Source organism: Cyprinodon tularosa, unplaced genomic scaffold (assembly GCF_016077235.1).
Source record: "Cyprinodon tularosa strain WSP-4 unplaced genomic scaffold, ASM1607723v1 ctg32, whole genome shotgun sequence".
NCBI lineage: Eukaryota > Metazoa > Chordata > Actinopteri > Cyprinodontiformes > Cyprinodontidae > Cyprinodon > Cyprinodon tularosa.
Genome location: NW_024039030.1, coordinates 1,398,651 through 1,687,008, shown reverse-complemented (window position 1 = coordinate 1,687,008; position 288,358 = coordinate 1,398,651). Strand labels below are relative to the sequence as shown.

The following is a 288,358-nucleotide window of genomic DNA, read 5'->3' as shown; positions in this document are numbered from 1 at the left end:
TGTTCTAGGCACGTTTTGTACATCGTTAACAATTTTTTCCCCTAAACTTGCCAGTCTTAAACTTGTGTTTTGGCCTTATATAAAAAAGAAAAGACTTAGCTGCCCCTAAATGCTGAGCCTAACCTTGTCAGATTTAAAATACGCTGCAAAAAGTCAACAAAAGTAAATCAAAAGTATTGTTTTCTTTAAATAACTATTTTTTCTTGATTTGAGCAAGTAAACAAAAACAAAAAAAACAAAAACAACTTGCCAATAGAAAAATATGATTTTCCCTTAGAATAAGAAAAAAAGACTCCACTATGTTATTCCAAGTGCATAATATCTGATTAAGTCATTTTAGATGCAGAAATCTTTCTTCCAATGGGAGATTATTTTATTTTCCTGCTTAGGTTAGGGGAAATATACATATTTCAAGAAACTTTAATTACATTTCGATATATTTTCGCAGTGTAGTATTCCAGTATTGCCTATTAACTATTTTCAGTCTTCTGAATAGGAATAATATTAACATTAGTGTCCCAACCACAGTCCTGACTTGTTAGTGAAGTACAGTGTGTGAAGATAGGCCAAAGATTAGGGTAATGATATGGAGGCTCTCCACAACTAGAGCCGATCACCAAAGACAAATTTTTCAATATATTAGCGGGAACCTGCTGCAATTGCAAAACAAAAACAAAACAATAATTTTTCATGTCTTTTAGAAAAAGTTATACTTAATTTTCAACATACCGTTGTAATAAAATATCTATTCATTTATTCTTTACATTATGCACTTTTCATTGTTTTATCATTCTTTAAGAGATTCATTTTGATTCCCTCCTCCAGAAACAAACATTTTGATTGAAAGAAAATCATTTTAAATCCAAATCTGAAAGGAGTAGGAATAATTTAAGGCTCTACGGAAAGCCTTTTGAAGCAGTGAAAAGTTTGGAAGAGTGCAGGTGATAAGCAGCTGGTGGACTGCTTGTCGTGTGAAGATTAAGCAATCAATCTTTTGGTCAAGGTCCTGCTTATCGAATATAGTTTGAGCAGCTGAAAGATTCACGTTATGCTTATCTCCTGAACCCCCAACCACCCTTGGTCGCTACTGATATACCTGTGGGTAAGAAAACACACTGTAAAGCTTTCCATTAATTGTGCAACAATATGTAGATTGTATTTTAAGATATATTTAAATAACAGAGCACAAAGTGGTTTAAACATGTAGTTTTGTTTCAGATGATTGAATGAAACTGTCTTTTGACAGGCTTTCGTAAAACTTGTGCAGAGGCCTGCTTAGAAATGCTCTTTATAAAGGTCACAGCTTGTTGTGATACGGACAATGAAGCAGCCAATAAACTGTCCGTGAAACATGGACCTAATTGGAAAGTTTTGTCAATAACTTTATACTTTAACATGAAAACAGAGATCAGGGGAAAAAACAAGAAAATCCTCCTTCACACATTTCACAAAAATATAGAAATTTAAGCATAAAATGGTGACCAAGCTGCACGGATGACTTACAGAGGGGTCCTGATGAATAGAAGGTTTGAAGAGATTCTGCAGAGCAATTTCCTCTCGAATATATTTCCTAATCAGGGTTGTTTAGGAATCCAAAAAGAATCATCTACTGTATCAAAACCAACACTAACCCATTTATAAACAGGAAAAACACTAATGATTCTCTTTCCAGATATATTATTAATGGATAGAATATTACAGACTGTTGGTCACATCAGACGTTCTGTTTGACTCTCTCTTCTGATTTCATTCAACAGTGAGGAAACTTTTACTATAGTCACTTATAATCACTTTTTTTTTTTTTTATGTTCTGAAACCTTGACATTAAGGTATGTGGAACTACTAGAACAGATCACAACATTTTAGAAAACACCCAAACACATTATACATAACATGATAGCCAAAGGAGCTATTATTGTCTAACTTATGATTCAGCTTCACTCTAATTAGAGAGAGATGCTCATTAAGGGAAAAAGAGGGATATGCAGAGTTGGTCCAAGTAATAATCAAGCGTAGTAGCTTACAGCCAACATATTACCAAGGGGTCTCATAAAGTAGAGGTAAATATCGAGCAAAAATCCCTTATGTGTAAATTTTAGAGCTGTAAATAGAGTTGTATGTTTGAATTAGGCATCTACTGATGATCAGGCAAAAATAAAATCTAAAATATATTGAAAATATTCGTTTTAAATCTTAGTAGTCAGTCTGTTAATATTTTTATAAAATATTTTCTGCTGTTAAATATTTAATCTTAAAACCTCGGAGGCCAAATTAAAAGCTGTTTGGATGGGGCCATTCCACCTATTTCACATACAGGTTAAAAAGATTCAGAGATTTAAAAAAATCAAATTTTTATCTGTGTTAAAAACAAATGAGGGGTCGAAATAATAACTTATTAAGAATTGCTAGTCAATAAAATTAAGACAACCTGACTACCTGCCACTGTTACTGGAGAAGGTGAGTTATACACACCAATGTCGAATTGCGTTGACTCATGTCCTTAAAATATATCCATAAACTTAAAACATTTTTTTTTTACTTTATGAAAACATTATCAAATACATTTTTATGAATTCATAGCTCCTCCATTAACATTTCAGAAGATGTTTCTGCGTTCCACAGCTAACCATTTACAATATGCTAAAATCATAAAAGAAAGCGCTGACTTGTCACAAAAAAAAAGCACAAATTATATATTTTTGGGCTGATCTTTCCAAACCTTTGAGTTTTGGCAAAGGTTATGTAAATTTTAATTAATGTAGGGATTGTGCAAAGTTGTGATTGATGGTAGTTTAAAAAACTACCATCCTTGGACGAACTCTGGAGGCGAGGCTCAGGGTTGTCGTTCGGTGCTTGCATCACAAGTTACGTAAAGGTGATGAACAGAGGCTGAACAGGCGAGGGACAGTACCCGAAAGGTCTTAAATCTACTCCCCGCTCATTTACATGGGACATAAATTCATATTTAAGTGGCAGAAAATTGCTCGGGTGGCTGATACACTGGGGCATATAACAATATAATTGTAGTCAGACATATGTGTATGTAGGACGGTGCATGGTAGTAATATAAGATTGAAGAGGTATCGAGGAATTATGCATCCAATAACTGAGATGGGATGTAAATGTGGTGAGGAGAGTGAGTAGGCTGGTTTTTCTTTGAGCCGTTCCATGTGAGACTGCAGTGCAGAGGCTAAATGGCAGCCAGACTCATATCCAGTGACTGGCAAGAAAAGGTGGCTGCACTGCACACTGCAAAACTTACTGTTATAGCCTTTTTTAAGATGCTGTTTAACAGCAGCAAATTTTCTAAATGTACAGGCTGAAAGCAGAAATACAAGTATTGTATTATTTTTTTGGAATGCACCAATCAATTCACTACAGATTTCTATTGGCCATTTGTTCCTATTATCATAATAATGCAAAAAACATGTTTTATACAGTTTCTGTTTCTCATTAAATGCATCCAAACTGACAACTCATCATTTCCAATGGACAAGTTTAAGAAAACAGATTAGCAATGTGTACTTTGATGAATAAATGTTATGATCTTGCCAATCTTTTGTTTATTTTATTGGATTCAAAGCCTATTCTCTTTTTAAAGACCCTGCAGAACATTTGTTTGGTCTTTTGTTTTATAGTTCTTAAAAAGAAGCTTCATATCGGCGGGGAAAAGCTTACAAAGAACATCAATTTGTTTTTATTTCTTTTTGCATGACCAAAAAGATTTCTCAATTATTTTTCTGATTTTCTGTGAAAGTGAAGGGTTGCTAATTGGTTGAAATTTTTAGTTCTAATAAAAAAATCAATAAGAAAGGATGCATTCAACCCTTCAGGAACACTTTTTGTTTCTATATAATCCTTTTTTTTTTCTTTCTTTTGCATAAAAACTTACTTCAGATTAGGCGTGAGGATCAGCACATTGCAGATAAATGATTTTTCTACCCAAATTTTGTTAGTCGTCCTCCTCATCATCATCATTTTCCCTCCTTTTCTCCCATGCATTTTTTTCATCTTTAAAAAAAGGGTCCCTAACGGAAAAGCAGGGGCTAATACAACATGTCACATCGGTTCACATAGATCCCAATTGTTTTTAGCCACTGTGCAGCTCTGAAAGGTCTGCTCGTTGCATGTGTTTCCCAGCATGTATTCTTATATGTTAAAGCCATGCATATACTCTCACACAACTCCTAAGGTTTGACCCACGTTTTTAAGTTGATATTTTGGACTTACAGCAACATTTCCCTATTATATTTTGCCTGCATTCAACCACATGTCACTGAATGCAAACCGGACCATCAACAAACAGTACAATATGGCTCCCCAGGAGGCCTCCTTACAGACGTGTTTCATAATTTGAGCTGTTCTGTCTATTGTATCAGCCTCCTTTGATAAATTTACTTCCAACTGATACAATGCGTCAGTCTTTTTGTTAGAGGAGGACAATTGCTTGTACAGTGAATGTCCAGAACTTTAATGAAGTGCTGAAGCAAACGGTACAGAGCTCTGCTCCTCTTAACTGTAGATGACAGCTAATGGACTAAATGATACAATGTCTTTAGTTAGTTATTTATACTTTTACACTATAATGTTTGCTATCTTTTTTTGTTTAATCAGTTTTAAACATTTCAATTCAATACAACTTCAAATAAGTAATAAAAAAATAAGACAGAATATAACACAAGATAAAACACATAAAAAATTACAGATTTACAGATTTGGATCCACCTCTTTTAAAGGCAGTGGTCTTATTTTTCTTGGGATATCACTATCTATTCAAATGCAGCCATGTCTCTAGCTCTTTTTTTTTTCAGGACTGTCTTCTTTTTCAATGCTCAGGCTGTTGAGCTCCTTTTATTCAAAGTGAACCACAAAGCAGAGCAAGAAAATGCCTTCAAACTGAGCTGCAGGTGCACACAGGGAGGAAGAGAACAAATCCCAGTGCAATAAAGCTGCGAGCAACAATTTTAAAATACATTTCTTATTTGAATTTTAGTTGAATACCTTAATTACAGATGTGTTGCTGAAAATCTTTCAAACAAATACATTTCAAACACATTTTCCCACCTTTTTCGCATCTTTTTAACCTTTAAACACTTTAACATTTAACTGAATCACATTTTATTTTTTTTTAGGAGTTTTATTAGTTTTATCCTAAACTCTTGGGGGACAAGTTGGGGCGTGTGTGTGTGTGTGTGTGGGGAGGGGGCTCATGATGTTGGGACAGATGGTATTTAGCTCTAGCTGTGCCGAGCCCAGTGGGACCTGAAGCTTAAGAGGTTAGGCCTGTCAAAACCACTCTGCTCATTCACTGCCTAACAAAGTGTGGACTGTCAGCCTGTTCCGTTTAATAAACTTAAGATTTTTCTTTTGTCAATGCCCAAGCAACACTTTTGCAACTCGATGACCTGAATATCCTGACATTCTTCCAGCTCAGTGGCAGAGAATGCACCTTTTAGGGAGGGACTTCCTAAAAAAACGTGAAATAAATGGCTGTAGAGCATTATAAAAAAGCTGTTGGTGTTTAGTTAATGAGACCAGAGCTTAGGTCATAGTTGTAACATCATAAGAGGCATGTCTTCAAACAATAAGACAAACAAGTAGTAGATTGAATGAGTACAGGAAAAGTTTTATACATCAGTTCTCCTAAAGGGATCAAGTAATCATTTGTTGTTTTTTATTATGTTTTTCAACCATTACACAGAAGTTTTGGCTTAAATGATTAATTACAAGCTTTATGCTTCACCACAAGAGGGAGGCATACAGTAATGTACAGAACACATCATGACTGCAAAATCTGAACTTAGTAAGCCTGAAACATCTTAACTTTTAATATATATGAGCTGCTTACTTGCACAGAAACTAAAAAAGATGTGGTCTTTTTCTTTTATCTCCCAATTTGCTCCAGTGTTTGTTAAGGTCAGAAGCTGAAAGCTGGTCAGTGGGTGACCTGAGCGGGATGCCTGGCTGACATCTGACCTCTGACCCGGTGTGAAGGTTGACCCCAGATGACATGGTCCAACAATATGAGGCACGTGCCTTGGCCTAATCGCCATGGTAATGTAAGACCTTTCAGGGAAGGGCTGGGAGCAGGGTCAGGGCTGTCTTTATGCTGATTGTTGTAAGACATCTGCTGTCAGTTGACTCCCTGGATGTATCATGCGGCCAGCGCCGAACAGCTTGTACATGACAGGGCATGGGCAAGGAAGCTAAAGGCTAACTGGGTAATCTCTGCAGGCAACTGTGATGATGCATTTTGTTCTCACAATCACCTGGAGAGATTCTGCAGTTTGCTTTGCATTCTGTTCTCCACTTTTATCTATAAAATGTATTTCTAGGAGAAAAACACCATTTACTAAAATGATAAAATATGTCGATCTGTAATTATAAAGTTCAAGTTTTTTTTTTTTTTGAGCCATGCAGCTGGCTTTAAACCTCTTTTGTTCCTGACTCAGATGTCTAAACTTTTGGTGATTGGTCAAAAGAACAGAAGGGATACATTACAGTGTAGAATGAGGGCCAACAGGTGCAGCCCACCTGCAGCAAAATCTGCTTCACACTATTTGATGCTAACCCTGAAGCAGCTTTTATAAAAACATATTACTCCTCGGATTCTTAGTAACCATCATCATGCAAGTATTTAAAAATTTTTTTACTGTATAGCTTTTACTCCTCCTCCCACTGTCTCATCTTGTTCTCCACCGTTTTCTGCTGTGTTTTGGTGAAATCTCAGCTGGCAACTGTGAGTAGTTCACTAGCTGCTCTCACAATGGCCTCTGGGATTATGCTAAACGCAGCGCCTCGGCTGCTCCCCTGCATCGACCAGCATCGACGACGCCCTTTGGAGAGCACAGGAAAGGAGATGGAGGGCTCTCAATGAAGATGTCACTGCAATTACACAAGCATGTTTCATAGACCCCCTCTGTTTCTGCTCTTCCTCCTCTTAACACCCCCACCTCTCCGCTTCTCCTCTTTAAAAAAAAGAAAAACTTCTTTTAGACACTCTTTTGAAGTGCTGCCTCATCTCTTGCAGGTCTTTCATAATGCAGACCCATTTTGAATTTGCATGAATTCACCATCCAGATGCTTCTGCTGCCATCTTGCCCTATAATGATGCATACTGTACAGAATCTGCTATTGTATTATCATGTTATCAAAAGAATAATTGTGCCTTAATTGTCTGATTTTGAGTTGGAAAGTGGAGAACCACCCAAATGTGTTCATCTTAACTCCTGTTATTTCAGTGTTATGATTTCACGAAGAGAGAGCTGTCTGATGCGGATGGTACTGCATCAGGAACTGATTGGCTGATACTTCACTGCCAACAGTACCTGATGCATTGCCCTCAGTATCAAAAGAAACGTCTCATAACACCACCTGTTTTTGAATTATTTTTAATAAAAGAAACCTCTTTTCATGCTGTATTTGGATATTTTTCTCCTTGCCTCATATGTGAAAATACATATTTGTGTGTACGTTACTTTAGATTGAGAGCTTTGATGATTCAAAGCTCTCAACTATTATTAACCTGAAACCTTTTATGAGTCTATATTTTATAGGTCTAATCCTTCACACTGAAGTATTCAAGTGCAGGTTTGTGATAACTGGAATATAATATTTTCCTTTATGTTCTCTAAAGTCCAAACCTGGACAGTTGTGATTCCTATATGCATACCATTTCACTAAATAGATGTGGCTGCATTTTTGATCACTTAAGAAAGGAAAATGTAGCATTTTTCCAAAGTTGTGGTTTCTTTAAAAAAAATTCTTTCGAAATGTGTTGGCTACAGTCACAAACATTACTCTGCGTTATTATTTATGTTCAAGACAAACTCATTCCATGTTTAGGACCTATATTATGTGTTTTTTTTAGAACTAATTAACTGGCGCACATTTGAGCTCATCCCCATATTCAATATATTTATAGCTGCTTTTGCACATGTGAACAAGCTGTGCATATCAAGACATTTCTGCAAATTACCTTTTTGTCAAGAAGCCTCCAACTCATTCAGAACAGTGAGTGATCATGTCACAGACTTCTAATTGGATTCAGATCTGTGTTTTGATAGGGCCATTCTAAGTATTAAATATGCTTTGATCTAGATTATCCTTTTGTAACTCTGGCTGTAAATTCAGGGTTATTTTATTTTTAGAAGGGGAACCTCTGCACTAAAATCAAGTTTGTACGACTGCTCAAAATGTATATATTTTTTAATTGTACTAAATTTCCATTTTCTGACCAATTTCCATCTCTGCTAAAAATTTCAAGAGCATGATTCTAACATTACCATGCTTCACCATGGGGTTGGTACTGTATATACAGTGTGATATTCACCTGAGTACAGGAGTTGTTCCACATTTGGTGTGTTCCCATGCGTTTTGTGGTAGCATTAAACCTGATTTTATTTCCTTTTGATAAAGCTTTTCTTTTTCTTCACTTTTTCACAAACCACCACGCCGAACTATTACTGTGTAGATGTATTGCCATCGGATTATCCCACCTCAGCTCTGCATATCTGCATCTCTTCCAAAGTTTCCTAGCTACAGTACATAAGAGTTTAGGCAATGTCTTAACAGGTTTGCAATCAATATATTAATTTTACACAATATATAGAACAAGCATTCTCCTCCTTTCATTTTGCAGTTGTCCACTACTTTGCATTGGTTTGTCACATGCAATTTAAATAAAATATATTAAAGATAGTTGTGATTATACAAAATGTGGAATGAGATATACGTTCACCTTGTGGCTATCTGAGAAATCATGTCTCCCACCTGTTCAGACGAGATACCTGAATTCACTCAAGCCACACCTCAATACTTGTTGCACACAAACCTTTTTTTCTGCACCAAATTGACCTTTAAGGATCCAAGAATGCTCCATTTCATGGGAAAACATACTCCATTTTAAATACATGTACACCTATATCAGCCTCATGTTGGTTTAAATTAGTTCTGGTGTGCAGTAGGAGCAGGGATAAGGTTCCCTCATCTCCTGATCCGTGTTTGATACAATTGCTTTTATGATCTCAGTTTTTTTTTTATATGTATTTGATTAATTATGTGATTTATGTTTGTTTCTTAGTGTGTTTAATAACTCTGCCAAACAAAATAAATTTTAAGTCAAAAGTGAAAAGGTTGTCCTCGTTCTTTTTCCACAGTTTCTTGTACAGGCATGATCCTGGAATTTCTGAATATCACAAAATGTTTGACCTCATAAAGATCATAATCTTATTTCTCATATAATAGGGTAGGACTTCATGCATGCCAAAATGTACCTGCCGTTTTCTTGTTCACACCCTCTGAGAAGGCAGAAGATCAGCATGCAAGGAGGTGGTGCCAAGTGTCTTTCAATCTATATCAGCAAGCTGCTGGTGAGCGGAGATGCGCTACCAACTTGCCATTTCTTTGACCCTGAGAGAGAGATCCAAAGGAGCCATGCCAATTCCAACAGATGTTCCTCAAGTGCAGGCATCTTGTAAACACCATGAAATGGTTTTGAGGTTAATGTACTGGTTACTAACAGAGATCTTTGACACTAAATTTGATTACACCATCTGCTGCTCACACATCGCAGAGTAGAATTTATAAAAACTTAATTACTGGGTTCTCAGCGTGGCACGTGACTTATACGAAGGAGGAAAAGTAAACCATGGTTTTAGCCTGGTTTCCTTACAAAAAAAATTATTTTTAACCAATCTGTTTGTATGATCTAATCAAATAACCTTTGTAAAGTGCCTTGAGGTGATGTGCTGTGAATTGGCGCTGTATAAATAAACTGAATTGAATGGCAAAACTGAATTATAACATAGAAGGAGCTATATTTCATAAAGTCTTGGTGGTAAAGTTTATATGATGTTTAAATAGAAATATAAAATACTTCTAACAATTTAAATAGTAGGATACCATCTTGACAAAACTCCAACATCAAAAGTGAAACTTACAGCAGGATATTTCAAGCATCTAGTGTCTAATCTTAATGTAGACTATTATGGGCCACCATTACTGAAAATGTTATTACATTTGACAAATTACATAAAACTTGATAGTTTATCTTAGCTTATCTTACACATGACTTCATCACTGTAGTCTGGCATGGAGAGGTTAAACTTGTGGTTCTGTCGAACTGTTATTGAAGTCCTGGTTTCTTCCACTCATCTTCATTGTTAGTTCTATTAATTCTCCCTTCTTCTTCTAGAGAGTAATCAAGGTTCTGGGTATAGGTCCGGTGAGCTGACTGACCAATCGATTCCTTGGTCATTGACCCAAGTATTATCTTGGGTACTGCAGTATGGGCAGATGTCAAGTCCTGTTTAAAATCAGCATGTGCACAAAACTGATCAGCAGGAGTAAGAGTGAAGATCTTTCAAATTCCCTGTTAGACAGCCGTACTAACTTCTGTCTTTTAATCAATGGCTGCAGAGATCAAGGTTTCCAAAATCTTAACTGACCATGGAAAAGTCCCTCTAAATCTGAAGCAGCTTGGATTCTGTGCATCTCCAATCCTCCAGAGTCTGTGATCGATTTTCAAGAGAAATGCAGAATTTACTTATTCAGAAAAAAAGGACCTCTAAGTTCAGGTTAAAAAATGTGACAGCCTAAGGCAATGTCCTCAATACATGATTTGGAGACACATACGTTTCAGATTATCAATTCAAATTGATATCTTTTCAGCAGTTTTCTCTGTTTGCTCCTGAGTTTTTCCTTCCACTGAACTTTGCCTGAAAACAACTCTCTTCAAGAAGTGATTTGATGTGGGTGCTAATTTATGATGAGCATTATTAAACATGATTGTGCCATGTATACATGTACTGTATATATATATATATATATCTTCCACTGAGCCCCCGTCTGCACCTGATCCTGTCTGCTCCTGTACGTGAACGCCTGGTCACACTTCGGACTCTGCTGGACTCTGAACCTGCCTGGGAGCTCTACAAGGCCTGGAGGCCTGGATCCTGCTTGTTCTGTCTGTTCCTGTCTGTTCTGGATCCCTGACCAGGATCGGCTTCCTGCAAGACCTCTGGGACTGCAGCACTGGGGAAATTCTTGGACTGGACTGTTAAACCAGGTAAGTCACCAACTCAGATAATCATCTTCTGTCAGATGATCGTGGTCACTTATCTGTGTTTCTCCCACTAACAGTGTCTCAGATTGGGCGGTGCCCCGCCCCCCACCTGCAGTTGCCGCCGTGCCACAGATCCTAGCAGCTCCCCTTTTAGTTTTGTTCATTAAATAAATTTTTTGAACTTGCCCAATGACTGTCTCTCCTGGAATACTGGGTAATTTTGTCCTTGCTTCTTGACAAATTCAGTTTATTTATATAGCGCCAATTCACAACACGTCACCTCTAGGCACTTTACAATTCACCAGCTCATACAGTCAAATTGATTCAAAGTTTTCTATCTAAGAAAACCAGTTGATGCATCGACTCATTGACTCGAATGCAATCCCTCACACTAAGCATGCTTGTAGCAACAGTGGAGAGGAAAAACTCCCTTTTAACACGAAACCTCCAGCAGAACCAGGCTCAGTGTGAGCGGCCATCAGCTGAGGCCGACTGGGGTTTACGGAGACAGAAGCAGAGATGCAAAACGCAGCTGTAAAAGGCGGCCCCATCCAGGAAACACACAGCCAGGCAGACGAGCTCCGAGCCAGCTCCCATGTCAAAAGATGAAGAGAGCGCATACAGTCAGATAACCAGGATTACACTGGAAAACAGGTCGATCTATAAACAAGGGTGTTGATGGCAGCAGCACAGCTGATATTTCTTACCAGGATGGTGTCACAGACAAACGGGAACAGACGAGGCGAAGCTACTATGAGAAAAAGAGAGAGCAAAATGTTAGAGATTGAACAGATTCTGCAGAGTGGTAGAATAGAGATAGAATGATGAAATGGGGGTCCCTATGTCCTCCAGCAGTCTAAGCCTATAGCAGCATAGAGATAGCTCAGGATAACCTGAGCCACTCTAACTATAAGCTTTATGTACATATGTATATAGTTTCTGGTTTGGACAACTTTATTTGGTCCTTATTTCTCGTTTTTTTTTTTTTTGTCCACAAATATTGTCTCCCTTTTCTCTATTCATCAGTCCATAGAGGGAGCCATGCTTTAGGGAACTCTAGTCGACGCCCCCCTTCTCCTCCCCTCCAGTATGCCTCACTGTACTCAAACAGCGCGTTCATCCCAGGCTTGTTCTCCATCTACCCTCCACTGCTCAGTTTGCACAGTAGCGGCCAGGCTGCTGAGCGCAACACACGTCCAGATCCGCAGCAACATAAGCGCAAGGTTTCTGCCGCAAAGCCAGGGAAGTTAGAAGATCGCAGGTAAACACAGGTAGGGTGTCAGAGCTCCATGCGTAGAGCTTTCTACTTTATGAAAAATGAAGGCAGTTCTGGGGCAGCTGCTGTTCGGATGCAATTAAAATGGAACACGATTTTTATTCATGTTTCGGGCATTCTGATTTTTATTTTAAAAGATGCAATAAAACGAGCGTTGTGATTAGTCTATTATGCAAGAATTAAAGGATAAATTTTGCACATGTTTTAAATCTTACCTAAATTTGACTCCGGATATTTTGATCTTGGCATTTATTGGCACACAAAGTTTTACGCACAAAGTTTACGCGTTTAAAACCAAAACCCTCTTTGGTGGAAAAAAGAAAAACAACAAAAACACTTGACTGGGCTAAGATCGCACATTTCAGGTGGACCCCTGCCAACTTAAACACCGCAGCACCACCAGCAGCAGCAGGAGATGTTGAGACTCGTTAAGCAATGCCATCAAGTGATGTAATAACCGGTATTAAAACGTGTAGGCTTGTTGAGCAGAAAATGATCCACTGTGTCTCTGTGTGTTTTGTTGCAGCACCTTTCCTCTGAACCTGGGTCGAAATGTTGGGGTTCTGCGTGTGTCTGTGTGTGGTTTTAACGCAGGTTCTGTCTCAGGAGCCTGAGGAGCCCGTTACAGTCTCAGTGAGTCAGTCTGGGTTTAGCACAGCCTGCTGTTTTACTATTTTCATTTTTTTTAATCTGCACAATATATATATATATATATATATATATATATATATATATATATATATATATATACATTATTCCTAATACATGTTTTCACAGTGCACAGAAGGCTACACATATGACACAGTAAGAGAGCAGTGCAGAGGTAAGAAATGACAGTGTTGTCTTATTTCTGTAGCTTTTCATAAAAGCTGAATGTGTTTATTTATGTTTGTCAGACATCGATGAGTGCAAACTTCTAGAAGATGCATGCAAAGGAGGGATGCAATGTGTCAACCACTATGGTGGGTATCTCTGCCTTCCTAAGAGTGCCATCATCTACGTTACCAATGAGGTGGACCCACCTCCACCGCCCGAGCAGGTCCCCCAGGTTCCTGTTGTCCCACCAAACCAGCCTCATCACAACCGGCATCTGGGTGGCTCTATGGGCCCTCAGGTCAGCCAGACCATTCGGTGTTCTTCAGGCTTCAGTGCTGATGACCAGAACATCTGCAGAGGTACTTTAAGCAGCACATGTGTTTCTTTAAATGAAGATGATAGTATAATAGATGTTTTCTTTTCTGGGGTGGTAAGGTTTGTCTTCCTGAATCTTGATATAAAAAAGTCTGCTTTCTAAATATATTCTCTAATCTAAAGAAAAGGGTTTGATTTCTTAGAGAGATAATACTTAACAACTCATTTCATTATTTTTAGTCAAAAAATGCTTTCCAAAGAGTTCATGGCTACTAGCGCAGCACACCTCATGATTCAATACTTAAAGTACTAATTTTCTAAATACAATTTTCAGCTTCTTAGTGACATACATAGATTGTTTTTCTCTCTGAGAATAATTGACATCAGTTGTAGCGATGCAGCAAGAAAATGGATTTTAATTTGAGCTTTTTTGGTGAACTGAACAAGACCTACAAATTAGCCTCTCAAAAGTTATTAACCTTTTCCAATCAGTGAATGCACCATGTCAAAGCTCTAACAAGAGCTATTCTTTAGTTGATCCTGAAAGTATCTTCGTTTCTAGCCATTCTGACCTGTGGCAGTTTTACATTTTTGGGGCTACAGCTAGAAATATATTAAATCACTCCCATCACCGCAGTAAAGTACTTTGAATCAATATTTTGTAGGATATTGTATTTGAAACTAGCCACTATTTATGCAAACCCTGCATATCGGTAAATATTTTAGCATTTACCTAAAAAAATATAAATAAAACAAATAACAGGATAAGGTCTCATTGTAATTGAAATTATGTCTGCACAGGTTGGACCTTATTGCTATATTTATTAAAATTTAGACCGTTTCTGTTTTAAAAAAAATTGTATTCCTGGCTGATTCCCTTCAAAGCTGCAGACAGTACAGATGGAAAACAAATGGCTAATTATCTTACAGTGAGTCTGAGAAATAAAGAAAAATAGATTTTGTCTGAAATACATGTCTACATTCTAGTTCTTAAATTTTTCTGCTGACATAGCTAATATAAACCAAAAATGTAAAAATAACTGTTTTGCCATAGCTTCTTGATGGTTCAAAGATTAAATGAAGAAAGTATGGGGATACATTTAAGGCAATTCACTGTTTTTAAAGAAAGTGAACGAAATGTTCCCAAACTTAATGATCACCTTTTTACCAAAATAATGGGGATTCCTATTTTTCCATCATCTACCAACTCTAACCTAGATCACAATTTTTTAGTAATACATAAGAGTTTTGTGTTTTCCTGGTATTCTACAGCCTGATTTGCTTTTAAAATTGTCCGGCAACCTGTCAGAGGATAGCGTCAGGCTCTGGTGGAGTAAGAGCTGGTTAGCAGGTAAAAAACAGGGTCCCTTGTGATGCCTGTTCTTGACAACATCATAACATCATCTGGTTTGCTTATTCTTTTATTGAGGAAGCTGCACTTTCTGATGACCATTTATTTTAGCTCTTTGAATTTTTACTTCCTCAATTCCCTTTAAGGTATAAACTACTACCACTTTATTTCTTTTTTTCTAAAACTACTGACAGTCAATTAAAGGTTTGCTCTCCGTTTGACTATAGATACTTGACAAATGCTTGCTAACTACTTTAGAGACTCCACAAACCACGCTCCAAAGGTGAACCGTTTATCCGTCTGTTTGACAACCATCAGCAGCTCAAATATGTGCAGCTGCCAGATATGTTGCAAGCTTCTTGCTCCTTCACCCTGTGACGTCATGTTCTCTAAACTCTTTGCTTGCCCGCAGGTTGATGTTTTTGGCTACGGTTCAACTTCTGTCTAAAATTTCTCTTGTTTTGGGTGTTGAAGCGGATCTTGCACTGCTTTAGGGGGTGGAGAAAAAAAAATCAAGCAGATGATTTTGCAATATTACAGGAAAGCTCTATGCTTATGGGCAGCCTTTACATCTACAGCAAGGGCCTTGGTGAGGTTGAGGTGCACAGCGGAGGCGTGGGTGTGATCATGTGTTTGAGCAAGACACTTTGATCCTATGAAATGGGGAGTGGTAGAAAGATTTCTTTGTCTTACTTACACAACAACTCACACACACTTTAGAATAGAACAAGAGGGAATCTCTGTCACCCTTCATGATATGTGTGGGGTAGATCTATTAATGCAATATAACGTACACTGTACATGTGCCCCTTAGTGAGGTTGTGAGGGGTTTCTCTTGTTTACAGGCAGAGGTGTGTGGGTGAGTTGCAGAAGGGTGGAATTTGTGGTCACACAGCTTTAGTGAAAGGAGCAAATTTGATTTTACACCTCGGGCGACGAAGCGTGTGAGTTGCTTTAAGTGTTTCTCTGAATTGGAACCCCAATTAGTTTTACTGGAGTGTAAAACATGGCAGCATCTCTGTTAAACAACTAAATATGTAAGCTGGCGGTGATACAATCACTGGTGAGCTGTTGCAGTGCTTGTGCTAAACAAAGATGGACAGTTGCTGTCCGTCTTACTGCTTGAAAAATTGCTGCAGCTTGAATTGGATGGTGTCTCTCGCTCTTATGTGGGCTTATATTTGTGCTGGAGGCTGACATAATCTTTGTTTACATCAGTCTCTGGTTTCTCTATCATTACCTTCAGCTCGCTACAATCAGCCAATTGTTCTTGGACAGGTCATTATCGTCTTTTTGTTTTTGTTTTTGTTCTGCACAGCTACGCATCTTGCAAGCGAAGGAATTCCCATTAACGTTCAATAGAGGGGGAAACCTCAGTGTATCAAATAGCGCTTACATCAGGCTCCTTCTCTGCTAACTCACCACTCTGTGGAGGAAACCTGGAGTGCAGAGTCAGGTAGGGCAAAGGGGAAAATGAAAGGCCAACACTCAGTGTTCAACCACAGGGAGAAGTGACCGAGCCAAGCTGCTCCAGCTTTGTAGGTTGTCCAGCTGCTAGGTTTGTGGCAAGCTGTTGAAAGATCAGCTAAATCTGAGGTACAGGTTTTCCATTGAACAAGCTAAATTGTTATAAAAATAAAGTCTCTGAAAACAAATGTCCCCTTTATTTTCCAGCTGATTAGAAGCAAAACAAAAAGCACTCTACAGCTTCATGATGTTCTTTTGATTAATGGATCAATTTGCCTTTACATGTGTGCAGCTCTTTTAGAAACCCTCTTGGTTGAACATAAACAGGAGTGTGTTGTTGTAGGGACACATGCAGGAAGCTGGCACAGGACTGTGGCCACACAGAGACACCGACAGGCTTTGCTGCATGTGTGACTAACTAATGGTGCCTCCTTCCATCCAGTCGCATGCTGCGGCTGAGACCGCTCAATGCTCACAAGTGGTTTGCTGTGTGCAGAGGTGAGATCACTCGTCCTGGAAAGGAAGGTTGTACATCATACGTGCTGCGTCAATCATCAAATGCTTAGGAAAGCGAAAGGCCCGTACGGTAATCACAGCTATTCCAAAGTTACTATCCTGGCAGTTCAGTAATAGTGTAAATCATTCAGCTTTTCTTTATACACAGAAAGAAAGCATTTTGAACAGTCATAGTAAAAAAAAAAGGAAGGATATCTGACACAAATCGGTGAATTTTAATGCCCAGTATCTTTGTGATGAACCTGTTTTTTCTTATCCTTTTTTTAAAATGTAAAATAAATCGAATCATGCATGATAAGAAGTTTCATAAAAAAACTTTAAAGATTCATTACACTCTAAAAAGAAAATCCAGCTCCAACTTGAATTAATTGCTTTAACTGGTAACAAGTAATTTAATTTTTGGTCCATCCTAAATTATTATATTTTAGAGCTGCGTTTTTCAGCCTTTTTTGACCATTTGGGTATTTTTACTAACCATAATTACCCCTTTCAGTCAAAAGTATTTATGATTGTCCAAAAGTGGAAAGTACAGTAACTGATTATAAAATGGAAACAATTTTACTGAATCTTTTAATTTGAGCATTTAATTCTTAGGCATTTTATGCTTTCCATTTTAAATAAAAAAAAACAATATAAATATGTTGCCTGGAAGGTAGTAAGGAATCGAAATAAATACAAAATAAAATCATATTATAAACCTGTATTTCTAAAACTGAGTAACTCCCTTATAATCACATTTAAACTTGATGAACTCAAAACAAAATATAGAATACAAAATATAAAGTACCACATTAGCTATTATGAAGTTTGCCATAAAGAAAAATCCCTACCACCTTTAGTGTGTTTTATTATTTTTCTCTGTAAAAGATCAACAAAATATACTGCATAACACAATCTGAATCATTTCTTTTTTTTCCAGTAAAGATATGAAAAGGGATCCCTGCATTTCTACTCTGAACCATTGAAATAACATTAAGTGTAACCATCCACCTTCAAAAGTCCCTTGTCAAACATATTGTCAGCTCTGAAAGACTCAGGGAGAAAATTAGTGAACAAACAGCTTCATAAAAATCAATGAACACATTGGTCACTTCAGGGATAAAGTTATGGAGAGATTTAACTCTCTCTCTCCATAAAGTTATAAAACAATATGATAAGCTTTGAACACCTCATAGAGCACGTCTCAGTTTATCATCTGAAAATGGAAAGAGAATAACACAACTGAAAACCTCCCAAGTGGTCATACATCTAAACTTACCAGCAAGGCATGGAAAGCAATAATCAGGAATTCAGCCAAGAGGCCCATCGTAATTCTAGAGAAGTTGCAGAAACCTGTACCTCTGGTGGATAAAAGTTTAAGGCGTATTAATAGTTTCGCAACACAGTGCTATATTAGGTGTGCAGAAAAAAGCCAACGATATATACATATCTTTCTCTTTGTGCAAAAAAATATAGCTATAGTTCCTCTACATGTTAAGATATTTTATTGTGTTCTTTAAAGCTACAGTGTGTAATAATTACAGGCATATAAAGTCAGAAATTTAATATATTATACATAACTATGTTATTTATCATCACCTATGAGCTCAGCCTTTTAACCATAATATTTGCGTTGCCTTAGAATTCGTTATTTATAATTACATAGGAGCGGGTCTCGCAGCCATGGAGGCTGACATCTTTGCGCTACGGCAAGCGCAGAGGCAACAAACTAGCGATTGCGAGATCTCCCATGACGCTCAAAAATAACTACGGCAAGTTGAGAGAGATTAACTGAGACGGTACTGAACAGTAGATGGCAGTATTATGCCTGAGAAGCGTTTAGTCTGCCTGAAACCAAAGAAGAAGAAGAAGCAGGTATACTGCGCCTCAGTAACAAGAAAGGTGAACAAGGCGGCAGGCGTGAGTGACTTTGCAAACTGTTTGGCACTGTGTGGCCAAACATCAGACGAATGGAGGATCATGCCTACTCTGTATCACAACGAAAAGCGGCGGACACCGAACCCCCGTCATCTAAGAAGCGGAAACACGACGAGAATAAACGCAAGCGTGACAAGAAACGGCAAAAAACACGGATCAACATTGGCACGGCATTTACACGATGGAAGTCACTGATGGAGGAAAAAGGTTTTCAAAGTGACGCTCAAGTTGCCAGTTTTCTCTTGGACAGGTAATTAATCCTACACACACAATTGTCTAATATCACTGCAGTTTTTGGAGTACAGGATGCTCAGACCTGTCTAAAACAATAACATGCTGCGTGATGATGCTGTTACTCTCCAGTATACTTATTCAGCAACGTCCCTGACGTTTCACAGGTAATGATTCAGTAATTTTCTGTAAAATAATTTTCTGGATATATACCTCGGTTACTTCTCTCCGGCTCCTTTGGAGATCTTCAAGCCTTTCCTCCTCTGCTCTCACCCCGCTGGCTCCCCTCTCTCGCCTGGCCCTAGCTGCACGGCCTCCCTGCCTTCGCCCTCGTCCTCTCCCTCTCCCTCGCGTTGTAACCCCCGTGCCACCAAAATGACTTGGACTCTGTAAACGGGGGATATATATTCTTCCAGCGAACACAATCTCGCTGTTAAACTAATGACTACAATTACTTCGTCTGTTTATATCACCATGCAAAGCAGCTCACCAAGACGTCACAACGATGTAGAAAAAATAACGGGTATATTTATTATCTTAAGTCTACATGAAATCTATACCCTACTCAGACTACTGAAATACTATCTGTAAAATTATCTATGTAAACAAACCTCATCACTTGAGAGGGTAGGTGATGTGGACGTCGTAGAAGAAATTTTGTCCCGTAACGCTCGCCGTACTGTTGGGGGGGAGAAGCGGTGGGGGGGAGATGTTCATGTTGCTGCGGTCTGTAGTCTGACCGCTAGATGTCGCTGAAAATTACACACTGTAGCTTTAAGATAACAAGTGTAAAACCAAACTAAACCTATAGTGACAACAGATGATAAAATTGTAACTAAAACTAAACCAAAGCCTATTTAGATTAAATTAAATTGCCAAAATATACCCTGAAACCATAATATTAGCTATTAAAACATACATCCAAAATGAGAAAATAAGATAAACGATAAGATCTTGAGCCTCAGGAGGCCATGCCTGCTTCATTTCTCAACTTTTCTTTCTCTTCAGTGTTTTATTTAGTAAAAAAAGTCACAAGTAGCTGGATCAGGAGACCTACTTGATTTAAAAAATAAAATAAAATCATAAGAAGATTTGCTTTTATCAGTACTTTCGAGCGATATTTTCTTATTTTCTTTATGACGCTTGCAGAAAAACTATTTCAATAACATTTGGACTAAAGGTATAAAATATTAGATTATTTCTTTTTTAGAGACTTTGCCCTCACATAATTATTCATGGCATGTTTTACACTTTGTGGTTTATGTTGTTTTGCTCATGAGGTCTGACTTTACACACCTACCACCTTTAATACATATTTATTTTTCATGTCTAAATTAGATACTCATGCGCTGCTGTATTGGGCGTGAAGGAACATGTCACTCCTGTTTAGCTGTCTGGTTTCTTGAGGTGATGCAGCCTTGTTACCACCTACATGCTTGACTACTTTCAGCAGCAACTGGTAGCTCCTCACCTGCAGTGGATGGAAACCTCTCCCAAGTATGTTCAGCTAAGACTGTTAAGCCCGGTGTGACGGGAAACTTGTGTACTTTTCCAAACAAGGCCAAGTTCTGGCAATAACATTTTTCCACAGAGATGCAATGCACTTGGAAAGTATCTCTCAGGAATGTCAGGGGTGTTTTTTTTCGGTTTGCTCCCGTCTTTTGTGATGGTAGGAATTCCTCACCACCTTTAAGCAGATAAGGATCAGATCAATCTGTGAGAAGCAGGAATGCAGAAAGCAGAACGAGCAGATGGAGAGCAGTGGCTGCAAAGCTGGAGATGAAGCTGCCAGCAACACTCATGTTTGGACTTTCACAGTTTTTTTTCTTATTTTTTATTTTTTGCTGTTTCATGCTTACATTTGAATCTTTAAAAAATCCCTGCCAGAGTCTTTCCTGATTTGCCTAAAGAAAAGCATTTCAGCTTTTCCGGAAAAGATTTAATCTTCAGCTTTGCGTTTGTTTTTTTTCAATCTTTATCAAGATATACAAGAGCTATTATTAAAACATTATCACAGAGGGAGGATACCCTTCAAAAAACACTGAATATAATACAAGAAAAACCTTGTTATGAAAATGTTCCATAAAATATGCTATTGCGCCACTAACTTGAAATTTGTTTGAATAAAACTGCTTCACATTGTTTATTGTTGCTTAAATGATAAGGTGCTCCTTTGTCCCTGTGAAACATCAATGCCCCTCCGGCTATTAGAGGGAGAGAATTTAATCAGTCTTGTGTCTCTCTGTTTGTCCGCCTGAACATATGTATTTATGCATATATGTATGTACAGCTGTTATGGTAGCTCCAGGATTTTGTTTTTTCCACCTTGTTGAACTTGTTGCATTGCGACTTTAGCTGTCACACCTGTGCTGCTTTTACATAGTTGATGCTCGGCTCTGGCATTGGCTTTTAGTTAGAAACCATTATGAATGTGATGATAACCTGTTTTTCCCAACAGTACGTAAAGCTAATTACTCCTGTTCTTGCACATTGCTATGGATTTGGCTTATCATTAAATCAGGATGCAGACAGAATCTAAGCCAACTAGATATCGCTCTTAACTTATTTAAATCAGGTGTGTGGTATCAGGATACACAGAAAACATACTGGATCAGTGCAAGAGATTGTTTTAAGCTGTATAATAATATGGGTATGCTACATTTTCCAGAGTTTTACATGTAAATCTAAAACAGGCAATCCCTAAATCTTTTTACTCCCATTATCTATAACAGTTAATCCCATTTAAACATTTTAAAGTTTTTTGCTTCAATGGTTAAACTAAAAACTAGTTCATTAGATAGGAATACCTTTGCTGGTCACTTTATTTTTAAAAACTAAGAAAAGTGAACTTTGCATTCAATTAATACAATTTCCTTTAGACAATCTCCAGCAGTTCACTTCTTAGTAGTTCATCAGGCTTTGTCAGGCTGCCAGACATAGGCCTACAGCTCCTTTCTTTTTAGTTAAACTAATCAAACTATGATGCAGGCACCCCTTGTGTTGGTCGGTGAAGTCCTGCCATACAGTACGCTGTTATTGCTTGTGGTTTGCCACTGGCTCCTTGCTGCAATCACATTATCAAAGGCAGGGGAAACTGAAGTGGGAGCAGCTTTGCCGTTCCTCCTCGGTGCGAGTGCTTAATGTTGTTGTTATTATCCTCCCTGAGGTCGGTGCCTGTCCAACGGCCAGCTGCTTCCTCCTCTGATGTGCTCACATTTGTTGATCTTTCCGTTTACCTCATGATGGAAGGGAATAATGATTCGTAACAGAGCGGCTATAAATCAAAATTTTTTGGTTTACTGGGTGACACTTGCATGAGATCTCAGAGTTTATGCTTTGCACGCCTGTTCTTCTTTTTCTATCATCATCCTAATCTTTTTATTTATTCCTAGCTTTCTTTCCTTTCAATGACTATAACTCTTTTCAGCCAGAAAGAAAAGTATTGTCAGGAGGCCAGTGTGACGGATCTTTCTCATACTGAGTTAGAGATAGAAGGGTATCACTCAAAGCTGTTGTGGAAATGTTGCAAAGATTTTCAAGAGAAATCTTTTTACTTGAAGGGTTTTAGAGTTTATTGCTCTGCAAAGGCATTCATAGCTCTTGAACTTTCTGTTAGGGCAAAAAGTTTGTCGGTGATTATTAGTGAACAAACAGCATCACAAAAATGAAGAAACAGTGAGGTTTAGATTCTGTACATCCCAAACTTTCAATGACTTGCAAAACACAATGTGATCCGTCACCTTAAAAAAAAAGGGAATAGCACAACTAAAGACATGGTTGTCCACCTAAATGATAGACCTGCGGATCAGAGCCTTAATCAGAGAAGCAGCTGGGAGGCCTATGGTAATCCCGGAGGAGCTGCAGAAATTCACTGATCAGGTGGAGGAATCTGTTAAAAGCACAATTATTAGTCATGCACTCCACCAATTACTTTTTTTTTAAAGAGGAACAAGAAAAAAGCCTTAGTTTAAAGAAAGTCATTAGAAGTCCTGGTTCCAGTTCACCACAAACTGTATAGGGGGAAAAGGCTATTTTGATTAGATAAGACCAAAATGTTACTTTTTGAAGCACTATCAAAATGCTACATTAGGCAGAAAACTAACACAGCACTCAATGGACACCCCACCCAGCAGTGAAATATAGTGATGACTGTCAAGGCTCATAACAGAGAACCCAGTATTCAAGCAGACAGACAGTTAGATATCTCAAAAATCGTTTATTAAGAGTAATGAATCTGCCGTGAACAGCTAGGGCATCTGAGGCAGGAACCTCTACTGGGGGAGAACACAGGTTAGTGAAGAGGTCAATCAGGCGAGGGATGAATATGAACGTGTGAGTCACTAACCTGGTCTTAAAGTTCAGTCCGTTCCCAGAAGATGAGGTTGGTTCCATCCTGGTGGCTTCCAAAAAGAAGCGACAGGCGCCGTCCAGAGAGTCGCAGACGCTGAAGCCCCGAATGTTGGAGAACAGGCAGGAGATCAGAACCGAACAGATGAAGGAAGCCAAAGCCAGTTTTGAAGAGGTGTTCAGAAGTCTGGAACGGAAGATCAGCGATCCAAAGAGGTACCAAAAAGAAATCCAGGACGATGTCAGGAAGCAGTTCCAGGTTTAGTAAACAGGCAGAATCCAGCAGGAGTCCGAGGACAGGTCAGGAAAGCAGATCAGAACAGGAACAGGCAGTCTCAGAGGTCCAGAGACAGAATGGCTCAGGATCAGGAAGACCAAGGCCTCAAATTATCTGGCACTGATGACTGGAAGAAGACAGGTTAAATAGAGGCTGGAGCAGGTGACACAGATGAGCAGTATTGCAAAACTGGGTGGAGCTAGATAGGTGAAGAAATTATTAATCAAGCCAGCCCTCAGCGCCAAGATCAGGACAGATGGCAGCATTATTCTGTGGAAATGACTTTTATAAGCTGTTTAACGAGTGACACTAAATCCAAAGCAGTACTATATTTGAGAGCTCATATCTATCAGTATACCCATATATATACTGAAGCTCGTGGTTATAAGTTCAGTGGCTGTGAATAGATTTGCAAGGCTCTGTAACTATAACTTTTGCTCTTCTTAGGCAGCTACTAATGACAGCAAGAACTTGGCAATAAAGGAATGCCCTATTAGTATTATATTCACTGAAAATGTTTAGATTTTTTTTTTTTACTCAATTTTGTTAACATTCATAACAGAGATAATCAAACAGAAATTTAAAGGAAGTTGCCCAGTACCACGTGTGGCAATGTTGACATGCACAAGGTTGAGCAACACTGGCTACACATAAAATAATGTTAGACATTCTGTTTAATTAAATGTTGTGAAAGTGTATAGGTAATTAACGCTGGAAATTTGGCCCGTTGCTTTCCCAAACATGGAATTATCCAATAATCCAGAGGGGAAACAGAGGTGATGTCCAACTGCAGCAGGATGCCTCCAACTTCTCCCTTGAACAGCTCTTGCTTTCCATTGGACTTGCTTGGTGAAAACAGCACTAAATGCTCTCAAGTGATAATTACAGCAGGTTATATAATGTCACTAAGACAACAATCTATTCACAAACCAGGACAATGGATATCCAGCACCCGTTTTAGATACTCTTCTTTTTATTTTTTCATTGCAGCTCAAACTCTTCACACCACATCAGCCTGCTCTATAAAACATTTGCAGCTCTGCAGAAAGGCCATTTGATGCACACACACCCTTCTATCCATATACACACACAGACTCACATTCTTTTAGCTGCTGCCATTCCCGTTACTCCCCCTGCTCCCGTGAGGCATTTAGAATTAATCTCCCTGAAAAGCAAGGAGTTTTTAACCCTGACATCACATAAGCACACACAGCCGTAAATCTTACTTCAAATCTTAAAAAAAAAGTTTTTTTTCTTTGAAAAGAAGAGAAGAAAAAGGAAGACAGCCTCCACCCTTTCTCCTCATTCTTTTCTTCCACATCTTCTGCTGGATGGGCTTATCTATTCCTGTGATGTTTCAGCAGGCGTGCGCACTTGGAAGGAACTTGTAAGTGATGTAGAATAAATTTCACAAAAAAAAATAACAAAAAAAACCTGACCTCAGTGAAAGGAGTCATTTTTCCCCCACACGCAACACATCATCACTCCTGATGGCTTGTTGCAGTAAAATCAGTTTTCTCGTGTAAACTGTATTAACTGTAAAGCATGTGGCAAGTGGTCAAAACTTTATGGGAACTGGGAACGATGCAGTGTGGAATACCCACCCCACCCACTTCCACACACAAACTTTTGTGTTGCTTTTTATTGGCACCATCTTAGAGGTTTAGTGACAAAGTAGCAGTTACCGCAAGATATTTTTGAAAATGAACCTTTGGACTTCTTTCAGCACATATGTCTTTATTTAAAGTTTTTTTGGTTTATTTTTTGAAGCAGTCAGAAGATGACTCATTTTTCCACGCACAGAATTACTCTAGAACTGTGGTCTTTATGTTTAAACCACATACATTTAGCCACACTTACTTCCTTCAATTGCTTTTTTTTTTTTCACATGTGATTCACATCTAGCAGGATTATGTTCTTTACCATGGTGAGACCTTCTCAGGGGCATCACCAAAGGATGACATAAAGAGTAGCTACAATGTGCACCCTCTGTAAATGTTCTGGTGAATCATCAATTTCACGTTTAATTGGTTTAATTATTTTAGGTTTGTAAAAGTTGATTTAACATAGGCAGTGTCCAAACATTAATCCCTCAATCACTATAGAGCTGTTACTGTACAGTGGACTTTATTGTTCACCGAACGTTCGGACAGATGACCACTACTTTTCGTTCACTGTTGGTCACGTAACTCCGCCTCCCCGCATGGTGTACCTGTGCCATCTTTTTTGCTTGTTGCAGCTAGCGACAGCCTATGTGACAGAGCGCCGCTATGAAAGTAAATCCCACAATGCTTTGCGAGGAGAGCTGTCCTCAAAAAGAATTCTGGGATGTATCAGCTCGTCTTGCGACCATGGATCATTGCTTTTCAAGGTGCATCATGGGAAATTTCTAGTCCACTTCTTTTTCCTCCACTGTACACTAATTTAGAATGGAGCACCCTATATCGTGTACTCTATAGTGATTAGGGCGGACATTCGGACACAGCCATAGTGTTGTTTGTCAGTAGTTCTCAATCCTGAATGTTTTAGAGTTCTCTCTGTTGCAGAGCACCGTAAAAATTATTGTATGCCCACCTTTGCAGTCATCAAGTCCTGCAGAAAAAAGAAATAGATTGTTCAGCGCTCTGAACACAGCTAATGAGTCGAACTTGAATTCAAACAGTAGAAAGCATTAATTCTCCTATATGGGCTTATCATATTCTCTAGCACCTCAAACACTGAAAAGTAGATGTAAGTAATGTACTTCTTACCTCATATATAATAGTTTTTTTTACATTTCAAGATAGTAAAATCTTCTTAAGGTGAGTTCACATTGAATGCGAATGAAAGGGAATGGAGCGAGTGATGTTATCCAATAATAAGGACTCAGTTAATGGTCAGCGATGCAAAGGATATGTTTCAAGTAGGTTTTTCCAAAATATTGAAAAAGAGCTGTATCTGGATTCAGTACTAATTTGGCATGATATCGATACTAGGGTGTGTAAAAAGAAATCGATTGTGTCAGATACTGCAATATTGCATTAGATGATACTAATATTGATTCAATTTCAATTTCATAGTCTTATTTTTTATAATATTTTTTTTAATATATAAGTCTTAAACCTGCAGCATATCGCCATATAGCCTATTACTCAGCTTTTTAAAAGAATTGCATTATAACGAGTTTGCTAATGTGTTGGGAGATATCGGACTAAATCATATTGTTAAACAATGATGATGATAAAACAAAAATACTGACAGTTGCTCTGCAGAAAGATTGAAAACGATCCCATGAGGCATTTTGATCTTAGTTTACTCTTATAGTTTACAACATCCCCAGAATACCCGATAACAAGGTTATTATGCCTCATGTGTCCAAGCAGTTGATTATGCACCGAAATGAGGTAATTTGAAAGAAGCAACATTGACATGACAGCTGGTTGCAGTTACTGATCACAGATTTTTAAAAGGTGTAGCCAAAGCCCTTAGCTCTCTTGGCACACCTAGGTGGTGGAGTTACATGTATTTTACTGGATACCTTCAAAAAGCATTTAAGATTCTTGAATTTATTAAATAGATCTCCTCTTCTATTATTTGCCACCACTACATGCAGTGGTCTGGGCATCACCAAGAATCATTGTAGCTGATGGATAAGATTGCTGGCAGGGCCCGAGATCCACCATTAGGGTAGGACCCCTCTTATGTCCTATTTTGGTACCAATATGTTACATTCTTTCAAGGGGCAAAGAGTAGAGCTACAATTCTTTGTATTTTCAGTGAATTTGAATTTTTCTTTTTTCATTTTAAGTGTGAGTTGACGTCTCAACAAATTGATATCAGCTCTATTTATGTATTTGTTTAATTTATTTAAAATTATCAACAGGAGTATATCTAATACTATTAGCCTCAATACTATTATGCTCAAGCCCAACCTCACAAAGGCAGGTTTAAAGCACTCCTGCATCTTAAATAATCTCATAATAGCTGAAGTGTGCCAATATTGACAAGTGCCACTAAAATCACAGCATTTCTTTAGCTTGAGGGCTTTTTGCCGGTTTGTTGAGGCTGCATTGGCATTAGCCTGGAAGCTGCAATCGTTCTGCATCAGACTTTTGTTTGTTTGAATTTAGTTTAATGCTTGAGGGCAGGGCATTTCCAGTCTTCATGAATCACTGCATACCTCCAGTAACTGGGCTTGTTTATGACTCACAGGGACATGATCAGGAATTTTGATTATTACATCTTGTCCAAGTAATTAAGATCTATTTATCCTTAGTATTCATGGAGCATAAAAAAAGAACAAAACCAAGAAAAAAAAACTGCTATTCTTTCATACTTTTTGTAGCCACTAGTTCCATTAAATAGCAAGTTATTGCAAATTGTCTCTCTGTATCTGATTTCTGTATAACCTATTTTTTGTTTATGTTTAGTTTATAAATGCCTCTAGTTTAAAGAATAAAAAAAAAAAACATAACGATATTGCACATGCAGTGAGCAGGTAAAAGAAAAGTAAATTGTTTCCTCAGGTCTGCTTGGTGCCACTTCTAGATGCACTACCCAAAAAAGCCCCTACACCACATCAGAGGACAGATTTCTCCAGAACAAAACTTCTTTAATCTTCTTTCTTTCCTTAACGGCCCAGTGAGCAACAAGCCCTGTCTGTGCATTCCACCCTTTGTGCAATTTGCACCTGTTGTCTCAGTGGAGCACCTTCAAATAAGCCCAGCTTTTGTCCTCTATGGAGCGAATTCAATGAAGACACTCTGCCCTCATGAAGTCCAGCACATTTCACCTTTCTAGCCTTTCATTTTTCTTTTTCCCTGTATTGTAAAGCTGCTCATTAACAAGGTAAAGGCTGTGCAAGTGAAATATTGCAGCATTTTTAAAACTCATGGTAGAATGAGAAACTCTCCAGCTGTAAACTCAGTAAATGAACATGAGTCAATTCAAGATGGACCAGCAGCTTGTTTTCTCGGTCTAATTTTGACAAGCTTGAACTTAGTGTATCTATAGCTTGGAAGCAATTCTTGATTTTTCTTCAAATCACATTTAAATCAGGGTGTGACGCTATAATAGTAGCTGCTCCCTACTATTTTACTTAGTGTGTGGTACTGGATAAGTGTCTGTCATGCTTTTAAACTGATGCCTAGTATCTGTCTGCATATGATGGGTTGCATCAGACCACCCAAGCAGAGTGGTGGTGGGCCTCAGGGATGACAGTATACACTACTGACATATTTATGTGTGTGGGTTATGCTGAGAAAGCTGTTAAAATAACAACAACAACAAAAAAACTCTGAATCTGCACAGACTAAATGAGAAAATCAGTTTACAGGAACAATGTTAGAATTTCCATGGATATACTCTGTGTTCTGTATTAAACTATTCACCCAGGAGCCACTCTATCACTTCACCTTTACCAGACATATTTATAGCTAATGTGCAATGCTTTAAAAAAGTATTAATTACCTTGAGATAGCTCTATAAAATGTTTGCAAATTCCCTACTCTTTTATGGTGATTTTATTTTATACACAGACAGATAATAGAACATGATTTTAAAGTGGGGGAAAAAATCTGCATTTATCATTTGTTTTTTTTTTACTTTATGTATTTTCCCGCATTATCTTGCAGAAAAGTATCCTTACAAAATTTGACTGCCACCACCATGTTTCTTATTTGAGTTTTCAGTGTTAGTTTTTCCCTTCTCAAAGAAGTCACATCTGACCTGAGCTCCTTCTACTGCATGTTTGCTGTGTCCTCTAAAAGGCTTGGTTATTATTATTATTTGACTAGTATTTATCCCCTAAACAGATTCTTTGGTGTGAATTTGCTGCTTTTTTAAGGCTCTTCCTTTACAGGCTGTCGGTTTAGGTAAAAAGGAGCATCTTGGTAGGTTTATCCCCCCTTGGCTTGACTGTGTTGTTCCCTGGTTTTTATGAAGCTGTTTGATTTCTTGAGTTCTCTAAAAATCTTTATGGACCTTTAAAGAAGAGCTGCATTTATCCTTAGTTTAAATTAGATCCATTGGATTTCTGTTTACTAATTATTCATATCTACTACTTCTTATCGCACTGTGTTGCTTTTATTTCATGTAGGGGTGTAAAAAACAAAACAACAACTGAACAAACTGAATGCCATTGTTTCAATTTTATTTGGGGAGATAAACATAAAAAAAATCTTATATTTTTTTCCTTCCACTGTATACAACCATGAGTTTTTATATCAGATAAGATTCCAATGCAATGCATTGAGATTTGACCAAAAGAGAACTGGTCTGAGGATATGCAGGCCATATAAACACATGGGCATATTCAATAAATTAGAATATACATTCCAATCAGGATAATTTTTCATATTAAAAGTGACTTTTAGAAATAACACACAAGAATACATTAAACAACTCTTTTTAAAAACCCACATTTGTATTGAAATCTTTCATTCAACAGAATAATATTTTTATCTCAAAGGAAGGCTTAAAACACCATTCTGTATGTATAACCCATGTAATTAGTTTCATGTAGTTGAGTTAATAAAATAAATGACCAATAATATGTTGGTCACAATCTAATTCATTGACTCTGACACAAATACCTTGCAGTAAATGAATTCCAGTTACCAGAGGTGGTAGTAACCAGTTACATTTACTGAGTTACAGTTACTGAAGTAACTTTTGGACAAAACTATAATTTTAGTTGTTTTACTGCTCCATAATTTGTACTTTTATTTGAGTAATAGCTTAATAAAATATTGCTACTATTAATTGAGTAAAAAGTTCCATACATCTTGAATAACTTCACTGAACAATGAACATGATGGTTTGAATAAAATGCTCCAGATAAAGACACACAGTTAATGTTTATGTCAAAGTTGTTTTTCATTTTTTGTACATAAGCTTAATTGAACTTGAAATTTGTAAAGTATACAATAGTAGTAAATATTGTAACTGGAGATACTAGTTTCATAGGTTTTAAAATAAAAAGAAAATTATTTGGAAAGTGTTGTTTTTCCTGCAGTTGTTACTATTTTCAATTACATTATTTGTTTTTTAATGATATATTATAGTCTTTAAGATATCAGTATTTACACATAACTTTACATTTTAATCAGCCATTTTAAAATTATTTTAAATATGACATGTTTTGATGAGTTATTTGACCACTTCTGTAGCCTTTTTTCAGTACAAATTTCTCAGATTGGCTACTTTTTACTCTCACTTAAGTAAGAATATAATGACGTAATATTTCTATTTTTTGAGTACAAAGTTTGGGTACTCTACAAGTCACTGACTTACAGAGGAATTCTCCTTTCACAGCTATAAGCTATATTGTTGGTTGAGGATATGATCTCTGCGTTACCTTTCACCCAGAGCTGATGGCCCTTTTCATTTAATCTCCAGCTCTGAGGGTGAACATGCGTGTTTATGCTCATGCCTGCTTTGTTTGATGGTGTCAGTTATCATGGATTTAGAAAGCCCTATAAAGCAGTCCATATATCAAGAATTGCTTGCAGTTTAGACATGTTCTCTGCCTTGTAGTTGGGTTGTGTTTTTCTTGCATGCACTTTTTTTCAACATTGTGCAGCCTCCTCTCAGAGTCTTTTTGTGTGATTACTGCAGACATAGATGAATGTGCAACAGGCATTCACAGTTGTGGGCCTGGACAGACCTGCTACAACACTAGAGGCTCCTTCACATGCCAGTGTTCTCCCGGCTACCTTAGGAATGGGGAAAGCTGTGTCGGTGAGCCACAGACACACACAAAATACCCCTTCCATCACATTTCATCCTGCCTTAATGAAGCTTTTTATATATATATATAAATGGCGCAACCCTTTTTGTTTTGAATCTTTACGCCTCTATCTTCTTTACTCTCCTGCAGACAGAGACGAGTGTGCCATGAACCATTACTGCATGCACAGATGTGTGAATACCCAGGGCTCATACTCTTGTGAATGCAATCCTGGTTACAAATTAGCCCACAACAACTATTCATGTATTGGTAAGTCCATTAAAAAGTATGTGTTATTTGATATAACACATATAAGAACTACTGCTTTTATTCTTAAATAACATTAATGAATTTAGAACTGAGGATGTTAACCTTTACCCTAACTTATAATGGCTAAGATCATTAAAAGCTCAAAAAGACAAATATGTAATATATTATATATCCATCAATAGTGGGTATTGAGTCACGTTACTTTAGAGCACTTTCTTTTTACAGTGTTCTAAGAACAGCAAGCCTCTAATATTCTTCTCTTAGCAACAGTTCACAAAAAAGGATGGCACTTAAATAGGATGTTTTTTTGTTTGTTTTTTTAACTTTTATTTAACCAGGAAAAAAAGTCCCATTGAGATTAAAAACCTCTTTTTCAAGGGAGTCCTGGCTAAGAGGCAGAAAAGTTACATAAGAAACAGAGATAAATTAAATTAAATGACAGGTAAATAAAAAAAAACCATATCAAGTAAAACAGTTACAGATCATTGAGGCTGCTTCAAATTCTTTCACTTTCAACTTAAAAGCATTTAAAGATGAAACTGATCAGACAATATCAGATTTTTGACTTACTGCATTGACGGGCCAATCTCCAGTCACGATTGATCAAGCAGGCCTTCCTCATACTATGGTTACCAGCGAAGTTCTCTTAGCAACTATTGAGTTTCGTGTCAGCCATTTTGAATCTTCTTTTGTATGTGTCTAGTTGGCAAATAAAAGCACTTGAGTAAGGCAGTAACTGCATGAAAATGATATGCAGTGGATAGGAAAGATGTATTTTTTAATAACTCATTCTAAGCTATATGTGATTATTAGACTTTGGTAGAACATAAATTTATGAAATCAAATGTTGATTATTACTAATAAAAAGCCAAAGTAGTTACACACAGTCCCTTTAACTTTTTTTATGAAATCTGAAAAAGTCAGGAACTGAACATATACAAACCATTAATAGCAAGGTTTTGACCATTCTAACAATTAAATTAAATAAAGAAAATATGCATATAAATAAAAATAAACTAAATAAAATTAAGTCACGTAAAGTTTAGATATGAAATCAACATATTCCATGTTTTTGTGTGATCTCCCTGTTTTTATAAAGTTTTACCAACTTAATGCAATTAAAAACAATGTAAAAAAAAGTTACACTTTAAATGCAAAGAGACAGTTATTATTAGATTATCTTTCCACCCACATGCCTTAAAACAGATCTTCTGCTAAAGTTAGATGGACTCGCTGGGCCTGTGATAGAGAGCTGTTTATCTCTGCAGCTAATCTAGCCAGACCCATTACTGGCCCCCAGCTATGCTGCAGCATGCATCTGTGTTTTTAGGCTGAACGTGTGCATCTGTGTTTAATTTATTGCATTTGCTTTGCCCTTCTGGTGTCCAGTTATCTGTTGGAAATACATGGAGTTTGGAGTATATTGTGGGCTTTCGATAAAAACAAAATGTATACATCAATTTAGCTATAGATTCAACATACAAAATTAAAAGACTATCAGATAAAACTGATTGATTTTGTTATTTTTTTTTAAATAATGTCGGACATCCTGGGAAAGCCTTTAACTTAAGTTTTCTTGCTGATAACATCATTGTGTGGTTGTGTGTGTCGCTGATGATTCAGTTACTTAAGAGACACCTTGCTCCAGTGAAATAACAATCCATCATTGCATTTCTGCACATTTTACAATGTGACATCCACACTTTAATCTCCAGCTGAGCCAGATGATATAATGACAAAGTCTAATACATCCCATTATCTCTCATATTTAAATTAAACAAGTAAAATTCAAACATCACTGCAGCGATACATTGACCTTTCCTAATCTCATGCCACACTGTGCAAACAGTCTCCACTTTTGCTAATGGGACTTCAATTTTTGATGATTTTGCATCCTTGCTGTTAAGCTACTATTTGACCACATGGGGACCAATAATAGATTGTGTCTAGTGTTGAACGCTTATCCTAAAATAGGGTTAGGGGGTCAAGCAAACTTGACTCATGCACTATACATAGTGGGAGCACAGCAAAAGCACACACTTTCTTTAAATATGTGACAATTAAATGTGTCGCAAAAAGCTGTCAAATTACTCGTACTAAGACCCGGATAACCAATGTTTTCCCGCAACATAAGTAAAAAATTTTGCCTGGGGATGTCATCAAGTAAGGCTATGACTGTATCTTCAAAATTCTTTCTCAACCCTTATACGACTCCTTTCTAATCCAAGAGTTATTAAGATAAATATTTTGAACAGGAGTTGAAGAGCAGTGACAAATTTATAGAAAAAAGAATTAAGTAATTGGGTGAAAAACTTCTAAAAAAATGTCTTCTAGATATGTCTGTAAATGGGGTTGCATAGAACAATCACATGGGTCAGACTGATGCATCACAAAGGCAAAAGATCTGGTTAAAAAGCAAAAACCTTATGTCTAATCACCCACTGCACCAGTTAAAAGATAATTCAGCTGTAATATATGGTTTTGATAAATGCATGGGTAAAAAGGATTCTGTTTTTCTTCCAGACATAAATGAATGTGACGTGGAAAGTCCATGTGATCAACATTGCTTCAACTTAATAGGCTCTTACATGTGTCAGTGTGATCATGGCTACGAGCTGGCTCCAGACAAGGTCACCTGCCAAGGTGAGCTTGGGGACACACGTATAAACCCACACTTGTATTTAGTATGAACATAAATAAAGTAAACTAACTGTTTCTCAACATGTACCATGACCCTCATCCTGTGTTTGTGTGTGAATATTTTGAATAGACATTGATGAATGCAGCCTGTCCAGCTACATGTGTCAGTTCCAGTGCGTTAACAACCCTGGAAGTTTCACTTGTGAGTGCCCACCAGGATATCAGCTCCAAGGGAACCGGTTGTGTCAAGGTAAATCAGTCAACCAATCATTTTCCCTTCTAATGCAATCTATCTGTCTAAACTTTCCAGTCTTTTTACATAAAATAATAGGCAAAGCAAAAACCCATCTTCCTTTCCTCCTAAGCATTTAAGGAATCAGTTTAATTTTATTTCATTTCTCAGGTTGCACTGTCATGGAAAGATTTTAAAAGTCAGGCAGCTATTACACATCAGCTTTGTTTTACTCAGCTGGTTTAGATCTGTCAAACTCATATGTGTAATCCTAGTACCTTTAACTGCCCTTATTTGATGTTGTAACACTCTTTCTAAGGGAGAGCTTTTAGGTTTTTTTGCTTTTATTCAGGTGGGGACTTTAAATGGAGGAGTCATAAATCCAGATTTTGGGTCTGAGGGACATTCTGGTGATGAATTCAGGTTGCTGAGCCAGAAGGTGTTGTGGTTTGGAGAACGTATGATGTTTCTGTTTTCACACTGCTTTAGTGAAAGAGATTGAGTTCCTGGCCTGTGCAGGATTGCATTTGGAGCTACTCCTCAACAACCTACGAAGAGGGTTTCCTGCTCTTACCACCTGCAACTGAGGAGCAACAGACTTCAAATGTTGATTGAGCTTTAATATATTTTGGATTAAGTGCATGGCAGTCCTGAGGTTTTTTTTTTTTTTGCTTAAAGGCATTTTTTTTCTTTCACTTTTACCAGACATTAATGAGTGTGAGATGGGGACCCACAACTGCCAAGATGATGAAATGTGCTGGAACTATTACGGACACTTTCGCTGTTATCCCAGAAACCCCTGCGAGCCACTGTACACTCTGACCTCTGAAAAGTCAGTGAGCGGTTCTCCTGTTCTGTTTCATCGTCGTCTGCTCGCCTGTTTCACCAAATATTTTTACAAAAATTCTTTCTATTTACAGTCGCTGTATCTGTCGATCTCCAACCGAGTGTCAGGGTCTCCCTCCCTCAATAGTCTACAAATACATGAGCATCCCAGCTGACCGAACTGTACCAGCAGACATTTTCCAGATTCAAGCCACCACTGTGTACACCAACACACAGAACACTTTCAGGATTAAATCTGGGAATGAGGGAGGACATTTTTTCCTTCGGGTAAGTTTGAGAAGGATTAATCTTTGTTATGTGAACATCTTTCTTAAATGCATTACCCATTTTTACTAGTGTTGCGCCAATGCCCTTTTTTGGCCCCCGATACTGATAAGCGATACCTGGCTGTGCAGTATTGCCGATACCGATATCATACCGATACAAATGTTTGAAAAATAGATGTGTGTGTATTATGAAGAACTGCATACTACTTGGATGTAAAATAATTGCCATCATGGCTTTTTCAAGCTGCTGCCTACCTTTGTGAAGCAGGAAAAAGAAAAATGCAAAGTGAATCCATTAGAACTTTTTATTGCCTACCGGGAATAGGTGACAATAGTAGAATAAACTTTTGGCTCTCCAAATGGTATCGATGCCCTTCTTGTTGGTACTCGCCGATACCGATACCACCATTTTTGTGCAGTATAGGGCCCCGCCCGATACTGGTATCGGTGCAACACTATTTTTTACTAAGATGTATTTTTGCTCTAGAAACATTAAGATCCATAGGATCTGCTATATCTTTACAGATAAATTCAATAGTATATCTTTCAAGTTGTAACAGTTAACAATCTAGAGACAATGTAGGGTTTCACCTCTGGATATTTATGAGACTCCATTATATTTTAATTTTTTCTCCAAAATTCAAAAACAAAAGAGGAAACCACATGTCATAAAGAACATAACACAGAGGTTTTCAATGAAATTAGCACATTCTGATGACTGACGGAACAACAAAACAAAACAGCAGCTGTTTCATAGAAAGATCAGAAAATTGTACATACAGAAAAACTAATTCAACGTAGGTACAAAAAACTAAGCAAAAATGTAAACACATATCTATATATAGATATATAGATATATATATGTAGCAGATTCAAATAGTACAAATAATGTTTTGTATGAGAAAAAATGTGCTTGATCCGATAAACAATAAGTACAACAAACAAAATGATTGTTCTCACTTACTAGGTCTGCAGATAGTAGAGAGAATTATGAAGTCGTTATGCATTTATACAGGATGTTTGCATTTTGATTTGACTCCACATTGAATAAAAATAGAAATTGGGACGTCTGTTTGGTTATTTAAACATATTTGGTTTCTTTAGTTACCCATTTCATGTCCTATCCTGCTCAAGGTTAAATAAAGATACTTAAATAGATCTAACAGATGCTCAAATTCCCAAATTTCTAGAATTAAAAAAATGTTCACAAAAACATCTTAGTAAAAAAGAATTTACTAACGGCAAAAAATATTCATGGGCACAGTCTACATGAGAGAAAACAAACTTTTTTGCTGTGAAATTTCACATTTTTCAAATATGTTGTTATTATGACTGTTAAAGTAGTTAACATCACCGACCGTGATAGAATTTCTCTATGTAAGTTATAACTATATTTAAGAGGCTCAGAACATTTCTATACTTTACATATAAATAGGTACAGTAGAAAACAGGCTGAATGATTGAAAGCAGCCAAAAAAAAAAAAACTCCTCTCATATTTAAATTAAACAAGTAGCGCATGTCTTTCTCCTTGATTAGTAAAAACTCCTGTAGTTAGCCTTCCTGATGCTCTTGATGATCTTTATGCTGCTCCGTAGAGCCAAGAGTGTAGTTGCTACAGTATATCTTTACTTAAAACATCTAACAGATGGATTAATCAAAGTTTTGTATGTTAAATGACAATTGCCTTTTAACACCCTTTATATTCAGTAATCTGATGCATCTGAAAAACCCACATCTGTTCATATACAGAATCTAAAAGTTGCTTCATATATAGTTTATTTGAAAAGTGGGAATAATTTAAAAATATAACTAGTAATATAATTAGTCATAAGTGTGTGGTGATTTATTTATTTATTACTTCAAGCTTGATTATTAAATATTCCAGTATGACTATCAACAGATTCTTACAACACAGGACTGTACTGCCTGGACTAGTTTATAAATGAATAGCCTGCCTAATGTTTCATCCAAGAATATTGTCAGCATCAGTTTTCATACCACTTTTCATTAAATTGGTTTTATCCTTTTTTTTTAAGAATGGTGATGGGATTAAAGCTTCAATGATTATGAGTACATTTTTGCATTTTTAAATGGTAGAAAAATGTGAATACAAAAAAATGTATTTAAATATTTGAGATTTTGAATTTAACTAAAATGTGTCCTTTCTTTAATTAGATCTCTTTGACAGAATAAGTAATTTCTCACCTTTGTTTTTTCTTGCTTTTATTCTTGCTTGAAGAGCCAGACCGTTTATATTCCCATAATAACCCAATTATCTGGCTTATTATGGGCTGGCTGCTCCATTTATTCATACAGTACCAAGATGTTCGTAATTCCTGTTAGCTTTGGTATCTATGCTTGCAGTGACATGTTTCAGATTAAGTTGAAACCATGTTCCAGTAGTTAGAAAATCTTTTAGTTCAGCTTCATTTTAGTTCATATTAGTTCTTATAAATCAACATCAATTAAAGTTTAATATTATAAAAATTCAAAAGTATAAACCATCTACTTCTCTTTGGCAGCGTTCCAGCAATGTGAGTGCCATGCTGGTGCTTACCAAGCCCTTGACAGGGCCCAGGGAGTATGTGGTGGATCTGGAGATGATCACTCACCATCTGACCATGAACTTCCGTAGCACCTCTCTGCTGCGGCTCACGATCATAGTGGGAGCTTTCCCCTTCTGAGATTCAGAGGTCCCAAAAGCCCCCATAAGTCTGGTTTCAGCAAACATAGCAAAAGCCTGTATCAGCGTATTCTACTTTCTCACTCTCAGTACATGCATATAGCTTAACATGCCTCACATTTAATTACCAACAAAAGCAGGTCTTATATGGTTTCTCAGATCACACTGCAAACACCCTTGCCTCTTATTCCAGTCGGGATTGCCTTAGCCTTTAATACTTGCATTTTTTATTCCTTTAAAGTTATTTTTATACTTTCAACAGTTGTTTTGCAAAAGGAAGAGACCTACTGGACACACTAGCTAAATTATATTTGAATTCAGCGACACCTATTGTACATCTATCCCTTAATTCCATTTGTAGTAAGTAAGTAGAGCTGTTTGTAGTAACTGATTTAACCATCGGTAGTTTAAGAAATCCACATTTAATATCAGATACCCTACATTTACAGCTTTTTATGCAACAGTAATCTGCAGTTTATACATCCATGCTTCTGGTGATAAATGTTAGGAGTTCAGGGAATACATTTCTATATAGTTTGCCTCATATGTGACACATTTCAGAGAAATCCAGGAACAATTCAAATGTGTAGAGCAGGTAGTTACCCAGTGAGTTGAGAGAGTTGTGGACTTTCTATTAGAACAAGCCTGAAGCTTGTATACTGAACTCAAATTAGTAATGACATGTATATAGATAGGTGAAAAAGCAAAAAAAAAAAACATCCTTGTTTGTACATGTATCTTAATAAATGCGTGTGCGTGTGTGCAACTAGCTTTGTTTATGCATGCATGCAGATGGAAGTGTGAAACTCAGTAGGAGAGAAAGGGAAAGAATGAGAAAGTGCTTTGCTTTACTTTCTTGGGTTTAGTGGATGTCGCCAAGCTGTTTATGCGTTTCTGTGATGCCATCCCAGCAGCTTTCCGTCACAGAGCCAACAACAGAGACCTTTAAACTCGAGAACACATACAGGAAATGATGGCCTTGGTAACACACCTTGGTACTGGACCGCTCTGCGTTGCCTCTGTTATTCTCCAGAGTTACAGCAAGACCCTCTAATGTCAGTCCCAGTCAAAAAGTCTCACTGGCACCAGGCTGGCTTGCGTTATAAAAGATAATTGCAGTGTTTTGCCCCGTACTGGGTTCATGCTCGACACAGGGGATTATTAAAGTGTTAATACAATGCCACTAGACATTTGTCAGAGGGAGAGATCTTTTTCTCTACCTGTTCTGCTTCTTATGGCTCCATGTGTCTGCTCTGGCTCAATGCTAAAACACTGTAAACTGTTGATTCACACCATTGAAAAAAGCACAAGTCATCACTCTGTAAGTGCAGAAAGTTGCCCAACTTTGCCTTTAAGAAAATCTCTTATGTGTGGTTTCAGCTCTCATTATGACATAGTGCCTTCAAGCCCAGTGCAGAACCAGTAAAACTAATCTAATCATTCATACTGTCAAGACTGTTAACTTTCCTCCATAATATGCCTTAATGTTTTTTTTCTGTTTCTATTTAAATATATATTTTTGTCATATGTATCTTGTATTGATTGTACTCCGAAGAGTGAAAACTATATTGTTAAATAAAATGTGACATAAAAATTAAGATTTCTCCATTTGCTCCGTGAAATGTAATCACCAGCTTGTTCAGTTCATCCACTAAAATGAACAGAAACACTCTGAAAGTAGCATTTTACATACTCACCTTATTCTTTTTTGCATTTTAAACCACCATAAATACACACCTCAATGTCTTTTACATGCTTTTAATGTGGTGTATCATTACAAAGTAGAACGTGATTTTGAAGTCGATGTTTGAGTTTTTAAATCTATTCAAATAAAAGCCGGCCTGCGTTTCAGCACCCAGAGGGTCTGTAAAGCCCTTAGAGACATTGATAAACAAACATCACCATGCAGACCAGGGCCACACTGAACTGGCTTGGGGATAAAGTTGTGTGGAAGTTTAAAGCAGGGTCATTTTTTAAAATCAACGTTCAAGTGGAATTGCAGGCAAAGGTGGTTCTGTAAAGAAATAACTCAAGGTGGTTTATTTTTATTCCACATCACTGTATATATTACCTTGCCTGGCTCATAGACAGGTTGAATTGTTTTACAGGGCACTGCCCACAATTATTAAGAAAAAATTGTGTCTGCATGAAATGTGTCGTTTTTTCCATGCTTCAGGGGAGCTCGAAAATGATTTCATTGGAAATTAACAATGATAAATACAGCTAAAATGATGCCACAGATATCATATTTATCTTGTTCAGATAAGACATCCAGAGGGGATATAGTAATGCAGTTGAGTCGGTGTGTGCTGAGGGACAAATGTGAACCCTGTGCACACATCATATTAAGATGTGAGAGTGGATGGGAGTGCTTTTATGGTAAGTTGTTACTCAATCATCTTGCAGTTTCAAGCTTTAGACTGAGCAGCACTGGGATGTGAAAGATGATACATGATGTGTCATTGTTCCCCGAAGACCAAACTCAGCAACGCTCCCATCCAAGCTGTATTTCTGCTGTCCGTGCATAATTGGACCCCCATGAGAAAACACTGCTCACTCACCCCCTGTTTAGGTCAACCATTTGGAGAACTCCCGAAGAAAAGCGCATGTCTTTCTCCTTGATTAGTAATCTGTATGGTATAATACTGGGGATAACTAACTTAATCTCCTTGCATATACTAAGACATCTCATTAATCACAGTAAAATATATTGATCAGATCAAAGCTTAACCAATTGGCTACAGATCAAAGAAAAAGGAGATTTCTAACAATTTAATGTTTTTTATCTTATTTCTTCTGTGGAAAATACATTGTAGGTGATTACTGATCCCCTTTTTATGAAACTTTTTATACTTTAAAACTTGTTGGGATCAAAAAGATGCTAACCCTAAGCTGTGTCTAATGAATCTCATTTTTCTTTTTACAAATACATGAATGAAATGGGCCTTGGGCAAGAATCTGTAAATGGTATTTTAATGGTGGGTCAATTCTTTCTTTCTTTAATCTTTAACACCAGCTAATCACTGTTTGAATATCACACACGAAAACTATAATTGAGCTGTGGGCCTCATTATGGCCACACTTTAAATACAGAAAAGACAATGTTCAGCATGATCAATTTACCACCTCACAAAGCTCAACCTGGCACTCATCTGATTCTCATATAGCATTTTTGGGAGTATTGGAAACAGGTCATTGTCAGAATGCAAGTGCAGCTTTCATTTTCATTTCCAATATCTTGTGAAATAAACATCACTAAAAGGCAAAGCATAAGCCAATGTATCAATCAGCTTAATTGTAAAACATTCAAAGCAGATTAAACAATTTTCTTTTTATATTGTTCATTTTTACCCAGTATATTAAGGACTAAGGCCTGTCTGCAAACAAAAAAATATGCAATGCAATGTTTAACACAAGAAATGGGATGCTGTGTACTTTAACTGCGTTAAACTACACAGCAAAGCAGCCATACAAAGTTTTTCAGCTTTTTTAAAATAATAACAAACCAACACGCACCAATATTTCCCCAATAAAATAAAATGTGGTTTAATTAAATTACTTAAAAATTAGGAAATAATGAAATTTGAGGAATAAGTATTTAAACTTAAAGTTAATCACACATATCATTTTATCCTAAACACACCTAGAAAAATATGAAAAAGCCTTAGTTGGGTGTAAACTGTAAATATTTGTCTGTTTAGGTCATGGAAATATCCATCGGTTTGCACACCAAGGAGTACAAAATCCACATTTATTCTCAAAGGGGCACTTTCCTTCCAGCAGAAAAAAGCTATCAAATCAGCATTTTAATTTCAAACAAGTCAGATGCAATGATTAATCAGTAAAGTAAGGTATAGACAATAAGACATGTACATAAACAGCTGTGTCAAGGCATGCATAAATACACAAGTGAGGACACAAACACACACATCTGTGTTTTAAAAACAAAGTGAGGACCTTGCATCCAAAATACAGTACACCCCCATTAACCTCCAGCCATGGAGGCACCAAACAGATTATATTAGGCAGAAAAACAGGACTGATTGGAATAAATGTGCAATTCATTTCTAAATAATGCCCAGTACCTTTAGACACCCCTATAAGATATCCACATGTAGTTTATTAGCCAAAAAAAATAAAACACCAAGCTCAGATGTTATAAAAGTGACTGACAGTACATCCAGTGGTGTGAAAAGAGGTGTTGATTGGATAGCATTTATGACTCTATGGTTATTATGTGATGGAGTCACTTGTTGACACTGGGAAACTGTACCGCTTAGCGACATTAAGTGAAAACCATTATATAGATGCATGCCACTTAAGGTATCACAGAAGTGACAAGAATCTACTTATCTGCTCATAATTGTGTTTGTGAAGTGTCTAAACTGCTCCTCTGATTTGGTAAGCCTTCTGGTGCCCCTAATTTTGGCGGCTGAACATGTGCCTGGTCGTAAACAGCCTCTGCCTGATATCCAGTCTCAGATGTTTCAATTGGCCTTCTGTCAGACTGAAAAATAAATCCTGGAGGTCCATACCTGTGTGATTACATTCCCTAATTATAGTTTGCAGCAGTAACTCTGAGATGACTGAAAAGGACGGGCCCCTGGGGAATTGTGAATGTAATTATATCCTGACAATAATTAGGCACAGTCCTCAGAAAAGAGCTTGTTAAATGAAGATGTACCTGACTGTTTTTAGATCTTCAGGAAAGCCTTTGAATTATGACATAATTACAAGGAAATATATGTTTCATGAAGTTAGTAATTATCCCAGGGAACATTTACAGTAAATGCCATTACCTTTTAGGATACAAGTTCAATGAAGAGAGAAATCTAATAATTTGATTTTGCCTTGTAAACAGTTTATCATTTGCCGCTGGGTGAATGAGGAAACATTTGGGGGTTCTAGTTCTTCAGAAAAACCGACATATACACTACTAAAAGACACCAGAATGCAAACTGCTTAAAATAAACACAGAAGAAACCAGGCGTCCTTGGCTAAAACTCATTGGCTATCAAAAAGAAGACATTAGAAGACAACAGAGTATACTGCTTTTCTAATATATTTATTTAAAAGAATACAAGGCTAATACGTTGGAATAAAAAATTAGCTAATGTTCTGGAAAATGCTTTATTTAAAAATAGAATTACTAATCCTTATAATTTGGGAGCAAATAAAAATCAAAATAAACAATTTAATTAATTAACCTTGTACTACAGTTTTAGACAGGTGAAATGACAAAAAAGCTCATGGCTCAATTTAAACACAATGACACAGTTAGATAAAGATAGGTAACTGCTATAAAACATTTTACAAAATAGGTATTTTTTTCAAAGTATGTATTGTATTACAAGTATACCTTGAGTAAAATAAGTATTCCTTGTATGTCTTTACTAAGAAAATAGACACCTTTTCCTTAAATTTGCATTTCACATGCTTCAAGGTTCAATATAAAAATGTTTCTTTCCCACATAAGTGTAAAATGAGATTTTCTCCATTTAGCAATGAATATGGGAAAGGCATTTTGCCACTGACGCTGTCAGGCTCAGAAGGAGAGGACCCAGTTTTTGAGGTGGAGAGACAGGTTTTACAAAATATTTATTTAATACAGAAGTTTTGAGAACAGCATCAGCGTCTAAGACAGGAACCTCTGCAGGGGGAGAACACAGGTAAGAGACCATATCAATCTTATGGACGATGATGATGAACGTGTGCCTGGAGGACAAAGTTGGTTCCAGCCGATTGGCTGCCAACAAGAAACGGTGGGCGCCGCACAGAGAGTCCCAGATGTTGAAGTCCCGGAGGTCTGAGGACAGGCAGGAGATCAGAACCGAGCAGAAGGAAAGCAGGATAATCCAGAGGGTGAAGCCAAAGCCAGTATTGAGAACGTGCTCAGGAGCCAGGGCCAGGAGATCAGACATCCAAAGAGGTACCATAGGGAAATCCAAGATGGTGTCAGGACTGAGTTGCAGGTTTGGTACGCAGGCAGAATCCAGCAGGAGTCTGAGGACAGGTCAGTCAAACAGATCAGAAAAAGGGAGCAGGCTTAGAGGTTCAGAGGCAGAACGGGTCAGGATCAGGCAATCAGAAACACTCAGGTACGCTAGAGAACTCTAACTAAAAGGCTTGAATAATCTGGCACTGATGACTGGTTGAAGGCTGATTAGAGGCTGAACCAAGTGTTTAAGATGGACAGTAATGAGAACTGGGTGGCGCTAGGCAGGTGAATACAGTAAAATTAGTAATCAGGCCAGTCGTCAGCACCAAGATCATGACAGAAGCAGCAAGAGAACACAGGTCACTGTTTTTGAAGATCTTTATGACCAGCCACAAGTGCACCTCAAACTCCATCAAAAAGTAAACACAAGAATATGAATTTTATTTAGTGCAAAGAAAAGGGCCAGATTAGAATCTAATCTGTGGTAGAATAAGTCAAAAGTAAATATTTGGACAGCTTTAAATAACAAATGGGACCTGAGACCTGGCATGGCAAAAAAAAGGACCATCTTTTTTTTAAAACAAGGAGATCCTATATTGAAAAGAATTTTTTAATTTTATAACTTTCTGACCTCAGAAAATCTTACTCCATTAAAGACCTGCACATATTACACTGTTAAAATCATAACCAAAAACTGTTCTGGGCGGTATTCTGTGCCTATGCACAACACTGAAACGAGTTGTTTTCAAATCAGCTTTTCTGCAGATGCAACTCCAGTTGCAATGGAAAAATGAATGCTCATGAATGGCCTAGCTGAGTCCAGAACAAACACCAACTAAAATCTAGGTTAGCTAAGAGGCAGCGGTGGCTGCTGCTCTCTGAAACAGGGGAGGCTCAATGGTATTGATTATTGGACCATGTGTCTGAATAATTGGCTTTGATTGATTGATTGATTTACTAAATGCAAAAATAATGTATTACTTTAACAAATGCTGAAACACATAAATCACATTACTCCAATGTGTTAAAATGGCTATTGTAAAGCACTTTTTCCTATCTCGTTTCATTAGGAAAACCTACCCGCTGTCTGACCACTGAAAGTCAAAAATCCACAATTATTTTCTGCCAATCAGAATTAAGTGAAGTGAAATTTGAGAAGTGGAAATATCTGAACTTTTGTTTACCCTCACATTTCGAAACCCAGTGAGGGACTAAATGTGGCTGTGATGAAATCCTCATCAACTGGGCACGGCCTGAACTTTAAAACCAGGTTAGTGACTCACATGTTTATTATCATCCTCTGCCAGATAGATGTGGTCACTAACCTGTGTTCTCTCCCTGCAGAGGTTCCTGTCTTAGTCTTCCCGTTCATTGCAGTTTGAGAAATGTGTTTTTCTGCCTTGAAAACTGGGTCCTACTTGTTCTGAGCCTTCACACACAGCGTGTTGTTCATATTAATTTGGAGATGATTCATTATGGACAGAAAAAACAAACAAACATTGTGGTAGGGATTGTAAACTTTTGCGAGCCACTGTATGATGTATACCTTCATAAATCTGGCTATGCAGTTTGCCCTGATGCAGCCCATGATGTCTCAGATTTCTGATCTCATATTGTGTCCTGATAAAACATGGAGGTGGAATTTTCCACTGACAAGGATATCCTTTAACTAATTCTAAAATAACCAAAACGTTTTATCATACATCAATGAGGATTTATGTAAAGCAAGATTTTAATAAACATCAGGAATGACTTATAAACACATCATTCAGCACAAAGTGTATTTGAGTGATTCTGCCATGTGGGCTTTGATTGGTTCGCAGCCAAGGAGAAACAGGAAATACTTTAAGAGAGATAATCCTAAAAGGAAGGTCGCTATTCCTCACACATGTTACCCTCCCCGTGAAATCCAGCTGCATTTCACCATAAAGGGGTGGATATTCAGTTTGTTGCAAATGTGGCCCACCCTTAAGCCCATAAATAATCAATAGTGGTGACAAATTAGTCAAAGTAATAGGTATATTTTCCTAAAACAATCTATGGAAACTATGAAAAAGTAGTTTGGAAGCCAAGCTGTGTGCTAAAAAATGTTGCACCCACACCTCATCCCCCCACCCTGTTGTTTGACATCTGCCATGTATTTTTTATGCCTTTTCATATTTTCCACTTTCCTGTCACTCCTCCCAAAGCAACTTGGAATAGTTTAAGACAACAGTGCATGATATCTTTCTGTGAATCTGGGTTCAAACAGAAGTATATGTGGCAACATTGAAAACAACCATAGAACAGGAGGCACGAGGAGTGGCCACGAATGCTCTCAGCATGTCAGTCAGTAATAATTTTCCCCAGGTTCAGGTGCACATGCCTCCGATGATCTGCTGTCATGAAGAGCAGGCTGGCTCCCTGCCTGATCTAATTCCACTGCCGCAACATCTCTACCTTGCCTTCCAAAAATGTTCAGCATACCAGTGGGTTTTATTGACTTGTCAGAGCAGTCAGCAGATTGCAAGCTCTGCCTTGTAAGGTGTGCACTTAACAGGTTTTAAACCCAAAAGCCTCTGATGAATTCCGTAGTTTCTGTTACAGTCGAGTTGTTTTAGCTAAAATGCATCAGTTATGATAAGACTTTGTAATTATGACTTTAATGTCTACTGAAATTCCTCTTGGCAAATTTATTTTAAACATAAATTGTATCATAAATCTAATTTGAGGTTTGGATCATTTATGGAATAACTCCTAATCTGAAACAGGGTACATACAGTAGATTGCACTGGATTGTTATGAGGGGCTGGGGCTTGCTATAAAAGCCAGAAGATGTTTCTATGTGCATTCAACTAAATTTGGATTAAAATTTTCACATCTGATTCACAAGAAGGTGAGTTTCATGTTTTGCAACTGTTTTGCAAAACAGAGATAAAAAAAGAGTCTGTGCTGGAACACTTAAATAAATACAGTTAAATATCTTGTGGTAAAACACATGCAGCACTACTTAATTAGTAAACATGTTGGTTCTAAACTAGATCTCCTTTTGCCTTTAGCACAATCTTAAGTTTTCATAGATTAGATTAAACACAGCATATACCGTAATCTATCCATGCTCTATATTGAAATAATAGCATGCAACAATCTCATTATTCTTCAGGAAGTCACCATTAGATGAGCATCCATTCTGCAAAGAACTGACATAAATCAACAAGAACAATCAGGTGTCCTTAAGCATTTAAACAACAACCAAGGAGGACAAAGCCTAGACAATATCCCACATGGCACTACTTACATATTGCCAGTCTGATCCGTTTATAAGAGGAAGATTGGACCGGTGCTTTCATGTTGTTTTATGATATATCCTGACCCTAACATCTAAATGTTGCTTCTGAAATTTAAGTTAATGTGTCGATCTTCTGTCTAATAAAATATAGTTTTTTAAATATGGTATTATGCAAACATTGGTTGCGACAAGAGGTTATTTGGGCCACTGTGCATTTTTAACATCTTAAACATTTTATCCTATTATCCTCAGGAGAAAGTAAGGCGTTTTTATCTACCCAACTGCTTTAATATCATTCTCTGTAAATCAGTGAGATGGGTGTTCTTGAAAACCCCATACAGCTGCAGTTTTGAAAAAAAAGGTGTTGGGAGCTGGAGAAGTTCCACCTTTCTCCAGCAGAGTCCGCCGTGGATCCTCTGAGGGAGCCTCCTGCACAGCTGCAGTTCATCAAGATTATCAGAGGATCCACTACTTAAGCTGTCTTCAGACCTTGCCTCAATGCCGCAGTGTTGTTCCAGTTGGTCAGCGCTTAAGCCTAGATCCTCAGTGAAACTTATGACTTTGAATCCAGCCTCGATTCTAACCATTGTCTCTGTCTTCCAGGAAACCAGTGTCTCCTCTGAGAAGCTCAGGAAGAGCTAACCTGCCGAGCCGACCCTCTGAGCCAAACCTGAAGAATCCTAGAGAACCTCCAAGCAGCTCAGGGCTAAGAGCTGGAAAACCTAAAGCCAAGGTCTGTGCATTACTAGAAGTGAGACGCTGAAGCAGCTAGCGGACTCTGCTGATGAACCCCTCTCCAGATCCAACAGAGACTCTCCCAAAGCTAAACCTCAAGAACCCTCAAGGTACAATCAGTAGGCTTCAGGAAATCAAACCTCTGTTGGCAACGCTAACTGAACTGTCTCTCACGCAGACTCAGGTGAACCAGTATCCAGGCCCCGAACCCGAACCAGTACATTCTGTGTGCTTGAGCAAAATAAACTTGTTAAACTTTCGTCCCTGTGTCCGTCAGTGGTGTTCTGCATACTTGGGTCGCTTTTAGTGAACCCATCATGACAAAAGGGACCATCCAATCTGTCACTCACAAGCTCCTTACATTGAATGTGCCTTAATTCTCAACTCATTGCGATGCTGAGTTTGATCTTTAGGAACCATGTTTAGATATTCAATTGGACTGAGTTCCTGTTGTGTGATTGGTTGATTAGCCATCACTTCATGTAAGTGTATTACATATAAGAAAGTATTATTAAAATCCTTTATTTTCTTAGAGAAGGCTTTTAGAACAATGATTAAGTAATGAATAGAAATCATTAATGTTAGTTTTTGTTTTTGTTTGCCATGAACAAAATAAGGAAATCCTTGATATTTCATATCTGCACATTTGAGTATTCCCATGCATTTATATGTTTCCTGTAACTTAAATACACAAGAAATAACAACTGTGTTGAGCTTACAGACAATCTACTATCATGACAATGCTGGCAATGTTGTTTCCCACAGCTTTGCAGGATGTGTGCAACATTTTTACCCACTGGAGTAGCTTGTCCCACTCTGGCAAATCTGACTCAAAAACAGGGAAGTATGGTAAACTGCCAGTACTGACAGATGCTGCACCGTTATCTCTCACATAATGACTTTAGCCCCTTCCCCCTCCTTTTTTCCATCTTTCTTCACTCACCCCCCCCCCCCCCCCCCCCCCCCCCCCCCACCCCCTGTTCTCCACAAATATAGTTAACTGCATGACCATCAGCCATGAATGGCTGTAAACAGCTGCCTCCTTTTTTGAGGGTTGCTTGTGAGAGCATGTAATTGAATTTGGCCCAGGGTGTACATGCACTCATTAAACCATTGTCAGTGCCTATTACAGCACGTTCCATGGCAGTGCAGCTCAGGTAGAGAGTGCAAGTCCCAGGCATGAATTTAGAGAACTCAGAAAGAACTCTTGGTGAACTTGATTTCAAAATGTATTCCCTGCAAGTTTAATTTCTTAAGCAAAGTGTATGATTTTATAGAGATATAAATCAGGGTTTGTATTAATAAATCTAAGCTGAGCTGTAACAAAACACAGGATGAAGTATTTGTTTGGCTGGAGCACTTTTTGCAGGATTCAGTTGTTAGGGATCAGTGGGATCATATCTGCTATGCTGGGAGCTGATCCACTCTGGCATCAGATGCAGAATTCCAAAAATGCCCAATCAACGTGCCTAGCGGCGGTGTCGAAATCTTTCTGTTTTTTTTCTTAGCTGAACCATTTCTGATTGCAAACCAGAAAATGCTATCAACTCAACACAATCTCAAGCTCAGCATGTCAAAGCATTCCAGGACTACTTTGCTGTTGTGTGGGAAAGGTTTTTATAATAAATTAGTTCAGAGACGGTGGGGAAGAAAAAGCTTGAGATTCCTCAGAACCACAAAACAGACATAATGATTTCAGTGGCTTTCAGGTCCAGTATCCATCAGTTATTGTGACCAATCGTGTCACGCTGTGTCCATTGTTGTGGTCTGGGGACTCTCTGCTGTGACAGACCAACCATCAGTCATGCAATGAGTAGTAGCAGCAAGGTATTCCTGTCTGTTCGAATTCCATATTAAGAATAGAAAAACCAAGAAAAGCTGAGATCTAATATGCAAGACTCAACAATGGACATCTCAGGCTATTTTCTATCATAATATAAACAATCCTTCAGATTATTTGATGATTTGTTAAAAAGACAATGAGAGCAGAAAGCTAAAAAGGAAATCAAGGATTTTTGACCATTGGTACTGTTAAAAAGTTACAGTACAAGGCCTTCATCCCAATCCTGCAGCAGATAACGCTTTTGGTAGCTTCTCCTTAGGATAAGTACAGATTAAATCCAGACAGAGGCTGAGGCAAATGGGTAGTCATAGGTGACATAGCCTGCTCACATCTTCAGTTGTATGCAGGTTTGGCTAACTCAGTATGGCAAACAGATGATTATTTACATCCATATGGTGATCTGGATCATCAATAAAATTCAAAGGATGGTTCCTTAGATTCAGGTGAACCTTTGGTAAAAAAATCATTAAAATCTCTTCATAACATTTCAAGTTTTTCTGAAAAGACAGACACACACACACACACAAACTCTCCTAACACTCCTTGGCGGAGGTAATTATAATGGATTTGACTTGTCTTGCCCTATATACGTATAATGATGTTATTTCTTAGCTTACTTGTTGGGCTTAGATGTAAAATATGGATAGTAGTTGATAAGTAACAATAAAAGATTTTAAAACTCAGTGCATTTGATAACAAAGATAACAATAACACAAAAAGTTTTAAATTTTTTTGCTTAACTTTCTCAATAAGAGTTTGTGTGAATTTCTTAAGATATGAGAAATTTAAATGGTTTCTCAGCTTTTATTTGAAATTTTTCCTGTTTTTTATTTTAATTTTTACCTATCACTTATATTATTGTCCTCCTATGTGTTATAAACTTATATATTTTTTTCTCATTTATAGTTGCATTTCCTACTTTCTTGACTCATATGATATTGTGTCTTTTTCTAATAATTTGATGGGCCCTTGGCTGGTCTTTGGCTGGTCCCCTACAATTCCTTTTTAAACATCAATATTTGTGCTAAAATATTCTTTCTGTCATGAGTTGTGGACATTAAGATCTGAAGAGAAGCCCCATTTGTTGGTCAGACCCTATAATTTAGTGAAAGGGTGGAGTCAGAGTAAAAAAAATATGCATGCCCAGGAGAGGGAGGGCATTGCTCCAGCGGCTGGAAGTTGGAGGGGATTCTGCTGGGAGTTGCAGGGAATTAAGCTGCCATTCAGCTGGCATTTGACATGGAAGGGCAATTTGAATAGCTGTTACAGTATGCTAAAACAAATCCTCCAGCCAGGATGGAATATCTGCCTCCCTGCTGAAGATGTTTGGAGATCAGCTAACCGGCTGATGGTGCCTGATGGGTGCCTAGTTTTTTTTTTTTTTAAATCATTGTATTGACACACATTTCCATCTCTCTTAAAAATTTTACATAAAAAAAATCAATACAGACGTACCTAATAATCATAATTACTGGGGAATAATGACTGTAGGCCCATAGCTCTCAGCCTCGCATAAGGTTAAATGCCAAGAAAAACATACAATGTCTCTACTGAAAACGGATATCAACCCACTCGTAGACCTTTACACTTTGCATATAGATTGAATGAAGGTTCTGATGAACTGATGAATCAGCCTCCCTAACTTGGCTTTAACATATCTGGATGATTCCAAGAGCTATGCCTAATTACAGTAGCAGCCATTCAAAATGGCGCTTCCCAGTCAAACGCCAGCCGAATGACAGCCAACGTCCAGCCACTGGAGTGACCCTCTCTTTCATATTTTCTTACTCTTACTCCACCCTTTCACTGAATTACCAGGTCTGACCAGAAGATGACACTTCTCTTTAGATCTTAATGTCCGCAAATCATGATAGAATGAATATTTTAGTACAAAGATTGATGTTTTAAAAAGGAATTTTAGTTGACCAGCCAATGACCAGCCAAGGACCCAACAAGGAAAATGGGGAAATTTTTAATGGCTACTACTGTACCTGCTGTTGATTTTGGCTCAGCTTTCAATACATTACCCATACATAACACCCAGAGATTCACAAAATGGATATCAACCCTCTCATGCTTGCATGCAGAAGGTGAAAGTTAATAGCTCTATTTTTGACCCAGTCTGCACAGGTGGACCACAGATCATTAGTGCCTCAGTAATCTTCTCATTTTAGCCCACTCTAGACTAAAATAAAATTTAACTTTATTGTCATTACACTGTCACAAGAACAAAGCAACAAAATGAACTCTTTGCATTTAACCCATCCCTTTGGGGAGCAGTGGGCTGCCAATGTGCAGCACCTGGGGAGCAGAGTGGGGTTAAGGTTCTTGCTCAGGGAGCCAGAGTGCACGCTGTGGGGATCGAACCGAGTACTTGCAACCTTCTCACTGCTCTAACCACTAGGCCAACACCCATAACAACCCCTAATAACTCTTATATTGACAAACCAATCCTCAGCCCGTTATATAATGATGGCAAGTTTAAAGTGACCTAATTTGACAGTAACCACCTTGTTATAAACGTTGAACCACAGAAGAAAAAGATTTTTGGCCCCGATGCGGTTGGTGACCACAAGCACTGATCATTAATTAAACTGCGATCGGACAGGTCGGCTTCTACAAGTACCCAGAGTTTTAGACAGACAATAATAATCTGGGTTCAGAATTACAGCAGAGGAATTACTGCCTCAGAGTGTAAAATATCCGGCCTTGCCTCCCACCAGACAGAGTCTGAGAGCTGTGAAACTAGAACAAACCCCAGCAAAAGTTATTAGTGACAAATATCATCAGTCCATCCAGACACTCTATAAATGAATGCTAAAAATTGCACAAAAGAAACCTGTCTGGTCCAATCCATGCTCTTCATTTGGAGTATGAGCTGCATGCTCTCATCAGACAAAGGATTCTGGAGAAATGCTAACTAAAATGAGGAAAAAAAAAATGTGTTCCCCTTTAAAAACTGTAAATAAAAAAGCTAAAAAAAAAAGTGGGACGGCTGTTTTATTGATACTGCTGTAATTGTTGTTAAATACTTTATAATAAACTTTTAATATCCAGGTTTCTCTCTATTTCTAGTGTTTTTGATCCTAAATAGCTGTTTACAGTTTAAATATTTTTTTCATTTTAAGAAATGTTGTGCCTTTTGGTGTTCCCCTGAATTTATAGAGCAACTTCGTTTGCTTAAAGCAAAATTACCTTCAGGGTCTATAAAAGTATGCTGAACTGGACTGTTCACCTTCAAATGAGGACCTGTTGGCTCCCACATGTGTGTAAACAGCCTGACACCTAGTGGACGGATGGTGACAACACTACTGGATGGAAAGCGTAACCACACCCAGAAATCAACATGTGACCACTTCATTGATAAAAGGACTATATCTACCTTCTTGATGTGGATAGGGGATCTGTTTTTGCTGTTTGTTCACTCACAGATACATTTTTTATTCACAGGCAGACAACAAGTGGAAGATGCAATGCTGAGGTAGCCCAACAGGTGGCAAAATCTGCACGGTTTACAATATGAGTTAAACTTAATCCCTGAATTAGGCATCTGTGGATAGACGTTTATACAATTAAGGGTGCATGGATAAAAAAGGGAAAAAAAACACGAGCTGAGGATCAAGATTTAAGAAATAAATGCAATTCATTCCAAACATGATAAAGATTATTTTAAACTCCAGTATGCAAGTAAGAATACAATCATTTAAACATCCAGATGTTTTATTGATTGTTTAAAGATGAAAATTCTGCTCTAAATGGAGGGACACTGTTCGGAATGAGCACTTAATTGTTTTCTTGTGACTTGAATGGGGGGCAAACAAAGGGGATGTGTGTATGAGAGGAAAAAGAGGGATTCTCCATCCTTCCTGGTGGGAGGTTTTTAGATGAGCTGCGCAGAGCCGTCCAAACAGACGCATCTTCCTGGCCTATCCCTCCTCCTCCTCCTCCTCCTCCTCCTCCTCCTCCTCCTCCTCCTCCTCCTCCTCCTCCTCCTCCTCCTCCTCCTCCCCCTCTTCCTCCCTCCGCTCTGTCGGTCTCTCTCTTTTTTTCCTCCTTTCCTGTCTGACACTAGTCCACCTGAAGGGGAAGCACAGAAATCGGAGAAGAAAATCCGACGCGTCCGCCGGGGTCCATCGGTGCGCGCAATGCTGCGCTAAAAGCCTGCCGCTATCCGGGGATGTAGAGAAGGGGACAGAGGCACCGCGCCGCGCCGTGTCCGCTCTGCCCAGCCCGCTGCACCGCTGAGCGGCCTGCGAGCCTCACAAGATGTCGACCAGAACGCCATTGCCCACAGTGAACGAGCGTGACACCGAGAATGTGAGTCCTTTTTTTTTTTAAAGGGATAAAGCAGACAGGAGGCAGAACAAAGCTGTCCGGGATTAGGATGTTTCTTGTTTTTAGTATTCATTGGAGCGCGCTGTTAATGGCCTCTGGGAACTACAATGTTGCAGAGCGACAGCACCAATGATCGTCAAAGGTTAGGGGTTGATTCCTTCTCTGCTTTTGGGAGTAAAAGCATGAAGCTCAAGTTAAGCAGACTAGAATAAAGGTGCAGCTCTGGATGTCCTAGTTTCTCCAGCACAATAGCCCTAAACAACGCACTGCGTCAATGGGGCTTTAACGCTGGAGCGCGTCCGTCCTTTGAGGGGTTCCTCCTGCTGCACCCTTGCAGCTTTGGGTATTTTCTGTTCCTCAACGTCAGTATGTGTCGGTAAACTGGGGTCGGAGGGGGGGAGGAGGTTGTTGCCCTACTTTTCAGTCGCAGTAGCATCGCAATGTGCTATCCATCACCCATTGGGCCCTGTTGTAACAGCACACTCAGAGAAAGAGGAGAGGAGGAGGGAGCGTTACAGACAGGCTTTTATTAAGAGACATCACTGAAATCACGAGAGACCTCTCATTGTGAAGGAATGTTTCTCTTCATCTTGATCACAATAGATCTTCTGAGATGATCTCACTTGAGGACATGAGCCATGTTTGCTGGCACAGGCTCATGGAGGCTCCTCTGATGTTCCCTGGACACTAAAGCTTCCCCCTTTACCATATTGCTGAAACAGACTCTGGAGGGTTTATTAAAAGGCCTGGGTGATTTAACTAGTTTTTTGAGGAGACTGGATTTATTGGGGATTTTTCCCCTTTTGATAATCTCTTGTATTTGGTTAAGCTTTTACCTGCCAGTGCAAATGTTGGGCTTGTCTGAAAAACTGTAAGTAAAACATGCAGGTGACTGACCCTTGAGGAGTGGACATGTTCCCCAAATCGAGCGTATTCACTAACAGGTAGAATGCCAAAATGAAAATATTAAGTCATCTCTTTTCTCCTCTAAAGGGTTTTATATCTTTTTTTTTTTTTTTTCTTAGGTGTACTAAAGTGAACTATATGCATATAAATGATGAAAAATTGTATTAAGCCCTGCAGTGTTCATATTTTCTGAAATATGTGTTGTTTTCTGTTGGTATTTTTCTCATGCAGAAAAAAAGGCTTTGTTTCATTGTAAAGCCTCCATTCCCTTTGTGGGTGCCGCCCAATTTTATGGCTACTTGAAGGGCTAAAGAAAGCCTGAGTTGCCCGAAAAACACATTTTTGATATTTAGTTTTTGCCTAAAATTTATTTTACTTTTACTTCAACTTTATTTTTCCATGCAAACTGTTTGGGAACCAGCTCACTTACATACATGACCCGGCCAAGATGTTGCATGAATGAATAAAAAATGAACAGTACCTGTCACTGTGCAGATTAGAAGCTAAAAGAGCCACTTCATCTTAGCTTTCAGTAAAACATGATAGTGTTTTACCTAATAACGAGGTCTGCTTATTGTTTACTGGACAGTTGCAAAGTCAAGATACAGTAGATGCTTCCTAGAGGAGGCATGTAATCACAGTACTGCATAAAAAAGTGACAGACGCTCTTCTTTTTTCCAACATACACAGGATTCGCTTCTCAGAGAGTAGCATTCAGAAGGATTTCTAAAACATGTATGAATCAATTGAGATGCCACTTTGGAAGTGATTGTAATTGAAATATAGTATAATTTAAAGCTATAAAAAGTAGTTTTTTTGCCTAGTATTATGCACTTTTACTGCTGAGTTCTTACTTGCTAATTTGCAGCCTAATTGACTGCAGACAGTTTTTACTGAAAACATCTTCACTTATTTTTTCCTCAGTCACACTATCCTCACCACAGAGCATTGTTGTCAGAACTGTAAAGGCTTATATATTTTCACATGTTGGAAAAAGAAGTCAGCTATAGTCTAAGCTGAAAGAAAGTCAATGTCTGTCAACGGCTAACTTCCTGGTGCCTCTCAATTTCAGACCAGAGGCGTTTTGCTCATCAGGGAGTTGAAAACAAATAAGGAATGCATTTTCCTTCAGCAGCATAGGAACATAGCTTAACAAACTCTCCTTTACATGATTATATTTCCTCTCAGACCATTATTAGATGCATTGCTGAGCACAGTTAGGTTTCCATAATGCATCAGCTGCTAATGTAAATGTCTGGAAAAAGCTGCTCCCACAGACATAGATTGCTAGGTGGCTATTAAAGCCTGGTCTCAGCATCACTGGAAACAGTCAGCCAGGCTACTCTGCTCCTCTACGAGTCAAGCTCACAGCCTTGTAGGGCAAAATAGCAGCTAAACTGCATTGCATAAGACGCCATTACTTAGAGAGGTGAGTGGCTTTTAGGCGAGCAATAAAGAGGCATCTCTCCTCTCGTGTTCCTGTTACTACGCATTTGCTTCTAGGCATGTGTGTGTTGCTTCTTTTGTACGACCTCTGTGAGGACAGAATGTCATTGGGCTGGGACAAGTGAGACAACATTTGTACAGTAATCAAACACGACAACTGTCACTTTATATGTATTGTTTACTTTATTTACGGGCTTTGTGGCCAAGTGTTTGTGTGAAGAGCGTAGACCTTCGCTGGCTTCTTTTCAAAAGTTTCGCCGTCTGTTTTATTTACAGCAAAACTGACAAATGAATGCCTGCCTCATAGGTCGGACTGTCTGGATGCAGGCTGGCTGAGGTGATGCACACACCCTGCAGGGTGTAGCGTTTCCCCAGTGAAACAGGAACACTGCAGCCTGGGTAACCCAACCACGCTTTATTCTCTGGTGGGGTTTGATGCTGAGGAGTGGAGGATCATGGGATCTTTGACCTGGACTGACATCAGCAGCTGTTGTAGAGGAGAAGAAGCTGACCAGAGGGGACTGCGCAAGGCCTGCACCAGTGCTGCATTCACAAACAACTGTTCTTCGTTCACCTTCAAATCATGTCATGAAAGGGAAACTTTGGCCTTGGAGATGCTAAAGTTGTTGGTTGTTGCTGCTTATTTTGAAAGCGTAGGCGTCTGTGATCTTCTGTTAAGACTTGCTCTGAGTGTGATAAATGATTTTATGGATTAAATAGATGGTACTTGATTTTCTTGAGTCTTTTCCTCCTTAACCAAGTCTTAACCAGTTAAGTTTGGGTCTATATGCTTACTATAATTTGGATTTCTATAATAATTAGAAAACAGTGTGAAATAAAGATTGCAGAGAATGCTGACAACAGATGCCAGTAGAGACTTATAGAATTCATTTTTTCCATGTCTTTAAAATGCCTCCAGTATAAATTTTTTGAAATATTTGCTTTAAAAAAACAAAAACTACATATAACCCACAACATCAATCAATTAAATTCAGTTCAATTCTGTTTATTTATATTGCCCCTATTCACAACACATCATCTCAAGGCGCTTTGCAGTCAGTGCACGTTGCATATAGTGACAATTGCTGTAATCACAGATTTTAATGTATATTGAAATATCAAAAAACATTTTAAAACTAACATAACTGATAATGAATGAAATTATATTGTGATATACTGTGTATATTGATATTGAAATATTGTCCAGCCCTACTTGAACAAGTTGCATTAGCGGTTCTACCATCATATAAACATCAGACCCCATCTTAATCCTATACCTGATATTTAAAAATAATGAATTATTTAAATGCAAATCAGATTTGCAAATGTTTCTAAATCTTTTAGTTTTGTTAAAGGTGTTTGCTTTGCTGAACATTCATCTTTTAAATGACGTCATGTCTGACACTCATTGCTGATTCTAATGGTGTTTTGACTCCTAGTTTTAGTGACAAGATCCACAAAAAAGAGAGACGTTTTAGGGATAAAGCAATTAATCGGATTAATGGATTATATAAATAATTGTCAACTAATTTAGTAATCGATTTAACGTTAACTGGAGTATAGAGAATCTAAAACATGCCCTTAGCAGACAGAGCGACCCAATTGGAGCAGCAATTGTACCAAAATCGTAAAAAATATGTAAACATTTTGCATTTAAGAAAAAAAAAAAACGTATTATTATATTTGTAAACAGTTTTCCGTTTCTAGTGTTGATGTGTTGTAGCCTTTTACTAGAGGGAAGTGTTTATTCAAAGTTAAAGTATTTCTGTAGGCGGACATGTTGTCAAAACATCTAAATGTGCTTGAAAATAAAACTACAGATTTTTGACAAGTCGTTGGAATTTCCTAACCTACTGACAGTCATCATTTCAGAACAGTGAAGAGACCTCAAACAAGCAGTGAGGGACGATTAAAGGCTAATCTTTAAAAAAAAAGGATCTGTGGACTCCAACAAAGTGTTCAAAAGTTGCTACTCTAAGTACTTGCCAAACTGACTACACAGTTTACCATTTATATTCCAGATGTTAGACGGGGTGTACTCTGGAGTCAATACTTACATGTTTTGATGTAAAGCAGAACAGAATATTAAATGGGGTCAAACCTATCAGCACAGCATTTCCCAAATCATCACTGTCAATGCTCTTAAATAGTTGAATTGTTTTTTTCTTCTTAGTAACTTTGTTTCCAGCTATGACAAGAACTACTTTTATTAAACACATTAAACTGGTCTGTGGTGATTACATAGACTAGTATACTTTAATGTAAGCTTCTTAAACCAAACTTGCAGGGAGGGATTTTGGATTTTTTTTCATCTGGATGTGTGCCTTACTTGCAGCACTCGTCGGTGGACGGCTTCGTTGAGCCCCCAGCTCCCCCTACAAAGTCTGCGAGTCGTCACAGCCTGCCGCGATGTCGCAGCTCTTTCACGTCCACAGACGAGCAGCCTCATATCGGCAACTACCGCCTTCTTAAGACCATTGGAAAGGGGAACTTTGCCAAAGTTAAGCTAGCAAGGCACGTCCTTACTGGAAGAGAGGTGAGCACATTTTACACACATTGTTACATGCATATGTCCCTGACTGCTTTATTGCTCCAAGTAGTGATTTAACATTTCAATCTGTGCTGTTTTCGTTTTCTAATATATTCAGGGTATCATAGCAAACATCAAAGCGCAGCCTTTTGTGGCTCTCACGTTAAAATTCAGTTATTGAGGTGAAAAGCTTGAAACTCCTTCCTCTGTTATTAAATGTGAATGCAACAACTTGTTGCTTTGGAAGATCTCATTGCAAATATCATGTATTTATTCCTCAATAAGGAAACAATTAGATTAATCTTGATTAATTGATTATTCAAATAATTATCAACTAATTTAGTCACTGATTAATTGTGAACTGGAGTGTCGAGACTGACAGCCTTTACCTGACAGAGCAATCAGCCTTGAGCAGCAATTATACCCAAATTGTAAAAATGATGTAAACATTTTGCATCAAAGATTAAAAAAAGTTCAAAAATTCCATCTTTCAATATGCTCTATCCAGAACTTCTCATGTGGAAACGTTTTTAGTTTCACCTGGGTTAATTTCGTTCTTCTTTAAGGAACCTTTGGCTATTGGATAATTAATCAAAAAAATTATTGACAGATTAATCCATCCACCCATTTTCTGTCACGCTTAGCAGTGTCCTAAAGGGTGCTGGTGCCTATCTCCAGCTGTCAATGGGCAAGAGGCGGGTACACCCTGGACAGGTCGCCAGTCCATTGCAGGGCAGCACAGAGACAAACAGGACAAACAACCATTCACGCACACACTCACACCTAAGTAGAATTTTAGAGAAACCATTTAACCTAATAGTCATGTTTTTGGACTGTGGGAGATAGCCGGAGTACCCGGAGAGAACCCACGCATGCTCAGGGAGAACATGCAAACTCCATGCAGAAAGAGCCGGGCCAGGAATCAAACCCAGATCTTCTTGCTGCAAGGCAGCAGTGCTACCCACTGCACCACTGAGCAGCCCACAGATTAATTGATTTGCAAAATAAGAAATAGTAATAGCTGCAGCCATATTTGAACAAACATTGCTACACCAGGAGAATAGTATTAAGGAGCTTCAGACAGCTTTGTCACAGCTTTTGTTGGAAAACGCTCTTTTCTTGCAAAGTCTCAATAAAGGTGATGTCTAGAAACGGCAGAGGCTTAAGAGTTTCCAAGGCTTCCTCTCTGATAAATGCTCCCGATAGTTTACTGGGGCCCTATTTCACAGAAGCTGAATTCAGAAATTAAATGTTAAGAGATAAAGCCAGACACAACTTAGCGTAGCTTTAGTGATAAAGCTAAATGCAGGTCTGCAGTTTGCTTCTCGAGACAATTAGGTTGGTCACAGATTAAATGATCCGGTAAACAAATAAGATAGGCTAAATGCCTAAAAGGTCTAAATTAGGCATTCCCTAACCACTTCTCTTCACTGAAAATGCAATCATTTTAGGAATTGCTTGTCTTTTTTTCTCAAATGAACAACTGTTAACTTAAAATGAACAGTGCAAGCCAATATGCTACCATGCTGATGTCTGCCCTGTCATTTGGACGCTTCTATGGTGCAGTGGAATAAAACCCTACATTTAGTGCAGGATGGTAGAATCATATCCTGAAGACTTTATAAAACTATTTAAATGCAAAAGACTTCATGAAGCTGCAAATATGATTTTTTTTATTTTTATTATTTATATTACAACATTCTGTTATTCCCGGGATTATATCTTACCAGAATATCAGGGAATCCTGTATCAAAAAATGAAAATAATGTTTCCCCCTCTTTCAACATTTTTCTTTTGTGATCTGCTGCCTTGATGTTACGTGTAATACTCTAGAATCCCTTCTTTGAAGTAGTTTAAGTTTATTTTGCACAAAAGATTACATCAAATACCAGTGAAAATAAAATAAAATACAGTGCAGGGAGAGGCAGAAAGCCAGTTTGGCTTATATAAAGCCTGCGCCCAAAGCAATGAAAACCTGTTTGAATTAAAAGTAATGTTAAATACAGTGGTAATAAAACAATAACCGACAGACGAAAGGACATACACACATACATCTACATACTCTGTATATCCATGCATAAAAACATATCAGCAGCATCCATGTCATGATGTGGTGCTGTCCTGTTCAACCCTTTATTAAAAAACATTTTTAAAGAAATAAAAAATATTCTACCTTAACTATTCCAAAGTAGTACACCCTGAATCGAATAAAGAATGGCCCTCGACGACTAAGATATTTGGGAGGATGGAGAGCCCTTGACTGGCATGTATCATACAAAACACATATTAATTTGCTATGAAGTTACCTTTAAACTGTTTGGGGATTTTCATTCAGTAGAAATCATCTTGTAAATGAAAACGCATATTTGAAAAATTTTTATTGCAGAAATTGTCAGAATGTAAGATTTGAAATAAACATGCAGAGGATAGGCATGGTGCTAAATAAGATGCTATTCTGGATAAGTAAAACTTGTAGAGGGGTAAACACTCGCCTAGACTTATGTTGCAGTATGTGAGGCAAGTTTACACAAGCTGTTATATTACAGTAAGTGAAAATACACTTTGAAGTAACAAGATGTCTAACTCTTACTATACCGATGAATTTGTTGATCTTCCTACTAACAAAATCAACCTCTTCTTTCCAACTCAAACATTCATCAATGAGAACTCCCAGGAATTCTCTAGAAGATACTTCGGGGTAAATTAACAGATTCAATTTGATAGGAGTGAAATTTTTATCCTATGACATTCTGCCCCTAAAAATAATACAATTTAGATTTTTCTAGTATTTGAAGATACTATGTATACTTTAAACCATACAGCATAGTTAGCTGACCCAGCATCTGCAAACATAATTGATGAAAGCAAATGTGTAACATTAGGCAAGTCATTTATATAAATAATGAACAACAGTGGTCCTAGAATGGAACCCTGTGGAACTCCACATTGAAATTTAGCTCTGCTTGAAAAGTAACCCTTAATGGAAACAAATTGAGTTCTATTGGAAACGTCATTTGATAACCATTTATGACATTTCTGAAACAATATTTGTAATTTAGCTTACGAATGTAATGATTTACCATATCAAATACCTTAAGAAGTTACTTCAAGTGAACTCATTATTATCTAGTAACTTTGTAAATATGTGAAGAAAAGCCATTGCAGTTCACTCTTGCAGCTGGGAAGATAATAAAGATGCGTGTATCTTTTTAATACCCAATGCACACTTTTGATGGTGTGAGTTTCAGCATCTCCTTCTGCTTTCTGGAATATATCACAAGCAGACAATCTGAGCCCAACACAGACACACCTGTGTAATAGTAAAAGCCATGGCTTTGTTCGGTGTGGTGCTGAATTATGGGACCCAGCAGTCTGCACAGGTAGAGCATGTCTCCAAAATATATATCCTTATATATATCCTTCAGTGTTTCAAGTAGGACTGAAACAATTAATCCTAATTAATCACTTATTGAAATAATCATCTAATTTAGTAATTGGTTAATCGTTAACTGGAGTATAGAGACTCTAAAACATGCCTTTAGCTGATAGAGCAACCCACTTAGAGCGGTAATCATACCAAACTTGTAAAAAAAATGATAAAAACATTTGGCAGTTTAAAGGGAACACCGTTTTTTTTTTTTTTTACATTGGCCCCTTGATTTTACGTTATTACATCATGTTCTACTCACTAATGTTAATTTTGTGTCATTTGGGGCTGTTCCAAAGATATTCTGTCTTGTTATAGCCCAGTAAAGACTTCCTATGGGCAAACGACTTGAAGGCACAAACTAAACTGTTCATGATTTATTCTTTGTGGTACCCCAGCATTCATAACATGTAGGCGAATCACTGTCCCCCAGACATCCACGGTTATATTTTTTATATTTATTTAAAACAAAGCAGAGTGTGTATGACATCATCCACGTGCGGCAGCTACCATTCATTCATCCTGTCCGCTGAACTGCTGCTAGTTTTACTCACACGCCTGGAAGATGTCTAGTGCTACTCTACCACAGATGATCTCACTCTCGAAATGGAATTGAATGATTAGATTAGCTAGCCGAATGAATAGAAGGGGTAGAGCGTAGCCGCCTGTGGCCCGAGCTGCCTGTCACCACTCCAGTCCGGCACGCGGATGACATCATAGACACTCTGATTTTTTTTTTAAAGATATAAATATAAGAAATATAACCGCGGAAAATTTTTTTTTCATCTGTCAATATGCTCTATCCAGAACTCCTAATTTGGAAAAGTTTTAGTTTCACCCGGTCTAATTTCACAAAAAGTCTTCTTCTGATTATTAATCGAGAAAATAATCGATAGATTAAGTAATTTGCAAAACAATCGTTAGTTGAAGCCCTAGTTTCAAGACAAAACTAGTTAGTTTACCAGGTAATTCAGATATAGAATAGAAAATTTAACTTTTCATATTTATTCTTTAAAAAGAAAAATACATTTCCTAGCTAGAAATATTTAGATAAAATCACATTTAAAAGTGTGAATTTGTTTGAGTAAAACCAGAAAATGGTTCAAATCACACTCACACTCTTGTTTCTCTGGTTTTTTACTTGGCCTTCTTGATGCCGTTTATTCAGTCATTTTTTTCCAGTGAAGTTTAGAGGGCTTCACGAGACAGTTGGATTTATACTCTGAATCACATGTGGATACTATAAGTTGAACTTCATTAATGTATTTAATTACCTACCAATATTTTTGTTCTTTCTGGATTAAATTTTTGGGGCATCATAGGAGATGGGTATAAACAGGGACACATGCCCTGACTTTGCTGATTTGATTTGGTTAAAACAATTTTGGAAAGAATGCAAAAGTTTACACTTTATTATTGTAATTTCATTTTAACAGAGGTTTGGGATTGTAATGTGTGGGAGTTTTTAAGGGATTTAAATACTCTTTCGACACTTTTCATGTGTTTTTTTTCGTCTGAATCCACTTAAACCTCAAAGTATTTCCATGTTAAAAAGGTCATCAGGCTTGAGTTTAGTCAATTTAAACAGTTTTCTCTATATATTTGTTTTATTGACCATCCTAAAGTAAATATCCTTTCTCTTAAACTAAAAATGGTGGTTTATACTCTGCTGGCTGGTCAGGGTGATGGACGGATGGTTAGTGTGTGTTTGTAATTACACCTCCTGTTTCCAAAGTGTTCTCTGATTGCCCTTATGTACCTTACAGGTACTCTAATGTCTGTATATTTGCCCGTTCAACCTTTAATCTTCCGTTTCATAAAGTATGAGTTTTTATCAGGGTATTAAAAGTGCAGCTATTCTCTCAGGTCAAAAAGGTTCCAGTTTTATCTGTCCCTGGGCTTTTAATGCTAATGGTAAACAAGTAAATTGTGTATGTGATACTTGGTGCTGGGAGAGAAGGTCAGGCTCCGGTTTGTGTGTCTGAAAGCTTTTGCTGCTTCATCAAAATGCAAAGACATGAACAAGACGTGGAGGAAGAATAGATGGAAAGAACAGAACCTATAAAATTGATGCAATCTTATGGAGCATGGGCCTCCTTGGTTTCTGGCCTCCATTGATCTACTAAACAGCAACTTAGGCTTTATCTTTAGAAAAACTGCTGGATTATCATAGGGTTTGAGTTTGTTGCTTTAAAAAAATATAAATAAGACTAATTTACTGTTTGATTTTCGTTTTTGATCCAATTGATTTTATTTGTTTACTATTGCAATTTAAAAAAACTATTTGCATACAACTATTGGACTCATATTTCAAATGCACACATTCATGTAGTATGACATATTTGACCAGTTGGATAGACTCAAGCAAGGTGCTAACAGTTTTACAATGAATGTCAGTAAGTTAGCACCAGAATCACTTCCTAAAATAAGTCTGTCCCAAAGGGTATTAATAAAATCATATTAAATCCTCTGATCTTAGGTTTAGTTTTTCATCTACCGATGTTAGGATTACGCTTAGCCCTCAGGGAAAGGATACACCAAAGGTATTAAATCAAGTTTTGACATGAAGTTCACTGACTTTAGGTTTAGGTATCCTTCCAAACTGCTGGTGTGAACTTTTATAATGGGGCGATTTGACAGATCTGAGAATTGGCAAAAATATGGACAATCAAGTGAACAAATAACAATGTTCAAATATATCTAAAAAGAGCAGTCAGCGTGCATTTATGTAAGAAACAAAAAAATTTTGAAATTAGATTTTAATTGCCCTTTTAATTGTTTGAAATTAAATAATAATCATTAAAAAAAAACAACAATCTGGCTAAATTAAGCTCCTGCTGGTGTGCATGGTATGGATTGTAAAGAGGATAAGGCCCTGCTACTGTATTTAGGTGCCTCTTGTTTGAGCCGTTGGCTCATAGATTCTGTGTGACTGCTCCCTCCTCCTACATATGCAGGTGAAGATGGCCGTTAATAACTATCTGAAATAAGCACTCTTGATTTAGAAAAAAATTTTGAAAGAATGCCAAATTATTCTGTTAGATTAGAAAAACTGGAGTGCTACTTTTTTTCCAATTTTATTATATATACTAGTGCTGAATAGAGTTGTCACGATACTAAACTTTTCAACTCGATACCGATACTAAGTAAAATATTCGATACTCAATGTCATTTTCAATACCACAAGGATAAAAACAACGACTCCAAAATTCAACAGAAATTTTTTCATTAAATAAATAAATAAATAAATAAATACAATAAACAATGTTTTGAGGTTGTAGGCTGTGCACAATATTAAGCAAGCTTAATAAAAAACTTAAAATTAATTGTTCCTTTCTTGGCTATGCTTTACACACATAACAATGACACTAGCCAAACCAGTTATAAAACAAAAATAATTCTCAGCAGCTGCACCTGTTACAGAAAAAAGTCTGAAACCGAAAAGTGCACAGAATTATTCAATCACACAATGTTCAGAAAGTGCATTTTCCTCTAATCTGCGCATAAAATGAATGACGCTGGTGGTAGCACTGTGTCAATACTTTTGAAAATGAGTATTGTATCCGGATATAACTTTTCAGTATCGATACTTTTTTGAGTATCAATACTTTTGACAACCCTAGTGCTGAAACAATTAATCTGATTGAGATTAAACAATTATTGTAATCGTCAACTAATGTAGCAATCGATTAATCCTTAACTGGAGTGTAGGGACTCTAAAAACTGCCTACAGCTGACAGAGAAACCCACTAAGAGCTGTAATTTAACCAAAATTGTAAACAAAACAAAAAACATTTGGCATTTAAGATAAAAAAAAATCTTTATCTGTTAATAAGACCTATCCAAAACTCTACAAGTAGAAAAAGGTTTAGATTCGTCTGGTTTAATTTCGTAAAAAATCCCCTACAAGGAACCTTTGGCAATCCGATTATCAGTCAATTAATTGAGAAAATAATCGACAGATTAATCGATTTGCAAAAAGATCATTATTTGCAGCCCTATATATATATATATATATATGTGTGTAAATGCCTTCTTGTCCCACAATGGGAAAATTCACTTTCTGCATTTTAATCCATCCCCTTGGGTGGGGAGCAGTGGGCTGCCATTGTGCGGCGCCTGGCACCAGGTACTAGCAAATGTCTCAGACCACAAGCGCATTGCTCTAACCACTAGACCAACACTCCCCATAAATACTGTTCACAGTATTTCCGTAAAAATTCAAAAAATATCCACTGGACTTGGTTTTCAAGATTGAATCTTGAAAACCAAGTCCAGTGGATATTTTTTGAATTTTTACGGAATGACTTTGACTGTGAACAGTGCTGGATGACATCAGCACTGTTCACAGTACATGTATATATATATATGTATATATATATATATATATATATATATATATATATATATATATATATATATATATATATATATATATTTTTTTTTTTTTTTATTATATTTTTTCTCTTCAAATTATTATTTTTTTTTTCATAGCTTTCAAGTCATCAGACTGACTGACTCAACCCTAATGCCAAATCATTACAGAAGACCAGACAGCTGATGCAGAGTTTGCGTCACATTTTAATGTATTCACTATTTTTTTTTATATAAAAAAAAAAACATTAATTCATGAATTATTTTCATCAGAAGAAAATCGCTTTTTTTATTGTCACTCCCTAAGTGAAGCACCATGTGTGGAAGGAGCAAATCAGCAGAGAGCAGCTGCCTTGGGCAGCGCTACTGACATCAGTTCTCCTGAGTTACTCATCCCATTCCTGGCGACGCGATTAGCAGAAGCCAGATGTAACCTGAGGAAGGCACCAAACAGACGGTTTAAGACGTAAAAGCTGGATTTTGGCATGTGTGTTTTTAATTATCAAAAAAAAGACATGTAGACAACACTAGAAGAAATCTATTTATACAGTTTATTTGGATTTGGGGGTTCTCTAATTCTTTTCACTGCCAGGTGTTTCTGGAAGACTTATAGTATGAAAACACTGGTTATCCCGATTATTCAAGTTAAAGGGGTATTAGCTTTATGCTAATGGTAACCATCATTAGCTGCCTCTATGGCCCCGTCCACACGAAGACGAACCCTGGCCTAAACGCACAAATTTTTCAACAAACCAGCCTCTCATCCACACGAAGCCGGCGTTTCGGGGGTCTGTAAACGATCTTTTTTTTATTCAGCCTTCAGAGTGGGAAGATTTCGAAACGCCGTTTTCGCGTTTCCATCTTTACGCTCTAACCGCATATTTTTTTTTACACGCATGCGTCATAGCGTCGCCTCTAAACACGCATGCGCGACCAGTATCACAACAACAATGGCGCCGTTGCTGCTAATGCTACTCACCCTGCTGTCGGGCTTACAACAGAATCTTCTTCTTCTGGAATATCTCCAGGAAGAACAGAGCAATATCGACGACATAGTTCAGCACCTGAATTTGACTTAACCACAAAAATGGACCCGCAGGGCAACCATGTATAAATATTAGTGCGCATGCCCAACATTTCGTCGCTTATTTTTGCTTTGGCACCACAGCGCCACTTACAGGCCTGGCATACATTTTGCAGCGTTTTCATGCATTCGTGTGGACGCTCACATTTATTTTACGTCTCCGTCTTTACGGCAAACGTTTTGGAAAATATCAGCGTTTCGTGTTCGTTTTGACTTCGTGTGGACGGGGCCTATACTCTCTTTTCTAACTGTAGAAAGATCTATTAGCAGTTCTGCCAATGGATCGAAAGCTCTCCAGCTCCAAAATTAGACCCAACTGATTGGGAGCAGTAGCAGCTTCGGACAAGTTGTGTTGATTTTGATTGATTAACATTTATTTTTCTTTTGTAATTCTTGTCATTTTTAAACTTCAACCTTTCTTGTTGAGGCCAGGTGTAACTCTGTTTGAACACTCGACTTGTTTGTATAGTTAGACTTGTACAGTTTTTTTCTCCTACACCTGACTGCACATACTTTGAAGAGTTATTTGCTTATATTTTGCTTTGACTCTTTGTTGAAAAATGTCAACAAGCAGCTAAATAACATTAGCTTAAGCGATTCAACAGTTGCTGTTATGTCATTTGAATAGTTAAGCACAGCATGCAAATTTATTTCCCACACAGTAAAAGAAAAGTATCTGTCTTCTTACATTTTGCATGATAATCAGGGTATTTACGGTAGCTGCTTTGCATGTCCGGTTTATTGCAAACAAACACACTTGGAAACCTTTTTGGACTTATTAAATATTAAACTTTTCTTGATCAACAGTTTGATTGTATTCAGTTATTTAATTTTATGCATTTACTGCATCAGTGAAGAAATAGACATCCCTAATTATCCTTGTTTTAGTATTCTTTTTTTTCTATTAACTAGGTTATTTAAAGGTATTGGTTGTAGCTCAGTTCTTAAATTCTCTGTCTTTATAATCTCATGTACAGTAAAAGGAACAACTTAAGCGAGCGGATCTCTGCAAACAAGAGCGTAAAACTAGCACCGGAGAATTCCAGGAGTGCACATCAATATGAAAAGCTGAAATCAATATTATATTTGCAGGGGAAGCATGTATGCATTATTTATAATCTGCTTTGATCTACAGCTGAGACTAAGAAAGATTATGTGGCTTCTTGTACATTTGCTGTGTCATAACGGTAATATTGATTTCAAACACCGCTGTCTCTTTTTAGCAGCAGTGATGCTGATCTTTTTATTGTGTAACTATGTCCTATATCAAGTAGCAGCGCTGGTGCAGAAAGAGCTAAGGGGGAAATAAAAACGTAGTGCAACATTTGAGGCGCTCGGCCCTCCACATCATCTGCTTGAATCTGCACGTGTTTTAGATGCGTGCGCGATGACGAGGCCGGAGTAGGGCACGGAGCATATGGCTGCTGAGTTACAAATGCCCTGCATAATTAACAGAGATGCACATTGGCCGTCTGTCGCTGTGGAGTTGAATTATTCACCCTCAAACCCATTAGAGTGATCAGGGGCATGCTGCACAGTTAATGCAAACTTTTGTGCATCCATGCAGTCATTGTCAAATATGATTAAAATCATTTGTTACGTCATTGTTTTGTAGTGACAGCTTCTCCTACAAAGGTGAGAATAAAAGAATGAAATTGAGAGGATAATGTCAACACTCGTATAGGACAACACTTTAACTCTTAACATACTAATGTTTGCAGGAAGTAGAAAGTCTGTGAGAGTACCCGCCCACCTAATATAGGCTACAAATAGACACCACCTGCACACTTTTTGCTCTTTCTCTAGTCTTGGCTGTCTTCCTGCCTCCTCAGGACTGCGTTCATTTTACAGGCTTTACATGAGTATCATTACAGGGTGTAGCTTTAGGCATGGATGAAAATGAATCTTGGTACTTTTGGCTTTGGGGAAACCCTATTTTGAATGAATAACTTGTGTTATTTTTGTCCATCACTCAGCAGTTTTCTAGTTTCCCACTTTTTGTTCTGAATGAGGTACACTCTGTATCCACTGAAACATTCCTACTAAGCTCACAGAAGTTCAGAAGTTGTCATTAAAGCTGTCATGGTATTTCCAAAAGCAGCATGTCTACAACATACAAACTTTCCTCAAGTTACAAAGGAACAAAATGAAGATGATGTATGTTTTAGACACATTTTTGCTAAGATTTAATTGAAATGATAAACTCTCTCTAACCCTGGAGTACATATGGCTAATAAACTGAAGTGCTCCAGAAGAACACCTACACTACCTGCTACCTGTTCACCTTCCAAGTGAATATACTCTCTAAATGTCTTGCTTTCAGTTGCTTTAGTATGGCATTATATTGATATTCTCTGATTTTAATGGAGCATTGAGATGAGATGATTTAAATAAATGGGTCATTAGCGGCCTCCTGGAGAACTTTATAGTACACTTAGCAGGTCTTTCTTCTGATTGAACCCAGATTACTGCAGCATGGATAGAAGAGAATTGATGAAGGATTCTGGTCCATGAAGACCAATCACATCTGTTGTATTTTAACATTGTTTGAAAATATGTTTGAAAAGTTCCCTTTTAGATATAAAAAGACAGAAATATTAGTTTAAAACCTTGTCCTTTTTCTACAGCTTCATTATGTTGAGTTTCAGATGTCAAATGCATCCTTATTCCTAAGATGTGGATATGTGGATTTTGGCTTAATTATCTGTCATTAGACCATAAAACAGCTCCCATGCTTAACAATGTTGATACCCTTTGCTCTTTGTGCAACAAACTCCTCAAGTTTTTTGTTGTTGTTCAGGAACATTAGCTTGTATGTTTTTCCTAAGCATTTTGGTGTAATCACATCAGATTGTTGAAAGTGCTCCGTCAATCTGTTATCAGCATATTGTACGGGCTCACTGGTGACTCCGCAGTATCGCTCAGCTCGTGGTTTTGTAAAAGCTGCTGAGCTCGGAGAAAGTGAGGAGAGCGTGTCTGTTTAGCTCTGCACTTTGGGGTGATTATTGAGGTGGATGGATCAGCCTGCTGCCAGCAGTCAATCCTTGGACCGTCAGGTGCAACAGCACCGACTTGAACTGCATGTCCTGCATACCAGCTGTTTGCTAACACAAAATAAAGAGCCATTTCATACCATAATGGATCAAAATTTTCTTTTGCACAAATTAAACCTTTTGTTTTAATCATATTAGTAACTTTTTTCCCTTCTGCTGTTTCTCTCTTTAGGTAGCGGTGAAGATTATAGACAAAACCCAGCTGAATCCGACCAGTCTACAGAAGGTAAGTTGGTATTTAATCGTCCCTTAGAAACACTAATGTCTTGGTGACAGAGCTCAGAGTCTTTTCCATTAGTCCTTCCTAGACTCCTGCTGCTCTGTTTCTCTGCTCTTTGAACTCAGGATGTGCTGTTATACATAATGTAATCAGATGTAGTCAGGAGAGACCACAAGGCATGTGTAAACCCCAGCCTTGCTGCTGTGTCACTCCCTGCTCTGTTGGTTAGTGGAAAAGAGCAGCTAAAAATACACCTGCTGGCCTGGTTGTCACTTGTCTAGCGGTCAGGACCAATTAGAACAAAGAGCTTGGAAAGACTGCCGAGTCACATTTGTGATCTTTCAGCTGATAAATCTAAACACATGTTGTTTAGGTTTTATTATGTTGAACAACAATGATCTCTGCTGCTGTATCCATGTACTTTCACCTATTGCACATCTAAAAATAATCTAGTGTGGAAGGATCTGAGGAATTTATCTCATGTTTGTGACTTCAGCCATGATCACTCCTTATGCTCCTTGTCTTTCTGTGCTTTATGATAACAGGCAAATCAAAGCCTTACTGTTAATTAAGGGCTGAACAGATTTGAGCATATACTTTTTTTACTTGTAACCCTAGTAAAATAAAAAAATGGTAAAAGATAACTAAAAATCTGCTTTAATTAGCCATTATAGATACAGTACGAGACAAGTCCTTTTCAAGAACAGATGTCAGCAGCTTTATCAATCAAGTTTTCACTGTTTTGTGTTAGCAAGCATTAAAATTTACCTTTTTTCTAAATATTTTTTAAGGTTAAATTAAAGACCGTATTTTCCATCTTCCATAGATATGTTACTGATTGGTAAAAATTATTATTTTTAAATACAGAAAAAAAAGTATTCAGTCTGTCACCTAATGAGAATAAATGCATTTTTTCTGTCTTTTGTGTGATCAGTTTTATAACCTTTCTGGCTACATACCCTCCCATTAAGGAAAATGATAAATTCACACTAGTAATTCAAATACTAGTAACACAAAACCTATAAAAGTAATACATAAAAAAAGTAAAATTTTTTTATCAAATAAAATATTGATTTTAAATTTTTGGATAAAAATAATTCTAAAAAAAAAGTACCCTAATCTGTGAACCAACATACCTGTCAAATGGTGCAGAAGCCTTACTGAACATTTCTTAAACATTAAAGAAAACACTTATTTTACCAATTGCCTCATAGTTTTGCTCAACAAAATTTTACATTAGGAGCGCTATCAGGTTTCTTATTTTTATTTATTCTAACTTGTCAATTTAAATTTATTTTAGTGATCGGAATTAATAGTAGGAGTTGAAACCAATCAAACTGTGCTCCAGTTAAGACTTATTGTAATATATTATATATTTTCTTATCAGAATCAACTTCATTGGCCACATTTTTGTGCACAAATAAGGAATTTTAATTCTTTCATAATCTCCAGGATCTTCAGAAGTATAGCAGCATGTGGTTCTGAACACTTCTTGGGGCAACTACTTTTAGCTCAGCAAGTTAATAGCTGTGTGTATCTCTGCTTATTGGACTATATATATGAAATTTAATGAGAAACATATTCCCTAAAATCCCATTTCTAACTTATTAGGGCTCCTATCCCGAGAATCAACTATTACTCTTCATCGTTCAACCTAGTTGGATATGCTCATCAGAAAAACCATCAGTGACCTGGAACAGTGGTTCCCAGATTTTTCAGCTCCTGATCCATAAAATAGTACTTCCATAAACGTATGACCCATACCATCCATACTTGTTTATCCACCACCCATTTATTAGAATGTGTATCCTAGAAATGTAGATGCTTAGAGACAGACAAATAAATTAATAAAATAAATAAAACCACTGCTGCAAAGTGTCTCCCATCTCATGCTTGAACCCTGTTGCAGAGCTGGAGAATGTCATATGTCACCGATTGTTGCACCCTAGATGCACTAAGGACCATTATCACAGATCCTACTGCCCTGCAGCTACTGTTTCATTAACATCACTGTCTTCAGCAAACTCATGAAGTGTTTCTATCGATGCTGGTTTCTGTTGTTCTATTCGATGTAATTGGTTTATTTTCATTAACAGATATGTGTACATTTGTACATTTTTATAAATGACAATACTCAGTTACAGAATTTCTTACACCAGAGAAAGCTTTTTGTAAAAAAAAGTATTATTATTATTATTTTTTTTTTCCCCTAACTGTACAGTCCCTCACTCTTATTTAATTTTTTTTATTTATCCATTCATTAATCAATTTCCTGCTCGGATGACTAAATTTCCCAGATTAATAAAACAATAAAGGATATATTTTATTTCTATTCTATCATGAATGTAGACTAGTGTTTTTCTCTGATTGCATTGGATTTCCTAACTTTTTCCGTGAGGTGCACCAGCACAACAGCTAGCTGTACTGTAGCTAAATGCTCCTTTTTTTAACCACTCTTCATATAGACTGTAAAGAATTCTAACATTCTGGACAAAATACAATTTTTATTTAGAACACAGTTCTACAAGAACAAAAATTGGTGCGAAAAGTGCTTTTATAACCTCTCTGGATAAATGTAGGAATTATAAAATAAAAATACCAGAATTTCAATGGTTTTAAGTTCATGTCATCTCATGGCTCACATTCTTGCAGACTACCCTCCATTGCAGTCATATATTCTTTGGACGACCAACTGCTATCGCATTCCAGAGCTTCCTCTAGAATGTTCCTGACTTGGCCAAGCTACCTTAAATCCTACCAGATACTTTGGTACCTGACTGAAGGAATTCTTTAGAGCTTAATATGGACTTCTTCAGTCTGCAAATCGGAAATGCTTAGAGTAGTCAAATATGATTAAACCAGGTTTATCTACATTTTAGTTGTTACTTTCTTTAGGTCACACACTATATACCACAATGTTAACAGCAAAAGGGAAATGTAAAATCAAAAAGACTAGGTTTATGTTTAAATTTAAGCCGGAAAAGTTAGCTCCCAGAAGTAGCGTAGGATTCCATTTTTGGTGCAGATCAGGCACAGATGAGTGATATAACAGAAAGGATTTTAAGGCATTTATTTCCTCAGGAAATGCATTATTAACCTTTAACACGGTATAGTTTAGTATGCTTACTATTTCTGGGGAGGGAAAAAATGTAATTTAATTCTTTTTTACAAAATAAAATATAGGGCGACTTGGATGTACATGTGGTTACGCATGTGCAAATCAGCCAATGATACGGACCCTGCTTCCGGGATGGATCGGGTAGTGACAAGCAGTATAAGCTTCTACTGAAAACTGGGGCTTCGTCAGCTCTTTATTTCAGCTCTATTGGAGTTGAGCCCAGTCTATCCATTGGTTCGGCAGCTTTATTGCTGCAAATAAATGTCAAAATGTGTGAATTCGGGGTGTTTATTCTCCTTTGTGCCTGCTGCTTTCATGTTCTTGTGCTAAATAGAAATAGCCCTTTATTCTTTCATTTCTAACTTTGACTTCTACCTCTGGTGGTTCGGAAGAATCAAAAGAAAAGCTGCACTTTCTTATAAGCTGCATGATTAAAAGTGTGGGGAAAAAGTAGCGGCTTATAGTCCAGAAAATACGCCATATGTTTTTTATTTATATTTTCTTTTTCTCTAAGCCTGGAAAGACACAACCAAATGTCTCCCTGCAACAAAAACGATTTATTTCTTTCAAATGTCCTTAGCATTTTTCTTTACCAGTTATAAACCTCTGTGATTGCAATGTACCCTGTAGTATCCAACTGCTGCGCTTTAGCCAATCAGTGTGGTCTAATCTGACTGGGAGAAATTTCATTGCAGGAGCCCTTTTTTCTTATCCTTCATTTTTTGCTTTCTAATCTTTGGGTTGGAAAAACATTTGAAGGCAACTCATTGAGATGCTACTCATAGGGTGACTGTGATGTAATAAAACCTGGTCGAGGTCAGGAATGATTTTATTATCTGCTGCTGGTGTTGCTGGCTGCCTTCCGGTGGTACCTGCAGTAGGTCATATGTATCATGCGAGCCTGCAGACCTATCAGGGTGGCTGTGATCAATTATTCAGTGTGCCTTTCATATGTCACTGCAGTGGACTCAAGAGGGTCAATATGCAGACTCTTCAAGCTTTTTATGGAAGATGAGCTGGGAATGATGTCATTGCATGAGCACATATGAGGAGGATGTGCAGATGTCCATTGTTTGCTTGTTTCTCTTTTGTAAAACTTGTATAGTAGTTTTTTTTTTTTACCTTGCTTCTGTATAATTTTTATCCATTATTACGTCCTTCACTCTGGGCTATAGGTTCCTGTAATAATACAGATGTGCCATCTGCAATGCAGAGGCCTGTCTTTTAATGCAGCAGCCATCTCCTGGACTGAATCGATTGTCTTGCTGACCCGCCCTGTCCTGTGCTATCCTTGTAAAAGCCTTAAAGTGGCTACAGGAAAGAGAGCCTATACCTTCAACCCATTTTTGCTAAGTTGCCCTTCTGACATTGATGCATTCAATTGATGCGTGTGAAAAAGAAAAAAAAAGTATGCAGGAAATTGGCCAATTACTGGCCCCCCTTCTGCTGGATTTTACTTGTTTTTTTCACAAGTTAAACATCTTCTTAATTGATAAACTACGCTTTTTTTTTGTATTTGTCAGTTGTTTTTAATGTCTTTGAGGTGGTCCTCTGATTACGAAGTCCAGACATAATTCATTTCAGGTTGCATTCCTAAGGCTTTTTGGACTCGGTGTGCTTACACTGTGACCTTTACAACAGTACAGCAGTGACAAAAGAATATCAAATTTAAGAGAGCGCATTTGTCGTTTCTGCTCGACATCATTGACACAGTGGTCTACATGAGTCATACCAAAATGGCAATAATAAAAGCAGAGCATTTATTTTTTCTATGGGCTGCTACAAGGTGTGGGCGAGAAAACCTAGCTTGATAATTCTGGCTTGATAGCAAACTAAATAAATTGATTATCTTAATGTCCATTTACAACCTAGTTTTAAAGAAAAGCAGAAGGTAGATGTGTTGAACTAACACCATAAGTTAGAAACTCATCAGACCAGTGATGGTAGAACCCGGAAGTGGTAAATCACAAGCAAAAAGTGTATACTTGGATTTATAATTGTATCTTAGCTTTCTTAATTTTAAGTTCAATACATTTCTAAAGATTCCCACTCCCAGCTACCATAAAGCAGAGTCAAATCTGTGAAAATCTCTTAGCTTTCCAAGTTTTAAAGTTATGGTTTGCCATGAGTTGTTTTATTTTAGAATAGTTTTCTCATTAAATCTGATCTTCTAATGAACCTAAATCATGAATTGTAATTTGGTGCTATATCAATCTTCTATCTTAGCCAGTATCTTTATTGTATTTGACTTCAGGTGTGTCTGAGTCAAATCAAAGCACTTCAGCCTCTGATTATTTTCTTGGCAGTGTATCAGTCTTGGCTGTGTCGCTGACACAGAGAGGTGTCCGTTCTGGCATATGGTGCCAGTATAACATGCTCCTAAGAGTTGCTTGTTTTCTCTGTTATGGTGGCTCATATGACCATCTCCTTCTGTCTTTGTTTTTCGACTGTTAAAGTCTGAGAGAATTTGTACTTTTTATATTAAGGATATTAAGAATTTTTATTTTAAGGCTTTTTTTTTTGCCAGAAGGAAAGGCTGAATAAATGCAAGTAAAAGCGATCAGACCAGTCACAATGTTGTTTCCAATTATTGATCATACTGTATGTTTTTTTTAAGCTATGAGCGGCTGATACTGCTGTTAGAACTATAATAACTAGTATTCATATGTTTATTTCTAGTCTTCTAAGCGTGAGTAGTTGTTGATTATTTATATTTGTGGCAGAGGTGACTTGTGTAGGTGTGTGTATGTGTGTGTGTGTGTGAGGGCACATAACGCATAACGTTCTCAGGCTTCATTTTTAAATTTCCAACTTTGTTTTCTCAGTAAGTTCAAAGGTCATGAGGTAATGAGAATAATTTTGCTCACAAATCAAAAGAAAAAGTAAGTGAACTTTATGATAGTTTGCTTTTGATCCTGTTACTCCTCATTTCTCTCTAGAAAATAATGTTCTTTTTGTTTTTATCCCATCTTAGGCTACGTTCAGACCGCAGCCTGCAGTGACCCATATCCGATTTGTTTTTGCCCACACGCGACCTGGATCTGATCTTTTCATGTCAGTCTGAACAACACAGATTGGCTTTTTTCCATTCTGACCCAGGCCCCTTGGCTATGTGCTCCTGGATCTGATACAAATCTAATCTTTTCAAATGCAACCTGTGTCTTCGGCTACATTCACTCTGCAGGCCTTGATGCCCAATTCCGATTTTTTTTTGTCAAATCCTATTTTTTTGCATTGCTGTTCACATTTCCAAATATATGCGACTTGTATGTGATCTCCTTTGTAAACTGCATTCATACAGCTTAAGTGTCCGGCATGCGTCGTAGAGGATGCAATAACGTCACAAGCCAGCGTGCTTTGTGTTTACAGATGTCATGGATGCGCCTGCTGCTCAAAACGCGCTGCAGGACGTTTTGCTGCGCCTTGACGCGCGTCAAGCATTGACTTTGCATGTAAACTAGCTGCTCCTGCTGCCTCTGCTGCTTTTGGTGTGAACGTAGCATTAGCGTTTTTCAGGTATATGGAACAAACTGCAAGCACCAGAAAAATAAAAGCGAACATATTTTGACAACAGCTTTCAACATTTTAAGTCAGTTTGGGCATTAATAAACAGTTTCATTGCAGTGATCATAGCGAAGTGATCATAGTACATAAAAAAAAGTTCTCCTTAACTTTTATGCAGACCTTCACACAAAGATGCTAAAATGCTCACGAGGCACCGCTTCAGCTGCTCAGATGCTTCAAAATATGCTGCTCCTGCTGCTCGAGGTGCACTGCAGGACCTTTTGATGCACCTTGATGCTCATCAACCATTTGTATGTAATGCGGCTGCTTCTGCTGCTAAAATCAGTGTAAACGTAGCATAAGAGCAGAAACATGGCAATTTAATAATAGTTATTTACATATGAAAGCATTAGGGGTTGCTGCTGAATCTTTATTTAGTTTTTAAACTTGTCTTATATCAGGCTACAACCATAGGTCACATTATGTGCATTATCCCCTAAAAGTATCAAACTTATGCAGTGATTCTTAACTTTAGCAAATCGATCTTAAATCTTTTGATCTGAATTCCTGTTGGTTATGTATGTAGATCTTAAAAAAAGTGCTGTTATGAATAATTTTTTTTTATCATGGTTTTTGTGGGTCCACCGTGTCTGATTTGTTTGGATGACTTCTTCACTCACCAACAGTAGTTGCCCTTTCATGTTAGTCTGTCAAAATGCCACCGATCTTTCATTTTTGCTTTCCCAAAGGAGGCAGGCTCTGGACTCACCATCTGGCACTGCAGGCACAGAAAGCAGATCCTATATGAGTTCATTTATACACACAGATAAAGCTGCATGACACATTGGACTGGCAGATCCTCCGTAAGCGCAAGCCATGGTTTTTAGCAACATTTCACACAGATGCTCACATTCCTGCCCCTAAGTGCTAGCATTTATTTGCTCATTTAGATGGATAAGCATCATGGCTCTTAGCCAAAAACTAATTCCCTTTGTTTCACACCACAGATAGTGTTAGCATCTTTATTAACATTTCATTTTCTGCAGCTTGGTCCCCTTATTTCATCCCTATTATTCTGCTTTAATATCAGCATTATAAAGGTAGTCATGAGTTATAAATGAACCTCTGTTCCAATCTTTTATAGCTCATTGAACCTTTATAGTGGTCAGGACAGGAAATGAGATCAGCTGAGCCATTCTAAGCTCCTCCCTACAGCCACTGCAGGAAATGCATCACATGTCATCTGTGAACCAGAATGTTGACGTTGTCATGGTTTTAAGGCGTTTCGCCCCTTAAATAGGCCTAACAGTTAATCCCCTTCTCACTCAAACAAACGCTGCACACATCCCACCACAAACCGTGCACTTGTCTGATCTGTAAATAAAACTAAATAGAGTCCAACCATCAGCTTAAATAGTGCAGGTCTGCTTCACAGTAACTGAAATTAGGACGCTGTGTTTTATTTTTTTCCTGTGGATAGGTCAGCTTCTCATCACTGCTGTTGTTTACGTCTGTACTCCTCCTGCCACTCTGCATTAGCCAATGAGGATAGAGGAGCTTTGGTCTTGACCAGATGAGTGGATTGTGATCAGGCAGACAGGACTGTTGACTGAACCATAATACAAACCTAATGTTACAGCTCCTGATATTTGTAAGAGAAAACAGGTCTGATAATATTTCAAATGTGACTGTAGTAAGTCCAAAAAGTTATTCTATAAGATAGGCTTTTCTGTGCCAGATGGATGAAAACATACTAAAGGTAATTTTTGCTTTTTGGTGGAGGACAGGTTATAACATTTACCCCGATGTCAGACGAGGGATGTACTGGGCAAAATGGTTTTTATTTCCTTTGATTTCTGACCTGTGGATATCAACAAAATATTTTTTCTCTTTTAAAGGATGTGATTCTTTGGGTTCTTCATCTTTTGCTATGACAAGAATTCAAAAGGCTGCAATGTTACATACAAACTAAACACATCACCTTGGACACATCTTTTATATAGCTAATGTGTCTAAAACCTTTTAACTAAACAAAAGAATAAGTTTTATATCAGGATATCATATGCTGTAGTTGTACAATAATCATGAAAGAAATATATCTACAACAATGGGACTTCTGTTAGCCGACTGAATTTTAGCAGAGCTTTATTCAGCAGAGCTAATTGGTCCAGGGCTGCAACTAACAGTGAACCCTCGTTTATCGCGGGGGTTACGTTCCAAGAAGAACCCGCGATAGGCGAAATCCGTGAAGTAGAAACCTTTACAGGTGCTGGTCATAAAATTAGAATATCATGAAAAAGTAGATTGATTTCAGTAATTCCATTTAAAAAGTGAAACTTGTATATTATATTCATACATTACATACAAACTCATATATTTCAGATGTTTATTTTGTTTAATTTTGATGATTACAAATGACAACAAATGAAAATCTCAAATTCATCATATCAGAAAATTAGAATATTGTGAAAAGGTTCAAAATTGATGGCCCCTGGTGCCACACTCTAATCAGCTAATTAACTCAAACCACCTGCAAAAGCCTTTAAATGGTCTTTCAGTCTAGTTCTATAGGCTACACAATCATGGGGAAGACTGCTGACTTGACAGTTGTCCAAAAGACGACCATCGACACCTTGCACAAGGAGGGCAAGACACAAAAGGTCATCGCTAAAGAGGCTGGCTGTTCACAGAGCTCAGTGTCCAAGCACATTAATAGAGAGGCGAAGGGAAGGAAAAGATGTGGTCGAAAAAAGTGTACAAGCAAGAGAGATAACCGCACCCTGGAGAGGATTGTGAAACAAAACCCCTTCAAAAATGTGGGGGAGATTCACAAAGAGTGGACTGCAGCTGGAGTGAGTGCTTCAAGAACCACCACACGCAGACGTATGAAAGACATGGGTTTCTGCTGTCGCATTCCTTGTGTCAAGCCACTCTTGAACCACAGACAGCCTCAGAAGCGCCTTGCCTGGGCTAAAGAGAAACAGGACTGGACTGCTGGTGAGTGGTCCAAAGTCATGTTCTCTGATGAAAGTAAATTTTGCATTTCCTTTGGAAATCAAGGTCCCAGAGTCTGGAGGAAAAGAAGAGAGGCACTTCATCCACGTTGCTTGAAGTCCAGTGTAAAGTTTCCACAGTCAGTGATGGTTTGGGGTGCCATGTCATCTGCTGGTGTTCGTCCATTGTGTTTTCTGAGGTCCAGGGTCAACGCAGCCACATACCAGGAAGTTTTAGAGCACTTCATGCTTCCTGCAGCTGACCAACTTTTTGGAGATGCAGATTTCATTTTCCAACAGGACTTGGCACCTGCACACAGTGCCAAAGCTACCAGTACCTGGTTGAAGGACCATGGTATCCCTGTTCTTAATTGGCCAGCAAACTCTCCTGACCTTAACCCCATAGAAAATCTATGGGGTATTGTGAAGAAGAAGATGCAATACACCAGACCCAACAATTCAGAAGAGCTAAAAGCCACTATTAGAGCAACCTGGGCTATCATAACACCTGAGCAGTGCCACAGACTGATCGACTCCATGCCACGCCGCATTGCTGCAGTAATACAGGCCAAAGGAGGCCCAACTAAATACTGAGTGCTGTACATGCTCATACTTTTCATGTTCATACTTTTCAGTTGGCCAACATTTCTATAAATCCTTTGTTTTTATTGGTCTTCAGTAATATTCTAATTTTCTGATATGATGAATTTGAGATTTTCATTTGTTGTCATTTGTAATCATCAAAATTAAACAAAATAAACATCTGAAATATATGAGTTTGTATGTAATGTATGAATATAATATACAAGTTTCACTTTTTAAATGGAATTACTGAAATCAATCTACTTTTTCATGATATTCTAATTTTATGACCAGCACCTGTATTTTTTTTTTACAGTTATTATACAATGAAATACTCAATAAAACATTGAAATCAAGGAACAAAAACTTTTTACAGACCCAAGCATTTGTTTAACAAATAAAAATACTGTATAAATGTTTGCTGTTGTTGTGTTTTTTTTTTCTTTACAAATAACTACTGTACTGTACTGTAAAATAATATAGTTATAAATAAATAAATAATAATTTTAATCAATACGAACTGAAGGGTTAATATTGTGGGGATCAGCACCACCCCGCCGTGACGGATTGAAACGGGAGAAAATGAAAAATGATTATGAAAATAAAATACAAAGTACAGTAGGACAAATAGAGACTCAAGTGTACAGTACAGTACAGTATTTCACTGCTGTTCTGACGGCCGCTGCATCCTGACTCTGCTCTGTAGTGTGTTTTTTGGAGAGAAGAACATAGTTATCGGTAGTTGTTGTCGCTCTTTTTTCTTCTGGCCCAAAAGATCCTTATAAACCGACATGCCGTTATTGACACATATTTGGGAGAAGGCGCGAAGAGACTGTCTAGCCCATCAGAATGCAGAACACAATTCATGATGCAAATCCATGAAGCAGCGAGACCGTGAAAAGTGAACCGTGTTATAGCGAGGGTTCACTGTATTTTGCAAATTGATGAATCTGTCAATTATTTTTTCTGTTAATCGATTAATAATCGGATAGCCAAAGGTTCCTTAAAGAAGATTTTTTACAAATTTAAATCTGGTGAAACTAAAACGTTTACATTTGAGGAGTTCTGGACAGAGCATATTGACGAACAAATTTAGTTTTAACATTAATTGCAATATTTTTGTATACTGTATATATATATATTTTTAGTTATTTAATTTCGATATAATTATTGCTTTAAGTGTGTTGCTCTGTCATCTAAAGACGTATTTTACAGTCTTTATATTCCAGTTAACGATTATTCGATTACTAAATTAGTTGATTATTTCAATAATTGATTATACAATTAACTGTTTCAGCCCTAAAATAGTCCTTAACTAACTTCCAAAATGAGAGAAAAGAATAATCTGCTTAAAAAAGTTTATTCCTCTTTTAAATGTTTGTAGATTAGCAGATGTGTGGCCACCATTGGTGTCAATACATCACCTGTTAGAGCTGCTCTACCTGCTTTTAGCGATATTGGGACTTCGTTCTGGTCTTGTTGAAGTGCATGTTTTACTGGATCCTTATCGCTTAAAGCTCTGGTAGTTTATCTCTAAATGTTTTTATAGGAAACATTCATGGTCCTGTTTGAACTTTTCTTTTTTTCCTTCCCTCCTCCAGGGTGTACTGACATTACATTTATGTATACACCATGGCCTGTCCAGGTACTTCACTTGCAGCATCCAAGTTATTTTGCATGCCAAAAATTAACATTATTAGTTAAATTAATGTAAGTTATGTCTGCTGATGACTTCAGAGTAAAGATAAAACAACAAAATACAAGCCAATCTCCTTGTATGTATCATGTTGAAGTGCTTTATGGGTAGAAACTATCTTAATTTTGATATGTTTCATAAATATATATTTTTTTCTGTATTTGATCTGTTGATCATTTATTCCTATATCTGCTTGGATTTTTGTCTCGGTGCATTGTTTTGTTATACAGCAAACAGGGATTATTTACTTCTATGAAGTGTATTAAAGTGCTGTTGGTACACATTGAAACACAGACTCATAGGATCCAGAGGCTTTTTGTTCTATCAATAATCTCCACGTTGAACGAGCAGCTGTGCTGCTGCTGTGACCGAAATAGTCCAGGCTGTTCCTGTAAGTGTGCCCTGTCAGATATCCTCTGTTCTGCTCCCGCTGCATGTGAACTCTGCTGTAATTAAGGCTAGTTTGGGTGCCTTTGTGCCTCTGTGTGGCTGGAAGTAGGTCACTAGCACAGACTGCAGATTCAGGCGCATTGAATACAGGTTGTCCTCTTGGGAGATGCATACTTTGTCTTGTTTTTTTAAGTTGTTATTTAAATACCTTCTTATTTTAGGGCAATACATCTCTTCTGCAGTTATTCACTCGCCGCATACTCAGCACACCTTCAGATCCCCTTTATTCCACACTATAACTTCCCACTGTGTCTGTGGATAATATTGATATTAATAGCAGACCAGATCAAAGATTTTGAACTCATTATCTCTCGTCGGTTTTCATCCGTATTGAGTGTTTATTGACGGGATCTGTGCATGTTGTTTTCCACAGCCTCGTTCAGATTTGTTCCAATTTTTGTTTCCAAGTGGCTGCACGCGTGCTTCCCATGTGAGGAGCTTTAGGGCAGTGACGCAAACAACACAGAGAGAGACAGAGGGGGGAGAAACTGGAGAGGAAATGTTGAGTTGAAATTCTGACTCTTAAGTTTGTCATCCAGAGTAATAAAGTGATTCCTCTCCTAAGTGATGCTTGAGATGTTAACCTTACAGTGGCTTATATTTTTGTCTCGTCATGCAGCATCTTCTGGCTCTATGTGTCTCTATCTTTCCATTCTGACTGACTTTGTTATCAAGGGGGAACCTCACAGCCCAGCCCCAGATGTATATGCAGCAGGGTTTTCCACACAGATATGTGTTATTTAGAGCGACCAAAGAAGCTGATACTTCTGAAAATCCCAACTGTCTAAACTTTATAAACAGGCTTTGATGGTTTTTTGGAGACAAATACAAAATGAATACAGGTCTTAATAATGTATAGCAAGATTGAACCCCTTAAATGTACTTTAGAGAACATCTCAGTTTTACACAAATGTCTTGTCTCCATTTGTTTGACTAATAACAGCTATATATAGTTTGGCATTTCTCCTGTCATTTGTCGCTATCTTGATGTACTTCTTGTCAGGATACGAATTTTGGATTATCTCTAAATGATACATTTGAATTAATCATGTCTTAAAACTTTTTTAAAAAGTGTTAATTTTCCTATTCTTTATTTTTATTAAATTTTTTCCCTTTCCATTTTTCCCATCAGTGAAATAACAAATTCAAAGAATATATTTAAATGTTTTAACTTTACAGAACAGTATTTGGTATTGTTGGGTTATGGTTGCTGTAGTAGGCTGTCAGAGTCATACACTTACCTAAGACTGTAAAGAAATCCTTACTTTCATCATTATCATGATATACCACAAAATATTATGTTAGGATTTTACGACATTTTACGCCAGCCCAAGTTTAAAACCAGAACTTTAATGATCAAATGGCCCATTTCTTTTAGGTCTGACCTGCTTACGCAAAGACATCATCTAGTGACAGGAAATTACTGGTCTTCAGCTCGATCAGCTCTGATGATTGTACCAGGTGGTCAGAAATTGCACAATCGGATCATGTTGTGATCAGTGAATATAACATCATGCAACACCAACGTGTCATACTAACAGCACTTGTTTGTGTAAAGATTTGCAAAGAGAAGATTTTACGTTAGAGGAGACACAAAAAGCTGTAAGAAGAGATTTAAAAGAATATTTAATTTCCTACAGCAGATGGAGACGGGGCTGTGAGAGAGAGAGAGAGCAAGACTTTCATATGATAACAGGAAGGCTTAATGTGTTGTATCTAAGTATAAGAGTTATAATTTGAGCTTTTTAATCTCCATAATTTAACTGGTCAGATTGAAAATTGGGATTGATAGCAGCCTTATGGAACTATGAGTTGATATAAAACAATAAACACAGTTAAAAATGTGTCTAATGTGATTTTTTTCCCCTTTAGATTAGTCAAACAGTTTTACAGTGATTGTTCTTACACACACAGCATCCTTCTAGTCTAAATAACTGACAGGCCACAGCAGAAAGACTAGAAAAAGATATATTTCAAAAACGCTGTTATATCTCCTGCCTTATTGTTCTTAAAAAAATTAAACTCTTTTTTTGTGTTATTTTATTGTTCTTTAACAATAAAATATAATAAATCAGAATTAACCTAAATCTGTAAATTGGTCAATAGAATCAGACCGGTTCATGTCCAGATCATTCTGGTTGATATGAAAAGCATACAAACTCATTTTATCCAACTTTGATTCCATTTTATTAAAGCTACAGTGTGTAATAATTACAGGGATATACAGTCAGAAATGTAATATATTATACATAACTATGTTATTTATCATCATCTACGAGCTCAGCCTCTTAACCTTAATATTTGCGTTGCCTTAGAATTCGTTATTTATAATTACATAGGAGCGGGTCTCGCAGCCATGGAGGCAGACATCTTTGCACTACGGCAGCGCAGAGCCAACAAACTAGCGATTGCGAGATCGCCCATTACGCTCGAAAGTAACTACGGCAAGTTGAGAGAGATGAACTGAGACGGTACTGAACACACAGACTAATGAAATACTATCTGTAAAATTATCTAAGTAAACAAACCTCATCACTTGAGAAGGTAGGCGATGCGGACGTCGTGAAAGACATTTTGTCCCGTAACACTCGCCGTACTGTTGGGGGGGAGAAGCGGTGGGGGGGAGATGTTCATGTTGCTGTGTCTGCAGTCTGGACGTTAGATGTCGCTGAAAATTACACACTGTAGCTTTAATTAAATGTAAAAAAAAAAAAAAAGTGACCTAAAAACCACAATAAAACATAAGGATTACTAGAATGTCCAAACAATATATTCCTAATACTGATACACAGATCTCCAAATTTTAACGGATTGATTAACCAGTGATCAGCTAATCTAATTATAGAAACAAATATAATACTGTTTTTAACCTTAGTACAACAGCCTTAAAAATGGGTGAATATTATTTGGTTCATAAATAGTATGCTTTTGATTGTGGATTAAAGAAAATGTTTTTATAAAGGAACCTGGGAAATTCATGATTTATTTTATGCTCAGGGTCCTGCTTGCATGTATTAATTTAAACAAACTCAAAAACAGCAGGAAGGCCTCAGATAAAAAGAAGAGATCTATTATGCTTGATCAAAGCGCTGTATGGTCGATGTACCTTTAATCTCTGAACCTTTTATGATTCTTTTTTTATTTGAGGTTTAAAAAAGCTGCAATTCTTTACTTTTTTAGACTGTGAAAAACTGTTTCACTCATCTGATTTCTGTCAGATTTCAATCCCTCACTGACTAACATGAATCAGTGCTTATTATATAATTGAATCAGTGAACAGAATTTGCAAATTATGACTCCATCATAATTTGTCTGAAAAACAGTTATTTTATTTTAAATATATTTTTTCCATTCAAACTCCCTGTTTATAGGCTTGTTGGTGAGAAATGGTGAGGTTCACGACCATTGCATGCTGAGTTGCCTCAAAATTCCTGCAGGAATTGAAATAAAACCGATATAACTTCTGAAGAAAGTGTCTCTTGTTGTTCCCACTTATAGCTTATGGATGAGAACACTCGGGTCGGGTCTCGTCTTGTGGCCTTATGCAAATTAGTTTCCTGGCAAAATTAAGCTCAGGTAGATTTGCCAGTTTTACAAATGCTGCATATCAGTCAGTACAAAAACTAAATGGCCCTTTAGTTTAATCATATATAATCAACATGTCTATTATGAGACGCAGTCCTACAAAAACTTAAGAAAAGAAAAAGAACATCATAGGTCCTTCCTTGTTTGCCTCTCTGTTGCAGTTTTGTCTTATCTCAATCACTAGACTTTGGACAATAAAGTCAATGCCTGTTTGTCAGACTTTAAGAACAATATAAGTGCCTTTAATCTGTTCTGCGGCTTCTTGTTCAATATTTTAGATCCATTAGGTGAAAGGTGTCTCTAAGCAACCAGGGACAAAGAAAGATATATTGTAACTGGGTATTTTATTATTATTTTTCTTCTTATATAAGACTATAGCTGGAAGTCCTGCAGATCTGGACCTGCTAACAATGCTATAATAACTGTGTTTGATGACCTAGAAACACACACTATCCTGGAACTTATATAATGCCTTCATTACCAATAAGAAAGTTGCTTGCAGTCACTGGTATAAAAGGATTTAGTCAACCGCTTGCAAGTTATAGATCAGTAGCTTCGAAATGAAAGGGTGAATGCAATTATGACAGCCTATTTTACAAAGACACTCAGCCACAATCTTTTTTTTTTTTTTTTTTAAGTAAGTAAAGAGCAAAATGGATGCTGTGTCTCAGGTGGCGGAATTGTTCTGTAGGTGCAAATCCTTGTCAAGTCAGTACTGGAGTCTGAACACAGCCTGAGCAAACATTGAGTGGGGAATCAGCAGAACGTAAAAGGTTCAACAGCACCTCCATGTGGCAGCGGAACATAAAACAGTTTTTCTATTATATTTTTTTACTCCTCTAAGAGTACAGACTACCATGAGGAAAAACAAAGAAAGCTACCTTTTTAATTTGATTAAGACTGAATGGAACAGTTCTCTTGATCCTGATAGTTTGTAAAGTTCTCTATCTATCAGGGAGCAACCTGTCTGTGCTTTTGCTCTGCAGATGCTGGCAGCATAAGTGGCTGCAGTGATGGCCTCCTCCCCCTGCAGCCTGTCAGTGCATCTGTAATTGTGCCCCTCATCAGTGTTGGGCAGGATTAAGTTCATCATGGAATCAGTCATATTGATTTTAACATCACAGTAGATCAGTGATTCTCATGTCCCCAGCTGGTGTAACTTAGTTTAAGACACATTCATATTTTTGAAGTCGGCTTGAAGCTGCATTTTTTTTTTTGCATATCTCCCACTAGAGATTTAGGTGACGCTCAGGTTTACTTATAAACTTATAAATTACTCATAAACTCACTTGATGTGGTTCGGTTTTGATCTAAGTGCTCTTCTCTGTCTTTGCAGCTTTTCAGGGAAGTTAGAATAATGAAACTACTGAATCATCCTAATATAGGTGAGTAAACATCCTGCAGCCTGATGAATCTGGATTAACCAGTTAAAGCAAGACTGCAGGACAAAACTAAACTCTGTAACTCACTAAAAAAAGATTAGATCTAACAAATTTCTATTTTTCTTTTCCAGATTTTCTTTTTCCTGAATTGGCTCTTTCTGGGTCTTAGAGTCTTTATTAATGTTAATGATCTAATTTCTATTTGAGATATAGAAAACATCCATATTCGGAAAGGTCTATATACTGTCGCATCTTAAATTTGAACAAATATACCTTCCGAAAATGTCTTTAGGGAAAGCACGTATGGTATTTCAGTCTTTGCTGGGTGCTCTGACAAAACTACAACACCCAGATATTTATTCTCTTATTCTAGAAATTCTGAAATGAATTTTTGTCGATATAATTGATGTTTATCAGTAAGAATCATAGTTTTAATGCTATCTGATTTCATTGTTTTTTTTTTTTGTATTTAACACAGGTATTTGGTGTAATTGTTAGACAGATAAAAAGGTCTTGAGGTGATAGAGTTAACCAAATGAGGCTTGCAGAAACTCTAAATACATAGCTTGATAGCCCAATTCCAAACTTCTTTCAACTTTATTTTGAATTTTTGACTCTTTCCTTTTTTCTGCAGTAAAACTGTTTGAGGTAATTGAAACAGACAAGACACTTTATCTGGTGATGGAGTATGCCAGTGGAGGTGAGTCATGCCTTAATGTATCTTCATTAACTGGGCCACAATGTATACGTCTATAAGGAAAATGAAAAAAGAATCATTAAAAATATATAATGTTAGGAGAAAACCAAAGATAAATGCTTCAATGCTAAGATCATATAACATCCAATCATTATTTGGTGTTTACTTCTTTTGCAGGAGAAGTATTTGACTACCTTGTGGCTCATGGCAGGATGAAGGAGAAGGAGGCCAGGGCCAAGTTTAGGCAGGTGAGTCACCAGTGTTGCAGTGCTTTAGGCACCGTTGCTTTATTGTTTTGCAGAGAAAGGCTGCATACACCAAAATCTCGCTTTGTCACAGCCTGCAGAGGGAAGGTGGAACACCTCTACTTCCTTTGAAAAGCCTACAGGTGCTGGTCATAAAATTAGAATATCATGAAAAAGTAGATTGATTTCAGTAATTCCATTTAAAAAGTGAAACTTGTATATTATATTCATACATTACATACAAACTCATATATTTCAGATGTTTATTTTGTTTAATTTTGATGATTACAAATGACAACAAATGAAAATCTCAAATTCATCATATCAGAAAATGAGAATATTACTGAAGACCAATAAAAACAAAGGATTTATAGAAATGTTGGCCAACTGAAAAGTATGAACATGAAAAGTATGAGCATGTACAGCACTCAGTATTTAGTTGGGCCTCCTTTGGCCTGTATTACTGCAGCAATGCGGCGTGGCATGGAGTCGATCAGTCTGTGGCACTGCTCAGGTGTTATGATGGCCCAGGTTGCTCTAATAGTGGCTTTTAGCTCTTCTGAATTGTTGGGTCTGGTGTATTGCATCTTCTTCTTCACAATACCCCATAGATTTTCTATGGGGTTAAGGTCAGGAGAGTTTGCTGGCCAATTAAGAACAGGGATACCATGGTCCTTCAACCAGGTACTGGTAGCTTTGGCACTGTGTGCAGGTGCCAAGTCCTGTTGGAAAATGAAATCTGCATCTCCAAAAAGTTGGTCAGCTGCAGGAAGCATGAAGTGCTCTAAAACTTCCTGGTATGTGGCTGCGTTGACCCTGGACCTCAGAAAACACAATGGACCAACACCAGCAGATGACATGGCACCCCAAACCATCACTGACTGTGGAAACTTTACACTGGACTTCAAGCAACGTGGATGAAGTGCCTCTCTTCTTTTCCTCCAGACTCTGGGACCTTGATTTCCAAAGGAAATGCAAAATTTACTTTCATCAGAGAACATGACTTTGGACCACTCACCAGCAGTCCAGTCCTGTTTCTCTTTAGCCCAGGCAAGACGCTTCTGACGCTGTCTGTGGTTCAAGAGTGGCTTGACACAAGGAATGCGACAGCAGAAACCCATGTCTTTCATACGTCTGTGTGTGGTGGTTCTTGAAGCACTCACTCCAGCTGCAGTCCACTCTTTGTGAATCTCCCCCACATTTTTGAATGGGTTTTGTTTCACAATCCTCTCCAGGGTGCGGTTATCTCTCTTGCTTGTACACTTTTTTCGACCACATCTTTTCCTTCCCTTCGCCTCTCTATTAATGTGCTTGGACACTGAGCTCTGTGAACAGCCAGCCTCTTTAGCGATGACCTTTTGTGTCTTGCCCTCCTTGTGCAAGGTGTCGATGGTCGTCTTTTGGACAACTGTCAAGTCAGCAGTCTTCCCCATGATTGTGTAGCCTATAGAACTAGACTGAAAGACCATTTAAAGGCTTTTGCAGGTGGTTTGAGTTAATTAGCTGATTAGAGTGTGGCACCAGGGGCCATCAATTTTGAACCTTTTCACAATATTCTAATTTTCTGATATGATGAATTTGAGATTTTCATTTGTTGTCATTTGTAATCATCAAAATTAAACAAAATAAACATCTGAAATATATGAGTTTGTATGTAATGTATGAATATAATAAGTCTGGGAGTAAACAGGTCAGCGTGGGTAAAAAGTGTGGGATTATGCAAGGGTAGAAAAACTGACCCATATATGGAGGCCATAGTCCTCGACACAATCATCCTGGGTTCAATCCTGACTCTACTCCCAAAAAAAAGGCGACTGCTCCAGCAAAAAACATGAAAAGGTCATGTCATTACAGATGAGGCTGAAGTTTTGCTTTTTTTTTTTTTTTTTTTTTTTTTTTTTTTTTTTTTTTTTTTACCATGCAGTTGTTTTTTGTTATATAAAAAGTCAGAAGCAATTTCTTTGATAAAGAAAGTTGAAAGAAAATGAATTACTCTTGCCTTTATGCATTTGATCAGTGGGCATATATCCTGTAGAAGGGAAATAAAACTATTCTCGTCTTGCCTGGGCTAAAGAGAAAAAGGACTGGACTGCTGGTGAGTGGTCCAAAGTCATGTTCTCTGATGAAAGTAAATTTTGCATTTCCTTTGGAAATCAAGGTCCCAGAGTCTGGAGGAAAAGAAGAGAGGCACTTCATCCACGTTGCTTGAAGTCCAGTGTAAAGTTTCCACAGTCAGTGATGGTTTGGGGTGCCATGTCATCTGCTGGTGTTGGTCCATTGTGTTTTCTGAGGTCCAGGGTCAACGCAGCCACATACCAGGAAGTTTTAGAGCACTTCATGCTTCCTGCAGCTGACCAACTTTTTGGAGATGCAGATTTCATTTTCCAACAGGACTTGGCACCTGCACACAGTGCCAAAGCTACCAGTACCTGGTTGAAGGACCATGGTATCCCTCTTCTTAATTGGCCAGCAAACTCTCCTGACCTTAACCCCATAGAAAATCTATGGGGTATTATGAAGAAGAAGATGCAATACACCAGACCCAACAATTCAGAAGAGCTAAAAGCCACTATTAGAGCAACCTGGGCCATCATAACACCTGAGCAGTGCCACAGACTGATCGACTCCATGCCACGCCGCATTGCTGCAGTAATACAGGCCAAAGGAGGCCCAACTAAATACTGAGTGCTGTACATGCTCATACTTTTCATGTTCATACTTTTCAGTTGGCCAACATTTCTATAAATCCTTTGTTTTTATTGGTCTTCAGTAATATTCTCATTTTCTGATATGATGAATTTGAGATTTTCATTTGTTGTCATTTGTAATCATCAAAATTAAACAAAATAAACATCTGAAATATATGAGTTTGTATGTAATGTATGAATATAATATACAAGTTTCACTTTTTAAATGGAATTACTGAAATCAATCTACTTTTTCATGATATTCTAATTTTATGACCAGCACCTGTACATCCCTGTTGTCTCTGCTGACCCCTAATGGTGCCTCATGTGCAGCAATATTCCGTTAGTTTTTCTATGTCATGGCTGCTTTTAGTACAGCTATCTGTTCCCTGTAAAAAAAAACAAAAAACATCAGATTATTGTTTGTATTGGTAACAGTTGTGTTTTGATTAACTTATTCTGTTTGTTATAAAATGCATGAGAGGTTGATTGCATAAGCATTTTTCTGCATATTCCGTATATTCTGGAATTTGACAGTGAACTCTCTTATACTCATGAACTGTCACTGGATAAATCACTAGATAAATCTGGATTTTGCATAAAACATGCTTTATTTCAGGAACCAATCATTTGATGGATGTTACAGGCATGCCTCCATTCTAGAACTCATTACTATTCGGTTTTATTTTTATAATAGAATTTGCAAAATAAACACTTTTATTTTCTTTAAGCTAGTATGAACATCTTAACAGCTGTACTATTCAAATACTATTGAAATTTTGCACTAGTGATGTCATAAAATTAGAAACTAAACAAAATGAAAACAATTATAGTAGTTATTGAAACTTGGAAGCAGGTGACATTTTATTAAGGGAATTATTATTGACCTCCTGTGTGATATAGTTTTATGTTTTTAATGCTAAGTTAAGGTTACCAGATTTCTGAAATCCAATCTGGGGACATTTCCAGCTCGTAGATAAAACTAAATACATATAATCAAAATTAAAATAGGAAACAGGGATATCCATACATCCATTTTTACATATTTATTAATATTTAAACAGCTAAAAAGAATTTACCTCTCCTATATCCTAAGATTAATAAAATTAATCAATCTATACTGTTTAATAGTGCCATCTGGTCATTCAGTTTTCTCTGTCTTCTTCACTCTCCATATTTTATTTCTAGCTGACTTTGGCCTGCTCTTTGTTTTAATCTTCTAAGTAGATTTTTTTTCTTCCTTCTTTTCAAATGTTCTTTCCATCAATGTTCCTATTTCCTCTGCCCTCATTCATTCCTCTTACTGTCAGTCTTCTAATCTTCTTCCTCTCCTCTTCTATCAATCTTACACTGATCTTAAACAGAGATATAATACAATCAAAATCCCTTCCAAACACATATAATTTTTATCATACCTTTTATGATTATTGTGATGATGGTGGTTGTTATTATTATTGTTATCTCACCTGATTAAATATTAAAAAGGCTAATCACCACAATATTTGGAGCTGCAATTAAAAACAACCTGAGAAATGAACATTAAACAGGTGGTTATCTCTTTCTACATCATTTTCAGATCATGCAGATCTTGTCTCATTCGGTTTTCCTTTTACTGCCTCTCATTTTGTATAATCAGGAACTTTCACATATCCAAACTTGAGTGGTAGAAAACTAGACCCTGAGCCTGGGAGTCTATCACAACCATAAAACAGCAGAACAACTTATAACTCTACTTAAAATTACTATCTTAAGATATAAAATAAAGCCGGGCATACGCCGAGCGATATTTTTAATCGTTGCACACAGCTACAGCTCACACTGTATGACGAAAGTTCACACTGTGCGACCCGACGCTCTGATGCGATCTACCTGCTCACACTGTACGTCTAAAAACCACCTCCGACTCGACTCTGCAGTGAGATGGCGCTACTAGGAATTGTCTATCAGGAAGCCAAACGAGTAGAGGAGGAATAGGAAGTTCACTATAGAGAAACGTGCTGCCTTGGCAATTTCTGTAATTTTGTGTGCTGAACAAAGACTTGGATGAGCAAATGTGGCTATTACAGTCTGTCAATTCTACAGAAAGAACTCTATTACACTCAGACCCTCGCCATGCTTCTGTGCTTTTGTCTGAGAGGAAGAAGAAGAAGAATCCTTGTTTGCGCACTGAGTGATTTGCCCACAATAGCCAACTGAATTTCAAACATGTTTGCTTTTCTCCTGGCCTCACGATTCCTGATCGGGAGGTGGTTCTGAGTGGCTGATCGACCCTCGTTACCCCCTGTAAACTACACGATGCACGATCAGGCTGAAAGTCGGCACAATTTAAAAATTCTCGCACGACTGGAAAATCGGCCGAAAAGGGCAAAAAATTGTACAGTGTATGCTCGGCTTAAAGGTCACCGATCAGTTCCAAAAAAGATCTTTAGACGAACCCTTGCTGATCGCTGGGGAACAACCACACCAGAATAGAGCTTTACAAGGAGTTTTCATTCATTCTGTTTAATTTTATGCCAGCTGCAGCCAATGGTTTGTCTTACTTTTTGTTGATTAGCTTGGTTTATTCATTGGCATATATTTTAGTCCATTATCAGATCACGAGAGCTGCTTTGTGTTGTATTCCAAAACATTGAATGCTACAGTAGAAATCTGCATATCGAAGATCATGGTGCTAAATTGCTCGTTTAAATAACATCTGAAATGTTGAAAAATACAGAATGGAAAACATTATTGGTCTAAGAATATACAGGAAAGTGCAATATTTTTGGGATACTTCTATGCACTCTATAGATAGTTAAAACAAACTGGTATCTATTTCAAAATCAAACTAAAAAGATGTTTGGTGCTAATAGAAATACTCAGAGAGAAAATATGGAAATATATATATATATATATATATATATATATATTTTTTTTTTTTTTTTAAGATCAGCTTTAATGTAAATTGAAAAGATATAGCTGTGCCATGTCAGCCTCCCCCTACATGAGGAACGGTAAAAAGGGCCTATCCTTCTGCATTAACACACACTGAGAAATAGGACAACAGAAACAGAGAAGGAGGAGGTGAAATGGAGCGCTCCCTTTGTATCAGCAGGAATTTTACAGGTTTGTCTATAATGCTTGTCTGTGTTTCAGATTGTGTCTGCAGTGCAGTATTGCCATCAGAGGAGGATAGTGCACAGGGATCTAAAGGTAAGGATTTAATTTATCACCAAGTTAATGTGTCACATCTTCTGCTCAAATCTTAGAAAAGCTTTATTTATAGTTATGTTTTAATTTTTTTTTTGACGTTGTTGTTTTTAGAGTTCTAACTTCTATTCTTCCCTCAGGCGGAGAACTTATTATTGGATGCAGATATGAACATTAAGATAGCTGACTTCGGCTTCAGCAATGAGTTCACGGTCGGCAGTAAACTGGACACTTTCTGTGGCTCCCCGCCGTATGCAGCTCCTGAACTCTTTCAGGGAAAAAAGTATGATGGTCCTGAAGTAGACGTGTGGAGTCTTGGTGTCATCCTCTACACACTGGTTAGCGGATCACTACCCTTTGATGGACAGAACCTAAAGGTGGGCCTTTTTTTCCTGGAAAGCACTGCTACCTCCATAAATAAATCCTAGTAGCTTAAAAAGCTTGAAAATAAAAATAAAAATTCCCAGGGAATAAAAAAAACATATTACCACTGTAGACTTTACTTTATCTTAATTCAGCTCTATTGAAGCAGATCCTAACATATGCATTATTAAAAAAAGAAAATAGTCAAGGAATACATTAAAATTAGGAAGATCACAAATACTTTTGACAAATGTTCAGATTTAGGGGGAATCTTGAGACATTTCAATCATTTATATATTATTTTCATTTAAAGATTCATTAAAATATACTATATGCTTTATAAAGAAAATATTTCTATTTTAGTTGGTTAAGACCTTATTTATACACTAGATTATTATTTACCTTAACAGACTTTAATTCCAGATCAAGATAAATATCTAGATATCTCAGCTTTATTATTTCATATTCATATATAAAATGTTTAAAAATAAAGGTATTTAATGTATTTAAACTTGTATTGTTTTATATAGACAGGTGGTTCATTAAGCGTTTTGTTTGATTATACTTGATTTTTTTTTTATATTAACTTTACTGTTTAGATTTAATGTTTGTGTTTATTTTTTGATTGCGTGAGATCTAAAAATGATTACCTGACTGTTCGTAACAGAAGAAGCAATGATATGTGACTGTATATCTATCTGAAATATGGCTTAAATATATCTACAGTATCTTTAATATATAAGTTCCTTTCGGTGTCTACTTTAAATATCAGTAACATAATCCCCCTGGATCAATGATCTCTCTTTGCCTGGTGTGCAGGAACTTAGGGAGCGGGTTTTACGGGGAAAGTACCGGATTCCCTTCTACATGTCCACAGACTGTGAAAACCTGCTGAAGAAACTTCTGGTGCTCAACCCCGTCAAACGAGGCAGTTTAGAGGTATTGTCATTGGTTTCCTCTCATAGTTCCTGTTTTTTTGTTGTCATTAATAACTAATATTATAAATTTGTTTTTCTAATTGTAGTGTAGAGTGCAATATTTTTTAATGATCTCCTTTTCTTTTTTAGCAAATCATGAAAGACCACTGGATGAATGTGGGTCACGATGATGAAGAGCTGAAACCCTACATTGAGCCAGAGTCTGATTTGAATGATACGTCCAGAATAGGTGTGTTTTGCTGTACGTAGATGCCGTTTATTATTGTTTTTAACTGTTCAGATTCAGATCCTTCACTTTTCTCCTTTTCGTCCAATCAGAGCTCATGGTGACCATGGGTTTCCCTAAAGAAGAGATCACTGACTCACTACAAAATCAGAAGTACGACGACGTTATGGCTACATACCTGCTGCTTGGGCGAAAAGCTCCTGAGGTGTGTTTTAAAAAAAATATTTATTCTTTTTACCTTTTCTGCATCCTTTTGAGTGGCATTCAGAATATATTATGACTAAAAGCCCCTCATTGCTCTTCTCTTATGCTGCAGTTTGAGGGCAGTGAGCCGCTGGCCAACAGCGTCCTGGGCCAGCGTCAGCGGCCAACCAGCGACATCAACAACAGCTCCAGCGTTTCCCCTGCCCATCCCAAGGTCACACGCAGCATCTCGGCCAATCAGAAGCAGCGTCGCTACAGTGATCATGGTGGGGATGATGATGGTGGTGGTGGTAGTGGTGTCGTAGAGAAGCCAAGTAAAGTAACCTCTTACATCCCGGGTCTGAGAGTGCTACAGACTGCGTGTTGTGTAGGAGGAGGTTACCCTGAGTCACTGATTACATGACGAAGGATTGACGGTTCAACTCTTGAGAAGGGCAGAAGAGGAATGATACTTCACACAATGTTTAGAAATGCAACAATGTCTAAACATCTTTGTTTTTGTTTACAACAACAAAGATGTCAATGTCAAATTCAGATTAAAAGAAGACAGAAATCATAAGAGATTGGTTTCAAAGCAATTTCAATTCCATTATTGGCGTACTCAAAGTTCAAATCAGTGACTCAGCTTGAATACCTTTCTGGTTGCCAGGCAGTTTCCTCCTAAGTCATGTGGAGCCATTGTTTGTGGCGCCATCTTGTGGCAGGCTGCTTCTCTGCAGCTCTGGAGCGGAACCTCAAAGCATGAGGAGGAACAGCAGCTCTGCTTCATACTTGCTTACCTTGGCTTCTGTAGCTGTTAAAAATCCAAAGTATTGTCGTCTTGTGCCATACCTGAAAAATGTGATCCTGTTTAAATCCTGGCTTTGAGTGGCTTTGCTTAATGCCCTTGTATTAAAAGGCCTTGTCCCTGCCTGTGGTTGTCAAAAAATGTTAAATGTTGAAAGCCTTTTTTTTAGGAGGTCCTGTTTAAAATATATTTACATATGTGTTCCTTTCAGTGGGACCTTCAGTGCCTCCGGCCGTGTCATATTCGAAGCGCAGTCAGGCTCTGAGTGTGGAAAGTGACCACAGAGAGGAGTGGGACGGAGCACGCCGGCTCGAGCTCAGCACCTCCAAAGGAGATGTTCCTGCTTCTCCCCTCGGGGTGCAGGAGAGGAAGAAAGCTTCAAGTGCTGTGGGGGTGAGGAAGTAAATTGACTGCAGTTAGACTGCAGTGAGATTGTTGTTTTTCTTAGTAGGACTGTAAGATGTGATGTTATTTGTAAAGATTGCCTTTTGCACTTTTATTATTCACTGACGTGGCTGGAATATCTTTGTTATAAGTTATCTAGTCCTACTTTTATTCATCAAAACTAAGAAAACAAGTGTTTTGCTGCCTTTACCATAATCACATGGGGCTGCGAATAAACTATTTTAATTATCTGTTGTTTCTGACATTAGAGCAGGATGTAATGGTTTTATCACTACTTTATATAGTCACATAGGTTCTATTAATTATATCTGGAGTTTGTTAGTCTGGGAGTAAACAGGTTAGCGTGGGTAAAAAGTGTGGGATTATGCCAGGGTAGAAAAACTGACCCATATATGGAGGCCTTAGTCCTTGAAGGGCGTAGGAATATGTTTACTATTGGGGGGGACACATGTCGGAAATCTGAGATTCGTATTCAACAGAAACATATCTTAAGTATGCTACTTAAAAAAAAGGCTATTTAATCTTTTACTTTATTCCTTTATAAATGTGTCTTGCAAAAATAATGCATTTAAAATTTACATAATGCATTTGTTCATAAGATGTGAGCATATCACCAAACAAAATGACTGGAGTCTTTTATTAAGCAAAGGGAGGTGTCTTTCAAGGGCTTCAACCCTTAGCATATTTAGTGTCTGCATCACACTAGAAAATCAAATATTTCAGTTTGATTAAAAACAATTCACTAAGCCACACATGTGCAAAGTTTGATATGTTTTATTTTGTCAAACTTGCAATAATGGTCAAAAATGAATTTATATAGGTTGACTGACAGAGGGAGCTGACAGTGTGTTGAAGAATTATGGACAGGGTGCTTTGAAGCATCTGGTTCAAAAACGCATTCTAAACCTTTGGTAGAAATCCATCCATCCTTCCATTTTCTGTACACCCTGTCCCTTAGTGGGGTCGGGAGGTGCTGGTGCGGGGTACACCCTAGACAGGTCGCCAGTCTGTCAAGACCTTTGGTAGAAATGGCGCCTTTAATTCCAGTTTGCAGTACAGAACAGAGAAAACTACAGAGTTGTCAATGTTGTGTTAATCTGTTTATCGTCTAAAAAGAGGAGCCAGCAGTTTATTTGAGGAAATAAAGGTGCAGAAGTTAATTAGTTGGTTAATTAGTGGTTGTGCAGTGGACTGCTGCACAACCAATGCGACCGCCGCTGCTAAGAATTAAAATTAATTCTCCCTGTGGTTTTAACTAACGATCAGGAGCGCGGCAGGTATAACATCTGTCAATTTTGGCGAATCAAAACCACGCAAAAAATAAAAAAATCCTCGTTAAACGCACACCCAGATCGGGCTAATTTCAACACAAGTTGTGTTAGGTGACTGTAACTCACACTGACGTTTCTCTTTTTTAAAAAATCTGAGTAAGTCCTACTGCTGTTTCAGCCTTTTAGTTGGTGGTGGCATTGTACTGAAATGAGATATATAAAAAAAAATAACATTTTGGCTAGCGTAGCAAACGTCTAGAGAAAGTTAGCAGTTAAATATTGGATGAGTGATCATCCCAAGACTACGGAAGAGGATTAGGGCCACTGAAAAAAAAAAAAAAAGTTAAGTGATTTTTAAATTTCCTTTCAGTTTAATACGGGAAAAAGGTCAGAATTCAGACTTTAATCTCAGAATTTTGGATCTTAATGTAGATGGTCACCATGAAGGAAGAGATGTGGAGCACTCAGCTTCACTGACAAAGATGTGAGTTGTTTGAGGTGGCCAGTGACACATTGGTGGAAAATGACGGAATTAGGCAACTTTTTACGTGCCCGTGGGGTCCCCTCATTAATGGAGGAGCAGAAGAGAGCTAGTCTCTAAAACAGACATGGCTATGGCTGGATGCTAACATGTTTGTTTTTAAACATACTTTTGTTATATTACATTTGTGTTGTGTTTTCCAAATAATGTAGAAAATGGATGGCGGGTTTACCTTTTATGAGCAGGACAGGAAGCAGAGAAGTGTAGCATTACCTCCAACTAGTTAAACTCATAATTATGAAGTTATTCAACAAATTCCTCAAGTAAAAAAGTGCAACTTTTATTTTTTATTTCTTTTTGTTGTTTTTTTTTAACCAGATTTGTTGATTAATTTCAAAATTATGTATTCCTTCCAAATTTCCAAATCTGAAGAATTTTTTAAACCAATATCTACATTATTTAACATTTAGTTTATGTTTTAGCAGTACTTCCTGTTATATTTCTTTATACGTATATTTTACATTTTCTTGCACAGCAAGCTCAGCAGATTTGAAATTGTGTGCTTGTGTAAACACTAGTCAATCTTTACTCTAAACATATATTCTGATTATTTTTTAGTTAGACCTACTTGTTTTTATGTATCTGTATAAGTACCCCCCGAAAAAAAATAAAAACACTGTAAATTGATTAGAAATATTAATCATCTGTCAGATTTCTGAGAAAAAAGTCAGAATTCTGAGATTAAAGTCAGAATTCTGAGAAAAAAGTCAGAAGAAAAAAGTCAGAATTCTGAGATTAAAGTCAGAATTCTGAGAAAAAAGTCAGAAGAAAAAAGTCAGAATTCTGAGAAAAGTCAGAATTCTGACTTTTTTCCCCATGTTAAACTAAAAAAAAAATGTAAAAATCAGTTAACTTTTTTTCCCCAGTGGCCCTAATCCTCTTCCGTACAAGACTAAGATGACTAAACCAAAAAGATTCAGTTTCTATATATGAAAGTGAACTAAAAACAAAACGTTATAAATGGGCAATATTCATAGCAGCATCCCGACAGACTATTTTACCTCTTTCACAAGTTTCTGATTTCTGTGTCGCCGTTTCCCTCCCTGCTGACTGAGTGCTCAAACACTCAGCAGTTCAGAGAGGGGAGGGGGAGTACAGTGACGTAACGCTATGCTGCGCCTTCAAAATAAAAGCACGCTAGTTAAAAAAATGTCAAAATCTAATATTTTGCGGTACAATTTTTGGGGGGGACATATCCACCTGGCTTTTATATTGGGGGGGACATGTCCCCCCCGTCCCCCCCGCTTCCTACGCCGCTGCTTGACACAATCATCCTGGGTTCAATCCTGACTCTACTCACAAAAAAAAGGCAACTGCTCCAGCAAAAACATGAAAAGGTCATGTCATCACAGATGAGGCTGAATTTTAGCTTTTGTTTTTTTTATTTATTTTACCATGCAGTTGTTTTTTGTTATATAAAAAGTCAGAAGCAATTTCTTTGAGAAAGAAAGTTGAAAGAAAATGAATTACTCTTGCCTTTATGCATTTGATCAGTGGGCATATATCCTGTAGAAGGGAAATAAAACTATTCTCTCTTTTCCTTTTTGCCAACAGACCAATGGTTCAATGACTCGCAGAAACACGTATGTCTGCGAACGATCCTCCACCGATCGCTATTCAGCCATCCCCAACGGCAAAGACAGCAGGTTAACCAAACATGGGATTATTTAGCCCTTTTTAGCACATTTCTAGCTATACTTCATATTGTTTGCTCTTTTTATTCACTATAATACTCAGATTAGTCCGCACCTGTTCATGCCCTCTGCTTTCTATCCTCAGTTTAACAGAGGTGTCAGGAAGCACCACCTCCACGCCACTGAGTTCTACGCGACCCCGTCACACCAAGTCCATGTCTGCGTCAGGGCACCCTTCAAAAAGCACGCTGCCCCCCATTGATGACAATACGGAGCTGAAAGCCAGGTGAGCGGTTCCTGAACATCTGCACTGCCAGAGGCTGATGCAAGAAACTCCAAAATATTTCAATTATTAATGACTGCTTATGTCGCAGCTCCTCCCCACGCGATCCGTCCACCTCTCCATCTGTGCACAGTATTAGCACCCCTGAGAAGAATCGTTTCCCCCGCGGCACATCCAGCCGCAGCACTTTTCATGGAGCTCAGCTCAGAGACCGCCGCAGTGCTACGTACAACGGCCCCCCGGCGTCACCCACACTATCCCACGACACGGGGGCTCTCGCACAGCAACGCAGAGGGACGTCCACGGGAATAATCAGCAAAATCACCTCAAAGTTTGTCCGCAGGTCAGTGAAGTGTAATAACTGATATTTTGTAATCAAACCGAGTTGAACCAAGAAATCAGCTGATTATCACACAGTTTTAGTTTGAAAGGCCTCGACCAATAGCAGGCTGGTTAAGCAATGAACAAGCCATGTCTTTAGTTGGTTAGGAAACCTTATGCCAGTGGTAGTAACTTACGCTTACAGAAAAGAAGCTGCTGTGGAAGCTGTTACTGGGGGAATAAGACTGAAAATTAACCATTTTCAGTGTTGTTAAGATGTTAAAAACGAAGTCAAAGTAGCTCATACAGGAAGGAGAGAGGTAAACTACGTATAGATAATAGGAAGGCCAAACAGATTTTCTCTTTGAGCTCTCAGTTTCTGTTTGTCTTGGTATTCTTATTAGAAAACAATGATTGAGAAAAGTGATTTGAGAAATATCTTCTTGCTTTGATTATTTACAAACCTAGACCCTTGATCATTGATTCCCAAAGTTGGGGCCCTTTATCAACGAGTATGGGGGTCTTTAGATCCAATTCAGAAAATTAAACTAACTAATAAATGTGTTTAAAAATACTTGGACACAACTAACCACCTTGTTAGTTGATTCTCATATTATTAAACCAATGATTGATTATTTGTAGAGGCGTTCATGTACTCAGCGAATAGTTTGGGGTCATAACTCGACTCTTGTGGGTCAGAAACTGAAACGGTTTCAGCTACATGCCAATAACAAACTGCTATTGAAAAAGTTGCGTTTGATCAGACATTTTTAGACCCAGTTATTTCCTAATGGCCTGCTAAAACATTTCCTGTTGCATTTAAACATTACAAAACATATTAGGTATAAGGAGAGCTGGGAACCATGGTCCTGCATATGTATTATCCGGTGATCTTTACCCCAATCTAAGCAGCTGTTTGCCACATGATATTCCAACTATTTAAGAAATACTATATAATGCCATATATATTTAGAAGCCTTTGCTAAATTTGAAAAATCTTTGATGTCTGGTCGAAAGGAATGCTAAGAAACGATGTTTGCAGTTATTATACTTTCATTTATTATGGTTGTTAAAGAGAAATAACAATGGTTTAAAAACAATGTTACCAACAACAATGATGGGGAAAAAAGCCAAAGGGTTCTGATTGGTGCATCTTTAAAGAAAAGCCTCGATGGGTACTTCTGCCGCTGTCTCTTCAGTCTACTGAACCTCTTACTGAAAGTGTCACTTTTAAGCTGCCCCTTGCTTGTAGATTACAGCTTTCTCTCCTTTTTCTCCCTGCATAGAGCAATGTCTTTCAGGTCAACCCGGAGGTAGGAGAACCTAACGCTTGCTGCATATTGCCCCCTCCTCCTCCCTCCCATCTACAACTATAACTCAGAAAAACACCCCTTTTTGCCCACGATGACCCATGTTTTTAACTTCTACTTGCGCACCACATCCTCGCCTACTGACACCTCTGTTATGCTGTGTATTTCCACTCCTTGTGTCCTCCTTCTTAAGGCCCAAACTTCACCGGTCTCCAGTCTTGTCTCTAGTAAAGCCACTAGCTGTGTACGGTTGTCGTTGCGAGCTGTCCTCTCCTTACTCTCCCCCGTCTTTATTCAGAGCTTCAGACAAATGGTTGCATTAACAGAAATGGAGCTGTGTAGACATGCAAGCACTTTTCCTCCCTTTACATGTCAGTGGAGATTAAGGAAAGGTGTGTTACAACAGATGGGATGTACTTATGGTTTATGCCAGCTTTACTGATGAAAGGTCACCACAGTGTGTGCTGAGCTCTGACACCCAGGAGCCTGGATTCTTTCCTGGCATGATGCCCGACACCCTCGTCTGTGTTCAGTTATGATTGAGCTGGTTTTTGGCAGTTGGTTGGTTGGTGGGTGGGTGAGTTTGGGGGTTGATGTTGGCATTAGCTCAGCTATAACGAGTCAATTTTGGGTTTATTTCAGGGTGCCTAGTGAGGGCGAGGCCAGTGCCAGGACTGAAACACCAAGGTGAGAATTAAACTGAGGTGCTCACACCACGGTAGGGATTTAATGCTCTCAAACTTTTGTGTGATGATTTTTGTTTGCAAATTTTAATGCTGCTTCCAGAATGATCACAGTTTTAATTGGATGTTGTGAATAGTTGATAAAAGTACTAGCTGTTTTTGTTGCATTGAAATTCGGACGATCTGGTTTACTCAGTTTTTTTAAGAGATGCACTTTATTATTCTATCTTTTTAAGCATTTAAAAATTGTTTTCTTAGAATGAGACTGAGAGAAATTGTACAAAACTTTTAAATAACTTGCAGGTTTTTAAAGGTACTATTTTAAACATAGTGATTTTAATTTCACGGAGTTGCTAAGGGTTATAGACCCGCATGCTTTGACAAAAACTATTTCCCCTGGCTGCTAAAAATATTCAAAGTCCGACACTTCTAGAGTATTTTATTTGGGTGTATCTTTTTAATTCATTTGTGTAGAGTTTGTCGGGGTGCTTTTTGTTATTGGATTTGCAAATCTGAAAAATTCAATTTAACGCCTGCAAAATATTGTCATAAAGGAATTGGCTCAAGCATACCTTTCCCCTAGCTATTCACTTGGTTTCTATAGTGGAGAGTAAACTGCAGGGCTGCTCTTATGAGTTCTGAAATCTTAAGACTAAAAAAAAGGAAAGAGCATTTGCATTTATTATACATATTTTTTCAATTATAATTTAATGACTCTAAATCAGAACAAGGTTGAAAACCAACACAGATGAAATGAAATCAACTACTGCAGACTAAAATTGACTAAAATACATTGACTCTTGATCAGGTTCTGTCTAAAAGGTTATTGAAACTTTAAAACATTGCATTGATAGGTCAAAAACACAAAGAAAAGTGTCGAAAATGAACTGCAGTTGTAGAAAGTGATTGTATTTTATATTTTTTTAAGAAGGGCATCTACACTCTGCAGCTGACATCCATCTGTGAATCCCTTATGAAAATTACCCCCAGATAAATTGAGTAGGATATAGATTAGGAGAACATGCAGGGTGGCTATCACATAGTTCTGTAACTTTCAAAAAAGCGAATATCTGCTTTCCTTACTAAGGAGCTGGTTACACAGAGAGCTTGTTAGTATTTCTGGCTGTCTTGCAATACATTAAAAACCTCTCTGCTGCAATGCTGGTAACATTTCATGAAATCCGACAAGCTGCTTTGCAAACTAAACATCTAACTTACTTGGCATTCAACGCTGGTGGCTGCTAAATGAGGTAGAGGACTCTCCGTGTCATTTCCTTCTGCATGTCGGAAGGGCAAAAAAAACTTAAAGGAAACTTCAAAGGATCAAAAAATAACTTAATTTAAGACTGTATGTTTGCCTGGTTGTGTGAATATCCCACCTTTTTCTTTTTTCTTTTTCACTACCTTCTTTTTGCATCTTCATCTATGGGGAAAAACAAGTTTTATTTGCATTTTAACCAACGATCAAGCCTTCCTTTCACAGATAGTCTGTATCTCAATCCTGAAATAATTAGGATTATTAATTTAATTCTACCTATATAATGGGTTCTTCCAGGAGTGCGTCTGGTGACTCCAAGGAGGATGCCGGTCGGGACTCCAAGCCCCGCTCGCTCCGTTTCACCTGGAGCATGAAGACCACTTCCTCTATGGATCCCGCTGACATGATGCGAGAGATCCGTAAAGTCCTGGACGCCAACAGCTGCGACTACGAGCAGCGTGAGCGCTTCCTACTGTTCTGCGTCCATGGCGATGCGCGCCAGGACAATCTGGTCCAGTGGGAGATGGAGGTGTGTAAGCTGCCCCGCCTTTCGCTCAACGGCGTGCGCTTCAAGAGGATATCAGGCACGTCCATCGCCTTTAAGAACATCGCCTGCAAAATTGCAAATGAGCTCAAACTGTGACGGCAGATGGAACACCGCGCGAGCCTTTCGGGTGAGCTGTGGTAACGCTCTACTCCCATCACTGGATTAGTGTTGACTCACAGGAAGAAATCAGCACTGAATTCCCACAACCCCACCGCGCAGAATCGAGGCGGATTCGGCTGGTTAAAGTGCAGCACTGGCCTTGAATGTACTGTACAGGGTAGGGTGACTAAATCCGATAGCAAAAACTAACTAACTCCCTGGCTGTTGTTTTTTTTTCTCTTTTCTCCTCTCTTCTCCGTACCTCTTCCCCATCAGCCTGCTGCTCCATGTCAAAGGAAGCAGTCATGTATCAAATGCAGTATGCAACCGAAGATGACCATCCGGCAATAAGTTTTCACTCTGTTTTTCTAAATACTTCTAAAATCTGCTCTCCTCGCTGAATAACCATTCAATTACTGTAAGCTAAAGTAACCGCTTTTCCACCTATGTTAAGGCAGTATATAGATCAGGCTGGAGCTCATACTTAAAATATGTAAAAAGAGAATTGTACTGTATGCATAACATCTGCAGGTACTGTACTGTATATTGATTTTTAGTTCTGTACAGAATTTTATTGTTAATACTCTCCTTTTTTCCATGGGATTTAGTTATTTCATTTAATTCAAACAATTTGTTTCTTTGAGCATTCCTCTTTATGTCTGAAATTATTTTATTCTTTTTGTTTTCCTTGTTTTCAGTTTTATTTAAAGAGGACTAAATTATTTTGTGGATCACAGAGGGATGCAATATTCCCTTGCCTTTTTACATTTTTTTTTTTTTTTTGCCTATGGAGAAAAACAAAACAAACAAACAAAAAAACACTAAGTTGCACCACACAAACTTGAGTTGTAAGTTCAGTTAAGGCTGAAGACGTGATCACTTTATTTTCTCCCTGCAGTACGAGCCCTGCTGCAGTTGCACAAGTATTCCAGGGTGATCTGTATGAACATGAGTGTACACCTCTTGTTTCGTTCATGTTAGTTTGATAGTCTCCGGTTACGAAGACGCAGTTTAAACTGGTTTGCTTTAGGACGCAATATGTTGGACGTCTCTATCCAAAGGATTGGTGATGCACGAGAAGCCGGATGACTGAAACTTTACTGTGGAGCCTTTCTAAAGAGCCAGATTTATACTTGCTGCAAGTGTGATTGTGCAGGTACTTGTGTATCTCTTTACATTTTTTTTTTTTTTATTCAGTTGTATTTATTCCATTACGTTGTAATGTGCTGCTTTGTAGATTTGAGGCGTGCACTTTGTCGGAGAAGATTAAAAGAATTTTATTTGTTTGTATTTAATTTCTTGTAGTTTTTTTTTTATTTAAACTTCACAAATCTCAAAAGGTGGACAGACATTATCTGCAGTCTCTATTCAGAATGTAAGCTTAGTTATACAATGCAAGAAACTTAGATGAAAAAGACACTTTTATTGACTCTAAATGACGAGGCTCATCTAAGTCAAGACAGAAATTATGTATTTTGCGCACATGATAGTTATAGAATATGAACAGCAGTCTCTTTTCATTTTTAGTGTCTTTTTAAGAGATTGTTTCCAGTTATGAAAAACTGCTCAGTACTTTAAACACTTTACCAAGCATTAACAATAAAAAAGTTGCAAGGACATACGGGCAGATTCACAATATGTCTGTATACAGGGTTCCTGCTTTGTTTGGAAGATTCCAGATGTTTTCCAGGTCCTGAAACGGCAAAATAAAAATTTGCCTGAAATCATTGTCATTTCAGATTTTCTAGAGTTCCACTTCTATAAAGTTCACGTGTTTGTCCATCGGTCTGTCATCTAAACAATTCATTAATTCCTTTGTCCGTCCATCCATCCATCAGTCCATCTGCAGTGTTTTACCTGTACCATTCTGACCCCTGCAGAAATGTCTGCCAGAAAAATCAAAGTAAACTTCTTTCATGAACTTTTAGGAATCGGGATGGACCTTTGCAGAAAGACGTGACAAAACTTAAAATATGCGTGGCAACCTCTGTGTTTATATTCCTTTCATAAATCCATGTGATCAAATCTCATATTGCCCCTCTCTTAACTTACAAAAAGGCTTGATTTACAAATCTTATAGTATACAAATGGAAGGACAGAAAAATGTAAACATTGTGTCTAGGCAGATTTGTTCAGTTAAAATATGTTAACAGTTTAAAAAGTATAACTATCTTCTGTAAAGCATTACACTTTAGAGAATAACTGTATAAACTATATTAAGTATAGTAAAAGCTTGATCATGAATGGTTATAAACCTTTGAAGGCCGATTTTAGATTTTTAGGTGTTACTGATGGTTTGCGTCTGGCCTTTCATGCATTAACTCGAAAGAATATTGGATGTATCCTAAACTGGGATGCATGCCTCTCAGACATATATTTGGGTTAAGAAATGTACTTTTTATCTTTAGAATGATCATGCAGATTGTGGTATGAATTTAAAAATGAGTGGATGTAAATTTATAAAGTGAGGACCATAAATTGTAGTTTTTTAGCGCTCCACTGGCTATTACAGACTTCTCCATGAACACAACAAAATATCACAAAAGTCACTAAAGGTTCCATAGGAAAAACCACAATCTCTCAATTACTCAGGTCAATGACTAAATGCTCGTAGATCTGAGTCTTTCCTTTGAAACTGGAGGCCAGCAGAAACTGACGGTTGTCAATGGAAACTGGAGAAAAAGCCCTTGGCGCCTGAATGTTCAGCTCCTGGAAGCGAACAAACTCGCCCTTCTTGGCATCCCAGCGGTACACCTGGGTAAAGGAGTAGTCGCTGCCCAGAATGGCATACTGCCAGCTGCCCACAGTGAAGGGCTGGAACACCATGGAGCCTCGAGAGGGCATGGTCTGTAACTCTCTGAAGAGGGCCCCATCCCATCGCATCACCTTGGAGTCTCCGATAAAGCGCGTCATGCAGATGTAGAGATCAGATTTGACCTGAAAGTGCTTCACAGCATAAACGTCCTCCATCTCTGGGATGTCTGTTCGTCTGTCGAACATCTTGGTGGCTTTGTTCCACTGGTAGATGACGGGCCTCTGAGAGCTGCTGGACAGGATCAGGTGAGGTTTGGATGAGATCTCGAGGTATTCCACATCTGTGTCACGGTACCACTGATGGAGGGACTGGTGGGAGTAGAAGCCGTTTCCATTCCACTTGTAGATGGTGGTGGAGCCGGCCTTGGAGCTATCTGCTATAACAAAGAAGGACTCTCCATCAATGCGGAACGTCTCTACGTCATTTGGCTTGCGGATAGTCAGGACGTCAATGCCTTGAAGCTTGATGAATTTGTTGGCAGAGGTGTCCCGCTTGTAGATGTGGGAGCCTCCGAACAGCTGAGCCACAACGATGAACAGCTGGTTGTCAATGACTAGAGGCTTGCAGATGACAGTGGATGTACCTGAAACCAAACGCAATCGAGTCATTCCCATCGTCTCCTTATGTTAGTTCAACACTTAACCCGTTCACTTTACTTACTGTCAATATCATCAAAGTTTCTAAAGTTCATCTCAACATGATCCCATTCAAGGAAGCCACACTTCCCAATGAATGGCTGGGCGAAAACAACATACTGGTCATTCCTGAATGAAAATGCTTCCACTGATATGGATTCAAATTTCAGGGACTGGTAGGGAGAAAACTCTGGGAGAGAAACAGAAAGCAAAACACTTTACAGTATATAGTAAATGTAAAATCTCCAAAGACACGTGAGAGGTCAGTCCTCCACCTGTGGTGATGCAGTCGAAGGACTGCGGCGACAGGTCATTGATCCTCTTGTCCAGATGTGATGCTGGGCCTTTGCAGTAGATCTGGTCCACAGTGGCGTTGGTGCTGTAAATCAACTCTACCAACCACTTCAGCTTACAGTCACACATGAAGTGATTCCCACGCAAGTCTCTTTGGGAACAAAATCATTGTGTGAAAATATGAGCGCTTCACTCCTCTTTCTCAGTGAGTTGAACGCTCTAAAGCTCCAGATGGTGCCTAACTCTCAAATCATCTTCTTGAGGTTTCATTAACCTCAAGGAAAAATGAGTATCTTCATTTGATGATAACCCGCAGCCTTCCTCTCTTCCTTCTCTCCCTCTAGTGCATGTAATTTTAATGGTGCTAAAAGCTTCAGCTGCCTACGCATTTGTCAAGGCTCGACAAAAGAGGAGCAATAAATGATGCATTGTTCTAGAAATAGAACATTGTATAGATGGCTAATCTTTCATTGTACAATATTAGAGATCACACAACCTTTGTGTTATTAGTTTCTGTACTTCACATACAAATTATACTTACACTTTTGTTAAGGCCTCAAGACCTTTGAACAAATCTTTAGGGAGAGTCTCCAGATTATTGTAGGCCAGACTCCTGAAGAAGAAAAGGACATGCTTGACTATAATTTTCATCCCTAATTCAAAGTCCATCAACAACTCTATGATAAACTGTTAAAGCTTAAACCTTGCTCTTAAAAACAAAGGTCAGTTTGAAACTATTTTGCATATATATATATATATATATATATATATATATATATATATATATATATATATATATATATATGTATACACACACAGAGTAAAAAAGTGCGAGTAGCAGAAAAAAATCCAATATTTTGCCACTCATTTCAAAGTACAGATTTATTACACACAGCATTGAAAATGTTGTCGTTTTAATGATTTAGGGCTCATAGAAAATTAAAACCTCAAATTGATTGTTTCAGAAAATTACAAAAGGAGAATTTTAGGTTAGGTGGAAGGGAAAAAAGGTTGCTCAACTAAAAGAGGTAATGCGGGTCCGCTCAAGAAATTGAGGGAACTTCACAATTAGAAAATTGAGGCTGAAATGAGCACATCAATAGCCGCTAGGATCTGATGAATCCTACAAATCGGCAATCAGTATTGCATTTTTTATGTCAAGCCACTGCTGCATCAGAGGGAACATCGCTTTTTCACGTTGCTGGGCTAAGAAAGAAGTGGACTATTCCTCAGTAGTCTAAATTTGGGCTGCTAGATATTCAATCTTTTTCTCTCTGTGTGGCGATTTCTCATGGAAACTTCATAAATGTAGTCATTACATTGCATTAAATATGTGCACAAATGCTCCTAATCTAATAATTATATTTTTCATTAATCAACTGTTGAGCCCGTTCTTGGACTCCATCTCCTCTCCGCTCAGGAGCAGCAGGACGCTGCCTGTCAGTCTCTAGGAGAAAGCCCTGTTGAGGTTTGAGGCTCATTCTATTGAGGTAAGCAGCGATAAAGTAGAGCTCTGATTGGACAACACACCAAAATACGTCACTTCCAGTGAGGCTTAGCTTCTTAGGCGGTCTATGGAGCAGGGGGGTGTCATTCTACTGATAAGTTACAAAGAGAGGCTGATGTTGGGAGACTGTGTTTATTACAACTACAAGCAATGGAAAACCCAAGTAAAATTCTTTTGTTGTAAACAAAAACTTTGCTGTTAAAGTTGATACTGATTGTGTGTGTTGCCAGAGCACCTGGTATTGCACATTTGCTGAATCCCAAACTCAATTTGTTAGATGTGAAAATGGAACAAGGTAAATTTAACAGAAACAGATACCAGTAATTTTGCAACCTGCTGTAAATAAGAAAAAGTCCATGTGTTGGGCACTTATGTAACGAGGATGTTCTGTTTTTGCTGTCTTATCATTTTCAAATGCTGCACATTGTCTCTGTGGCAATACAAGCTGTGCAATAACCTTCCTCAGCGTTTTATAGGAACAGGCTGTTACTTCACACGAACATTATTAACAACATTTATCATGAAGATGCCATCTTGCTCCTATATTTTGTGCAAAAAAAAAAAAAGTACATACAGGTGCACCAAGGTCTTCAGTCCCCGGAAAGCATATGGTGATATTGACTGGATTTGGTTGTTTTCAATAAATCTGGAAAACATGTACATGTACATGCATTAGAAAAGACTCATAGTCAAGTAGAAGGAATATTAATGATACAATTCCATGATAAACTTACAGATACTCCAGGTGAGGAAGTCCAAGGAAGGCGTCCTCGTTTATAGATTCCAGGTTGTTTGCTGTGAACAGGCTGTACAGAGATCCCAGTGTTTAGTCTCTTACAGCTGACTACTCCAAGAGCACTAAAATGAGAAAACCTCTTCCTCTGTCATCTCTTAATATTGACTAAAGCATTTTGAGGATTCCTGCAGGCATCCTTACACATTAGATTTTATGGGTTTAGTCAGAGCCAAAGTATGACTCAGATAAAGAAGGAAATCCCCTGGAATACATCTGTGCAAGCAGGCACATACATGTGCACACATATGTATGTGGCAAGACCTAGATGAATAAAACCAGTCATGACAGAAATGAAAGAAAAAAACACAATGAGGTTTATTTTGCAGGGCTTTTTAAAAACCAGTCTAAAGAATTTTAGCAGAAGAAAGAAAACGTCTTTAAAAATTAAACATGGCGTTGATCAAGCTCAGGAAAATACAGCATGCAACAAACACCAACAATAAAAAACCTTAGAATAGATTTCTCACAGCAGATGCAGGGCAGGGGTGTGGATAAAGCTCTCCTTGGCGATTTCCGTGAATTCCGACTTGACAAATGATCTGTGGGAGTAAAAATGCGACAAAATAACACGCCGTTCAGTTGAACAGCAGACTTGTGTCATGATAGTTATTGCAGTCTGCTAATGGGATTTAAATGAGTGCATTGCTGCTGCATAAAAGCCACTGATCATGCATGTTTATAACAAAGCATAGCTTAGTAAAAAGGACTCACAGAGATGTGACATCGGGGGGAAAGCTGCGAGGAATCGACACTGCGCTTTCGCACAACGCGTTATCTTTGGTGCATGTGCATGACATGGGACAGCGCGGCTGCCTGGCTCTTTTGCTCTCCGCTGAAAGTACTACACACACCGCCGCAACTAAGCCGAGCCGCAGCAATCTCCTGGGTATTTTTCGTGTATTTTCCATCCTTGGGAATCGCTCTTGGTACTTGCGCCTCCTTCTCCCGTTGCTTCTGCTGCCAGGAGGCCAGGCGACGCGCAGTGCGCTCCGGTTATCTCCTCCTTCGCTCCTTCTTCTGGGGAGGGGAGGGTGATCGCACCCGGATTCCCCCTTCTCTGATGCACAGACCTGGACGAAAAAATACGAGCGCGTATCCTCTGTGGTAGCTAGAGATGAAAAGTAAGGAGAAGTGTGGAGCAGGGAGGAGGACGCCAGCTGGCCCGGTGACAGGCGCGGTGTGAGGGCAGGTGGGGATCCCAGCGGGAGCAGACGGAGCATCTCTGTCCAAAACCACGCCTATGGTTTCATCCAACGCTCCCCGCTCACTGTCTAACGCCCAATGGGGCAGGCGGATCTGTGGACTCTGTTATTTTTCTCTCTCCCGTCAATCAGAATAAGCCCAGATAATCAATACTAAATAAACTATCACGAACCAGTGCTGCTTGTATATATGGCGCAGACGCTGCCTAAGCAGTCTATGCGGGAAGCGGGTTGGAAAACCGCGTTAAGATTGATTGTTGTCGGTTGATGGAACAAAAGCACCTGCAACATACCGTCTGATTACAAACCCATTAGCATCAATCGCATTTACACAGTTGGTTTTGAGCATAACTGTGACAAATAAATAGGTAATACGTGGCTCCCATTCTGGCTTCGGCATGGTTGCCATGGTGACCGAAGATGCAGAATTGTTTGCAAGCAGGAATGAAAGGATGCGGGGAAGCCCTCCTGTCCTCAAGACATCGATGATCATGGAAAAAGCCAAATATCCTTTGGAGCTAAGGCTTACGGAAGAGGATTAGGGCCACTTGGAGGTGGGTGGGGGAGTTACCTGATTTTTTAAATTTTATTCTAGTATTAGAAAAATCAGAATTCTGGCTTTAATCTCACAATTCTGACTAATCTCACAATTCTGACTTTAATCTCACAATGCTGAAATTTTTCTCACAATTCTGACTTTAATCTCAGAATTCTGAATTTTTTTCCTCACAATTCTGACTTTAATCTTACAATTCTGTCATTTTTCCTCAGAATTATGACTTAAATCTCACAATTCTGATTTTTCTTTAAATCAGAATTCTGACTTTAATAACACAATTCTGACTTTAATCTCACAATACTGATATTTTTCTCAGAATTCTGACTTTAATCTCAGAGTTTATAATTTTTTTCTCAGAATTCTGACTTTAATCTCAGAATTCTGTATTTTTTATCAGAATTCTGACCTTAATCTCGCAATTCTAACTTTTTACCTCACAATACTGACTTTAATCTCACAATTCTGACTTTTTTTTCTCAGAATTCTGACATTAATCTCAGAATTCTGACAGCTATCAAACATGTTAGCATCAAGCCGTAGCCATGTCTGTTTTAAAGACTAAATTAGCTCTCTTGTTTTAATCACCTTCTAGTCTTCCAAATAATGAAATAACATGACCGGGACCTCGAGCACGTAAAAAGTCACTTAATTCTGTAATTTTTCATTAGTGTGTTACTGGCCCACCCAAACAACTCACATCTTTGTCAAGGAAGCTGACCGCACCCACATCTCTTCCTTCATGCTGCCTATCTACATTAAGATCCAGAATTCTGATATTAGAGTCTGAAATTAAAGTCAGAATTTTGAGAAAAAAAGTCAGAATTCTGAGATTAAAGTCAGATTTCTGACTTTTTTTCCTCATATACTGAAAGGAAATTTAAAAATCAGTTAACTTCTTTTTATTTTTTTCAGTGGCCCTAATCCTCTTCTGTAAAGGTTGCATCCATGTAAAATCTATAAATATAAAATTAAAAGTTTAGACGTCTCTCTAAATCTGTTATAAAAGTTAAATTCATATTGATTCATTACAGAATGATATAGCTATTCCAAGCAATCAAAACTATTTTGATTATTGTTTCATCATAGGTAAGAAAAAAATAGAGGTAACAAAAACTAATAAACTATATTTTTTTAAAGATAATAGTAATTGAAAACGATACCAATAAAAACCCTTTTATAGAATTTTTTTTTTTTTTATGACCATGAGAGCTTAAAGTAGTGAAAGAGATCAATAAAATAGAAGCTGGATGTCAAAGGATGTTGCAACCTATAGCATATTAAAGGAAAGTTAAGTGGGAGGTAAAAGTGTGATGCAAAACTAATTTCAGTGGTCTTACCAACAATAACAAAGTGGGCTGGACTTTTCACCAGTTGTCAAAATTTATCTTTTAGATGAAAGTAAATTTCGCCATTCAGTAGTCATGGTACAGCACAAAACATACTTTTCAGAAGGCTTGAATTATATATTGAAAATATATATTTTTTAGCTTTTTAAGTCGCTAATGTAGTACTGTATTCAAATTTTCTTAGAAACTGAATCTTGAACTGTTATTAACTGTAAGCTTAACTCAGATATATAAATAGCTAAAATGTATCAGGGCTCCTTTTTTTTTAACCACAGAATATCCCATAAAAAAAAAAACTTTCATCTCTTTCAGAAATACATGCGACTTCTGGGAGCCCTTTAAGGTCCTATTCACCATATAATTCTTCAGATCCCATTATAGTTGTAGGATTAATATGTTTACCCACTGTATATGCACCAGATCCATCTGGGAAGAAGCTTTTTAAAAGGTCTCTAAATAAATACACTCTGTTCTCCACCTCCTGTCTCTGTCCCTGATGTGATTACACCATTAGATAGCCAGTGCCGGTTAACCATAACACAATTTTGTCTCTATAAATGAAAGCAGGACATTTGGGAGGAGCAGGGTCTAGCTCTGGGAGCCGTATTTAGTGGTATGCTTTTGTTCTCTGTGAGAAAGAACGAAGCTTCTTCTAACAGGAAAAATGTGGAAATGGGTCCGAGAAGGGGGACCCATTTCCAGTGTTGTTCTCACAGCTTTGCTGCACAACAAATAGAACACTGGATTTCATTGTTGCTCTCCTCAGTTATGGTGTTTTGTAAATGTCATCATTCATCATCAGAATGGGAAGCAGAGTTTCCACAGAAATATGACCACAGTGTGTGTAGTGTCTTGTTCTTTTAGTGGAATTTAAGGGCGTCCTGTGACTCATGTGGCTTTTCATTATTTCTTCAGCTGGAACATATCTCTGTGTATGCTTAACAACACTTGCAGATATTTAAGCATTTCATCTTTGGTACTTTCAAGTAAAAAAAGTTTTTGTAGCTTCTCCACTAGGGGGAAATAGAGAGCATGTATAATACATTTATATATTAAAAAGAAAATAAACAGGTATTCAGGGATTTTAAGTAATTTTACATGCATTCTTTTTAATGAAAACAGCATTCAGATAAATTCTGAACCATATAACTGTGGATAACAACATGCAATGCAATCACAGCTAATTAACAGAGCTAACATTTAATATTTCTGGTGGTCTTTTGACAAACAGAACTGAACATTCTCACACTGGTTCACTCGACACACATCTCCAGGTGCTCTAGGAGTTGGCGGTATTGACTAGCTGGGTACTCGGCCTGGCAGGAGGGACACTCCAGGAAACTTTGGTCCAGCCTGCTGGTGTGAAAAGAGGACTCTGGACTGTCTCTGTGGGGCATCCCCTCTTCACATGAGCTGACGTCCTGCTGGTGCGTCTACAATAAATAAAACGTCAGTCGGGATGAAGCATCAGGATGAAACGATCTGTCTTATTCTATGAGACTCAAAGCTGCAAAGATTTTAGTTAGAAATTATTGATAAACTTCACTTAAAACTAAGAACTTTGGCTTTAGTTGGTAAGACACAAAACAGCGTAGCAGCAGACAGCTGAGCAAAGGGCAGAAAATTATTTAAAAAATGTGTTTGGGGTATGTGCAAAAGGCCTTAATACAGCTTTAAGTGTCATCAATGAAGTCTGTGCTACTTGCTGTATTCATGCCAACCTTTGACTGTTTTGGGTCAAGGCCTTTAGTCTTTGGCAGCTTCTTCAGAATTCTGAGCATTTGCTTCTTTAAATATGAGGAGTCCCGCTTTGCATCCTCAAGGTCTTGTGCAGAAATCTTTATCTAGAATTTTAAAAAAAAGTTGCAGACAGCAGTGAAAGCTGTAAAACTGTACAGGTATTGGAAGCACATTTTTTCTAGCACCCAAGAATACCAGTAGACTGCCTTCAAAACAGTGTCAAATATTGGTTAATGACAAAACCTTATAGAGGGGAAAAAATAAAATAATCTGTGGTCAAATGGATTGGGACCATCCAGAGACCAGCAACAAATCAGAACTGAGATAGGAGGTAGTGTGTCAGCCATACCTGTCTTTTCAGGTCTGCAATTTCTTCTTGGTTGGCATGGTGATGGTTTAACACGTACCTCTGATAGAAGCTTGCCTAAAAAAACAAGTATTTTTTCTAGTTTAGTTATTTTTTCCTCACATGAATGGAAGCATTATCCATAATAGGAGCACTACATATTCCAGCCTTAATTTACTTTAATTAAAGCCGTTATTTTCTTTGTTTTAAGGCTTACTGACCAAGACATTACTCTATCGAAAACTTCAGCAGTACATACCAAGACCAGAGCCTACCAGGTACTGCAAAAAAATAAAAATGTGTACTTCTAGAAATTACTAGGTACTTTTCCTCAGAAATTAGATGTTCTAAAACTTTCTCGGAACGCAGCAGGTAGCTAATTTCCCAGAGCTGTTTGGTTACATAAGAAGCGGCACTATTATTCAATGTTACACATTATAATCACATTATCCAGCCTGGTTAGTGAAGGCACCTGATGAGTTCCAGGTAAGCAATCAGAAAGTTGTGGGAATATTTTGGGACCTCTACACATTAATTTAAAGTACAGTACTGAGTAAGTTCAGTAAAACTAGTCTCTCATTTTAGGCAAAGTAGAGATTGGATCAGATGGTGCTATAACCTTGACATGGGCTGAAGATTTACCTGCAGCTCCAGGTTTGTAGACCTTCTCCTCTCCTCCTTCAGCTTTGCTTGGAGCTCTTTAGTCTCATTCTTCAGTTGTTGCTCTTCCTCCTCTTTAGCAGTTACCAGCACCTGATCAAAGACCTTAACTTGCTTTCTGAGCATATCCAGCTTGACGTCAACCTCTTTCTCATAGCTTTCAATGCATTCCTCAATCTGTTTCTGTGTCTCTTCTGCATTAAAAAAATCAAAAGATGACCGAGTAAGATTTTTAAAAAGTGATTTAGTCTTAAACATTGTGATAATGCATTAATGAACGATATAATTTCAACAATAAATCAGGTGGTTATCTTAACGGTCACTCTGGCCTACAACAGAATAAACTTGATCTTGAAAATATTGTTGTGACAGTCTGTTCCATTAGTGGTGGGTGCTTGCTGCCCACTGTCCCTTTGCCTCACCATCTGAATGCTCCTCATTGTGTTGCTTTGAGCGGGCCTGATTGGTTTCACTCAGCTGCTTCTCCAGCCATAACACTTTGTCCAGAATTGCCCTCATATAGGCCTCTCTCTGCTGGTCATATTCCAGCAACTGCTTGTTCTTTTCCAAAGCCTTAAAGAATTGGATGAAAGAATAAGAACACAAAATGACAGTTGGAACAAGAGAGGATAGATATGAGGAACCGACACTTAGTGAGATATATTAATTGCACACAGTCTTGTTTCTTTACACGAATAACTAAAGTGAGTAAAAGTAAATTTCAGAAAACTTGCATCACTGAGATCATTTTGAAGATGTAAGACAGCTTCATCGTTGGAGGAGACCTGTTCTGATGGGGGATCCTATAAAACAAGAAAAAATGAGCAGTCTAGAATCCAACATTTGAAAATCAACCACTAATGTTCACATTATCTATACTGCAACTTTAAAAAAAAATCAAAGGAAGGTCCAGAAAAAAAAATGAAAGCAAAAATGAAAGAGGAAACAAACCTGATGCCATCTAGTGGTTAAAATCTAGTAAGACAAGAAATCTTCAGAGTGAAAATTGAAAGATAGTTTTCAGGCAAATGCTTCAGTTTAGCCGTTTTTTTGTTAATAGTATTGTATCAACAGTCTTGTGGTTTTAAAAATACAGAAAATTCTCTAATATACGGAATACAAAAAAAAAAAAAAATCAGCAAAAAAGTGTTAAATAAGTATCTAAATGTGACATATATATCACGTTTTGTCCAATGGATACAAGATCTCTAGAGACCCTAAAGAACAAAATAAAAACCCCCAACAAAAAAATATAACAAAGAACCCTCAGTTTTCTTGGGCCAGCTATAGAGCCAATCTAATGCTGAAGGGAACAATGGTAGTCCATACAATTTGAGAGAATCTGAAAAGTTTTAGCAAGCAGAATGAACAAATGAAATGTGCGTCGTTGACAGATCTGCATTAAAGACTGAAAGTTACATTTTTAGCAAATGCTGCTTAAACCAAACAATTTTTATATGTTTTTCCCTAAAATATCTATTTGTTTTTCAGATGGAAATGTATTACATGCATATTACATTGAAGAATCTGGCTGAATCTGGCATTTATACCAAAATGTAAGCAGCTTTGTTATAAACCATCTTACATTCTAACTCTTAGTTCTCCCTCCAGTTCTGTAATTGTGGGAATATCTCTTATTGATGCCTCTGGCAAAATAACAAAAAATTTTATTCAGCCTCATACTCACTCCATCCATAGAGTGCTTTTCTTTGGGGCAGCGATCCTCTGAGGAGGGAGAGGTTTTTTCATCTTTTTTCAGAAGATGCTGACAACTCTCCAGCCGCAGAGTTTCAAGAGCAAGGAGTCTCTGTAAGTACACCAACAAGAAAAAGTGGTTTAAGAAACAAACAGAAAACCCCATAAAAATAAAAGATATAGCCAAGTACTTGAAGCAGGCAGGCATTCTTTACAATGACATTTAAACATCTTTTATTTAGCTGTGCGTTTACCTCCACAAGCTTATTATGTTCTCTGTGATGATCCGACACATCAGCTAGTGTCTTCTTTAGAAGGATATTCTCCTTCCTTAAGCTGCTGACGGCTTTCACAAGCTCAGAGTTGAGCTTTTTCCTGTGCGAGCGATTACATTTATAGGCTGCCATCTTTACCAGCTGTTGGAATTAGAAATAAACAATAAAGATGAGACACTGCGGTAATAAAAAGACTATTCTGAATAAATAAATAAAGTTGGCTTTACATCAAAATCGACTGATATAAAACATATAATAGATATTAAAAAAGAGCTCTGTGAAATTAAGGCCCTGTAATAAAAATATTGAGTATTAATCAGCAAATAATTTTAATAAAATAATAATATATGTATTATTATTGTCTTTAATGCAGACCCCCCTCAATGTATCAACATTAGTTAAACGAGTAGAAAACTAGAGGAAATAAAATCAAAACAAACAGCGTTATATACGTTAGGGATAAAACATTTAATCGGAATAATCGATTATCGAACTAATCTTCAACTAATTTAGTAATCGATTAATCATTAACTTGACTTTAAAGACTGTAATATAGACCTTTAGGTGACACATCAACCGACGCTTGAGCAGCAATTACAGCAAAATTGTAAAAAAAAAAAAAAAAAAAAAAAAAAAAGAAATATGTAAACATTTAGCATTTAAGATAGAAAAAAAAATGTAAAAAGTTTTAATTTCAACTGGTTTAATTTCCAACTATTAATAAATGATCCGACCAATAATCTATTAGTCACACAAAAAAACAGATTAATAATCATTAGTTGCAGGCCTAGTCTACATGCATTTTCATTTTAATTTCAGTTGTGATAGTGCTGTAATCATATTTGATTTGATGACTAGTCTTGCTTTGAGATGTTCATTGTGTTCATCAGAAAAATGTCTGAGGAAAGAAGCTCTATAACGCAGTTCTCTATAGTATAGAGAATAGAGCTGAGAGGATCAACTAGCTACTGTAACCTTTCCTCCTTCCAGGATTTGTAATGGTTGGTGTCAGAAGAAGGTTAGCTAGCCTCTATGCAGATCACACACATCCCGGTCACAGATTGTATAGAGTCAATATGCATGTGTTTTAGTCTTTGTTCTTAGTTTTCTTGTGAGATTATACAATTGCAAATGTTTTAGCCCGGTTATATATATAATATGTACATACATACACATAAAAGATATGTGTATGATACGGTAATATAAAGTATTAGAATGAAAAATAACAATAGCATCCTTTACTGCAAACAAGTTAACAAGCTAACAGTTGACAAGTTGCTATCGACCAAACGATGCTATCGCTAGCAGTGCTGTCTTCACATATTTAAAACTATCGGATATTTCCTTCTATATCAAACGAAAGCTATATACATTTATCGTATTCAAAAAGATTATACAATGAATAATTAATTAAATTGCTTATCCGAGGAAACTGACAGCAAAATATGGCATTACTCATCTGAGCTAGCCGTTACAACATACAGCAGGTCGGCGCGAAAACGTCCTCTTCTTCTGTTGTGGAGGTTAATGGCGGTTGGCCAACAAACCCTTGGCCAAATCAAAATGACTGTCAAATGACTGTTTATCCTCAGCACTGAATGACAATATTGTTTTTCTCTCTTCTCTGACAACCTTCCTTTCTTCATCTGAACTGCTTTCTTCTAATTCCAGTTTAACATTAGGTGACTTTACTAAATGAACTAAATAAATCAACTTTGACTACATTATTTCAAAACTATAATCTTGTGTCTGATTGCATTTTAATATGTCTGCATAAGTTGAATTTATTATTCCATATCTAATTGAGTAGATATTAATTTAAACTGTTTTATGGACTGTCTTTAGATGGTTATGATTGTGGACACCATATGTGCTCTAGAATTCATTAAATTGAACTGAACATTAACTATTTAAAAGTAAGCTATTGTCACATTTATTAGAATAGTTATGAATATAAGCCTATGTGATCATCTGTGTTTTGGTTAAAATTTATATATATGTTAATAAATGATCAATGTATTTAGAAGGAAACGCTCTTTATTTGAGAACAGGTTGGAGAAGGAAGCAATAGCGCCATCTGGTGTCCAATGATTGTAAGCGAAAGGGGAATATCAATGTTTACTCTAGGGGGCGACGTCGCGCAGTAAATAAAAAAAATATCTTATAACCCATCATTATTGGGTTAAGTTGAGACAAACCACAATACATTCAACTGCTTATCTTAGGGAGCGCCCTTTCTGTTCCCCATCTAAAGTAACATCAGAGTTAGTGACACATCAGAGGGGCTGGGACTCCCAAATGAGGTGGTCCCATCCAGTCCTCCTCCTGGCATCTTCATTTTCTCTAAGGACTGAAGCTCTCTTAACAGAAAATGCGTGGAGTCGCTCAGTAAATAAGGATTTTTGTCACTATGCTGCAAGTGACAGTTGAGTCTGCGAGTGGAATTCCTAAAAAGAAAATTGGAAACCCGGATCCAATTACTACTGTTCTGTTCAGGGGTGAGAAATCTGTTAGTTTGATTTTTATTTTTTTTTATTTTTTGTTATGCTTATGCACTCCGTTTAAATTCTATGTAAATCAATATCTTTCTTTGTACTTTATTTTGGTTGCTATGTTATCATAATAAAGTAGTTAAGGCCTTTTTTTTTTAATATTTTGGCAACGATTCAATAAACAAGACAGCCATCCTTATAAGGCCGTACTGACCTGATGCCTGTTTCCCCCAAGTGCTTTTACCTTTTTCTATTGTCAAAAAACGTTTGTATTGGATTTAAATGTTATTTCCACTAAGATTAGTGTCAGATTTACTTACTTGAATCATGTCAAAGACTCTAAATTAATGGTAATAATGAAAATAATAATAATAAAGAATGCCTTCTTTATATTTTCAGGTGAAAAAAAGAAAACCAAAGCAATTAATAATGAGTTGAATCCAGTTTGGAATGAAGTAAGTGTATAATTGCAATGTTGTGTTTGGAAATAATTATTAAAGTATAACTCATTGACAGCTTTGACAACTTTTTATGTGAAATTGCAGGTCCTTGGGTTTGATCTGAAAGGTTCCCCCTTGGATCCATCTTCATATATTGATGTGGTTGTAAAGGACTATGAAACATTTGGGAAACATAAGTATGAAACCTTAATATAAGCTGTGGGTTGTGACACGTTGCAGTTATAATGATCATTTATGCGCTTTGAGGAGACTGTGATGTTTTTTATTCGAGCATCATTTCTTTGAGGGAAAATATTTGTCAGAAGGAGGGAAAAAATTAAAATAATTCTTGGCAGGCGAATAAAAAAAAAAGAATACACTGCTTGAAATTTTGATTGTTTTAGACATAAGATTACCATGATATTATACCTGTAAAGCTTAGCTGAAAACAATGTATAAATGAACTTTTCCCTACAGTAGTTGCTGAACATCATCTTGAAACTTCACTCTGCTGTGCATAAGACTCATATGTTGACTTTGTCATATGTTGAGTAATAATTAATTCTTCTTTTTTATTCAAAATTGAAATATTACCTTGACCATAAATATTGCCTTTTTTTTCTCTTTCTAAACCTCAAATGTTCAAGACCCAATGCTGGGACAGATTACTTGTGTCTTAGGTTAGCTATCCGATGCTCTGTGAGGGACATTCTTGCAAAAGTTTGGGTTCTTTTGTCATAATAAGATGCATGCAAAAAGACAGGGCAATAACAACATCTCTTCTGAGTCATTCTGTGGGTGAATGTAACAACATAAAAAGTTTTTCATCCAAAAAGAGGTAGGGACGTGATCTCTTTTCCTGAGACTCACCACCTGTAAGTGAAAATGGGGACCGGCACATAGAACAGCCTTAAGTAAACATATTACCAGAATAATTGACAATAAGGGGGACCACTTATTTTGATGATCCATCTGGAAAAAGAACATCCTCCACTATGCCTTTAAGTGACTATGCTGCCCTCCCAACAGATGATGGCAAAAGATCACACTCTCCTTAATAAACGGATTTTCTATTTTACAATCATTTTTTTCCTATTTATTGGGGGAAAAAATATAGTTACCATTTACTTCATCCAAAAAGCAACTCAAGGACATTGTTGACTACTTACACAAAAAAAATAATGAGGTACTGTTTAAAGTAACTTTTTTATACTTTTCAAAACCAGCATCATAAAAATGCATACCTTATTGTCCTTGCTAAGTTTGATGAACATAACAAAGCTCAAACTCAAAGTATTTTTGTAGCACTACTTTATTCAGGTCAGGCCAGCAAATGATTGGAAATAAATACTTAGAAACAGCATCTCAAAGAACAGATAAACCCCAAATACATTGTAATGAAAAGGAGAGTGGCCATACTTGACTGCTGTGAAAAAGAACAGCCACACAGCTGCAAGCCAAATATACATAAGTATCCCAGGAAATGATCATGATCCAGTCTTATATCCTGGACTCTGGGAGCATCTCTGGAGGATTGGGTGGACCCAGGGACGCTGATGTCCCTGTTGCTGTTTGGCTTTCCATAATGAATAAAGCACCGTTCATTGCTCGGTAAAATTCCACTTCACGTTGTCAAATAAAACAACTTGCTATGGTTGCTTTAGTTGCTATGGTTATAAATCATAAGAAATGTCCCAAAATATAACAACATCAGCAAAAATCCATTCAGCTATATAGATTCCAACACCAGAGGAGAAAAACATCTGAAAAAAGAGATTTCTATTCACAAATAGAGGAAATTAAATTCTTCTAAGCAAGAAAAACCAAAACAAACTAGCAGAGTTTTTCCCAATATGCAACCACCTCAAGCAGTGCAATAATGGGATAGAATAATATAAAATAGAATAATACGTATCATTTTTGTAACATGACAAAATGCGAAATTGATTAATAGGTATAAATAATTTTCTTGCGGAGTATACTCCAGTAGCTCTATAAAGCTTTGAAGACTGTAATGTTAAAATATAAATATCAGCTTAAAAGTATGTAGTAGAAGGGATTTTAAGTGCATTTAGAAAGGATGTTAATTAAAAAAGGACAATTATAAAAAATTTTATTTTAAAGAAATAACCATATACAAAATGCTTAAATGAATGACTTTAAAAAATACATGTATTTTTTGTGTCACTGAAGTGACCACAGTGAGTGCTAGAACATGCCTGTGGTATAATAAAACATATTTATTTCTCTTGGACGTCCTTAAAATATATCCTTAAATGTTCTTTTACTTTTAAAGGTTTGACCCTTTGTTTTATTGCAATAGCATTATTTCACAACCCCGGTCACGGAATTTGGTTCAAAATAGAGAATTTCCAGTATGTTCCAATGTGGTGTGATCATTAATCAGCGATTTGTGGCATCTGTTTTGTTACACAAAGGAAGTAATTTTCCACCCAACTTTAACCAAGCAGTGAAACTGGGAAGTGAAAAATACCAGTCATTCCTAGTAACAAGAAAATACAGCCATAAATATTAAATGTGGTTCCAGTTTTTGTTGTATGTGTTGGTAACTATACTGTAAGATGAGCCTTTCTTATTTTGATTGTTGTTGCTTTCAGCAGTGAGGTTTCAGTAGTTTTTGCTATATTAATATGATCACTTTTCAGGTTTATTGGCTCTGCAAAGATCTCACTGAGAGATTTGGCCAGCGGTCAAATGAAGTCCCTGCCATCTAAAAATGTGCCCTTGGTTAATGAGAAACAACAATGTTTTGGGGTAAATAGATTTGCTTGCAACATTCCTAAACACTTCAAGCCGTTACATGTTTGTCTTTTACAACAGCTTAAATTATGTTAGAACCAGTTTATTTATGCTGTATTGACGTGATCTTATGTTTAGATATTTATGGTAGCGTTTTTATAAACTTTACAGGCAACCATTAATTTGGTCATTGGGTATGAGTCACCAGCTGGTCCTGACCTAAACGATCAAAACGATGAAAACATATCCCACATGGAAGCTGGTAAGATGACATTTATTAATATGGATTAAAAATGATTTTAATTGTTATGGCATAATAGCGTATACTGTATTGAATAATATATAAAAGTCAAGCTTTAATGACAATGACAAAATATTTCATTCTAGGAAATTATGTTAAACTGAACTGTAGTTCAGTTTAACATAGTTTAAACTCAATAAACTCACTCAATAATTACCACTACTAATAATTTTACTTCACGTTTTTAAGTTGACTGCAATTTTTGAAAACCGCTATCTAAGGAAAACCAGCTGATTACATTAACTCATTGAAACAAAGGCAATCCCTCACATCAAGCATGCTTGTAGTGACAGTGGAGAGGAAAACTCCCTTATAACAGGAAGAAACCTCCAGCAGAAAAAGGCTCAGTGTACATAGAAGCAGACATAGAAAAAGAAGCAGAGATACAAAAGGCAACTGTAAACCCGCTCCAAAGGCAGCCACGCCCAGGAAACACACAGCCAGACAGAGGAGCTCCCATGTCAGTGCATGAAACAGATCATATACAGTTAGTCACAGTCAGAGAAACAGGACTTCACTGAAAAACAGGCCAAGCTTCAACAACTGTAAGCAAAGGTGTTGATGGCAGTAGCACAGCAGACATTTTTCTCCAGGATGGTGTCACAGTCAAACAGGAACAGACCAGATGAATGAATGAAGCAGAATGATTAAAAGGGGTCCCTATGTCCTCCAGCCGTCTAAGCCTATAGCAGCATAACTATAGAGATAGCTCAGGAAAACCTCAGTCACTCCAACTATAAGCTTTATCAAAAGGAAAGATCAAAATTGTTTTAAATAAATACATTGTTGCTTCGTGTGTACTGTATGTGACACATGAACATGTATGCACCTTCATATGATTTTGATTTTTTGTTATCTTCAGGAAGGGAGTAGTCCCAATTTGACTAGCATCAACTATGTTCCTCTCACTGTAGATATTTCATGATCTCCTCATGTTTTTGCAGTAGTTCATTTTTGATGTATTATATTTTTTCAGATTCCATCATTTTGCGTTAGTTTTGTCACTTAGGTTTTTCATTTATGTTCTTTTCGTTATGATCTAGTCACTTGGTTTTTTCCTAATGCATTATGTTCTTCTAATACCTGTCTTTTAGTTGATTCTTTATTGAATTAATAATTTTTGAAAATTCATTAGATTGTAAATATACTGCATACAAACATTATCTATATATGGATATATTACCGTATTGCATTCTATGTATGATTCAGTGCATATTTCTGAAAGGGATGAGAGGAACTGAAACATATTTAATAATATCCCTTCCTCTTTATTTTAATCCTTAACACCACCACTCTTTCTGATTCATACTTGACTTATGAGTCCATACCCTTTCAAAAGTCCAATAAGTATGCAAATAAGTTTATTTCTGTACATATGAACAGTGTTGGGAATGTTACTTTAAAAAAGTAACTAGCTATAGTTACAAAGTAATTCTCAAAAAAGTAACTCAGTGAATTTAAAGTAGCTAGGTACTAGTCAAAGTAACTATGCAATTACTTTTTCTGATCTAAAATGTCAAAAAATGTACTTTCTTGTTTTGAAACTTGATTGAGTTGTGTTAAAGCGATGAATTTGTCCTAAAATAACAAAACTCTGGAGATTGCTGCCAAAGCAAAAGGTCTGTGTACAATCATTGCTCACAACTGAATTAAGTAAATTCAAGTCATTTTAACTTTAAATGAAACATAAGTTCCAACCTCGTAAAATGTTTAAGGGTTTTAAATGCAGATTTGGGAAAATATAGAAAGTTTTGACAAATAAAACACCAAATAATTTGCAAAAAATGACTTTTTCCTTTTAAATTTTAAATGTCTCTGTTTAAAACACTTGATAACAGTTTTATGGGGCTTAATGTTTGTACAATTTTTTTTTGCTCAGGATGTGATGCCTAGAAACAGCTTTGGCAATTTGGGTTTTACAAACTGTAACTGCCAGCGCCACAGTTTTCAATATTCTGTTTTACTGATTTTTATACAATATTGAGCCAATTCTGTTTAAACTACGAAACTGAGAACAGGGCAAAGCATAGTTGCAATATTTGCTTCAATGTTCTTGTTTTTTGTATTTTTTTTCAGGAAATAATGAGGATGATGATGATGATGGAGAGGATGTCATGACCAGAACTGATCAGGTTGATAATTCCGGAATGGCTTCTTCTACAAAACAGCCTGGGAAGCGACCCATTAAGCCACGCCATTACAGCAAAAAGAAGCAAAAAATTCTGGCCAACAAGCCTCAAGACTTCCAGGTTTTGTCTGAGTTTTAATTGCTCTTCCTGTTTGGCCACAGACATCAACTAGTTTAGGATTTAAGATTGTTTCCATGCATCATGACAACATACTCCACCAGCTTTAACATGAACTATTAATATTAATAATAGTTAATTCATAAACCAAAAACAGGTCAATATTCTTTATAAATCTAAAAACTTGTTTTATTGTGTTTCAGATTTTCACGTATTTTTTTCTTTTAAGTTTTGAGTGGTCGTGTTTGTCAGCTTTATTGAAGTACCCAGTAAAAACAGTAATAGGGTAGTAAATGACATGTATTTAGTCTTCTGTTTCATTTTTAAAATCTAGATTCGCATTCGTGTAATAGAGGCTCGTCAACTGCCGGGCAACAACGTAAAGCCAGTGGTAAAAGTAAATGTTTGTGGACAGACTCACAGAACTAGAATCAGAAGAGGAAACAACCCTTTCTTTGACCAGGTAAACTACTGGGTATTTTCTACTCTTTATGACTCTTTCTTTGCTTCTCAAATATTCTCAAGCTTCAGAAAAATGTGAGGCATTTTTTTTCTAATCAGCTTTACATAACCTTCTCCAAAGGTTATATCATTCCTTTTTATTAAGACATGCCTTAAAAAAATAATGTTAAAAAATGTTCTCATTTCTAAGTATTTTGATTGGCTTTTGAAATTATAAAACACCCTTCAAAATAATCCCACATAATAAATATTTTGCTTTTATTTTCTTTCAGATGTTTTTCTACAATCTTAACATGGTGCCTTCTGAGCTCTTTGAAGAGAGCATCAGTCTCCGAGTGAGTATAAAAGGTTCTATTATGAAAAGGCAGTGGGAAATATATTTCATCATTCTTCATAGTAAATGTATTCTAGCTGCCATATAGACATGGATTTTGCATTATTTGTGAGTCAAACATACAATCACTCCAAAGGCTGTATAATATTGCTCCTGAAATTCTGAGGCTGTGTAGTGAGAAATCCAGCTTTGTTTATTCTAAAATTCTAATGAACGTCATCCTTGCTTCAGTTGTATGCGATCTGCAAGCACTATATCCTGAAAAACAGCTCAGACTTTGTCCTTCTATCATCCAAACTTTAGTTGAAACTGCTGTTTTAGATAGACATGCAGAAACATTATTCCTCAAACCATTAGTATATATACTCTTACCTTTTAAGGATATAATTTTGGTCTCTTCCAAGTATTCCATTTAATTGTCCATATACTATATAGCAATTTTATTGCCAGGTTTCCTGCTCCTACTTTAGTCCTGCTCTTTAAACTTTTACAAAGATAACTATGTATTTCCAAGCCTTTTAAAAGCCCTTTATGAGTGGTTCTATGCTCACCTCTTCTGTCTATTTTATGAACTGATGAAACAAAAATTGGATTTTATCATAGAACACAGTTTTCCAAGAAAAACAGCTGCTACTCTCATGATTAAAAAGAGCTATTGGCCTGGGTGGTCAACACCATTAATTGAAATTTTAATAAAGTTTATAGCTGCATGGAATCTCCTTAATATTTATAGATTGTTGAGGATACAGTTCAAGAATTAGCCAGAAAGTTAAAGTTTGCTACAGAATCCAAAGGTACAGGTTTGAATCCAAAACCTGATCATTGCTGATATTTCAGCAGATCATTTACCTAAAACACTGCTCAAAATCTAAACAGGTTTTGCTGCATAGCAACAACTACAATACTCTGCAATTGCCATCCTAGTGAGTATCACTAGTTGTCAAGCATAGACAATCATAGAAAATCATAGAAATCATCCAACAGATGTTGAATGATTTTTATGATTGTCTATGCTTGACAGCTATCAAACTATTCTAACTGAACGCTAGATGTTTGGTAAGGAAGATGTGTCCAAAATACATTCACTCAAGACCCAGACTATTGTTAGAAACTATAGTAAGCGTCTGGAGGCTACAGGCTGTCAGGGTGCCCAGATGTATTAATCTTTTAAATTTAGTTTGAATGTATATTGCACAAATTCTATTAATCAAATAAACCACATTTTACTACTGGAAAATTACTGTCCATCTGTTTTATTAATTAGAATCTAGCTGATTCAGATACCCAAAGATTTTGAATAGCAAAAATCAAGATTATTAGGGGTGCTCAAAATATCCATTTTAAACCTGCTATATTTTTACATGGAGTCTTTGTAGATTATATCAAACTTACTGAGGAAAAAAGTTGAAAACGTATTTTATAGTTATTGTCTCTTCAGTAGAAATAAATAATACTTTTTTTTTGGGATCATTGCTTTTCTTTACAGGTTTATGACTCCTTTTCCCTCAGAGCTGACAGTCTAATGGGAGAGTTCAAGGTACACCAATGATATACCAATATAGAGATACACCAAATGTTACATATTTCAGTATTTTTGATAGTGGTGATTTTACTTAAAAATGTTTCTTTTCTGTTTTCTTTCTTTTTTTTTTTTAACTTAGTTGGACGTTGGCTACATCTATAATGAACCTGGTCAGTTTTTTCTAAAGTAATGCATTTTGAGACAGGCAAGTTCTTTTGTAATTATGTACTTTTGCAAACAAATACCGCCTCAATTTCCAGGTCATTCTATAATGAGAAAATGGCTCCTCCTGAGTGATCTGGATGAACCGAGCGCAGGGGCTAGAGGATACCTGAAAGTCAGCATTAGCATTCTGGGCACTGGAGCTGAAACAGTGGTACAGGGAACATTATTACACAACTTACAGCAGCTTTTAAAAATGTTTATAAAAAAAAAAAACCACATATCTCTTTTCCTTTTGATTGCAGAGTGAAAGAGGGGAGGTTAACGAGGAGCAGGATGACATAGAGAGTAATCTTTTGGTTCCAGCCGGTGTCACAATGCGATCGGCCATTCTGAGACTTAAAGTGTATCGTGCAGAGGATATGCCACAGAGTAAGGGAAATATAAATACATAAACTCTTTCTGCTTTTAGCTTTATTCAGTCAGACCACTTTAAGAAAACTAATTCTACACCTTTACATTGCAGTGGATGATGCCTTTGTTCAGACAGTGAAGCAAGTATTTGGAGGGGATGGAAATAAGAAGAACTTGGTTGATCCATATTTAGAAGTTAGCTTTGCTGGAAAGAAGGTATTTATTGTTTGAATTAAAAAAAAATTTTTTTGCATGAATAATATTATTAACTTAAAATATTACAATGTTGTTTAGCTTTGCACCAAAATAATTGAGAAAAATGCAAACCCAGAGTGGAACCAAGTCCTCAGTCTACAAGTCAAAGTAAGAGGGATCCACACTACAGCTTGTCACTTGGACCCCATAATGCAAAGTAATTTTAATGAAAAAATTATCTCTTTTTTTTAAGTTCCCATCCATGTGTGAACGCATCAAGCTGGCCTTGTATGACTGGTAAACCTAAATATTAATCTACTGACAATTTCTTTCATTTTTGATATAATTATCATTATTTATTATCATTATCATTATTATTTATTCTTGTTTACATCTACAAGGGATCGTCTAAGCAGGGATGATGTCATTGGAACAACGTTTTTGAATTTGAGCAAAATTTCATACTTCGGTGGGGAGATTGAAGGTGATTATGATTTACTATCTTTTTCTTTAGTTTTAAACCTTGATGCACAAAAAAACTTGTGCATATATATATATATATATATATATATATATATATAAATAAAATTTTTTTTTGTTTTATTTTAAACAGATGCCAGGACTGAAATTTCCAACACAGTCTCTGAATGTCTGTATGACTTTCTTTACATTTTATAGCGATCAAACGTATTCATAAATGTATGAATAATCAATCTTAGTCTCATAGGGTACAGCAAAATACAATGTTTTGATAAGGCACATTACATGTAACTAAAGTACCAATAAGTTTAATAGGACTTTCTTGTCTTAAAAATCAAAGTTTCTACTCTAGAAAAATTTTGTAACGAAACATGTGATCTTTTTATCTGTAAAGATTGAGATTTTTTGTTTATAATTAAGAAAATATCTTAGACCAAGACAGACACAAAATTTTCACAAGTGAGCCCAATGTGACTGATAAAGTGAACCATGGTCCTATTTTTTTTTTTATTTATTGATAAGAAATTAATCATAATATGCCAGGTACACTTTTAAATACACTTTGCCATATCAAGTCAATTCAAAACCCCTTTTCTGATGAGATATTAGTTGTTTTTTTATGTGGTAAAACAAGCTGAGTTATTAAACACATGAACAAGCACCATCTTCAACACATTGCACTTAAAACTGTTTAAGTTTACAATTTTGAAAAGCAGCCAGTTCTCTTCAGTCTGGTCCTGAAAATTCAACTTTGCTTATTCTGCATAAAATGTAAAGGCATCTGGAGCTATAAAAAAGGATATTTGCACTTTCTACAATGTTCATCTTATAATATTTCACTCTTTGCTTAAATTAAGCTATTGCTTCTATAAATATTATATACATGGTTTATGTTGCTAATAGTGGTTAGTATTATTTTTAATCATAACAGTTAAATTGTCCTTTGCAGATCCGAATTAAAAGACAACCTGAGTACAGTATAAGTCTAAAACCAGCGCTTTTTCTGATCTCACTGTCATCCACTCTTAAAATTGTACATTTGTCCTCTTCTGACCATACCTTTTCAGACGTTTCAGATTAGTCAAAAGCCGGTGAACTTAAAAAGCTATAATTAGCCTCATGTCATAGTTTGTTGATATTTAGCTGATAAAGTAAATTTCTCCTGAATAACACTAAAGGGAACCTAAGTACCACCACTGTCTCTCATTCTACACATTATCATCAGCATTGGTTTAATTATATGTTTATGTTTTTGAATATTATCCTTGTTTTCATAGTTTGAAAGATAAAAATGTGTTGAAGTGGTTTTGAACATGTTGTGCTTTACAGTAAGCCCCTCAGCGTCAGAGGAGGGATTTCTCCCAGCTTTTGGGCCTTGCTATATCAACCTGTACGGAAGCCCCAGAGAGTTCACTGGCCTGCCTGACCCTTATGACGAGCTCAACTTCGGGAATGTAACAGTCACTTATCATATTTAGAGATGACCCCATAATGATTTAATTGTGGTAAAACATAAATGAGCTTTTATTATATGTTTATGTGCCCCAGGGAGAAGGAGTTGCCTATAGGGGGAGGGTCCTTGTTGAACTGTCCACAGAGTTGGATGGTAAGGTTGATAAGAACGTAGATGATATCTGCAGTGATGACATCCTAGTGGCACAGGTAAACAACATATCATCATCATGAGTGGTCACCCTTTCCTGCAGTGTTTTTTTAAATTAAAATTAATTAAGTTAGAAATGAAAAGAACCCCTAATGTTCCCTTTTCTTCTTTAATCAGAAATATCAGGGCAGGAGGAAATACTCCCTGTGCACTGTTTTCCACAGTGCATGCATGCTCCAAGAGCCAGGTGAGCCAATCCAGTTCGAGGTTAGCATGGGTAACTATGGCAATAAGTTGGATTCCTCATGCAAGCCACTGGCCTCCACCACCCAGTACAGTTTTGCTGTATTTGATGGTATGTCACTAACAAACCACAATCTAAAACTGCTGAATATGTGTTTTAGTATTGGTCACACAATTTCCACAACAGTGTTTAAAAATGACTGGATGTATTTACTGGGATCACCACAGGTAATCACTACTATTACCTACCCTGGGCCGACACAAAGCCAGTGGTGATTCTCACGTCATACTGGGAGGACATCAGCCACCGCCTGTATTCTGTTAATATTCTCCTCTTTATTGCTGACCAACTGGTGAGATGAGTTCAAGATCTAAGTTGTACAGATCCTGTTCCTCATTAATCTCTGTTTTTTTCTGTCCTTGTTATTTATTTCAGGAGTCCCATCTCACATTGCTGAAAAAAGAAATCCAGGCCAAAATGTCTGAGACACGCCTGACAGAGTTTCTGCTCAGACTCATCAACCATTTGATTGACAACATCAACAAGTAAGAAATGAATCATATTTCCAGAAGGACATTATTTCTTATACTGTTGAGAATTTGGATACTGTATTTTGAATAATTGAACTCTGTTCCTTTAAAAAGCTACCCACTTCCAGCACTGGAAGGTCAGCACAACATCACAGCCCTCGATCTCCAAATTAAAAGTTTACGTGATGCTGCTTTAGTCAGTATCAGAGAGGCGGCCTGTCAGATGAGAGAAGAGGCCCTGGATGTCAAGTCAGCTGTTGGAAACATTGAAGAGGTGCTGGACAGAATCAAGCTGCTTGCAGATGAGGTCATTTCTTTCTCTATATTAACTTGAATGACTATAACTCATCACATGTTGCTTAAATGGATAAAAAAGGATGTTAAACTAAAAAAAAGAGTTCTGCATATCCATCAGGCTCAGAACAGCATGCCAGATGTGGTCATATGGATGCTGAGAGGAGAAAAGCGAGTGGCATATGCTCGAGTCCCAGTGCACCAGATCCTGTACTCTAACTACAGTGAGCAAGCATGTGGCAAACACTGTGGAAAGACTCAAACCATCTTTATGAAGGTACAGGAACAGCTAACATTTGTAGAAACTGTCATTACTGTATAAACTGATTAGCATAAATATTTACTCCCCTTAAACTGTCTCACTTTTTATCATGTTGCTAACATAACGTCATATTTATTAGTGTTATTTTTTTGACCAACAGAAAGTTGTGTTTTATGGTTTGTATTTTTTTTTCTTTTTTTTTTTTAAATCAAATGTGATAATCACCAAATAAGATGATATTAAAAAAAAAAACCAAAAAAAAAATCAGAAATAAGGTTTCAAAAAGAGTCCAATATAAGTTTAAGATATAAAGCAACATCCCCAGCTTTAAACCTGAGTATAGCAAAGGAGTATGGTGGATCTGCAAACCTACTTAAACATGGCCATCCATCCTCAGCTGACCCACCAGGAGATTTAGGCATTAATCATACTGTAGAAGCAGCCAAGAGGCCTGAGATAACTCTGGCGGAGGTCAGGTAGGAACATTTCTCGATGAATGCAACTGCTCCACCATCCTGGTCTTTATGCAGTGGAAAAAGCCCTTTTTGAACAAAAAATAAATAAAAAATTAGAAAACGTGACTCCAGTTTGCAGCAGGATATGTAGGGGCTAAAGCAAATGTAGAAGAAGGTGCCCTGGCAAGATAGGACCAACACCAAACTTATTGGACGGCATGCAAATGTGCATGACAAAAACATTCAATTTTAAGTGAAGTGTGAAGGTATTTCTCAAAGTACTGCCTCAGAGGGGTAATTACAAATGAAACGAAAGAAAGCTTTTTCTTCCTCTTTCTAGCTATTTTGCTATTTTGAGTTGGCCTGCCACAGAATCTTTTCAAATCTCCGGTTGTGTAAGAACCAGATTGCTGCATATCTCATTGTTGCATACCTTCTTTGTCAGTACCCCATGGACAAAAACAAAGGAGTGAAGATCCCCGTTCAGTTGTGCATCAATATGTGGCTTGGCCTCGCTGCTCATGAGCAGAAATTCAACAGCTTCTCAGAAGGAGACTTCAGTGTGTACGCTGAAACGGTACATCTCTGACTCCTCTTGACACCTTGAAATATAGATTTTTTTTTTTTTTTACTGTCAAACAAACCTCCCTTCTTTCTGCAGTATGAGAACCAGGTTCAGATGTTTGGGAAGTGGGGAACAACCGGCTTGGTGGGTCGCCACAAGTTCTCAGATGTGACTGGAAAAATGAAACTTAAAAAAGAGCACTTTCTGCCTCCACAAGGATGGGAATGGGAGGGAGACTGGTTTGTTGACCCAGAGCGATGGTATGTATTGAGGCTGGCTTTATCACGTAGAAGCAAATACTCCCATCCAGGAGTAGGAGATTGTTAGATTGCACAGTCAGAGTGCAAACATCCCGTTATTGCTTTTAACTTGGGTACTTTGAAGAATTTAATTTATGTTTCTTAGTCCATTGGAAGAATGCAATAAGCTTTTGATTGTCTGAGGCTGTTATTGGATAGCCTACCTAAAACATTCTAAAACACAGCGGCTATTCAGACTGAAAGTATAACATACAATTTTTAATTACATTTTCCCACTCTTTTTATGAAAATATTTCAGCGTGGATTAGGAGAAATATCACTGAGTGCTGAAAGTCTCGACCCAAAACACACACCAGACATTATTTGTATAAAGGTTTAATCTTTTAGCATAGTTGAGAGAAGTGTACATACCTGTAGGGGCCTTTTATTTTAACATCCTGCCTTTTGCTATTTTGTTTTTTCAGCTCCTCCTTTTGGCTGTCCTCTTTTATCTTAAAACTTCACACTATTAGATGATTGAAAATGCAGGAGCGTCCATAATAAGATTTATCATTATTGGAGTTCCAAGTCTTTAGAGATAACCAATTAGACCATCCACCATATAGCTAAAATAAAAGCCCAATCATCCTGAACCACTCGTTATTTTATATAGATACAAAACATGCAATTATTTTTACATTTTCGAAAATTGTCCAAGTTACAAAAGTATCGCCAGATTTGCATAAAACTTGTTACATATCTTAAAGCTACAGTGTGTAATTTTTAGCGACATCTAACGTCCAGACTGCAGACCGCAGCAACATGAACATCATATCCCTGTAATTATTACACACTGTAGCTTTAAAGTCAGTGGTCAGTATTATCAAATGGATTTTATACTGAAGGTAAAAAATAACATCTAGCGTCATTATTAAGTCTACATTATTTCTTAAATAGATTTGGCTGTGAAAATCTGTAACATTTTTGACTACAGTAAGTGCTATGAAAAATTATGGTTTAAATTTTGCAGCTGGAAAAATGTTACATGCAGAAACATGAATTAACAAAAAATGTTGTTTCATGGTCATCTAAGATTACTTTGGGAAGTAAAATCCGAATTCTGAGTTCTATATGAAATTTTCAGTTGTATTATTAAATTTGATCATTTCCGTATACATGGCTTTTTGAGAATCCTTTGGGAATTTTACTGTAAACTAAACATTTGTTATGAATTTCTGAATCTTTCTAAGTTTGGGTAAAATGACAAGTTGATAGTTCAGAAGTTCAGAATTTGGCTATGCCCTAATTGGTGGAGGTTAGAGCAAAAGCTGCTCAGAAAGAGATGGAACTGGGATCAGGTCCCTTTAAGTTTTGTTTTTTGTTTTTAATTTATTTATTTTTACTGTTGTTAGTTTAGTTTTATTTTCAGGAATTATTCTTTTATTAACAAAAAGCCAATTTTACAGGATACAAATAAAATGTAAGCACCAACCAGTGTTATGGTTTAAGGAGCTCCCGTACATTCCCAGATTTTGGTCCTCTAATTTGTTTACATTATCCCCAGTATCTGAAAAATGACTTCCTGAGCTGGTGAAATCTTTTTTCATTGTTCCACACAGTCTGTGTGTGAGCCTCTCATTGACTTGTGTGATGTGGTGTGCTGGTGTTTCCTGCAGCCTGTTGACAGAAGCTGATGCAGGGCACACAGAGTTCACAGATGAAGTGTTTCAAAATGAAGCCCGTCTTCCGGGCGGAGAGTGGAAACCTGCTGCAGAGCCTTACACAGACGTGGTAAGGATCCTTACACTGCAAACGCCAGCAGTTTACCAAAGATGTCACAAATATCGCTCAATACTATTTTATTTAGAAGAAAAATCGTCTTGTTTAAATAAAAAAAAAAAAAAACCACCACTAAAATAACAACTTTGTAAAAAAAACAGTCCTTTTTCGAGAGCAAGTAGTAAATAAAAAAACAACAAAAAATTTAATACATATTTTCATTTGAACTGCAAGAACTTCTGATATTCAAAAAAATCTTTGAAAACTTTAAAAACCTAACAGTGTTTGTTTTAAAGACTGGAGAAAAAGCTCAGAGTCCTGAAGAGTTTGAATGTCCACCTGGTTGGAGCTGTGACGATGGCTGGAGCTGGGATATAGACCGAGCTGTTGATGAGAAAGGTAATATGATTGTAAAAAATTCTGAAGCTAACCTCTCCTTTCTGTTCCTTCACTTGAAACACTCTAAAGGAGCAATTCGTCATTAACGATGTATACTCCTTAATGTAGCAATGAGTAAGAAAATGACTGTGAAATTAACCAAAATCATTCTCATTTGTCTCCTGTGATGAAAGAAGCATTCCCTATTAGCAATTGGTCCTCTCTATCACCAATGTCTTACTCAAGTTTTCTTCCTTTCAAACCTAAAGGTACTTCACTGAAGTGTATAGCCTTTGTTTACTTCCTGGTTCCTCAGCTAAGCATATGAAAATTCCCTGGGCTCCCAAAACAGAGCACAGTATTTGGTATTTTATTTTGGCAAAAGAGCAGCAGCCTGCAAATATAAATGACAGCAAAAGAAGCAAACCAGAATAGTTACCCAAGAAGCCTTGGCATCCTTCACAACAACTTAGCATCTATTTTGTGCCGTTATTACTTAACGCTCTATAAACTACATCTTGTATTCCTAGGTTGGGAATATGGAGTTACGATGCCCCCTGATGATAAACCTGAATCCTGGGTTCCAGCTGAGAAGATGTACCACAATCACCGCAGGAGGAGACTAAAACGAAAAAGAAGGAAGATTTCTGAAAAAGTTGTTGCAGCTAAAGTGAGAAAGGCATGGAAAAGAGAATGTATCCATGTACTACAAGGGTTCTGGCCTATCCTCACTGACATTTTCTATATATTGACAGTCTGATACTCAGCTCCTCGTTGGCTGTCTTAGTGATCTTAAACTCTGGGTTTATGTTTTCTATTTAGTGAATGCAGAAATCAAAATGAGGTTATTCAGCTCTATATGTTTCTTCTAACCTGACCTGTCTATAGTCACAAAAATAAGAATCAATAGATGTGCTGTAGTAAAATGTATTCTTTTCATCTTAGGTGTCTCTTTAAGGTTAAACCTATCCTGTCCATGGAACAAATGGAATCAGTAATTCCCAATAGTGACTCATCCATCCATCCATTATCTGACACGCTTGTCCCGAGTGCGGTCGCGAGGGGTGCTGTTACCTATCTCCAGCAGTCAATGGGCGAGAGGCGAGGTTCACCCTAGACAGGTTGCCAGTCCATTGCAGGGCAACACAGAGACAAACAGGACAAACAACCATTCGCACATAAACACCTAAGGAGACTGTAGAGAAGTCAATTAATCTAACGGTCATGTTTTTAGACTGTGGGAGGAAGCCGGAGTACCCGGAGAGAACCCACATTCTCAGGGAGAACATGCAAACTCCATGCAGAAAGACCGAACCCAGAACCTTCTTGCTGCAAGGCAGCAGTGCTACCCACTGCTCCACTGAGCATCCCCCAATAGTGCCTCAATGTTTGGAAACATAGAAAGTCAGTGTCTTTAGGAATTTTGCTGTTTCTCTATCTGTTTTACCTGCTGTGGAGTACTTCAACTATATTCTGCTTTTAGAGTGAAATATGAATACATAAAATAAACATGGGACAGTAACCAAAATGGTATTGTAAAATTGCAACCATTTATGTTCTTTATTGTAGACAAGAGAACCAGGGGAAGGCTGGGAATACTCTTCTCTGATTGGCTGGAAGTTTCACAGAAAGGAGCGTTCCTCTGACACTTTTCGGCGCCGGCACTGGAGGAGAAAGATGGTCCCTTCAGACTGCATAGGAGCCTCAGCCATCTTCAAACTTGAAGGAGCACTGGTGAGTCATGCTAAAATGCTCCCAGTGAGCTTTCAAAATAACCTGGCTTTCATGACAATGGGTCTTATATGATGCTATCTGGGTCACATCCTCTCATTATACTCAAGTCCCTGGAAGAAGCTCGCACATAACATAGGAAACTTGATGTTACACTTGATTCTATGGTTCGTGATACAGTATGCTTGAAAGAGCTCTTGAGAGTTCTTTTCAGTGCCTAAGTGTATGTTTTGTTAACAGGGGGTTGATGTTGAGGAAAAGGGCAGTAAAACGGATGCACCCAAACCGTTTGGTGCCAACACACCCACCATTTCCTGCCACTTCCGCCGTGAGTAACTGGGTCAGATGAAATTAACTCCAGCTCATAAATGTTGATTAAAGACTCTTTGAAAATGCATGGCTGAGTGTTTATAATAAAAGATAACATGTCTCCACACTTACAGAGAGCCTGCTACAGATGCCTTTTACAGATGTGAAATGTCTTGAAAATAACCGCTTTCACTGCAGGGACACAGGGGGATAAAAAAAACTATAGATAAACTCAATATTTTATTTGAGTAAACCTTTCAGTGAAAAAAAATTATTATAATAAGATGAAGAATCCTGGTTTCATTAGCATCTCTCTGTTTCATTTGGTGTGCAACCCAGCTATGAAAATAAAACAGCACTCAGTGAAATATTTAATACATAAAAAAAAAAAGCTTATTCCTGTTAAATAAGAGACTACAGCTGTTATATATATATATTTAAACACTGGGAGGTGTATAAATCGAACTTATTCAAGACTTTTTCCTCCTTTATTGGAAGGCTTCTCCTCCACATCCTCCTCTTTGTTGATGGACTTATTAAGCTCCTTGTTGCCCAGCAAACAGCAACATGTTTTTTGTGAAATTGCTGTCACTGTATTTATGATTTAGCTCAAACCTTTATGGTTTTAAAGAGTAATCATTTCACTTAAAGCTTGTATGTTTATTTTGTATCTAGATCACCTAGTTTAGTTAGAGTATGTGTTTATTTACTACTGATATGCAGTGGGCAGTAGCAATAGTTACTACACTGTCCCCATTAATATAAACAGGACCACATAAAAGCGCTTTTAATATTTCATCATTATTTTTTACTTAGATATAATACGGTTGACCTGGTTACAGCAGGAATAGGAGGTTTATGTTTAGGTGCATGTGCACTCGTTTTTTTTTCTACCTGTACGAGAACCTGTATGAGAAGACTCTAGTAAATAGAATAATTAAATAAAACTATATGTAGTTGAAGTAAAAAAAAATGCAGTTATATAGTTGTCAGATGGGGTGTTAGAGGTTGTTAAAATGGCACAGATGGGAGTTTGATTATGGTAAAAGGCAGTGTAAAGGACCAGAGTGGTACATGTTACTGTAAATGACATGCCTTTGCTATCAATTGTAAGATTTAAATACAGAAATGGCCTTAACCAATTTATGCGCCACATTTTTCCAGTAATTTCTCTTTTTTAAAGTCTTTTACATTTTTAGCTTTAATAGTAGACATAAGAATGTTTACTCGAGAAATGATATAATTTTTCTTTTGAAATTTCCTAACCTATTAAGAACGACACATCTGCCTAATTTGCACTCCATGTTTTCCTGCCTCTCAGACTGTTATTTCAGAAAAAAGGCTTGATGCCATGTAATGTTTTTCCCTCTGGAAATGGGAAAATTTTAAGCAACATTTCCTTAATTTTCTTATCAATCAAAGTGAAAAATAAAACAAGGCTTTATTTTAATTCTTCTCATTGGAAAATTATGTGCAAATGAGATTAGGACTGTTGATTTGGTTTTAAAAATTAATAAATTTTTTTAATAAAACAGTTTCTTCTCCAAGATTTGTTTAAATGTTAAGTTTTTTTTTATTTACATTTTAGAAGGATTAATATCCTTTGAATATATTTGCACATCTGTACCATAGTTTCTAATAAGGATTAAGGGTGCTTTGTCACAATGTCTACAATCAGTATAATGCCTAAAATGACTTTCTGCTGTGATCCGTGAACTTAGTCAGGGTTAACAGAGCAGCATTTAAAGAATCTCCTCTCCCTCTAGGTTCTCACCTTTACCACCTTAGGGTGTATGTTTACCAAGGGAGAAATCTCTGTGCAATGGACAAGGACAGTTTCTCTGGTAAAGACAATATACATTAAAATTATAAGCTGACAATCTAAACACACTACAAGTTAAAATTGTTAGATTGCGTAAATGAGACCATTTTGCATTTCTTCCTCTCCAGATCCCTATGCCCATGTGTCCTTTCTACATATGAGCAAGACTACAGAAGTCATAAGAACCACCCTGAACCCAACCTGGGACCAGACTCTGATCTTTGAAGACATTGAAATCTTTGGAGACCCGCAAAAAATAGCCTGCAACCCCCCAGATGTGGTCCTTGAGCTATATGACAGCGATCAAATGGTTCTTTATAGATTAGATTTAAACATCATAAAAAGCTCCATGGTATGTGTAATACAATTTGATAATGATTGTGTACAAATGTGATTTGATAACTAGGGCAAGGATGAACCGATGGGGCACTGCATGTGCCCCCCTGTGGTAAAACTCCCAAGTAAAAGCCCAAGTCTGTCTGCCAGTGTGAGACTACAGTGGTTTCCAGTCACCAAAAAAGGTTACAGTGCTGGGGAGGTGCTTGTTGCTGCTGAGCTAATACTAAAGGAGAAGGTATACACAATGTAGCTGATACCCTTCAGGTTTACTTTCTGTACAAATGACTTATCATGGCTGTTTGACAGGGTGATGATAGAGTTCTTCCTCTAGTGCCCCCTCGGCGGGGGGAAACACTCTACATGGTACCTCAGGGAATCAGACCAGTAGTTCAACTAACTGCTATTGAGGTACTGTATTAGCTTCCTAGACCCACACCTGTCAATCTGCCAAAGAGGCTTGCTTTGGTTTCTCCACCTTAGCAATCCACCTTTCCTTTTTCTCCTGCCAGGTTCTGACTTGGGGCTTGAGGAACATGAAGACCTTCCAGCTGGCCACAGTGTCCTCCCCCAGTCTGATAGTGGAATGTGGTGGGGAGATGGTTCAAACAGCTGTAATTAAAAACTTCAAAAAGCACCCAAACTTTCCAGGATCAGTGCTGCTCCTCAAAGTGGTATTCACTATTTATCTACTTTATTTATTGAGAAAGCTTGGGGGGGCTGTAGAAAAGAACAACTCCCTTTACAGGGGTGAAAGCAAAAAAAAAAAACCCAAAATGTAACGCCACCCAAACTGAGCTGCATGAACTATGATATAATTGGCTAGAGTGAATTTTCTTACTAAAGGAACAGACAAACATTTTGAGATATAAACACTGAAAAACTGCTGTTATCAAACAAAAACTTTGAAAATCCTTCAAGAAGACTGACAAAAAATTTACTCTTTGCTCTGATCCAAATATTCCTTGACATTACTCCTGTTTTCATATGATCTACAATGATCGCTTTTCTTTCACTTCATATTCTTGAAAATACGATAATTTCCAAACCATGCCACATATTTTAGATTAAAATGTAGTTTTAAAATAGTAAAATTAGTCATTTTGGTTTTATCTGTATGTAAAAGCCATGTTCCTTATGGTATCCAAACCACAATCAGCAGAAATAAACTTCACCACAAGTTACACACTGTTAAATGAAAATCTATATGAGATGTTTTATGGCTAAAATACAGTTCTGAACTGCCAGGATAAATACTATTAAATGCAATGGTTATGACATGGTTATATAGGACAAAATAGCTACTTTAGGGAACAAATTGGACTGGTAATCAACAAGATGCCAAATGGTGCAGAACAAGCTTAAGATTTTCTTCACTGTGTTTATTTTTACGCTTATACAGCTGACATGGAATAACCTTTTTGTGTTGATTGTACCTGTTTGTTATGTAATCTCCTGCTGTGTTCTTAGCTCCTCCCTAAAGAAGAGATCTACACCCCTCCCATTGTGCTGAAAGTGATTGACCATAGACCGTTTGGCAGAAAACCAGTGGTGGGTCAATGTACCATTGACTGCCTGGCGCATTTCCGCTGTGATCCATACCGTCCTAACAATGATCTCTGCATGTCAGCCCATGGTATTCTAACACATCTATGACATTTTCACAATTTACTCTTAGCTCCTTGCAGTTAGACTCATCGTGTGTTTTTCCTTCTATCGACTCTGTAGTGGAACTGATAACTGCACCCCAAGGAGATGTTATCATAGACATTGATGAGGGAATCCTTTTAAAAACACAGGTAAATGCAACTTTCCAATATACAGTTACTGCTGTAAATATACAACACCCATTTCAAACCAGATTTAGAATATGGCAACGGGAAGCTGCAATAAAGATGAATCAAACCAGTAAAATAGTTCAAAATAACAAATATTACCAAGGTCTTATACTGTAAAATGCATGTGAAGCACCTTAAGTAGTGATGCTAAAGTATCTTAGCTCAATCCTCAAGCACTGATCCAATCAGATTCACTAATATTCTTGTTTTTTTTAGTTTGGTTTGTTCTTCTTTGATATAGTTTAAGTCAGGAAACTGGTATGCCCACTGTAGCATCTTCAGGACATGCTCGGAAGCCAAGCCTGGGTGGACTTTGAGAAACTTTATCATTAAAGTAAATTTATACAGTTATTTTGCTTGAGCTATGAGTGAATTTGTGACTTTTTATTTATATTTCTGAGATGCAGTGAAAGTTTACAGCCAAGCACCTGGGTATAGGGGAGGTTTCATCCCAAGTGAGCCTAAGTCAGCTAATGAATTACACTCCCCCCTTGACTGGTTCCCTGAGGTGTTGCTGAGATCACTACTGACCTGCAAATACTGCTAATTAAAACGAAAATAGCATTGTTCTCATTATAATGTTATTCAACTATGTAACATATTGCTGTGTGCTTTGCTTATTGCAAACAACTGAACAATTTTGGACATAAAATTTGTGATTCAACTGTAAGCGTACTCACAGGTTTGTGGAACATTTTCTTTTTTGCATTAACTACATTCTCTGTTCACTTTCGACTTGGCTGCTTCAAGAAGCAAAGATGGCTTTTCATTAATTTAGAGATACAGTATAAGTAGATGCATAACTAGACTGAGTCCATCCTTGTTTCTGATTAGGAAGAAGAGGCCATAGACTGGTGGAGTAAGTTCTATGCCTCTATTGGGGACCATGAAAAATGCGGACCTTACCTGAAACTGAGATACGATACACTACAGGTGAAATATCTAATTCATACCAACAAATATTCCTAAATCTTCATTTTGTATCTCTTTGAAAAAGAAAATCATTTGTGTTGACTCATCATACAACATTGAAGCAGCCTTTTCTGTTGTGATCTTGGGGTAAATAGGTTTACAACACTGAGTTAGAAGAGGTCAAGGAGTTCCAGGGGCTGACTGATTTCTGCATCACCTTCAAGCTGTATCGTGGGAAGACTGGCGATGAGGAGGAAGATCCGTCTGTGGTGGGAGAGTTTAAGGTACTGTGACTATGATCAGAAGCTCATTGAACCTGTTGCTTTTGGGTTCTATGGTTGCTTTTTAGCATGTAATCAATTTGTGAATTTGATGAAGGTAGAACTATTCTTCAGCTGATTTGAAAGATTTTTGATTCCGGTACCTTATTTGTAAAATGAAAAGTTACATTCTTATAGCTAACAACCTACCATAGTGACTGACCTAAAGTTGCATTATTAAAATGTTTTAATTAACTTTTCACTCGCAGTACAAATCCTTATGATTTTCATTCCTGACAATAAAAAGTGCAGATTTTAATGGTACCCAATGCAAGAATTGCTTCTGTTCAGGGTTCCTTCAGGATTTATCCCCTCCCTGATGACCCAGGGGAACGTGCTCCACCTCTTCAGTTCAGAGAACGCCCTGAGCTCGGACCGCAGGAGTGCTTGGTCAGAATATATGTGGTGCGCGGTATTGACCTGCAACCCAAAGACACAAATGGCCTGGTGAGATTCTTCTGAACTTAATGAAAATGATTAAATTGTTATTTCTTTTCAAATTTACTTTGAAGATGGGATCCTCGTTGTTTTGATGAGTGATTTGACATTTCTGCATGTTTCTTTCAGTGTGACCCATACATTAAAATTACACTTGGGAGAAAAATGCTTGATGACAGAGATAATTACAAACCCAACACCCTCAATCCAGAGTTTGGAAAGTGAGATTTCACACTTAAAAGTTATTCTAAGACTAGAAATATGAAAGCTGCAATACCTTTCCACTTTTGTTAATGCCCCAACAGGATGTTTGAGCTTTCCTGCTTTCTTCCTCTGGAAAAGGATCTGAAGATCTCCGTGTATGATTTTGATTTACTGAGCAGAGATGAAAAAGTTGGTGAGACAATCATCGACTTGGAGAACAGATTCCTATCTTGTTTCAGATCCTGTTGTGGGTTGCCACAAACATACTGTGTGTAAGTATGTATTAACCTCTATCAAAAAGAGATGTAATGTATTTTCTTCCTTGAAAGAAAGGTTGACAGTTGGAGCTTTTTCTTGCTCACAGTCTCTGTGATGTATAAAGTAAATTTGGTTTGATTTAATTTTAGGTCTGGAATAAACCAGTGGAGGGATCAACTGAGACCTTCCCAGATTCTCCAAAATGTGGCTAAGGAAAAAGGCTTTCCTCCTCCACACATAGAAGAAGATGGAAATTATCTGTCTTTTGCTGGAAAACAGTACAATTTGCTTGACTTTGGTACTTTTGTGCATTTTATTTATTTTTAAATCTTACCATAATTATTTTGGAAGCAATGCTTTGTCAACCCTTTTTAGACAATTTTAATGGTTAAAGCTCTGAAAAGAGGACCCTTTATTCAAGGTTAAGACAGACAGTAAGACTACTCAAAATGCGTTTATTTGCAACTGAGTGATTGGCAGTGACAGCTAGGGCGTCTAAGGCAGGAACCTCTGGTCTTAAAGTTCAGTCTGTGCCCAGAGAAAGAGGTGGATTCCAGCCAAACAGCTGCCAACACAATGCGGTGAACACAGCCCAGAGACAGCAGCTGGCCTGTATAGATAGATAGATAGAGAAATGCTGTAAAAACTATTGGATGCAGAAATTTTGTTAAATTCACTCAATTAAATTTAGCTAAAATACCGCTTTACAGAATTCAAACGTTAGTTGATTAGTCGATGCAGATTCTCAGAAGCGGCAGGTACATCCATCGTCATTGGATTAGTAATTTAAACAGGATCCAAAATGAATGCATTTTGCAGTCGAATAAAGAATATTTTAACAGTGGCTATGTGTAGATCTATACATTACATTTAACTATACATTTAGTAGAAGAAGAATATACAGAATCCACAGTGTTTCCAATAATTTCTTTGTATACAAAATGAAGCCTCTTAATGGACTTATTTCATTTCTAATCTACAGAGGATCCATCTTGCAAACAATCATGCACTGAGAAAGTCAGAGCGAGGACTGACATTCAGATTTTTGCACATAATAATCGGTTGCCTTTATGCAATTCAAACAATAAAATTTAATGTATTTAAATAAAGAAACGTATTTGTATTAATTTTAAACAAGAATACTTTATTAATTCAAAATTCATAAATCTGTAATTTAATGGATATGCATCATGTAACGTTATTTAATAGGTTTGAGTTACACTTATCTAAAAAGGTAAATGGATATTTGTTATTTAATACATTTACATTGATCTTAAAATTTGAGTGAAATATTGAGTGTAACTGCAGGTGTTTGTACAGGTTAGAGCAGTTTCAAGAATGTTAATGTCCAACTTTGTAGAACATTTGGATGTTTCTACAAACTGTGCATTCTAAGGTCCTTGTGATTTGTTCCTTCTGTTTATCTAGTTGCAGAAAGCCCTGGTTGAAGTGACCGTTTAGACATTTTTACTTTGTTACATTTTGTGTGCATTTCTCCATTTATTCACATATAACCTCTATTTTTTACTTAAATAATATCTTTAATATATGTGTGATTTTGCACCTGAGGTTGTTAATGAAGCTTTGAACTAGTTAAAAATTATGAATATATGATTCTTTCTGCAGAGGCAAACACTGAAATCCATCAACACTTAGGACCAGCCAGAGAGAGACTGGCCCTGCATGTCCTTAGAAAACAGGGATTTGTACCGGAACATGTGGAGACCAGAACTTTGTACAGTTCACACCAACCCAATCTGCCCCAGGTAAAAAATTTAATTAAAATAAGTGTAATTTTCTTTAATTCTACCTTGATGGAGCTTGATGGATTATTTTGCCATCAGCCAAACCAATCCCTGATATGTGCTGCCTTTTTTTTTCTCAGGGGTTGGGGGGTTAAGCTGAAATTGTATTTTCTTCATGCATTTACATGATGAAGATATCACAACTACAAACCACCACAAAATAGTTAATCATTGTGAAGTGGGAGACTAATTATCAATAATGAATTGATAAGCTCTAAAATTAGAAAGCCTAAAACATGAATCATGCATTAGCCTTCATCCTGTTGTATTTGTTTAAAATAAAATGTACACATATTCTGATTTTTTTAATGTTACAACATAGTTATAAAATAATAAGAAAACAAAATAACATTACATATACTGTAATCTAAAATGTGGCATTTTTGTTGTTGTTGTTGGATTATAGTTACCTGTAAATGTCATCATGAAGTTAGTCTGCTTGTTCTTATTCTAATTGCTTTTTCCTGAACTGCAATGCATTTTATCCATCTGGTTAGATTAATATGATTTCCTGTAATGTGACTGATTAAAGGCAGCAAAAAAGGGCCAAATTTCTCAGGTGATGTTTTCTATTTAGCCACTATTGCCAATGAAGCACAGCAGTTTGTAATTCTAGTATAATAACAATTAGAAAAGCGTTTTTAAAAGTGTACTAATACAAATAGCACCTTTAAAGAGCAACCCTCTTTTTGCAAAAATACAGGGACAGATTCAAATGTGGGTAGATATTTTCCCCAAGAGTCGGGGTCTGCCTGGGCCTCCATGTGTCATTACCCCTCGCAAAGCCAGAAGGTAAGAGAAAATTAGCAAATATATTTGTTTTGAAGCAAACTTTTTGAAATAATGAGAAACCACATTGAACAGCAATCTCTTTAAACAGGTACTTCCTCCGAGTGATTGTTTGGAACACAACTGAGGTCACTTTGGATGAAACAAGTATCACTGGAGAAAACATGAGTGATATCTATGTTAAAGGGTGAATTACTTCTCTGAACCTCGGTTTATTGTCTGTACGTGTTTGTTGTTCATGTTGTCATGTATGGACATCTGAAATTTTTTCAGATGGATGCCAGGAATGGAAGAGGACAAGCAGAAGACTGATGTCCATTACAGATCTCTGGATGGGGATGGACATTTTAACTGGAGGTTCATCTTTGGCTTTGACTATCTGCCTACAGAGCAGCTTTGTGTTGCCTCGAGGAAAGTAAGTCAGTTCATAGACCAGGATGACGTCCCTTAATGTTTATTTGTGAGTGAGTGTAATAATTGAGAGAAAATATTTGACCTTTTTCAGGAAAATTTTTGGAATCTGGACAAAACCGAGCACAGATTTCCTCCTAAACTCATCATCCAGATATGGGACAATGACAAATTCTCACTTGATGACTACCTGGGTAAAGAATTGTGGTTATTTATGTGTATTCATCTGTAAGGGATTAGAGATCAGGGAGGGGTTGAAACCAGAAGTTAGTTCAGATTATTATTACGGTACATAATAAAATACACATTTTGTTTGGTCACAATAATTGATTCCCATGTTGTGTCAGTTAGGTTTTCAGAAATGATGTAATGTTTTTGATTCTGCTTTCTTTTTGAGTTTTCATTGGTTTCATTTCCATTTTGTGTTATTCTAGTTGTTTTTGGTTGTATTTGTGTTCTTACACTCTGTTCCCCCCTTGTGTAAGTGTCCGTCCCCCGTCTCGCTTCTCGATGCTTCCATCCACACCTGTTCCTTATCTGCTGTTCCTTGTCTAAAATACCTCCACACAACCTGACAAATTATTTATAAATGAGAGAGGGTTAACATCCCTTCTATTAATATTTGGTCAACTAGCTTCTGAACTGTTTGACCTGTTTTAAAAATCCTTCAGCAACTGTTTGCTAGAAGTTTGGCCCAACAGTGTCATGCTGACAGAACTGGTCTAACTGAGTCAGGATGTTAGACTACGTTGTTTCCATATTTTTTTTTTTTTTGCTGCTCACAACTCTGCTATAGATTGGAGTTTACAACTTTGTTATGGTACCTACAAAATTATTACTCTTGTCTTTAAGCCACTTTATAATTCACTTGCATCCAAGTTTGCACCTTTTCCTCCTGCTGCATAATACCTCTAGTTCAGGGTCCTCAATTTTTATCCCAAATAATTTTGTTAATTCAAAAAAACCTAAGAAAGGAAACATTGAATCTAGTTTATTGCAAGAAAGTGAATGACGAATAACTCTGTATTTTTTATACTGGATGTGTATCATATTTTCTGCCAAAGGTTCAGCTGAACTTGACCTGCTCAGTTTGATGCCCCCTGCCAAGACACCAGAAAAGTGCACTTTGAAGATGTTGTCCAGACAAATAGGATCAGACTCCTCGCTGTTCTCTCGGAAGTCTGTACGGGGATGGTGGCCATGTGCGACTGAGAAAGATGGGAAACATGTGCTTGGTGTATGTTTGCTCAATTTCAAGCCATTATTCTTCTCTATTGAATTCTTTTTTCACCTGTAGACATTTGAATACGATGTTTTCTTATTTGTATTTTTTATTTCTTTTGCAGGGCAAAGTGGAGATGACTTTGGAAATCGTGGAAGAAAAGGAAATGGAGGAAAGACCTGCTGGAAAAGGCAGAGACGAGCCAAACATGAATCCCAAACTTGATCCACCCTAGTAAGATCAGGCCTCTCTCAAAGCAAATATTAGTATTTTTTGAAGGTTTTGATTGGTGGAAACAATACTGACTGTGCTTATTCCACAGCCGCCCTGATACATCATTTTTCTGGTTTACCAATCCCTGCAAAACCATGAAGTTCATTGTGTGGCGCAGATTCAAGTGGATCTTCCTAGTTGGGATTCTGCTTCTGCTGGTCATCCTATTCCTTGGAATCTTGTTCTACTCCCTTCCTGTAAGATTTCCTAATTTATCTTTATCAATGACTCACTCTTCAGTGATCACATTTTATACAAAAAAAAATAAATCAGATTTTATTTTCTTTCAGAGCTAGTGACTTGTTAGCATAATGCTGTTTTAGTTTGGTAACACTAAATGTTCTTTTCTTTACAGAATTACATCTCTATGAAGATTGTGAAGCCTTTTTCTTAAGAAATAAAAGTGATCGATTTCTGATGCAAGGTCATGGATAACTAGTTATAATATGCAGAATTTTGCATATAAAGCTTTTTTATGTCACTGTTTTTGCTAAATGACACAAAATTAAATAACTCTCAAGAAACAACAATGTGCAAATATTTTTAATTTTTTTATGGGTTTTGTATACTCTTAAAACTCTTAATGTTTGATGTCCTTTCCATGACTCAATAAATTACAGACATTTACAAAAATGTTTGCTTCTTTGTCCTCACCTTTGTCACTTTGAGATCAAATATTCCCAAGATTGCATTGATTTTTAGATTTTTAAATCAACTTGATTAAAAATATATTTCTATGATTTTTAAAATGCTCCCAAAACTGCTGAAGTAAATATAGGAAAATAAGAATGTGATTTTACCATAAATATGTTGCTCTTCCAGCTATAATTCAAATAGGCCCCAAATGAAAGGTCCAACAGACAGGAACTGGTCAACATAAAGAATTTGACTGATGCAGGCTTATAACAAGGTAGCTGGTTTAAGTGAGCCAGACCTGAGCTTCTCCTCTTTGTGCATGATATGTACTTTAATCTATATTAAACTTTTTGAAACTCTAATTGCCCTGGTTCATGTCAGTAGAGCAAGAATGCACCCTGGTGGTACATTTGATAATATGCTCCATCTGTTCATTTTATCTCTGAATAAAATAATTGATCCTGACCATGTGGCTTCAGATTTTTTATTTTCAAGTAATCTGTTACGCACAATGAACATATCTATGATCTACATCCCTATGACCTCTTATACCTTGTCACACCTTCTAGCCTTCCACATGACATAGCACAACATTTTTTTGAAAGCTTTTGAGTAAAATACTAAATGCAATGCCAGGAAAAAGATTAAGCATAAAAAGCCAAAAAAATCTAAATGAGAAAGTCTCCTTTACAACATTTTTAAACAGATTATTTGAACTTTCTCACCATGTTTTGTCCCATTCATGATGATCATGTTTAAAGGAGGTGACCGAACCATTTTTTTTATTGCATGCATGTTGCTTCCGTATAGAAATATCATTGAAGTGGTTCACTTCCATAAACTGATGATGGCACTTCAAAATATTGACAAATGCTCAAAGTATTACAAAGTAAAATCTTAGTGACCCATATCACTAAATATTGCATGGGTCCAAGGGATGAATCAGTCATCTATTCTGTCAGTGCATAACATAATAAGAAACTGAAACATGACTCAGGAGGATAACATCAAGGTTGAAGACAAGTGGGTAAAAAACCTATCTAGCAGACCACTGACAAAACCAGAGATGGATGTACTGAGTAAAGGCCTGAATTTTGCCATTGCTCCACAAGAAGTACCCATCGTGGAACTGATCACGGCCACTGAATCGGCCATCAGGAACAACAACCTGGCTGAAACGGAGGCAGAGCAACTCAGAATGAAGGTAACAGCCACCCTGTCCAGCGCCAAACCACCTCCTTCCAACCTCACACCCCAGGAAATGAAAGCCATAACATTCCTGAGCCAGGACCAAAGCATCACCATATTACCAGCAGACAAAGGAAGATGCACCGTAGTCCTCAACACCTCAGACTACCAAGACAAAATTATCACTCTACTGAAGGACACTAATACGTATGAATCCTTGAAAAGAGATCCAACCAGCGGCTACAAAAAGAAAATAATAGACTATCTCAAACAACTTGAAAAAGACAAGGTAATTAACAGCACAGCCTATTTCAGATTATATCCAGGGGAGGAAATTCCATGCTTATATGGACTTCCAAAAATTCATAAAGAAGGGGCACCACTCAGGCCCATTGTCAGCAGCATTAACTCAGTAACATACAACATTGCTAAACAGCTTACTAATATCTTAGCTCCCTTGGTGGGGAACACACCACATCACATAGAAAACTCCAAAGACTTTGCCAACAAAGCCAAACATTTAAGGATGGCTCCAGGAGAAACCCTGGTATCGTTTGATGTTACTTCACTTTTCACATGCATACCTATAACAGAGGCAGTGGAAACAGTCAGGACACGTCTTGAACAAGATAGTGATTTAAACAACAGGACTAATTTCACTCCGGACCAGATCTGCACACTACTGGGCCTTTGTCTTTCCACAACCTATTTCAAATTCAGAGGTAATTTTTACAGACAGAAACATGGCTGCGCAATGGGATCTCCAGTATCACTAATTGTAGCAAATCTTTACATGGAAGAAATGGAAAAGAGAGCTTTAGACACTTTCAATGGAATACCACCAAGCCACTGGTTTAGATATGTGGATGACACCTTCGTCAAAATCCAGCTAGAGGAAGTGGAAGCTTTCACCAAACACATCAACTCTGTTGACCGTAACATCAAATTCACCAGAGAGGATGCCAAGGACAACAAACTACCCTTTCTGGACTGCCTGGTGAGCATGGAAGGAGATGGAAGCCTAAACATTGAAGTTTATAGGAAACCTACTCACACAGACCAGTATCTTCTTTTTGACTCACACCACCCACTGGAACACAAACTCTCAGTCATCAGAACCTTACAACACCGGGCAGAACATGTCCCTACTAAAACAGATGGGAAGCAAAAAGAACAGAAACACATCAAAGATGCTCTCCGAAACTGTGGATATCCAAACTGGGCTTTTATCAAATCAGCAAGGAAATCCAAAAGACACGCAACAGAAGACAGCGATGGGAAAATTAAACGCAAAAACATCACAATCCCTTATATTGCTGGAGTGTCTGAAAAGCTCAAGAGGATTTTCTCCAAACACAAGATCCCAGTACATTTCAAGCCAAACCAAACCCTTAAACAGAGGCTAGTGCATCCGAAAGATAAAACCCCCAGACCAAATATGAGCGGAGTGGTATATGCTGTTCAGTGCAGTGAGGAATGCTCTGATCTTTATATTAGAGAAACTAAACAACCTCTCCACAGACGCATGGCCCAACACAGAAGAGCGGCCGCCTCTGGACAAGACTCCGCAGTACACCTACACCTTGTGGACAAAGGACATTCTTTTGAGGACCAGAATGTCCATATTCTGGATAAAGAAAATAGGTGGTTTGAGAGGGGCGTGAAGGAAGCCATCTATGTTAAGAGAGAAAAACCAACTTTAAACAGAGGTGGTGGACTCAGATTCCAGCTTCCAAAAACATACAATTCAATCATAGACATGATCCCTTCCAGATATCACCAAACCCCCCACCCCATCACAGAGGAACGAGGGACTTACCCGCTCCAGCCGGTGAACAATACCTCCTTAACGACCAACCCTTAACAATCATAGACAGGTTTCAGGTACAGGAGACAATCCCCCCCTTAATGACAATCCCCCCTTTAACGACCGACCCCTAGAATCATAGACAGGTTCAGATATTACAGGCTAACGATGGAACTAACGACCCATTCATCGGTTACCATTGCATGTTTCCAAGCGATACAAGGCGTTGTCTATATAAGACTCAAACTCACTGCGGATCCAGACATTTGAATTGAGAAAGCTTCCTGGAGAGGTGGCGAAACGTCTTCAAATCTTGAAAACCAAGTCCAGTGGATATTTTTTGAATTTTTACGGAATGACTATGACCTGGATGACTGAGAACCTTCATCAGCAAACTGAAAGAGTGGTACACTGTTTAAAATTATCTAAAAATATTAAAACAAGACGATTAAATACAATGTACCTTCAAATAAGAAAATAGAGTTTTTTTTTTATTTTAAACATAAAACATGTTATTCCATCTGGAAATTATCTTACCTAACTGTTCAGATCAAGGTGATGTACACTTATTTTAAGGAAAATTTACTTATATTTAAAACTGTGCAGTTTATGTATTCAATACAGTGATCATAACAGGGGCCCAGACCAGTTCTACAAGGCTAATGACCCCTGTTGGGCCCCATCTAGAACAGCTCATAGAGCAGGCATTGAGTGATGAGTACAACTCATAACTATACTAACTATTCTATAACTCAAAGTTTTGCTTAAAAAGGCACCTTTCATTTAGATAAGTATTCCCCTGAAACAATTTGTTTTACCATTAAAACTACCTTTAAACATTCTGTATGATATTAGCTTAGATTTAGAATTATGGATGTATTAATTACAATTATTTCATACCAGCCAAATTATAATAAATCCCTAACTGATTGGTGTTGCTTTGTTAGGAGGTCCCAGGATTTTGGCTCATGAACAGATGACAGCTCTACGTTTGAGCAGAATACCTTCCTTACTTCCTCTTTTTTCACAGAATGAAAGCTCTATCCAAGCAGTAATCACAGTAGAGATTAAAAGCACTAGTAAGCTTCTGGATTTTATGACAAACTGTTTTGACTGATAATATGTCGATGAAACGCTGAATTACATAATCTGTTTCATATGTACTGCTTATAATAGAACAGTTTAAAGTAAAACATGTTATGGTTTCACTGAAACAATGTTTAAACAGTGGAGTATATATAGAGAGTTAGAATGCAGTGACTCTGCTTTGTTTAAAAGCTAGAATAGCAGGAGCACGCCCAAAGTCAGATGTTATGCTGTCCTCAATTCATTTTATATGTAATTGTTTTTCGTATTCGAAAAGAATAGGAAAAAGCAAAATAAAAAACAAAAAAAAAACAACAACGAAAAAAGTCAAAGCTGCGATGCACAGCACTTTTACGGTAGGGGGCAGTATATAGCTATCTGCAATTGGCTGTGAAATCCTAGCGTTTGATTTCTTTAATTTTGAGTTTTAGTAAATAATTATAATAACAATAAAAATAAAATAAAAACAATTAAAGATGATATCAAAGCAAAGGGGAAAAATTATTTTATATAAAGTCCAAATGAAAAATGTATAAATAAAATGCAAAGGGAGGAGTTACGTCGTAACATTGTACTGTACACACTGGGCTAGACGGCACAATCTGCATTATTAGAGAATTGTATGCAAATTTATATTGATTCATCAACTAAGAAGGGAACCTCAATAAGTAAAAAAATAATAATACAACATTTAATTATCTGACAAAAACGCATTTTGGGACTGATAAACAATCTGGTCTACACTCCATACCAGCTGGGGGCGGTAGTGCCTTCACTCGTTCTTCGACAACCGTTAATAAACACCAAGAAGAAGAAGAAGAAAAGGCTTTGATTGGGCTAACAGTCCGTCAGTCAGTGTGTCGCTGCTGGAGAAAAGAGGTGAAAGTTAACGTTTAATGCTCATTTTTAGAATGATACCGTTTGTATAGTAAACTATTTAGATGAGTTTGTAATGTTTTATCGCCGAACGTCTCCCTCTTAAAGGTGCACCTGTGTAAGTGGAAATTTCTTTGTTCATAAAGAGCCATCACCGCTAGCTTGCTCAAGGTGTTTATTCTGTGTTGTCCACAACATAGAATCTAAAGGCTGCCGCGGCTTTTGCTTTTGCAGTCTGGACCAGCTCTGTAAGATAATTTTACAGTTTGGTTGAGAGAAGAAAGTCCTTCTCCATGAAAAGTTCCTCCGTCAGCTATTTCTCAGCTTATCATCCTTATGCAGTCTAGAATTAGCTTACACATTTTAATTTTGGCCTCAATTTCTCACTAACATATTTGATGCACAGCTTTTAGTTTCACTTCTGTGTTATTACTTCACAGGTGTCTTTGCTTGAATGAGCTGTCAGCGATTCATAGAAAGATGGATTCTCAAGAAAGGTAAAGTGTTACATAGTTGGGACGTTTACTCAAGAATGAAGGGCCCTGCAAAAATACATTTAACCTTTTTTTAAAAATCAGTTTAATAGCAAGCATACACATTGTTGTAATAATTATTTAATGGCTTATTTTAATATTGCATTCAGTTATATGGTTTTTATTTTGCTATCCCAAATACTTGCTCTGTCAGAGTTTTCCTCCTGCAAATACACTAGATCTAGTGTTGGCTTTATTGCTTAATCCTTGCTAGCAACCATATCTGTATAGTTATATTTTTAGCCCCTCTGACCATTTTCAGATGTCTTAAACTGTGCTTTATTATATGACTTCGATTTAGACTTGATCTGAACTTGATTTATCCCTTGGGGTTACTCCTTCAGGATAATTCTGGTTCCAGTAGCTTATATAGAGTGCAAAAGGCAGAGTTAAAGCTCAATGAAATTAAATATAAAACTACAACAGGCAATGTAAAAAGAGTGTATATAGTACAAAAAGTGAGAAAAAAATAAAGTCCTGGAATATGTTTCCTTTAGATTTAAAGATATCAGCAAAGTAAAGAACTAAGGAAAGACTACACAGTAGTTGACTTGGATTATTACACTTGCACTGTAGAGATGTACTGACCATATAAATAAGTACATCTCTGCAGTGCAAGTGTTATAATCCAAGCCAACTACCGTGTAGTCTTTCATTATCTCTATACTGTGTAGATATTGTTATATCTAAAATGTTGAAAGTGTTGGATATTAGGTTTTCTTTTCTTTATCTTCTTCACAGCTTTAGATGTGACATTTCTTATGCACTATTAGTATTGTTGCATTCATGACTCTGGTGGTTTTAAGTAGAGATGCACTGATCTGATATTAATGTCAATATCGGCAGATATTACAACTGAAGTGCATCAGAATTGAAATAATGTGGATCTGTGCATCCCTAGTTTTAACAGAACATGGATGAAGCTATGCAGTTCCTTAACTTTAGAGTATAATAACCAAATTAGGGTTTATAGTTTTAATGGAATTAAGTTTAAAAGGTAAAAATGCATGAATCCTTCACTTCAGATGCTCTTAAGTTAATTCTATTGATAATCTTTCTTCTTTTTTTTCTTTTTTACAGTTTGACTGTGGAACAAAGACCAGAAGGCATAAGTGAAGATGTTCAACCAAAAGATGCACAAGGGGAACTCCAAATTTCCAACCAAACTAAAGACTTTGTGGAATCAGAGGGCTTTCCTGATGGGCTGGCTTGTCAAAATTCCGCAGACTGTGAGTCTGCAGGTGAGGTGGATGAATCGGTTCCTGCCGAAAGCAGAAGTAATCGAGCTCACAGTTCTAATGGACAAAAAACAAGGCGACCAAGTTCACCTGGTCCTCACGGCCCCCCAAAACCAAAACTCACCCTTTGTCTTAGTAACAGCCCTGGTAAAATTTCTGGCACACCGAGTGATGTGGAGATGCTCAGTCCTGACAGTCCAGTTTGCGTAACCATCACCAACAACACAGAGTTATGTGATGGAAGGGGTGTCTGTGTAGAAGACTCTGGATTTGCAAAGGAGCCTGGTAAAAAATCTCAGCAGGTTGTCAAAGTGTCAGACTGTGGAAGTTTAACGCAGGAAAAACTCTCCATTGGAGAAGAAGACGTAGAGATGGGGGAGTGCAGTGGCTCCTCTAAAATGAGTCAGGATTTTGTGAGCCAGCCAGATGAAATGTTTAAAAGGTACAAATTATTTACATGTTAATTTGTGTTTTTTTGTAGTGGATGACTTTGCTACTGACATTGCCCTTCACTCAAATCCTTATACGGTGACCTTCTGTGCCTTTTGCAGTCCTCCACTGGCCTTCTGTAGCTCTGACAAAGAATGGATGGGTACTCCCATTGATGAACTCAACCGAAATCCTCAATGCGCTCCCCCTCTGCCTCACCTGAAAGCAAAACCAAATCACACCGTAACAATTAGGGTGAGTTAACAGGCACTCATTTTCATATAGACTTCTTCTCAGTGGTAAAAAAAGAATGACATCCTATCAAGAATACAGGCATTGCAGAGCAGGTCCTTTAATATTTTCACTTTTGAATAGAGACAAGAGGTTAAATAATAATAATAAAAAAAAACTACTTCAGAAGTAGAAATACAGTGTGAGAAGGAAATCAGAGTAGAGGGCACTGGGCTGAGCTATCCTCTGATTCCCTCAGGGTGTCTTGTCAGTAAAGATTGTCTCAGACTATCCTCCATTGCCCGTCCCACAGGAATGGTGTCTGTTCATGTGTAAGGCTAGAAAAAATTGCATCATCAACATTCACTGCAGCTATACTAGACAAGGAGGCACAGTTGTTTCTCATCAGCTACAACCATGACAATACTAAAATTAGAGGTAATACTGACCTGTTAATGATTCCTACAGTCTGGAAGATCCTGATATAAGACTCAAAAATTTTCCAGGGCTAGATCAATATGTAAAAACAGTTTTTTGTGTATAAAAAAATGGATATCCCATTGTCAAAAGAAAAAAATCATGTCTTTAAAGTCGTAGGGAAATCATATTTAAATGTCAAATCATTCTGGCTTAAACATGTATTTAAATGTGCTCTTTATCAGACGATATTGTCCCAAAATTTAAAAATGTCGATTAAAAAAAAAAAAATCCTGTCTTATAATCTGTGTTTTTTTTTTTTCATTATCTTATGCAGGCCAGATAGTTATACGTCAGCTTGTACACCTAAATTTGGCCAGTTATGTGTCAACAGTCATCTGTCAATCCAATTTGTTCGGTCATAGCATCTAGATTCATCTGTCACACCTAATATACGCAACAGTAGAATAAGAAATAAGAATCATCGACTGTACCATTGAGTTACATCCCAGGGTTCACGGAGATGGACGTCTGTGGCTTCAGGAGGCGTAGAGCTAACAGAACTGGCAGCATTGCGAGGCAAAGGGTTCAAACATGTAAGGCTGTAAGCCTTCTACACCAAACTAAGCTTCTGCCGACCTGGCGTCCTCTTCCACAACATCTTCGTCCCCGCTTTACTCCTCTAAATAAAAAATAAAGAGCTGAATCTTTATCATTGGAATGTTTGACCACTAAATGAGAAATTAATTTGTGTTGTTAGACAAGAAGGTTTGTGTCCTCCTTCTCATTTATGTCAAAGATGTTCTTCTAGGATGAGTGTGAGACTCTTTGGATGCAATTTAAGTCCTTCCACACCTAACTTGGTCAGCCATGTTTTTCTTGAGCTCTGTCCTGTTGTGGAAATTTGCATTCGAATATTTCACTGTTCACACAAAGTTGGTTGCATGATGTTGTTTAAAATGCCAAATAATTGCAGTAAGAGAAAAAAAATGCTTTACGACAAAAAAATATCAAGCATAGAAAACACAGAAGTTGAAGAGTTAAAAGATACAAAATGAAAATTATACAGCTGTGGATTATAAAGTGCCTTTTACTAAGCTTTCATATGGCTTAGCTCCGAAAAGAAAAAAGGATCCACACCATAATCTGTGTTTGACTGTGCCTGATGTACAGTCAGGTAATCAGTGCTGTTTCCTGGAAACTGCTAAACCAAGATTTTAGAAATTGTAGACCAATAAATTGATGTACAATAAAAAGTTAATCCTGACAATATTTTCTGCTGCTTTAGAGTTTAATTGTGGATTGGCTTAAACCAGTGGATGCAAGGCTTTGCGCTGCTTTTAGTTTGTATGCTTCAAAGCTGCTGGTTTTAAAAGTTGAACAAGTGCTCTGACTTCAGTAACATGAATTGGTGAGTCAGTAATACTTACAGTGTGATGTGTATTATTTTTTGGTCCTAAATAGATTTTTTACAAGTCATGTCCATATAAAATTATTTATATTCATGTCTGAATTTACCAGTTTAAGGTGCCTTTGAAGAGTACTTGACGTGATATTATTTAAAAGGTGCTTTTATAAATGAAGCTAGGTTTGGAATAAAAGTTTTGTAAAACAGAAGTAGGTGTTTTCCTGACAAATCTACTCAACAATAAATAGGAATTGTTTGTGCATTGAAAGGTTCAAGTTTGGTATTTTACCTTTGGGTTTTATTTTATTGTATTGTATTCTATTTATTCCAATTTCCTGATTTCCTGAATCAAAGTTATTTAGACATGATCATAAGTTTGGATTCCAGACTTTATTGCTGTAAAAAAAACAACAGTAACTTTACTCTGTTACAGACGGATCTTCTCAAAGAGGGAGACGTCCCCATCCCATACCCCTCCAAGTTCAGAGATGCGTGGGATGATGTGTCTGTTAAGATGCCCTGCTCTGAAAAAAACATGTTTCCTCTCGAGACTGAGGTATTTTAAATGAGCTTTCATGTTAAACCTTGTACCATAGCACCTCTTTAAATCTTGAGATTAAATTACTTGAAAAAACATGTTTTTCTTCAATAATTCTCATAAAGGATGGAAGCAGTTTGCAGAGTCGGTGGGAGCTGATCTGTACTTCCTTACAGCGAGGATTCAAAAGTTGTCTGGATGTCAGGGTAAGAACTTTCCATGTTTGTGTATTTTTTTTTATTTTTTATAATATGGATTGATATTGTCAAACTAAGCAGTTCAGATGTTGACTAAATCCTCTTTCCATTATTTTCTTTGTATGTTTTATAACTAATTGTTTGCTTATGTGTAATGACTTTATTTTGTGGATACTGTTTAAGCCAGGGTCAACAAACATCTCAATTGATGTTCGTAACCAAAAAGCAAAAGATAAATAAATAAAAATACAGTAGATTTTCTTCTAAAGTTTTTGTTTTTACTTTTTTAAGCATTTTGTGTGAATTTCAGAACATGTACCATAAGCAACCACATGGTGGCAGAGTTTATAACCACTTTTCCTCAGGTTCCTCAGTATACATTTATCGTTCTATTTAAGATAGACGGTCAGCCTTCTTATTTTCTATTATTAAATAGCTTCCATTCTCCTCCCTAGGATGCAATACTGAGGTACAACATGGCTCACACAAAGAAATGGGACTTCACTGCCTTGAACCTTTTTTGCACAGAGGTGAGCAGGTCAAAACATAATTCCTATGCCCAATAAAATGAAAGCGATAGTGGCTACTAATTTCTTTTTATAAATTTTGTCTTGCTTAAAAAACAAAAATTGAATCTTCCTGAGAGTTAATAGAATGAGCATAAACAAAAGTGGTAAAATTCTTTCAGTTATTTTGTTAATCAATTTTTGTGTAGCAGTGATTTTATCTTTAGTTTCTTGTGATAAAAAGAACTAAGCGAATGGTATATTGCTGGTGAAGAAAGTCTGCTTTAATTCACTTGACTGCACACAAGCTGCTGTTCATCATCCTCGAAAGGTTTCTGAGGCTCATGGGAGCGCCATACAGTTAGCATAGACGAGTGCAGATCAAAGCATCAGCAGCTGTTGCAGATAAACAAGAGCAACGTCTCATCTAAACTTTCTTCTCTTTCATTTACACTTTCTATCCCCTCTTCAGACTGACTGCAACTATGCAGACAAATGTTAGTTATCTTTCTGCAGCACTTAAGATATTTATAGACATCTTAACTGTAATATTTTCTAAGGTTAAGAGGAAAACAAGTCTTTGCATAGATAACTAATCAAGTTTAGCATATTTTCACTGTAAAGTTTGATCGAGTTGTGCTTATTAAAGGTTACATGAATATGAAGATAATAGAAATTTATTTCTTAGATTCATTCCCTCTCATGACGAGCTGATCAATTTAACACAGAGCAAGAAACTAGGGAACCCAAAAGACTGGACAACACAAAAATGTAAAAAGAAAATTTTATATATATATATATATAATATACTACATCTTCAATTTAACTGGAGGGGGGTGCGGTCAGGAGCTGAATTTCCTAAAGTTTTCCTGATTCTGTCTACAGTCGAGCTTAGGTCGGATTGAAAAAAATCATCAGAAATGGTGCATCCTTTACAAAATGCATTTGTAATACAGATTCATACAGTACGTTTTTGAGCATCACCATTTCTGTCAATTTATCTTGATAAAATTCCAGCCTCAGATCACTTTTATGCTACATCGATGACATGTTCTTTTTGCTGTACTTCCTTTTTAGTGCTAAACTGTCAGCGATTTAGTGTTAAACTGTTAGCATACACTTTAATTGTCCATTAGATCCATCTCCTCAAGATTAAAAAACACAAGTTTTGCTAATTATATTTTACTATTAACCTTTGCAGACAGAAAAGCTCCAAATACTTCAGGAAGAAATCAGTGCACCCAGATACACATTGCTTATTTAAAGTAAAATAATTGTGGTGTTGAGAAAAAAACTTGTCACCATATAACCAGAGGTTTGCATAAAACCACGTTAAACCTCTTTATTTTGCAACAGAAACTGTATTGTCTCTTCTTTTTTTAATATGTTTTGTAATCTCTACATGGCATCATTAATATTTTTAGTTCTTCCGCTGAGAAATGCCTCTTTGAGGCTTCTTATGTGCTCCTGCTTACCCTAGATTCTGGGCTTCCTTAAAGGTGCAGTAAGAGATCTTTTCTGATGCATTTTTTACCATGTGGCTTAAAGATCTCCCCACAATCGTATAGCAAGCAGTGAAATAGAAGGTCTGGAAGTGAAACTAAAATAAACGGTCAACGCTACAGTTAGAAATCAATTAATAACCCCCACCAGTCAGAAAAGACGGTCTGTTGTACACTATTGGTTCCTGACATGTCAGTCATGGTCGTCTGCTTGTCCCTCCCCCCGTGCGCTTACTCTGACACATGAACGAATCAACCCCCCAACGCTCGTGCGGGACGCCATGACTGGAAGCTAGCCACTGTTATGCTTTGTTCACACCTAAAGGAGCACGAGCAGCAAAAATGCATGTGCTGCTTTATTTTTGACGCTTGTACAACTTAAGTTCTGACGAGCAGCTGAAGCATCTCTGCTGCTCTGGCTGCGGGGTGGAAAAAGTGGGTCTGATACACGTTGGGTGGATCTACCCTATCCTTCCTTTGCCTGTAACAATGGCAGCTATGTTTGCTGTGAGTAAAAAGTAGTTTGAATCTATTTTGACATGACGAGCCGTGAAGCTTGAACCATTGACTGCATGTAAACTAGCTGCTTTTGCTGCCTCTTCTGCTTTAGGTGTAAACATAACATTATGTTGTTGTTAGCTTGTGTCACAAGCACTTGGTCTCGGCTTGTTTTATTCTTGACCTCATCTGAATACCTCGACAGACTTCATGCCCGTTCATATGTTTTGAAGGCGTGGTTTCGAGGTTTGGTCTGAAGGGAGAGGCATGGTTGTTTATGTTCAAAAATATATCTTGCTGGAACCGTTTTTCCAAGATCTCCTACAGCACCTTTAACTCAGATAGAAGTTAGCTGATTAAAATCCCCTGTTCTGAACCTGAAAATCTTGAATCTTACAAAGCAGAATAAGTTGATATCTGCTCTATACTCAAAATAGGTTAAGCCCACTTTCTGAAACTGGACTCAGCACTGGTTTGTCTGCCGCATGTTCTCCACCATTCACTGGCCTGCAGCTACTTCACTCCCAGACTGACTCTTCTCTTTTGATACCCTGCACATCACACCCCCATCAGCCTGGAAAAACTGCAGAGAAAGGCTCCAGTATCCCCACATCATAACACTATTTTTCTAGTGCACATACGTGTGTGCAGCGCTGCAACCTTCAAAGGCTTCCTAGAACGTATGGTGAATTGCTACTCACAAGTGCTTGTTATCTAGCGCTGGGCTGGTTGTGTACCTCTAGAGACCGCGCCCCTGATCCCGCCTGATTTGGTGCTTCTGGGGAAACAGAGGAGTTTGCCGCCTGCTTCACTATTACGTTCCTCTACCACTGCTGCTACATTTTTTTCTCAGACCCTTTTAACAGGACCCTAATAGGTGTCTCCAAAACATGCAGCAAAAAAAGTTAAATCTAAGAAAGTCAATTTCTCTTCAAATAAGTGCATTTTTTTCTTGAATTGAATAGTTAAGTGAGACATTTTTCCAATGGAATCTGACAGTTTTTAAAAGATAAAAGACAACTGCGGTCTCAAACACTTATTTCAATATCCATATATAATGATCTTATTTAAGGGAAACGTACTAATTCCATTGGCAGATCCTTTATTTACCTACTTATTTTAAGATCATTTACTCATATTTAGATTGTTTTTGCAGTGCAGCGGCGTTTAAATAGCTGATTGCTGCACTGTGGTCCACCTCCTGGCTTTATGGTGAGATCAACAAATTCAAAAACAGTCCTGTTACACAGAGGAACTGCTTTTTAACAAAAACAAATCTTTAAAACCATTGAGAATGAAACTATTGCTCCTCCCCTTACCCTGGATTGCTTAATCAAATTCTAAGCAACATTTTTTTTTTTTGCCTTGGGGTAATTATGTGGAGGTGTATTACCCCTGAGCCAATGATTGACGTGCCTCTCAATGTGCAACAGGGGCAGAAAAGAAAAAGGTTTTTTCCAAATTAGAGCTTGTCTGTAAATCGCCATAGTGTTTCCCTCTCAGCTGAATGAAACTGTCACTGTGTCACCATCTGATGAATGTTTGTGTGGACCGAACAGGATTAGGATTTTCTGGCTAATATATTGTACGTACAAAAACCAGTACTGCTACAGTTTTTACCCTTCAAGAAATGATATTTGCTTTTTAATCAAGATATCTAAGCCTAATTAACCAGTAACTTCTAAATCTTAAGATATGTTTTAAGACGATTTAAAATATTTAAATGTGAAAACCATTTGGTTTGCACTGCCTCACCATGTGGCCACATTGCTGCTTTATCTGCTGTAAATGCAGCTACTCCGTTTCTGTCATCATCCTGCTGCATCACCAACTACTATCTATTAGTCCCAACAGAGCACTTTAGGATGTCTGCCAGCTCATTACTTCTGACAGCATTTAGTCAGACCTGCTCTGCAGCCATATAAATGCTCCTAGCCAAGTCAAGCGCAGAAGACTTCCTCTTGAAAATCAACCAGCCTGCCACTCTCCCCACAATTGGTCATTTGCATTTGCTCCAGAAGGTCCATTTAATCAGACCAAGCTCCTCTGCTTACCTTGATAGAATAAGGCAAGTGATTGATGACTGTGACATTCGAAGCCAATACACTCATAAATGATTGTGTTGTAAATCTGGGTGTATGATCGAAAACCTGGATGTGTATTTTAGTGGGAATTGCCAATGGATGCTGAGGTAAGCGGCAGCTGAAGTATAGATGCCTCATTCATGGCGGGCTCATTTTCAGATTGATGATACTTTCCTCTAAATGCGTTCTGTGCTCCGAGTGGCTCAGCAGCAGTTTCGGTCCTTGTTTGAAAACATTGGTGCAGTTTGATATCTAGGATGTATTACATTGACTTTATCGAAGACCACATGGAGCAGAACAGTCTGGTTTGTTACAACCAGCTGGGACTGGGGACAGTAAAATGCAGGAAATGAAAAACAAAATAAAAACATGCAAATAGATATGCAGATGTTAAACTTTAATGGGTAAAATTGCAGTGAGCTAAATTCATAAATTAAAACTGTACAAGAAATGCATAAAAGTGTGTAGCTATGATATAATACAAATACCTTGTTCATCAATACAATTGGTAAACATCAAATAATAAAAATTAGACTTATAGTAATGAAATATACGTATTGTCTGGAGTATAGAGCGCACCTCACTTTAAGCTGCACCCACTAATTTTTTTTGAAAACGCTGGAAAAGTACATATATAAGCCTCACCAGGCTATAAGCCGCTGATATCTACTGAACTGTCTCCCACCAAACCTGTAGGGGGAGCACTACATATCGCCACTAAGTTAGGGATGAAGAAGAATGCTAGCTCCTCTTAGCTTGTTAGCTCGCAGCAGTAAGGGCTTCTACTGAAAATGGGGGCTTTGTCGGCTCTTTAATTCAGCTCTTCAGGAGTTGAGCCCAGTTTCTTCATTGGTTCGGCAACTTTAATGCTGCCAATAAATGTCAAGATATGTGGATTTAGGACATTTGTTCCCATTGTGCCTGCTGCTAGCATGTTTTTGTGCTAAATGAAATAGAGGCCCTTCTTTCACCCCCACTCCCACCTGTGGCCGTTAGGAAAGTCCACAGAAAAGCCGCACCTTCTTATAATCCATATGGTTTAAAGCGTGGGAAAAAAGTAGCCGCTCATAGTCCAGAAAATGCGGTATATGGCAATTGTAACACTAGCCCAACATTTTATTTATGTAACATTTATAGTTTTTCTGCATTTCTGAAGTAGGTTTTCTATTATCTTTAGTAGCCTAAATCATGTCAGTATTTTCTTCCAACATATGAATTCTATGCTCTGTTTTAGAAAAGGTTCAAATCTGGCTGCTGGTACTGAGTTCTAAACCATGACTTTTCAGCATTATAACACTTTTTAAACATTGAGCCATAACAGAGATGGGGAAAAAACAAAAATTAAAAAAATTCAAATCAACATTCTAAATTTTAACAGAAATGCCACAGAAAAGTTCAGAGCAGATTTAGAAATGGTTTGTGAACTGGCTTTTTTAATTTACGGCAGTGGACAATTTCATGATTTGAGAGCTGCAACAGGAAAAGCTAATTTCTTTCTTTGTTATATCTAAAATTTGGAAGGAAACCAGTAAACGGACTGCGATTTGTAACATTGAGCGCTTCCAACCCATTGGATGAAAAAAATGACTCTGCTTTCGTGTTTTGGCTTTTCTCCAGTATCTTGAACTTTGTGAGGTGCAGCAGCTGTTCGAGGCCGTACTGCCTGCTATGGTACATCTGGCACTTCGCGCTCCCCACCTTTGCACAACGGTAAGTTTATAGGACTGGGAGATTTGCATGCTTTTTATATTCCTAACATACGTATGTTATGTTTCCTTTTGTAGTTCTTTCAATCAATCATGTATCCTAAAAACTCTCCAAAATTTAATTTATGTTTCTGGTTATGTGTTCTCATATTTAAAGGTGATCTCTATAAGCTTAACTCCTCCCAGCCAGTAAGTGTTGACATGTTGGCTAATGCTAATTAAGCAAAATATTCAACATACCAGTTTAGAAGAAAAACAGCCCACTGAATCCCATTGCTTCCTTAAGTTGGCAACAGTGCTCAAAAGCTTGTCTGATGCTCGCCCTTGTTTTATTTTTATTTTGAAGAAAGCCATTCTTCAGAGCTACCATAGAGCCACTAGAACCTGGCAAAAGGTACCGTATTTTCACGACCATAAGGCGCACCGTACTAAAAGGCGCAGTCTCAGTTATGTGTGCCATTTCTGTATTTAACACACACATAAGGCGCACCGGACTATAGGGCGCGTTTTTTATATACAGGTACATGCCCTCTACTACCTTTAAATACCTCTACTGCGCATAACTGGGGCAAAACTGAGTAGTATGACTGTGCTTTATTCATGTATTTATTACAAAGTATTAATCAAACCTGGGAGCTGGCCGTGAGACAGACACATCGCAGATGACAGAGCACTGTGATCACTTCTAAATTAACTTAAAATCCTAAAACCTGCCGACGGAATATGTTTGCTTTTATTGCCGGTATCCTGGTGCCTGCAGTTTAAATTATTTAGATGAAAAACACCTGCCAGCCACCGCGGTGAACCCGGAGGCTACCCGGCCTAGAGGCTGCTGTTGAAGGGATTTCTACTGTCGGTGTACCGCTGGTATGTGGGGGTCTGAGCGCCTCCGACAAAAATAGATAATCTGGATGAACTGACTGCAATGATTAAGTTTTCAGGTGGACTTTCTCACTTTAAAACATATTAAAACTACTTTATTCCCACTGATCACAGCAAATATAGCTGTAAGATTTAGATTACCGTAAATTCTCTAATATTGGCCTGTATTCCATTAGTGGCCGGGTCTCTAATAATGGCCTGTCTCGCTGATGGCGGAGGTAAATAATGGCCGGTCTCTTATACAGGCCGGGGCTATAAACGTTTTTTCTGGGCATACCTCAACGTTATACTTGTGGTAGTAACATACAAGTACCACAGCCCTGCGCTGCTGGACGACAGGCCCTGACTGCTGCCCGTTTGCGCGAGGAAGAAAACAGACACGCGGCAAAACATGAGGAGGACGAAGAGGAACTGTACAATAATGAACTTGTGATAGAGACTGGCGCGAGTGATGAGGAGAATACAGGGAGAGATGAAGATGAGGAGGAAACTGAGGAGGAGGAAACTGAGGAGGAGGATTAAACAGAGTTGGAGGATTTTTTTTTTTTACTTCACACCAAGCGAGACAATTTGAGTGAGCGAGGAGGTGTCTAAACCTGTAAGTTGCTTTTTGTTATAAAACAGCCTAATTATCACCATGTATGGTTAAGTGTTTACATTGCACTAGTTGCACTACTGGTATGTTTGCTACGTTTTTTTCCACTGGAATTTAGCCTGAATTACAGGTAGGCTATTTGTTGTTAAATTTCTGTATACCGTTATGGTAACTGTTCTTGTTCAATAAATGAACCTAGTGTTTTATAGGTTCAAATAGACACAAAATCTAATTTTTTATTCATTCCACTGGTAGTCTGTTTTGCTCAAATAGCAATAGAGGCCTGTCTCTAATTCTGGCCTCCTTCCAATAAAGGCCTGGACCGCGATGCACTTGAGTGAAATAAAGGCCCGGGCCTATATTAGAGAATTTACAGTATTTAGATGAAAAAACACCTGCCAGCCGCCGCGGTGAACCCGGAGGAGACCCGGCCCAGAGGCTGCTGTTGAATTAAGTTTTCAGGTAGAAAAATAGAGCGGGAGCAAAACTGAGTATGATTGTGCTTTATTCATGTATTTTTTACAAAGTATTAATCAAACCCATCAAAGTCATCATCCTCTGTTTCTGAATTAAACAGCCGCGCTAAATCAGACATGCCAGTTTCCCCTTCTTCGCTGTCAGAGTCACTTTCCGTGCAGCGCGGCTCCTCAGAAATAATGCCGGCTTTTGCGAAAGCTTGAACAACAGTGCCAGCAGACACGTTAGTCCATCTGTAATCCATCCGCAAACGGTGGCGTAACTCGCCCGGCGCTGCATTCCACTTTTCCTGAAACTGTGGTCTCCGTCTGTCATCCATCGCTCCCACGCCGCTCGCAACCTTACTTTGAACGGCCGGTTCACACCGATGTCGAGCGGTTGAAGTTCCTTTGTCAGACCCCCGGGATAACAGCGTTCATTTGATTCACCTTTTTTTTCACATCGGCTGTGAGATGGGCACGCAGTCACAGATTAACAGCGATGGTGATGGGTGGAAAAAACCACCTGGTCTCCTCACATACACCTGCCTCAGCCACGCTTTCATCATCTCCTCATCCATCCAGCCTTTTTCATTTGCCTTAATATCATAAGTCATCAGAGCGCTGTGTCTGTCTCGCTGTCAGCTCCCAGATCAGCTTCTCTGATTGGTTGATGCGGCGCTTCCAGCAGCAAAACTTCAATTTTTCCATCTCGAGCAGCAGCAGCGCGTTGGCAGATGCTTAAACGCTCCCGACGTGCTGCACCTGCAGCTCAAAACGCGCTGCAGGACCTTTTGCTGCACCTATACGCGCGTCAACCATTGACTTTGCATGTAAACACGCTGCTTCTGCTGCACCTGCTGGGTCCGGTTCACACCGATGTCAAGCGGTTGAACAGCGAGCACAGCTTAATTTGTTTCACCATGTTTTTCACATCAGCTGTGAGATGGGCACGCATGGAGTCACAGAATAACAGCGATGGTGATGAGTGGAAAAAAAAACACCTGGTCTCCTTACATTCAGCCACTCTTTCATCATCTCCTCAATGAGGTGGTCTCAAAAGTCGCAGTTACAACACACATAGTCTAAAGTCTAAAAAAACAAATAAAAATACTACTTCTTCTTCTTCCTCAAAAACGTCTTTTTTACAGACTTAAAAACTTCTAAAGACGAGGGAAAAAATATTGATACATTAAAATATCACAATATCTTCATATGCTGATATATTGCCATTTAAAAACACCATATCAATCTCTTTTACTAATGAAATATTGCTATATGTCATCTTTATGCTACGAAATCCCCCGAAAATTCACGAAATTTTGCCATATTTTTATATGTTGATATATTGACGTGGTATTGATCTATTTTACTTACAAAATCTCACAAGAATTTGCAAAATATCACAAGAGTTTGTAACAGAACGATGAAATTTCACGAGATTTTGAAAGTAAAATAGATCGATACCGCGTTTTTAAAAATCAATTTGATATCAGCATAAGAAAATTGGAGTATATTATTTTTCAAAGTGTCAGAAATGGATAACAAAACTGCTATTTTCATTGACGACTTATTTTTGTCCAGCTTTAACATCGGTATCGGTATCCGTTATCGGCTACATGAGTTTTAAAATATCGGCATATCGGATATCGACCAAAATCCCAATATCGTGCATCCCTAGAAAAAATAGTATTGATTAAAATGTTGTAGCTATGACCTTTAAGGTTTTTAAATACTTTTTATAGAAGTAAAATAAATTAAATAAATCTAACATGTTTACAGATTTACAAATTTTTGGTGTAAACAAATATGCTGTTCGTATATCAAATGAACAACAGTTTTTATAAAAGAGATTTGCACAGACAATTGTTTCGGTGTCTGAGAGGAATCCAACAATTTGTGAATATAAATGGGGAGAAAAAGCTTCTTTCAGATTGCTGTCTAATGATCATAATTAATAAAAGCATGCAGCTTAGTACTTGATGTGTAGTGTAGCTGGATCGGACCATCCAACTTAATCAAGCTGAAACAGAATATGGGTTCTGTTCTTGGGACTCCTCTGGACCACCTGTAGATGATTTTAGAAACAATAAAATGAGGATCAAGTACAACTCTGATCTTCCCTTCATCAGCTTGTTTTATAACATCAGATTGTCTTCAGTCAGAAGCTTTTTCAGATCTGCTGTAGCACTGACCTCTACAGAAATCCTGCCCACAGATATCAACTCTACAACAACTACATTTGATAATATGATTTCAATTCCCTTATGTGACTATTAATGTCAAGGTTTAAACTATTTCTTTTTTTTTGGGTTGCTGCTCCTGTGCTTTAGGAAGTAGATGCTTGTTGAGCTACCTCAGGTGTAAAGCCTGGTCTTATTATTTTTGCTGACCAACTGAGAGTATTGGGTGTAAAATCTGTTAAACAGTGTAAAATCTGTTAAACAGCAACACAAAGCCATTATAAACATTGCATTGAATTTTCCAACAAGAAAACTTATAAAAAGGACTTCTTTTCTGATTAACTTTTTATACACCATAAACAAAAGATTCTTCCAAAATGCTTTCGCTGAATTACAAAGTTGAAAATACATTTCACATTTATTTCCCTAGTTTGAAATGTTCCGAGGGTTGATTTTGCTGGTTCGGTTTGTGTCGGCAGCAAAATGTCTGAGATGCTTTTTTTGGAAAGTGGGGTTTTATTTTTTATTTATTTATTTTAATATAGTACCCCCATTTTATTGGTACTACATTTTTAAGAACACATAATACGTGTTTGTAATGCTAAACGTCTTTACTAGATTGTACTAAAGAATCCTCATCAAGCCTGTTTTTTATGTAAAAAGGTCAATAAACATGGCATTTTCTTTGTTTACAGGTCTTGTTCTTGTATGCTGTGTTTAATGACTATTCCTTCATTACTAAAGTAAACATTCTGCACCAGGAATTCCTATCATTGAGAAATAGATGTAGGGAAGACATGCTAGTGACCATTAAAGCCAACAGACCTCTCTTTAATTCCCAGCACATACAGCTGGTCTGTCTTAGAGATCTGTCGAAATGTCATCTCCATTTGTCTTTGTTTTCAGACTAAGTCATCCATTATGGCAGTACAGGAATAATTACAAGATTGGTATTTTTGTAATTGCGTTATCTATTACAGAGTCTTTTGTTAATTTAATTTGCTGAATTCAACTCCCACTTGGAAAGGAGAGGGAAAAAAACCCTCCAGTGACTTTTTCAAAGAGAGCAGCACTTCAGCACTGTAATCAGAACTGTACTCTTAGCTATAAAGTATAGAGATTGTCTGTAGTATTAGACATGAAAAGTTCATGTTTATGCGTGTGTGATTAGAGCTTGTATTGATCTGCCTACTTGGCGGCCTTGGGAGACTCCTTAGCCCTAATCAGTAAAGATTGATGGCCCCCATGTGTCTGAACGAACCTGAGGGAGAGCAAAAAAAAAAACCGGAACCTTAATTACTACCACCCATTTAACTAATGGAACCCTCCTTATCTCCTGCTTGCTAAATCGCTAAACTGATTTTCTGCTCTCATTAGCCTTCCAAGCTATTATGCTACTCCTACAAAATCCTGCATGTATTTTCAGTTTTGCCTTCCATTGTCTTATGTCATGATTTTATATATATATTGATCTTTCTTGTCTTTTTATGCCTATGTTGTCTTTCTGTATGCTTTGTCTCCCTTTAGCCAATTCCTCTTCTAAAGTCGGGTATGAACCATTCCCTGACTCTGTCTCAAGAGCAAATAGCCTGTCTTTTGGCCAACGCCTTCTTCTGCACTTTCCCACGACGCAATTCCCGCAGGTCGGAGTACGGCAACTATCCTGAAATCAACTTCTACAGGTAAACTCTTAGCCTGGGGAAAAATGGTACAAAATTATGTTTTTTTTTTTTTTTTTTCTTCCTTACATTGAAATATTATTTCCATCAGGGGGAGCTACTGCATTGGAAAAACAATTGTAACAAAAATCTGTTTTTTTTATTTGTAACCAGTTTAAATAATCCTGTTGATGTTTAGGTTCTTTACATTTTTAACATATAGAATAGTTCGCTGATGGAGGCCAGATGGCGGACCATTACTTTTGTTTTTACCTGATAATTAGTTTTGCGATGCTCGCTGTAACTTCTATTACTAGAAAAGGGTTTGGGCTGAGATTCATTCCTCCCTTCCAGGTCCGTTTTTAGAATGAAGATTGTTGTAGGTGTGGTTTGAATTAGTATTTTCTGTTACTATTATCTCTACAGTTAATAGCCTGGAGACCCAAATAACAGAAGGCTAACTAAAAAACTTCCTCTATACTGGTTTGAATTACACAGTTGTCTTGTTTTCCTCGATTAATCATAATCTTTAGATGCCTATTTATTTGAGATGAGTGAATGCACAAATTTAAAGCCTAATGTTGTCTTACTCCTGGCAGGTTTACATCTAATATTATTTAAATTCGTCCAATCCCACTGTAACAACGACAGCTCACTTTATCCCCAGTTGTTAAGACTTTAATGGCTGTATATTTATTTAGAGGACATCCAGTTTGTACTGATATATACAAGCTGTAAGCTTACTACTTTACATGGCATCTAAGTGTTATACCTTATTGTTGTCCCATAAAAGGCTATGATAATATTTAAAGACGTTTAGGGGTCTGTGCACTCTCAAGTTTCAGTAGATGATCATTGTCTTATTATTGTGACTTTGAAAGCTAAATATCAGCTCTCATTGAAACAAAAGCTAACATTTGCATCTTAGCCTATTTGAAAATCCTATATATATATATCCTATTTGCTTCCTAGATGGCTCTTATATTGCGGACCTATTTAGTAGGGGTGTAAATCACAGCCATCATGGCAATTCGATTCAGTATTGATTTCCTGACCCAATGATTCAATTATTTTCGATACTCAAGAATACGCCACGATACGATTCGATAATTTTTTTTTTTTAACACCTTACAGGCTAGACAACAATATTTCAGAAACAACAGCATACAGGTGCTGGTCATAAAATTAGAATATCATGAAAAAGTAGATTGATTTCAGTAATTCCATTTAAAAAGTGAAACTTGTATATTATATTCATACATTACATACAAACTCATATATTTCAGATGTTTATTTTGTTTAATTTTGATGATTACAAATGACAACAAATGAAAATCTCAAATTCATCATATCAGAAAATTAGAATATTGTGAAAAGGTTCAAAATTGATGGCCCCTGGTGCCACACTCTAATCAGCTAATTAACTCAAACCACCTGCAAAAGCCTTTAAATGGTCTTTCAGTCTAGTTCTATAGGCTACACAATCATGGGGAAGACTGCTGACTTGACAGTTGTCCAAAAGACGACCATCGACACCTTGCACAAGGAGGGCAAGACACAAAAGGTCATCGCTAAAGAGGCTGGCTGTTCACAGAGCTCAGTGTCCAAGCACATTAATAGAGAGGCGAAGGGAAGGAAAAGATGTGGTCGAAAAAAGTGTACAAGCAAGAGAGATAACCGCACCCTGGAGAGGATTGTGAAACAAAACCCATTCAAAAATGTGGGGGAGATTCACAAAGAGTAGACTGCAGCTGGAGTGAGTGCTTCAAGAACCACCACACACAGACGTATGAAAGACATGGGTTTCTGCTGTCGCATTCCTTGTGTCAAGCCACTCTTGAACCACAGACAGCGTCAGAAGCGTCTTGCCTGGGCTAAAGAGAAACAGGACTGGACTGCTGGTGAGTGGTCCAAAGTCATGTTCTCTGATGAAAGTAAATTTTGCATTTCCTTTGGAAATCAAGGTCCCAGAGTCTGGAGGAAAAGAAGAGAGGCACTTCATCCACGTTGCTTGAAGTCCAGTGTAAAGTTTCCACAGTCAGTGATGGTTTGGGGTGCCATGTCATCTGCTGGTGTTGGTCCATTGTGTTTTCTGAGGTCCAGGGTCAACGCAGCCACATACCAGGAAGTTTTAGAGCACTTCATGCTTCCTGCAGCTGACCAACTTTTTGGAGATGCAGATTTCATTTTCCAACAGGACTTGGCACCTGCACACAGTGCCAAAGCTACCAGTACCTGGTTGAAGGACCATGGTATCCCTGTTCTTAATTGGCCAGCAAACTCTCCTGACCTTAACCCCATAGAAAATCTATGGGGTATTGTGAAGAAGAAGATGCAATACACCAGACCCAACAATTCAGAAGAGCTAAAAGCCACTATTAGAGCAACCTGGGCTATCATAACACCTGAGCAGTGCCACAGACTGATCGACTCCATGCCACGCCGCATTGCTGCAGTAATACAGGCCAAAGGAGGCCCAACTAAATACTGAGTGCTGTACATGCTCATACTTTTCATGTTCATACTTTTCAGTTGGCCAACATTTCTATAAATCCTTTGTTTTTATTGGTCTTCAGTAATATTCTAATTTTCTGATATGATGAATTTGAGATTTTCATTTGTTGTCATTTGTAATCATCAAAATTAAACAAAATAAACATCTGAAATATATGAGTTTGTATGTAATGTATGAATATAATATACAAGTTTCACTTTTTAAATGGAATTACTGAAATCAATCTACTTTTTCATGATATTCTAATTTTATGACCAGCACCTGTATAACAGAAGTAGAAAAGTTGCCCTCCACCTATTCCTATTAAAATCTCATTCACTGAAAAATAATTATGCCCCTGTGTTATAGCTTCTGAAAGGCCTTGCATCAAAAAATACTGCACAAAATCAGTGCAATGAGTGCAATGCAATACCTCGGCTCCAGACGTCCCCGCCCCGTTTCACAGACGCTCTGCTGCACCTCTCCCAAATTGTAGCTCACTGCAAACAGTGCCGCGGACAGGAGGGCAGCTTGTTTTGTTTTTATAACCGAAATTGCGGAAAACAACTCGTAATGTTTGACCCGCTAGAAGAGCAAAGTGCGTGAGAACGCTGGGACCCTTTTTCCACCTGGATCTCCGCTCTTTTTGGCCCTCATGTCCCTCCGTCGTCAGACTAAACTCGCCCCCACTTCCTCACCGCCTCGGCCGTATCTAGACCCACAGCGTGTAGCACAGACCATGCTTCAATATTGGGCATAAATCAAAAATGTCTGTGTCAAGCTCACTGCAACACACTGCTGTAAGAGTATAACCAGGAAGCGCAGTAGGAGGGCAAAATAGGTTTAGCGCCACCGCAGCACGGAAGGGAGAATTACGTCCAGGAGCAAATGGATAAAAATAGACCGGAGGAAAAAAAAAACATGAATCGATACTCTTGCGGACGCATCGATGCATCGGATCGTCGGCTGTTGGATCGATGCATCGATACAAAACGATTATTATTTACACCCCTACTATTTAGATAATTTGATGTTAATTTCATGTAATGACTTAACTTGAGAAAGTTTGTAAGGAGAGATCAAATCAAGCTTCGTGATTCTTTTTTGGACAAAACTGGTATCATTATTCATATCGATACCTTGCCAGTTCTGCTTTTTCAGCTGCAGCTGATGAAAGTTTTCCACCCTATGGTAAGGGTCATCACTGAGACAGCGATGACTCCTCTGTTACCCCCTTTTCCCAAAACCTGCTTTTCCTCTTGTCTTGATGTTCCTCCTTCTCATTAGTGGTAGGAAGTAGTAATGTTATAACCAACATGTGGTCCCTAACAAACTACTGTTGTTCTACTGAAAAGGTTTGGATTTATAAAATTAAATAATGTTCACTTTGTTGTCCTTTGGTCTAAAATTTAAATTTTTTTCATTTATCTGTTCTATGGCCCAACTTTGCCTCTCCAAGTGCTATCTACAAGAATGCTGTAATAATATAAACATTGATTCAGTTGCATTGCTGGCTTTTTTTTTTTTTAGAACCACTTGGGCCCTTATCAGCATTTCTACCAGCAGGAAAAAACAGGAAAGAATAAGAGCAGGAGGGGGTTGGCTGTGGTCTTTCTGAGAAGATGAAATAAGACAACCGCTGCAGTCTAAAACGGGCCCTGGATCGTTACCGACCCTCCCTTTCTCCTGGTAATTGAGGGAGTGTCCGTCACTTTGCTTATTGGCTACAGTAGCTCTCTGTCTTGGACAAGCAGGGCAGCAAGCAATCTGCTGATTGCTGTTTTGGCAGAACTGTCAAGGTTTGTCCTCTGCTAAGTGATGGATGCAATGGAGGGGCAGCGCAGCAGGCAGGAGACTTCTTTAACTTGTGTTTTCTGCAGTTTGAGACTACTGTGACAGGAAACACGTTTTACAGAGGGGGAAAAATGCTCATACATTCCCTATTCTTTACCGTTTTAGAAAAGAAAGCAAAAAAAAAACCTACAGACAACTTTTTTATGTTGTCTTTGTAATGCAGAATGTGGTTCATTAAGAAGCAGTTAACTGTATTTAAATTTACCATTTATAAATATTTGAAAAATGGTCCCTTTTAAAAGAATGCACATAGATACAGTAGCACACCTTTATTTGGTGTTTTGCCTTTTGCTGAAATTCAAATATAATTTATTAAGCAACTTCTTATCCACTTAGGCTGAAAAGCTTGTTTTCCTTTTTGGACGACTTTCTGTAATCAACTTAAGTGGTCACAAACCTTTGCTTTATTCACTTAGTAAAAACTGATCTTTTAGAAAAGCATGCATGGATTGTATTTAATAGATTTTCTTTTATCACTGAAGGGCTTTTAGTGCAATAATTTTGTGAATTCATTGGATCCCTCTGTTCTAACTCTTAACTGAACAAAAAACAGTGGGAGAAAAAGATGAATGCTTATTTTAATTAGCCATGGGCTCAGGGTGTAGAGAGGCCCAGTATGTGGTCATTTAAGCTTTTCTTCACCACTTACTTGTTCTTACACATTATTTTTTCTTAACCTTCCAAAAGTTGAAATGGCCCCAGGCAGAAACAATGAAAGAAAGAAGGGTGGACAAGAAAGTGTGCCCACTAGAAAGCTTGACCAAACATAGGAATTTCATGGTCTGTTATAAGTTTCTTAATAGATGATGTGCATGGGGATTTGCAAAAAAGTTTGTCACATTACAACCACAAACCTGAAGTTCCTGGTATTTCATTTAGTATTTCTGTCTTTAAAGAAAATAAACTGTTAAAACTATGGCTTGGGCATCTATTCAGCTCCTGAGTCATTTCTTAGTCAGTACTTCTCCTGCTAGTGTTTTGGTTATGTCTCTACCCACACAGCACATCATGAGTCTGCCTGAAATGAGTCTTTCTCAGCAAAATCTTAGTCTGTGTCCGAATGTCCGCCACTATATAGGGCACTATATAGTATATAGAACCTACGCCATTTTAAATGAGTGTCCGAATGTCTAGTGGATGAAAAAGTAGTGCACTCAAGATTTTCCACAATTCATCTTGAAAAGTAGTGATCATCCATTTTAACTAGACGAGAAGATGTATCGTGGAAAGGATTATGGGATTTGTGACAGCTACCCGCTGTTGCTACCCGACAACGGCAACAAATAACAAAGATGGTGCAGAGAAGTTATGTGACCAACTGAGAGCGAAAAGTAGTGACGATCTATCCGAACGTTAAGTTAACAATAAAGTCCACTATATGGTCACCGTTCTATATAATGATTGAGGGATTTAGGGGTTAGGGCAGATGTTCAGACACAGCCTTAGTCTTACTAACTATACTTAAAGGAATAGTACACCCAAAACATGATTAGCCTTCATTTTCTACTCACCTCCATGCTGAACAACACTCTGGAGTACTTTTTTGATATCTCAAATGCATCTGGAGATCTGGGAGACTTCTTGCTGTCTGCTGACATTTAAATAATGGAGGTCTACGGTGCCCGAGACAGAAAGGTCCATAAAAGTCCACAAAAAACGTGTCAATATCCCTCCATACTGCTCATGCAATGTATTCCAAGTGTCCTGAGTGGGTAGCATCCAGAATTTACTCGAAACGAAGTCATTTAGAATGTTTTTAGAGCATAAACAGTAGTGTATAGGATTTCCTGAAAGCGCGCGCCCGCACGTTCACGATGCTACGGAAACCGCGGCAGACCAAACCGGATGAAAGTGCGCATTCAGCTCGGCAAAGAACTCATGCTCTTCCTCAACACTGAAGTCCTCAGACATTTTTCTTTCGTTGTTTCTTTCTTTGCACAGGTAAACAGCACATTTCTTCTTCTACGCTTGCATTATTGGCAGAGCAGACGCTGAATGCGCACTTTCATCTGGTTGGTCTGCCGGCTTCCGTAGCGTTGTGAACGTGCGGGCGCGCGCTTTCAGGAAATCCTATACGCTACTGTTTATGCTCTAAAAACATTCTAAATGACTTCGTTTCGAGTAAATTCTGGATGCTACCCACTCAGGACACTTGGAATACATTGGACGAGCAGTATGGAGGAATATTGACACGTTTTTTGTGGACTTTTATGGACCTTTCTGTCTCGGGCGCCATAGACCTCCATTATTTGAATGTCAGCAGACAGCAAGAAGCCTCCCAGATCTCCAGATGCATTTGAGATATCAAAAAAGTACTCCAGAGTGTTGTTCAGCATGGGGGTGAGTAGAAAATGAAGGCTAATCATGTTTTGGGTGTACTTTTCCTTTAAATTAAATAAGGTTTGGACTCTGAATGGGCAGGAATGTGTTCTGATCGAAACTATTGAACTCTGGCTCAAGTATGGCTCAATCGCATTCATTTACAATAAATCACCAAGTTAGCATCTCCACATTAGCATTTGTAGAAAGCCTGACAGCTGTTTGTTGATTTGTTAATTTGTTCTTTTAGGTTGTTTGAAGGCTCCTCACCAAGAAAAATTGAGAAATTGAAAACTCTGCTTTGTTACTTCAGGAGAGTTACGGAAACAAGTAAGACTGAAAAATATCTTCTCACCTAAATTCTCTTTCTGTTATCAAGTCAGTAAAACATTAAACTTTAACTTTTTTCTTTCTTTATTTTATATATATATATTTCCAGAACCTAAAGGTCTTATTACGTTTACAAGACAAGTTCTTACCAGTCCACCAGACTGGGAAAGGTAACCATCAGTTTTCATTCAATGCACCGATATGATATTCAGGAAAAATATAAGAATTTGTCTTAGATTAATTAATGCAAATTAATAATTTTTGATTTATCCTTGTTGTGTTAAGTTCACAGACCAAGCTGACATGCTTACATATCAGTTGTAGAGGCACAATTGAGGAGAATGGATATGGGATGCTTCAGGTAAGGTTTCTTGTAATTAGTAAAAACTCAAGTTTTAAAGTTGTGTGCATACATGTCTTTTTACAGTTGAATTATATTCATGTTGTGCAATCTGCAAACTTTGCCAAGTAAAGATTGGGGTTTGTAGTTTATAGATGTTTTTTTCTTTTGCTTTGTTTGGTTGTAATTTGATCTTTTTTTTTTTTTTTTTTTTACATGTAATATTTATACCGCAGACATTTCAGCATCTACAGTTAACCTCCAATGGGTCGATCTCATCCAATTATCTTACCAGATGTTTAAAAATGCCAAAGGGAGCAGCAGAAATCCCTTAGGTGACACAGCCTGCTAAGCAGGATTGAGGAAAAAAAAAGATTTTTGAGTTACAACTTAAATGAATAAAAGAGATCTATAGAAAAGCTGCAGTTGTGCAGCTATGATTAAAGTTTAACACTATGTTCCCAGGTGTTTTTTTCTCTTAATGCCTCAAATATGAACTTGAATAACATCTTTATTATGATTCCACCCTTTGCAGCTGTAACAGCTTTATCTCTCTTGGGAATTCTTTCCACAAGTTTTAGGAGTGGCTTTATTTAAATTTTTGACCATTAGAAGCTCATCTGTGAGACCAGACATTAATATTGGACATGAAGGCATGATTGCCCTCTTATTTGTCCTAAAGGATGTTGCCGTTTCCTAGATGCCTTAAGTTGGGAGCATAACATTTTCATAAATATCTTAATATGCTGAAGTATTAGAATAGTTCCTTTCACTGGAATTTAGGGGACAAAACTAGCAAACGCTATACTTTACAAAATGCAACCAGGATATGCTGCCCCCATAGCAGTTACCAAACCTTGACTTTATCTCTTAAACTAATTATCCATGATCTAAAATAACTAATAGTTATTTTAGATCATTGATTATTTTCTGCACGGCACGAACACCATAGCAAACTACAAACAAATATGGCGATAGGAGGTGTTTCAGCTGATCAAGTGAATGTTAAAGAAGGCTCAGACGAGTTAGTTCTGAAGAGAAACTGCACTGGATCAGTAATATAGCAGTGGGTACTTGGGATTTCACGCTGAGGACGTCAAACAAAAGGTGATGATATGTAAGACGTGCCACAAAACCATTGCTGCAAAAGGTCGCAGTACAACAAATATATTGCCTGACCTAAAAAAGTCAACCACTGCAAAATAAAGAATGTTGTGATTTGGTCTTGTTCAGAGGTTTTGTAGGCGTTTTCTAAGCTTGGCAATGTTCTCAATTATACAACTTTTTGTGCTTCTTTAAAATTCCCAGCACATAACGATCTATGCAAATACTTTGGAGATGCTATGATAATGCTCTAATTTTTGGACAGTATTTCGACTTTTGTTTTTTAATTTGAGGTTTTCATTCTATCTTTTTTTTTTTTTTATTATGCACAAAAGAGCCCTTTTTTTATTTATATTTTATTTAGTATTGTGTGTTTTTGTTTTGTTTCCTGTTTGGTTGCTGGGTTCTTCTTAAAGGTCTAAAGGACCCCAAAAGACGTAATGTGGCAGCATTATTTTTGAAAACCTTTTAGCTGGTTGAAATAAAATGTTTTGAATTTGAAACCAAAATATTCGGTTTGAATGAGTATATCAGTACAAGCTTATGCACTCTATTGTTTCTGAAGATAATTTAAACATATTGTGATACATATCGTTTATCATGATTATAGCTCAAATTTATCTTGATATCACATTCTCTTCTTATCGCCCAGCCCTACACACACCTAAAACCTAATTTTATCAAGCCTTACTGCACCTTTCTGGTGTTTTTCTCTGTCTGGTGATTTGAAGCTTTCAACACAGCTGGTTAGATAGGAAATCCATTCCATAATGTTGTCTTAAAGCTAATCTGAAGGCTACATGAAGGTTGGAGGCATCTGAAACCTCAGCATCCACAGATTCCACCTGCAGACCCTTGGCTTAGCTTTTTAGTTGATGTGCTTTTTTAAATGTAAAAAGAATACAATGGATCGCTGTTTTACAAAACTACAGAGATGTCTTTCACATATCGTTTCAAAAACTAACTTTTTGAGTGAACTTAATTTAAACCCTGCCTTACCAAATTTAATTTGTTTTTATTTTATAAACCTATGGCCATATTTGTATATTTATTTAACTCATTTTCTTTCTTCTAAAAAAACCAAACAGTTTTAATAATGCAGTTTTAAGCTTCTTTCCATGCTCTTGTTGCCTCAGTTAAAGGTTGGAAAACCTGCCAATGGCCAACAGCCATCCTGCTTTAAAACAAAAAAGTAAATATTTTAATTATATACATAATGAGGTAATTTTTTTTTCCTCCGGATTTAGTCCATCTTGTTCTACTCCTCTGTGTTCCTTTGCTGCTGTGGCAAAATTTTTTTTCTTTTACAATTTTACTGGAATTGACAGCATTTTTGTACACATGAGCAGCTCAGAGTGGCAAGGGTGGAGGAGAGGACCCCTGGGTGGGAGGATGAGGGAAAGATGGCGCATGGAGAAAATTCAAATGACGAGGATGAGGCATTTCACTGCAGGCACCCAGTGGGCCAAAAGAGTTGCTGGAGAATTGATGCCTACCTCAGCAGGCCGGACACTGGCTGACTGTTGGGTTTGGAAGGGGCAGAGCGGGCTGTCATCCTGTCAGAGGGTGAGATTGAAGGGGGTAGGGGGGTGAGGTCAGGGGCTGAACCAGAGAGAGGGGTGAGGAGTTGGGTGACTGGTTGAAAAACATGCACATACAAACACACTTACTGTCACATAGATTGACGTAGCTGCGGGCCACTGAGCAGAACCCTCACCCCTGACAGGATGTATGAGTATCCGCTTTCTGATTGAATGGACTGTTCTTTTATCTGAACCAGGGCGAAGATTTAAGAATGTGAAAGTGTTGTATCACACCAAAATGTTTTTTGCACTTATATAGTTTCTGGGATGATTACAGAGAAGTGACATTTCTGGGAGAGAGATATCAGCATCCTCAATTTTTTACTATATAAACAGTTGGTCTTAAGACTGCAGTGTTTTTGCTTGATTAATATTGATAGTTTACAGCTATATGATCAAAGCACATATGAGCATAGTTTGCCAACCTACTCATGTTAAAGTTTCAGTTTTCTATATTTAGAAATTTACTTCAGTTTAGCTCCCTCTCAAAATGTTACTTTCAAATAAGTATATTAGTTTACTTTACCATATGCATGGAATACCCGATTTACTGCAACTATGCACCATGGCATGGAGGTGATCAGCCTTTGGGACTGCTGTTGGGTCTGGTCTCTCTCATTTTCCTCTAACCGCAGCACCTGCATTCTCTGGGAAATGTAAAACCGTCATTCTGCGGACCAAATAAGTCAAACGATAAAATAAAAGACTTTTTGGAAACCTTTTTTTTTTTTTTCTGTTGAGAGTTTCAGGACATAATGAGAAAATAAGCAAAAACTCATTTAAAATATATCTATGTGTGAAAAATCAATTTAAATTAAACTTGTTGAACTAAATATGGAAATTATTTAACTTTCAGTGATCATAAGCTGTTTAACAGCTAATTTGAATACATTAAGAAATGACAAATGGTTTAAAAGATATATTTTTAAAGTGTTTAAAATGCTAGTGGGGTTCATTTAATCATATTTGAGCTTAATTTGACCATTTAGTGTCCACATTGTTTCCCTGTTACCTGTATTTTCTACCATTGTACTGCTAGACAATAAGTATTTCATTGTATCTGTTAAGATTTCATGTTCATTGTTTTTGTTATGATTCTCTAATTTGATTATCGCCAAGCAGGAAACTGTAATCCTTAGACATTTGTTTGTATTAAACCTCCACCGTTGTTGACGGCTAATGAGAAGATAATAGTTGTTTCTTCAAGTAATGAGTGACAACAGCAGTTCCTGTCATCAGCATTACATAAACAGGTCAAAGGGCAGCGTATGTTTTGTTTTATAATTAGGGGGGCCACATGCCGAAGGCATGGCCCACCTACTACTATCTCACATATTTATTCCGCGTATTATACTAGCTTATAGTTCTCCTCGCCACCAAAACTTCGGCACCTAACTAGTCCCGCACGGTTTGGCGGATCGGGCCCAAAGTTGGCACACGCGTCGGGACCAATGGTGCGATGCGTGCTTGTATAAAACTTTCTCATTAGTCCGAAGGTTCGCGAATTATTAGCGAAAACGTCGCAAAAAAAATCCCATAGGAAATGAATGGGGAGAGGGAAAAAAAAGCATAAAAAACAGCACTTCACTGTGTCGGCATACATTCATGTAGAAAAACAGTTTAAAGCTCAGTTTGTAGATAAATCCTTCGTCTATTTAAAACTGAAGACGGCATGTTGATAACTGCTACGGTTTTTGTATAATCAGACCTCAAGCGCCACAAAGTTTTAGCAAAATCCACCCTTCTAGAGTGGAGAGACTGAAAAGCTAGAGTGTGAGGCAGCCGTTTTTTTAAGACCAAAAAACATTTTAAACTCGCCCTCACGGCCACATATTTATAGCTAGAGTCACCATTTTTGGTCAGTTTGTAGACTGAAATCTCTGGACCCACACAATGTCTTCGGAATTACGGTAGGATTAATACTTTTCCTTAAAAACCCTCCAGACCGACCTAAAATCGATCAAAATCAGAGCCGTTTTTCATTGGTTTTGGAGCAGCAGTGGGGAGAAAAACGAATGACATTATGTGTTTTCAACTCGTCATAAATATTTTTCTGAAAGACACACATACACCAAAGTTGGCATAGTTGGAGTCGAAGGATGGCTGACGGTCACGGTGAAAGAATCTTTTGAATAACTCATACGGTTTTTGCTCAGCAGTCGTTTGTTCGGAGGACATTTTAAGCACCAGAAAGCTGGGTGACAGTGAGCTGCTGTAGCTAGCTCAGTTAGAAGCTAAGGACTGAGGACCCGTTTTTTCTTATTCTTTCTCTTCCCATTCAGGTTGTAGATGACCTACAGCCATGAAAGTTACTCCAATTGAAGACAAGATATAGCTGTCGCTTAGATAAAAAGAATTTTTCAGATATCATTTATGGTTTTTACTCAGCAGTCGTTTGTTCGGAGGGGTGCTTTAGCAGCAAAAAGATGAGAGAGGAGCTGCTGCAGTTAAACCAATGGTAGGAGCAGGTGGGACCCACCATTTTGTTTGTGCTTCGTTTTGGGTTGTGAAAGACCTACAGACATGAAGGTTACCCCAGTCTGAGACAAAGGATAGATGTTTCTTTCACTGAAAGAATTTTTCAAATACCTTTTACGGTTTTTGCTCAGCAGTCGTTTGTTTGGAGGGTAAGCACCTGGAAGCTAGCTGACAGTTAGCTTCTGCAGCAGCCTGCTAGTGTGCAGCTGCTGACATCTTAGTGTGAGGCGGCCGTTTTTTTAAGATAAAAGATTTTGTTCTTGCCTCACGGCCACATATTTGGAGCTACAGTCACCATTTTTGGTCAGTTTGTAGGCTGAAACCTCTGGACTCACACAATGTCTTCGGAATTACGGTAGGATTAATACTTTTCCTTAAAAACCCTCCAGACCTACCTAAAGTCGATGAAAATCAGAGCCGTTTTTCATTGGTTTTGGAGCAGCAGTGGGGAGAAAAACGAATGACATTATGTGTTTTCAACTCGTCATAAATATTGTTCAGAAAGACACACATACACCAAAGTTGGCATAGTTGGAGTCGAAGGATTGCTGACGCTCACGGTGAAGAAATTTTTTGAATAACTCATACGGTTTTTGCTAAGCAGTCGTTTGTTCGGAGCTGTTGCTCCCATTCAAAAAAGCCTGAGAGCTAAGGAACGATAGTGCTGCGCTTTTCTCTCTGTCACTGACAGGCTCGTTAAGCGTTGTCAAGGTAACCGTGCTTCAAAGAGATTTTACCTCTGCTGTTTTAAACAGCACATATTAATCTAATGGAGGGTGAAAGCACTGATTTAACATTGGGAAATGGATACTATATGACTGCTGTCCATGACACTTCCCTTGCCACTCAACACTGATAGACTTTCAAAATAAGACTCCAGGGACCCTACAAAATAAAAGCCTCTATATTTTTTACATATATTTATTGCCCTATATGGCTCAACATTATGACCCAAACTCAACCCCATTTTAGAGAATAGACTCTAGGAGACTGTTTAAAACACAACCTAAGGCAAATTTCAAAATAAAAGCCTCCCATTTCATCTTCATCTACTGCCCTAATAACATGGAAAAAGAGTGATTTAACGATTGGAAAGTCATCAACTATCATTGCTGGGTCTGAACATTTTCTCTAAACACAACTCTGTTGGACTTTCAAAATAAGACTACAGGGACCCTACAAAATAAAAGCCTCTAGATTATACTAATGCAATAATTGATGCAAATGGCTCAACATTATGACCCAAACTCTTCCAGGTTGTTTTTATTAGACTCTAGTGACCTTTTCAAAACACACCCCAGAGCAAATTTCACAATAAAAGTCTCCCATTTACTCTGTAATACAGCAGCTATTCACCTAATAACATGGAAAACCAGTGATTTAACATTTGGAAATGGATTCTATATCACTGCTGGGCATGACCCATCTTTTGATGCACATCCATGATAGACTTTCAAAATAACACTACAGGGACTCTACAGAATAAAAGCCTCTTCCTTATACACACTCATACATTCTGGCATATTGCTCATAGCCATTGGTGATTTCATCACTGCAATGGCTCTTAGAAGGCGGGCGAAGCCCGCCATTGGTGATTTCATCACTGCAATGGCTCTTAGCAGGCGGGCAGAGCCCGCCATTGGTGATTTTTTTCATCGCTGCAAGGGCTCCTAGCAGGCGGGCGGAGCCCGCCAACTGCGCTTTACCCACTGCGGTTCAATATGGACAACCCATATTACCCTTGTGCATCATATGCTGTGCACGTCTATTTCCCAGATTTCAGCACAAGTGGCACACAGCTCTCTTTGCCCATGACCTAGCCCTCTTTCCTTCCCTCAGCAGCCCTCAAAGGCGTAAGCAGTTGGTCTGGGGAGCCCCAATGTCACTTGCCAGGGCCGTATTGGCCCAGTTACCCAGACGGGCAGTAGGTGGCCCCCCTCAAAATTTCTTTAGAAATTTTCTAGTTTTATACTGATGTATCAAGCTGAGTAACTTGCTCTCAGTTAGGATGTTTTTGCAAGTAAGTTTGGGTTAAGTTCAAAACAAGGAAATGTTTTTAATGGATTTGCTGCAGAAGTTCAAAGCAAACCATTTTGAAACTTGTTTACAATTTTATTTTTCTTTCTTTCACTGTGGGCAAAATAATTAACTTATAATGACTATGCTTTGCAGAGCTCACTTTGGAGCTTCTATATGCACTCGCATTTGAACGGGGATTTATGATTCTTAATAAGATAACCTGTTTATTGTGAAAAAGAAGTTTTATTCAAGTAGAACGATATCAGAGATCTTCATTTAAGCAGAATTAGTTAATTGTTGCAAAGGAGAACAGATGCATTCATTGCCAATGTTCTGTCTGTTTTGGCTTAACACTCAAACATGCAGCTGAGAGGGATTTACATGCAACTTCACAAAAACATGTTACAGTTTTGAAAAAAAAACAAGAGGAAAACAAGCTCATATTCAGGTTTTTAAATGGAAGAAGAGAGATATCAATGGTAAAACGGCTTGCCCCAACACATAGCCTTTACATCTTTTTAAAACGGATTTCACCTCTGATGAGAAATAAAACAGAATATTAATTTTAATTAATTTAAATTAGATTTAATCCAAGCTTTTTTAAAATAAATACAGTTTATAGAAAGTAAATTATTCTCTGAGAGTCCCAATACAGTATAACACTAGTGAACTTGCATGTTTCAAAAACATGATGGAATAATGGAAAACTGTCTTACAGCCTATTACAGCATTTAATATTTTTTTCCTATAAAGTAAAAGAATTTGTATTTAGATAAATGGTTTGAAATTAATTTTCCAACTAAAGCTAAAAAAGTTCCACTTTAAGAATACTGCTTTTATTTGTGAAACACCTTCCACAGACAAAACACATGTGTCCAGAAAAGTAATAAAATAACATTTAAATTTAGTGCTGATACAATAAGATAAAACACAATAAAATGCAGAGTTAAAACATAGCCTGTTTAAACCAAGTAATTGACTGACAGAGTTCACAGAGTCGACCAAACAGGAAGACAGTTCTGCAGCCTTAGTGCTGCCCACTGCAAGGCTTGGCTCTCCTCTGTCTCACTAATCTGTGGAACATATAAATATTTGAGCCTCTGAAGAAAGATGATGAACAGCCGTTTATTTTTGTATATAAACTGGAGCCTGGTTCACTGATCTCTGAATGATAATATTTAACACACTGCTGGACGCTTACAACTCCTGTTTTTCAGAAATTATCAAAGCTGCTGAGGATTTGCTTCTCTAAGCTGTTGCAATCCTTTTAAATACTACCAAAGTATCAAAAGTTTTTTAAAATGTTTTTACATAGAACCGTTATTGTGTTAACATAAAATCATAAGATGGTTGATTTCCTTTTTTTAAATCAACTTTTTCCCCCCTCCAGGTTGATTTTGCAAATAGGTTTGTTGGAGGCGGAGTCACAGGACACGGACTGGTCCAGGAGGAAATCCGGTTTCTCATCAACCCTGAACTCATCGTTTCTCGCCTCTTTACTGAAGCTTTGGAAAACAACGAATGTCTCATTATCACAGGTGTGCAGCTATGCCTTTCAAGTAACATTTGTGATTACAAGAAATCAGCCTTTAGTAGGTCTAACTTTAGTCACTTTCTGTCTAGAGAAACTGAAAGCCTGAATACTAAGGTGTCTAAGGTCATATTTGCTGAGATGTTCTCCTTGTTATACTTGATGCTTTCAAATTAGAAAAAATTTAAAATATGTAAAAGGTTATGATTTTCTATTAGAGGTACTGAAATCTAAGCTTATGAGGAAACAAAGCTTTCTATGTTTTCAATTCAAATATTTTTCTTATCAAGGACATTGAATCTTTACCTTCACTCAAGAACAGTCTAATAACCAGCTGTGAACCTACTGTAAAAGATTTTGTTAATGACCGCCATTTTCCTTTTTTTAGATTATTCTTCTGTCTTCAATTTTGGTAAAATATTAATATTTAGATGGCTTTACTGTTCCTTTGTGGCTGGGATAAAAAAATTATAAATTTAAACCAGACTTTAAATGATGTCAAAAGTCCATAAACAGACCCTTTTCCAAATCTACTTTTCTGTTTAATACAGCATATCTGCAAATCCTCCCTTCATTAGAAAAGTTTACTATTGTACCTCTAGGTCTTTGATTAATAATTAGTATCTTGTGTTAAAAGGTTTTGTCAGTATTGCTTAATTGAAATTGCAACATGTACCACATGATTAGTGGAGTTGAATGATATAGACTCATCAATCTGATGGGGTGTGTGAGAATTGTTTACAAGATCTGGTAGCTTTGGGAGCAGAAAGTGACCCGACCTGCACCATAGAGAGAATGTGAGATCAAGATGTATTCCCTTAACGAATTGTTAAACCATTTAGCTTCTCCTTAATTAATAAAAGTTCTCTCTTGAGAATATCTTCTTTGCTTTTTAATAAATGCAATAAGTGACTCTTGTTTAGTATACAATTCTTTTTATTGAAATAATAGGCTTCATTGTCCTGTTTGATCATTTTAGCTAACTCGCATGAAGTCCTATTATAATTAATTCTGTTGTTAGGATCATCATTGACTTAAACGCTGCGCATACAGTGAAGAAAAAGGTCTTCATCAAGGTTTTCATTACGGGTATTGACTGGGTGTCGGTGTTAAAGCCTAACAAAGCAAATTTTAAAGCCCCTGCACCATGTTGGTTTTTCGCCTTAAAGAAGTATTTTTGGGTGCCATTTTGTCTTCTCTAAAACCCGCAAATCTCCTTGGTGACCTTCATTGGTGAGTCACCGTCCCCCTCCTTCCCTCCCTTTACTGCCCTTCTTTCAATTCTCCTCCTCTACTGCACTTAGCATTATTGCATTAAGACAGAAAGGAATTTATTGGCCAACTCAGGTCATTGCAGCCACTAATGGAATGGACCCATTACACCATAGATTCATTAAAAAACACTAGATTATTCTATACACGGATGCAGCATTTCTTTCCAAACTATTGCGTCTAATTTTAGAGTCTTTATGTCTCTCTCTGGATCTCCTTAACAGAGGTCCTCAAGAGCATTTAGACATTTAGCTTGACATAACTTGAAAGATAAAGTACTAATGTTGATGTGAGTTGGAAGATGGGAAGGTAGAGATTCCCTGATGTAATCTTGTGATGGAAGCTCGTAAGTCAGGATGCGGCCATGGGCATTTGGACAAAATAAATTTGATTAAGGTGAAGAAGGAAGAGGTCAGTTCCTTTGATAGATAAAGCGATATGGGTAGCCCGTCCTGTTAATTCAGAATGGCATAACCAGTAAATGTCTCCTAATGGAGTAAAGAGGTTATTATTCTAATGTTCCCTTGGCACAGGCTGGTAATATTATGGAAAGAGTAAAAGAAAACATGATGCAGCTTTATAATTTTTAGGCACCCATGCCTTTACTCAGAATAGGTGCGGCTGTCATATTTAATATCCTGCAATAGGCTTGTTCTTATCAGCCAAAAGCTTAAAGGAATAGTACACCCAAAACATGATTAGCCTTCATTTTCTACTCACCTCCATGCTGAACAACACTCTGGAGTACTTTTTTGATATCTCAAATGCATCTGGAGATCTGGGAGGCTTCTTGCTGTCTGCTGACATTCAAATAATGGAGGTCCATGGCGCCCGAGACAGAAAGGTCCATAAAAGTCCACAAAAACGTGTCAATATTCCTCCATACTGCTCGTCCAATGTAATCCAAGTGTCCTGAGTGGGTAGCATCCAGAATTTACTCGAAACGAAGTCATTTAGAATGTTTTTAGAGCATAAACAGTAGTGTATAGGATTTCCTAATAGCGCCCCCATGCGCGCTCACGATTCTACGGAAGCCGGCAGACCAAACCAGCGCATTCAGCTCGGCAAAGAACTCATGCTCTTCCTCAACACTGAAGTCCTCAGACATTTTTCTTTCGTTGTTTCTTTCTTTGCACAGGTAAACAGCACATTTCTTCTTCTACGCTTGCATTATCGGCAGACCAGACGCTGAATGCGCACTTTCTTCCGGTTTGGTCTGCCGGCTTCCGTAGAATCGTGAGCGCGCATGGGGGCGCTATTAGGAAATCCTATACACTACTGTTTATGCTCTAAAAACATTCTAAATGACTTCGTTTCGAGTAAATTCTGGATGCTACCCACTCAGGACACTTGGATTACATTGGACGAGCAGTATGGAGGAATATTGACACGTTTTTGTGGACTTTTATGGACCTTTCTGTCTCGGGCGCCATGGACCTCCATTATTTGAATGTCAGCAGACAGCAAGAAGCCTCCCAGATCTCCAGATGCATTTGAGATATCAAAAAAGTACTCCAGAGTGTTGTTCAGCATGGAGGTGAGTAGAAAATGAAGGCTAATCATGTTTTGGGTGTACTATTCCTTTAATTTCTTTTCACCTAGTTTATATATAGGTATATATAGGTCTAACTGAAGTTATAGTATTAAGCTAACAGAAGGACCTGATTTTCCTTTTTTGACTTGATTAGGTATTGATTTTTGCAGAACAAGGGGGTCAAATAATTTCCATATATCCTGTTTCATCTTGAAATCTAGAGATGAAAATAACTATGAGCTTGTGTATTGTTTATATATATGTACATGTGTATATACACAGTATAAACATTTTATAAAAAAAAAAAAAAAAAAAATATATATATATATATATATATATATATATATATATATATAGTAAATAAAGTTAAAACATATATCTAACATGTAACATATTTACTGAACATAGAGGGACTGTGGTTTACTTCTTCTTGAGTATCTCTTTCTGTGGTGGCTAACTGCTTTTAATTTCAAACCTCCAAAGGAGCCTACTTATTAAATCGATGTGGGCTCATTTATGACAATCCAATATAAGCTGATACTGTATACTCGCACAGGGAGCATAGAAAGCATTAAATCTGATTTAGGAAATAAGGCTCTGAAAACAGATTTAGACCCACTGTGAGCTCCCACTGCTGACCCTCAAATAACATATTTTTGTTTCTTGGCTTTGCCTTTGCTTTTTTCTTTGCAGGAACTGAACAATACAGTAAATATTCTGGTTATGCTGAGAGTTACAAGTGGCAGGGCAGCTATAAAGATGAGACACCCAGGTAATTTCTTCTTCCTTTTGTTTGGAGCATCATCCTTTTAGATTAGATTTCTATTGATTCATATTAGTTGTTTTTTAATCTGGTAAAATATAACGGAAGGAACACAGATGATGGTGACTTTATCTGTGTGTTTCCAGGGATGAGTGGCAGAGAAGGTGTACAGAGATTGTGGCCATTGATGCTGTTAAATATAGACACTTCCTGGAACAGTTTGTTCCTGAGAAGATAACCAGAGAACTGAACAAAGTAAGAGCAAATGTTTTTTTACATTGTTTCTTGTTAACCTTCAATCCTATTTTTTATGGATTCATCCTAATATTTAGTCTTTATACCATAAAAATAATAACCTCCTCCTGTTGTGTGAATTTTTCCAGGCGTATTGTGGATTTCATTGTAGTAACTTAAATATCAAGCATCTCTCTGCTGTGGCCACTGGCAACTGGGGCTGTGGAGCGTTTGGTGGAGACACACGGCTGAAAGGTACCAATAGCTGAACTACTGACATCTGTGTTAAATGACCGTTTGCCTTATTTGTATAAGCTCAGATTTAAGATTTTAGAATCTGCAGCTAGAAAAAAAATAACAAATTATTATATTAATTATGATGACTGATGAGTGCAAAAGACAAGTGTCTGTAATGCTTGTCACGGTCATCAAAGCCCCCTGCTGAAGGAATCCCACTGCTTGCAGCAGGAACAGTGAGCAACTGTAACAGATTCTTGCCTGATTGTCAATTAGTAGCTCTTCTGAGGTGTCACTCTCCCATTGCTTACATGTTTTTGTTTAATATAACCAAAAATGTATAGTTTACATTAAAACAGCTTTTGATAAGTGAAAATAGATTATGCAAATTATACCAGTTATTTCTATAAGGGCTTATTTATACCTTTGCATTGGTAAGCAGGGACAATATACTGTCTACGTAGCCAGTTGTTTTGTATATTTCATCACCTTCACTGAGTAAAATCTTTGTCATAAATACATTGAAGCATTAAAATTGCACTTTGATACAATATGCACTGGTCAGTGTTTTTGTAGCAGGCTTGACCTCCAGATGTAGAGCATGTTGGAAAGTTTTCACTCTTGCATATTTGACATCACTTGATCAACAATATGTGGCCAGGCAGCTGGCTAGTTCAAGCAATAAGTCACCCGACTTTCACAACGGAGGGCCTGGGTTCAAATTCCCGCTGGGGGGGAATGAGCTGCCAGTGTGGGTCCTTAGGCAAGACCTTTCACACTAATGCCTACTTTGTATGTCGCTTTAGATAAAAGCGTCTGCTAAATGCATAAACATAACATAAACCATATTTTAAAGCATTTAAATATTAAAACAATATAAGGCTATAATAAGAAATTTAAGACTTGTTTAAATACTGCATCAAACGGCGACTTTGAAATCTTATTTTGCTTATGCAGAAAAAAAAGAGCCAAAAAGAGAATGGTAACGTTGGCATGCAGAATCCGAAGTTGAATTTAGAAATGGCTGCTATTAGCATATGTGATTCCATCTAAGCTCTGAAATAACTTGATAGACTAGATTTAGAGCATATTAGCTTTATTCTAAATTAAAAATTTAAATTAGCTGACTTTATCTATGTTGGCTACATAACACTAATCCACTGTTATAACCTTTTTGCAGATGATTTGTTGGTCTTATAACTTAATAAATCAGAAGAATATAACAGGTGTTTTAAATATTCAAAAGCCTTAATACCTCATTTACAAAGGCCTGAAGATAGATTGCTGTTAATGAGGCTATTCTACTAGCAACACATTATTTAGTGTTTCCATACAAATTACTGCTGTCACTCATTTTCTCCACTGCTTTAAGCCATACCTTTCCTAGTGTTCAGCCAACTACTGAGAATAATGCTAATCCTAGCAGCCAAATGTTTCAGTTTGAAGTTTAGGATTTCATAGTAATTTAATGCTTTTTGTACAAGTTTTAGCTTTAGCCTTTTTTTTTTTCAGCTCTGATTCAGCTGATGGCGGCTGCAGAGGCTGGGAGAGACGTTGCATACTTTACGTTTGGAGATGTTCAGCTTATGAGAGATGTTCATGAAATCCACACTTTCCTCACTGAGAAACAAGTTACAGTAGGTAAGACAGATGCATCCTCATAAACTTCATAATTTGTTGGTGTTAATATTTTTTTTTACAATGACAAAAAGCAAAGAATCGATTTCTAAACTGTCATAGTATGAAATAAGTATGACACAAGCACGAAAAAATATGAACGCTTCCAAAAAAAAAACAACACGAAAACATTTATTAAAAATAAAAAACGTAACTTAATCTGATTTATCTAAAGCCCTTACAAATTGATTTTAGATTTGGAATTACTGAGAGATCTGAACAGAGGAAGCAACAATTTTTTCAGGTTTCTTTTTTCATTACTGTTTTGACCTTTTTATCTTAAATTAGCTACTGTACCATGTTTTATAACTGTGTCTGTTCTAGGCTTTAACAAAACACACAGATGTTTTGCTTTTTTCAAAATAAAAGTATTAACATGTTTTAAAGTGTAAGATAAAATAGTGCAAATAAGCTAAGCCTTAGTGCTTAAAAATAGAGCTTATATCAATTACCAAAGTAGCTTTATAACAATACCTCTTTTACTAAACAACTAGATTGGAACTCAGCAGTACGTTGTTTTGCAATTTAGAAAACAGTGTAACACACAAGACTAGTAGAAAACATTCTTGTTTATTTAGAAATATTTTTATGAATGTAACCTAATCTAAATGTATGCAATTATGATATGGATTATGTTCAGAATCACTGCTTTTAGTGTCTTTCTTCTGGCTCACAAATAATCTTTTAAAAATAATTTAACTACTGTAATATTTAAACGTGTAATGGAGGATTTTCGCGAATTTTCAAAAAGACTCACTCTCTCCACTTTGAAAAATAAAAGTAAAAAAAATACACAACCCTGTACCCGCTCCCAAGAGGGAAAGTCTATTAAAAGCGTGCAAGAGCATGCCTCCTCATGCATGCTCTGTTTAAAAGTTTCTTTTTCCGTTGCTCAAACAAGCTTACTGTACAAAAGAAGATTTGCTATTTTTCCCACTATGTCAGACTCACCACCGGTAAGTGAAAATGGGAACAGGCACGTAGGACGGCCTTACGTAAACATATCATCAGAATGATTGACAATTAGGACCTTCACTATACCTTTAAGTTTTTCCTCTTATTTCTTTGAGTTCTACTAATTGCTTAATGGAAAAAAACAACAAAAAAATTAAAAATCAAGGTTATGTTTCCCCATATCCCAAAAAATTGCTGTATGTCACTAAACAATAGTCGCTGTTAGCAATTGACTAACAGAGTTTTCTCCTTGTAGGTATCAATATAAACTGGTTGTTTTTAAGCATGCAATATAGATAGATTATTTTGTCTTGTAGACCATTGCTCTCGTCTCAGCCAATCCATTCAGGTTGAGCTACAGAGTGGATGACTCCCTGAACTAACCACAGCAACGGCTCTCTACTCCCCCTTCTAATTTTTTTCGCTGACATTTATTGAAGCCTTTCAGAGAAATTCCCCTCCAGCCATCCATTTCCTAAAGTGGAGCTACTGTGAAAAAAAAAGCTGATACCGACATATATTTTCTTTCCTGCTTGTTGCAGACTCCTGTTTGTTTGCCTCTCAACCTGTTGGAGATTTTTGTCTCTAAAATACTCATATATCTTCTTTGACTTTGTATCCTTTTTTCCACCATCCTCTCTTTCTTCATCTCAGGGCAGCTGTACAGCCTCTTAATCCACTATTTCAACCAAGAGTGCAAGAACTGCCGCACAGTGCGCCCCGACACCAGTCTCTACAGTTTCATCCGAGAGAAAGTCTCCACTCCTGCAGAGTCTAACTCTGAATGGGATTCTGGGATGTCACATGCAAAATCAGAAACTCACTGATAGATCAAGAACTATTACCTAAACTTTGTTTCACTTTCTGTGTGCAAGACAAAATACAGCTTCACAAGTGTCAAAAACCTGAAAGTCTTGTGTTCAAAGTCACTTATTGCACACACAGACTTTCTTTAGGTTAGGGAATCCTGTCACACAAACTACCAGGATTTTGCCTTTTTGACTGTGGTTTTATCATAGCCTTGTATTGCAAAACCAGGTTTGGTAAAGGTTTTATGAAACTTATAGCAATAGTGAATATTTGTTGCTCTTTGAGGCCCTTTTCCTTAAGTGCAACCTTTTTTTTCTTTAACACCAATTACAAATATGGCCAAATATTCATATGCATGATTGTTGTTGAGCTTAACCTTTAATAATCAAACCCCATATTAATTTCTCCAGCCTTTCTTGTATTTAATAGTTTTTTTCTTTTTGTTTCCTCCGTTTCTTTGTATGCAGAGAGAATGACATGTCTTACTGTAGTATATGCATGATAAACATTTACTTATCACATATTCTACAGATGTTTCTTTGCTGCTCTTTTAAATACTCAGCTTTCAAATGCTCAGATGGCCCGGCTACACATACTAAATTGTCTTTAAGGTACATTTAAAGCTTCACAACAATAATCACTACTGCTAAAATCATCTCAGTAGGGATACACAGGAAATATACGGTCATGGTCGCCGTTGACCTTTTCTTACTGAATAACTTTATTGTTATCAAATATAACCAGTGCTAAGCACAATGTTATTGCTGTATTTACTTCTAGATTGTGAACAGATAAGGAAATGCACGAACCCCATAATTTTTCTCAAAGCTTTTACTCCCAAGTTTTGTTTTATGTGGGTATGATATTTTATAATTTACTGTATTTTTTTTAAATCATTTTTTTTGACTGGATGATGGACTCAGACTTGAAATCTGGGATGCTAATATGTTGAGTGTTGTGTTTTTAGGTTGCAATATTTTTATTATAATTTCTTAATTAAAACATTCTGAAAAAGGAGTATTTCTTTGATGGCATTTATATAGTTTGGAAACTAAACCAATGGATCAACATGTTATAAATAATTTGTGGACTGAAAATATAGCATTGCTCCTCAAAATTTTATACGGTTAATGCACTGCAATGCTGAAGTATTGAACCCTTTTCAACTTTTAATACAGTAATATCACAGCTCGGAAAGAAATTGCATTTTTGTGGACTATATCTTAATGACCAACATAATATATCACCATTGTGCCATTTCTTCATATTTGTTGTTTCTAGTAGTTGGTACAGTATGCAAAAAAAAAACAGGTTTACGTGTGAGTTTTTTTTTTTGTTCATTGATATTCTCTAAAGACCACCAAAAGCTTTAATAGAACTGCTCTATTTATTCTTTATATCACCATCAGGATTCTTACTAATCAGATGACTTTTAAAAGATACCTGTAGAATTGTATTTCGAGGTGTCAGTCCAAGGGCTGAAAACAAATGTGCCTCGCTACAGATTTTCAGTTTTTTATAAAATATGCTTTATTTTATTACATAAAATCACAATCAAACATGTAAAAAGCTGTAAGTAGAATTATTTTTAAGTAATCTGAATATTTGTGCTAAGTAGGGGGTATGGGTTTGATGTATCCCGTTGTCTACCAGGTGACTTATCCCTTGGAGTTAGGATTCATTTGCACCCCCTGCAAAATAGGTTTAATGCTAAGAAAAAAAAGGTATTCCAATAAAGAAATTAAAATGGTTAAATGAAACTAATCTTACAAGAATTTATTACACCAGTTAATCACCAATTTCTGCATTTGATATATTAAATCCTTTGTATGGACTTTTTAATGAGAGAACAGATATGTAAAATCTGGTTTGAACCTTGGCATACCCTGAGATGTTTAAGAGATGGAATATTTCAGGTGGTAACATTTTAATTCTTGTTAGAAGTTTAGGCCAAATATTCCCTAACTGACTTACATAGAGATCTTTCATTTCTAAAACAGGCTTTTATCCTTCAGGCCTTAATTTGATGAATTGGGGTTTCTCAATAACCTCATGACATAAACCTTCATAAATGGTATGTAGGCTTGGCTGAGGTAAGTGGATTACACATTATCTGTGTCTCAGACTCTTTATACTCTGCCCTGCGTTGACCGAATGAGCTGTGGCCTCGTGCATACTAGGCTAATTTGGGCAGATTCAGCAGTTGAGGGCTGCTCCTTTATAAGGCTTGTTTACCTGGAGCAGAAATGTGAGATAAGCCAGCAATAATAATTAGAAAATCTCACATCAAAATTTGATTAAAGGTGTCATGCAAATAAAAAAAAAAAAACAAGAATAACCGATAATTATGAATATAACATTAATTTTTAAGCATTTTATCCTACATTTGCATGACTAGAAACAGGGTTTTAAAGTTTTTGGGTTCTTTATTTTTAGAATCGGCAGTCTCTAAAATGCGTGGCTTGGTTTACTCCTATATTGTGATCATTCTGAATAGAATCCTATTTAACGACATGCCTGTAATGTTACCCCGCGGCAGCTCTCTTTCTGTCATCAAACATTATTAATAAAATGCCACAAAGAAGTGAGTTTTCACTCCATCTCTGTCAGGAGGCAAAATCACTACAACAAAGTGGCATTTCAATTCATAATTGCCTGACCCTATATTCTCTAGGTCAGCTGCAGAGTAAATGCTAATAAAGAGACACAAGAGAAAACCTTTTTGGTGCCTACACTAGTGTCAGAAAAATATGCAAACATGTTGATTGGTAAGTATGTCTATGAAGTTAAAAGGTTTGCATTGTGTCTTGATTTCTTTGGTTGAGAATAGAAAACATTTTGCTATTATTTATTTTGAGTCTACAGCATTCTTCAAGTGATGTTGTCTTTTTGACCCTTCTCAGTGATGTAATTGTCAAGATTAATGATATTGTTCTCTGCGTGCCAATGAGTATGAATGATGAAAGTGGATGAGGAGGGGAGCAGGGTTGTGGTGAGGGGAAGAAAAGCTGCTGGAGGGAAGGAGGGAGGGCCAATTATCTTATTGTTTAACCCACTCTAGGTAGAGACCCATCAATCTGGAAACACTTGCTCAAATGACTTATGTTCAGCCTCTATAAAAGTTTAATTGGACTATATAATTAATACTGACGAAAAAGACATGATGTACCCCAGGCTGAAAAACAACCTGTCTGCCTGAGAAGTGTGAGCTCAGCCTTACAAACACAATTTATAATATATATTTGTAATACTTCATTTGTGGCCTTGGACAGGGATTTCCTGTGTCTAAGCTGGTGTCTGGAAGGTATCCAGAAAAAGCAAAAGATCTGAAAAAGAAACATTTCTGTAGCTATACTGTACAGGCTATAACTTGAACCACTTTAGAGGAGTTGACCCTTCCTGCCTTCTCCACACATTGATGTGAACCACTCCAGTGCTCGCAGTGACCATTACCCAAACACATCAACAGAAGCACATAAACTATATCAATAAAAGTTCAGAACCTGAAGCTTCCAAATAAACAGCCTCTTCTCAATGACTTTTTCTTGAGTTCTTATCAATAAACAAAAACAGGAATAGTATGAAGAGGCAACGCCGAGAGAGTCCAAACTGCTGTGGAACAAGCACTTTTTGTCAGGAATTGTGTCTCAGCTGTCAGGATAAAGGTCTGGGTCACTGTCGCATAGCCAGATCAAAAGCCGTATTGCTCTAATTTGAACGTACCATCAACTCATTTTTTAAACCAAAAATGTCCTTTAGCACATATTGAAACATCGAAGAGATGACGTAACTAAAGCAGTAAAATTCCATAGGCTCCAGGAGCTCTTAAAAATACTCACTGATTCACACAGAGGTTGTGAATCAGTGAGTTATTTCTAAAAGGGTTACCCCCTTTTAGAAATAACTCACTGATTCACAACCTCTGTGTCCTTCTCAAAGAGCATTGTTACTTTGTTACTTTAAAAAACATAAACCATCAACATAAAACAGATTATCTTAATATTTTCACTGACAAAATTGAATGAGCAGTCGTCTGACCTACGTATGTAGCTGAACACCTGAAAAATGCTCAATTGAACGCTTTCATTGTTCGGATCAACATATGAGGGATTAGTGCTGATATGCTGTTCTTTGGTTCGGCCAGATGCGTAATTTGGTTTGATCATTCCAAAGGACAATATTCTAGATATCTTGTGATGATGATGCAACTTAACTCAGTGTAATTTTATCATTTAAGAAAAAGGCTTGATTCTAATGATAACCCAAACAAACTATACTTTTTTTTTTTTAGTGTTATTCTAATGTAAAGTCATGAACACTATCACTTGAACAGCTTACTATGAATTTTTATGACCATTGACTTTCTTTGCTGAGGTACTTTCTTCAGGTTAGATTGACAACTATTGGCCTTGGAATTGTATGGAAAGCACCTTAGAACCCTTCCCTGATTGATGGGCAACAACATTTACTTTGGTATGGTCCTTGGTAAGTCTTCCATCCCTGGCATTGTGTTAACTCACAACTTTTTGCACATTCCTCAAACTCCAGCGTTTATACAGGGGGTCAAATGTTAAACCATAATCAAGTTAGTTAGACTATCACCTGGCTTCTCCTTACCATTTTAAATCCGGTTGAGAGGAATTTAAACTGAGCAAAATGGATGTAACTTTATGCGGGACTCCATATACTTTAAAAGATCTGTACTTTTTAGCTGTGATGATACATAGAAGAAACATGTATGGGAGCCCCGAAGCTGGTTTTAACAGACAAAAGCCGGTAGAAACTGTATTGACAAAATGCTAGTCAGGTGTTGAGTTGATCCCAGTTGATGCTTCTCCTACACTTGCTTTTTGTTCCATTTGTCCTCGGAGGTCAACATTTTACACTTTCCACGGGAGCAGTCCTAAAAGTCTGAGGTATGAGTCTGAAAGTGGGTGCATTAAAAAAGCACCTGACTTCCATATATTAGAGACTTAGACAACCTTTGTTGTATTTTTGTATACAAAGATTCGTTTTCTACAGCTCTCATGACCTTTCCATTTTTCTTAAAGTGCAGCAATGATCAAATGTAAGCATTGTGGGAGAAAAAAAAACATGGTGCAAAAAAAAAAGCATTGATATGGTCAGTTTGATGCAGAGTCTTTGACATAATTTAATTTTTTCAACATTCAGCTGTCTGATGGCAGTGGGGAAGAAGCGGTTTCGGAATCTGCTGGACCTGCATTGAATGCTGCAAAGCCTCTTCCCAGAGGGCAGAGATGTATGCCATTTGCATCAACAGTAGTTAAACTTCTTACTCTGACAGTAGCAGTTTATTGTGTAGGTGTGGCAAGGTGCACAACTGAGGGTGGGATTTAACCCCACTGACTTCCAGGTGAAAGGACGTCCCCCTGGCAAAGTAACCAGGGTGTATTATAAGTGGGAGGCTTAGTGACAGGACCACAGGCACATACAGTAACAGCCATTCAAAATGGCCCTTCCCAGTCAATTACCAGCCTAATGGCAGCCAACATCCAACCACTAGAGTGACACCTTCCTTCTCCTGGACGTGCATATTTTTCCCCTCTGACTCCAAACTTTCACTGCATTACATAGTCTGACAAAGAGACAGCACTTCTCTTTAGCTCTTAATGTCCACAAATCCTGACAGAAGGAATATTTTAGCACAAAGATTGGTGTTTAAAAAAGGAATCTTAGGGGGCCAGCCAATGGCTCATCAAGGAAAGTGGGCAAATTTTGAATGGCTGCTACTCTATGTAGAGTAAGTCATTCAGGTCAAGTTGGTGTTTAAAGAACAGTTCTTAATGCCGTATATATGTGCAAACTACCTTATAGCGATTTTTATTATAGTTATAGTGGTATCAGTGGCCGTGGTGATGGGGGATATGAGAGTCCACAAACTAAAAACTGAAAAGCAGTAAAGGGGATGTCAATTTTTCATATTTGTGTTCTGAGGATAATGTAATGCACCACATGTCATGCCTCATTTCCTAATGGTTACCAGAGGATCTCCTATAATTCTGAGGAGATATAAGATACCTTGCTGAAGGATAACGGGTAAAGACCAGGAAGGATTTCTTCCAGGAAAGAAAAATGCATATAAGTTTTGTTTTCATATACATGTGGTAGTTAAAATTATGCTAAATATCGTTCATTCTATCTTAGAAAGGGCTTTAAAAGAACAGATTATACATTTAATACAGCCTATAATACTGGTGTATCTTTGTATGCCTTTAATGGTTCTTGGAACCTATCTTTGTCTTAAAAATAAATAAGAAACAAAAATATGGATCTGCCTTTCTAAATTTAGTGGTTTCAAACTCCAGTCCTCCAGAGCTGTCCTGCAACTGTTAGATGTGTCTCTGCTTCAACACTTGCCTCAAATCAGCTCATTAGAAGAGCTCTGTTGAGCTTGACTGCATACAAGTGAGGTAGTTTAGCCATTAGATTCAGGTGTCCAGGGAGAGAGACACATGTGAAAGGTGCAGGACACCAATCCTTGAGGATCTGAGTTTGCTCTGATTTTACTCTTGGTTTAGATTCTTCCCAAACATCCAAGTCTCCAGCCCATCTGGTGAGACAGTTGAAATACATCCCCCTCCTCTGCTCCTGGGCCAAATGTTACCCACATCACCAGACATGTTAGAGGAAGCGTTTTACCACCTGGCTTTTTACTCTCATTAGAACCTACCAGATAACCCAAATTCTCCAAAGCCAGCTGTAAGACTGACACAAATCAGCTTTTGTGAAAAAGTCAGTTTAATTTCACTTTAGGAAAGAGCAACAACAAACATAGTGAAAGCAATTGGATGTGAAAACTATTTAACAAAATACATTTTCATTATGCAAATGAATGCAACTGGCTCTATGTATATGATGTGTTTTTGTATTAAAAGCAGTATATATTTTGTTTATCACTGGAAGGGGTTGTGCAAATTACAAGATTAACTTTACTCTGCTTTACCCCAACACTTCTTCCAAAATAGAAATCAAAGAGACTACTCAAATAAAACAGATGGTAACATTTTCTCCTCACCCTCAAATTAATTCCTTGATCTATCAGAGGGATTTATTAATTTCGATCTTTTGGCAAGGAATTCTCTTTTATTCCCAGGCAGCTGAAATGATTGTGGAAATTTGTGTGTAGCATAAACATAGAAGTAAACAGAGTTAAAGTTTTTCTCCAGCAGCACCAAATTGTTAATGCTAAAGGTATTCTGGAACAAGATGGAATATCATTAATAATATATCATTACACTTTTTTAGGAACATTATGCGAATTTGCAAACAGTATAGAACAAAATGTTTGACTGTGTTGGTCAGCTTAATGCTGCCATTAATCTCAGACGCAGCTCTTGTCATTCTCCATTTGATTTAGTGGACTGTGGGTTGGAGGATGTAGGATGGCCGAAGAAGGAGATCGAAGTCTACAGTAATACTGAGTGCAGAACAGAGACATAGTTACCGCTGGCTGCTGTTATCAGGAATCGGTGCATGTCAGAGCATGGTGTTGCATTTTGTGTTATTACAATGTCCATAGCTTCCAAATGAAAGCTAATGATATACTTCATAGTTCCTTACTTGTTTAAGCAATAGTCTACTGGTCTATTCTGGTCCCTCTTTGTTTTCTCTAATCTCTGTAATATGGTTTGCACCTGTCTCCTCTTATGTAGTCTGTGATCTTGAGCCTCACCAGCTCTCTCAGGTGGGCTTTTGTTGGAACAGAAACCTGCCAAATGTCTGTTCAGTAACACTAATGAGCCATTGCACCTCACTGTCTATAAAAATTATCTGGATCCTTTTCTTCCTTTTACACTTTTTTATATTTTAAGTTAAACTCTCTACCCATTTTTACATAAAGTCAGTTGATTGTAGTCAGTGCTCTGATTTTTTATAGGCTGATTTTGATTATTAATTGCTCTTTTGTTTTAGGTCATTAAATCTACCCATCACCTGTGAAGAAATTGCCCTCTCAGTTTCCAACTTTGCTACATATATTAGAGACTCTCAGAATAATAATTATTTTCATAAGTCTTAATGAGAAAAAAAATATTTTTCAAATAATGGTGATTTTTGTCAAGGTTAAAACAAGTATGCCAGTGAATGTAAATAATATAACTTCGGACGTCTGGGGGATAGTGATTCGCCTACATGTTATGAATGCTGGCGTACCATAAATGATAAATCATGAACAGTTTAGATTGTGCCTTCATGTCGTTGCCCATAGGAAGACGTCACTTGGATATAACAAAACCGCATATCTTCAGAACGGCTCCAAATGTCACAAAACTCACATGGGTGAGTAGAACATGATGTAATAACCTAAAATCAAGGGCCCAATGTAAAAAAAAAAACGGTGTTCCCCTTTAAATAGTAATTGCACATTATACGTTACACAAGTTATTGCTTTTGTAGTGTCGCATTGTAAAGTCTGGTTGCAGCGGGAAAGAATGACCTGCAGTGGCGCTCCTTTTCACAAAGGGTGTAAAAGTCTTTCACTAAAGGAGCTGCTCAGCTTCTCTGCAGTCTGGTGCGGAGGGTGAAAGGTGTTGCCCTTGATGTATGCTTGGACAGTATCCTCCTCTCAGCCACTTCCTCCACTGAGTCCTGAGTGCAGGCTAGGTTTTCTCCATTTATGAATTCTTGATTCTAAAAGGCTGGTAACATTCAGCAGTTTTTATGGCTTGTTAAATTATAACTTGTGTTTCCAAAATATTGAAATCAATTTAGTATTTTCACAGGGACGTTGGATGTCTTTTTAACATAAATCCTGGTTGGTTTTGATAGTTTTTTCTCCTTAAGAAACAAAATAACATTTGGAACTGTCCATTTTGTATTTACTCAAATTTTCTTTGTTTGGCAAAAGAGTCCCAAGTTTACCAATTCAAAGAAAACTGCTACCAATTGTGTGTCCTCAATAAACTATTATATTTAAGTACTAAGTGACAGTTTGTTAAACATAATAAATTAAGTAACCTGAGTTGTGTGGAGAGTAGTGTTGGGATTCTAACAGACTTAAGACGTCAGCACAGTCCCCAGTGAGCTGCAGAGCCCACATGGTGTTGTCATGGTACGGAGGCAACGAGTGACATATGAATAAAACCAGCCCCCTTTTCACTGTGCCTGTCTCATCTGTCCCCTATCACTTCTCCACCGGCCCATCTTTACTGACAACAACCAACCCCCCCCCAGCTCACAGCGACATACATCACAGTAACTAACCAGAGCCTTTGGGGCTTTTTCTCTTTCTTGCATTAAGCTCTGTGAGACCTACCTTTTTCTAGTAAGCTGTCCCTTCTGCAATATGATGCATGAAACGATCTCTCTATTAACAGCTTCATTTTGATTTTCTTTACTTTGTTACAATGTTTCTCTTTTAACTTGCTGCTTTTCCTAAGTTTGTAAAGCTACATCTATCTACTCTGATCCCTACACAGTTCTTTGAAGCTGAGCATATTGGTATGTAACAGATGAATGGGCCTGCTTGCAAATCGTGAGGTACGTAACAGCATGGTCTAATGGATTCAGCGACTGTATTTAGATCGGGTGCCTGTACTTCACCGTGCACCCCTTTTCCTGAGTAATGTGGGCCTCAGGCAGAAAAGAAGCATATATATATATATATATATATATATATATATATATATATATATATATGGGTGTGTGTGTACATTAAATAAATTAAAAGAGTAAAGCATACATCAGTATTTATTTCCATTTGACTTTTTTACAGATTTTTTCAGATTACAACCTCATGCTTTAATGTGATTTACCAGGATTTATGGTATAGACCACATAGATTTAATGCATAATTCTGCTTTTAGAAAAGATAACCAGCAGGAAAGACACATATCCGAAGTTTAACACGTCTTGTAGGGGAAAGTGTGAAAATGTGCAGCATGTTGTTATGGTTAGATGAGACCAATAGCAGACTTTCTGGACTATTTGAGACAAAAAAAAAAAAAACACACTGAAATTTTTTTTAAATGCACCAAGGTTAAATATAGAGTTGGCATCTTCATGCTGTGGGGGTGCTTGTCTTCATCAGCTACAGGAGATCTAATCTTGATGTTTAGTTCTTCGGCCATTCAGTTTTTTTATTATTAACATATTGAGTGGCTTAAAACAACTATTCATCTGTCTAGATCAGGGGTTACCAATTAAAAATCAGAAGGGTCCGACTAAAGCAAATCAACAACCAGCAAACGTCCGGAGACACTTTTAATTATAATCTGTTACTTTAAACAGAATTTAACACTGAAATAAAATTAAGTTTTTATTCATCCATTTTATATATTGAATTTTTAAGTAAAAAAATATTTTAAAAAGTTGGAACATTTTTCCATTTTGAAGTATAAAGTGTTTTTTTAAGTAGAAAGCAACAATCATTCAGTTTGGTATATAATTTCCTGATTCACATATTTTGTAAAACACCTGAACTGACCGTTTGGTATTTATTATTATTTTTTTTATGGCTTAATGAGAGAAGTTGTCTTTAGGCTTCCCTGCAAGGCTTTAAACCTGGGTTTGAATGGTGACAAAGCCATTCTCATGCATATAACAAGGTGCTAATTTTGAGCCTTGATCAATATTTATTTTTGATGATGTTAATGCTGGAGAATCCTGCTTCACAGCAGTAGGTTGAGCCAAACATACTCGAAATGTGCAGGGTCATCTTTGAGCACACCATTTCACTTTCCTTTTACTAGTTTGCCACAGTCCTTCCAGCAGTCCACACTTTCTCTGCTTTTTTTTTCTCATCGTCTCCTTCTTTCCCATCGCCCAGCTTGCAACAGGTTTACCTTGCTGTGTCTAAAAGTGGCTCGCAGTGGTGACCCAGACTGACACAGCTCATTAGCAAATTTTTATCACGTGTAGCCTCGTCCCAGACGTGCTGGACAGCTTTACCATATTAACAGGAGAAGCCTCCAAAACATGGCCTCTGTGACTAAGGAGTACTCCTTAATTATGAAAAATGACCTGTTTTCTTCACTGCAAGACTGCCTCTTCCACCATGGGTGTTGTGCATTAAATGTCGTTGCATCCGAGCAAGGTACAATATAATGCCTCTTCGGGTTATTAGGCTAATCTTTAAGTAGGTTGAACAAGTTCTTCTTTGTATAATCTTTGAACAGAGATGATTGCACTCACATCAGGACTCTAGTTAGAGAATGCAGTTGTGTTGTTTACTAGGCAGGTGTGCCTTTTTCAAGTTAGGTGCTACCTGGAGGGGCCAGGTTATGACAGCTCTGTGTAGACCTTCTTGGCCAAACGTCTTTCCAGGATATGGAGGGGCTCATGATAAGACTATTGGATCGTCAAACAGACCTTGCACCTGTTTACAATACCATTTGTCAAAAGTTAAGATCAAGTAGCATTGTTGCAAAGTTGTAGTTATTATGTATTTGTCCTAATATAAATAGTCGCTTCATTACCGTATTTTAAATTTTAAAAGGAAATGTTTCCAAGGATTGGAAAGTTATGTGTGAGCCTTCAAAGAAGGGAACACATACTGTAGGGCAATGTCATCAGGAGCCATGGAAATGTTCACTGTGGGTGTCACAATCACCCACAAGGTGACTACTTAGACGTCTTGCTTTTAAGAGGTTTGGAGATTCAATCCTCATGTTGATGTGTCCTTTGTCAAGGCACTCAACTCCAAGTTACCTCACAATTTGTGTTTTTGTGAGTAAAGGGTGAATGTTGCTCCATCCAAGATGTGGAATATTGATCAAACTGCCAAGGGATTCAAACTAAGAATAGAATAGAATAGAATAGAATAGAATAGAATAGAATAGAATAGAATAGACCTTCAGTCGGGAAATTCACATCCCACTGGCAAAGTAAAATACAAGTGAAAGTATATAAAAGAAAATGAGAGTATGCTGTAGGGGGAAATTTGCCACCATAACTAAAACATAATATGAAATAATCAGCTGTTTTAGAAATAAGATGATCAAAATAAAATAGTGTGCAAGTAAATGGAGTGTCGTCATGCATATATGTTTGTATATTTAAACATAAGAAGCAGCAGAGAAATAAAGATATAGAGTTTCTTAGGAGTAATTGTTATAATTAATTTGAAAACTCTCCTTTCATCGTCTAATCCACCAAAAATACTGTTAACCCTATAGTTGAAACCACTCTGTGACATATTTCTTTCTAAAGGACTTTAATGTGGATTTAAAAGTCCAGCAGCCGTATGACTGTAACTGGATTTATATCAGCTCCTTCTTGCCTGCTAACTGCTGCTATGTGCTCAGGCGGATTCTGCTGCCATTCACAAAACCAAAGAAGTGTAGCAGCATGATTACTGATATAGATTCTGCCAATGTCTTTTTTGTTGTTTTTTTTTTTCATTTTGATTTGCTTTTTTTTAACCTGTAAAAAAGACATGACTGTTAACTAGTAAGCGAAGCAGTCCCAAAGTTAGTCAGCAGTGACATTTTAGAGCCTAATTATCTTGTTTTACAATGTACTGTTTTACAGTGACAGACATGATTTAAGCAATATTTTGTCTTTATAAATAATCTTAGTTTGCAGACACATATAAAGATGAGTTGTCAATGTTACTATTTAGCACTAAAACTATTAGTTAGATGCAAAGTTTAGAGATGTGAAGATTTTGTTTTTGCATATGCACAGCTCTATTTTAGAGTATCACAATTTCTGCCAGTTCTAAATGATCCCTTGTCGCCTGTGAATGCAATGCTTAGCCAAGCATGAGAGAATTTCTTCCAGAGCAAATTAGTGATAAAAGTCTAAAGGGAATGATATTGTTTTTCTTTTTCTTTTTTATGAAATCCCCCTTAAAGTTTGGACTTGGTTGGCTGAGCATGAAGAGTTTTATTTATTTGATTTTTGTTGAAATGTGTTGTTGTCCCAATGCTTATGGGAAAAGTTATGTGTTACAAGCTGATAAGAGTGAAAAGTAGTTAAATACCTTCAAGTCCAGGCAAAACTGCAAAAGTAGTCTTTTATATCAGGAAATTCATAAAATGTCTGATAAAATTGTAAATTAAAATAAATTTATTTTATCTGTTTTAAAGTGCTTCTTCAGGTCAAATCAAGATAATTCGGTGTGGATTCGTACTCACAAAACTGTGTTAATCAATATTTCATTTATCTTTCCAAGCAGGTATAGTTTTCAGTCCATTGTGATATATTTCCACCAGCTTTTCACACAAAAATGTATTTTCTAGGAACATCTGTTTTGAAGTTTTAATTGCTTTTGTTATTATTCCAGTTCTTTGATAAATACCTCAGTAAGAATAGATGGAAAGCCTCACTGACTTTCAGGATGTGTCATAGATTTTCGGCTAGGATTTAGTTCTGGTCCATGGATAATGTCATTCTAACATCCAAGGCAAAATTGTTTTGCAATATATTTTTCTGCCACAAATAACCTTTATTTAGCTCAATTAATAATCCTATTAACTCTGACCTGCTTCTCTGTCACTAATTGGGAAAATAGAATCCCATAGCATAATGCTGCCACCATCGTATTTCTCCATGGGAAGGTTCATTCAAGGTGGTGTGCAGTGAGAAATATTTCACCACACATTGTCAGTTTGCAAATGAAAACATATATATCTTGGTCTTGTATGGCCAGAGCACATTCTTCTAAATATTTTCCATTTCCTTAATTGTACCCATTCAGGCAGAGCCCCACCCGCAAGCGGTCAAAATCATTTTTGCCCACTAGTTTTAAATTAAACATTTAATCTGGTTTATTAGGCTACTCAAGTAGGGCTACCAAAACAAGCTAATGAGAACTTCAGAGCCTGTTTCTGCTGTTTGTACAGGAAAATTCCTCTTAGATTAGGCGGACAGCCTTTATCAAAAATCTCCTTATTCATCCTTCCTCTGGATGAGCTGTTGTGGATTTCCACATTCTGTACTCCCGAGGGCTGCTCCCCCACACCTTGCAACTATGATAACAAGTCAGAGTTCATAAAGGTGGCCTAAGAGCACGGAATGATACATAAGACAAAGGCCTCAATTTCTCTTTCAAACAGAGAACTCAGAGCACACATTAGCTAAGAGATGGAAAAAGGCAGTGGGGAACCTCATACACAGGCTTCAGATACATTTTGCATAATATGTTTCCTTTAACATTTTCTTGCTCAGATAAAAGAACAAAGCTGTTGCCAAAGAAATTTCTCACGTAAGCATCAAGAGGTATACTTGGTAGAATGGCTACTTAAGTACTGAGGAATTGTTTTCTTGTAACATCAAATTTATTGTTCAGAATGATGTCATTAGACAAGACATTGTGTGTGAATTCTGGTATTTAGTGAATGAAATAAAACAATAAATAAATTATATAATAAAAAAAGTAATTTTGGCAGAGAGAAAATTTTCTTTTAGTATAAATTAGGTAAAACTGGATAAAGAATTTATTCTACAGTATTTACTATTTACTGTATTTCAATTTGATCCTCGAATAGCTCAAAGTACTCATGGTGAAAAACGTACCCTTAAATTCTATTTAAGAAAGGATAGTGGTAATTAATTAAAAGTAAAAAGTGCAACAACACCTACAAGTACGTATATATGTTTCAAAAAATTACTTGAGTAAATGTAACTACTTAATACCTACCTCTGCAGTCAGGTACAGTAAGAACATGGTCATCTCTTAGGATTACTCCATCCATCCATCCATCCATCCATCCATCCATCCATCCATCCATCCATCCATCCATCCATCCATCCATCCATCCATCCATCCATCCATCCATCCATCCATCCATCCATCCATCCATCCATCCATCCATCCATCCATCCATCCATCCATCCATCCATCCATCCATGGATTACTGCAGTTGTGTCATTCTCCTTTTATTTTCACACGATGCATCTAACAGTCCTCCATAAGACTTTGAATTCTTAGTTTCTCTTTCTTTATCCCTCTAACATTGTTTGTTTGTTCATTCTAACAAAAAAATATCTTCACAGTACTGCTAGATTTATACCATGATTAAATTACACACTAGTATTTGCTTAGGATTGTATTCGGGGATGCTCCCCTGCAACTTGTTTAACCAAGTATATTATACCTCCACATGAAAATTGTCAGACGAAAAGTAGCACAAAAATAATAAAGTCAGCTAAAGAGTGTTTTTTGTACAAATTCTAAAAGCATAGAATGGAGTGGTGGTGCTCTGGCTTTTCCAGGGTAGAATTAAGATTAAAACACACCATATATGTGCTCAGTACTTTAATTAGGTGTCGTTTTGGGAGCTGCTCCTGATAAGCTTTAAAAAACAGAAAAAAAAAACAACCAATGATTAAATTATCTACATGTTGTACAGCTTTCCATTTTTTTCTTATGACAGAGGATCATAAAACACAGAAATAAAAATATGCTTCTACTTTTAGAACACAAAAATGACTGAAGCTACTTCATTACTTTGATTTGAATCATTTAATATAGTTTAAATCTCACAGTTATAATACTCTGACATTAAAAACACAGTGATCACATCTGTTTTATCGGCATTAACATCTTCCATTAATTAAAGTATAATGCTTGAATTATATCTTTTGCTTACAGATGCTGAGAGCATCCCTTTCAAGATCTTAACAAAATTTTTATTTGTACAGAAGCACAGTGTCAGTCCCAGTGTATAACATACAGGGAATACACATTACAAATTTGAAGCAAATAATTTGACCAAATTGTGCCTTATTTTGGTAAAGACTCAAGTATTACAGTTCATATTGTTGGTACAATAAAAATAATAAAGACAGTCAGATAATGATAATGCTGAACACTGCAGTAAACAATCTGAAGGAAATCATTAAATATCAGTGAGCAATTAGACTGCATCGAGCAGATAGTTGCAATAACTCACAGCCCTATGCAAGCTTCATTTAAAAAATGATGCTGACATGTAAACAAAACTGAAACATAATTTATAATCTGCAGTTTATTAAGACATAAATTATTTGACCAAAACATCTCACTTTGTGCAAAATAGTAACTGATTTTGATAAATATTGCTTCCATCTAGTACTTTTTATTTGTACTTATTTAATCTTCTACTGCTTTTGACAACAGATATAAAGCTTTACCCATAAAAAAATAATTTTCTAATTCTAATAATTAGGGTATCTCCACATACACGTTTACAGTACAGCAGGTTCAAATGTTATATTCTTCATCACAGTTATAGTGTACATTCTTTTAGACTGAGAAAAAACACAGTATTGCACAATAAATACATTCTGAACATACCACATATCATCAGCCATATTTATCTAGGATTGATTTTGTTCCTTTACACCTTCCTTTTACAGAAGTTTGCATTCATTCCTCTGGAAAGGTCAGTTTTGTACTTTTTACCATCACCTGTGGGTTCCTTTGCTGTTTCGTATTTGACTCAGATATTTTCTGTGATGATTTATTCTCGATTTCTGTTTGCATTTTTATCTCTGCGGACGGATTTTTTCCTCCCTCGACTAGGTTGGAGACAGAGTTGCACTTGTTGCACAGGTCCTTCATATCCAGAAGTCCCTGCACCAAGCACTTTACAAATTCTGCAGAACTCGTCTCGAGGCTTTCAAGGAAACTGGACACTGAGAAGATGATGTGGTCTGACTGAGGGTTGTAACAAGCACCGTATCCATTTGGTACCACTGGTCCATAACAGCAGAACATTTCTACCGTGGTTGGGACCTGAAGAAAAATTAATGCTTAATTAATGCTCGAACTACTGCTGTTAAAAACTACTTTTGTTTGGTTTGGAAAGTACTACTAAGGATATGTATGTTTTAAATATTTAAAAATGCACTTAGGTAAAATAAAATAAATACAATTTCACAATTCAATTAGTATGTAAGAAGTATTCCTTCGTTTTTGATTTATACTTCATCTCTACCTTCAACTTAGATGTACTATAAAATTCTTCCTCCAGCTGGGTGGATTGCAGCCATTTTTGTCACGTAGCACAATTCATAAATAAGGGGCAGAGCTACAGGGTTGAAGGACCTTCCATATTTTAGACTATCTGCTACTTCTTTATCAACTTGAGGTTTTGCTGGTCAAATGCCGCTTCACATTAGAGTGGGATTTAGATGTCTTTTTGCCTTTTTTTTTTGCAAGATTTTCCTCAGCAAGGATGGTCGAAGTCACCCTGTGTCTTTCCCCTGACTCACCAAATGATGTAGTCACAGGCAAGCATTGGCAGTCTTTTATAGGGGTGAGCTGCTTTTAGAGGGTCAAGGGAGTGATGTAGTGATGACGAAAGGTTTGTGTGTTCTGCCAGCAGCATGATTTACAAGCTTAACCAGGACTCACAAGTAATTTCCAATTGAGAAGAGAAAGAAAGTCACATAAAGCGTTGATTTAACAGGGCACTGTTAAAGCAGCTGGAAAACATACTGTATATCCCGACGATATGTTTCAAGGTTAGTATTATAATATATTTTGTCTATCTGTCTGTCTGTACCCTTGCCGATTAGTCTGTCTGTCTGTCTGTCTGTACCTCTGTACGTCTGTACGTACGTACAACATAATAGCCGTATGACGTTCCATGTATTTCTTTCCTGCTAGTGTCTTACACCCTGCTGTTAGATTGTCTTTGGGGCCTCTTTGCATAGCCTGCACCTGGGATGTTCCCTGGTATGGTTGAACTGGACCACTGTTACTTTGGTGCTCAAAGCCTGCTCCTGTGCTTCCAACATCAGTGTTTCTTATATCAGTGTATAGTCTGTTGATACTGGATTTGGGGTAAAATCCACCATGCATTGTCAGTAGCTTCCGTGTGGTAACATCAGTAGCCTGAATTTCCTCCTTAGGCCAAATTATTGTCCCACCAGCATATCTGATTACTGCCAAGGCAAAGCTGTTGATTGTCTGGACCTTGTTCTTAGCATTTAGATGACTTTGCAGATCTTGCGTTACTCGTTGCAGGTATTTTGCTGCTGCTGCTTTCCCTCTGCCTCTTCATGGTTACCATTTACCTGTCGTAATCGAAGGTACTTGAAGCTCTCTTCTACATCCGCTATTAGACCCTTTTGGAGTATGATTCCCTTTGTGTGGATTACTTTCCCTCTCCTTATCAACATCTGGCCAAATTCCAATCTCCCTGCTGTAGATTCTGGTGGTGTGAATCAGTGAGTCAATGTCTTGTTCACTCTTAGCATACAGCTTGATGTCATACATGAACAGGAAGTGGCTAATAGTGGCCCCATGTCTGAGTCAGTATCTATAGCCAGTCTTGTTGATCATTTGGCTTAGTGTATAGTCTGTGGATACTGGATTTGGGATTTAATCCACCACGTACAATGAGTAGCTGCTGTGTTTTAAGATTAGTGGAATTCATACTCTCCTTAGAAAACTTTTACCAAAGTATAGTATATGACTACAGGTAAGGAGCTGTTGATTGCCTAGACCTTGTTCTTGCCATGGACCTGACTTCTCAGAACGTGCATTACTCGTTACAGGTATTTGGCTGTTGCTCCTTACCTTGTATCATATTGGTTGCCATTTGCCTGTCTAGTAGTGCAATCCCCTCTGTGTGGTTTATCCAACCTCTCTTTGTTACTCTCCACTTATATTTCTCCAGCCCAAATTACATCCTGGAAGTGTTGATCAACAAGTTAGTGCTCAGTCTTTGCATACAGCTTGATGTTATCTATATACAGGAGGTGACTGATAGTGCCCCAACCCAGTCTTCTTGATTATTTGGATGAGGGGGTTCAGACCTATGCAGTAAAGCAGAGGGGACAAAGCACTTCTTGGTATATTCCATATTTGATGGAGACTGGCAACTGACTTTAAATTGGCCTCAAGTGTGCTGTTGATCTTGTACATCTCCAGGCATTCCAGGATCCATGGTTGTGGCATTAAGTCATACGCTTTCTTGTTATCAACACTGGCAGAGGTAAGCACCTATGGTACTTAAAAGTTCAATAACAACTTTTCCAGGTCTGCATCAGTTTTACATTGTTGTTTTGTTTGAGGTTTCACTACATAATAAATACTAGTGTTGCAGCGATACCGATACCAGTATCGGACAGGGCCCCGATACTGCACTAAAATGGTGGTATCTGTATCAGCGAGTAATGACCAATAGGGCATCGATACCATTTTGAGAGCTTTGAGCTTTAAGAGCATTTTGAGCATTCATTCAAATATTGTCAACCATTCCAGGTAGGCAATAAAAAGTTCTACTGGATTCACTTTGTATTCGTCTTTTTCTTGCGTCACAAAGGTAGGCAGCAACTTGACAAAGCCATGATTGCATTTATTTTACATCCAAGTAGTATTGAGTTCTTCATATATACACAAACACATCAATTTCAAACGGATGGTATCGTTATGGTATCGGCCAATACTGCACTGCCAGGTATCGGAGCCAAAAATGGCATTGGCGCAACACTAATAAATACCTTACCTAAATTCTATTGTTTGAACCATGTCCTGTTTATATTTATTTCCTTTCACATTTTGACAGAGATTTTTTTGTCTTTTTTGCTGGGTTGGCTATGTCATAGACCTCCAAAGTTAAAAGTGTTCTGAGGTCACCTGTGGGTAGCACAGTGAGTGGCATAAGGCTATTGATGTAAAAGGCTTTTTATTGGGCTGCTGTAAAGCTATTCATTTTTCTGGGCAAATTAAGTGATGAGAGAACCACTGGGTTAGTGGCATAGAAAGTTGGAAATGTGGTTTTCTTGCCAGAGAGCATAAGCATAAAGATTATCATCAATGTTCATCTTAAGGTAAAAATGATTCTAAGTGCTGCTTTGAATTATATAGTTGGTTTAATTTTTTATTTTGATTTCATAGTTGAGGTTGTGGCTCTGTGAAGTTCCTAAACAGCAAAACTGATTCTTCAAAATAGTTAGATTTGTGTTTATTAAACTTGAAAATAACTAATCTCATTAATAATAACTCATCTCACAAAATACATGCCATATTTCTTAGTAAAAAAAATCTCAAACTGTATTTTTCTGTGTCTAAGATTAGAATTACCTGACTTGTTGAGAGGATAAAGTGATTACTGATGAGATAAGCTTTATCTGTGAAGATCGCAGGTTTCTCTATTTTCATTTCAGAAGCCATTTCACGCAAGCCTAATAGATGATTGTCTATTGCCATCCCAGTGATGGCCTGGAACAACAAACACAAAAAGAGATATTATTGCAATTAATAATAATAATAATAAAACATTATTGTTGTGAAATTTGTATGATAGAAAAGTGTTACCAGAACAGTATACTTGGTCTGTGCATTTATGGCACATCGTAACATCTCCATCTTCTCCATGTCCTGTCATTGTAGAGGATCCCAGTTAATATTTTGTAATTATAGGAAATAAGACATATAGCTTCATAGTGCATTAAAACAGAAGAAAAAGGAGCAAAGGAAACTAAAATGTTAGCATGTTCAGCCAGCTAAAAATTGTCCACTGGGTTCAACGATTCTGTTTGTAATATCCTGCTTTAATTCTTTAATTTCTGCCATTCTCTCACATGAGTGGTGTATTTGAGTCACACTTGTACTGTGCCTCTGCTTAAATGAAATGGTGTGAATAAACATCAAACAATGAAAAAGCTTTACCACATTGTTTAAAGTCATGGTAATCTAAATGTATATAAATCTCAACATTTAAGTGCCTTAAAATTATTTGTTAAAAGCTCTCTTAATATCTTATGATTTTAGCATTTAGCAAGTCTACATTATTTTTATTATTCTCACTGACCTAAAACAGGAAAGAAATCGTCTTAATTAACATCTTACTCCAAGAGCAATGTAGCAATTTCTCTTTTTTATGTAAATATCTGGTGTCAATCCTTTGTAACATCTTACACTTAAGTTGAGCTTCTTATCAGTCATTGCTCTGACAAATGCCAAAGCTTCAGGTGTGGCTGAGCGGATGTTATCAACTCTGCCCTTCTGAAAACGACGTGTTGAAGCACTTTCATACGTGGACACTGGTCTGCCATGACACCTGTGGTGAAAAACAAAGGAAGAACATACTTACCTCCGAGTTAGAAGAATAAAAAAAGCCAAAAATGTGTCTTTTTCTTACCGATAATATGCTAACTGTAGTCCAACTTGGATATATGCATCTGGACTCATTTTCTGCTTTTTAATGAAATCTTTCCCATAGTCAGAGAATTTGTAAACGTTCATGTCCAGATTATTCACCAATCTGATTAGACAGAGGATATGTTTTGCAGTACTTAAAAAAAATAAAATAGCATCCAATTTCATAACCTCATATAACCCAGAGTGAACACAGACCTTTGGAGTTTGTCAGCAGAGGAGGTGATGAGTTTTTGTATTTCTGGAGAGCATTTCCAACGGAGCCTGCGAGGTGCACTTAGCTCGCTTACACTTGCAGCCCTGACGAGCTTTGACGGACTGCCAGTCCTGATGCCACATAGAAACAGAAGTAAAGTTAACATTTCTGTCTTTAGATTTGAAATCTATTAGACATCAGGAGAATAATTTATTTTCTCACATGTATTTAAGGAGATACTCTGTGCATTGCACAAGAACAATTCCTTCAAATGCTGAGTGTTCACACACCACTCCACAGCAGCCATCAGCTCCTAAAATAAACTAAAACAAAGAGTTCTTTTCATATGTTGCTTGAGATCATTTGAAACTTTGGTTTGTCTTTACTCGTGCTCATAGTTTGCAAATTTTCTCTGAATGATATTATCTAAACAGTAAACAGTTACAGTAAATACATAAATTCTAAGGAAGTATTTTTAGTTCGAAATTCGATTAAATCATTGGTTAGATGTTTTATGTGAACGTTGATGTCAAATCTTCATTTTTCTTTCATGCATCACTATTGCATTGTTTTGCATAATATTTAATGTCTTTACAAAGGTATATAAGAATGCTGACTGACTTAATTTTCTATTTCATTTTAAAAAATGGATTCATGTAATAAATAATGGTTAGATAACAGATGGCTAATAAGATTACTGTGCAAAAGTGGTCCTACCTCTTAAACCTTATCACACTGAAAACCCATTTGCAGCTACAATTAAATATTCAGTGTGTGTTTTTATGATTATTCAACACAAAGTTGCACAGAATTGTGAATTGGAAGTAAACGCATGCATAGTCTCTCAGGCAACTTTTCTCTTTTACTGGTATTCAGAGTTAGAAAAAGGTCTGGTTTTTGATTGGGTCATTAATCTAATTCATTCATTTTCAATTAATTTTTTTTATGTCTTGCTGGGAAGTGAATCTTACCCTTAAAATGTGTCCTGTTGCCAGAAATCAGGCTTTTATTTAGGATTTCAGGGCCAGTCCAAGGTATAACCAAACTAAGCAATTGCTTAGGACCCTAGGGCAACTAGTGGGCACCCAAAAGGATTAACTACTTATACATGCAATATATATAAACTTCTATTTTTGCTTCTCTTGAGAGCCAAAATGATAGACAGAGGAGAAAATACCAATGTAAACTTCTTGCAGACAAACTTCTCTTTCCAGTTAGAGTATTGAGGAAGAATAGAGTAACATAATAAAGCCAAATGTGAAGGTAAATCTAACTGCTAATTGTAGCAATCCACATTGTTAGCAAAAAAATAAAAAATAAAATTCATATTATTCAAGGCCCCCCATGAAAGCATCAACCACCCTGCTTCCCTTAATTTATCTCTATCCATCTTCCCCCCAAAAAGCCTCCCCCCAACATTATACGGCTACTACCATGTTTCAGACTAGGGAGGCCCCTCTTCCCTCCACACATAACATTTCTATGTAAGTCCAAAAGTTTAGCTGCAGTTTTCTGACCAGATCAACATTGTTTTGCAGCATCCCTCTGTGTCAGTTGTGGCATATGAAGCAATTAATTTTAATGGCTTCCTTTCAACACTGGGTTTATTCTTGCCAGTCTTGGATTAAAGCCAAAATTGTGTATTCTTCTATCTTAGGATCTTTAAATCTCATTCACAGCTAAAATTTCATGCCCTACCTGTCAAATTAAATGAACAGTTGCAGTATATTGTGTACATTTTAGGACATTCTTAAATCTAAGGAAATAAATTATAGGGTCTAATGAAAATGTTATCAGGTCTCAGGAAAATGTTAACAGGTTTTAGGAAGCAAAATACCATAATTTCTTTAGTGTGACACTGTTGATCAGTTGATATTAGAAAATTTGGAAAATTGGGTTGGCCTCACTGGTACAGCACTTGTTGGTTTAAATCTTACTTGAACGACACGGATTTTATGTGTGAATAGAGAACTTTATATCAGATACTAGGAAACTCAAATGCAAAGTTCCTCAAGGCCCCATTCTGGGGTCCCTCCTATTCAGCATCTACGTACTCCCTTTAGCTCAGATTGTAACAACCAGATCAGTTACCATAACTATACAGACGACACAGCTTTACATCACAATGTCACCAGGTCTCTACAAACCCATCAGACCTGAACCTTCAGAGGCGCATAAAGGCAGGTACCAGGTCAGCCTTTTATCACCTGAAGTGTGTTTCATTCAGGTAAAGCATTTTGAATTGTCTTGAGTTGTTCTTTGCAATTAAACTTGCTTAGCCTTGCCTTAGTAAAGACAGTCTTTGTAAAGCCAGGTCTCAGCAAAAAAAAAAAAAAAAAGTTATCAGGTCTTAAAGTAAACTTTTCAAGTCTTAAGACTCAGAAAAAAAAGAAATAAAAAAAAAACAAGCAAACAAAAAAAAACCCAACAAAAACAAAAGATGTCAGTTCAAAGCTTGAAAACTTTGTTCCTTAAATCTAGCAACATTATTATTTTTTTTTTTTACTAAGACCTGACAATCTTTTTAGTAAGACCGGACAAGGTCCTAAAATGTTAACTGTACAGCTACGTGTTGGTAAGTCTGTTGTCCTCTGAAGCTCTTTATTTATAATTTGTATACAGCTGAGGATGTTTATTTATTTATCAAACAACTCATACAGGCAGTTATTACACTGTTTATTTTACTTGTATCACAGCAAAGGATTTCTTTTGGATTTCAATGCCACACTTTTCAGATTATTTGAAGACCATTTATGATTTGCATTCTGTCAAAACTATGTACTACTTTTCACTGGCCAACTGAATACTGTAAACCAAGTATGCCCAAAGTCAGTTCTCCAGGGCTGCTGACTGGGTTGATTGACAGTGACTAACACATTAGTAATCATCCTCTGCCAGATTAACACTAACCTTTGTTTCCCTCCTTGCTGTCCACTGCCAATCCATAATTGTTAAATAAACACCTTTTTCTGTTTGCCTTGGATATTTGGCCCTCTGTTTTGAGCCTTTACCGCTATCCTGCAGGTTTTAGACGTTTCCTGCTCCGGTACAGCTTATTTTTATTGAAAGCTGATTAACAGGCTTTTGCTGAACTGAATCATTAGAATCATCTATGCAAAGCAATGGGAAAATCTAAAACCTTGAGGACAGTGGCCCTTGGGGACCTGCTGTAAACTAAAGCTCACACACAGCTCATATTCAAAGTTAAAGAGAAGAAGCTCACCAACCTGCATCGGCTTGTCGTACCAACGGTTTCCCCCATTCATGCCTGGCCCCCCTCCGTGCAGCATCATTGCAGCGCGTGTTGCATCACTTTGCTCAGTTCCATTTGGTTCATCCAAACAAACCAGACAGATACATCTCTCAATCATGTCCAGGGAGTCTCGGTTGGTTGATTCTATGGGTAGGAAAAATGCTAGAGAAATTATTGAACGTATATTGAAATTTGATGATGTAGGAGTATTTGATGAAAGAAGTTAGAGTTTTATAATAACTTAATAAATATGTTTGTGCTTCTTTTTGGTGCTGTTTGTTTGAAACTGGACTTTGAGGCACATTGAAAAGCTCACAGAAGAACATCAATACATCATCAGGGCCTGATCAAGCCACTGGAGACAGTTTGGAGAATGTGTATGTTGCACATTACATCCCATTAGAATGTACTATATTTTCTGACAACTTATTTTTATTTGCATTTTTTAGAGAGATAGATCCAAAACAAAATGATCTGTAAGACTGGAAGCAGTTGTTGATCAAGGTTACCAAGATGCATCATTCTAGGGTATAAAAACCACACAATGGATTACATTTTTCTGAGTTATCAACCCGCAGAATAATATTGTTCACAATAAGAAGTACTTAAATGTATATTTAAATTGAAAGAAATTAAAGAACACTTCAGAGTAAACATTTTACATTTAAAATATAAATAAAGAATTTATTAAAATTGCACCTTTCATCAGCACACTGCGTGCCTGGGCCCACTCTGTCCGTCCATCTGAGGTAAGAAGACCGATAGGTGGGACAGGCTCATCTTCACTGCCAGCCATCTTAGTGATTTTTTCCAGCTGTGTCAGCAGATCTCTTTCATTTAGTCTTCGGAAATTTATCACCACATCCAGAACAAAGAACTGCAAAAATTCACATTGGATACAGCCAATTTTTAGTTGAATAGGTCCTGTGCTCTCTTCAAATCAAATATAAGGCGTTAGCTTTCCTTGGATTGTTTTGGAAAAACATAGGTAAACAATATAGGGACAAAATAATGTTTAACTGATGGAACGATCATGATCAGTTATCTACAGTACACCTACAATGAGGCCAGTTTTCTCAAAGATCTATTTAGTAGCAAGACACAGTGTATAACATAGAGTAAAGCTATTGTGAAGAACAGCCAAACTTCTTATGTAACAAAAAACTGCAGGGTTCAAACTTTAAAGTGCTAAACCTCAAAACTCAATTTGTTGATCCATTCTAGTTTTGGTCTGTTTGTCGCAGATTTGGTTTCAAGCTGCACCCTTATTTGCTGTTGCGTTCAGGTGATTTGGGAGTCTCCCTGCTATTATATCTGCTCTGTTCTGCATTTAAGATTCTTTGTTTCTTGGTTAATTTGTATCACAAACTTCTCTGTCACGTGATTTAAAACTAACTATTTAACATGTTTTATCAAATAATCAGTTTATTTCAGTCATTTCATGACTCAGTTTTGAGCTAATTTCTGGTGATTGGCATTTTATTATTGACTTGATTGACTGTGTATTAAAGCATTAAAGCACCACAATTGTAACTTTCTAAAACAGATCATTCTTTTCTGTCACTTGTCTGTTTCTGCAAATAAAGTAATCAAAAACAATAAACTTATGACAAAAAGTTAAGTTGACTTTTTCTTGCTAAAGCTATAAAGACAGCTCTAGTGATGACGTCAAGAAGATGATCCCAATTGTATTAGAAAACCTCTCATTAAGTTTTGAATTTTTCGTTTTTAGATTTTATTTGACCAAAGAAAAAGATTTAAGTCAGTTATTAAGTCGTTTTCCTGTTCCCTTCAAGTCTTCCTATTACTCTGTTAAACTATAGCGACAAATTTGACAGAGCTTAATCAAAACCGTATAACCAATCTTCTACATCAATCTTTACTCGAACTTCCAAGATATTATTAACATCATGTGGATATGTCTACCAATATAGGTAAAAATTGATTGGATTAAAATGTTGTTTTTTTCCAGTTAAAGATAGTACAGATAGATTAGTGAAATAATTATCCAATAGGTACAGTACTGTATATATGGTAACATGCTATTAACAGTAATTTTGACTGCTCCTGATCCGCTTTAAAATATCATTACAACAGCTGATATTTAGAGTTGTGTGATTCAGCCCCTGCATTAGGGATTCATTGATTTTGAATTTGGTTTTAAAAAAACTGTAATGCAACATATTTAGCTAAATATTTCCTCATGCCTCACCTGGTTCTTACAGGCCACAATGATGTGCTCAGGCTCCGGCATCACGTTGCTTTTCTGGGCGACAAGTGTGTCCTTGTCAGGTCCTGGTAAACGATATGATGTGAAGAGGTGATAGTACTGCTCCATACATAGAGGTGTTCCAGACAGCTGGCCCCGGGCATAGTCCACAGGCAGGGCATGACTACACAGGTGAACACGTGCTTTTGATTGCAACGGTTTTTCTTTTTTAAGGAAAGTCCTATTATAGAGTGACTTACGCATCAAGTAGAGCCTTGTATTCCAAAACTCCTGAAATCAAATGTGCAGCAAATCTGGAAACAAAAAGCTTTACTTTGTTTTAAATCTTAGATAACACACGTTAGGTCCTCCGAATTAAAATTTCAGGAAACTAGGTTGAATTAAAAATAACAAACGTAATGTCTAATTTGTGTTATACCTTAAGGAGTCGATAGGAGCCTTGAAGTTCTGTTGGGGAAAAACCATTGCAGGACTGGAATTGACGGGTAGAGCCAGTCTGTTTTTCAGGTACATGTCATTGAGCCAGTAGTCATAAACCTGTTTTTACCCCAAAATATCAAAACATACAAATACCATAAAAATCGCAATGGAAATGTAACTGCAAGTCCATCTCAATACTTCTGCTTACTTCATGAATTCAGTTAAAAAGTGAAATAAAATAAAATGGATATTTAATTAAAAAATGTATGTAATTTTGATATTTTAGTTCTTCTATTTTTTGTTGACAAGTGACAGCAAAGGAAAAATGCAGGGTTTTTTTTGTCCAGAAATCTAAGCATCTTTTTTTTCTTTTAGTATAAAAATAGCAAATTTATGACCAGTTGTCCAACAGTTGGTAACTGATACCTTCCTAAAGAAGATTAAAGTACAATAAAAGCATTACTAATTGAGCTTGTGTTCACTGAAGGCTGTTAACAGGCATTTAGTTACTATATGGAAAGTTAGGTGGAAGGAAAAATGATGGCTGTTAAAGGAAATATAAGGGGTAGCTAGAGACAGAGTGAAGAATGTAGACAACTCAAAGGGTACTATAAAAAAAAAAAAAAAAACAGGGGTTTTATAATACAATACCTTCAGCTATGATACAGACTGATCTCTACTTAGATGAACTAAAGCATGCAAAAAGGGGCTCCAAGCAAATATTCAGTCAGTACATTGTGCACCTAGCGTATATATATGTTTTGATGGGTATTTCATATTAAGAATAATTTTTCATTGTCTCGTATAATATTTAAATAAGTTAAAATCTGGATATTCATTAACTATTAGCCCTAAGTGATCAAAATTAACAGATATAGAAAACCTGAAATTTGTCACTGCATATTTTTATCTGTCTTAATTTGAGATTACCTTTTTGATCTGAACTATGGAAATAGTTGAACATGTTGGTAATATTCTAACTCCTTGCACTGCACCTGCAGTGTTCTGAAAATTTAGCAAATACCCTTTAAAGTCCACTAATAAATCTATAAGCGGTGTTTTACTGATAAAAAAACAATTTCATCTTGACCTCTGACCCAGAAATAAATAGATTGCTTTTATTTATTTATATACAAAAGGATTATTTACCCAGTTGGCTTTTTTCTCCCTTTTTTCCACAAGTTTGTTCTGCAGCAGCTCTCCCACTCCCCCAGGGGCTCCAAACTGTTTCACCAGATTCTGGGTCTGGTTGAACTGTTCTTCAGTGAGGAGGTGCTTCATACATCTCAGATATGTGGCCAGTGTGTCACTGAGGCTTGGCAGAGGCAGCTTTGGTAGAGCCTGTGGAATGATGGGAATCTGCAAATGTCTACAACTTATTATACTTAAAAATTTAAGAGATTAATTAATCATTTTTATTTAATCTACAAAGTTCTTATATTAGGTAACACATTTTGCATTAAAAAATTACTTCAATAAATAATTGAATTTCCTCATGCCCCTTTAGTTCACTATGACGATCCTTATGCATTAGTTCATATTTTATTTTTCTAAATCTACGTCTCATTCACATATGAAAAAACTACAGAACATAGTTACATCTCCACTTGCGCAATCTTTGGAAGACTCTCGGCTTAGGATTGGCATCTTGGTGACACACAAGAGCTGTCAAGAAAGTGAAGATATGAGACTTAGGCTCATCACTTAAATTGGACAATATCACTTTAGAAATGTAGCAGGTAATACATCTTTAAAAACAATCCTAAATCAGGAAGAAACATCTATGGTTTGCTGCCTCTTAGTAGTAATTTTATTATAGATCTCTCAATTATTTGCATTTTTTTAAAACATTTGTATTTATTACAATGTCTCTGTTTGAGACACACACAGATATACATACACATATATATGTATATGCAGTTATATATGTGTGTGTGTCTGTGTGTGTGTGCGCATACAGAATGGCAAAGAATAATTAAGAAAAAAATTGAAGCACACAGCATTCAGATGTTATTATGACAAATCCTCATTTCTTCCTTTGCTGATGACCAAGAAGAGTTGTCATGAAATTTCTAAGTTTTAGCTTTACCAAAATAATGTGATATATAGAGAATTTGTAAGATGAAGAAAAAAAGTTTGTATATGGATTTTATCTGTATCTCTTATTGAAACATTCCATTCTTAGGTAAACATAAGGCAAATAAAAAGAGATGGAATAGAAAACAATGAGTGCAATAGGGACATTTAGATATAAAACCTAATTTCTGTGAACTAATACTATTTATATCAAACTGAATTAAGCCATTTTAAGTTAAGTAGACATTCACTCACCTCATGCAGAAAAAAAAAATCTCACTCCTCTTCAGGCCAAGAGATGTATGTTGATGTATTGTGACTTGAAGCCATAGAAGAAATAAATTCTAAAAAATCCAGACTTTCTCTCCTTAATCATTTTGACCATCTTTTTCTCCCTCTTTCCATGGTACCAGTACAACTCCCTTGCTGGCTCAAAAGAGATGCTGAGAGGATTCCTCAGCCTCCAAGCAGTCTGGCTCCTCCCAAAAGTCCTGCTATTCGTGGAGAAGTTTGTTTGACAACTGCGACCTTCACTCCACCTTATTTAGGCAACATTTACTGCTTCAGGTCTAACACTTTTTCATCAGACACTTTTCAGTTCTTTTCAGTCTTTTTTTTTTTTTTGCATTTAACTGTGCATATTAGGTGCATTTTATGCCGAAAGATCAACACTTTCAAGACCAGAAAATAGCCTTCCTTACAAGTTTTTGTACTACTAAAGGCTTAGGTTGTAGTTTTATTTTTATTCAGCAATGTTTGCAGAAATAGACCTTTCACGCCCCTTTATGTTTTTTATTGTCTGGAAAATTTGTGTTATTTCATCAATGATATTTTTTTCAACTCTACATTTAAATAAAACCATACATCACAATAATTGAAGTTAATTCGTAGGTAAATGATCAAAGACAGCGGTATTGTTCACATACTGTTCTTTTAATTATATACATGAATATACATGTATGTACAGTCGAATACAATTTTCAGGCTTTGCGTTCCAGAAGCACATTTTCATTTAAATTGGACTGTAAATAAGATTGAGATTCCACATAATTCCCGTTTTCGGTTCTGCAGCTGCACAAGTTTGCATATTTAATTTATAAGCAACATAACAGATGGCATTAAACGACGCATACATTATATTTTCTTAAAACACATTTGCACAATATTCCCTGAAGAATCAAATTCTTTTACATTGATAAATAGATAAATTGACATTTCTCTCAGCAAATTTTCCACAATTTTCCTAGTTTGAAACAAAGACTTGAGAAACACTTGATTTGAAAAAAAAAAAACAAAACAAACAAAAACAGAGAAATTGTCACAGAGTGATATAATTTCACAATCATAAATACACACATGTCATCAGTGGCACTTCTTTTTAAATCGCATCCAGTTTCAATGACTCTTTTACGCGTACTCTCCTCCCGAGGATTCCTCCTCCGACTGAGAGCGCTGCACAAACGTCTCGATGCCGTTCTCATCAATTGTTGTGCACAGACCTTTTCTCTTCTTCTCCCTTTGTTCCATCTTAATCGTATCATACAGGCCCGTGGGACCGTCCTCTAGGAGCATGTTGCGCTCTGAGAAAGAAGGTTTCATTTGCGTCACGTTCTTCAGCAGCAGCAGAGCCGGCGCGTAAAGTACGTTAGCGAGCCCCATGCCCAGATTAAGTTGAACGAAGCCCAGGTTATGCACGATCTGCCCCGCCACGATGGGCCCCAGGGCATAGGCCACGCAGTAAGAGATGTCCGCGATGGCGTACACGCTGCCATACACAGACACGTGCCGCACATCGACGAGGAAGGCCAGCGTGGGAAGGAGCGCCGTGTCAACGAAGGCAATGCCGAAGCAAATGCCGCACAGCGGGATCATTAGCTGCCAGAAGTTCTTGCAGGCTGGTACTGTGCAGGAGCTGGCCCCTATGAACACCATGCCTATGGCCCCATAGAACCACTGCAGCTGGGGATACTTGGCTGCTAGTTTCACAGTGAGATACACCCCTAACACATGAGGGAAGAACGCAGGGAACCAGGTCATGCCGATCTCCCACTCGGTGGCATGCATCGTTTCATCCATCCAGTTCGCTATGGTGGGCTCCAGGAACGCCAGGGGGATGTTGCAGACGATCAGCGCTCCAGCCACAACAGCTATGTATGGATCAATCATCAGTTTGTAGATCGGGGTGCCAACGGGCATGTTTTCCCTCTCCCTGTTGGAGAAGGGTTTGAGTACAGTCAGACACAGCACCCCATCAATGAGACAGATGCAGGCCAGGATCAGAAAAGGCGCTTGCTTCCCAGCTAAATCATACAGGACTCCTCCAAATGGCGGTGCCACCAAACTCCCGAAAGAGATGAAAGCCAAGGCGATGCCCAGAGCTTTGCTCCGCTCAGACTCCTCTGTATATTTGTCCGCGATCAGAGCGATCCCTGAGGTATCCGCGAATGCTGAGCCGAGGCCCTGGATGCTGCGCGCCAAGAACAGGGTCGCATAGTTCTGGGCGAAGGCGAAAGTGAGGGTGGAGAGGAACATGATATTGAGCCCAATGAACAGAGGGATGTCATAGCCAACCCTGTCTATGAAGGTACCGCTCAGCGGGTTCACCAGCAGCTGCAGGATGGCCTTTGAGGCGAACAGGACGCCTATCTGCAGGTCGAAGTTCCCTTTGGGTGCTCTGTGGATGGTGCTGTTCGTGGAGTTGGTGTGTTGCTCAGCAGCTGACTGCTCCAGATCCGCTTCTCTCTGCAACCCCTCCAGATAATCGGGTATAATTGGTACAATCACCATATAAAGCATGTTATCTAATAAAAGTGCAACACAAACTATTACGAGAATGATGCGCTTTTGCCGTTCTGGGTTTTGAATAGCGCTCCCCAGCTGTTTAGTTCTTTCGCCCATCTGGGCGAGTTTGGAAGCTGCAGATTGTGCCACATTAGTAGCTCCTTCCTCTGTGATCCCCTCTGACTCCATGATTACTCTCCCCTTTTGCTCGATAATTTCTTTTCCAAAAGTTTGTTTTACAGAATTGCGCACATCAGCTGCGGCTCGGCTTCCCCGATGAACTAAACAACTTTCCGCTCCTTTACCTCTTCTCTCTCCCTTGCGCTGTCCTTCGTTGGACGCCTTCTTCCACTTCCGTGACTCGGACTCGTTTTATCACCGATCCCTCTTGTTGCTTCACAGCCTCACATCCCGTCAGGTGACGCGCGGGTTCCGGACATCGAGACTCACAGGTTGGGGGGTCTAATCCGGAGCACATCGGCTCTATTAGCGATTTGTGATGCTGCGCCCCGCCGGCTCCCTGACTCACCCAGCTGTCTCCAGCCACCTGTAACAAGCTGTGCTAAGTCATCATTTCACATCATGCGGGTCTGGTTTTTGTCGGTTGATGGAAGGAATACACACAGCTGCTTCTTGACTCCCATAGGTACCCCCCCCCCTTCCCCTCCCATCCTGGTCCATGGCTGTGACGCATCGTCCTGCTGCTCTCCAGCAGATCTTTTATGCTAATTAAACACAAAATCCCGAGTGCGCACTCCTGTCCAGTCAGTCGCATCAAAGCAGAGCCACAGATGCTTTGTTAGGGACTTTCTTTTTCTTAACCTATCCTTTAATAGTCAAAACATATTTTGCAGCACAACAGTATTGACTTTTTATATGCATAATGTATAACTTAGAATACAAGTAAAAAAAAATATCAAAGGCATCGAAAAGTGAGGCGAAATGCGCATAGATTTATCAATGAATGGTTTCAGCACCACATTTCAGTGGACAGCTCCCATGTATTTGTCTTCTTTTTTCGTGCGTCTGAAAGGAGGGGACCCAAGTTTACTATAAGTTTGTAGGGTCCTGACTGTAAATCGGTCTAAAACATCTAAACATCTCGGATTTTAAATTTGTCTTTAAACAACATCTTCCAAAATATTATCTGAAATAGTTTTCCCTTAATCCATATTTTCTATATATTCTTTGGCGCCCTTTAGTATGTATTTACAGTTTTCTTTCTTTTTAAGTTTGATACTTAAAAAAGAGTATCAAACTAAAAGTACAAATCGTCAAAACTGAGACATTTATATTAATAGGGCTCTATAGGGTCACCACTAATCTTGAGCATTCTTTGTTTTCAAGTTCTTACCAAAAAATCCACCGATTTGGTATTTATAACCATTAAGATTTTTATTTTGGCTCCAGCGAAATAATGAGTTCATGATTTAATTTACTTACGTGAACTAAACGTCTAAAATTCGTACAATTTAATGTAAAAATCTGGCCAAGTAAAGGACATCACGAAATTTTCAGTAAGACGTGTCAGAAAGGGAAAATTATCATTCATGAAAAATAACTGCTGCTCTTCGAGAATCATAAATAAATTTATCTCACATCCATCCTACTTCTAACCTCCTCTAAGTTCCCAGGTAAGTTTAAATACACATAGATACTGCCATCTACTGGGTGGGACCGCTATTGCAATATTTTCTATCCTGATTTGTATAAGGTTTTGGCGGCATTAAAAGGTTTTGGATGTTCTTTGCAAACTTTTACATCTTTGAGGTATTTTAAATACATTTCGTTGAAAATAAATTGATTTCCTCAGTTGATGCATTTTAAATCACAGCCCAATCTGGCTTGTTTTCAGGATAGTAAATTCATTTGCAGAGTAGAAACTGTCCAGCTAGAATGTATTTGTCATCAGAAATGAAAGATTAATTACAACAAATTATGGACAGACATATTATGATAAACTTCCTTTTTTATGACGTTTTCCCAAAGGAAAGCATTTAACTGTTATTACTTAGCATCAAAATGACCCATTCACGTTTAAGGAAACTGCTAATGAGATTAATGCACCTGCAGGAGTTCTGAAAGCAGATAAACTGCATCTGTAGGGAGTTTAAAATAAAGACTGAGTTGCAGTGAAGAAAACTTAAACATGTTCCTTTACTTAATTTAACTGTCCCCATACAAAACACACTCACTTTGGTAGTGGGTGAGTTTGAATGCTTCACCAAGGAAAGAAAGTTAAATATCCTCATAAATAAGGCCAAGTAAAGTAACTGTATGTAATCCTGAACTACTGCACGGTCCTGTTTGTTCTAGTCATATTAGTTCTAGATGAAAATTGACAGAATGTGCAACATGATAAAACAGGATAAATTTTATCCACTGCTGACAAAGTTTTGATTTAAATTGCCATTCCTGATGTTACCAGGATTTGAGCTCAATTCTCTCACATTCAAGTTGGATGCTTAAACCATTACATGAGTCCATAAATCTATCATCACTTTGATCGGCACATGTTACAGCATTAAGTTCGACAATCAAGTCGGTATCACAATCCTTGGTATATGATTCCCAGAAACTATAAAATAATATATAAAAATATATATATCCCAAGAAATTAATGAATAAATATACCATCAAATAAGTACGTGTAGCATGTAATTATAAATTATCTAATATTTGATTCAAATACAAAATATACAATTATATTTCAAAATCGACCAATTAATTGATTAAATGTCCCAATAGAATAACAATAAATAAAAAATAAGTGATGAATAAAATAACTTATTTTAATTAAAAATACATGATTTCCAAATGATTAAAAAAATAACCAATACTGAGGTTAACCACCAGATGTCCTCATACTCCTTTCATTTCCAGCCATCAATTCTCTTCCAGCTTTCTATTTGAATAATGGATGCTGAGATGTAGGGTGGGTGTGGGTTTGGTTAGTCTTTTATTAATTAGCAGTGGTCAGTGTATAACACAGATGCTCTTAAGATATACAGACATTTTTACATAAACAATATATAACTATATGCAACTTAAAGTGATTAGTAAAGCTAACATAAATCTTTTTGGATCATGGAAGAACACAAAGTACCAGAGGCTAAAAATCAAGCGTTGAACCAAGGAAAACATGCTCACTTTGCAGAGAGGTTGGTGTATAAATGCAAAAATAAATGACTTTCTTCAAAATACTGATTTATGAACTTCTTTTCTTGTTGCAACACCATTTTATTTTTCACCTCAGTCTTAGAAGATTTAGAGAGGGTTCTATAATCAGTGATTGATGATCTAGAAACTATGTGGGAGCAGATTTCATCAAATGCCATTATCATTTAAAATACAATTATAGATTTAAAATACAACAATAACATTGTAAAATGTGATTTCAGCATGACAGAATGTGTGTGTCCCCAGAGCGGTAAATATCAACACCTGCACTCTATACAGGGAAGTATCAAAGTAACCTTGAAAATAATTTTGCAATTTTGTTTCTATCAGATTTTTGAAGGAGCATACTTCGACAGACATTGTAATTTTTTAGAGCTCATTTTTAACTTAGATCAGTGAATTTATACAAAACATTATATTGAATGGTCATTTTACATAAATTAAATCTGAATTTAGTTTGTAAGAAAACAGCGTAACGCAGATAACAAAACGTAATTAATATTTTTGTTTTTCCCTTCAGAAAAGTTTATGCGACATAGACAAATTAAAAGCATGCTAATAAATCCTACATTTTGAACCAAAAAGAGGCTAAACATATTTTATTTTTATTTTTAGACTAAATGTTACATCAGCTGGTGAGCAGCTTTGATAATCACATTTATTTCCCTCACTGAACATACTGCAGCTGGAAAGCTTACAGGCGGAGCCATGAAGGTCCAAACTCCAACATTGGTTGCTGGTTCACCCAGGAGGCTGTGCTGGGCTTAATCTCTTTGTATCTGAAACACATGCACGCATACACGCAGAAAAAGGACAGACAAATAAATGCAGTCAGTTTTTAAACCTCTCTCTCTCTCTCTCAGATTTCTCTTTTTTCCCTCTTTGCGTTTTTTGTTTTAATGAATCTGCCGTGATGGGATTTGAAGCTTGCTCAGGAGATTCAACATTACCATGTAATCATGAGCATTTGCCAAAGTATTAATTTTTAGCAGCCAGGCAAAAATCCCCAACCCACTGGAGCCAACATGCATGCAGCATGGACATGACATCAAATATTAACAGAATAAAGCAGGGATCACAGTATTTGGTTGTTTTTATTCAACTGGAATATTTAACTGGACAGTTTGAATAATTAGAATACAAATATTGCTTTGTTTTCATGTACAAGCAGAATAAAAATCTTAATGCAGTATACTATAATATAATATAACGTGTATATATGTATATATATATATATATATATATATATATGTTTACATATATATATATCTATCTATCTATATCTATATATATATAGATATATTTTTTATCTATCTCTATATTTATAACTTGCAATATATAAAGTTTACAAATTATCATTTTGAGACAGTAAAGACTTTCTATCTAAAGTACATAATCTATGTAACAACGTGGATCAAAAAAGAAAATAAGGTATCATGAGTGTCTTAGGTTAATATGATCAAAAAATGTCTCCTCATGCTGACTAGTAAATAAAAAAGGTTAATTAGAAATTAATATTTACATTTTTAAGTTACTTCACCTTTTGCTCCTTTGAGTCAATAAAGTCTGGTAATTAATCGTGAAATTGAAAATTATTGCATTGAAAATATGCAGATGGTAAGAACATCTTTTGGTGAGAAATGATCAAGTGGTCCTACTACCATCTCCTTAGCACTGGTCCCAGTGTGCCTTTCAGTGATTTAGAACAGTGATTTCCAAAGAGCTGTGACGCACAGCTCCACTTTAATCCAGATTAAACTAAAACATGAATCCTGCAAAACCCTGTTTTTCTTCTTTTTTCCAATGTTTTCTCTTTTAATATGTTGGTTGAGTTGTATTGTTTTCAATTAAATTATATTGATAATATTGGCATATATATTTGTTATTTATAGTAAAAATACACCTCAAACGATTGGCATGCACAGCTAGCAGGATTTTCCAGATTGATTGGAGGAGCAGCTGTGCTCAGCTTTAGAACTTATTTTCCAGTGGTTGCTCAATGAGACATAGTGAATGACTGCAACTGTCTGCAGTTACATAATCAACTTCACATCAAACAGTCCCAATCATTAAAGGGGAGTGTAGTTGATGCGGGGCAGCACAGTGACCTTTTACCTCATTTAATCAGAATCAGCTTTATTGTGATCGCAAACAAAGAATTTGAGTTTGGTACCATCCGCTCACTGCATGACAATAAATACAACAGTGATGATTAGCTAAATTCTGTCATAAAGTGTTGGAGATAAAATGAACAGCATTATTTTAGCCGGCAAACTAAGGATTGAGATACTTCAGAGCACATGCAACAAACTTCTTTATTATCATTCAGTTTAAAGTCAGAGTTAACTTATTCTCATGTGTTATCTGACAAAAAAGGAAAATCAGTAACAGAAAAAAACACAAATTAATAGTGACCGTTTTTCCTTCAAAAGGGCTCATTCATCCAGCTTTTGTTTTCTTCTGGAACAGTCCTCCCTCCCTCCGATTCCCTCTTTCTGCTGCACTTGTGCTCATGATGCTATGTAATCCTCTCAAAAAGCCCATATGAAAACTTTATTGGTTGACCAGACATAATCCTCAGTGAACTCTAAGTACCTGAATATGTTTGATTGTAAGAGAGGGAAAGCGGATAAAAAAAGCAAACCCTGCTCCTCTGCCAGACATTTGGATTCAGAGTATAACATGATCCAGCAGTTATGTGATGTAAAATCTTAAGCCTGCATGTTTTAAATAATTAATCTCTATTCGTCATTTATGACGACACATTTATATTAGCAACTAATAATCTTCTTAAGTTAGGATTTTCAAAAAATTTTAGATGTTAAATCTTGATACATTATATAAAAAGTTTCAATTGTGTGGAAAAAAGCGATAACATTATTGACTCCATTACTGTTCTTACATGTCAGATTATGCAGCTGTTTTAGGAAGATTTTTCTTTCCTGCAGAAGCTACCCATGCAATTCAAAACAAGTTTTTTTTTTTTTTTTTTTGCCTATCGTTCCCCAAAACCTCAGTTGCAGGACATTTTGACTCTTAGCAGGTAATGATGTAAATATAATTTCTCATTTTCTGACAGCTCAATATGTCCATCAGTGTCTTGGAAGTCATATGTAGATGACACTAAGATGAATTCAATTATTGCATCGGGGTTCATGCATGAATTTCAGATTACGGTTACTGGCTTATAAAGGAGACATTTCCATAAATCAGATGCTCTGGGTTTGCCCACAAATGTTTAAAAGTAATTTCTTTAGAATGTCCAATGTTATTGCTAATACTTAAAGTGAATTACTTCCTCTGTATTTTGAAAGCTATTTTTTGATTTCTTTATTATCAAAAAGAAAACTGCTATATATAGCCAGCTTGGGAATAGGGTATGGTCTGATGAGATCAACTATTCCGCTGTTGGCCGAGTAGTCTAGAATGGGAGGACATTTTAACAAAACCAGATCCAGCTGATTAGGAAGGATTTCCTGAAACCTATAATTATCAACATTAACCCACAGCAGCTTCTAGCTATCTTTATGTTATGGTACATCTCTAAAAAACATTATGACAGCACAATCATAACTTTAACTGCAGATAAAAAAGAAGGAAACTTTGCTATTTCTTTCGAAACCTAAACAATGAGCACCACCTTATCCAAAATGAATGTAGACGAAGGAATGCTTAATAAAGTCTATTGGAGAGCTGGGTCTTACCCTGACGTGGACAGCAGAAAATAAGACCTAATAGCATTTGTTTTGATATTTGCTTGTACAGAAAAAAGCTAGTGAGCGTCTTTGATGATGCTCTAGTCTATATTTAAAGCTCTGTTGTTAATAGCGCAATCTTTCCAATAAACATGCGTTTGGCTCTTGGTTCAGAAGCATACAAGTTAGACTCACTTCAGATCTGTCAGATGTTGTTTAATGTGACCATGCAATCAGCAAACTTTCTTTCCTCTTGATCAAGACGTTTTTTTTTCCAAAATCAAAACAAACTTAGATTTTCTTACCGCAACATGACGTGACGGGCAGATCATATCAGCTCATTACGTTCCTTTTTTGCCACTCAAAAAAAACCCAACAATAATAATCAAAAGCGGTCAAAAACTGTATGGCTGCGCTGACTGAATCCAAAAGCTCACCCGGCCCTAATAGCCAACTCCAATATAATCCAGGTGCTGCAGTCACCTGTCCCTAATGAAGGGGCGGAGGCGAGAAACAACGTAAATTATGAATGGCAGCAAAACACAACTAAACAAATTCATAATTTCATAATTAAGTCAGTCAACTTATACTTCAAACCAAAATATTTCATGTTGATATATATCATACCAAAACCAGACAAAAATAGTAAACTAGAAATAGATAGTCAACATAAATCAAGCATTTGGCTCCAACAGTTGTAATAAATGAATAAATAAAATATTATATGGGGATAAATATATGCGGGTAGCAATTGGCTCAACAGTAGAACCACTTGCACACCATATATGGTGGCAACAGTCTTCCATGCAGCTCTGAGTTTGACATGAAACCCGCAACCTCCATAAAGCCTTTAAAAAATAAAATCCAATGAATACATATCTTAAAATAATATCCAATCTTATTCACTTGGTATATTCAAAAAACATTTATTATATAGGGAAACCTGTGTAATTATTCCTATTAGAGACCATTAGCAACATTGATATCAGCTTCTATTTACAGTTGGACCCCTTATCAGAAAAATACGGCTTGTGACCTTTTGCGCAATAGCATGTTGTAGTGATATTGAGTGTAGAGTTTGCTTTTGATCTATACTGTAAGCAATATCATTTGTGGGGGTGTTTTCCTTAATAAATCAGGGCATTATTTAATTTGTTGCCAATTTTCCAAGGCTTAAACCTCACAGAATTACTGCAACAGAGGCTAGCAATCCTTAGTATCACTTGAGTGCACAAGTCACTAAACTACCTAAAAAGTGACACATATAGATCCAACATTTATTCTCCTGGTATCCATTGTTCAAGTAGGATTAATCTACTTTTACTTCAGCACAGACAATATTATTACCTCACCTGTCAATAGCTGTGAAATTTTTTATCGATGAAAACCAGTTCTATAACATCAACACAAAAAACCCCAAAAAGTTTGAATATTATTTTTATTTATCAACATATTTCAAGACATATGATAATTCTAAACCAGTAGGTGTAGCAATTTATTGGGGATTTCGTATACATCAAATCCTCTACATACAATTTCAATATACTGACCATTATTATTTGCTTTTATCACCAGAAACAAACAAAACAAAAAAAAACTGAGAAAGAAAATATGTCATAATAACTCTTATTGTTTGGATGGGTGCATACTGTTTAAGGTTTGCATTTGGGAATAAATCACATGTGCAACACAAGACAAAAATGGGGTTAGATTCAATGTCAAATATGTTAACAATAACAATCCTTTGTTTAATGTCGATTGCTCTTTCAATGATGCATTTGCTGTTCTGTACATTTTTTATAACACGCAATAAAAAAGAAATGAATATGAGGTTTTCAAAACCTACTGTATAAACTTTGATTATGTAATAACCAGTAAATAACAGTGTGCTTTCTATGTTGTGGTTGGACAACATTTCAAACTAGGATTTGTTTATGAAATTGGAAGTGGAAAAAAGACACATAATATGTATTCATATTTAAAGGTCAAAAATTGTAAACGCAAAGGAATTAATTATGTGATACACTAGATGCACAAAAACACAAAAGAAGCATCAAGTCCAACATGTAAGAATTTAACATCTCAGTTGATCTAATAAAATATCTTTGTAAAGGTTTATTGCCTACATGTCCCCTGCACTTAAATAAGTAGGCAAAAGTCCATGTCAAGATAAGAAGCCTTTTTAGTTTATCTTTAGTCTCTCACCTCTCCTATATGTGTGTGCATATGCATTTAATAATAGAGATTTTATTTTGGGGATTATTTTAGTTACACCCAAAATATAGAGAAAATATCCATGGATTTAACATAATTCTAAATTTCAGGGACACAGGCAATTATCAGAAAAGAATGCCATCTTGGATTCTCTTTGGCCAGATGACGTCAAGAGAAATCTTATTTAGCTCAAATTAGATTATTCTGTGGGGACTTTTCTCTTCAGCCAGCAACAACCTAATATATCCTTTAACAAAATAGCTTTCACACAATGAAGAAAAGACATTGTGGTTGAATGATTCCTTTTTTTAAAGTTTCTGTGCCAAATTGATAAATGTTGGTAAACAGTTTTTCATAAAGTAGTTTGTATTTTAAGTTTTATTTTTGTAATTCTTGTTGTATCTATGTATAAGTTCCTTTAAATAACTGTATATTTATTTTAGTTTTGCAACACTGCATTATGAATATTTGGATGAAATCTGTATCAAAAATTAACATGATGAGTTAAAAATTAAAGCCATTCATTGCTTGGCATAAAATAAAATGAATCAAACAAATAAATTAGCAAGTAACATGTTACAAAATGTAACACACTGAATGTTTGGTTGTATTCTATGTGTGAGGCAATAGACATTGACAGCAATTTTTGTAATATCCCCACAGAAACAGTTGCAGAGGTGATAGGAATGTACAGAATACAAGTAGCAAAGGTTTATGGTGCTTACAACACATTGTACAGTACACACTCTCACAGACAAAAACATCTACAACAACAGTCAGCTGTTTATTTGGACTTATTATCAATTTGAGGCACATCGATCTTTTCCCCTGTCAGAAGCTGCCAAATGCCTCCTCTGTAGTTCTCATTTCCCAAAGCATATAGAAGAGGATTAAAGGTGGGTGAGGTCTTAGCCAGGATAGGAGCAATCTGTGGGAAATACAACATTAATATAAGAGCTTAAAAGACGTCACATGCTGATGTAGTGTACACATGTATGCGAATTCTGAAATCTTTGAATAGATGTTTAAAAAAATATAATTAAAATCAGATGCAAAAAGTTAGGGTTATATTTGTTCAGATTTAAAGTGTAAATGGTTAATAAACCGCATTAGCAATGGAAAACAACTCGACTTTTTACTGCTTTCTATTCCAACTGTTCTTACCATCCTCAACTTTGGTGATACGAGGTTTGCATTCTCCACAGCAGCATAGAAAGCCAGGATACCATATGGCCCCCAGCAGAACAGCAAGGACTTCAGCGGGGTGTTGGGGTTAAACTGTAGGTCAATAGTAACAACAACATAAACATTGAGAAGAATGAGTTAAAGTATGATTCCTAAGCCATCCAGCATAAAAGGGTTGGGGGTGTAGACACAAGTGCCATTCATCATGAGATTTCCCTGCCTGCAGGCAGATCACATGCTCAGAGTAATGTCTGAGAGAACAAGAGTATGTTTTAAGATTATTATAAGCTAGAAAGCTGAACAAACCAATGAGTGAAGGTACAGGTTGTTGTAATCCTAGGGTCGAAGCAGATTTATTCTTAGCAACAGTTTAGGCATCCGGAGAAAAAATACTAAGCTAAGCTTAAGCCTTTTGTTTTATGGGTATTAACATTTTATTTTCAAACATTTTAAAACGTTAAAATTATTACCATTCTTTGGGGTTTAGTCTGAATTCGTGTTTGTTTATTTCACTTCCATGGGTCTTGCAATATTCCTAATTTCCCTGTAATTATTTTTGTTAGTATCTTGTCCCTATACCAGTTCATTATTTTTTTTCATGGGATCTGTGATACTCCTTTCCTCTTGGCTAGTTGTTTCTTTGTGCCTCATTCCGGTTCCTTTGACGTTAATAAGTCTTCCTCCCTCAGCCTTCCTGCTTTCCCTCTGCAAGACCTGTTCCTCTTTACTTCCCTAACAAATCTGATTCCTTTTTGATCTTTCACAATGCTTTAGTATAACCTCCTGGTTTTTGTTCATTATTAAATAACTCTGTTTCCAATCCACTCTGCATTTTGGCAATCTGCAAAACATGATATACAAAAACAAGACTTTAATGAATATTTGTGATTTAAGCAAAATTTGGCAACATGAATTAAATGGAAAGACATGTATGGACTTTTTGAATGCTATGAGATCTAAGCTGTAACGAAAGTTAACTTACAATATGTACCAATGTGTGACAGAAAATATTTGGAAATTATAATGTCACACTGCTTTAGTGTAAGCACTCATTTTACTCTGGGCACCTTGTAATGAGAATGTCTTCTGCTAGTTAATATTATTGTGAGCAATGGATCTATGAATCACAATGTACAACCAATGCAATACTCTTCTACTGAGCCGAATATAGACAAAGATATTAACATGTCACCGTGTGCATGCCCTTTTGGTCGCTTTACTAACTCTAAATAGCATCTATGGGAGGTAAATGCTTCTCTAAGGTTTATCCTGAATTCTTTCTATTTGACACCAGACAGACATGTGATTATTTGTATTTATGAAAACTTACTTAGTAGTTTCCATTTTAAATCACTTGCAAGAGAAACTTGATCAAATGTAAAGGTTTAAAGAAACTAATGTCTATGCAGGTGCAAAGTTAAATTGACAGTTCTGAACTTCTCAACCAATATTTTACCTGCTGTTGACAACATTCTTCTTTGTTTACTACAAATCCAGATCAGTTGTAAAGTGTAACTTATTAAAAAATATGGGAAAGGCCAAATCAAACATCTACCATCTTAGGACCATTTAAATCTTTAAACATCAGTGGAATTTAAGCAAATATTATTCAGTAAACCCTGACATCCTTATATCAGATTTGCATTGGGCAGTTAATTGCGCAGAATTTATAAGGAAAGTAGAGATAATAGATGGTGCATCATCAATGACTTTCCTGTGCTAAACGTGCTCTACATTAAGCAATCTGATATAGAAAGAAAAAAAAAATTAAAATCATAATATTTTAGCACTTTAAGTAAACACTATTATAAACAATCTGTTCAGAATTGATGTAGCTGTTCAAAGCAGAGCTTTTACACATAGAGATTATTAATATTGCCCCTACCTTCATTTCCAGTTCAAATAACCAGCAGTTTGTGTATACAAAATACCAATGCAAATGTGAAAACATTTCAATGGTTCATTAAATAGTGTTTGCATAAACTTCTATTATGTTTTTGCTGCTGGAGCTGATTTACAAATAACTTCAGGTCTTTCAATCTTATTTTCTTGACCAAATCTGCTTTTTTTCCTGCATGATCGTTTAGACTATTAATTAAATGCAGCCACCATTAGATTTCACTCTGAACATTTCAAAGGCCCAACATATTATTAACACAACAACACACTGTTTATAAAAAGTTATAAAAGATATTGATACCTGTGTAATTCTAAGTTGTCCTTAGTTTCACATCATTAGACAAAAAAAAAGGTAAAAGAGAGGATAACTATTTACAAAGTTTTGTTTGTCAGTATAAATGAGTAGTCAGAGTCTAGATGATCAGGCAAGAGTCGAATGAACATAACATGAGAGTTTAGACTGCAAGTACTTTAAAACTGTTGTATATGTCTCTGTTTGAGTACCACATATGGACGCAGCATAAATCTGATCTCTTTGAAGATGAAATGATCAGAATTGGGTCTTTCTGACTGCCATAAAAATTTGGATATGAGTCGCATATGGAGAAAACGTATTATTTTGGTTATATTTGCCTGCAGTGAGAAGCTTTAGTGACTATGAGATGAGCTTTTAGGACAGGCTAATTTTACATTTCTACCTTTTTCTCACAAATGTATTAGTGAAATATATTTCCAACTAATAACCTTTTAACGTAGTTGAACTTCTAAAATCCTGAAACATCCCTTTCACTCTGAAATCTCTGTGTGTTTATTATCATCTCTTCTATTGCACAGCATATGAAATTCTTTCCAAAGACTCCCTGTTCTAATAATGTAGGCGGATCATCTTTTATTACATTACTTACCCTGGGGTTTCCAGTCTTTTTGAATTTCTGTGCAATGGACTGGTAGGAGGACAGGACAACAAACACCTGAATCCCCATGTTGAAAATGCTCATAGGGATCAAATATGAAACATAGTTCCTGTTAAATGAAGAACACATGTTAGACTGTGATTGAAATACTTCGGTGCAATAACACATTTCAGTATCCTTTTGATGAATCAACACTATCATTAATGTCCAGCTTATAAATCCAGACCCCAATTTGAATACTCAAAACCTCAAGTTCACCTATAAAGTAAATCACATTGTGAACTTAATAACTTAGTAACTAAATATAGATAGATTAATAACAAAATAAAGGTAAATTTCTCTTCTTAGCAGTGAGAATGTCCTCAGCACTTGCAGCACCTGTCGCCTTTGCTGTAATCCAGAGTGCAGCAGGTCCTGAGAGGTTCGTAATCGTACTCTCCCCAGCCGATAAGGGGCATGGCTGCCCAGAAGGCTGCAAACATCCAGACAACTAGAGCCAGAGAGATGGCACTGCTCCACTGCAGCTTTGTCCCTGGGAAGACAAAGTTTCAGCTTGTCTATTTTAAGCTCCTTTAACAAGTTTGTGCTTTGAAATCTCAGCATTTTTTGTCTTGAATGGCTACATTTGTAGGTTTCAACTTACGTGTACAATACTGATGGTATCTGTCCCAAGCGATAGCTGCTATAAAGTGAAGGCTAGCAAGAGCTGTCATGAAGCCCTGGAAGCCATGAGTCTGGCAGCCTTCTGAGCCATAAGGCCAGTACCTGCAGGAAAAAGGTGAGAGCATGAGGTTGTTGTAAGAAGTAGAATTCACCGCAGGAAGATGTTCCCCTTTGGAATACTTTATTGGTCTTAAATATCTGAAACTGATGTTAATTTGGCCTGAATTTTGAAAGCCTTGCAGCACATAGCAGGGAGGACTCTGTGCTTAATGGCTATCTTTAGGCTAAGGCATATCAGATGACACAGAAAGCTTCCTTTACCCACTCACATGCTGAATAAATTATTATTCACAAGTTTGAATTAAAACAAATAAGGGGGCATCAAGGCAAGTGGTTTTTAAGGCAGGACAGGATTTTGTCATCTTTAGCATTCTTGTCCTGGATAGCATTTTTTTCTAAACAATGATTCTATATTACACAATTTGAAAATCATGAAACCTTAATTTGATGTGTAAAACATAGAAATAAATTGAAGTTTTTGGCTTTTGGGCATACTGAGATTGAGAAAGGCAAAAATATAAATACCAAATAAAAACCCATTAAAATAAGACTAGCTTCTGTTTTTAAAACTTTTTTCCTCCCATGATTGCCACAAGCAGAGGTGTTGTTGCCACTAACTTCAGTACCTGTGGATGATAAATTTAATCCTTTTGTTCCACGTTAACCATGTTTCCTAAACTGATAAAGCCATAGAAAGAGGTACTACCGCAAATATATGCATTCTTTTTTCATTGATAGTATGACTGTCTAAGTTCTGCTTAGCTGTTTGTATTTACTACATAAATCCAATAATGGAACTGTTATTCATATTAAACATAGGTACTCCTAGATCAGTTTATCTATTTCCTTTTGGGTTTTTTGTTTGTGAGGTCTGTCCTCTCAACAACCACTTACACTGACCTGGGTTCTGCTTGAACTGTATTCTTGTAAAAAGGGAGCTAAAACAAATTTGCCCAGAGGGAAAAACCATCTCAAATGTCACGCTTGTAAATGTCTTAATAACTGGCAGAGGTCAGTAGAGTAGCCAGCCTTTGTATTTGAGAGTAGTATTACTTCATTTTTCTTTTATTCAAGCAAAAGGTCTATTCTAAGGATGTTTATTCTTTGTTTTTCTATAAGAGTTTTTCATTTATATATGTGTATTTAATGTGTATTTTGAGCCAGCATCTCAGCAAGATCTCAATTTGTTAATGAAAATATAGATGGTGTGTTACGAATGAGTGAGTGAAGTGCCTTGGAGTTGCTTTAGCTGAAAAGGCGCTACAGTGTATAAGCACAGGCCATCTACCATTTATTACTAGGGGTAAATGACTATGAACTAGAATCGCTTTGTATGTTTAGAAAGCATTAGACTAAAATTCTGATATATTTCTGGCCGCAAGAGCAGCTACAGGGCTGGAACATTAAAATTCTTGTGTACAAAAATAGCTCCTTTGTCAGGTCCAGCAGCAAATTTCAATAAACTGAGATCTTTTTTTTTTTTTTTTTTACTTTGAAACTATAGAACATTTACTTTATTGGCTTTTAGGTATTTGTATTAAGTGTGTTTGAACCTGTGTATTGTGGTGATGTTTAGTGTTAGATGATAATTAATTAAAATACATGTTTTTCTTTTAGGCCTGAAGATCATCCACCTTTTCTCCAACATGTCTTTAATGGATTGCAGAAAATAATTGAACTGAGGGGTTTCTACCAATCTTCCAAAGAATTTTGATGAGGCACCCATATATCAACCTCTAATATCTAAGCTGTGAAATTTTAACTACATTCATCGAAGGAACTATCCTCTGTGTGTTGCTTTTTTTATGTGTAGCATTTCCTAATTCAAACAGTGATCCTTACTTTAGTTTGATTTGAGTGTCTATGTATTTTCTCATAGTTGCAGGAAGTTGGGCTTCCTAGAAACAAGTGTTGTTACATTTTAATTACTTAACACACATCTCTCCCTAAGAAAAACCTATTCTTTCTAGATTAGACTTTGAATTAGTAATCCTAGCTTTCTTAAAATCCCTGCTGGATTATTGCATTTAACAGGAATTAGCCAGGTCACGCCTTCAACTTACACACACCCCACATGCACACAGACACAGACAGACAGACAGACAGACAGACAGACAGACAGACAGACAGACAGACAGACAGACAGACAGACAGACAGATAGATAGATAACCTGCAGTTATGAAAACGATGCTTGCATAACTCACCTCAGAAAGCTGGAGAAAGCTGCAACAGTGGCATTCATGGAGATGCCAATATCTGCCATGGCTAAACTGAAGACCAGGAAATTGCTGGGGGTCCTCAGCTCTCTCACTTTGAGGAAAGCCACTATTGTCACCGCGTTCAAAAAGAAGCCTAGCAGACCTTTGGCAGAGCAGAAAAGAGATATTTACAGTCGTGAGGATGAAAGCCGGTGCGCACAGCGTCAGTTATTACGATACAAACAAACACAGTAAATGTCAGCTGATTTCATCTATTTGTTTGTTTACACCCCGAGGGGGGGAAGTAACCTATATTATAAATGACCTGAACAGAAACCTGGCTTTAATATAAGGGGTCATTCACCGAGAGATTAATGTGGTGCGCCGCGGGCAGACGCCGACTGATATCTGGATGGATTCCCAGAGAAAACACTCACCCTCCACCAGAAGACAAGATCCTAACGAGAAAACATCGAACTCGGAGAAACCCTCCGGTAAAGGATACGAGGTGACCATCCTGGCTGCGATTTTACGACCCTGACTTTTTGTTCCCCTCTCCTCTTAGTTCGCTCGTTTACGGTTCGCCCCAGTGTGACTGTACAGGTTCCGCTTATAAAGGGACATTTCACGTGAAAAGCATGCAGGTTATTATGTAAAGACCCCCACCCCACCCTCTCTCCCTCGCTCCCTCTGTCTGTCGCCCCAATCCTCGCAGGAATGTCTTAATGAACATAACCGCACAAACCGTAGCGCTTAATACGCATTTGCCCCGTCGCAACAATAAAGCCTCAGATAGTTACACAACAAGCCTTTGTGCGTTGGGGTGCTGCTGAGGATGCAGCCGCTGTAGATTATAAAATTACAGTGATGCTGTTATTTTTTTTATTATTTTTTTGCATCAAATACGCTCAACAGGTGTCGGTGAAGATACAGTCTATAACCAAACACTATAACCTATAACCATCAATGAATCAATGCTTTGCAGATCAATTCTTTGATTAGGAGCTTTAAAACCTTGGGGGTGGGGTATGTGAGCGTGAGTTTCACACATATAAACAATAACATGTATGCCCATTCTTCACTGCAAAAACGATCTAGAAATAAGTAAAAATGCCTTAGATTAAGTGTATTTACCCTTAATTTAAGCAGGTACATAAGATGTTTGTCCAATGGAATGAGTATTTCTACACTTAAAATAAGATAATTAGATAATATGCACTTCAAATAAGACAATTCAATTGTTTTTCTTATTTTAAATGTAAATTGTCTTATTCTATTGGCTAAGGGTCTCACTTACCTCCTCAATTCAAGAAAAAAATTCCCTTATTTTAAGAAAAAAATACTTATTTATATTTCAATTTGCAGTGTTCTTTGCAAAATAGCATCATCTTGATGTACTGTATATACCTTGATATACTGTATATATATTGCTATTCTTAATGCACCTTTTTCCTCCTTGTTTGCACCTTCTTTAATTACTATGCCAAGAAGTGACCAGTGAATTTCTCCGCTGTGAGATCAATAAAGCTCATCTAATATAATCTAATGTAATCATATCATGAATTCTGATTGGCTTCCTCTTTTATCCACAGGAGACAAATCCCAACAGCATGATGTTTATATGTTTCGTTGTGGGAATGGGGTGATATGAGCAGAGGCATAGCCAAAATTTTTTTATAAGGGTGGCCAGGCAATAACCAATGTAAACTGAAGGGTGGCCGAAAGTAGATAGGCACCAGAACCTCGGGATGTATCTACAACAGGAAAATTAATGGGCACAACATACATATTTTCTAAATAACTATACTTTTCTACAACCTTTACTGACAAATAGACACATAAATACTTAAACATCTGTGCTTTCTAGATAAAAGGTATAGTGGATACAATTCTTTGAGGTTTGAGTTTTGGGCGAACATCTTTTCCATTGTCATTACTTACCTACTTTTATCAATAAAACTGAATACCGTACTTGTAAAATTGATATTTACAAGTACTTATATCTACATAAATGTATTATTTAGTACATTTTATTAAAATAGCTATTTACCAATCATTTTACTAAAGACTCCTAGATGACTTGCAGAGACCCATAATTTTCTCCTTACCTCATATAACACAAAATCTAGTTCTGAAAAAAGCATGAATTCTGTACTTATCATCTCTGATGTTAGTAGATTGATGTGCATAATTAACCAATTTAAATGTTTTAAATATTCCACTTGAGAGTATTACTGCTGCCACCATCTGTATTAGAGGGGGGGAAATGGTAAGGGTGGCCACAGGGGGGGCAATGATTGGCTAAGGGTGGCCATGGCCATCCCTGTACCCCCCCATCTAGCTCCGCCCCTGGATATGAGACCTTCTCAAAAGAGTTGCATCTACGAGTTGAACTGTCATTCACATTTTTACCCTTTTCATCTAGAAATGTAAGATATTTTACTTCATAACGGCAGCCATGAATTAATCGACCTAAAGAAATTACGTTGAGAAAGCATCAGAGTGCAATGAAGGTATTGTTTTGTATCTTTCTTAATCCTTGATCCCACTTGCAGGGCCCTCTGGGACTGTCAGCCATCTTTCTGTGCAGCTTCAACTTTTGACAGTCACACTGACCTCAACGGATTAAGCCCTCTGTGTATTTGTTTACAACGACAGAGGATAAAAGTAAATCATTTTTTAACCTTCAGCTGTTTTGACCAAAGCTTTTTTTAGTATGACGTTGATGTGCTTCTAGACAAGATGCACCAATGCTAAATTATAGTTTAGAAATAACTGGTCATGAATATACTTACCATTATCACCAATGTGCAATATAGTAAATAGCTTTGTATAATATAGTTGTTAAAAGCATTTGAAGATTTCCATGCCGATCAGCTGAGGGGAAACAAACATTACATTGTGCTGCTCCAAAGATTATGTAAAATAAATGAATACGGTAGATAAAAAGATTATAGAAAATATGTTGCAGGGGGTGTCCAAAGTGAGGCATGGGTTTGAGTCCCTTAGAGTAATTTTGTTAGGCCTTAATGGCGGTTTAGGGATGATACAAATGTAGTGCTCTAGCAAATAAATCTGATAAAAATGCTTCCTGTAGTTTTGTGGAAAATGGTTATATACAAAATAGAATATGTTTTCTATTTTCTGCCATGGTTTGGTTTCAATTTACTTAAAAAAAAAAGTAAAACAGATTAACTAGCACCCCTTTCTTAAACTATTGTATATTGTCCTGGGTTTTGGTTGCATTGCTGTTGCTTCCATCTCTATTTTGCTGTATCTCTGATTTGTCAGCTGTGTTCTTTGCTGGTCAAATTGCTATATGTTCTCTAATGCTTTCTAACAGATCTTTGAGCCATCCCAAACATTTCTCAACCTATTCTGAGATTATATTAAACCTGTAGGTAAATATTCACTGAATACTTTACTGGAAAAAATTGAGGTTTAGTCTGGATCTAGTAGTATTAGAATAAAGAAAGTTGAAAAAAATCACCCTTTTCAGAATTTTATTTGTAAAATAAATAAATGAATGAATAAATAAATAAATAAATAAATAAATAAATAAATAAATAAATAAATAAATAAATAAATGTGTTGTTTTATCTCAGTCTCATTATAATGAAATACACTGTCTGTAATTTCAAATAACCAATTGTGAAAAGCCGTACTGTATGTCTCCATTTGCAATTAGTACACTTCAGCTCCTTATTTACTCTTTGGTTTGGTTTTTTATGTGCTGTCCATATAAACACATTTTTAAGCTTTCTATTATACATAGCTCTGAAATGCTGCGCTCAATTGGTCTGCAGTGCCGTTTTAGTCTAATAATGTTTATTTGCAGCTTCATCTCTTCACCTCCATAAGCCCCTCAGCGAGAATCTGGGTCGTCATACTCCATTTTGTGTAAATTTGACTCTTGGTGCTGGATTATTTACAATCCTGAAAAAGGAGGTCCCCTCACAAGGAACCAATTTAGGTACATGTGCAAAGTATATTTAACTTTAAATGTTTTTTTTTAACACATAAACAGTAACAGAGAAACACAAAGATATCCTAAAACGAGGCTGTTAAAATTGCTGCTGTGGAAGACCTGGAAAGTGCTGCATGATGTAGAGGTGCTGAAAGGGCCACAGGCAGAACAGGAGCAAAATTAGCTTGGACATACTGTATATGGAGGAGAGAGCAAGATTACTATTGGTGGGGAATTTTCATTTCAGTTTATTATAATTTAGTTGATATATTTTGTGCTCTTATTCAGTTAGTTTTAATTAATTTAATTCAATTTTTAGAATGGAATTGCAGGTTTTTTATCAGTTACTGTTATTTTAAGTTAACTAAACAGCTTGAACAGTGAGGTCAGATGACTTTGGCTTCAGGTTTAAGGTCTTGCATTGTACTCCAAAGCCTTTTATTTTTCTTTCTTTTCTTTTTTATAAAATATAAATTTTATCTGAGGAGTACCAACCAGCCACATGAAATTAAAAGTCTATGGTGTGCTGGAAAGTGATTATTAGATTTGAGGGCCCCTCTGATGCTATTCTTTTTTTCTTGAAATGTGAGACTTTAAATAGATTTCTGAGTATATAAATGTATAACTTTGCCTTGTATTACACTGTAGTTATTGTTGGCTTGGCTGCAACAACAGGCTTGAATCAAAGGCAACTTGGCTTTTGCTTTGTTTTTGTAATGTTTTCACCCTTGTGTTTGAGGTGTAGTGTAACAAGAATGAACATCACATGCCTTGTTTTCCATGAGAGAAACTACTCTGAGACCATGGTATAAGCTCAAAGTTTGATGATGACATCCCTGATATTCTTTTTCACTCCCTGGTTAAAATAAAGGTATTAATGCCTACAGAAAACCTTGTATTTATCCATGAAACTACTTTCTACACATGTGGATTATTTTAATGGTGAATCCTTGTATGATATTTTTAAGTACATTTTGGTGCCCTTGTAAGGCAATATGCTGCAGGGTCATATTTATACCCAATTTAGCACCTTTTACTTTGTGTTTTGACTATTATAATAGATTTGAATTCCCATTTTCATTCTAGCTGTAATTATATGAGGTTGCCTTTACTGGTTTCTGTAAATTATATAAAATGTTCCTTAGCTACACACAATTATTTGCTTTTGTGCTACAGTACATGGACATAACTGGTTAACAGGTTTAAAGCCTCTTTCAGACATATAGGGTTCAGTGTAACTTAATCTCACACGTGTTATGAATGTAAAAGGTATTTTTATCATTGTTATAATTCTTTTTTATAAACTCAGGTTGGTTGACTTGGAGAAGTCAAATCTGTTGCTGCAGCATTATTGTCATTTTTATCATCTGAAATTTCAATCTATTGAGGATAATTCAGTTTGCATTATGGGTTAGAATTTGTTGTTTCCAGCGAGAAATATTTTTTGCTTCAGATGTTAATTGAAAATATATTAACAGATGCTTAGATAGTTTCCCTAAAACCATTTTTCTTAAAACTGTACGTTAAGACCACAACTGTTGCTCTGACCTTTGTTTTCATGGAAACCTTTTTAAGGTTAAGTAGATGTGAGATTTTAAAGCAGACCAAACATCTTTTAGGTCCTATTTGGTTTACTTACAGTACAGGCCTCATAGGGCACAACCCTGATTCTGCTTAACCTGGTTTTTCACTCAAATCACTCAAATGTTAGTGATCCACATGCTAAACTTTCATGTTTGGATTTTTCTTTTGTTTCAAATACATATTTTATTTAGAGGACTTTTTTAGAAATATGATCATAGTCTGCATTTTTTATATCCTAATTAAAGCAATAAAGAGAGTGATAGTAAAGAGCTATCTCTCAGATATAAAGTCTACTTCCACTTTGTGCTGCAACCCCTGCCCTCTATTCTGTATACATGCATCAATAAGGTATGATTCTTTTGTTATTTTTTTTCAGATGACTTAAAGCCATCAATATTTGGTGACTAATGATCGTGTTCATTGGTATGTGGCAGGCATCCCCAAAGTCGGTCCTCGAGGGCCGCTGTCCTGCAGGTTTTAGAGGTTTCCCTGCTCCAGCACCGCTGATTTACATTGGTAGTTGATAAACAGGCTTTTGCTGAACTGCAATCATCGCAATCAGCTGTGCTTAAAGCAGAGAAACCTCTAAAACCTGCAGGACAGCGGCCCTCGAGGACCGACTTTGGGGATGCCTGATATGAGGAGTCCTAACTCCTACTAAATGCTGAGAAGACATTATCATTTCAGGGGAAAATCTCACAAGCACAAAGTCATTTTGATTAAAGGTCTGGCTACTGTGAGTGTGAGCTCCCACAAATATCTTGGGTTCATTTCAGACAATTTATTGAACTTAAAAGTTTGCAGTTAGTCTGTATGGGAAAAGGTATGAGCATCTATGCTGTTAAAGGAAACTTTGCCTTTCTAATGAGCTCTACACCATATTGACCCTGTTTTATTGTGCTTTTATTAAATCAGTTTTAAGAAATTTTAGGTGCAATGATCTAGTCTCACAACTTTGAAAGAAAGACATCCCAACCGGCAGATGTTAATGTCTGATTGTTCCCAAAAAAGCCTCATCCCTGCACAATAGGTATCATCCTCTTTACAGAGAATGCCAACATCTTCTTTCTGGGCAGTAACTGTTAGGCAGAACATTTTAAAACAGTTTTGTTCCAATTGCTGTTATTGAAATGCACAAGCTGTCACTCTGAACAGACTGCGTATTTATCTTGATTACTAAGCCTTGGATATTAAGCCTTGCTCACTCTTCTCAGTGGTGTGTAAATGCTCCAAATTGAGTCTGATGCATATACTGTACATTACATGTAAACAATTTTCAGTTAGTTGACATTTTGGTGTCATAAATCTTTTATTTGTGATCTCCAGTAGTTTTATTTTCCATTTCTTTTTTCTTAGAAATCTAATATAGTTCATTATTAGCTACAAATCATACAAATTACTTTGTATGAAAATTAAAGTGTGAAATCAACTTCTTAAAAAATGTTGCTGTAATGAATTACCTTGTTTTAGTGATATTCTAGTTTATTATAATGCAATGTTATAAGAAATATATATTCTTCTAAGATTGAATAATTCCTTAAGGTCATCAATTTTTTATTTTTTTCTTACTTAGGGACTTTGAGACAAGTTAGCTGTATAGGATTTATAGGTTTAATTTTTCTCAAAGTTATAATGTAATGTTTTTTTTTTTAACAATTCAGGAAAAAAAAGTTTTTATATTATCATTTGAAACTATTGGTGTAAGCAGAGATGAGTAGTAATTAGTTACATTTACTCAGTTACATTTACTTGAGTAACTTTTTGAAAAATATGTACTTTTGGGAGTAGTTTTACAGCATTAATCTACTTTTAGTTAAGTAATAATATGATGAAGTAGTGCAACTCTTACATAGGTACAACATTTTTGTTCTCTGCTCACCTCTGGGTGCAAGCCATGCCAAATAACCTGATTCATACATTCAAACCTTAGAGCAAAAGCACCAAGGTTTTGATTTCTAGATAACTTGCGGGTCAGCATGTGGCAAACCCCATTTATTTACTCTTGCATGTCACAGGAAGGCTGAAATGAAGAGCAACAATTCAATGGAGAGGGAAAAAAATACATCATTTTGGATTATGATCGTTTCGGAAGTGTTTTTTTCTACTGATGATAAATAGGGACGTCTCCACGCAGCCTATCAGATCCCGGGATGCTATACGCATCAAAATGAAACGAACGCCAGTTCTTTCCCTAATCCCAGTCTATCCTTTTTATCTCGGGACTCACAGCAGTCTGATCACTATGGGGAAGCGAAGTGGTGGAGCACAGCCATGCGGACGATAGTCCTTTACATGAGAGACAAAAAGTAAGTCTGTTTGTTTTAAGCGAGGCGCAAACTGGGCGCACAGGCACACTGCGTATGCGTAAAAGTGGACCAGGATGTTCCTCGTTCTGCTCCTGGGGCTCTGCGTAGCCACGCTGGAACTTTTCTCCCCAGTGAGCTCATGTCCTTCACAGTGCAGCTGTTTTTACCATAACTTGAGTGACGGATCCAAGGCCAGGTGAGGAAACTAGAGAACAAACTAAAGGCAGTGCCTAATTTATGCGCATCTCTTCGGGTGGTTATAGATCTAGACTTGAGGACAGATGTTTTAACAGACGTTAATTGTAAACATGTATACAAACTATGATTGTGAGAGTTAATCTCAAACAAATTTGATCTGATACAATATAAACACGTTATTTGCGCTCGCGTTTTTAATTACATTTAAGCATTTTAAGCATTTGTTTTACCTGGCCTGAGAACATGTTTTTTTTTATTTCAGCAATCTTATAATTTTATTTTCAGTCTACCTTTAGATCTTATATTTAAATGCATTTTATAAATGTTTCTGTTCCCATTGTAGAAGCGTGATATGCAATGATCCCGACATGTCGCTTGTGCCAGTCGGGTTCCCCTTTGACACATCCAAACTGCGGATCGAGAAAACAGCCATCCAGCAGATACCAAGTGAAGCATTTAGCTACCTCTCCAGTCTGGAATTCCTCTGGATGTCTTTCAACACCCTGTCCGATCTGAGCCCGGAAAGCTTTCGGGGACTGTTCAACCTGGAAGAGCTTCGTCTGGACGGTAATGCCCTCACTGCCTTTCCCTGGGAGTCTCTCATGGATACGCCCAGCCTCAGACTTCTTGATTTGCACAACAACCAGCTCACATCACTGCCCGGGGAAGCAACCACTTATATAAAGAACCTCACCTACCTCGATCTTTCCAGCAACAGCCTGATGACCCTGCCAATGGAGGTGCTGACCAACTGGCTGGCAGTGAAGCCCACGCAAGGTCCAGAGAGCTCCAAGATGATACTTGGTAAGAAATACACAATTAGATTATTTTTTATTTATTATTATATATATTTTTTTACTGGAGGCACGAATATGGGAGGCAATTATGTCAATGATGATAATGGGCAATGATAACAATGGCGTGCCACAGCAAATTGAAAGCAGGTCTTACATTTTTGGATCAAGATCTGTGATGACGATAAATAAATAAAATGGTCACAAAAAGTCAATTACTTCACCAATGAATAAATGGAAAAGTAAACGTTGCATACAAATTTAAAATCTAACTTTCTGTTGCCTATAATTAAATTTATCATTAACCGTCACCCTAATGAGGTACCAGGGAAGAAAAAGCAAAACTTCTATATATATATATATATATATATATATATATATATATATATATATATATATATATATATATATATATATATATATATATATATATATATATATATATATATATATATATATATATATATATATATATATATATCACATTTAATTTAATTTATACTGTGTACTTAGTAGCGACTTGCTCACATATTATTTGGCAAGCAGCAGCTCAGCTGCATTCTGACCTTGATTTATTATTGAACCATTTTGTTAATTCTAAACAATTTCAATATTTTTTGGAGAGGGAGCTGTTTTGAGACTAAAAATTTTTAAGAATTTGTATTCATGAAAAAATATTGCCTTTGACTTTAGTAACTGACAGCAGAAGACAAAATAGCCTTTATGATGGAATTAACTGTTTTACTTCTTTGGACAACATCAGTTAAGATAGTAAGATAAAGTATGAGCGTATACATAATAGCAATAGACTAATACATTGGCCAGTAAATATTTTTGGCCAGTTCTTATTTAATTTTTTTCTGTATTGGTATCTGCCAATAGGTGCTTGTGTTTGCTTATTCATTTTTTGTAATCAGCAGCAATGACGTGAAACCACCTGAATTTCATACATTTCAACTCTGTCTGTCTGCTATTCATTGTTAATGTTTTGTTTGATTTGTTTATAAAGGTTTCATTAAGCAATGAGAAAATCTTGTATCCTTTCTTGTCATTGTGAGATTCTTATTGTGTAACTAGATCAAGAAAATGCAACATTTGCACCATAAATCAGCCTAAAGAAATCAGCATTTCACATTGATTGACTGATATAAAAATAATTGATATCAGCATCGACCTTTAAAAAAAACTGTATTAATCAATCTCTAAGACATTATGTGTGATCTGAGTTTAAATTTAGACCTCAAAAATATAAAGAGTACATTTGTTATAAAAGAAAAAAGGTTTAATAAAAAGTTATAACCCCTTTTCAGGTGTGATTCTGAAGAAAAGCAAATGGAAAACAATAAGGAAAAAGTACCTTTTCTGTCAGTATCATCATCATGATCATCATCATTACCATTATTGCCATAATCATAGCTATGATGTAGTTTCTGAATTAAATGTCAATCCTCTTACAGGATTATCAACATAGCCTCACAGTCACAAGCAATCTGCAGGCTGCTCTTTTCCTATTCCCACAGCTTGACTCATCTGTCTCCTTCTAAAGTGTGTCCTTGTGTCGTCCTGGCCCTCAGGTCTCCATGACAACCCCTGGGTGTGTGACTGCCGGCTCTATGATCTGGTCCAGTTTCAGAAGTCTCCCACACTTTCTGTGGCATTTATTGACACAAGGCTACGATGTTCAGCACCAGAGAGCCTCTCGGGAGTCTTGTTCAGCGATGTAGAGCTTCGCCAATGTCAGCTCCCACGTATCCACACGGCAGTGGCACGAGTCAGGAGTGCTGTTGGGAACAATGTTCTGCTCCGCTGTGGGACCATTGGAGTACCAGTACCAGATCTGACGTGGCGCAGGGCTGATGGACAAATGCTTAATGGAACAGGTTAGCTTGCTATTGTATCAGGCTTCAACCTTGCATCAGATTTGCCTCGGCCAAACTTTTCCTTTTGCTCATCTTACATACAGATAGATAATTTATACCCCACAAATAGTTTTCATAAATTAGTAAATAAGTTTATACAATCCTAACTTGGATTGTTGTTTTTTTGTACAGATAGAAATTTAGTTTTTTTTTATATACTCTGTGTATACAAAATCACAATAAAGTTTGTCTAAGTCTAAGTTTAATTGTTTTTCAATATTATTTATTAATTTCAAAATGCACTTTAATTAATTCTAAACGGCAGAATAACCTGGTACAGGTCTGATCAAAGTATTTTAGATTACTATTTAGAAATTATGAAACACAATATAAATACTCAATTTTCCAAATTGGAAACCGTTATTTGATACTTTTTTCAGTGCTTACACTGTTATCAACAAAAGGCTCTTATGACAAGGTATGCATGGAAATAAAAAGAATAGCTATTTTGAAGTAAAATCAACAGAACCCCAAACCAGTTGCATGATTTCTAAATTTGTAATACTGCTGCATGTGGACTGTTCACTCCACATTTGACATACAGGAAATTTAAAAGCAATTGATCAGAGATAAAAAAAAAAAAATAAAAATAAAAAAAGGAACACAATTTACTGGACAGCTATACATTTTTATAAGAGTATATTTTTTTTGTTGTGCTCTGCCAAGCTGCTCTTTCATCCCTTTAAACATCTGTTTGGAGGATTTTTCAACTCTCTAGTACTGTTGTTAATTAAACAACTACCACTGAAGTCAGCTGGATTGTCAGTCTGTTTGACAGTTGTAGCCTTTACAGACAGTTATGCAACACAGATGACAATTGTTTAATGGATATTGCGTAATAAGCTGTCTTGCATGATTTTATTTTTATCTGCTGGGATTTGTATTCAGACTTTTGTTCATATGCAATATCTAAAATTCTAGAATGTTGTTGTTTTTTCATAATTGCACATTAAGGTTTTTCCCTATTTCTCTGCCACTCCAGTCCAACAGGAAACATCAAAGGAAGGAATCACTTGGTCCATCCTCAGTGTTCCTGCTGTGTCCCATCATGATTCGGGGAAATTCATCTGCAAGGCATCAAATTATGCTGGGAATGCAGAGGCTGTAATTTCTCTCGTTGTGTCTAACCCACCAAAATCAGATGGAAATCTGACAAACACAGACAAAAAGGTCAAAGTCAAGAAGCCAAACCCAGTGGGTAAAGCAGCGTACCAGGAGAAACTAGTGGCCAGATATGTAGTTCCAACCTCCACCTCATCATCTTTTGCCCAAATGGATTCTGACATATTACCTGCTCCAGACCCTGATCCTGAACAGGTCAGTTACACCTCAACTGATGGAGCCAGCCCGGATTCCTTCGCTTCCCCGAACGCAGATGCACTGCTAGATCTAGAAAAGACTAATCTTAGTAACCTAGCAGCCAACACTTCATCCTTACAGCAGGACCCTGACAGAGTGGTCCGTTCTGTGAAAGTTGTGGGTGATACGGACAATACAATATCTCTGAACTGGAGGGCACCTAAAGCAAAGAACACAACTGCCTTCAGTGTGCTGTATGCTGTGTTTGGAGAGCGGGACATGAGAAAGATCAATGTTGGAGCGGGGCAAACCCGTGTTACTATAGATGGGTTGGTGCCCAGGACAAAATACATTGCCTGCGTGTGCGTTAAAGGACTCATTCCAAGGAAGGAACAGTGTGTGATATTTTCCACTGATGAAGCTGCCAGTGCAACAGGTACCCAAAAGCTGATCAATGTGATTGTGATCACTGTGGCCTGTGTCATTGCAGTCCCACTCACCGTGATAGTCTGTTGTGGGGCATTGAAGAGGCGCATCAAAAAATATTGGGGAAAGAAATCTAAAGACATCCAAGACTCATACGTGACTTTTGAAACGTTATCCCCTGGCACGAAGGCCAAAGGGCTTGAGGCTGAGTACTTAAACAGACTGAACCAAGAGGAGTCGAACAGGCTGCTGTCCGCCCGCTCAAGTTTGGACTCAGAGTCAACAGCAAAGATCGAAGGACAGCCTAACGAGTACTTCTGCTGACGTCATGCTCCAGCTCCGGCTCCTGCTCCACGCCATCTGCCTCGCACTCACCCACATCTGCACAATAATCCAAAGGCCAATGCCCATCTGGACCACTCTTATCACCGCCCAAATCTCCACACAGGCCCATATCCCCAGCAATACCCCTACTCTCATTCTATACAACATCCTGACGTCAGTCCCCCTCCCACACAATCCCAAATACTCACAGCGTGGGATTCCCCTCCACCGGTTCCTCCTCGCTGGATAATGCCACCAACTCCACCACCACAGAGACCCAGCTTTTGTCAAAGGACATTTGCACGCTGCACAGTAATGGAAATCTCAGTTTAAAAAAATTGGACAGTTCTAAAAATTCAGCTTTTCTTGCAAAAGCTCAGAATACTGTTATGAAGCCATCTATTCATTAATAGATACAATTACTTTTACATCTAGAATGATGTTTGCATCACTAAGTATTTAAGGAGAAAAAGTAACATTTGAAGTCACAAGCATGACCCAGCAATACAGCTTTTTCAAGCTAAACTGAAATAAAAAGGGAAGACAATGGCACAGACTCCATTGTTTATATGTATCTGTATGATTATGTAAATAGCTACTGAACATTGTACATTTACAGTTCTGTGCCTCTGTATGTATCTATCATAAGTTCACAGAGAAGATATGCACATAGGCATGGTTTCACACTGGTAAAAGAGGGCAGCTGGAGCTGGAGAGAAGTACAAAAAGGACTGAACCAGGACAAAATACGATGGAGATGGAAAGTTTAAACACTTTATCCCCCAACGATGGAAAGATAAAAATCTTTGTAGCCATTTAGAGGCACCATTACCCTTATCTGATGTAGAGTTGCTCATTCTAATCATACCAACCAAGATTGTTAAATAAAGTTTTATATAAATGTATCTGACAATGTGTGTGTTCATCGTTGTGAGTTACTTAGCCTCAGTCATTAAATTATTATTTAAATCTATTAGTTTATTTATTTTTTTTACAGTCTGAGAACCTTGCAGATGATTTTACCTATCATGTTCATGTTTTATGCTTAAAAAGTAGCATTTCTTAACCATTTAATCGTCTTTTTAGGGGCAACTTGTTTTTCCTATATTAAAAGAAGAAAGTATTAGTCATTCCTGATATCATTTTTTACTGTAAGAGCATATGGGTCAACTTTAAAAAAGAATAACAGCAAAAACAAAAAAAGAAAAATAACCTTAAAAAAATGATAATTTGTATTTTGACTCAAAAGCATATACAGTATAGTCATAAATAAATACAGTGGCACTTTCTTTCTAGTTAGCCAATAAAAGATTAATTCAAATCCTTCAAATTAGCTCCTGCAACTGGCTCTATAAATAAATATACTTCTATTTAAGTGGGAATATTATGTTTCAATGGGGAGTATTGCTGAACTGTAATTAGAGTAGAAGAGGAGAGATAGTTTTTAGATAATGAAATCAGAAAAGTGTGGCACATGTTAAGATTCAGCCCTCCAAATTTCAGAAATTGTTTCCTGTTATAGCTTTCTATTAACAATGCCTTCCTTATCACCACTCTGTCCAAATGACCAGATTTGGGAAGGACATAATCAAAAGCTATCATGCTCTCCTCTTCTATTTTATTTGTATAGAAGGATGCTTTCTTTTCAAGAGGTTAGTGGTTGTATCATAATAGTTACACTTTCTGATGATGGATTTAACATAACTTTTGTGGAATGTCAGAAGCTTGTTATCCATTTATTTTGTTGTATCCTGCTTTATACTTTACGCCTGGAATGAAACCAAAATATCTCCATTTATTATAATCCTTCTTTTACTTCTGATTCTCAAAGTTTTTCAATGCCAGGGGGATGTAGTCCCTCTCGTGAGATCTGGGTTTACACAATGTCTCCTCCCAGGTGTGTTCAGGAGGCATCCTGATTAGATACCTAAGCCACCTTTAGTAAGTTATTTTATGGATTTGCACAACAGCTGATATCACACTTAAATTAAAATTCCATGCATGGAGATAATTCTCTAGCTTGGTGAGTTCTGAGCCCAATTGGCTGCAATGGAGTTTACTCAGGTGGTTCAGAGTAAAAGAGGCTTAGAAAGAAAGCACGCCCCAAAAACACCTAATATTTTAAAAATAAAATACACTGAAGTTTGAATATTTCATTTGTAAAAAAAAAAAAAAAAAACGTTTAAAAGTTTAAGTTACATACAAATAAGCTACTTCATATTGGATTCACGTACTTTCCCTGAACTAGGCTTCAGGTATACCTGAATTGAAGCCAACATCTTAATCATTCAGGGCTTTTCCAAAGAATTAGATGCTGCTTGTTCCTGGACAGAATGTCAGGGATTAAGCCTAATAGGCTTCTGTTTTCTGTTGCCTTGGACATCTCTAGTGCGAATGTGAACCTTAAACTTCCTCACAGACCATGGACATAATTCTTTACGTACTGGTTGTAGTTTTAATTAAAACGGAATCGTGTGAAAGCTTTTCTCGATGTTTGATTGGGTGCAGCTGTATTGATGACCGTCATGGAAGGTAAGACCTGAACTGTTTATCTGTCCGAATGTTTTTTTTTATTTTTATTTTTTTTTAGATGCGTTTTAAAAACAAAAATGTTAGCATTTCAATTTGCGACGCTGTCGTAGTGTTTTGACTGTAGGAAGTTCTAAATAATTAAATACGCTTTTCCGTAGGTCACTCATATGTATGGAGGAAGGCGCCTTTGGAGCGATACCTGAGAACCTTCCAGAAAATCTGACCAAAATACGTATAGAAAAATCCCACTTCACTGAAATCCCCAGAGGTGCTTTTTCCAAAACCCCAGCAGTGGAGAACTTGTGGCTAAACTTTAACGATATTACAGTAATAAACTCAAAGGGTCTGGAAGGTTTGGGGAATCTAACGGAGCTTCGTCTGCAAGGGAACAAACTGCGATCAGTACCATGGACAGCGTTCGAGGACACACCGACGCTAAAAATCCTGGACCTGAAACACAACCAGCTGGATGTTCTCCCAGAGCATGCCCTCAAATTTCTACCGGGGCTCACATATTTAGATTTATCCTTCAACCGGTTAACTGTCATATCGAAGGAAGTTTTCCAGAACTGGCCTCTCTACCAGAAAATGCAAAAATACACGGAGGGGCGAGAAGCGACTGCATCCAGGCCAAACGTCGTCCTGGCGCTGCACGACAACGCCTGGCTCTGCGACTGCCGCCTGAAGGGCTTAGTGGAGTTTATTATGTCCCTGAGTCCTCCAATCATACTGATGAATTCCTACTTGACCTGCTCAGGACCGGACTTTAGGACGGGGAAGTTCTTCCATGAGATCGAGATTCAGGCATGCACGAAACCCGTTGTCAGCACGCCGAAGGCGAATATGACCCTGCATCAGGGATCCAACGTCACCCTGCACTGTTACGCCAAGGCAAGGCCAGATCCTGCTGTGTGGTGGACATATGGACTGAAGATAATCAGAGGTTTTCATGGTAAGACTGGGATGGACTGTCAGCTACACAGCAGCTAAGGCGATAAAATGGTGATAAATTAGATACTTAAACTTTCATTTTAATCAAAAACACATCTAATGATTTTTTAAGATTAAAATAGTTTTATCTGTATAAACAAACCGTTATTTAAGACGGTAGAAAAATTAAGTGGTGGCATTTACATAATCTCGGGTCATGGAGAGATTTCTTCAGTCAAATAACAGAAGCTTATAAGGAGATATTTCCCGTCCATTATATGGTTTCCATTGTACGGAGCCCCTCTGATGACATGGTCAAAAAAAATGTTTAATTGTGGCCACGAAGTAGTATTTCGTGCGCACGAAGTAGTATTTCGTGGCCACGCAATAAGTATTACGTGCGCACGAAATACTTATTAATAATATTAATATCATTCCTGGACAACTGGGTAAGCAAATCGAGCGCGCCTTAGACCTTAGAGAAGGCGCGCTCGATTTACTTACCCAGTCGGTCTCCGCCAGTCACGTGACATTTGTTGCTAAGACGCTATTTTAGGTGGAAAAGGCGTAGTGTAAACAACCGCAGCATAGCTAAACGAAGGACTAAAGGCCCGTTTACATAGCAGCCTGTCCAAGATAAGTCATTACAGTTAACATAAGCCTGAAAACAGGGGCGGATTTATTGATATTATTAATAAGTATTTCGTGCGCACGTTAAACTTATTGCGTGGCCACGAAGTAGTATTTCGTGCGCACGTTATACTTATTGCGTGGCGGCGAAATACTACTTCGTGCGCACGAAATACTACTTCGTCGCCACAATTAAACATTTTTTTTGACCATGTCATCAGAGGGGCTCCGTACCATTGTTAAAGATCAAAAGCATATTTTATAAGATAACTTGGAGTTATTTTATGGAATACATTCTGCAAATATAAATTTCAGGGCAACCCTTGAATCATTTTCCATGTCTTCCCTATTCTTATCACCAGCCCTAGTATTGTTAAAGCAACCTTATTTGAAGTCAAACTTTTATCAATCTTTTACTTTTACTGTACAAATGTGCAAGAATAATTTCAAAGTTTATGACTCAAGGGTTGCTTGAACACAGCTTTTAGAAATTAAGAAAATATAAATGCCTTAATACAGTTAACATCAACTAGTTACGGTACATTGCATTTTCTAATAATCTGATTTTGCATTATATGACATGTTTTTAATTTTATGTTCATACAGAGTCCCAAGAAAGAGTGTCTGATGACACCATTAGATCCCTCCTCGTTATTCCATCTCTCAGTGCAGCAGACCGTGGGGTCTACACCTGCACTGCTGTAAACTTCATTGGGAACTCCTCTGTGAGTGTCTTCCTGGACGTCCACTCTGCTGACGGTGCTGTGTCATCCAGAATCCCAGGCATTCCAGCTTCATCGGGTGGTGCTGATCAAAATGTCTTCATTGATATTCGCATTGCCAAACAGACAGTGCGTGGAATCTCTATTGAATGGTTCGCTGCCCTAGAACACCCATCCGAAACATGGTTTGTCATCCACTTTGGTCGGGCAGATGATAAGAAAGAAATGACCTACATTGGGCCTGGGATTCACTCTTACTCCATCTCTGATCTGATGCCCGCCACCAAGTATGAAATCTGTGTAACTCTAAAGAACCAGATACCGCGGCCTGGCCAGTGCATTGTGTTTGTAACAGGAAGTGACATCACTGAAATGGAGCAGAGGGAGAAGCTAATCCATATAGTGGTAATAGTTTTAGCTATGGTACTGGCCGTGCCTATAGGCATGTACGCCTGCACCACCGACACACGATTTCCCTGTTTTGAGATCATTATGGAAACCTGGAAGAGGCGACAGAGAGAGAGCAGCTTGCCTGGCATGGAGCGGGAAAGACAGGGCACTTTTGACAGCCTACAGGCCGCCAGTGATGAGGAGCTGGTCAATAAAGATTTCAATGACGACAGAAAGGTGAGGAGGCGGTCCGAAGATAGATTACGTAAAAGCAAAGCTGATCAGAGCAGACTTACTGCTGAACTATATTAAATGAATAGCCTTTAAATTATTACATTAACCATTACATTCTCTAAGTGAATACATTTTCATTCAGACATCCCCTTAAAGACATTACAGAATTAATCCATAATATGATTAAATCTGTAATTGATTATTTATAGATTTATTTATAGATTGTGATTTTATAGACCTGCTGCAAAAATATGTATTTTCTGAAGCCGTATATTATACGTATGAAAATATGCTATTAATTAAGGTATTATAACTTATCCTTGTATTTATGAAACAGATTGAAAATTCAATTGAGATTATTTGCAGATGGATTATTTTACAATTCAGCTATAGAGTTCTGCATATGGCAAAGTTAAACAAATCTATACCACTCTATATAGGAATAGTCCTTAGTTTAAGTATACTAATTTAGCCAAACATGCAGATGGAGTAAATTTTGATATGAAATAAACATTCAAAATCTTTTAATTTGGCAGGTGTTAACCATTTTGTAGTTTTCATATTCTGGTCATTTAGTAAGTATGTGTGAGTAAGGGAGCAATTCTACATTGAAACACAAAACACATTTGGCCTCCCTATAATTGCATCAATATTAACAGTATATATGGTTGATTTTCCCCCTAGAATTTTCAATGTTAGACTCTTATATTTCACTAAAGTTATCCTCACATTCTTAGACATTGCCTTATTGGTATAAAAAAATAATAATAATTTGTTGTAAAACTCCTTTATGTAGAAATTTGTTTTGTTGTCCTGGTCTGAGAAGTAACTAAATTAGAAAATGTTTACCCCCTCATATCACTAAAGTTATATTTACACTGGTCATTTTTGCACAGCCAACCTTGCATACAAAATAACATTTGGATAAGCTACAGGGGCACTGTTTAAAATACTAATGGAGGAGGGCACAAATATGTTCTGGAGGTTCTTAAGTTGTGAATATCTGCCAGAGAGCAAAGGATTTAATTTATGGTAGGAAATATACTGTAAGACTCTACACCTATTCTCTGAAGTTTTCGTAAAAGTCCACTACTCATTAAAATGCCTTCTTGATTATTCTGTTTCAATTCATTATTAGCAAGTTCAATAAATATTTATTTTCAAAATTTTTTCCACCACCAAATCATTACATTTTAGCTGCAGCATTATTTTTATCCATAAACAAAGCAAACAAAAACGTGTTTTCTGGTTATTTACTCTGCAGTATAGATCAATGGCCCATTTTCCTGGTTTTGTTTTAATTATATCTCTTCCTCTATTCTAGGGTAAGGAGTTTGTTGCAAAGATGTGAAAGATGACTGTTGGGTCAAAAGGGTATTTCAAGGATTTGCAACAGTACAGACAACGTGCACATAATCAAATTCTATTTTGTGTATGTTTTTCTGCTCATCATTTATGTACTAGTTTATTTTTGATTTCACATTTTGCTATTTAATATACATGTCAATTTAATGGATTAAAATGAATATGAATTTTATTGCAGGGTTATGTTATCTGGTGTCACAATTTAAACATATAAGAAAGAAAAAGGTCAGCTTACACCACTGTATTAAATGAAAATTCTGACTGATGTGTGCATGTTTTCTTCTCATATGATATATTATTTTTATATGATTTTTCATAGAGTAGCTAAATTAAACATCTGCCTTTGGTATTGTGGACATTTCTGGCTTTAGTTTTCCTTTTACCAAAGCATTTCTGCAATGTATTTGTAGCGCTACCACGGACATCTGCATAATACTGCTACCACCATGTTTAAACTTGCCACAGTGTTCTTGGGTAATAAAGTTTAACTTTGAGTTATTTGAACCTAGCAGATAGCTAGCAATTCAATCTTAAAAGAACATTTGCATTTATCTCTGTACATATTGCCTGCTCATAAAGGGTATACTCACTTAAAACCAAGCTTTTTTCAAGAAACATTTTGCATTTGTCAAAATAATAAATAAATAAATAAACCAAGCATTGAATTTATGTTTGAATTTGACATTCTTTGATTGATTAATCATGATATATAAACTGTATAATGTATGTAAATAATATTCTTGCCAAGTTTCCTAACCCCAGCTATTGATCTCTGCTTGATATTAGAAAATAAACTCTCTGGACATAAGTTTTTGTTGTACTGGCAGACAAAATGTGTCACTTTAAATGTTATTATTTATAAGACCCATTATTAAAAGCAATAACACAACCATTCAAATCTAATTAAAATGTTTTATACAGAATTAGAGTTATGAAAAAATACCTTTATTTTAGATGTATGGTAATTCTCTAACTCAACCTCTCAGATTTATAAATCAAAAGGATACATTTGCTGATTGTCTAAACCATGAGAAGACTGAATCACTATTCTTAAATCCTATTAATTTTTCTATTGGAAATGTAGAGTCATACTCAATACATTAGTATAAGCTTTCCAACAAGGCTTATTAATGGCTCTGTGTTGCCCTTGGATAACAAACCAATATTTTTGGTCTACAAACTACCCCTTTAATTTTTTTTCCAAAGAAAAACACTATAAAGGCCTGAGAATTAGTTTATGACAACAGGAAGACAAAGTTGGGGATGATGAGAACCAGTAACCCCCCCTCATTTCTGTAGAAGGTCTGGATTAAGTGCTGCAACCTGTTCTGCCTGGTCCATATCTGGAAGATACAAGTCGCTAAAATTGGCTTCTTCCCCAGAGTGGCCTGATGCTTCTATAGAGATAGTGCTAGGAGCTCAGCCACCTGGGAGGGGCTTGGAGTACACCTATATTAAGAGGAGTCCCTGAGGTTGCTGAGGAATTTATTGCCAATAAATGGTGCGTCCCTTGGTAAGTGTTCCAGGTATTTTGCACCAGGAGGAGGCACAAGGTCCTGTTCCTGGAGAGGGAATGTCTCAGGCTTCCCCCCCAGAGAAGCTGGAGAAGGTGTCTGGGAAGACAATCTTCTACCTCTCCAACTCACATAGGGATCATCCATATTTTATCAGGGAACCTAACTTCCTAAAAACTAGGATTAAATGTTTTTCTCCTGAAATAAAAAGTTTTGCAATAACGTACATCTTGGAAATAACAACCAGCTGTTATTTTATATAATTTCATTATGCTTGCATTACAATATTAATTTTTGTTTCATTGGTGTTGTAAACTTAAATGTCATGTTTTCATAAAAAAAAAAAAAAAAAATCATAGCAATTAACCCTTAAACAGACACTGCGCACCAAGAGATACACATTCTTTAACATCCTGTAGGGGGTATGCTGGGAGGTTTTTACTGATCAAGTTAGCATTTATCAAAAGTCTTGACTGGTATTGGCATCTAGATCACATAATTTGGTTCAGGCTATCTTTCATCGTTTCGTCAGCCTGATCCGAAAACATCATGGCAGCCAGTGATGGAGAACCTGCTTCCTTGGGGGTAAGTAATCATATATTAGTCATACTTATTTCCAATAAAACATCAGTATAAATTCCTAAAATTAATTAGGCATTTGTCTAAACATTCAGATGAAGAGAAAAATATCCAACTATGTTTGTGGCGTTACTTAGCAGCTATTGAAATGTATGTATCCCCTGAGATACATTGCCAGATTAGGGATAGAAATTTGGTCAATGTGCATTATACAACATTTTATTTCAAACTGGAAGGTATGTTAATAATAACTGCAGTACCAGATATGATCACGCACAGCTTTGCCCATTATAACAGCATAACTGTATTTTACAAAAAAAAAAATCTATTTATTTTCAAGCGGGCATCTCAGCTAGTTCCTTTTATGGGAAAAGAAAGCGAAGCACAGGAATGAGAGTGATAGAGGAGATTCCTGCAAGTTCTTCTAACTCTGAGTCAAACAATGATGAAGATCAGGAAGTAATGTTCAGCCAGCATGAGATGGAGGCAGTGAGTGAAGGCAGTTCTGATGAGGAGGATGAAAGCTCTGATGAGGAGCATAACCAGATGGATCGCAGTATTGGTAAAAAATAAATAAAATCAACTTTAAAAGTGCTATGTGTAATGTAAATGACCAAGGAATACAACAATGTATAATTTATCTTCATCAAATTGAACAGTAATATGTTTATCATTGGGGCTCTGTTTATACCTTAATAGGGCAACGTATCCTGCGAGGTACAACTCATAAAGTCCAAAATATTGAATATATATAAATTTTGAATGTTGAAATATTTTACTTAGGGCTAAAGAGATGAGTGATACAATTTAATTATTTTTTGCAACTTATTTTCCACTCCTGCCTATTTAAGGGTTAACAGAAATAAAGGTTTTGTAGAGAATTAAAATTTAATTATCTATAAACTGTAAATTGAATAACAATTAATGACATTTCTGTTTAAGCATTTTGCATGCATGTCTATTCTCTTGCGTACTCTCTTGTCTGAGAAAGCGGCTAAACGTCATATTTGCACTGAGCGACAAGGACAGATGGCACTTGGGATATGCAACAGCCAATGGCATTGTTCATTTGACATAATACCCAAACACTTACATCCTCTCTAACATCCGTCACTTTATGATTAGATCAGACAAACCAACCCCCTGTCTCTTGCATCTCCTTCTGCTGTTTCCAGTGTGACGTAAAGAGATCAGTGCAGCCATGCTTGGATTTGTTTGGGATCAAGGTTTTAAACAGCTGACTGAGATTGGCAACTCTCTTTTTCTGGTAGGCAGATGTTTTGGTATTGTTCATATGTGGTTATGTGACTTTTAGGGTGCTGTAAGGTTGCAGACCTTTGCTGTAAAAACCTTAATCTTTACATAATACAAGTAAATGCCTGTTTTTATTTTGCTCAGTATCTTTTATTGTTACAAAAGCCTCACAGCTTTAATATATATCCTTTTTTTGTAATAAAACAGCATTTTTTGCTCTGTAACAAGGCTTTAAATAATTGTGAGTATTGAAACATTGTTTATCTCTTTTTTATTTGTTTGAAACTCAAACATTTAAGATGTAGTTAAAGTCACGAATGTTTTCTCTGTAAAGCATAGGCAACTTTAAGCTCTGCAAGCTCCTTTCATATAGCTCATAATCCTGGTTACCTTTGACATGGTTCAATCTATTATTTATACAGGATAATAGATTGAATCCTTTACAAAAGTATTCATATCCCACATTTTTGTTTCTCTCACATGTTATCATACTAAAAATACAACTTTATATATTTTACTCTGAAATTGTGTAATGGACCTCACAGTAGAGCATATTTGTGCAGAAATCGGATTTATGGTTTTCAGTGTTCAACACTTTAAAAGTTGAAATGCAGCTTCAACTTAAATGAACTGCTTCAATTGGTAAGAAGTTGAATCAAGTTGATCAAATTAATATTTAAGTTTATAAGTTGAACTATTAAATAATTACAATTGGGCAAACAATTCAATTACTTGTTACCATTTGAAGCAATACATTTAAGTTAGAGCATTTTCTGTTTAGAGTCTATACAAGTAAAAATATGAAAATAAGATTAGATAGGGGATCATTTGATAAATACTAGGAACATAACATCCACATAGTAAGCAGAAAAAAAATGCCAACTTGCTAGCCCTATAAAAAGCACTGTCAGCTGTGTATTTGAAAAAGAAAGCATGTTAAATGAATTAAGTACAGAAACAACAAGGTCAGTCTCAAAAGTCTTTCCATTTCAGACAGGATCAGGTCAGATAGACTTCTGGTTTTCAGCCAAGAGCAAGTTTCTCTCTGGATTAGAAAAAAAGGGGTAATCTGCAAATTTCATCATTCATGTTACTTGGGTTCAGCTCAAACAGAGTACATGTTTGTTGTAATGTCAAGACTAGTACAGGAATTTACATTGCGGTTTCCATAAACAAACAACCTCTTTTCTGATGTGTTTTCTGCAATACTGCTTTTTTTTTTTTTTAAGTCAACTCCTGTGTGTATTCTCAATATCCATGCACAGAGCATGACTTTGTTCACTTTTATAAGCGAACTGGGATGTGATATTTGGTTTAATTATTGAAGTCATACATACTGTATAAGTAGCTCTACACTTGTGATTTAAAGGCCTGTACTCCTGGTTTCAAAGGCTTAATGATTAAAGATAAAATACTTTCCATTTGTACAAAAGACTTAAAGACTCTCCTTATCTGATCACATTAAGTTGCTTCCCTGAACATTACTTGAGAGATCAAGAGCCATTATACCTCTCAGAAGATGCCTAATCATATCCAAAACCAAAGTTTCAGGCAAGGAGCCAAAGATGTCAGGGAGTAGTTTACAAATCATTTTGGCAAAAAAAGATTTCAGCTATCACAACCATAGAAATGTTTGAACTATAAAAAAATGAATAAATAAAATAATACGTATAATATTTCTTAATTGAAAGATAGATTTGAATAAAATAATACTACATATGGCTGTTTATGACAATATTTTATTTAAATAGAACGTAACAGGCTGCTGACTTAAACTGATATTAATTTAAATTAGAATATAAATACAAAAAGACTTCACAACATATTTGAAGTTTCTGAGTCAATCACTCAAACTCACACCCCTTTGACAGATCTCACAAACATCCACACCCACCTTTTATAATTTGTTGTTGTACAGGTACAGTATGGGAACTTTTGACTTCCATTCATTTGTATGACCTAAATCAGACCCTTACCCTAACCATATTCTACATTTACCTGGCCCTAACCTAATATTCACCTAGAGGAGAACTTTCTCTTTTGTGATTTTAGTTAGGGGATCCTGACAAGTACCTATAAGTCCCTGTAAATTCCCAGAAGTAGCATTTTCCTGGTAAATGTGTCCCAGCGGTAACCAATACAAGCTTATTTTCAAAAACTGGGTATTATGGATCTGGTCAGCTGGTCTTGCAATGCACTTGATAACATTTTCTAGATGGGCAGACAAGGTAAGGGGAAACCCTCCTGGACACAAAGCACATTTTTCTCTGTATACATTTCTGGCATAAATAGAAGAATTGCATGTCTAAAAATAATATCAGTCGAGGACATAGAAGATGCATGCATAATTGTAAATTGTATTTTCCAATATCGGCAGCAGTTCTGGCCATTGTGAGGGGATCTGCAGAGCTACGAAGACTCAGACTACTACCTCTCAGATGTTAAAGGAGCCAAATCGTAAACCGGTAAACAGATTTCTGTCTGAAATCTGGCTCCCTTTATGGCCTTGGTAGGCCGTATATTCCAAACTCCTCCTGGATATCATGTAAACATGATGCTCTACTCCCTCTGCCCCCTCCCTTTCTCTGAGATTATCTGTGAACATAATCAGTGTACGGCTGCTTCATGAATGTTACATTATATTTTATTATTATTATTATGATAATTGCATCTGGGACAGTGCTTTATGGACTTACCTTGCACACTCTCACATGCACACCCACAAACACACGCACACATATAAACATACGCACACCACCTCCACTGTTTCCCTGCAAGATGTTGTTTGGTATCTGTGTTGCTACTTTTAGTTTATTTTTCCTACTCATTTTGATCCTTTTCTCTTTTTTTCATAACTGGTGTAATGTCAGCACTTTTGACGACAGCAAGACCTCGAACACCACATCACCAGCTTGCAATGTCTATGTTTTGACTTTACTTGGACGGACTCTACCAAAACTTAAATTTCCCATTTTTGGGATAAATAAATAATTTTCTATTTTAAATTTGTATTGAATATCCCCCCCCTAAGAAATCATTATTGATTTAAGTTTGACAATTTGATTTCAAAGGGGAAAGTTTTTTTTTTGTGGTGATAATTAAAGGCTAGAACCGATAGGAACTAGTGCTCAGATTTAGTCAACTCTTAAAAAGACTATTCACAGTTTGTGAATTGAGGTTATTAATGATAATAGTTCCCTGAAACTTTTAACAAAAAGATATAAGTTAATTTGTTTATGGAAAATTATTAAACCTAAACAGCAGCAGGAAACCAAGGCGTAATTCATACCTCCTAGTCCGATCCAATAATATACCCAAAGAACTGCAAAGCATTGTGGCATCAAACCTATCATCAGGTAGCTGCCTATTATTGTGCACTAGGACTCTCCCCTGATGTGCACCTGCAGGGCTTATTGTGTGATTGTGTTGACTACACACTGAGGGCAAACATAACATACTTGTGGCACCCAACCAGATAAAGAAAACCATGAGGTGAGATCTGCTGGCATTCTCATTTGGACAGTTTATCTTAAAGTTATCACAAAGATATAAAAAAATGCATTGACTTTGAGGCTGCACTGAAAACTATCTGACTGAGACAAAAGTAAACAAAAACAAAACTTCTCCAAGCATCTTATGTTAACTGACTCATGGTGGTAAATACATGTTAAGATGTGAACTGACCTAGATACAGCACATGTATGTTTGGGCCTTATAATGGCATAACGAGCAGTGCCTAACTGATCAACCATCTTGTTAAACCGTACAAATATAATATATGTTTATATAGCATTGCATTCCAGAGGTATGGACAGTTTCACAGGAGGATTTGCCAAGATCAACTTAAACTGGGAGTCCACCTAAAAATCTGTCAGCCGTCCTTCACTCTGAGGAATTCTGTACTGTTCCAAAAGCTCCATGATATATAACATCCATGCATGGCAGGTAATGAAAATATTTATATGTGAACCTCATTTAAAAAAAAAAAAATCTTATTTTTTTTTTACATGATATCAAGTCTCTGTTACATGTATTTTCTTCTGCTGCAGTCTCATCTTCAGCTCTGAAACTAATTCTTTGTTCACAGTGTCCCTTCTGTCTATCACTGGCCTTTGTTTCGGCTTTGTGGTGACAGTTGCAGAAACTGTGGGTATGGTCCAGTGCCGCTCTCTTGGGATATAGGTGGGTGGTGGAGGGGGCAAAGCGGGGGCACAAGGTGGTGGGGGCCAGTGTCTTACAACATTGCTAATATTGTTATTGTAGTTGACATTCTCCACAATCACCTCTGGCCCCTGTTGCTCCTCTTGAATGGTGAAATTCTCTTTCGGGGTCTCTGATGACTTAAAGGGGCTTCGGAAGTTCCAGAAATGCTGCTTCCGCTGCCTTCTCCGTACACGGCGATTTGGCAGGATGCGATTGGACTTTTTGTTGCGCAAGAATGATGCAGTTGAAATGATGACAGTAACTATCACCATGAGGCTAATGATAGCGACGAGCATACCTATGATTTGTAAAGGGTTGTTTCTATTCAGCAATAACAATGATCCCAAAGGCCCCCCTTTGAGTTGAGTCTGTAAAAGAGCACAAGGAGAATTCAAATCCATTGGAGTAAAATCACACAAAGATTTTCTGATCTATAAGATCGAGTAATTAGTTGGTGAGACATATTCATAAAATATATGATTCAAAACTGTTGTTTGAAATGTTTCTCCAGGGTTTAATGTTCACCTTTTTACTCTCGTTTAGGTTTTGAAAAGACAAGATCAGAGAGGTTCACGGAGGAACCAGTAGCTGAGACCATCCAGCATTTGAAAATAAAATCCTTACAATGAAAGTAAAAAACTTGATTTATCTAAAATCCAATCCCAATATAGACGTTATAAAAAATGTTTGATCAAAAATAGGTCTCCTGTGTGTACTCTTTTACAGACACAGTCATGCTCTACTAAATCTTCAGAAAATAAGTAGCTGCAAATTCTTTCACAGAGTAAAAACAACAGTGAGGCTTTGCTGATGATCTCAAGGCAAGCTTCATTTATGGCCCAGGCCTCCGTACAATCTTTCTGATCTTGCCCTGAGGTTGTACACGGGTCTTTTTCACAGATTTCCAGTAAATAATGGTTGAAATGAAGATTGTCAGGGAGACAGCAAAGATAACGAGGGTCAAACAAATCCCAAACACTGCCCCTGGACGTTTCCTTAGACCAAGGAAGTATGAGAAAAATCTGGATTTGATCTGAAAACATGACAATTGTATGTGTGAGACACCTATGGCTAAAATAAAAAAAAACAATATATAAGTATATGAAGTAAATTCTGATGCAAAGCTTTTCAAAACAATTCTTTTTTTGCAGATTCAAATAACCCACTTTTAATGTTAACTGTTGCAACTTACAGCTTCAGTGATGTCGATCTTGACGACTGCAGTGGTGCTGAAGGATGGCTGACCGCAATCTCGGGCCTGGACCACCAAGGACCAGCTGCAGTCTCTCTTCTTGGTAATGTTTTGAATGATAGCCATTGACTTGATATAAGACTTTAGCTTAATTTCTCCTGTGTCAGAGTCTATGTCAAAGATGTTGTTGTCCGGATCAGCTTTCATGATGGCATACTCAATAACATTGTTTGGTACCTCAGCGTCATCATCTACAGCCTGTAGGGAAGTCATTATTACTTACTCCAAAAAACATGTATGGCTGAATTTTGTTAAATCTATATTAGAAGATTTATACCTCTATTTTTACTGGGGCTCCAATCACCATGGTCTTCTCAAGGAAATTATCATTAAAAGCAGGTGGATGGTCGTTCAGATCCAGCACGGTCACAAAGACTTCAGCCAGGCTATACTTTCCCTCTGCATCCTCTGCCTTTACATAGAAGTTATACTTAGATCTCACCTCAGCATCCAGACTTGCCCAGGGCTGGGTGTAAATAATCCCGGATGTAGGCTGGATAAGAAATCTGCAAATAATGACACATATTTATGTAACCCTTCCAGGTCTGGATCTTTAAGTCAAGTTTATCTATACAGCCCATTTTATATGGACTCATGGTCTTGGGAATTTAGCAGAGCAAGGATGTCACATTCTACTTGCAATAATCTAACTTGGGTCATTATTACGACATTTTTAAAGGCTGTAAACCATGTATCTCCCAATTTAACTCCTTTCACGTGTCAGCTGTGTATGCAGTGAACAATGCAGCCATGCATCCAGCTTTAAGAAAAAAAATCACAGCTTATTTTGTGCTCATTGATAGTTCAGCCCCACCTACTGTGATCTGTTTGTCAGGTAGTCTTTGATCCAGACAACTGATGCCTCCATCTGAGGCATCAACAGTTGTCAGTATCTAAGCCTGAACCGTGTTAAATTCACTTGAGAAATCAAACAACATTATCTTCACAATTCTGTCGGCCTTGTCTAAATGACAGTAAGTTTGTTGAAGTAGGTGTCTGATGATACCTTTGACTTCAACTCCATGGTGATCAACGAGCTTCCTGATTGCTGCTTGTTTGTTTGCTCAGGGTTACGAGAACAAGTTTCACTATGCCCTTTATGATGTTGGATGTCTAAAGAGCTGATTATACTCCCGCAGCAGAGTGTCGCAGTGAGCTTGTTGGTGGTATGTCGCAAATATTTTTGATTTATGCCCAATTTTGAAACGTGGTCTGCGCTATTCTGTTCCACACCACAACGCAAGTGGGACAATCACAAACTAGCTGCTTGGTCTAGATACAGTACAGCCGAGGCGGTGAGGAAGTGGGGGCAAGTTTGTGCAACAACGGAGGGACATGAGGGTGAGAAAGAGGGGGGATCCAGGTGGAAACAGGGTCCCAGCATTCTTGTGCACCTCACTCGTTTTGGTACCGGTAAGGTACCAAACAGGAGATACATATAGAGTAGAGCGGATGTAGATTTGATCAATCAGATGCCTCCTGCCTGCGGCACTGTCTGCGGTCACCTACAATTTTGGAGAGTTGTGCCAGAGTGTCTGAGGAAGGGGCGGGGGCATATCTGCGTTAACTGTGAAACACATGCAGACAACCTGGTTTCTGAGTTTAAATCAGCTTTAATAGGTCTACAGTCAGTAAAGACTGTTGGCTGAGTTTTCTTTGGCAGCAGAACAAGGCCTCTTCCAAATCACTGGAACTTTCTCCTGGGTCAGGCTAACATCAAACAGGTGGTATAGAATCCCACAGAGCTGATCTGCACAGGCTTTCAGGACCGGAGTTAATACCATCTGGACCTGGTGCATTGTTGTTATTCAGTCTCTCCAGCTGCCTCTTCACATGACTTCCAGAGATACGTATATAGGTGGAAGGGGAAGGGAGCAGCACCATCTTCTGATTTGGTTGAAAACAAATGGGTGAAAGCAAGATAAATCTCAGCAGAGATGGAAGATGAACATTTGACATATTAGAGAAATGTTTTGGGTCAAAAGAGGGCAGCATGTCCATTTGACTGTGGGCAGGAGAGAAGGATGCTAAGCCTGTCCCTGAACTAAACTTGTTCAAGAATGTTTTCAGTTCAGTGGCTTTGTCCAGAATTCCATCTGTTTGATCATCCTTCTGCTTGAAGCCTGTGATCCTCTTCATCCCTGGCCACACATCTCTGATATTATGCAGCTAGAGCTTTCTCTTATCTTGACCTTAGATTTCTCAATAACTCCCTGTCTCCCTACCTATGCAGCTTGCCTCTTAAAATCTTTTTATAAAATGAAATACACACAACTAAGCATACACATTTTTTTGGCTGATTGAAAGTTAAAAAACTGTGTAGGGGGCCAAAGACTAAGGTGAAAATTTTATTTATAAAAAAAAAAAAACACTAACTTTATAAAATTTTGGTGTCTGTCATAGTCCCTCCTAAAATAGACAATAAAACAGCAGGGGGATTTATAAATTTGATAATTTATAATAGATATTATCATTTGAATCTATTTGTATCTCTGCAAAAAGCAGAGAAAATAAATAGATGAGTGGAAAATATGATGGATTCTCATGTTTTATTGAAATAATATGATTACATTGCTCCAAAGCATCACAGTTTAAACAAGCTTAGTGTTGACATGAGATTAAAACAGCCTGTCTTTCATGCTGATTATTGAACTGTTGCCTTTTCTGTGTTTTTTTAAGTATTTTGGCATATTTCTTTGTGTTTTTGTGAAAAGTGGTTATGGTCAGGTTGGATTGTTTCTTGTTTATAAACTTGTTAGCTTGACTAACAGTGAATGTAGCTGGAGTGCAATGTACCAACAAGCAAAGAGCAGTCTATTTTTTCTTTCAATCCCATTAAAGGATTAAAATAGACAAACGCTTATATGCACTGTTGCTCTGTGTGTATCCAAATGCTCAGCTGTTTTCTGTAAACATATCTAACCTCTGAAATATAAAAAGCTATTCTGAAACATGTTATTTCAGCATTAAGGTAACAATTTGCAAAGAATCTGAGGAGTTGCAATTGTAAAATGTTTCTGATTAAGCAAACATATAAACCTAAGTGTTCCAAATCTCTGGCTGATGCTTATTTTGGAAATCCCTTGCCATGCCATGTGACATCACATATCGGCTTAAACCCATTACTGCAGAGCTCAAAATCTGTACCAAATATAATAAACCAAACAAACAAACAAAAAAAAAGTACAACCTTTATTTGATTGAATTAAATGAGATGATTATATTTTGTCCCTTTATTTCTAAGTATTTATGAAGGGAAAAAAAAAAATCAGTTTATAAAGAGAGAAAAACTGAGGTTCCTCCCTCAGTTTGATCTTTTTTTTATTTTACAGTTGAAACAAATTTTCAAAAAAGGTCTAAAAAGTTAAAAAATCTGCACAAATCCCACACTGAGAGAGGAACTTAAAACCAACCAATCGTAATAAATCTATAAAGAAGTTTAACAAGTTTCTATGGAAATTGACTCATTTGCTGTTTTATTTTTATTTCATGTTTCATTTTTGCCTGGGCTTTTTTGTGTGTTTTTTGTTTGTTTTTTACATAGTTCTAGGTTCAGATGAAGTGTAATATTTTTAGCATGGAAAAAAGAGCTGTTGTTTGTATAATTACAGGTTACACCCAGAAACTTCACTGTATTCTGTAGGTTTTTTCACAAAATACCTATAGCTGTTGGAAGGAGACCAGAATTAAGCTTTTGAAAAATATGCAAAACATTATGTATGGCATCCAGATGTACTTACACACAACACTTATTTGCATTTTGGAGACTTAAAAACAGCTAATTGTAGTATAAGTAAAAGTATACATTTTATTTCTGTTCCTCATGAAAATGTTTGCAGATCTTTTCTACTCACAGGTCAGCCCCCGATCCATAGATAGAGTACTTGACTTCTCCCCATGGTCCTGAGTCAGGGTCTAAAGCCTGGAAACCAACATCAGCAACAAATTAGAGATTTAAAAGATGCTGTGTTTGATATAATAGATTGGTGTTGCATATTCTATTTAAGATAACTCAATATAAAACAATTTTTCATCTTTCTATATTAAAAAAAAAGGTTTCTCATTACATTCAGCTAAATTTAGTATATTGATGAGCTGGGGCTTGCTATGTATATGATGTTACAAGGGTTAGGTCTGACAATGACTTTTTGATATCAGAATATTATCCTAGGCTTCGGCTAATCTGTCCGACTGCAGCTGCTGGGTGGTCTGTTCACTGTCTCCATGTATCCAAGGTCACTTGTTGGCTGTTCTTTTAACTGATTGAAATTGACAGGGATAAAGTCAGAGTGCTTCTGTGGTGTTTGCTCAAGGCCAGTACTTATTAATTGGACTCCCTGTGGTTGTTGAGCTGATATGTACCGACAAGCGCACCTGATGAGTTACAGCAAACATTTCAGCATGTCCTTAAAAGGCTCCGTTTTATCCATATTTTTGCAGCTGTGTGTCCTGCTCCATGTTGGGGGGTGGGGTGAGAGATTGGGGTGGGGAGTGGAGGAGTGAAGCCAGCGAATTTGCTGTTACACAACAAAATGAAAGTGATAGCCATCTGGCAGCTTACCTCGCCTAGCTTTTATCTACATGATTTCACATATTATCCCAACCCCCTCCACTCAAAGAGTCTACATTTAGAGAATTAAAGGGCCCTGTTGAGCAGTTTGTCCAAATCACTTTTGCGTTATAGCTCTCAGTGACGTACGTCTTCTATAGCAGATATTTTTAGGCAAGATGAGGGAACGCTCACCGTGACTGACACCACATTCGAGCCGCCGGGTGAATTTTCGGGAATTCTAGCGATGTAGTAATCAGAGGAGAATTTAGGAGCATTATCATTGGTGTCTAGGAGGTGAATAACAATGTCTGCTGTAGCGCTAAATCTCTCTGGAGTGTCGATCTCAACTGCAAGGAGCTGAAAATGAAAAACAATAATAAATATTTTCAAATTAAAAACTGATCTATTTCCAGGCAAAGACAGGACATATAAGGAAAATCAACATTTTCCTCAGTAAATGTACCACTAATGTGGAAATAGATACAATTCATGCCAGATTGGCAACAATTTACCTTATCAATGCATACTAATAATAAAAAACACCAAGTTTTAAAATTTTGTGTAGAAAGTGGAATGACACATAGCAGGGATATTGGATACTCAGCTGGATAGAAAAGTCTGCTTTAGTAATGACATCCTTAGGTCTATCTGACCAGACTACTACCTAAGTATTTTACTGACCATTGGGATTGAATATATTGCTTCTTGTTTTTCATAAAAAGAAAAAAACACACACAGTGTTAATTTCAGACCTGTTAAAACCTCTCTGTGAGTGGTATTTGATTAAAGACAAACATTGTGATAACTCTTTTAAATTAAAGCTTTTGTTTGCGGCAAAACTGATGCTCTTGCCACATTTGAGGTTTTTTCCTCAAAATTTTGCAGCTTCTTTTCCTTCTGCTCTATTAGTCCTTATGGTACACACAAAATTGCATCTAACTTAATTTGTTTTATTCATGGTACCTATTTCTTCAAGTGTTAATTACTTAACTAATGGACATTTTAAGACAGTAGGCTTTATAGAAATATCTTTATAAAGAAAAATGTAATCTGTACTTTTGTGTCAAAAGATTACCTTATATGTTAGAAACTGGTGCTTCTCATAATCCATGGCAGCAGAGTCCTCCACTAAGATGGTGACTTGGGCTTCATTGAGCGCAGTCTGGGGGACGGCTCGGAGCATTCTCCCTGGTCCAATCAGCCTCAGATTAAATTTGGCATTTGCACCCTGCAGGAGCATTCATAAATATCATCATTCTATTCAAAAGTCTAACATTCTTTATTCTTAAAGCAGCATAATCTCTGTAGTACACTGTCTTTTCTGTCAAAGAAAAAAGATTGTGTTCTTGATTGCAACAGTAATAAGAGTCGGATAACAGCTTAAGTAACAGTTCTCTTTGTGAAACATGATTTTGATGGACAGAAAGAATCTGGTTCCAATTTTCAGTAAATTCTTGCAGCATCATCCAGTGATGTAGCTTTCTACCCATCTAATTCCACATTATCCACACCTTTAAATGTCCATTCTGTTCCAGACCACCACAATGAGACTTTGAAAAGCAACGCCTTGCGGGAGGGGTTAGGCTGAAGCCAGACACACCGGAACAGAAAACTGCAGTTGTTCGGTGATTTGACATAGAAGGATGGTGAGCAAGCCAGTCGAAGGTGACATTCAGATTAAACATGGAGAATGTGGAACCATTCTCGTTAATTGACAATATGTACTTGCTGTGTGGTAGTGGGACAGAGCAAGCATGGAAGATGTGGAATTTAGAGTTGAGACAGCCACTTGGATAAATCAATAATAAGCAGAGCAAGCACCTTTCTGATTTTCTAGCCATATTTTTACATGCATGGAACGCTAAGAGGTGTGATTCTGGATAACAGCAGGCCTAACGTTTCTGAACACACTATGACTATTAATCTAACCTGTTGTTGATTAGACAACATCATAGTTCTTACACAACATTAAGGTCATAATAAAGCTGAATAAGGGGGTCATAGTGATGCTTTTTTACCACTACAAAATATACCTGTTGTGTTAAAAATAAAACCAAATTTGCACAATGCGTCTCCTACCTTATCAGAGTCATTAACTGTGATTTTCAGTCCTCTGAGTATCTCTCCCTCTGGTGGATGCTCATACATTGTCAGCTCAAACATATTCTGTGGGCCATTCTCTCCATAAAAGGTTGGTGGATTATTATTCAAGTCCACCACACGTACCACCACTGTTGTCACCTCATAGTCCAATTTTTTGTCTTCGGTGCTTACCTCTGATGCCTGTGCAAGGAGACAATGTTACCTATTTTGATTGCATAACACAAAACACTAAGTCAGCTGTTTGTTATCCTGGATATAACAGAATGAAGACGAAAATGCTTAGTAAAAACAAAATAAACAAAAAGATGATACCGTATTTTAAATAACTTGAATATTTTTATTTCAAGTTGGCTGAAACTGGCTATTTAAGACTTGCATTACCCTGACTTTAATGTTAAAGAGTTCTCTCTTCAGATAAATGGGAGCAACCAGCAGGGAGATGGAACCACTTGTTTCATTGATGCCAAAAACACCATCATCGCCTAGAGATACAAGCGAGAAAAAACACATTAAAATGTTTTTATTAATTTTAGAGTATTTTTTTTTTATTTGTTTTTTTTTTGTTTTTTCTGCAAATACTTACCCTCATCTATCGAGTAGATGACTGGATTTGGGTTTCCAACATCACCATCTTCGGCACTAACTGTAAATATTTCAGATCCCTGTCAAGCGAGAAGAACAAGTAACACATATATACTGTAAACAGTTATGAAAAATGAATTACATTGATATCTACTGAAATAAATTTAGATAATGAAATTTGTTTCACTTAATTTTAAAATCTGACTTAATGAGGTATTGTTGGAAAAATATGATTTAAATATGATTTATGATGTTTTTATTGCTACAATTACTCCTTTTTCTTGTGCCCTATTGTTTACCTGACTATTTTGCAATAAGCAGCCAGTTTCTTCTGCAATGACGGTTTTGGCTTAACTTGTTGAATTTTTTTTTAAGATTTACAGCTATAGATATTATTAACTTCCTCTCTCTAGCTGAGCCACCAGTTAATTAGTGGAACCCATTCACCTCTTATCTCCTCAGCATGCACATATTTTGTCTGTTATTCAGGTCCTCAGTTTGGTTTATGGGATCTCTTGTTAGTGTCCTGCATTCATTTGCGGTTCTTTGTGATCCATGTTTCCAATTCAGTTATAGCTTTCAGGGTAATCATGCTGCTTCAGAGCTTATGTGTGCATGCTGATTCAGAACTAAAACAAGTTGAGGGTATGCACTAGTTTTTTAAGATAACCTTGAATATATCAAAACCTTAAAATGGAAACGATGTGTATTTACACTATAATTTTACTAGCTAAAACAGATAGAACATCTAAACCTGAGATGTACAAAGAAATCACAACAGGAATTTGATGTTATTACATGTCAAAGACAGTGATTGGGAGATGTGTTGACACTCACTGGTGCTGAGACTTCATAAACATAGCCAAAGTAGGGGGTTCCAATAAAAAATGGTGGAGTGTCTTGTGCATCAACCACGTTGACAGTGAGTGTTGCAGTGGATGACATAAATTGCTCCTTGCCATTCAAGTTGCCGCCGCCATCCTAAAAAAGACAAAAGAATTTTAAAAAATTGTTTTATTTTCTAAAGCTATGCTAAGCTAAGCATTTGTTTTTGGAAAAGCCTTAATTCTACTTTGTACACTGTTGTATTCTAATGAAATTTTTTGTAGTTTTCCAACCCACTTACGTGTCAAAAAGCAACTGAAGATTTCACTTTTTAAAAACTACTAGTAGTAAAAACAATTTCCGCAAGAAGAAAATTACTCAAATGTATTTCAAAAACAGTATAATTTTGAAAAAATTAGTACCTTTGCAATGACAGTAACAAAGTGTGTCCTGGTTTTCTCGTAATCCAACATTTGTCCGGATCTGATACGCACCACTCCACTGTTTATGTCAATTGCAAACAAACTGGACTGAGGTGTCTGTAATAAAGGAAATAACAAAAAGTAAGATTGAAATTTAGCAATAGAAGACTATTAGGATACAGCCATTTGAAGAAAAAATATAAACATTGGTTGGAAATAAAAAATATAATTGAAAGGAACATAATTACATAGAAATCTAACGTTTAGTGTGTGCATAAAATGTAGTTAGTGACTATCCAGTCTAAAGGAAGGTACAATGGCCAGTTTAATGGTTAGTAGGGGGTTGTGGGTGTGTATGTTACCCTGTGGGAACAATTTCCCACTGTGTGTGTGTCATGTTCTTTGCATTGAACTGACTTAATTACTCATTCAATTTTCCTACTCTACCCGTTTTCTCATCACTGCTCATCTGATTCACCTGCTCTTGCCTCTATTTAAGGTGCACCCATTCATCAAGTCCTCATTATTCTTGTCCTCTTAGTCAGAGGTGAGAGTGGTTATTAGCGTACTAGGGGTGTAAATAATAATCGTTTTGTATCGATGCATCGATCCAAAAGCCGACGATCCGATGCATCGACACGTCCGCAAGTTAATCGATTCATGTTTTTTTTTTCCTCCGGTCTATTTTTATCCATTTGCTCCTGGGCGTAGTTCTCCCTCCCGTGCTGCGGTGCCGCTAAACCTATTTTGCCCTCCTACCGCGCTTCCTGGTTATACTCTTAAAGCAGTTGGTTGCAGCAAGCTTCACACAGACATTTTTAAATTATGCTCAGTATTGAAGCGTGGTCTGGGCTACACGCTGTGGGTCTAGATACGGCCGAGGCGATGAGGAAGTGGGGGCGAGTTTAGTCCGACGACGGAGGGACAATGGGGCAAAAAGAGCGGAGATTCAGCTGGAAAAAGGCTCACAGCGTTCTCGTGCACCTCGCTCTTCTAGCGGGTCGAACTTCACGAGTTGTTTTCCGCAATTTCGGTCATAAAAACAAAACAAGCCGGCCTCCTGTCTGGTGCACTGTTTGCGGTCAGCTACAATCTGGGAGAGGTGCAGCGGAGCGTCTCTCAAGGGGGCGGTGACGTCGACACTGGAGCCTTCTTCTTCTTCTTTTTTTTTAATGGCGGTTGGCAAACAACTTATAGGTGCATTGCCGCCACCTTCCAGAATGGAGTATGGACCAGACAAATTATTATATTCTCCCTAAAATACCCGTTCTTCTTAGAAAATTAAAAATACTCCCAAAAACTACATCCCCAGATGACCTTTGAAACAATTTCCTTATATCTAGTTTATTTTTATTCCTGTCTAACTCTCTACGCAACATCTCTCTTTCCTGAGTATATTTATTACATTCTAAAAAAATATGTTGGACAGTTTCTCTGGAGCCGAGGTATTGCATTGAACTCATTACACTGATATTGTGCAGTATTTTTGCAGTATTTTTTGATGCAACTTTTCTTCTGTTATTTGCTGTTGTTTCTAAAGAAAATGCATAATGATATTACAGCTTTCATTGATTTATTTCAAACTTGAAACTTTGTTTAGCCTGTAAGGTGTAAAAAAAAATAAATAATAATAATAAAAAAAATTAACCGATTAATCGATTAATCGAATCGAATCGTGGTGTATTCTTGAGTATCGAAAATAATCGAATCGTTGGGTCAGGAAATCGATACTGAATCGAATCGCCATGATGGATGTGATTTACACCCCTGTAGCGTACCTTAGTGTTTCTGATTTCCTGATCCTGAACTGTTCTGCCTCTCAATTAATGAGTCGGCCTGTTCCTGTCTGAACGGTTTGCCTGAACTGTCTTTGGACTCTTGGATCTCTGAGCCTGCCTGTTCCTGTTCTGGTCTGTTTGTCTGACCTGGCTTCGGACTCCTGAACATGGGGCTGCAGCATCTGGGAAACCCTGGGAGGCACCCGCCGCATCTTGTTGGCAGCCCACTGGCTGGATCCTACCTCATTCTCTGGCGATTGACTAAATTGTAAACCAGGTTAGTGACTCACATTCAAGCTCTTTCGCCATTATATTGGGGCTAACCTGTGACTTTTCTCTCCAGAGTTTCCTGCCTCAGATGTCCTAGCAGCTGTTAGTGTTCAACAGATCTGTTTGATTTTATTATATACCTTTTGAGTTATCCTTCTGTCTTGCGTGGATACTGATTCCTCTTTTCTGAGCCATTACAGTGTGCTATTTTAGGATTGTTTGTTTTACTTTTAATACCGTTGTGTTGTATTCCAGATGGAAGTGGTGCTAATAGCCATTTGCACAGGGTAGGTGGGATATGGGGAAATGTGCCTGGCCCGCTTATGGGCTTGCATGAGAGGAAATTTTAATAAACATCTAACATGAGACATAGTAAGTAAGGCTAGATAACTGGACAAAGTTTGAAGCTTTTTAAATGAGTTAGTTTATCCGTGTCTCTGTTGATTTGAACGCCCAATGCAATTATGCCCATAACAGATTGTGAACTACAGCTATAACCATATGCCATATTTGCTACAGTTATTGATCCCAATAGCACAAAGTACAAACTAGTGCTCTTCACCACCCGCTGCTAAAGCAGCCCTCTCATCATTTAGAGATGGCTATTATGAAGGAGATCCCCTCCTTCTGAATAACATCAACATATTCAAGCATATCAACAGATTCATAGGTTCTATGACATCTTAATTAGAAAATAATTACATCTGTATACAGTATGTAGAATGAGTCCCCCAGATCAAATTTTGTGTAGCGCTTACCTGGAGATGGTAGGTCACTGAGCCTCCAGAGCCTGTGTCTCTGTCCACAGCTTCCACTTTGTAGATACTTCTCCCAGATTCAGTTGTCTAAATTTAACAAAGTAGACAAAAAAATGTAACACTTGTGTGAACTCATAAGTTCATGGATTGTTGTACGGTAACTGTGAATACTTAAACATTGTTTTAACTTTGTTTATTGGTTATAAAATTAAGACAGTTTCTAAGACTGGAATCTTACTTCCAATACATCTATGATTGCAGGCATGTTTTGGAATTCTGGCTTTTCATCGTTTGCATCCATTACAAATATTGTGACTCGTTCAACAACCTTGAAAGAATGAAAAAAGGAAATAAGAATTATTTTTTAACAACACCATGACTTAAACAATCCACAACATTAAATGTAGTAGGTAAGTAAGCTAAGTAGTAGGTAAATTGAAAAAAAAAATCATGTCACCTGATATAATTACAACAGATGCATTATTTAATTGATTAAATTTTAAGTTCTTCACTGCTAAATGGTTGCTGGAAACTCAAATATTTATTTTTTTCAGTTAGTGAACTATAAGAGCTACCAAGTCGTAACAATAATAACCCTTTTGGTCTTGAAGAAGATATATCACAGAAAAAACAACAACACTATTTTCAGTAGTGTTGATGTGTTTGGGATTTAGTTCCTAGAAAGTGCAATGACTAGACTATAAGAGGTTTCTGAGAGAGAACTGCATTCTGACTAGGCTCTTCATTGACATTCACTCTATGGTTATTATAGATCATAGTTACTCTGGAAATGTTTAAAAACTCGGAGCCTCAGATTAATTTCTAGGGAATACACACAGACAGTTTTTTTTTAATAGGTATTAATGCTTGTGGAACTAATCATGCAAATCACTTTACACATATATTTGAAACTGAGCTTAAAACATCTATTCATCTAATGTGAACAATATATAACTATAAATTTGGAAATGTTTATTCAACATGCCTAATTGTGGTTCTTAAAAATAAATCATAATTTAAGAAAATAAGAAAATCTGAAGATGTGAAATCTTGTACAAATCTCTGATTTTCGCACCTGTAATATTTATAGAGCACACATTCCTTATTATTATGTTAGTGTTGAAAAGCCACATCAACTCCAAGTCGTAGGAGAAAGATCTCCAATAATCCTTTATTCAACAAAATCTCTGTAAGAAGTTGCTCACAAGCAAAATGTCTGTCCAAAGGTTAAGTTGTTAAAAATTGGGCAACTGTTTTGTTTTGAAAAAAAAAAAAATATATATATATATATATATAAATACCTTACTTCTTCCATCTGTGATGCTGATATTAACATCAACTGAATCTTGTTTCTAAATAAAGAAAAAAAAAGAAAAAAAAACAAAAAACAGATATTTTTGCAAAACTTAGAAGATATTTTTGGTGATTTATGTTTTAGTCTTCGGCTTACCTCTCTATCCAACTTTTCCACTAATGTAATATTTCCAGATTTTGGGTCGACTCTGAAGTACTCCTTTGATCCCGGGTCAAAGGAAAGACCATAACTTACCTCCTGGCCTTCAGGGTCTGTGCCATTAAGTTGATAGATCTGTGTACCTATAGGAGGGAACCACAATATATTAATAAAAGATTATGAGCTTTCAGCAAAACAAACAATTTATCGCATCAACAGGTAATAATAATAAATTAACACAACACGCAACATCTGTTCATTTAATGAAATGTTATTCAAATTTCTGAATATTCCAGATACCAAAGCTAACCACTTTGTTTATTGGCTCTCAGACTGGACTCTTATGGGTTCAAAGAAATGCAGTGTATGAATATGGTCTTTCTTACCAACAGGGGTGTCCTCAGACAGGCTGAACAGTGCCAGATTCCCACTATTACTGTATTGGCCATTGTCGAAAAAGTGGGGGGCAAAGTCGGCTTGAGCTAGGAAAAAAAAAAAAAATGTTCAAGCAAAAAGTATTTTTGTGTAGAGAGATGAGACATTTTAGTATAGACCTAATCAATGTTTTATATTTTTTCTGTATTTGGTAACTTTGACTATTGGTTTTTTAAAGATGCCCATTAACAAAATATACACATTTATCATACCGTCCCTTTGATCCCGATTACAGGTGCCTTACGTCAGCCTGCTTAGCTACCTAATCTAAACAGAGTCAGGATGGTCTCACAGAATTTATTTAGCATAGAATACAAATTCAGGAACTGTTCCAAATGTAACTCTTAACACATTCTTTTTATCAAAGAATATTTTATCCTGAAATAATTTTTTTGTACATTATTCAATATTGTAAATATCTAAAGTGAAATAATTCAAAAAATTCAAAATTACCTCTACAATCAAACCGGAGACTTTTTAACGATTTTTAAAGCTTCTAAATTAGGATCTGTTCTGAATCCACTGTAAGTTGACAATCATATCATCCAACTTACCTAAACAGGCTTGCACAAACACAAAAAGCAGTGGGAAAGTAGAAATCTTCACATTCTTCATTCTACAGAATAAATCAACGAATCTGCACCATAAAGACGGCTCTGTCGAAAGTAATAGGCACAGCTCTCAAGGTGTTTTCCAACGGCTGTACAGGGCTAAAAGCAGATGCTTAACTGGTAATCCAATGACTGTTGAGATTTACTGCAGGGTCTCCTCACTAACTGGGCCAAGCACTTATATTTTTTAAACTGCTTTCAACAACTAGAGTTCAAGAAATGCCTTGTTTCTTGAAGCAACATTATATAATTGTGAAACTGAACGTGGATATGTTCTCGCTGCTAAACTTAATTAATTACCTTGATTAATCAGCTTATTTGCTGGAATAGGCTACTTCTCTTGCTCTCCAGCTAAACAAAAAGCAAGACTAACAGTCAAAAATAGTGACAAATCATCTACATGAACACAAATTATGTTGTAAAAATGTATCTTTTTAGAATTCAGGTTTTTTTTCTCACATGATGACAATATGGAAGAATAATATGATTAATCTTCATTTTATTTCAATTCATCTATATTTTACAGTATATAAATGTCATGATCCTGAGGTATTTTGTCATGTTTCATTCCTTTCCGCAGGTGGCAGTAACTAAGGAGAATATGTGGGGGCACATATTCCCCACTAACCATTACTACCCATTTCTCTGTGTACTGGGATGAAAGTCTTAAAGTCTAATTGTGTGTGAGAATTGCTCCTTTAGAGTTACGGTTTCTAAACTTTTTAGCTATTGACCTACAAATGGTACCATAGTCGAATCATTATCAAACTATTGGATGAGAGTACAACATTTTTAGAAAATTCATTAAAAGTGGAAGTTACAAACAACTGAAGTATTTGGTTTTGTCCATTTAAAATAATGC

General features: G+C 37.1%; 13 protein-coding genes and 1 long non-coding RNA gene across 26 annotated transcripts in view; 8 read left to right on the top strand and 6 right to left on the bottom strand.

The window, feature by feature from the left end:
* LOC119788556 overlaps window positions 1-6,081 on the top strand; it is a 9,287-nt gene extending 3,206 nt beyond the window's left edge. The window contains exon 3 of the long non-coding RNA XR_005281489.1: window positions 5,906-6,081. This is a non-coding gene — a long non-coding RNA (uncharacterized LOC119788556). The remainder of the gene's footprint in view (window positions 1-5,905) is intronic.
* A 6,085-nt stretch (window positions 6,082-12,166) lies between these two features.
* LOC119788565 (EGF-containing fibulin-like extracellular matrix protein 1) lies at window positions 12,167-39,811 on the top strand. Of its 3 annotated transcripts, none has more exons than XM_038292987.1 (11): window positions 12,169-12,336; window positions 12,868-12,974; window positions 13,119-13,164; window positions 13,238-13,516; window positions 31,175-31,297; window positions 31,437-31,556; window positions 34,080-34,199; window positions 34,327-34,446; window positions 35,134-35,260; window positions 35,349-35,541; window positions 38,064-39,811. In XM_038292987.1, exons 2-11 carry the CDS (start codon window positions 12,894-12,896, stop codon window positions 38,223-38,225), a joined length of 1,371 nt encoding a protein of 456 aa, XP_038148915.1. In that variant the 5' UTR covers window positions 12,169-12,336; window positions 12,868-12,893; the 3' UTR covers window positions 38,226-39,811. The 3 variants fall into 3 exon arrangements, with proteins under 3 accessions (XP_038148917.1, XP_038148915.1, XP_038148916.1); XM_038292988.1 differs by having other exon boundaries at window positions 12,170-12,326; XM_038292989.1 differs by lacking the exons at window positions 31,175-31,297; window positions 31,437-31,556 and having other exon boundaries at window positions 12,167-12,336.
* A 14,197-nt stretch (window positions 39,812-54,008) lies between these two features.
* On the top strand, window positions 54,009-107,676 carry mark1 (MAP/microtubule affinity-regulating kinase 1). Of its 6 annotated transcripts, none has more exons than XM_038292913.1 (19): window positions 54,009-54,325; window positions 59,031-59,231; window positions 71,336-71,389; window positions 88,648-88,696; window positions 89,328-89,393; window positions 89,568-89,638; window positions 95,458-95,514; window positions 95,652-95,888; window positions 96,694-96,813; window positions 96,942-97,041; window positions 97,131-97,243; window positions 97,355-97,556; window positions 98,241-98,422; window positions 101,801-101,892; window positions 102,026-102,166; window positions 102,255-102,506; window positions 103,771-103,797; window positions 104,437-104,481; window positions 106,033-107,676. In XM_038292913.1, exons 1-19 carry the CDS (start codon window positions 54,275-54,277, stop codon window positions 106,376-106,378), a joined length of 2,406 nt encoding a protein of 801 aa, XP_038148841.1. In that variant the 5' UTR covers window positions 54,009-54,274; the 3' UTR covers window positions 106,379-107,676. The 6 variants fall into 6 exon arrangements, with proteins under 6 accessions (XP_038148841.1, XP_038148843.1, XP_038148842.1 ...); XM_038292915.1 differs by having other exon boundaries at window positions 54,010-54,325; window positions 97,355-97,508; XM_038292914.1 differs by lacking the exon at window positions 103,771-103,797 and having other exon boundaries at window positions 54,010-54,325.
* A 110-nt stretch (window positions 107,677-107,786) lies between these two features.
* Window positions 107,787-114,080, bottom strand: LOC119788530 (leucine-rich glioma-inactivated protein 1-like). The gene is made up of 8 exons (XM_038292919.1): window positions 113,140-114,080; window positions 112,896-112,967; window positions 112,367-112,438; window positions 112,207-112,278; window positions 110,667-110,738; window positions 110,107-110,276; window positions 109,857-110,021; window positions 107,787-109,779 (listed from the first exon to the last, which is right to left on the bottom strand). The coding sequence occupies exons 1-8, from the start codon at window positions 113,646-113,648 to the stop codon at window positions 108,962-108,964; spliced, it is 1,950 nt and encodes a 649-aa protein (XP_038148847.1). The 5' UTR covers window positions 113,649-114,080; the 3' UTR covers window positions 107,787-108,961.
* A 2,552-nt stretch (window positions 114,081-116,632) lies between these two features.
* On the bottom strand, window positions 116,633-121,819 carry LOC119788590 (centrosomal protein of 55 kDa-like). Its single transcript, XM_038293100.1, has 9 exons — window positions 121,734-121,819; window positions 120,231-120,392; window positions 119,969-120,088; window positions 119,016-119,084; window positions 118,704-118,854; window positions 118,264-118,475; window positions 117,625-117,699; window positions 117,257-117,379; window positions 116,633-116,968 (listed from the first exon to the last, which is right to left on the bottom strand). Exons 2-9 carry the CDS (start codon window positions 120,381-120,383, stop codon window positions 116,789-116,791), a joined length of 1,083 nt encoding a protein of 360 aa, XP_038149028.1. The 5' UTR covers window positions 120,384-120,392; window positions 121,734-121,819; the 3' UTR covers window positions 116,633-116,788.
* A 695-nt stretch (window positions 121,820-122,514) lies between these two features.
* LOC119788537 (myoferlin-like) lies at window positions 122,515-152,177 on the top strand. The gene is made up of 53 exons (XM_038292928.1): window positions 122,515-122,749; window positions 123,143-123,198; window positions 123,289-123,380; window positions 125,850-125,958; window positions 126,115-126,205; window positions 128,321-128,493; window positions 128,825-128,953; window positions 129,225-129,287; window positions 130,773-130,823; window positions 130,948-130,978; window positions 131,069-131,184; window positions 131,276-131,402; window positions 131,497-131,600; window positions 131,679-131,747; window positions 131,833-131,876; window positions 131,981-132,063; window positions 132,193-132,228; window positions 133,389-133,513; window positions 133,608-133,721; window positions 133,840-134,017; window positions 134,134-134,258; window positions 134,342-134,451; window positions 134,551-134,743; window positions 134,852-135,007; window positions 135,893-136,024; window positions 136,109-136,272; window positions 137,928-138,042; window positions 138,327-138,429; window positions 138,939-139,078; window positions 139,978-140,142; window positions 140,380-140,467; window positions 142,215-142,292; window positions 142,399-142,580; window positions 142,677-142,844; window positions 142,916-143,017; window positions 143,119-143,280; window positions 144,077-144,242; window positions 144,335-144,405; window positions 145,279-145,377; window positions 145,512-145,640; window positions 145,968-146,123; window positions 146,244-146,335; window positions 146,420-146,590; window positions 146,726-146,874; window positions 148,203-148,342; window positions 149,085-149,173; window positions 149,262-149,357; window positions 149,444-149,585; window positions 149,676-149,775; window positions 150,646-150,818; window positions 150,928-151,037; window positions 151,126-151,273; window positions 151,432-152,177. Exons 1-53 carry the CDS (start codon window positions 122,662-122,664, stop codon window positions 151,468-151,470), a joined length of 6,132 nt encoding a protein of 2,043 aa, XP_038148856.1. The 5' UTR covers window positions 122,515-122,661; the 3' UTR covers window positions 151,471-152,177.
* A 523-nt stretch (window positions 152,178-152,700) lies between these two features.
* Window positions 152,701-154,650, top strand: LOC119788543 (the record flags this gene model as incomplete). Its single annotated transcript, XM_038292938.1, has 1 exon — window positions 152,701-154,650. A coding segment is annotated over exon 1 (1,950 nt), but the record flags the coding sequence as incomplete, so codon positions are not given.
* Window positions 154,651-156,599: 1,949 nt separating this feature from the next.
* parga (poly (ADP-ribose) glycohydrolase a) lies at window positions 156,600-198,279 on the top strand. 2 transcript variants are annotated; one of them, XM_038293077.1, is made up of 18 exons: window positions 156,600-156,672; window positions 157,110-157,166; window positions 158,283-158,882; window positions 158,992-159,124; window positions 161,359-161,481; window positions 161,589-161,669; window positions 162,116-162,190; window positions 167,868-167,960; window positions 173,599-173,753; window positions 180,647-180,726; window positions 180,836-180,896; window positions 181,012-181,087; window positions 189,641-189,788; window positions 193,281-193,359; window positions 193,497-193,605; window positions 193,734-193,839; window positions 195,334-195,462; window positions 197,107-198,279. In XM_038293077.1, the coding sequence occupies exons 2-18, from the start codon at window positions 157,150-157,152 to the stop codon at window positions 197,277-197,279; spliced, it is 2,238 nt and encodes a 745-aa protein (XP_038149005.1). In that variant the 5' UTR covers window positions 156,600-156,672; window positions 157,110-157,149; the 3' UTR covers window positions 197,280-198,279. The 2 variants fall into 2 exon arrangements, with proteins under 2 accessions (XP_038149005.1, XP_038149004.1); XM_038293076.1 differs by having other exon boundaries at window positions 156,626-156,787.
* Window positions 198,280-212,467: 14,188 nt separating this feature from the next.
* chata (choline O-acetyltransferase a) lies at window positions 212,468-226,971 on the bottom strand. Its single transcript, XM_038293102.1, has 15 exons — window positions 226,751-226,971; window positions 226,019-226,084; window positions 225,569-225,760; window positions 224,418-224,536; window positions 224,239-224,292; window positions 223,982-224,162; window positions 222,469-222,646; window positions 221,744-221,913; window positions 218,739-218,839; window positions 218,519-218,647; window positions 218,304-218,426; window positions 218,081-218,222; window positions 217,478-217,540; window positions 217,244-217,381; window positions 212,468-213,943 (listed from the first exon to the last, which is right to left on the bottom strand). The coding sequence occupies exons 2-15, from the start codon at window positions 226,064-226,066 to the stop codon at window positions 213,575-213,577; spliced, it is 2,007 nt and encodes a 668-aa protein (XP_038149030.1). The 5' UTR covers window positions 226,067-226,084; window positions 226,751-226,971; the 3' UTR covers window positions 212,468-213,574.
* A 436-nt stretch (window positions 226,972-227,407) lies between these two features.
* Window positions 227,408-229,912, bottom strand: slc18a3a (solute carrier family 18 member 3a). The gene has a single exon (XM_038293101.1). The coding sequence runs from the start codon at window positions 229,463-229,465 to the stop codon at window positions 227,903-227,905; it is 1,563 nt and encodes a 520-aa protein (XP_038149029.1). The 5' UTR covers window positions 229,466-229,912; the 3' UTR covers window positions 227,408-227,902.
* A 9,142-nt stretch (window positions 229,913-239,054) lies between these two features.
* On the bottom strand, window positions 239,055-245,940 carry rgra (retinal G protein coupled receptor a). Its single transcript, XM_038293083.1, has 7 exons — window positions 245,723-245,940; window positions 245,292-245,448; window positions 243,007-243,128; window positions 242,742-242,895; window positions 242,355-242,472; window positions 239,530-239,643; window positions 239,055-239,293 (listed from the first exon to the last, which is right to left on the bottom strand). The coding sequence occupies exons 1-7, from the start codon at window positions 245,799-245,801 to the stop codon at window positions 239,150-239,152; spliced, it is 888 nt and encodes a 295-aa protein (XP_038149011.1). The 5' UTR covers window positions 245,802-245,940; the 3' UTR covers window positions 239,055-239,149.
* A 7,066-nt stretch (window positions 245,941-253,006) lies between these two features.
* Window positions 253,007-259,022, top strand: lrit1a (leucine-rich repeat, immunoglobulin-like and transmembrane domains 1a). 2 transcript variants are annotated; one of them, XM_038292910.1, is made up of 4 exons: window positions 253,007-253,142; window positions 253,684-254,144; window positions 255,709-256,014; window positions 257,036-259,022. In XM_038292910.1, exons 1-4 carry the CDS (start codon window positions 253,108-253,110, stop codon window positions 258,100-258,102), a joined length of 1,869 nt encoding a protein of 622 aa, XP_038148838.1. In that variant the 5' UTR covers window positions 253,007-253,107; the 3' UTR covers window positions 258,103-259,022. The 2 variants fall into 2 exon arrangements, with proteins under 2 accessions (XP_038148838.1, XP_038148837.1); XM_038292909.1 differs by having other exon boundaries at window positions 253,034-253,338; window positions 257,036-259,021.
* A 1,408-nt stretch (window positions 259,023-260,430) lies between these two features.
* Window positions 260,431-265,570, top strand: lrit2 (leucine-rich repeat, immunoglobulin-like and transmembrane domains 2). Of its 2 annotated transcripts, XM_038292932.1 has the most exons (4): window positions 260,434-260,634; window positions 260,793-261,586; window positions 262,801-263,543; window positions 264,865-265,570. In XM_038292932.1, the coding sequence occupies exons 1-4, from the start codon at window positions 260,525-260,527 to the stop codon at window positions 264,889-264,891; spliced, it is 1,674 nt and encodes a 557-aa protein (XP_038148860.1). In that variant the 5' UTR covers window positions 260,434-260,524; the 3' UTR covers window positions 264,892-265,570. The 2 variants fall into 2 exon arrangements, with proteins under 2 accessions (XP_038148859.1, XP_038148860.1); XM_038292931.1 differs by lacking the exon at window positions 264,865-265,570 and having other exon boundaries at window positions 260,431-260,634; window positions 262,801-263,726.
* A 6,185-nt stretch (window positions 265,571-271,755) lies between these two features.
* cdhr1a (cadherin-related family member 1a) lies at window positions 271,756-287,611 on the bottom strand. Of its 3 annotated transcripts, none has more exons than XM_038292901.1 (17): window positions 287,440-287,611; window positions 286,837-286,932; window positions 286,448-286,593; window positions 286,299-286,349; window positions 285,236-285,325; window positions 284,998-285,084; window positions 282,192-282,308; window positions 281,782-281,925; window positions 280,946-281,024; window positions 280,744-280,844; window positions 280,339-280,542; window positions 279,335-279,487; window positions 278,452-278,616; window positions 277,562-277,629; window positions 273,985-274,213; window positions 273,648-273,905; window positions 271,756-272,823 (listed from the first exon to the last, which is right to left on the bottom strand). In XM_038292901.1, exons 1-17 carry the CDS (start codon window positions 287,498-287,500, stop codon window positions 272,266-272,268), a joined length of 2,607 nt encoding a protein of 868 aa, XP_038148829.1. In that variant the 5' UTR covers window positions 287,501-287,611; the 3' UTR covers window positions 271,756-272,265. The 3 variants fall into 3 exon arrangements, with proteins under 3 accessions (XP_038148829.1, XP_038148831.1, XP_038148832.1); XM_038292904.1 differs by lacking the exon at window positions 271,756-272,823 and adding an exon at window positions 272,853-273,488; XM_038292903.1 differs by lacking the exons at window positions 286,837-286,932; window positions 287,440-287,611 and having other exon boundaries at window positions 286,304-286,349; window positions 286,448-286,538.
* Window positions 287,612-288,358: the final 747 nt, after the last annotated feature.

Bases quoted from the DNA above. Each gene is read 5' to 3' on its own strand.
- LOC119788565 (XM_038292987.1), top strand. From the start codon at position 12,894: ATGTTGGGGTTCTGCGTGTGTCTGTGTGTGGTTTTAACGCAGGTTCTG. The intron at 13,165-13,237 runs GTAAGAAATGAC...TATGTTTGTCAG, and splicing joins AGTAAGAGAGCAGTGCAGAG to ACATCGATGAGTGCAAACTT. The intron at 31,557-34,079 runs GTAAGTCCATTA...TTTTTCTTCCAG, and splicing joins CAACAACTATTCATGTATTG to ACATAAATGAATGTGACGTG.
- mark1 (XM_038292913.1), top strand. From the start codon at position 54,275: ATGTCGACCAGAACGCCATTGCCCACAGTGAACGAGCGTGACACCGAG. The intron at 54,326-59,030 runs GTGAGTCCTTTT...CCTTACTTGCAG, and splicing joins ACGAGCGTGACACCGAGAAT to CACTCGTCGGTGGACGGCTT. The intron at 103,798-104,436 runs GTAGGAGAACCT...GGTTTATTTCAG, and splicing joins TCTTTCAGGTCAACCCGGAG to GGTGCCTAGTGAGGGCGAGG.
- LOC119788530 (XM_038292919.1), bottom strand. From the start codon at position 113,648: ATGCTCCGTCTGCTCCCGCTGGGATCCCCACCTGCCCTCACACCGCGC. The intron at 112,968-113,139 runs GTGAGTCCTTTT...TTACTCCCACAG, and splicing joins CCCCCCGATGTCACATCTCT to ATCATTTGTCAAGTCGGAAT. The intron at 110,739-112,206 runs GTATGTACTTTT...TTTCTTCTTCAG, and splicing joins CTGAAGACCTTGGTGCACCT to GAGTCTGGCCTACAATAATC.
- LOC119788590 (XM_038293100.1), bottom strand. From the start codon at position 120,383: ATGGCAGCCTATAAATGTAATCGCTCGCACAGGAAAAAGCTCAACTCT. The intron at 117,380-117,624 runs GTATGGCTGACA...TTAAAATTCTAG, and splicing joins TTGCAGACCTGAAAAGACAG to ATAAAGATTTCTGCACAAGA. The intron at 116,969-117,256 runs GTTGGCATGAAT...TATTTATTGTAG, and splicing joins TTGACCCAAAACAGTCAAAG to ACGCACCAGCAGGACGTCAG.
- LOC119788537 (XM_038292928.1), top strand. From the start codon at position 122,662: ATGCTGCAAGTGACAGTTGAGTCTGCGAGTGGAATTCCTAAAAAGAAA. The intron at 130,824-130,947 runs GTACACCAATGA...TTTTTAACTTAG, and splicing joins GTCTAATGGGAGAGTTCAAG to TTGGACGTTGGCTACATCTA. The intron at 131,185-131,275 runs GTACAGGGAACA...TTTTGATTGCAG, and splicing joins GCACTGGAGCTGAAACAGTG to AGTGAAAGAGGGGAGGTTAA.
- parga (XM_038293077.1), top strand. The intron at 189,789-193,280 runs GTGTGCAGCTAT...TTTTCTTTGCAG, and splicing joins CGAATGTCTCATTATCACAG to GAACTGAACAATACAGTAAA. The intron at 195,463-197,106 runs GTAAGACAGATG...TCTTCATCTCAG, and splicing joins TGAGAAACAAGTTACAGTAG to GGCAGCTGTACAGCCTCTTA.
- chata (XM_038293102.1), bottom strand. From the start codon at position 226,066: ATGCCAATCCTAAGCCGAGAGTCTTCCAAAGATTGCGCAAGTGGAGAT. The intron at 225,761-226,018 runs GTAACTATGTTC...ATCATTCCACAG, and splicing joins AAGATTGCGCAAGTGGAGAT to GCTCTACCAAAGCTGCCTCT. The intron at 221,914-222,468 runs GTGCAATTTTAA...TCCTACCCATAG, and splicing joins ACGCAGTGTGCTGATGAAAG to AATCAACCAACCGAGACTCC.
- slc18a3a (XM_038293101.1), bottom strand. From the start codon at position 229,465: ATGGAGTCAGAGGGGATCACAGAGGAAGGAGCTACTAATGTGGCACAA.
- rgra (XM_038293083.1), bottom strand. From the start codon at position 245,801: ATGGTCACCTCGTATCCTTTACCGGAGGGTTTCTCCGAGTTCGATGTT. The intron at 242,896-243,006 runs GTAAGTTGAAAC...TTGTCTTCCCAG, and splicing joins ATACCATCAGTATTGTACAC to GGACAAAGCTGCAGTGGAGC. The intron at 239,294-239,529 runs GTAAGAACAGTT...TATTTCCCACAG, and splicing joins TATCACCAAAGTTGAGGATG to ATTGCTCCTATCCTGGCTAA.
- lrit1a (XM_038292909.1), top strand. From the start codon at position 253,217: ATGTTCCTCGTTCTGCTCCTGGGGCTCTGCGTAGCCACGCTGGAACTT. The intron at 253,339-253,683 runs GTGAGGAAACTA...TTCCCATTGTAG, and splicing joins AGTGACGGATCCAAGGCCAG to AAGCGTGATATGCAATGATC. The intron at 256,015-257,035 runs GTTAGCTTGCTA...CTGCCACTCCAG, and splicing joins ACAAATGCTTAATGGAACAG to TCCAACAGGAAACATCAAAG.
- lrit2 (XM_038292931.1), top strand. From the start codon at position 260,525: ATGGACATAATTCTTTACGTACTGGTTGTAGTTTTAATTAAAACGGAA. The intron at 260,635-260,792 runs GTAAGACCTGAA...GCTTTTCCGTAG, and splicing joins ATTGATGACCGTCATGGAAG to GTCACTCATATGTATGGAGG. The intron at 261,587-262,800 runs GTAAGACTGGGA...ATGTTCATACAG, and splicing joins GATAATCAGAGGTTTTCATG to AGTCCCAAGAAAGAGTGTCT.
- cdhr1a (XM_038292901.1), bottom strand. From the start codon at position 287,500: ATGAAGAATGTGAAGATTTCTACTTTCCCACTGCTTTTTGTGTTTGTG. The intron at 286,933-287,439 runs GTAAGTTGGATG...TTTTTTTCCTAG, and splicing joins GTTTGTGCAAGCCTGTTTAG to CTCAAGCCGACTTTGCCCCC. The intron at 285,326-286,298 runs GTATTTATATAT...CATTCTTTCAAG, and splicing joins TCACAGATGGAAGAAGTAAG to GTTGTTGAACGAGTCACAAT.